Source organism: Notamacropus eugenii, chromosome 5, assembly GCF_028372415.1.
Source record: "Notamacropus eugenii isolate mMacEug1 chromosome 5, mMacEug1.pri_v2, whole genome shotgun sequence".
Classification (NCBI taxonomy): domain Eukaryota; kingdom Metazoa; phylum Chordata; class Mammalia; order Diprotodontia; family Macropodidae; genus Notamacropus; species Notamacropus eugenii.
This window is the reverse complement of record NC_092876.1, coordinates 226,105,201-226,393,558: the sequence shown is the minus strand read 5'-3', so window position 1 is coordinate 226,393,558 and position 288,358 is coordinate 226,105,201. Positions and strand designations below refer to the sequence as shown.

Genomic DNA, 288,358 nt, shown 5'->3' with positions numbered 1-288,358 from the left:
GTTCAGTAAAGTAACTGCTGGGCGCTGGGGAAGAAGTACTGTCCCTACTCTCCACTTGATTACATAATCTAGTTGGGGAAATGAAATAGAAATATGTTAAAATGGAAGAACAGTAGAAGAATTTAATAGCAATATATGACACAGAATACCTTATAAATAACCAAATGAATGTTGTTGACTTTGGATTTAGAGGAGATTTAGATTCCCATGAACTGAAGTGTTACACTAAAATCTAAATTTTCTAATTTGGATTAAAAAAAAAACATTGGAGGGGGATGCTTTTGTGAAAGGAAACCTGCTGTGTTTCCTTTAAAAAAAATAACAAAGCAGACTGATACTGTTAAATCACTCAAGTTAGGGAGTTCTGAGCCGCACTAGCAAGGCTAAGCTGCTGGATATCTGCAAGAAGTCCAGTATCACATCACAAGCCCCTGGAGGGGAAGAGGAAAGGGCAATGCAGAGCCAAGATTGGACTGCCCAAAGAGGGGGAAACCAGCCAATGTCAGAAACATAGCAAGTCAAAGCTCCTGGTGCCATTGAATATAGTGGGATCAGGCCTGTAAGTGGCTATTACACTTCCAGCCTGAGCGAGACAGGGAATCCCAGCCTCTCCCAAAATAAATGGATGAATAGCAGAATTATAGACCTTTAAACACATGTAATCTATTTGTAAATTCTTATTTTGTTAAAGCATAACACATCCATAATTGTGTTTTCTTGACAATTTTTATTTCCATTTATATTTCCGGAAACTAGTTCTAATATATTTAGGGAACAGTTTACATAGGCTTACTTTTCTGCTCAGTTGATTCTAGAATCCTGCCTCCTTCATGTTTTAGCAGTCAACTTTGTTGTACTTTCTAATGAGTGATAGAATAAAAAATAAATTTGATTTACTTATACATATTTGAATATGCATTTGCCTTCTCCATATTCCCATGTTTCATTGAGGCAATTATGAAAGCTGAGAACCGGTATAGGAGGAAGGTCACATGTAGCATTTATAAGTAGCCAAGAGTTAGCTATATTTGAGCACATAGGCAAATGTTTATAAATAGTGACCATATTTGATTTGCTTATTGGTTTTTTCCCATTACTTGCTTGTTGTCCCAGTTTTTATCCAATAGACATCTCATTTAGTTTGGAATTACAGGTTTCTATAATAAGCACATAATCTATTTCCTTAATCTTCGTTAGCATATGTTTTCATGCTAGGTATATCTTGGAAACTTTTAATTTTGAAAAGCTCTAAGACTCAGTCATAGGTAGTTCAGTATTAATACATCTTCTGAGAACACATTTAGATAGTTACTTTCTGGGAGGCCATATTCCCAGAAGCATCTGATTCCTTCATCAGGTTGGGAAAGTTCCAAGGTTATTCCAGATTTTGTATTCATCCTTTTTCTTCTCAGAGGCCTGTTTTCACCCCAGTTTTTAAAAAAGATGTATTAGAATTCACTTTTTTAAATCCAAATGTTTTTCCTTTGACACTTAGTAAAATCCCTTGACCTCTAAATACTTTCTTCTGGCCCTGCTTCACAGCCATTCATCCAATTCCCAGCCCCTATCCTTTTTTTTTCAAAAACCTTTTAAGTCATTAATCTATATAAAAGATAAGCGTTTTGTATGGTGCAAGTCATAGCTTAGAATATTTGAGAAAGTTGACTTTTATTCAGCTATGAAGAGTTAAATTGGAGACTAAAACATTAATTTTTCTTGTTTTGAAGGACCATATACAACTGTTTACTAAAGTGATGTCTCAGCACTGTTTTTGTTTTGGTTTGGTATATTGTTTGTATATTTTACATTGTATTTGTATTTGTCTATTTTACTTCTAGGAGTTGAATATGAAAACAAATTCTACAATTAAACTAGAATGTTTTTCTTACAGAGTATCTGCATGATAAACTAGATGAATATGTTAAGCAATTTCAAATAGTAAAAGTGGTCCGACAAAAAGAAAGACAAGGTCTGATCAATGCCCGATTGCTAGGAGCATCAGTAGCAACTGCTGAAACACTGACCTTTTTAGATTCCCACTGTAAGTATCTTTAAGTCTTTTAACATTACAAATTTTAAAGAAAATCTACTTTTTCTTCATATCTTTTTTCCAAAAATTGCTTAACAGTTGGCTTTTCAGGGACACTGACTGGTCTTGTTGACCTTTCCTTCAGGATCAGCTCTTCCACAGTGAAGGTGACAACTTTGACAGCTTGCACCTATTACTAGCTAAGGATGTGAGCTACCACTCTCACATGAAGCTCTGTTCCCTGTAGTGTTTGAACCTGCTGCTATCCAACAATAGCTAGTCTTAACCTTTCTCCTAATGAGCTTTCCTTTTTTAGGTGCACATTCTTCAGAAGATAAGTCCAACATCTACATTATTTTTTAAGATTTATAAAGCCTTCAAAGAAATTTTTCTTTGAAATGCCTTTACATGATGGTAGATTTGTGATGTGAATCTCTACCCTTAAGGTATCAGTACTATGGAAAATATAAACTACTTAACTAGTTTCTGGATTTTATAATAGCCATCATCAACAATCTTTGGGACAAATTGCTTTTGTCCTGACCCAGCTTTATTTTCTATTTATCTCTTCTATCTTTACTCTTTTGCTGTTATCAATCATTACTATGAATGTTTGAGTGCATGTCTTCCTCCCTGCCCAGCTTTTTAGATACTCATTTTATCTCCTGGGTTTATGAATTCAGTGCATTTTAAATGTCAATAATAACCCAGAGCATTTCCATTAAGGCCTTTTGTCTTTGAAAGAGCTTATTAGGCAAAACCAAAAAAAAAAATGGCAGCCCATTTTAAGTATAAAGTAACATCCAAAATGTAAATAACTTTATAGTATAATTATTTTTCTGTTAAATAAAAAAACTCATATCTTTTGTGAAGTAATTAAAATTTTGTTCCCACCAGGTGAGTGCTTTTATGGTTGGTTAGAGCCTTTGTTGTCAAGAATAGCTGAGAACTACACGGCAGTTGTAAGTCCAGATATTGCATCAATAGATCTTAATACTTTTGAATTCAACAAACCTTCTCCTTATGGACATAACCACAACCGTGGAAATTTTGACTGGAGTTTATCATTTGGCTGGGAATCTCTTCCTGATCATGAAAAGCAAAGAAGAAAAGATGAAACCTATCCTATTAGGTGATTAACCAAATCTTATGTCAATAATTGTACATCAACGTGATTGATTTACTCCACAAAAAATTTTTTGCACTTGTTATATACTTGGGTTAATCCTGACATCCAGGGTCGTAGGAGGATAGATTTAGAACAAGTAGAGTTATATAGTCATGGTTACGTGCTTATGTAGTCATTTTACAAATGAAGAAATTTAGGCCCCAAAAGGTGAAGGGGATTGCTAAAGGTTACACCTCTGACAGATGGCATATTTGAGGCTCAAACCCAGGTTTCCTGACTCCCAAATGCATAGCACTGCTGATCTAACTCACACTAGTATCAGGTAGTTAAAGTTAACATCCAATATCGAGGAAATAGGAAAATCATGTTTCTTTTTCCTTATGTTTCATGCCACTGAAAATGACTTGGCTGGTGAAGGGCCTAGGACATATAAGCATCTTTTGACTATTTTCTTCAAAAGTTGATTTTGAAGTAGCATTTACAAAATGTTCTCTTTAACCTTTATTTGGTTCCACCAGCTCTTAAAAAAAACTTTTTATTTTAGTTTTTTTGGTTTTGTTTTTAAGTTTCACTATGAATTTTGTTTTGCAGAACACCTACTTTTGCAGGAGGTCTTTTTTCTATTTCAAAAGACTATTTTGAATATATTGGAACTTATGATGAAGAAATGAAAATATGGGGAGGAGAAAATATAGAAATGTCTTTCAGAGTAAGTTTATTGGGGATTAATTTTGTTAAGCATTTGGATTACTTTGTACAAATCAATTGATATGGATCTTGAAGTACGTATTATATGCATTTTAAATCCTAAGTGCTAGAAAATTTGGAAGAAGATCCTTCCTTTTAAGGATATAATTTGATATATTTAATGCTGCAGAAATACAAGAGAATATAGAGTTAAGCCCATGTGATTGAGCAAATATACCTATTAATGCACTGATATGTAAGATAAATATAATCAAATCATGCTTCAGGAAATAATTTGATTTCCAAAGGAATCAGAATGGAAAAATGATTATATAAGATTTTAAAGGTCATAGGACTTTGTTTGAACAAAGTGAGCAATTTTCTGTGCAGAATGTAGTGTAGAATGCTAACTCTAATAGAAGAAAAAAGCAGTAACTTTGGATGCTTACCCACATGTGACTTATATTTATTTTAGCCAGTGCCTGGCACATAGGAAGCACTTAATGCTTTTGGTTGAAAAATTTTTTTCTTATGAGTTTTTTTTTTTTTTTTAATGTTATGATTTGTTTACACCCCTTAGGCTGGTATGCTTTAGAGCAGTAGAAGCCCTGGGCTCAAGTCTCCATTATAATGCTTCATAAGCAGAGGACCTTTGGCAGATATTTTACAGATTATGAAGCTTTGACTTCCTGTAAAGGGGTGATAATGATATTTGCCCCACCTACCTCACAAGCTTCTTATGTGAATCAAATAAGAAATATAAATGCTCTTCATAAATGACAAAGCATTATACAATGTAGTAGCAATAGTAAATCTTTTTTAAAGTTCCTTATTATTGATGTGTTTTTAAAGATTGGAGATAGTCATGTGAGTAACATTGAGTCAATACTTCATCTGGATTTAATCTATCAGATTATAATAAAATTTTACAATATTCAATTAAGTATTTGTAACCAGAAGGAAAGGGAAGAGAATAAGCATTTATATAATGCCTGCTATGTACAAGGCACTGTTCTAAGTACTTAATAAAAATACCATTTTATCCCCACAAAACCCTGTGAAATAGATACTATTATTATCCCCATTTACAGTTGAGGAAACTGAGGAAAATAATGACTTGCCCAGAGTCATAGAGCTAGTAAGTGTCTGAGGCTGAATTTCAATCCAAAGATTCAGACGTCAGACCCAGCACACTATCCCATTGTACTCATCAGCTACTTTAGAAGTATTACATCAGATTGAAAAACTATAGTTTAAAGGCTTGAAAAACAACAACATTTTGCTCATGCTGTGAAATGTTAGAACTACCTTTTAGATCACCAGAGCTATAATTCATGTGTTTATACTGAGTGAACTATCATCAGTGTGAATATCTAACAATCTACAGAGCTATAAGCCAGTAACTGTACATTACAATATGATTCTGTGATTTAAGTACACTTGAAAATATTTATAATTAACCAGATTTCAAGATCCTTTTTATTTACGCCTTTTAATTGAAGAAGACAAAATTAGTTAGAAAAAAAGCATTTAAGGAGATAAATTTTGATACAATCATACTTGAATCATTTGTTAATGGAAGAAGGATATATTAAGAATTTTCAACTTAAAGATATAGGTATTTGTTTTTACAAATTGTACCTGACTCCTCTTCCTCCTGGTAATAAAAATACAATTTATTATTGCTGTGAAATTTTAAAAAATAGATAAAACTTACATCTTGCTAGGGTAGAGTAGTAGAACCTGGGTCTTCTTACACTTAGGTTACTGATTTATGCTTCCATTTGCCTCCATCATTTATGCATAATGACCAATGGGAGAGTTGTGTCAATGACTGGGTATACAATACAAAGGAGACGTTTGTATTGATATGCTTATTGAATATAAGTAGATCTGCAACTTGCTGCTAAAAATGCATTGTGGCATAATGTTTAGGGTGTTGAATTTGTCACTAACTAGCTGTGTGACCAAGGACAAGTCAACTTATTCTCTCTGAGGTTGAGTTTCTTCAACTGTAAAATGTGGATTATACCTGTAGAATCTACCGCAAGCATTGTTGGTGAGGTTCAAGTAAGAACATAAATGCAATGCACTTTCCAGACTTAAAACACTATACAAATGGCACCTGTTGACTTGACAAAGGAAAATGCATAAATGAATGCATAATAGAATAATGGAGAAGTTAAATATTCTGAGGTTCTATATGAAACATCCAAAATAGTCAGAATTTTCGATCCAACATACTGCAATATTTGGTTACTGGCATATGGCTTTGTAGGTTGTTAGATGTTCATATGGATGCTAATTCATTCAATGTAAACATATGAATTGTAGTTCTGTGAGTTAAACATGAATTATATGTAATGCACTAAGTTAGATTCTGGGGAAATGTAGACAAAAATTTAATAATTCTTGCCCTCAAAAAACTTGCTTATATTCTACTGGAGGCACTCAGTATACATGGACAAAATATAATGCAAGGTGGGCGGTGAAGGGGGCAAAAGAGAACTCTGAAAAAGAACTCTGGGAAAATTTGAAGTGAGAGAGTACACTAACTTGCAACACATTAGAAAAGACTTCATGGAAAAGATTGCAACTAAATTGATCTTTAGGTGAAAATGAAGAATAAATTGCAGTCATAGGGAAATCACTGCGTGAATACACATATACAGGTGATAGAATGTTAAGTTCAGGAAACAGCTAGTAGGTTAGTTTAACAAAAATATGGATTTCGTGAAGAGGAGAGTAATGTGAAATAAGGCTGTGTGTGTAGAGAGCAGCTAGATTATAGAGGGTCTTAAATGCTCATCTAGACCGTAGGAAACTGCTGAAAGTTTTTGATCAGGCAAAGTGACACTTTCAAGCTTGTGTTTTAGGAAGATTCCTTTTAGCAATTATGTGAAGTAATAAACTGAAAGGGGAGAGATTGAGACCATATTATGATAGACAGCAGGTGATGAGGGATCAGGATGGTAGTATATAGGAAGGAAAGACTTGAGCAGCAACTAGATATGGAGTTGAGGGAAAGGGAAAAGTCAGGAATAACTGGGAAGATGATGTTACTCACCAGAGAAAAAAGGAATTTGGAGGAGAGACAGGTTTAAGAAGGACCAGGAACATCAATTAACACAAAAATAATAATTTGGTTTAAAATAAAAATGTCATCCTACTATATCTGTTTTCTTTGCCTTGTATTAAAAAAACGTACTGTCAACTGATGCAGCTTGGTCCTATTCTTAAATTCTGGTCCTTTTCTTATTAGTGGTAAAATGATGCATTCATTTTTAGTTTGAGTTTTGATGTAATGAAATTTCCAGGCAATGATTGCCCAACGTCCTGGAGTCTAGGGGAGAGGTTAAGCCTGGATGCAAAGATTTGGTGGCCATCTGTGAATCCCAGGAATTGAATGAGATCACCAAATAAGAGAGTGTGGAGAGAAAGAGGGGGAAAAAGGCCCCAGGACAGAGTCTTAGAGGACAATTATGCTTACAAGCTAGAAAAGATCAAATATAATGTAGCAAAAATTGCTGAAGATCTTTTGCATGGGTAAAAGAACCAGCCAGGTCATGTAATATAAGGTGGAGAAGAGAATCCGGGAAAAATGGGAGTGTCCATCAGAATCCATCAGAAGGATGATTGGCCTTCCAATACAAAAGTATAATGAGTTGCCTCTGGAGGACAGACTATTGTGTAAAACAGTGATATAAATGAATTTAAGAAAGTGATATTAAATTTCAGAAGAACAACCCTATTTGTGAAGTTGGGATTTCTTTTTCTCTCATCTGTCTTTTTGGCAAGATGCTTAAAGACAAAGTTGAAAACCACTTTGAATTTTGATTTTACATTTAAAATCTTCCAAATACTGTGAATTTATACAAAAATATCGTTAATTATCAGGTATGGCAATGTGGTGGGCAGTTGGAGATTATGCCTTGCTCTGTTGTTGGACATGTTTTTCGCAGCAAAAGCCCTCATACGTTCCCAAAAGGCACTCAGGTGATTGCTCGTAACCAAGTTCGTCTTGCAGAAGTCTGGATGGATGAATTTAAAGATATCTTTTATCGAAGAAACACAGAAGCAGCAAAAATTTTTAAACAGGTAGGTTACAAATAAAAAATTGAAGTTGCACATATCAGATTTCTTATTGAAATCTTCTTAACCTGAAACCATAAAATAAAGACTTTTGAAAAAGCAAATGCATTGTTGTTTCCATTGTAGAAAGATAATTTTAAGAGAAACGTTTCATTTTAATAGATGGTTACATTTTTTGTCTTTTTTAATGCACAATGACTAGGATCAGTATTTCGGTGTTAGTGTAACATGGAACGCACATAGCACATTTGTATCATTATTATGGTAGGTTACCGTCTTTTCTCTTAGGTCAGGCACATGCACCCTGTTACTCAAACTGCAGAGAGCAGACACGTACTGATAGGCATACATGGTGAATCACACATATCTAAGTAACCACTTCCTGGTGAGAAATCAGCAGTCTCTCTATTTTGTGGCTAGGCTTTCATATGTTGAATTTGACACCATCGTTTCAATTTATTTCATCAGAGAGTTATGCATTTACTACATACACAGCATACACAGTTCTAGGTACTGGTAGAGATATAAAAATGTATGAAAGTGGGCCCTTGCCTCATGGAGCTTAGGGAGTAGTAGACAGATATCAGCAAGATATCCTTAGCTATATTGCTACACTTAGACACTTCACTCTTAAATAAAATTAAATCAATAAGATTGAATGCTTAGCAAACTACGTTATTGTTCTTGGCTTTGCTTGGAGAATCTTTGTAATGTACTGTTTCTTGTTTTTTATTTGATTTTTTTTTGATGGGGAGGGAGGTCATGGCTGTTAGACAAATACTTTGAGTTATGAGCTTAATCTAATTTCTTTCCTCTATCATTATTTGAAGTAAGGAAACAGAGCTCTCTAAATGAGATTACCCTCCGACCCTACTGTTCTGCCACTCTTAATTGTAAATGGTAGGGGATCACAATCTAAAAATGCTGTTTTTATTTATATCTAATGATGTGAGTTTCATTTATTTTACTCAGAAATGATTTCACAGATAGAACCTGTGTAAATTATGGTTACTCCTAGTTTAATTCATTTAGACTCAAAAGATCTGAGTTCAAGTTCCAATATTGTCACTTATCTATCATTTGACTTTGGTCAGTTTACTTCCATAGACTGTTAAATAGAGAGGACTGGACCAGTTGATCTGGAAAGATCCCTTCCACCTCATATTTCTAAAAGGTTCAGTGAATGCCTTTGGGTGGGAGAAGTTCTGTCACTTATGAGGCCTGTATCAGAAATAGTGCACCTGTTTCTGTTTTGGCTACAAATTCTGAAGGTCTTCCCCTCCCAGATTGATTTGGTTTTTTGGAATAGGTAAAAGAGGCCATTCTTTGCCTCGTTTCTTATCTAGCCTTAATCACTGAATGGGCATTGCCTCAGTCAAACTGAGACCTGGGAGAGACCTTAGCTTTAAGGCCAAGGTCTCCTGGCATCTCCAATCAGTTGGCTCCAGAGGAGCCTTCCTGATTTCGTGGTCCTCTTGAAGAATGAAGGACCAAGAGCAACATCCAAAGTAGTAGAGGAAGTACTGTCATGACTTCTACTCACTACAACAGCATTGATGATACCTTCTATAAAAACAGAAATCATCATTTAGATACCAGTTGGTGGAATGAAGCAGAAACTGACACATACCCTTCCTTCTCCCCTAATAAAGATTTGAAATTTTAAAATTAGTTCTGGGTTTATATGAGACATCCTATAGCTTCCAATTGTTTCTCTTCTCTTTCTTCAGAAAACCTTTGGAGATATTTCAGAAAGACTTGAAATAAAACATCGTCTCCAATGCAAAAATTTTACTTGGTATTTGAACAATGTTTATCCGGAAATATATGTGCCAGATCTTAACCCTGTAATATCTGGATATGTAAGTATCTTATACTTTTTTTCCTCATTGGTTATTCATTGTACCTAAACACCCTTTCAAGCCTGAGATTCTGTTTTTGTTTTTTTGACTGATTCTATTTTTCAAGTAGAATCAGTAATTGTTGACCCCATAGGTACTCAAGAATGTTGAGTTTGTTGATAGGTTAGTTATGAGATTTTTCTAAATTAATACTCCCGTATTTTATTCATTCACATTGATTTTTATCTTACTGAAACTTGTATATAAATAATAATTTCTTGAATTTTAAATATAACTAACTTGAAAAAAATTTCCTTCAGATACAAAATAAAGGCCGCCATTCATGCTTGGATGTTGGAGAAAACAACCAAGGAGGCAAACCACTAATTATGTATACATGTCATGGTCTTGGGGGAAACCAGGTAAAGTCCCACATTGAATGATGTAGTCTCCATATTAGCACGTATAGATTAATGTAAATTATATATTGCCACTTTTTCTACAGTCTAATATTTTATGCTCAGAATCACATTTTCCTTGAAATACTATCTACTTTGTGGATATATGAATTTAGATAAAATTAGATCATTTGTATTTAAGGGACAAGGAGTAAACTGTTTTACACATTTATTCTTTGACCACCACAGCAACTTGTACGTATATAACTTGCTTTCACATCCATCCAGCAGAAATACCTAATGAGAAAATAACTGAGTTTAATTCATACCATTTTTATTAAAATTATAATTCACTTTATTAAATACCTTACTATTAATGGCTTATTAAAGTTATTCTTGTTGGCATGAAACTAGTAGAACATTACACACAAAGGCCATGTGTTGAATTAGATGACCCCATGCTATTATATAATATTTATGGTTAATCCCTAAGTGGTACAATTATAAATTATTCCTGTGAAAAACATTATTATTATGTGAAAGCTTATTCCAGCAGGAAACATCCCATTCACATTTCCACTCTGAGTCATCTATGCCCTATCAATTAGTGAAAAACCCGGCTCTCAAATTCATTATCCTTGATGCTCTGTGATTAGCATCAGCATTGTTACTAACTCCTCCTTTCCTGCCCTCCTACCAATTAGAACTAAAATGTCAGATGCAGAAATTTGGTCCACTTCTGTTTATTGAGGAAAATTAAGACAGAAAAAAACATATGAAAATGCAGCTGCTAGTTTTTCTCTCCTTGACCTTTACGAAGCAGCTGTTGGCAGGCTGGTGTTATCTCTTTGAGCATGCAAGGAAAATGTGTGTGACGTCTGGTGTTAAAAGCACAAAGCCTTGAAAATGTGAGACTTAAGAAGATAAGAATTCTTTCTTTTTCCCTCAGCACTGCCCAATTTTCCTCTCCTTCAGTTTTCCTTAATCTTAAAGAACCTTAGGCCCCATCTCTTAATAACCAATATCATTGTAACTGGGTGTCAATTATGAAGAGACTAAGGAAAAGGATTAGAAATCATGGGGTGGACTCAAGAATGGAAAACCAAGAACTGATTCTCTCTCTTTATGTTGCCTTCTCACCTTACATTTCCCACCTCCTGATGTTAATGCTACTGTTCAGTCATTTCATTTGGAGTTTTCTTGGCAGACATATGGAATAGCCTGTCATTTCCTTCTCCAGCTCATTTTATAGATGAGGAAACTGAGGCAAAAAGGGCACAGTGACTAGTAAGTGTCTGAGGCCAGATTTGAATTCAAGAAGATGGGTCTTCTCTCTCTCATTTTAGAAACTGTAAATAGTTAGCATATTTAAAAACTAAGTTTTTATGTGAACTAAAAATGAACTGCACTGCTAAAAATCATCCTTTTTAGAATGTTTTGATGGCCTCTTTATTATATAATGTCCATCTCTTTTCTTTTGTGGTTAAGCTCTGATTTTCAGGGTGTATCCAGTGGGTGTATCCTGAGTTCCTTTATTCTTCAGAATAATTTGTTCCATTCATTCCTGGGTGGGGATGGAGAGTTGCAGAACAATTTTGTTATTCAATTTTCTTTGCTTTGTATTTGAAAATCTTTTTCTTTATTGCTTATAGAATTTGTTGTTTCTTAATGAAATTGTTAAGGTGAGTCACTCTGTCTTGAGTTTGCAGCCTTGTGGTTTTGTTTTTTTTTTCCTGGGGGATATCTGTGGATGCTTTCAGTTGGCAATTTGACTTCTATGTTCAGAAGTTCTGGGCAGTTTTCCCACATTACTTCTTGCATTACAGTGTTCAGCTTTTTGACTTATGTTCTTTTAGAGACATATTTCTAAGGTTGTCTCTATGCGTCTTTTGGGAGACTTATAGTTCTTAGGTTGTCTCTATGCATCCTATCTTCAACATTAATGTGTTTTGCTTGAATAGAGAGCGTGCTTCCTTTTAAAGTTACTGGTGTTTGCTTATTGTCCTTTACTTTTGTATACTTGCCTTCTTGATCAGTAATTCTCTTCATTTCTTTGGTGAGGCTTAACATCACAATTTCAAGTTTTTTTTATTCTACCCATTATTTTTGTTGTGCAGGCCATAAATTCTGCTCTCACAAGTCGCAGTTCTCTTTTAAATCCATTTTCTCCTGAGAATCCACAGAGTCTTCTATCTCATCAAGTGTTGAATCTCTTCCTTTGTTTTATAACATTTATTCGTTGATGTCGGAACTTGTTTGCTAGATCTGGAGGTTGTATTTCCTTCTGCTGTTAAAGTTTACCCTTTTGACTTATCTGTTTATGCTATTTTCTTGCTTGTGAGATCTTTGAGAATTTCAGGATTTTCCCCCTTATTTTTCTGTGGTTCCCTCACTTCTAATAGTGATTTGCTTGGTGGCTGAATCTCAGAGGTGTCTCAGCCTCCCCTTGCATTGGGCAATTCATGATTCACCAGCCTAGGTCTCTGTGCCTGAGTGGTTTTTTTGAGGGAAAGAACTGAGCCAGCTTGATTCTGGGCCCTTTTCTGTCAGAATTAGTAGAGTACCACACAGCCCTCAACGTGGTATCCTGTCCAGTTCCTTCTGTTCCTCAATTCTCTAGCCTAACAGTTCAGAGCATGGCCATACTGATAATATTGCTGCTTGGGGCAATTTCTGTCATTTGGAATTTGTCTCTCTGGGGTCAGGGCTTGTTGGAGAGTGGGGTTGAGCTTTTATTTCAAGCCCAGACATGTGTTTTGCCTCTTTCTCTTTCATTCTCCTGTAGGGATCTTTTGCAGCACAGAACACTGCCATGGTGGTCTTGGGGCCTCAGCAAATATCTATAGTTTGGAGCTTAGAGCTCCATGGCATTGGAAAGAGGGAGGAGGTGGAAAGACTGGTTATAAGATTGTGTTTTGTTGTAAGCCCACGAGTCTGGTTGGCTGGGGCAGCCTTGCTGCCATGGAAGAGTTGCATTCAAAAAGAGTATGTTAGGCATTAATTTAATGCATTTTTTAACCTTCTTTTGGGTTCCTGGTGCCCTGGACCATAGAGATGTCAGAAGCTGCTTTGACTTTGATACGTAGTTTCTGATTTCGAGTAGTTTGAAAGATCATGAGGTTCAGAGAAAATGTCTGGTTCTCTATCTCATTGGTCATGTGATTCCAAAGTTCTCTAAAAACTATTCTTTTTTATCAAATATCAGACATTTTCTCCACAATTCCCTTAGTTTTAATTTATTAGCCACTCCAATTTGATTATTTACTTTTTGCCCTTCTAGAAAATGGTCCCTGCTTTCCTGCCTCTGTGCTTTTGACTCATGTACTTTTTTCCACCTGGAATGTCCTTTTTCTCATCCTATACTTTCTCTCCTAAACTAATTCAGGTGCAAAACTTTTCAAGACACCTTCTCTAATCCTTTCTTTTCTCACCCAGAAGAAATTATGCCTTCCTCTGAACTCCCAAACAGAGGCATTTTATTTGTTTTCTTAAGGCATGAAAGATGTCTCATTATCTTTTTTTTCTTTTAAGTGATCATGATGGTCTAGACCTGTGATTTTTATTTTTGAAGTGCATTTAGAGTAAAACTCCCCTTTACCAGTACAGCTCAACAATTCATCTGTAAGTTATGGTGTTTGAGCTGATTTATTTTTATTATTTTTTTTGTTTTCAGTGTTCTACAATCACTTCCGTATATCTTAGATTTTTTCCCCTCCCTCCCCATTGGTCCCCACTCCTTCACCAAGACGGTGTGCAATCTTATATAGGTTCTACACATACGTTCCTATTAAATACATTTTCACCTTAGTCTTGTTGAATAGAAGAATTAAAATGAATGGGAGAAACTATGAAACAGAACAAAACATAATACAAAAGTAAATGGACTGTTTCATTCTGCGATCCAGTTCCATAGTTCTTTCTCTGAATGTGGAAGGTGTTTTGCTTCAAAAGTCCATTGGGAATTTTTTAGGTCCTTGCATTGCTGTGAAGGGCTAAGTCTACCAGAAAAATTCCTTTCACACTGTAGTTGTTGCTGTGTACAAAGTTCTCCTGGTTCTGCTCCTCTCACTCAGCGTCAGATTATGTAAGTCCTTCCAGGCCTCTCTGAAGTCTTCCTGTTCATCATTTCTTATGGCACAATAGTATTCCAGTACATTCATATACCATAATTTATTCAGCCATTCCCCAATTGATGGGCATCCTCTTGATTTCCAGTTCTTGGCCACCACTAAGAGAGCTGCTCTGCTGTGAACAACTTCCTCTCAGCTCTGCTCCACCCATTCGGCAAGGTTCTCCCACCACAGACTCATGTGACGCATGCTTCTATGAGACACAGGCAGGTCACATGGGCCTATTAATGGATAAGAAAGATCCTCCCATCATGCAAAAATATATTAACAATACAGTTACCTAATCTTTACTTTCCTCATCTTTGAAATGAGGGCGTTGGACTCAATGGTCACTAAGGCCCCTTCTACCTCAAGATTTTGTGATCCTGGTTTTATCTCAATGTAAGGAAACCTCTTTCCTGATCAGTTAATACAATTAATATGTAAAAGCTTTTCATGAAATAAGTGGAAGCTGAGGGAAAATTAAACAGACAAAAACTACTTGAAAAAGCATTTTTAAAAATAGATTTTTATTGATATATATATTTCCCTCTCTACCCTTTACCCTCCCAGAAGTGCTTCATTTATATTATATAATAAATAATATATTAAGATAAAGACTCCTTAAAGTAAGAATGATAAAAAGGAAGAAAAAAAACATCTGCAAAACTGATTAGTACATGAGAAAACTGCTTCATGTGTTTTTTTCCACAGCCATAGGATACCATCCTCCCCCCAAATTCTGCAAAAGAGTAGCAGAAAGGTGTCTATTCCTTTCTATTCTTGGGAGGCCAAAATTATTCTTTGTCATTCTGCAATATACAGGTTTTGAAATTTTGTAGTTCTGTTTACATTTTTGTAGTCCATGTGTATTTTACTTCCTTGGCTGTTTATTTCATTTTCTGGGTTTTTCTGGATTCATCATTGTTACAATGCAGCAATAATCCATTCCATTCCCTATCATATTTTTAGCCATTTCCTAAATGGTGGGCATCCACTTTTGCAAGTTTTTTGCTTCCACAAAAAATGCAGATAGCATGTTTTTAATACACAATGTGTGTGCTTCTTGCAATCTATCCAGTATTTGTGTGGGTATTAGTGTTACACTCTAAGGATCCTTGTGTTTTCAAAGTTCTGATCCCTATCTTGATCTTTCAGTATTTTAATATTGAAAGAATATGAACCAGATATTTAGATCCCTTACTAGAGGCCCAAGTTAGCCATAGACTGATATAGATCATATTCTCTTTTGTCATATAATTAAGATATCATGTAAATATTCTTATAAATTGTATATGTTCTCAATTACATATTGTATTGGAGTATTTATGTAATTGAAGAATAAAAGAAGTCATAGAATCTTAGAAATGGAGGGGATGTCAGAAGTCACATAATACAGCTCCCTTGTTTTAGAAATAAGGAAATTTAACATTTTAAAGAGATCTTGAGAAATATCTTAAAAAATTTAAGATACTAAAGTATTAAGAAATTACAGATAAGGAAATTTCATTTGACTAGTAAAGGAACTAGATAAACTGGAACCCAGGTTCCCTGGCATCTTACTGGGTCATAAGATAAGCTAATGATAAGATAAACTTCTGTCAGTGTATTTTTATTCAAAGTACTTTATTGTACAACTGAACCATCATTCTTATGTGGCTTCTTGGCATCTAATTGAATTTTTCTTTTCTTCATAGTATTTTGAATACTCTGCACAGCATGAAATTAGACATAGCATTCAGCAGGAGTTATGTCTTCATGCTATTCAAGGTCCAGTTCAGCTGAAGACATGTAGCTACAAAGGTCAGAAAACACTTACCGTTGGGGAACAGAAATGGGAGATTCGAAAGGTACTTGTTAGTTTATATCTTTGTGGAATTATTTTTGTTAGGCTGCAAACATTTGCACACTTAATAAGGGAACATGTGAAATGTCTTATAGTACCCATCGGAAATTTTCTGCCATGTCAACTATGCTGGTGTATAACTTCTCAAATTTTGTTGTTATTACAGTGATAAGCTTACAAAATTTTTCTATCCAACTATTTCACTGTACTTCCTATTAATATCTACATAAGTTATTACTTATGAGACTTCACAATTTCATGGTGTATTCCGGTAAATACTTTCTGTTATTAATCCCTTTAACCTTATTCTACCTCAAGGCAATGTTTTGATACATGGGACATTTTATGTGCCCTTTTGTTTCTCTCTTAGATAAGAGAGAAGAAATTTTTCATTTTTACTTTCATTATTTGAATTACTTAACACTTTCTCATTTTTCTGGATGAGGCTCCTCAACTCAGGCCTTTTAAATTATTAAGATTCTGGGTTAGAATGCAGTGAGACACTTTTGTGGATCATAAAGTGAAATAAAAGCAAATTTACTTAGAATGATTAGAAGGAGTCAGTTCTTAAAGTTAGAAAGGTTATGTTCTTCACCATGGCAGCCAGCCACATTGGTCAGAAAGGCATTCTCAAGGACAAATTATGCTAACTGTTCTAATACCAATTCCTTGAGCCTTCTAGGCCCTACACTGGATCTATCAGATCTCAAAATACAAGAAAACCAGACCAGTGATGGTTCTGAGAATGACCATTCCTGCCTCTTAAAAGAGAAACAAATGCAGCTTACATAAAACAGGTTCCATTCCTACTACACTCAAGAACCTGGTGATAAATGTCATTTCTCCTTTATTGCTGAAAGTGCCTTTTTAAAGCTGTCTGTAAAGTTAGAATCTAACTTTAAAGTCTAGATCATATAATCTGGTGTAAAATAAATTATTTCAGGGATAGTGTAAGAAGACTTTTTTTTTTTTTAACTCAAGCCTTAAGTATACATTATTTAATTGATGTTATTTTTCTTTTTAGGTACATATCCCTGATTATTTGTTTCTAGAGTTGCTAAGATTTTTTTTTTAATTCCTTAATCTAGTACCTTCATGTAAGTTTTAGGATATTGTAGTGATCAAAGTGGTACAGCTATAAAATAGCTGAGGAGCCACAAAAACTGTTTGTAAAAATTTTTGACATCATGAAGAGCAAATTAGGTGACAATATCCAGAAGTGATATGAGGTTCAATGCTTTGTCATAATAAGAATTTGAAATTTGTTTGATATTTGATCAGTATGAAACTGTCTCTTTTCTTATCTTTACTCCAGGATCAACTACTATACAATCCGTCACTGAACATGTGTCTTACGGGAAATGGAGAGCATCCAAGCTTGATGCCATGCAATCCATCAGATGTATTCCAGCAGTGGGATTTTGTCCATCAGGATTAAGTGTTACTTAGAATTAGGGAATTTAAAAAGGAGATATACTTTCTTATAAAACTGTGACTAGGCATACACTGTAGTTTTGGAAAATTATGCAAAAGCAGCTAATTGTAACTTATTCCAAGTGCATTTTTCCTTATTTATGTCTTTAAATGTGCAAGTGGCATCACTGCTTCAGAAATCCCTTAAAGTTCTGTTTTAAAGCACAATAATAACTAGTAATACCAAAGACTATTTTTTGAAATGTCCAGGTTTAGGGAAAAGATGTTTACAGTATGCTGAAAGTTAATTTGCAGAATAAGGTGGTGTTTGTGTGTCATATCTTCAAACAAAGATGCATACAGATATATGCACACTCACAACTTAAAGATATTATATTTCCTCAAGTTTCTGGGGAGGTAGTATAGATTTGATACTGTATTTTTTTAATGACTAGAAATTGATCAATTAAGGTCAAGGATTGACCTTTATATATGGTGTGCAAACCAGAAAATTTTATAGGTCTAGGATTTATATTTTTATTTAAAAACACAGGTAATTGATTTTTTCCTTTGGTACACTTGCCTGGCAAGTGTTTCTTTAAATATGATATTAAATGAATAAGGTGGTAGAGGAATATTTTTAGCATTTCAATCTTGGCAGATTTTTAACACTACCATTTTGAAGCCCAGTTTCCATTCCTCTTGAAGCACTTATGTATTCCTTAAATGACCTTTCTAAATAACCTTACTTTGTGTTTTCCTTAAGCAACATTTTAAAAAACTTTTCATAAATGACTTTCTATGGAAAAGGTGCTTTCTAATGTTGATGTCTTCGTTTTCTACTGTAATTCAGTAATCTTGTATGTTTGTGAAATTTAAATTCAAATGCAAAATCCACAATTTTGAACACTAAATTTTATTTGCTACTGGTTCAATTACAAAAATGTCCTTTATACGGCCTCTCTTTTTTCTTATCAGAAAAGCTTTTTTCTTTTTATCTAGTGGAAAACACAATAAATAAATCCTTGATACAACTGCTTTCATTTTGTGACTTTTCTTGTCTGGTTTAAACATTTAAAATAATAGATGGAAGAGGGAGGAAAAAAATGAGATTAAAAATGTTTGCTAAGCTTTTGTAGTTTAAATATTTATTTTAATAAATTCAAAATTTGTTGGTGGGGGTGTGGGGCATTGTCTCACAATCTCATTCAGATGTAGGGGAAGATAAGTATAGCAAAAAAATAAAAACAATATAGATTCAATCAAGGATTCTAGAAGAACTGGTTTCTATACTATACTCTGAAAATTTCCCTCTGGTTTAATTTCTTTATTAGTTTAAAGTGGGGAGAGGAATATAAAAATGGTGATGACTATTGCTGCCCACAGCACTTCTGAGGAGATAGATATATATACACAGATATATGTATATTCATTTATTTGTTTGAAAAAAGTAAGATGCTCACTTTACTTAAAGCACTTGTGTTCCTTAAATCGCTTTACTGAAGTAAGTTACTGTTTACGTTCCTTAGGCAACAGTTTAAAATGCTTCAAAATGTCAGTGGATCTGTGATCTCATTAATGTCCTCTCTCTCACACACTGTGGATTACAACCCATCCTTACCTCATATTATGTGACTTTTGTCTGCGTCCTCCTATAAATCCTTCATGCATGTCCGCTTAATACGCTTTCATTGCTTAGCACAATGCCTGGTGCGTAGGTAAATTATAAAATGTTTATTTACATTTAAAGAAGACGTTTCTTGAGGTTTTTGGAAAACATTTTTAAACATTGCCATTATCCTTGATTTATTCAGTTATACATTACTCTAGCTACATGTTCAGCCTATTTTAAACATTTATCGAAGATGACTTGAAAAATGTGCTTACCAATGTAAGTCTATTACGATTCCTTACCCGTACTTCTTGAGGTGTGAATTCAGAAACAAAATCTTTTGAATGCTGATTGTTATTTGTCACTGATTAAGTTAATGTGGAGTTATGGTCAAGCTATTATTCTAATGTAAAATATACTAGGACTCACTAATTTTGTCTTTTAATATTATTCATATACTTGGTTTTTATATTTCCTTCAATTCTAAATATATCCTTCACCCTCTCCTACCCAGAGAGCCATCCGTTTCAACAATTTTTTTTTGTTTAGACTGGATCTCATTTTTTTTCTCTCTCTTGAGCTGGAAATTCAGCGGCTACTCAGGCCTGGTCATAATATTTTTCTTTGTAAGAGTTGTCATCTGCTCTTTTTTTCTAATGTGAGGCAGTTTGCCTCTCCTTAGGTAGCCTTGTGGCCCTCTACTCCCTGGGGTTAATCATATCAGTGCTGTTCTTGGTGCAGACCCCCCAGTCAACAGCTCAGAACTCCCACTCTCAAGAGATCTGCTCTACCTCAGCTTCTCCAGCACCAGAGACTTCAATCATGTGCCACCATGCCTGCCTTCACAAAGATTTAAGAGGAGCAAAAAAAAAGTTCCACAAAACCAACCAACACATCAGTCATGTTTGGCAGTATATACAATATTCCAAACCCTCAATTCACCAGTTCTGGGCACCCAGGGATTTATTTTTTTAATATGAGGAAGCTGAAACTTTTTTTTTTTTTTTAACAGATGAGGAACTAAGGGACAAAGGAGTTGTCCAGCTAGTAAATATCTAAGTCCAGCTTTGAACTCGGGTTCTCCTGACTTAAGAAATGACATTCTATCCACTGCACCATCAAGCTGCCCCAACCAGGGATATACAGAGATACAATTGTCAGTGCCAATAATTAATGAGTCAAGGAGGGGTAAAATAAAGTTACTCCTTTCTCCTCTTTTGTATCAGTCATCCCAATAATATTAATATGAGTGAATTTTTTCCCCCTCACAAGAGAATCAACGTTCTCTACATGCATTTTTGCACTGCTACTAAAACTGAAAATATGTTGGGCTATTTCTCATAGCAAAAGAGTTACATAACCTTTTACCCTCTCATTGCAGCAGGTCAGTTAAAATCTACAACTTTCAGAACCTCATTTTTATCACTACTTGGAAACTAGGATACATCTTGTGAAAGGCAAAGTTGATCTTCAATTAACTTAGTTCATCTTTAGGGCCCCTGGCTTTTATTTCAGCATCAGCAAGGCGAGTTGTTTTGGCAGCTTTTTCTAATGATTAAAGACTGTTAAATGTGGTTGGGTGTGCAATTCATATTCTCATCTAGTTCAGGAAACTTCTTGTCATTTTCCCATTTTTCACACAAATTATTTTATTAGAGAATGGCATCTTTGGAATGGGAAGAATTTCCTTAAATTCTGACTCTTAGTACAGTGGTTAATAGAAAGTTATTCACTTGGAACCAGACAGCATTCACCTGAAAATTTTAGAAGAATTCAAATGAAATTGTATTTTCATTCAGCAAAATGAGATTCATTACAAATGGCCATCATACACATTGACTGGCAGACTGCTGATGTGATCCCCATTCATAAGAAGGATTTCAGAGATTAGTGAGCCATATATCTATGATGGGCAGATTGGTAGGATCAGGGAAGAATTGAACATGGTGAGAATTACAATTCTTGTAATGGAAAAATCTCTATTTACAAACACTGCTCTCTATTCAGAGGTTCATAGACTTAGATCTGTAAGATGATTTAAAGGTGATCTAGTCTACCCTGCTCATTTTACAGATGAGGAAACTGAGGTCCAGATAATTTAATGTTCAATGTCAGGAAATGGCAGAACCAGAGTTTGTCACAACTGCCTTCTCTTCCCCACCATTGAAAACCTATTCTGCTGCCCTTGAGAGAATGGGAGATGCTTTCTTCTTAACCAATAAAATATCACAGAATCCTCTCTGTGAAGCCATAGTCATGACCCCAGGACCCCAGCAATAGTCAACCCCCTCTACAGGAGCCAAATCTCCTACCTCTACCCAGAACATGTGCTAAAGTGGATTGTTCCTTGTGCTCATATGTGTGTTTGAAGAGAAGGTTGTGTACCACATTTGAAATAGTGAATTCTTGACTTCAGTGGGGGGTGGGGAAGAAGGAAGAAAAATGTTCCTGAACTTGGAATATATCTTTCCAAAGAAATAATGCTATAAATGGTGGCTAAGGTTTAGAGTATGAGAGTTTAATAATATTATTAAACAGAATTTTTGTAGGCTGACTTAAAACCTAATAATTTAGAAAATTATTTCTGTAAGAAAATGTTTCCACATTCCCATTTGGGTTAGTATGTTTCTAAACTTTTGGAATGTCACAGTATGTGACTGCCTGCTTGTATTAGTGTATGAGGATGGAATAAATATTCACTTGGATAGAGGGGAGCAGATAGATGGCAATATAATTACATTCAAAAAGTCCTTGATGGTTTCACACACTTTAGTCAACGTGTTTTAAGGTTATTGTTTGTTTTTCACAAATAAAAGAAATGTCTGATGTATCTGACTAGTCCAAACCTACTCTATATTTCCATTTTTTTTTAAAGAATAGACATGATCAGACAAGGTACTTTGACTTGTCCAACCACATCGTCTCAGAGCAGATTTAGAATGTTGAATGTCTGAATCACTAGACTTGCTGCTTGCTGCCATTCATAATGATGATCATGACAGCTAGCATTTGTGTAACATTTTAAAGCTTAGAAATTCTTCACTCACAGCAAACTCAGAAAATAATAGGTTTCTCCTCTTTTGAAGGTTTTTCAAATGGATTCTGGGTGACCACTTAGGGGGATGGTTCTTGTTTTAGGTACAGTTTAAATTAGAAGGCCTCTGAGGTCCATTCCAACTCAGATTCTGTGATTTGAGGGATTTCATGCCCAGGGAAATCTCAGCAATTGACAGATGATATAAAAATGACCTAGGCACGTGAAAAGTCACAGAATTAGGCTTGTAAGAGAACTCAGGGGCTCTTTGATCCAGCCTATACCAGATTAGAATCTACTTTGCAACATACCTGACTAAAGTTCAGCCTTTGCTTAAATATCTTTCTTAAGAGAAATCCCTCTAACCCCTGATACATCCCATTCCACTTGGAATAGTTTTTCCTTATTTCAAGTTTTTCCTTACTTCAAGCCTAAATTTGCCTCATTTCAATTTCAATCCATCATTCCTATTTATCTTCTAGAAACAATATCAGAACAATTCCTCTTCTAGGGGTGATCTTTAACATACTTAGAGAGCTATTATGCATAACCCCAAACACATTTCTTCTCAGACTAAGTACCCCCAGTTCCTTCTGTGAATCTCCATATGGCATAACCTAGAGACCCTTCACCATACAAATCATCTTTTCACATGACTAGTCATCATGCTAGTCAGGGTTTCCACATACTTCCTAAAATGTGACATCCACAAATGAGCACAATACTCCACTTATCTTAACTAAGGACAGAATACAGCAGGACTATTACCTCTCTAATTGTAGACTATAACTCTCAGCATTTGCCTTTGGAATTGTTATGTTGTAGGTTGTTGAATCATTGTACTTTCAGACTACTAAAATCCCCATTCATTTTTCAGACTGCTGTTAGATACATCTTTCCCTTATGAATTAATCCTTTTTAACCTAAGTGTAAGACTTTACATTTATCCCTATTCAATTTTATTGTCTTAGATAAAATTTAAGTCATGGTGGTTGGGGACCTGATCTTGGGGAAAAAAGGGGACTACCTTTTTTTCTCTAATTCTTCTCCAGTGAAGCCACTTCTCTTATGCCAGTAAGCAAGCAATCATTCCAGTTAGTGGTCTCTATTTGGCTTTTGCCTCTTCTGCTTTTTGGGGCTCCCTTCCTTCCTATTTCTATGCTTTTCAGTAACAACACATTTCTCAAGTGTTTTAAAAGGTAATGTATTATAGATCACTACAGAAAAATGGGAAAAAAACCAAAAAACCAATTCTGAAAATATCAGTTCCAACTGGCTACTTTACTCCTTAGATCCTGGAAGAAAGACTACATAATTGAAAAAATTAAAAAAAAATTATATTGTTATATGCCCATGCTTTCCCCTCTTTATAATTATCATACCAACATGTAGTCCCCCAGATCTATCTCCAAGAGGAAGAGCCTCAGTCTAGAATAAAGATTTAACACCATAAATAGGGATAGTGACTAAGAATAATGTGGTACAGCTCACAGAATTGTGAGGATCAAACTGCAAAGCATCATATAGATGTTTGTTATCAAATATCAATAATGTCCAAATGATGGGGGGGAGGTTGTCCTTCATTCTCAAAGAGGACCATGACATGACATCGGGAAGATGATAGAAGAAAGGGTAAAGGCATGATGGCTAGGTGGCTAATGTTGATGATTGGAAAATAAGGAATGAAGTAAGGTATGTCTGGGACCTTTCTGAAATAGGCTGGGCAAGACAGTCAGTAATCAGGATAGTGGGGGCCCAGGACAGATGTACAGGATATTAAGGGTTAAATTCTTCAGGGCATTGTCCCTGGTTTGCCCCCAACACCCACCCTCCCCAAACCCTACATAGCACTGTAACTTTTGAATCTAACAAGAAAATACTTCTTTTGTGGTCTTCCAGTTGCAACCTTTTATAGGATTCCTTATCTTACCTAGCTTCTGACCCAGAGAACTAGAGAAGCAGATCTCGCTCAGTGAGAGAGACTTTCTTACCCAGACTATAAAGCTATTTTCCTACTCCCAACTTTGCCATTCTTTGCCATTTCTTCGTTTATTGGAATTCTTTGTTTTAGCACTGGTTCTATGGAGCTTTTAAGTTGAGCAAAAGTGCTCTTTTTTAGGGGGAAGAGCATCTAATCCAACCCCTTGTTTGAAAGATGAGGAAGTCCACATCTGCAACTGTTACTTCCCACACAACAGAGGGAATGCCTTCCAGAATCTGGGCTAGGGTCATCACCTTATCTTCACAGGTTTGTAAGGAGGCAGTATTTTTCAAGAAGAATTGCTCTTCTTCCTATAGGTAAAACTATAGAAGGTCGAAGTGGCACAGCCAAAACAACCAGGGAGGCAGGTATATAGAGATGGACCAAAAATATTAAAACTAGAATATAAGGTCTATCGATGGAAGGTCACCTAAGTCCATAAAGCTATTTATGGACATGATAAACATGAACTTGTTAGCCAAGTTTTAGAGTACTAAATTAAGGGAGTAATCCTGAAGTTTTAAAAGGTAAATGTTGGGGGTGGAAGCTCAATTCCATGTGGACAGTCTTGGGCGGGTAAAGGTGGGAACTTCTAAATCTTAGAGTTCTCATGAGGCCCCCCCAGGAAACAGCAGGGAATCGAGGAGTGAGACCGAGCTATCTCGTGTATTTCCGCCTCTTCCCGTGAGAAACGTGATGGGAGGAGCATCCCCGCCCTCGAGACTGGCCCGGATCTGGGCACACCTATTGTTATCTAACAGGCACAGTATTCAGGTGCAAATTACGCGGCCGGAGAGCTTAATTAGGGCCAGGAAAGCCCGAAGGCGTTCTTAGCGCGGAGGGGCCCTGACAGGACAGAAGGCTCCATTTTTCCTCTCTTCTCTCTCCCCTCCCCCTCTCTCCCCACTTACACTTCTGCTTCCAATCTCTTACTGTAAGATCTTTGCCTCCTTGGGAGACTTCTCTCTCCCTCCTAAGGAAGAGTTCTCCCTGCACATGTAACCAGGACCCTGAATAAAGCCTAAACCTTGTTCGACTCCGGAAAGTCTCTTCTCTCGTACGTTTATCCAGTTTGGCCAACCGAAGACCTGGGACAGGTAAGGTAAGACTCGAGTAGCCCTCAGGCCTCTAGGCCTGGCAGGTAAATTTAGGACAAATAAAAGTACTATTACAAGAGCAAGTAATGTACATGTGGAATTTATTACCTTCACAACACTGAATATGTGAATAGATTAAACTATGCTTAGATGAATCCATAATGAAATGCTAAAGGAAGCAAGCATATTTGGCTCCCCTTTTTAATTTAATTCAACATTTTTATTATCTTTCTACTTTTATTAGGCATTATTTCACATTATTCTCCTTTCTACTCTGTGTTCCATTTAAACTGAATTATTAGTTGTTCCCATTAGTTATGCATTTCTACAGGCCATCCATCCGTACTCCCTCCTCATCTCTACCTTTCAATATCCCTTATCTTTCTTTAAGGCTCAGGTCAAGTACCATATCCTCCATGAAAGTGATTCTGGTCCCTCTCAACTTTCTTCTTCCAATTTTCCTAAAGCACTATATCTATGTATAACCTTTGTCCCCTAGAACCTACCTTTATTATATTATGTTTACCCATATTCATCAAATCAAATGAGATAACACATGGAAGGCACTTTGCAGATGTTTAAGTGTCATAGAAGTGTTAGCTATTTATGTAATATCCATACCAATAGAATATAAGCAGGGACTGTCATTTTTTATCTTTGTATCATCTGGGTCCTGCAGATACTAGACACATAATTAAGTCACTATAAGCAGAGAACTATTTCAGGAGAGATATAAAATTTAGATAAGATATGGTCCTTGCCTTCACGGAACTTAGTTTTATATGAGGAAATAACTGTAATACAAAATAATGTACCAGTGCTTAAGAGGAATGCAAACTGCCAGGTGAAATGTGAAGCTGGAAATGACTTTGTGTAGGAAGTGGCTTTTCAGGTTGGTTTTCAAAAGGACAGATATTTGAAATTAATATGTAAGAAGAGGTGTATAGGGTATGTCAAGGGTAAAGAATCTAGAATGAAGGCACAAAAGTGGCAAATTAAAAGGTATTTATGATGGATGATGAATAGTTCAGAGACAAATAGCCAGGGCCTATAGCCCTGGGCACAAGAAGCCAGAGACAATACCCCTTCCAATCCAGCAGCAGAACTCAAATTGAAACGAAAGAATAAACACCAAAAATCATGAGCAAAAAAAATTGGATCACAGAAAGTTATGGTGACGGGGAAGATTAAGACACAAACTCAGAAGAGTCCAAAACCCCAAATAAAAACATGAAGTGGTCTTGAACCCAGAAAGAACTCATGGAAGAGCTCAAAAAGGAGCTTAAAAATCATAGAAGAGAGGCAGAAGAAAAATTGGAAAAAAGAAATGAGAATGAGCAAGAGAATTATGAAAACAAGTCAACAGCTTGGAAAAAGAAAATTCCTCAAAAGGTAGAATTGCCCAAATGGAAAAAGAGGTCTAAAAACTGAGGAAAATAGCTCCTTAAGAGTCAGAATTGAGAGCGTGGAAACTAGTGACTCTGAGACATCAGGAATCAATCACACAAATTCAAAAGAATGAAGAAATAGAAGAAAATGTAGACTACCTCATTGGAAAAATAATAGATCCAGGAGACACAATGTCAGAATCATTGGACTACCTGAAAGCCATAATGAACAGGAAAACCTGGACAGCATGTTTCAAGAAATTATCAAGGAAAATTACCATGGAACTAGAGGGCAAGGGCAAAATAGACATTGAAAGAATCTACAGATCACCTCAGGAAAGAGATTCCACAATAAAAACTCCAAGGAACATTATAGCATCATAACCAAATATCAGAACTATTAGGTCAAGGAAAAAAACACTGCAAGTGGCCAGAAAGAAATAATTCAAATATCAGGGAACCACTGTCAGGATTACACAGGACTTAGCAGTTGCAATTTTTTTTCTCCCCATCTCTCCCCTCCCCCCCCAATGCCTTGCATTCTGATTACCCCTTCCCTCAATATGCCCTCCCTTTTATCACACCCCTGCCTTCCCTTATTGCCATCTTCTCTATTTGCTTGTGGGGCAAGATTGATTTCTATACTCCATTACCTGTATTTCTTATTTCCCAGTTGTATGCAAAAATAATCCTCAACATTCATTCCTAAAACTTTGAATTCCAATTTATCTCCCTACCCTCCCTCTCCACCCATCCCCACTGAGAAGGCAAGCAATTCAGCATAGGCTATATATGTGTAGTTTTGCAAGACTTCCATAATAGTCATGTTGTGTAAAACTAACTATATTTCCCTCTATCCTATCCTGCCCCCCTTTTATTCTATTCTCTCTTTTGACCTTGTCCCTCCCCAAAAGTGTTTACTTCTAATTACTCCCTCCTATCATCCCCCCCACCCCACTTGTCCCCTTCTCCCCTACTTTCCTTTAGTGTAAGATAGATTTTCATACCAAATTGAGTGAGCATGTTATTTCTTCCTTAAGCCAAATGTGAAGAGAGTAAGCTTCACTTTTTGCCTCTCACCTCCTCCCTTTTCTCCTCCATTGAAAAAGTTTTTCTTGCCTTTTTTTGAGACATAATTTGCCCCATTCAATTTCTCCCTTTCCCCTCCCAATATATTCCTCTCTCACCCCTTAATTTTATTTTTTTAGATATCATCCCTTCTTATTCACCTCACCCTGTGCTCTGTGTGTGTGTGTGTGTGTGTGTGTGTGTGTGTGTGTGTATAATCCCTCTAACTACCCAAATATTGAGAAACGTCTCAAGAGTTACAAATATTGTCTTTCCATGTAGGAATGTAAAGAGTTCAACTTTAGAAAGTCCTTTATGATTTCTCTTTCCTGTTTACCTTCTCATGTTTCTCTTGATTCTTGTGTTTAAAAGTCAGATTTTCTTTTCAGTTCTAGTTTTTTCATCAAGAATGCTTGAAAGTCCTCAATTTCATTTAATGACCATTTTTTTAATTAAATTTATTTATTTAACTTTTAACATTCATTTTCACAAAATTTTGGGTTACAAATTTTCTCCCCTTTTATCCCCTCCCCCCTCCAAACACCAAGCATTCTGATTGCCCCTATGACCAATCTGCTCTCTCTTCTATCATCCCTCTCTGCCCTTGTCTCCATCTTCTCTTTTGTCCTGTAGGGCCAGATAGCTTTCTATACCCCTTTACCTGTATTTCTTATTTCCTAGTGGCAAGAACATTACTCAACAGTTGATCCTAACACTTTGAGTTCCAACTTCTTTACCTCCCTCCCTCTCCACCCCTTCCCTTTGGAAGGCAAGCAATTCAATATAGGCCAAATCTGTGTAGTTTTGCAAATAACTTCCATAATAGTTGTGTTGTATAGGACTAACTATATTTCCCTCCATCCTATCCTGTCCCCCATTACTTCTATTCTCTTTTGATCCTATCCCTCCCCATGAGTGTCAACCTCGAATTGCACTCTCCTCCCCATGCCCTCCCTTCTTTCATCCCCCCCACCCTGCTTGTCCCCTTATCCCCCACTTTCCTGTATTGTGAGATAGGTTTTCATACCAAAATGAGTGTGCATTTTATTCTTTCCTTTAGTGGAATGTGATGAGAGTAGACTTCATGTTTTTCTCTCACCTCCCCTCTTTATCCCTCCACTAATGAGTCTTTTGCTTGCCTCTTTTATGAGAGATAATTTGCCCCATTCAATTTCTCCCTTTCTCCTCCCAATATCTTTCTCTCTCACTGCTTGATTTCATTTTTTTTTAAGATATGATCCCATCTTCTTCAATTCACTCTGTGCACTCTGTCTCTATGTATGTGTGCATGTGTGCATGTGTGTGTGTGTAATCCCACCCAGTATCCAGATACTGAAATGTTTCAAGAGTTACAAATGTTGTCTTTCCATGTAGAAATGTAAACAGTTCAACTTTAGTAAGTCCCTTATGACTTCTCTTTGCTGTTCACCTTTTCATGGTTCTCTTCATTCTTGTGTTTGAAAGTCAAATTTTCTTTTCATCTCTAGTCTTTTCATCAAGAATGTTTGAAAATCCTCTATTTCATTGAAAGACCAATTTTTCCCCTGAAGTATTATAGTCAGTTTTGCTGGGTAGGTGATTCTTGGTTTTAGTCCTAGTTCCTTGGACTTCTGGAATATCCTATTCCATGCCCTTCGATCCCTTAATGTAGAGGCTGCTAGATCTTGTGTTATCCTGATTGTATTTCCACAATCCTTGAATTGTTTCTTTCTAGCTGCTTGCAATATTTTCTCCTTGACCTGGGAACTCTGGAATTTGGCCACAATGTTCCTAGGAGTTTCTCTTTTTGGATCTCTTTCAGGCGGTGTTCTGTGGATTCCTTGAATATTTATTTTGCCCTCTGGTTCTAGAATCTCAGGGCAGTTTTCCTTGATAATTTCATGAAAGATGATGTCTAGGCTCTTCTTTTGATCATAGCTTTCAGGTAGTCCCATAATTTTTAAATTGTCTCTCCTGGATCTATTTTCCAGGTCAGTTGTTTTTCCAATGAGATATTTCACATTATCTTCCATTTTTCCATTCTTCTGGCTTTGTTCTGTGATTTCTTGCTTTCTCATAAAGTCCTTAGCCTCCATCTGTTCCATTCTAATTTTGAAAGAACTATTTTCTTCAGTGAGCTTTTGAATCTCCTTTTCCATTTGGCTAATTCTGATTTTGAAAGCATTCTTCTCCTCATTGGCTTTTTGAACCTCTTTTGCCAATTGAGTTAGGCTAGTTTTCAAGATGTTATTTTCTTCAACATTTTTTTGGGTCTCCTTTAGCAGGGAGCTGATCTGCTTTTCATGCTTTGACTTCATGTCTCTCATTTCTCTTCCCAGCTTTTCCTCCACCTCTCTAACTTGATTTTCAAAATTCTTTTTGAGCTCTTCCATGGCCTGAGCCCATTGGGTGGGCTGGGACACAGAAGCCTTGATTTCTGTGTCTTTCTGTGTTCTTCCTCATCAGAAAGGAAGGGAGGAAATGCCTGTTCACCAAGAAAGTAACCTTCTCTAGTCTTATTTCTTTTCCCTTTTCTGGGCATTTTCCCAGCCAGTGACTTGACCTCTGAATATTCTCCTCACACCCACCTCGCCTCCTGATCCTCCCAGCCAGCATTTGGGGTCTGAGATTCAAATGCTGCTTCCAGCCTTAGGGCTTTTGGAGGGGGCAGGGCTGCTATTCAGTGTGAGATTAAGTTCAGATGGTCAGGTCAGGGCAGGGCCGCCTCTCAGGCTCAGTTCCCTCAGGGGGTTTATGCACAGACCTTCCACAATGGATCCAGGCTCCTGCCCCTTTGGGGAGCCCCGGTCTGCAGCCGCCTCTCAGCTTCTACCTCCCGGGGAGGCCTGAGTTATGGGGGCACCCCATTCCCCTCTCGACCTGCCAAAGAGACTCTCTCACCGATCCCCGTTACCTGTGGGTGGAGGGACTTGTGCGGCCGCTGGAGATCCCGTCCCTGAAGCCTGCTCGGACCTTTTCCTCTCGGTGCCGCAGCCGCGACAGGGCTGCACTCAGCTCCCAGTCCCGGCGCCCAGTCCACAGCGTGAAGGACTCCCCGCGAGAGGTTTGCAGGTCTCTCTGGAACATAAATCTCCCTCGCTCCAATGTTCCATGGCCTCTGGGTGCAGAATTCACCGTGAGTTACTTCCCTGTAGCCGTTCTATGGGTTGTGGGTTCAGAGGTATGTGTATGTGCGTCTTTCTACTCCGCCATCTTGGCTCCACCCCTTAATGACCATTTTTTCCCCTGAAGTATTTTACTCAGTTTTGCTGGGTAGGTGATTCTTGCTTTTAATCCTAGTTCCTTTGATTTCTGGAATATCATATTCTCAGCCCTTCAATCCCTTAATGTAGAAGCTGATAGATCTTGTGTTATCCTGATTGTATTTCCACAATACTTGAATTGTTTCTTTCTAGCTGCTTGCAATATTTTCTTCTTGACCTGGGAACTCTGGAATTTGGCTACAATATTCCTAGGAGTTTCTCTTTTTGGATCTCTTTCAGGAGGTGATTGGTGGATTCTTTCAATATTTACTTTGCCCTCTGGTTCTAGAATATCAGAGCAGTTTTCCTTGATAATTTCATGAAAGATGATATCTAGGCTCTTTTTTGTATCATGGCTTTCAGGTAGTCCCCTCTTGTACCTATTTTCCAGGTCAGTTGTTTTTCCAATGAGATATTTCACATTATCTTTCATTTTTTCATTTGTTTGGGTTTATTTTGTAATTTCTTGGTTTCTAATAAAGTCATTAGCTTCCTTCTGTTCCATTCTAATTTTTAAAAAGCTATTTTCTTCAGTGAGCTTTTGAACCTCCTTTTCCATTTGGCTAATTCTGCTTTTTAAAGCACTCTTCTCCTCATTGGCTTTTTGGACCTTTTTTGCCAGTTGAGTTAGCTTATTTTTAAAGGTGTCATTTTCTTCAGCATTTATTTTGGGTCTCCTTTAGCAAGCAGTTGATTCACTTTTCAAGCTCTTCCATGGCCTGAGTCCACTGCATATTTACTTTGGAGGTACTGGATGCTTTGACTTTCTCTGACAGTATGGATTATTCTTTCTCATTTGAAAGGATGGAAGAAAATACCTGTTCACCAAGAAAGTAACCTTCTATGGTCTTATTTTTTTTCCTTTTTTTGGGTATTTTCTCAGCCAGTTACTTGACTTTTGAATCTATTGTCAAGAGGAGGGTATACTCTGGTGACCTGAAAGTTCTCAGTTCCTCTGCAGCTGCAATATTAAAGGACTGGAAGTAATAGAACATGATATTCTGGAAGGCAAAGGAGCTAGGGCTACAACCAAGAATCACCTGCCTGGTGAAATTAAGTATAATATTTCAAGGGGAAAAAAATTGTAATTCAATGAAATAGAAAGATTTCAAACTTTCATAAGGAGAATATGAGAATTAAACAAGAAAACTCATCTCCAATATCAAGACCTAAGAGAAGCCTAAAAAGGGAAAAGAAAACATCAAGGATTCAATGAAGCTGAAATGTTTTCATCCCTACATGGGAAGATGTTACTTGTAATTCTTAAAAATTGTACTGCTAATAATCCAGCTGAATGTAATATACATAGTGTCTAGGCATTGGGAACTTGCAGCCTCCAGGCCACATGTGGCCTTCTAGGTCCTCAAGTGAGACCCTCTGACTGAATTCAAACTTCACAGAACAAATCTCCTCATTAAAAGGATTTCTTCTGTGAAATTTGGATTCAGTCAAAGGTCCACACTTGAGGACCTAGAGGGCCACATGTGGGCTGGAGGTTGCAGGTTCCCCACCCCTGAAGAGGCATGGATATAAGGTGAATTTGAGGGAATGCCATAAAAAAATTAAGGGATGAGAAAGAGGAGTACACTGGATACAGAAGGGAGAGGTAGAATGGGGTAAATTATTTCACAGAAACCTATTATAATAATGGGAAAAATGGGAGGGTAGATGATGGACATTGCTTGAACATTACTCTCATCAGTATTGGCTCAAAGAGGGAATAATGCATACAATCAGTTGAATATAGAAATCTATCCTTCCCTGCAGAAAAGTAGAAGAGGAGATTGGGGGGAAAGAACTGACAGAAGAGAGTCCAGACCAAAGGAGATGGTCAAGCAAAACACTATCAAAAGGATGAAAGGATGAAAAGAGAGAGAGGACAAACAGGAGGAATAACGGGATGGAGGGAGATCCACAGCTGGTAATCATACCTGTGAATATGAATGAAATGAACTCTCCCAAAAAATGGAAGTGGATAGCAGAATGGATCAAAAACCAGAATCCTACAATATGAGTTTACAAGAAATACACTTAAAGCAGAGAGACACGCAGCAAAGGTAAGAGGCTGAAGCACAATCTATCACGCTTCTGTTGAAGTTAAAAAGGGGGGGGGGGTAGTAATCCTGATCTCAAAAAGAAAGGGGCTAGCAATCTTAATCTTAGACAAAGCAAAAGCAAAGATAGACCTAGTTGAAAGAAATAAGAAAGGCAACTGCATCGTGTTAAACGGTATCATAGACAATGAAGTAATATCAATACTAAACATATAAACACCAAATGCTGTAGCATCCACAATCTTAAAGAAGTTAAGTGAGTTATAGTTTCATGACCAAACAAGAGATAGAATTACAAAATGTAAAATAGATCATTTTGATTATATTAAATAATAAAGCTTTTGCACCAACAAAAACAATGCAACCAAGATAAGAAGGAAAGCAGAAAGCTGGGAAACCATCTTCACAGTAAGTATCTCTGATAAAAGTCTCATTTCTCAAATATATAGAGAACTGAGTCATTCCCCAATGGTCAAAGGACATGAACAGGCAGTTTTCAGATGAAGAAATGAAAGCTATCTACCAGCATATAAAGAAGTACTCTAAATCACTATTGATTAGAGAAATGCAAATTCAAACAACTCTGAGGTACCACATTAAACCTATCAGATTATCTAATATGGAAAAAAAAGGAAAATGTTAAATGTTGGAGAGGATGTGGGAAAATTGGAACACTAATGAACTGTTGGTGAAGTTGTGAATGGATTCAACCATTCTGGACAGCAATTTGGAGCTATGCCCAAAGGGCAACCTAACTGTGCACACCCTTTGATCCAGCCATACCACTACTAGGTCTGTATCCCAAAGAAATTATTAAAAAAGGGGAAAAGGACTTACATGTGCAAATTATTTATAGGAGCCCTTTTCACGGTGGCAAAATATTGGAAATTGAGAGGATGCCCATTCATTGGGGAAGGCCTGAACAAGCTGTGGTATATGAATGTAATGGAATACTATTATGCAATAAGAAATGATGAATAGGTAGATCTCAGAAAAACTTGGAAAGATTTGTAAGAACTGATGCAAAGTAAAGTGAGCAGTACCAAGAAAACATTGTACACAGTTATCAGCAACATTACGTGATAATCAACTATGAATGATTCAACTCTCCTCAGCAACACAATGATCCAAGACAAGTGTCAAGGACTGAGGAAGGAAAATGCTATCCACATCCTGGACTCTGAATGCAGAACAAAGCATACTTTTTTTAATTTATGTTATTCTTGTTCGGGATTACAGAACCCTTGGCAGGTAGGTTTTAACCTGAGTCTCCCAACTTCCAAGTCTAGAGCCCCCTCCATTGCACAGTGCTGCTTATTCATTTACTGAGGGCATGATTCTTAACTTCACATTTTTGTGTTTATTCCCTATATGTTTTAGGGTATTAGACATTTACCAGGGATTTTTGATGTAAACATTTCTCCCATTCATCAGCTTCTCTTCTTATTCAAGCTGTAGCGATTTTTCTTTTCATGAAGAATCTTTTTAATTGTTTTGATTAAAATGGTATGTTTATGTTTAATGATCCTCTTTCTTCTTTGGTTAAGGATTCTCCCTTTCACGATAGATCTGAAAATCTTCTGTGCTCAAGTTTTTCTATGAAGTGGCCTTTTACGCTTAGGTCTGGTATCTATTTGGAGCTTTTTGTGGTATATGAGCCTAATTTTTTTTAAAGGCTATCTTTAGCCAGGTGGATCATTGTTTAGTTTAAATAACAATGTTTATTCACTAAAATATTCATGAAGTATTTACTATATGCAATGCAGTATGCTAGGTTCTGCAGGAAAGGCAATTTCCCGGCCTGAAGGAACTTATAATCATTAGCATTATATCGTTTCACAGTCTTGAAGATTTGGGTGAATTTTTTCTTAAATCCTGATCTAATTTTCATCTATTTTTTTCTGGTAGCTGAACTCACTCTGAAAATATGCTTCAGGGCCTATAAAATTAATGATCGCTGGCTTTTTCCCTCCCCTAACCTTTAAATTCAGGTGGTATGGCAAACACATTTAACCCAGGTGTGCCTGTGGAAGAAAATCCCAGTGCCCTCCCATACTCTGATAGTTGTAGTACAAAGATACGTTGGCGCCTCGACACCTCCTTTCTTTGGATATGGGAGGAAACAGAGAATAGTGGGCATAATCTGTTCTTTATCTTTCCCTGCTTAACTCCTTTTGGTGCATACTGCATCCTCATGTTTTCCTTCCACCTAACTGTAACTGTTAGAAGATCTAAGATACTGTTTGTGTTTCAGCACAGGAGGACTGTTTAGAACTTCAAACACTTTACTCTCAAACTATATCAAAGGCTTTCTCTCAGCCGCTTCTTGAAGCAAAGGGCAGGACTCCCACTTGGATGAAAGCACGAATATTTACTGTCATCCCAGCAACAAAGTTAATGTTTCTACATTTGTGACAAGTACTAGGCAGCCTCTCAGCTATCTCCTTTAAATTATGTCTTTGAGTGATAGCTGAAGCTGAGATTCAGGAATTTTTCACATTGGCAATTAAACATGCAACTGCCAACCTCCCTTTCTGTTTGCCAGATGTCTCAAGGTGACACGAAGAACTTTTGGCCTCAGCACTTATGCATTGTTTATGTTCCAGGTCACTTTTTATGCATACATTGCTTTCGACAAATATGTAGCAAACCACAGGAATTAGTCACCATGGTCTCTTCTGTCATAGTTTATGTTTTTTCTTCTCTCGTTTATTTCATGCCTCTTAACACTGACAAAACACTGTTTGGCAATTCTAGTTCATAGTATCCTCATGATCTTCATATTATAAATGAGGAAACTAAGGCCTGTAGAGGTTAAACTATTTTCCCAAGGTCATACAGGTAGTTAAGTGGTAAAGCCAGGATTTGAAGGTAGGTTCTCTGATTTCATATCCAGGGATCTCTCCATTCTACTTGTTCAATCACATCCAAGTCTTTGTGATGCTGATTGGGGTTTTCTTGGAAAAGATACTGGAGTGGTTTGTCATTTTCCTCTCAAGCTCATTTTACAGATGAGGAAACTGAGGCAAAAATAGTTAAGTGACTTGCCCAGGGTAACACAGCTAGTAAGTATCTGAGACCAGAGTTGAACTCAGAAAGATGAGTCTTCCTAGCTCCAGGACCAGTACTCTATCCATTATGCTACCTAGCTGCCCAAATTATTATACTTCAGTACCTGAGTACTTGCTATGATTTTAATATTGTTATTATTCAGATTGTATCACGGTAAAAAGTTGTTTAGGAGTTTTTTATTACAAGATGCAGAAAAATGTTGTCACCCCCATTTTTCAGATAAGGAAACTGAGGTTAAGTGACTTGCCCAGGGTCACATAGCTAGTAAGGATCTGAGGCTGGATTTGAACTCAGGCCTTTTTGACTCCAGGCCTGGCACTCTATCCATTGTACTGCCTAGCTTGCCCTCAACTCTACTGGGTCCTCTTCATGTTTAAATTCTACCTCTTCTACAATGACTGGATACAAGTGTTGGAAGAATGAGTATATTCATTCAATATATATAGAAGGTGGGGAGGACATGATGACTGCTTTCTTCTTAAAGAGACCTATAAGCTACTGAAATTATTCAAATGTTTGTAGTATTCTCAACACTAACTTTAACAGATGTTGGACCCCCATCACCAGAAAAGCAATAATCTAGTTTATAATTGTATCATAAAAAGGTAAGGAATCTAAGATTTAAAGACTAGTGTGCCTCACTCAGTGTAATATGCATCTCTTTGGTTTTAGACCCAAATTAAGGAAAATAAGCTTTTGTGATTTTAGTCTACCTCTGCATGGAACATTTATGTAATAGCAAACTAGCAATGCTCTGTAAAGTGTTTTTCTCTGCCTGTGTTAATGAGACATAATTACTGAAATGTTTGTGTGAAATGGGAACTTTCTGAAATAAATCACCAAAAAATAAGATTTCATAAGAGCTACCTGACATACCTTTAAAAAATAGTGATTTTCCTCCAGATTCCTTAATATTGAGATCACGAAGAGTAAGGTTACAATATTTCTTTCCTAAGATAATTTTCGGTAATCTTGGTAGAAATGAATAACTAAAAGATTTGTTTTCTTTGCCATCAGTTTGCAGGTGACATAAACCAATGAAAATGACAAGGATTTTAATAAACTATAAATCCATAGAAGTCACCTTTGGCTACCAAGTCCTAATGTTGTGGTGGTCAAAAAAGTTCATATGGATTCAAGCTCCACTAAGACAGGTAGTGTCCAGAGCATGGGAGGTAATATCCTTTCTGTTTTCTACCTTTTCTAGATCACAATTCAGAGGGTTGTTTTAGTCCTGGGCACCATCTTAGGAAGGACATTAAATCTGGAGAATTTACAGAGACAAGTGACTCCAGTGGTTTGGTAGCTTGAGAAACCACTCCATAAAAAGATCATTTGGTCTTGGCAGAGAGTTAGTAGATGAGGGGTGCAAAATGAGACATCAATTTTCAGACACAGTCAACACATGGATTTATTTTGCAGGACAATGCAAGTTAGAGCTGTTTATTTTTCTTTCCTTTTTTTGGTGAGAAGAAATAAATTGGGAGGTAAAAGAAGTGACAATAATACTTAAAAAGAAAGCAAAGAGCATCAATGAAGCCTTAAAAAAAATAGAAGTGAGCAGAAAGAAATATAAGAGGGGACACAGACAAGTAGAGTAATACTGTTAATACTGTGTAAAATTTGAATTATACTTTCCCCATATATAATAGGAAAAAAATGTGCATAGAAGTTCACGTTTCATATAAAATTTCCCCCTTTTTGCTTTTCTTTGTATATTGAAAATTAGATGTTTCTATCAAGGTTTAATTTTTCAAATAACACTTTTCCCCCAAAACAGAATTGGTTGAAGAAATGGGAGATATTTAGCCTAGAGGAGACAAAAGAAGTCTTGTAGGGTTTCTCCCCACTTGAAGGTAGGGAGGACATGATGACTGCCTTCAGGTTTCTAAATGTCTATCATGTAGAAGAAGGATTAGATCTGTTCTACTCTGACTCAGAATGCAGAGGTAGGAACAACAAGGAGATGGTGCAAAGAGGGAAATTTGGACTCAATAAAAGGAAAAGATGGGTTACTTCTCCCCCTTATCCCACACCCCCACTCCCTGATACCTGTCCAAAAACTAAAAAAATAAACTTGTCTGAAATCTTCAGTTAGAAACTAGATGACCACTTGTTGGACATTGTCAAAGGGACACCTGGTCAGGCCAGGGTTAGATGACATGCTTTCTGAGATCCCTTTCTATTCTGATTCTGTTACTACCATGGACTTTGATCTCTAAATTCATCATCAAGAATATGATTGCATGCCAGATTCTGTTAGGCATTCACTGCATAAAAGAAAATGAATTAAGATTACTTGAAATTGTCCCTCTTTTAATGTCATCTGTTTAAATCCAGGTGAATAGTTTTTCTGATTTCAGGAGAGACTATTTGTTGCACTCAACACAAGAGTTGACTTGTCAGATGTCCATATTAAGAAAGTGATAAACTGATTTCTGGCTACAAAATCTCAGTATCATCCTATAGTCTAACATTTCTGACTCCTGAGAAAGCACATATAACCAGAAGGAGGATCAGAGAACAAAGATTTAGCTCTGGAAGGAACCTTAGAGGCCATCAAACCTAACCTCTACCCTTGAGGCTGAGAGCAGTGGGGTGACTTGCCCAGGATTACACAGCTACTAAGTGTCTGGGACAGAATTTGAATTCAGATCTTCCTGATTGCATACTGTATATCATTTGGAACAAGAGTCAAAATTGAGCAATCAATTCTCCTTTGTTGCCCAGTTGAGTTTATTTTTAATAAAGGAAGAAATGTTCACAAAGTCAGTGTGAGTCATTCCAGATCATCTGTTACAGTGATGATTAGTCATTTTCTAAAGGATCTTTCAGCATAGTCCAGTGGAGAGTGATGAATCTGAAGTCCATGAATGGGTTTTAATCTCATTTAAGTTACTACTTATATGACCTTGGACAGAACATTTAATCTCTGGAGGTCTCATTTTCTTCATATGTAGAATGAGAGTGTTGGACTAATGACCTTTGAAGTTATCTGAGTAACTTGGAGATATCAACACTGAGTTATCATCTCTGAGTTACCAATGGAGGCAACTCAATTATCTATGACTTGTCAACTCAGGCTGCATCCTCCTAGGTGCACCCCACATTAAGTCAATAAATGCTATGTACTTTGATTTCTAAGCCAATAAAAAGAGGCAGAATCTTTATATTTGTTCTAGTCAGCTAAATGGGTACATGCATAAGTCAATATGTTTTTACTATAGTTTAATAACAGGAAAGAGGGACAATGACAGACACTAGCTAGTTAACAGAAAGTGGAGAAACAAAATTTGCATTTATCATTTCTAATAAGTATTCAATAATTATTTCTTAACCAAGATTATCAATCAATTAAGCACTTATTAAGTGCCTATTATGTGCTAGGCATGAGGGATACAATGGCAAGTAGTTGCACCCCTGGGAAAAGTGGAAGATTCAGATAGGGTTGGTTGGAGGAAACGTCATGAGTTTTACTCTTGCTTGGGGAGTATGTACCTACATTAGGATAAGGGGCCCAAGATTTAATTGGCTGGTGACCAAGACTGCTGGACCCCAGCGCTATCTGTGCTTTCTGATCCTAGAGCAAAGATGGAAGTGATAACTGTGACAAGAGAGGATCCTAGATACCAAGACTGCCAATTGTGGTGATTAATATGGGGCCGGAAGACTAATTCTATTTCTCCATCTGCTTTCCCTTGCTCTAGTTCTTAAGAAGGGTTCTAGACACAAACACACCCTTCACTTTTTTCCATTAGCTAAGGGAATGGAAGCAGGGGAGAGAGCAATTTCCTTGACTTCCCAAAGGTCTGGAAAGACAAGCAGAAGAATTATTATGAAATGGCTGGAGATAGATGGTCCTATATTGGTACTTCCTTTCCCCCTCCTTCTTTTTTTGCTATGTTTGATAGACTATGTGATCACAGTACATTAACTAAATGCTTATGAATGTTAAAGAAGCTGGGCACAGAAAAAGAAGAGTCTTAAGATGGTAACGTACAGGACACAGATTTTATATCTTTATATTTTGAGTAATATTCCATTTCATCCCCTAGATCACATTCTGAATCCATCTAATGTCACTGTTGGAAGCCACAGACTCAGTGACAGTGGTGTTGGGGGTGTTTGACAGGGGGACATACATCTGCTTGTCTGAGTATCCTCTAACAGCCTACCAGCCTTGAGATATGGTACTTTCCTTCTCAATCTATAAAAAATTATGAAAATAATTTGTAAAGTATGAATACTAATTGTTCTTTAAAAGTGTGTTGGAATTCTCCTGTGAATCCATCAGTACCAGGAGATTTCTCCCCCACCCCCACCCCCTTTGGTAGTTCTTTTACAGTTAGATCTATTTCCTTTTCTGAAATTGGGTGATTAAGATCTCTGTCTGGACTTCTGATAGCTTGAGCATTTTTTGTTTTTGAAAGTATTCCTTATTTCTTTTGTGTCCTCTGTTTTGTTAACATATAACTATGCATAATATGTTCTGATTATTCTTTATATTTCCTTTGGTTTTGCTGTGATTTCGTCTTGTTCATTGTGATTTCAGTGATGTGATTGCTTTCTTTTTAATCAGATTAGCTAAGGGTTTGTCAATTTTATTAATCTTTTCAAGGAATTAGCTTTTAGTTTTGTTTATTGTTTCCATGGTGTTTTTTCTAATTTATCTATTTCCCTTCTAATTTTCAATATTTCTTCTTTTGTACTTATTTTAGGTTTTTTATCCATTGGTTTTCTAATTTTTAAAAATGCATATTCAGTTCCTTAGCTCTCTTTTTCTATTTTGTCAATGTGTGTTTGTAACTATGATTTTTTCCCCTGAGGACTGCTTTAGTGCATCCCAGAATTTTAGTATATTATTTTGTCATTGTCATTTTCTTTTATAGTTATTGTTTCTATAATGTGTTCTTTGACTCACTCATTGACCAGTAGCCTGTCCCAGGCATGCACCAGAGAGACTCTGAAGAGACCATTGACCTGGTGGCTAGTCGATTATTAGCTTTTGGCCAACTGTTTTCCCTCATTGGACAATTATTAACCCACTGCCTTTCTGTGGGTTTGAGGAAAGAAGCACATGAACTAACCTGGATGGCTTTTTAGTGCCACAAGTGTCATAGAACAAAGGTTAAACAAATGCAAGTATTTCTATTACATTGAGGCTAAACAGTAAGGAAGTCATAAGAACTATATGCTTATTTCTACGGAATCCAAGGAATGAGAGGTAGAATGATGTAGTGGAAAGAGCATTGAACTAGAAATCATGGTGAATCCTGGTCCCTAAGCTGCTATGAACTAGTTGTGAAACCTTAAGCAAGTCATTCTTAAGACCTCTGTTTCCTCCTCTTAGAATGAGAGTTGGACTTGGTCAGTTCTAAGCTTTTCCCAGTACTTTGCTTTCCATAAACTTCCCCTTTGGTGGAACTGTTGAATGGAAGAAGAATGTTTGAGCAGCTGGGATAGATCAAATTTCAAACTCTGAGTTTTTGAAATCTTTGATATTTTGACTTTCAAGTCACAAAAGTCATGTTCCTTGTAACAATCCAGTTCAGAAGATGGAGCATCCACCCAGTAATGTTCTGCTCTGGCTTCAACATGTTCCCAACCCACAAAAGCCAAAGTTAAAAAAAAAAAATGTTTTTTTCCTACACAGACATCTCCTGAAACACAAAACCAAAATATTGCTCTGTGGATAGAATCACAATGTTGATGGCATCTATAGTTAGCATATTTGTTTTTCAGGTATACCAATAATTTTTATTTCCCATCTGTCTAGTGGATGATAAGATATTATGTTTACTTCCTGTCTTTTTCTATTTGGTTATTATTTTTAGGCCCATTTTTTTCAAATATAGCAGTGTAACTGACCCTTGGTACATGTTTTTACTTTAGGTTTTGAGTACATCTAAAAGTAAAGCAACCAAATTCATAAGAGTTAGAAACCAGGCCAGAAGACTTGGTAAAACCACAACGTAGATAGTTCCTCTCCTGCTGTTTTCTCCATCCACTTTCAGTTTCCTTTCCTCCTTATTTCCCTCCTCTCCCACTCAGGCCTCTTGCTCTCATCACTCTCTTTCATCAAACCTAACCTCAGCTTTCCTTTTCTTTTTCTTAACTAGACTCGTGTTCACCAATTGATAAATGATCAAAGGAAATGAATAGGCAGTTTTAGAGGAAGAAATCCAAGCTATAAATAGTCATATGAAAAAGTGCTCTAAATCACTAATAATGTGAGAAATGAAAATCAAAACAACTCAGAGGCACTACCTCATACCCATCTGATTGGCTAAATTAAAGGAAAAAAAGAAAAGTGACAAATGCTGCAGGAGCTACTGGAAAACAAATTCACTCTTGGTAGAGCTGTGAACTGACCCAGCCCTTCTGGAAAGCAGTCTGGAACTATGCCCCAAAAGTTATTAAACTCTGCATACCTTTTGACCCAGTCATACTGATGGCAGGTCTATACTCCACAGAGATCAAAGAAAGAGGTAACGGACTTATATAGACAAAAATATTTATAGCTCTTTCTTTTATGGTAGCAAAGAATTGGAAACTAAGAGAACACCCATTAACTATGGAATGGCTGAATAAGTTATGGTATATGAATGTGATGGACTACTGTTGTACTATAATAAATGATGAGGAGGATGGTTTCAGAAAAGCCTAGAAAATCTTGTATGAACTGATTCAGTGTTGAAGTGAGCAATTTATGTAAAAAACAATATCCTAAGAATAGTCAACTGAAAGAATTAGTAACTGATCAACATCATGAACAACCATCATTCCACCAAGGAATCATGATGAAACGTGCTATCTAGATAGAGAATTGATGGACTCAAAATTCAGATAAAAGCATTTTCTTTCTTTGCTCTTTCTCCCTTCCTTCCTTCCTATCTTCCCCCTTTTTCTTTCTTTCTTTCTTTCTCTCTTTCTTTCTTTCTTTCTTTCTTTCTTTCTTTCTTTCTTTCTTTCTTTCTTTCTTTCTTTCCTTTCTTTCTTCCTTCCTTCCTTCCTTCCTTCCTTCCTTCCTTCCTTCCTTCCTTCCTTCCTTCCTTCCTTCCTTCCTTCCTTTCTTTCTTTCTTTCTTTCTTTCTTTCTTTTCTTTTTTTCTTCCTACTTTCCTTTCTCTTGGCTAACATGTAAATTTGTTTTGCATGATAATACACATTTGTAATAGGCTTTGTTTTTCAATGAGTGAGGAGAGGGGAGGGGAGGAAAAAGGAAAGAATTTGAAACTGAAAACAAAATAAAATTGGAATTTTTTTTTTAATCTTAAGAAATACACTCGATATGATTTCATTGGTGAGAATTATGATTTCATTGTAAGGAATTTGTAGTAAGAAAACACCCTCGACTAAAGCAACTGAGCAACTGTTCTGAAACTTAAAGCCTCAGAGAGTTGAGAGGTTTGGTGCTCAAACGGACACGGAAGGAGAGAGTGAGGCTGAAGACTTCTGGCAGTTCTGCCTCACCTAAATCCAATTGGTGCACAAGTCAAGACATCACCCTTGCGATGGCCTTGGTCCTCTTCCAGCAAGGAGAAAGAGCCAGAATAACATTCCCATTACACTAAAGCCTTTTGAATGTGGCTCAGGCTTAATGTCAGATCTTCCCTGGGGTGTTTACATTTTAATCATAGGACTGAATCTCCCAAGGTGAAACTTCTAGAACTTGCTTGTCCAGGTAAGGAAGATACTTTAGAGCAGGAGTCAAACATTTCACCTTAAATTGGCCCTGGTAATAAAGATAAATTTCTTTTAAACTATATTTCATTATGTAGTAAAATTCTGAAGGGAATCATATAGTGCAATGGACCACTTTATGACCTTGAAAAAATCATTTAATTTCTCTGATTCTTAGTTTCTTCACCTTAAAATGGAGATAACAATAGTAGAACCATCATGTAACACTCATTTATTAAGCCCCTATGATGTGCCAAGCACTGTGCTAGGACCTGGGATTACTAATACAAAAACAAGATTTCTACCTTCGAGGAATTTTATATTTTGGAAGGTTGTGAAGAAAATGCTTCATAAGTAGAAAATCCCTTTCTAGATGTGAGCTCATAATTCACTCACTGAAGTCCTACTCTGTTCCTTCACCCTGGCATGGAGATGGCCCTGGGTTCTTGAAATGTATGCCAAGAGAATGCCAGTTTGGACCATAAGTATACACTCAGTGGCAGATTGTACTTCCTAGTCTTTGGTCCAGTTGAACTAGCCTTCTCTCTGTTCCTAACACACCACATTCCATTTTCTACCTCTGCTTTGCAAATCGGGGCCCCAAATGCCTGGAAACACCCTCTTCTTACCTCCACTTAACAGTCTTTCTAGACATGGTGGTATTCGAATGGAATCTTAGGTACTGGAGGTACCTAAGGAGGTTAAGGCTGGGCATCTCAGGAGTTCTAAACTACAGTAGGCCAAGTTATGTGACTCTAGGAAAACTTAACCACAGTCTGCTCAGTTTCCTCATCCATAAAAATAGGGATAATAATTGCGCTTGTCTCCCAGGTTTGTTGTGAAGATAAAATAAATGTGTTTGTACTAAGTCTGGCATTAATATGGTGAACCTAGTTTGCCCAAAAAGGCAAGGTCAGAAACAGAACAGCTCAAAGCTTTTGTGCCAGTCAGAGTGGGACTGGGCCAGAGAACAGCCCCTGCAAGCCTGAGCAAGACAGAGAGATCCAGTCTTTAGAAAAATTAAAGATGTAACTCAAGTACCAGTTTCTTCATAAAGTCTTTTCTGATCCCTCCTCCAGCTGCTAGTGACTTTCCTCTAAAACTACCTTTTATCTAACTAATTTGTATATATTTGTATTTATTCATTTTACATTCATGCTGTCTGTATTGTTATATGTACTGGTTGTCTTCCCAATTAGGATGTAAAGAGGAACAGTTTCATTCTTTCTACTTCTATTCCCTGTGCCTGGCACCACATTTGGCACCTAGCACACATTTAATAAAATTTGTTTATTGATTGATTGATACACGTCTTCTGTCTCAGGACCAGCTCTAGCTGAATCCAAGAGGAATACTACCAGATAGCTGTCCACTGGTTGATAAGATAAGATTTTATTTTTTCAGGTGACAGATAGTAGCTCATCCATCTACAAAGGCTATGGATCTTGAGTATGGAGGGAAGGAAGCTAAGTTGTCCTGGGTCACACAGGTAGTAAGCTTGAGAGGGGAGGTTTGAATCCATAGCTGAGTCCAGAGTTAGTATTTTTTTTTTTTACCACACTACACTGCTTAGCTGACCCTGGAAAAGAAAATACTATCTTTCCTCATATTTTACTTCATTGTGGGTTTCCTCCCTCTCCCCAAGTTGTTGAGTATTCCTTAAATTTTACCTCTTTCTTGCCAGATACCAGCCATCCCTCCAGACTCAGTTTCATGCTTTTGATTAACTGAAAAGTAGCCCTCCAGGACTTGCTTTTGTGTGACCATTTAAGATGAGCTTGGCCCAGTTGATGCTCAATAAATACTTCATAGGGAACTAAATTAGGTCATCAGTTAATGTTGGAAGGGGTAGCCCCACTTTGAAGTTGGAGCAGCCTGGAATGCCAAGGGCTCGGAAAGGGCAGAGGTAGAGCTACCGTTGCCTTTGTGGGAGGGGAGGTGGGTGTGCTGGGTCAACAGAAAAAGTCGCTCCAACTTGCTGAGCATCTGTTTGAGTCAACACACAGGCCCCAGTCCAATTTTAACCTGAAAGTCTATGGAAAGGCACTATTAGCCTTTGTTTATGTAGGCCTCTGGGGGGTTTAGAGACTCAACCAAGTTAATGAAATTCATTCAAATCAGTGCTGATCTCCAGCTGTTTCATTAGGGCTATGAAATCACCAAGATGTGAATTAGATAAGGCACTACAGGTGTACTTTGCTTTACCAAGCTGTGTCCCTGGGAAGTTGGGCAATAAGGAAATTTCTGTAAGTAGAGTTATAAATGATTGCTGAGGGAAGAAAATGGTTATTCTTAAAGCAGGACAGACTGATACCTGAGTAAAGACATTTTGTGGGGAATCAAATGTAGTTTATTTAGGGGCACAACGAATACAACATTGGAATTGGTGTCAGGGATACTTGAGTCCAAATTCTGGCTCAGAAACTTACTGGCTGTGTGATCCTGAGGCAAGTTAGTTAACCTCCCTCAGTCTCAATTTCCTCATTTGTAAAATAGTAATAGCACCTACCGTCACAGATCATTATGAAGATCAAATGAGTGAATGTACGTAATGTGCTTTGCAAACCTTAAATCTTGATAAAGATGTTACCTATTATTACAATCAACTCACACAAAAGGCCACCCTATCACTGTACTGACCTTTGGGAAAAAATTAGGATTTTTTTTTTTTAAGAGAACCTGTGAGCTCAAAATGAAAGTTGTGAGAATTAGGATAGTTTAGGAGACCTAACCTAGGGGCAGGGCTGCAGGGAAAAAAAAAAAAAAATTCTCCCACTGCCTGGATTCTTTTCATTATTTCAGGTAGATATTGTTTCTCTGATCTTTCTCTCATGATTTCTCTAATTTAATATCTTCAGTGGATAGAGCACTCCACTTGGAGTCAGGAAGACCCGAGTTCAAATCCAGCTTCAAACACAGGCTCCAGTCCAATTTTAACTTGAACATTTATGGAAAGGCACTGTTAAGCTTTTGTTTTGGGGGAGGGAGTGGGGGAGGTGTTTAGAGACTCAACCAAGTTAATGAAATACAGTCAAGTCAGTGTTATCTCCAGCTGTCACTAGTCCTAACACATACTAGTTATCACCTCAAGTATCCTCATCTATAAAAATGGGGATAATGGAGCACCTACTTCCCAGGGTTGTTGTCAAGATAAAATGAGGTCATATTTGTAAAGCATTTTACAAATCTTAAAGTGATAAAGAAATGTGAGTTATTATTATTACACATGAAAATACCCTGTGAAGGTAGAGGGCTAATTCACACACACTGGTGTGAATTAATTCCACCAGATTGCTTCCACCCTAACACCTTCCTGAAATAGCTGTAGGAAGGAAATGGAGATCTGATTGGTTGGAACAGGGTCAATGATTTAGAGCTGGGCGCTACTTTGAAATAACCAGAGTCCAACCTTCTTATTTTACATATGAAGAAACTGAGGTCCAGGGGTCCAGTGACTTAGCCAAGATCACACAGCCAATGGCTGTTCCTTTCTTCAAGTCTAGCACTCTGTTCTAAAGACCACACTGGGCTAGCCAACCCTGGAATTTGGTTCTCTTTGGAGATCCTACATAGGGTGATGGATTTGGTAGACCTAAGAAAATGGGAAAGCAATGAAGTTATGATTGTTTAGAATAGGAACATAGATTAGAACAGGAAGCAATTTTGAAATAATCACTGAGTCCAACCTCCTTGTTTTACATATGAGGAAACTGAGGCCCAGAGGTCCAGTGACCTGACCAAGGGGGTCACACAGCCAATAACTATTTGTTTCTTTAAGTCTAGCACTCTGCTTCATCCACCACACTGGGGTAGTTAACTCTGGAGTCTGACTCTCTTTGGAGGTTCTATATAGTTTTATCTTGGTAGACCAAAGAAAACATGAAGAGAAAGAATTGTGAGTCTAAGGACTCAGGAGAAGGGTACAGTGAAGAACGTGCAATAGAACGGACCCCCAGAGGACACAACGGAACCACAGAAACCACAGAATCCAAAGCACAGACACACCTACAACACACCCACTATTTTATCCAGCCTTCATTGGACAGCCACTAGTCATAAGAAGATCAGTCTGTTCTAATTTAGTACAGAACCAACTGGTTTTCTTTATGTTGAAACACAGTCTGTCTTTCTATGACTCTGAACCATTGCTCCTGATCCTGCTCTCAGGAGCCAAACAAAATTAGGTTATACCCACAGAGGATAATCCTTTAAATACATAAGAATAGCTATGAGCAGACAGATTAGGGTTCAGTCCTGCCTCTGATGCACCGTCATGGTTGTGTGACTCTGGGAAAGTCACTGAAATTCTCAGTGGTCTGAACCAGAGGTATTAAACTCACTGCCCTCAGGGCTGCAAGTGTCCTCAAAACTCCTCCGATGTTCTGAACCAGATTAAAATGGAATTGGGAAATATTTAACAAAAAAAATAGAAATACAATATGGATAATGTGAATTTGTGATTTTCTAAGTCAATATGCAGCTCACAGGGATCCACTTCTATTTGTTTGGTACCACAGCACAAGGAATGCTCTAGTCAACCAAGAAATATTTATTAAGTACCTACTATGTGCCAACCACTATGCTAAGTGTTGGGGATACAAAGGCAAAAATCACCCCTGCTCTCAGTCTAAAGGAAGAAGACAACATGGAAACACTTTTGTACAAACCTGACATACAATACAGCCCTAATTTATCATATCTAACCAATCTGATTATAAACTCTTTGGGGGAAGGGATTGTTTTTTGTCTCTTTTTCATAATCCCAGAATTTAGCCCAATGCCTGGCACACAGTAGGTGATTAATAAATGTTGATTGATTGATTTTCTCCTGGTCACTAGTCTTCTTTTACCATCTCTTTACTGAATCTCCACCTAAATGTCTTAGACATTGTAAACTCAGTAATATAATATGACCAAAATGAACTCATGTAGTTAGAGGTTTGTCCAAAATAAATCTGGTGCTGTTCATGGATTACAAACTCAATGTGTCATGATAGTGTGAAATAGCAACAACCACACACAAAAAAAAGCTAATGCAAACAGTCTTTATTAAGATAACTGAACCTGTGGCAGCTGATAAGATTACCAAAGGGAGAATGTAAAGAAGACTTAGGACAGAGCATTAAAAGAACCACATCATTGGTGGACAAGAAGAGAATGATTCAACAAAAGGCTGAGGAAGAACAATCAGATAATAGGGAAATCAGTAGAGCAGTGTCACAGTGTCAGAAGTGTACAGGAGGGGTGAGTCAACAATGTCTAAAGCCCAAAAATAATAGGAATTTTTAAAAGGACCATTTGATTTAGTGGCTAAAAAAAATATTGAAGGACTTGGATACATTTAACTTGGACTTGGCCAGGAATAATCCTTGACTAAAGCTTGGAAGGGTAAGATTGATGAAAGGGCAAAGGATTCAAGAGAAAACAGTGTAGAGTTCAACTGACTCTCCAAGGGGTCAAGAAACAGAAGGGAAGAGAGTGCCGTGCAGTGATGGACTGAGAAAAAACTAAGGGGTTGAGGGATCGGACGTCTTGGTGAAGATAAAGGACAGGGTTTGGAGTTGCAAGGCAGAGGGAATAGTGGAATGACCTCAGATTGTGATTAGATAGGGGGACATCAGAGTTCATGAACATTTAAGTGATACATTTTGTGGGTTACAGCAAGATCAAAGATATGACCAGCTCTTTGTGTAGCTGAAGTGGAATGAAGAAGTAGATCATGGGAAATGAATACATTGAGGAACTGGAAGGTAAGGGTGTTTGAGGAAGTATCACTTTCTACACTGAGGGCAGGTGTTGGGGAAGAGATTTAGTCATGGGCCTTCTTGACTCCAGGCTGAAAGATCTATTCACTGCCTTCACTTTCCTGCCTCAATGATAATTAGAACTATCCAAGAGTGAAAAGCTTCCTTGGGAAATAGTGGTTTCCCCCTCTCTGACAATCTTTAGGAAAAGGCTGGATGACCACCTGCTGGGGATGTTTAAGAGGAGATTCTTGTTCTGGCACAAGATGGACTTGCTTGCTTCTAAGGCTCTTCCAACTTTGATGTTCTGTGGTTCTGTAACCCTGAAACATACCTATCTTATTCCCCAACAGTTTAGTTACATAATTCTTCTATCCTGTCGTATTCAGATTTAGATAATTTGCTTTTGCATACAGGCATTATGATATTTTGGAAATTCAGTGAAAGTAAGATATTGAAGCCATATTGAACACCTGATTCAGGGAAAATGATCTAAAGTCTTCACCCTTATCTGTATTTCCTTCCTCCCTGCAAACTACACCATATGGGGAATAGATTGTTACCTTCCATGGCAGCTGGTATGCAGTACCAGGTTAAGCAAAGGACCTTAAGCTGGCACTGTTTAAGTCGGGGTACCCATGTTTTTGCTGAGAATTCTCATAATTTCTCCAAAGCCTTACCAAGAGCTAGCATTTATATAGTGCTTTCAGGTTTTTCAAAACATGGTATTTCATTTGGTCCTCCCAAGAACTCTGTAAAATCAGAATTATTATCCCCAGTTTTCAGATGAGGAAACTAAGGCAGTGATTTACACAGGGATGCACAGCTAGTCAGTGTCTGAGGTAAGATTTGTATCCAGCTCTTCTTTACTCCAACTACAGTACTTACAAATTGTGCATCCTAGCTCTTTCTGGAATATATTACTGCTAGGGATATAGCTCCCTTCTCAAGCTACACTGCCAGGAACACACTTGTCAACTTCAAATTCAACTGGTTAAAGACTGAGATCTCTTGGTGGATCACAGTTGGCTTCTTGTTCAGTCACGTCCAACTCTTTGTGGCCCCATTTGGGATTTTCTTGGCAAAGATGCTGGAGTGATTTGCCATTTCCTTTTCCAGCTTATTTTATAGAGGAGTAACTGAGGTAAACAGGGTTAAGTGACTTGCCCAGATCACACAGCTAGTAAATATCTGAGTCTGGATTTGAACTTAGGTCTTCCTGACTCCAGATCTGGAACTCAATCTACTGCAACACCTAGCTGCACAAAGTTAGCACCCGTGGTTAAAAGGTGCCAAGGAACTTCTCTGGTGAGGTATAGGAAACACCGCCCATCAGTCTAGTTATGACAGCTGTGAACAGAAAGAGGTACCTCTCTCCTTTCCACCATGGAAGAGATTAATTAAGCAAAGCATAAATATTAAATTTGACATCAAGACTGCCCTCTAGGTTATGAGTTGACCATGATAATGTTTCCTGTGAGGAGATAACTGGAAAGTACATTTTCTTCGAATTAGGGTATAATCAGTGCAAGCTTGAAAACAGATGAGCTGGTTTCACATTCTGCCTCTGATACGAACTATCTGCATGACCTTGGCCAAGTCCTTTATTTTCCATACAGCGTCTTTGTTTTCTCACATATAAGATAAGGGTTTGGACTGGGTGACTTCCAAAATCCCTTTTAGTTTTAGAGATATGATTACATGATCTACGTCAATCTTGTCTTCTAAAAAATTTCTTCCCTCAGGGTTAATTAATCAACAAGCATTTGTTAAGTATCTACTGAGAGTCAGGCACTGCACTAAGGGATGGAGATTAAGGGACAAAAGGGAAGCAGTGTCTCTTCTCAAGGACTTATTGTCTAATAGGAGGAAGAACATATAGACCTAATATGTATATGTACATATGTAGGTATATAAAGATACATACAGAATAGTTACGGCCAGGTACTGATATGGGGAGAGGGGGCAGGAAAGTTCTCTTCTAAAGAGGACACCAGCTGAATCTTGAAAGAAACCACTTGAAAGAAACCAGAGGAAATGGGGGAATAAAGGGGAAACAAAATAAATTTGCATGATAACTTGATCATGTATTTTAAAAGAATAGTAAATTTTACACCACAGATTTGCAGTTTCATGTGCAATCATCATTTTTCATTATACTATGTTATGGAAAAGCTTGTTTTATTCCATAAATTAAAGATAAAATAAGAAGAAAAAATTTAAAAAAAAAGACATCAAGGATTCTAAGAAAAGGAAGAGACCTAGTGCAAAGGCATGCAAATGGAAAATGAAGGTCATGTGTGGGGCAGAGTAAGTAGGCCACTATGATTGAACCTAGAGTTCATAGAGGAGAATAATGTGTAAGAAAACTGGAAAAGTATAAGGAGGTAAGAACATCAAGAGCTCTAAATGCCAAGCAGAGGATTTCGATCCTAAAGGTAGCAGGAGGGCCAGTGGAGTTAAACATTGAGTAGGGAGGTGACAGAGCCAACCCTGGACTTTAAGAATGTCACTTTTGCAGTTTGTGGAAAATGGATGGGAATGAGGGGTAACCTGAAGTGGGGAGACCAACTAGGAGGTGACCTCAGTAGTCTAATCATGAGATTTGATGAAGAGAAGGGAGAATATATGAGAAATAATGATAGGAATAATAGAATTTGGCACATAATAGGGAACAACAAGCAAGAGTGGGGAATCAAGAATAACCCCGAACTTGCGATCTGGGGCATTAGAAATGTCAATCTGGAAGTTTGGTTAAAGAAGCAAACAACCTAGGTGATATATATATATATGTATATATTTTCATATTGTTTATTCCCTTAAGCTAGCAGATATGTGCATGGTGTCAGAAGATAATTCTGACTGAGATAACTAAATTATGAAAGACCTTTTGTGCAAATTTGAGAAATCCCAATTCAGGATGTCTGTGTCTATAGCTTCCATATGTTTTTAACGATGGCACGACAAAGGAAGTTTTCTGGTTGAATAAATTGTAAATACAATAAAATAAGAGAAGTGACAAAGTGGCAATTGAAATTACAATCCCAGGATATCCGTGTTTCCCCTACATAGCATATGTCCATAAAATACCAAGATAAGAAAAGCTCCACTATTCATGACAGTATGTAGTCCCAGGTCCTCAGTGGTCATAAACAGAAGAATGCTCCTGGTCAGCTTCAGTTGCTGACACAGAAAGAGGCATTTTGAGTTTTCTCAGACAGCAAAGCAAAGCATGTCTGTTATGCCAGGGTGCTTCTTCTGGTTGATTAGTTCAGGCGTTAGCCCTTATTCCTGTTCAAATGATCTTAAATGATTATCAGAAGTATGATGATACCTTAGGACAGTACCTAACACAAAACAAACACGTAATAAATTTCCTTTCCTTCCCTTCCCTTTTTCCTTCCACCATAATAGGGAAATTAGAGAGAGGAGTGGGTTTGGAGGAAAGTATAATGAGATCTATTTTTCACATGTTGGTGGTACTTATCCAATGTATAGTTGGTGATGCCAGACCAGAACCCAGGAGAGAAACTAGGGTTGGATATATTCATTGGGAATTATGTGCAGAGAAATGATCATTGAACACAGGGGAGCTGATAAAATCAATATGTGAGAGAGGGTAGGGAGTAAAGAGAAGTGGACCCAGGACAATGCCTTGGGAAAACATCCATAGTTAATTGGCACGATGTGAAGGAAGCTCTGATACATGAAACTGAGAAGGAATGGAAAGATAGGAGAGGGGAGGGGAGGAGATAGAAACTGGAAAGGAGGAGGAATGATGAGGTATCCTATGAAAAACCAGAGGGGAGAGATAATCAGGAAGAGAGGAAAGTGTTCAACGGTATCAAATCCTGCTATTGAATTCAAAGATAAGGCCTGAGAAAAGGCATTTCATCTGAGTAATGAGATTGGATGCTAACGTGAAGAATGTTCAGAAGGCAGTTGAGAAGGCAGGAAATGGAACCACATGAGTGACTACTTTTTTTGGAGGGGGGAGGCAGTTGGGGTTAAGTGACTTGTCCAGGGTCACACCCTAGCAAGTATCTGATGTCGGATTTGAACTCAGGTCCTCCAGATTCCAGAGCTTGTGCTAGTCTATCCTACTGCCCCTTAGACTGCTCTTTCAAGGAGTTTAACTGAGAAAAGGAAAAGAGATAGAGGATGATACTTGGAGGGAGAATTTAGTGAGAGTTTTGGCTTGTTTGTTTTGGAGCCATTTTTTAAATGGAGTGATTTGATCATATTGTAAGCAGCAGAGCAGGTACCAAAAGATGGGGAACATGTAAGATTAGAAAGTGGGGATGATGGTGAGACAAGCTGCTGGAGGTGAGAGAGACTAGGATCAAGGATGAATGTAAACAGAATGGCCTGGGTGATGAAAAGGAGCACCCTTTCTTCAGAAACTAGAGTAAGGGAGGAATAATGAAATTTAATTTTGGAAGAAATTAGTTATGGTCTGGCCCATCATCATCAACTCTTGAATGATCATAGATCAAAAGCTGGAAGGAACTTCAAAAGTTATCTAGTCAAACCCTTTCATTTAACAGATGAGGAAACAAATCTAGAGAAATTAAGTGATTTGCCCAAGATCATGTGACTAGTTGACCACAGAACCAAGATTTGAACCAGTCCTCTCACTCCAGATCAAGCCTTCTTTTCACTGTACATGATACTGCCTCAAGAGACATTTGAGCACCCGTTATATGGTAAGCTCCTTGAAGTCGAGGCGACTATCTTTTTTTTTTTTGTATCCCCAGTGCTTAGCCCAGTACCTGGCACATAGTAGATATTATTCAATAAATAAACATTTATCGAATTGAAATTTAATTGAATGTCTAGAATCTGCTCCTTTGTTTGTATTTTATGAATACAATGAAACTAAAACCCCACAGCTCAAGAGACTTAACAGTTTCCCTGAGAAGACAGGGCTTGTTCAAAGGCTGCTTCTTCTTAAATACCAAATAAGTAGTGCAGAGGATATGCGCCTTAGGTCTGCGTAGGTGAATCTGGGTGGCTCCAGCACCCACCCATCTCCCTTGGGGAAGACCCTACAGTTGGCAAAACTCATCATAGTCCCTTGGGCCCTATACTTAGCGAAATCCTTTCATTGGATGCAGAGTAAAGACTGAGTGTGTGTAATTTACTGTAGAACGTATGCTTATTATTGCTGCCAAAGTAATCCCTAGGATGTACTAACTGGTTCTTATAAATTTAATTATATAGGGGGTAAGGACTTTCATTGAGCCATATTCTATTCCAGGGAATGGTCATCAAAGGAGTAAACCTTAGAACAGGAAAAGCATAGTTCACTTTAAGTAAAATATTAATCAAGTTGTCCTTGATTTAAAGATTGAGCTAAGTTAATTAAACCACGATCATTGATATAAGAGCTTTGTGCTGAAAATTTGAAGTTGGTCTTGAAGGGTAGAACTTCAACCAGAAGAGAAGAGTTGGAGGACATTTCATGAACTGTGTGAGCCAAGCCAGAAAGAAAGGGAGGTAGTAGTCTTGGCCTTTGCAAGAAAAGATGAATTGACTTGTTTGCTTGTTGTAAAGGATTATCTTAAAGCAATGGTGTGAGATGAAGTAAATAGAAGACTTTACAGACGACCATGGATACCAGGCTGATTTGCATTTCATCTTGAGGACAATAAGATAATATGAGTAAATAAATGTTTTTGGGTAAATTGTGATCTTGAAACTGTAAGAAATTGTGGGACCATTAAGCTCTAAATATACATAAGCTTTCAGTGATTGATTTAGGACAAAAGGGAAAAAATGGCGATTGGGTAAAAAGTGTTGATGAATTCAGATGCTGTTTTTCGTAATGAAGTTGTGTCCAAATCTTTGTGATTCCATGTGGGGTTTTCTTGCCAAAGATATTGGAGTAGTTTGTCATTTCCTTCTCCAGCTCATTTTATAGATGAGAAAACTAAGGCAAATGGGGTAAAGTGACTTGCCTATGATCACATAAGCTAGTAAGTGTTTAAGGCCAGATTTGATAAACGCTTCCTGACTCTAGGCTTTTCACGCTTTCCACTGAGCCACATAGCTACCCTAGAGTCTGGGAGATTTGAGTTCAGGTCCTGACTTTGACACACAGGAGAGGAAAGAGGAAGAGACAGAGGCCAAACGCATACCCTGCTGTAGATTACTCTCTCTCTGTTAAGGAAATTATTTCTCTTCTAAATAAGTAACTTCATATGGAAAGCCTTTTGAAAACTGTCCAGTCAAAACTAGGGGCTCAGCCCACAATGACGCAAAAGCCAAAGGCCTCAATCTCTCTCTACAAAGCTGATGAAGCCTTGCTTCCCCAGTCAGGTAATTACTCCCTTCAGACAGATTACCTGTCCAATGTTGCCACCGACTAAGGCTTCAGAGCCCGGAGGGGATTTTACAAATCCTGTTGCATCATGATTAGCCAGCCTACAGGAGAAGCTTGTTTTTAGAAGGCTCTCTTCCTTTCTGGCTCCCCAGCAATTCTCAATGACCCAAGCCCCTGAAATCAAAAGAAAGCAGAGAAGGCCCTCTGCCAAGCAGGGGAGGGGCACGTTCCTCTGTCAGCCCAATAATTAGGGGCAGGTTTACTTGTTCAATTGGCATTTTATCTATGCACAAGGAACACTAGCACATTCCAAGTTTTAAAATAAAGCTTAATAGAACAAGAAGGCAGGGTGGTGAAATGGTTAGACAGCCAGGCTTGGAGGCAGGACCATGTAAGTTGTGAATCTCAATTTAACTTACTGTCCGCAGAAAATGTGGAAGCTGACAGAGGGTTCAGAGTGTAGTGGAATGAGTAATGCCCTGAAAGTCAGAGGAGTCATACCCTGGGTATGACTCTCAACCTCCTCATTGCTTTGAGCTTGGTCCAAGACTCTGAAATGCAGAAGGAGTACAAACCAGCACTGGAAAACAGAATTTCCTCATATGGGAGTCTTTGTTGGGGAATTTCTCATTAAGGATTCCTGGAGGGCCCAGAGATGAGACTGGAGGCCAAATAACTTGAGAGATTGAAAGAACACATTATGTTTGTTTTAATAGTTTAGAGAGCCACATGGTAGAAAGTGATTTCCTCGAAAGGATTCATCTTGGGAGAACTTGTGTCCCAACATCCAGTCCCCAGTGTAAAGGTGGAAGGAAAGGGCAGAGCCAACAGGAAACCAAAAAGGGAGACAAAGTTGGAGTTTCTGGGGGAATGGTTAGAAATAATCTGGCAGGATTTGCTGTGTAACTGAGGCATCCTTAGCAGTGGTAGGGTAAAAAAAAGAAGAGGAGGTAACTAAGTCTTTGTTAAAGAAATCTTTGACTTGTTGCTATCAGATAGGTCATCAGATAGTTTCTATAATGGTGGATGAGACTATCTGCTTTACCTTGTCCTTGTATAGTTTATTATATTTTATTTCTCCATTTCCTATATTAATGAAATCACTTGTCCAGTCCCTACATCAATTACAGATTAAGTGGAATAGGACTAATGATTTAAAGAGCTAGAAAGGACTTTAGGGCACACACACACACACACACACACACACACACATACACACACGAATACACACACTCCAAGTCAGACCAGGACACCTAGGTGGTACAGTGTATAAAGTGCCAGTCAGGAAGTCCTGAGTTCAAATCTGACCTCAGATACTTACTAACTGTGTGACTCTATGCAAGTCAATTATAACCCTGTTTGCCTCAGTTTCCTTATCCATAAAATGAGCTAGAGAAGGAAATAGCAAACCACTCTGGTATCTTTGCCAAGAAAACCCCAAATGGGGTCAAAAAGAGTTGGACACAACTAAAAGAATGAAGGAACAACAACCACCCAGCCTGAGTGAGGACCCAGGTTCTCTTATTGGGAATCCAGAGCTCCTTCCACTGCACCCTGCTCCCTCTCTCTGTCTCCTCACTTTCTGCAGACAATTTGATAAACTGGGATTGACATCTTTCCCTTTAATGATGTATACTGACTACATCAATGACCTGTCTCATTGCTACTAGCATATCCAAGTCCTCTTCTCTTTAAATTCCTGGGATTGGGCGGAGTTTTTGCAAAAATGAAATGACAAGTTTTAGGTGTGCTTCCCAGTGGACAAGTCCTGTCCCGCTGTACATTTAAAGGTAGAAGGCAAGCAAGATGACGTTTATGTAGCCATTAGCAAGGCTGTGTTTCAGAGTCAACACACATTCAATATTTGCTGTACTTTCAATTTCAAATGAAAGAATAAACTTAAGAATAGGGCCTTGTGTGGCTAAGCTGAGGCCCTCTCGCTGCAGGGGGCTTTCCGGAGGAAGTGGGAGCTGGGGCAGTCCCCCAGAAATGAATTGCTGTGCCACCCTCTAGCTCAGGGTGAATAAAAATGTGAGTAGAGCTTATGTTGCCAGAGGGCAAGGATCAGCTCCTTTAGTATAGCAGCTAACACAGGGCACTGAACATGGTAGCCATTCTGCAAACATCACTTCCATCTTGGAAAGAAACCAAGAAGGAAGGGAGAGCAGCAAATAGGACAGAGAAGAAGAAAGAGAGCTTGCTTCTGGATTGTTCATGGTGAGTAAGCATTTATCTCTAACGCTGCTGAGTGTGGCTGCCCACTTGCTGTGAGACTTGATTGACATCTTTCCTTATGAAATGTTGTGGGATGCATAGCTGCATTTAGTGGCCTGCCAGCCCCACCACACTACTGGTATCCCCCGCTGGCAGCTGTGAGCACTCTACACCTCCTGACCCTCAGCCTGGGGTCTTGGGTCGCTGCTCTTCTCACTTCCCTGCTCAGCTCTCCAAATCAAAGTCAGGAAGCCTCTGGGTCAAAGCAATTTATTTTAGCTAAATCACAAGACTCATTAAGGATGTTTACAAGATTAAATCAGGTGGTCTCTCTTAAAAAAAAACACACCCAGAAACCTCAAACAAAATTATGTTTTACTTCCAAAAGATATACTGGCCTCCTCTACTGACACCTACATTTTTGTAGGGGGAAGAAAAGGGAGTCCTGGACTCATCGTTTCCCTACAGGAGAAAGAAATGTTCCTTCCTCCTGAATCACCAAAAGTATTAACCTCAGGAGTAACTCTTTTATTGTTAACACTAAAGAATAATTTTTTAAAAAACCTATTTAGGATGGACAACTTAAATATGTGGAAATTAAGTTGATGTAGTCCACCCTGTTAGTATAAATAATCTTTTACATCACAGTAACCTTGTAAAACTAAAAGCTGCTTTTAAGGCATTAAATGTTCAATGTCAGTATGTTTTTGTGTAGTAAACCTTGATTCTATTCATCAGAGTTCACAGCTCAGAATTTAGCCTAATAATAGCTGCAGAAGTGGTTTCTTGATAACAGTAAAATGACAGAAAACTTTTATTGGTGTTCTTCTGACTATAAAGTTAGGTGACTGTTTTTTAAAAACAAACATGTCAGTGTGTTTTGAAGATCACAATTCATTTATAATAAAGTGTTACAGAGTTGTCTATGGCTCCCAGAGGTTAAGCAATTTATGTGCTCATGGTCACCCAGATGCTATTAAGTGTCAGAGGTGAGATGTGAATTGAGGTCTTCCTGACCCATTTCCTGTACTCCATTTGCAATTGGGGGCAGCTAGGTGGCACAGTAGATAGAGGGCCACCACATGAGTTGGGAAGACTCCTTTTCCAGAGTTCAAATTTGGACTCAGACACTAGTTATGTGACCCTGGGCAAGTCACTTAACCCTGTTTGTTTCAGTTTTCTCATCTGCAGAATGAGCTGGAGAAAGAAATTGCAAACCACTCTAATATCTCTGCCAAGAAAACCCCCCAAAAGGGTTATGAAGAGTCAGACGTGACTGAAGAAATGACAACAAAAATCCACCCACATGAGGCCTACAATACTGCCAAGTGGTCCTGATTAAAAAGCAATCAGGAAATATTTAACAAAATAAAAATACAATAAAACATTGATAATAAAATATCTTAAAATACTGATACAACCTGCAAAGTTCTTTATGTATGGATCAATGGCCCCCATTTCTGTTTGAGTTTGACAGGACTGCTATGAGTTTATTGGTGTGAGGAAGACAGCTAGGTAGTGCACTGAGTAGTGCTAAGCCTAGACTCAAGAAGATCTGAGTTTGAATGTGAACTCAGACACTAGCTGTGCGACCTTGTGTGGAGGTCAGGGACCACAGTGTTGAGGTTTGGGGTGCTTGGAACCCCAAAATACCAACACCCAGATTCTGCCCAAATGAATTCGACTCAAGCCTTCTTTCACTCAAAGTAAAACAAAGTTTATTAAAGATTCGCCATATAAGAATGACTCTTAAGAAGCCTTACCCTTTGTGACTCTTGTATTGAAGAGTGGGCCAGACAGAATCTCTGAACACCTTCATGGAGACAAGAAGGATGGTATATACAGATAGACTATGGGAGGGATCGAGGGTTGACCAAGAGTGGAGGGTCTTGAGGAGGAGTCTAAGGAGGATCTTGATGGGACCTGGTTGACTACAGGTCAGAATCAAAAGAGAATGGGATTTGGATGCGATCGAGAGTGGGAAATTGCTGGAGACAGACAATGGAGGATGGGGGTGGGAAGCAGGCTGGGCAATCCAGAGGTAACTGACATGGAGGGCCAGGCTAGGTTAAGGGGACCAGATTTGGGTGTGAAAAGCCAGATTAAGTGGGAAGATTCAAGAAATCAAGGAGGTTCCCAGAGTCTGTACCCCATCACTTGGACAAATAATTTAATCTCTGTTTACTTAATTTGTCCTTGAATGCAAAATAGGGATAATTATAGTAATCTAATTCTCAGAGGAGTAAATGAGATATTTGTAAAGTACTTATCACAGTGCTTGGCACATAGTAGGCTCTGTATAAATGTTGCTGTGGTGGTGGCAGCGATGGTGGCATGTTCAAGTTGGCAATTTGTCTTTGAGTGTTGCCTGAGGCCCAGAGAAGTTATGAGGAGACTTGCCCATGGTTGCACAGCTAGTAGATGTTAGACAGGCCTTGAACCTACCTCTTTCTGTCTCCAAAGGTGATTCTGCTATGATGTGTTGCCTTTCATGCAAATATTCAAATAAATGCTATCCTTCCCAGTAGATATTTAGGGAGGCTCTATGCTATTCTCACAATCCTACTCAAATCTTCTTGAAATGTTTTTTGCAAGCAAATTAGTTTATCAGCCATGCCAAAACAAAACAAACAAAAAAAACCCTACATTATTTTATGATTATATTTAGTTTTATAAGAAACAATAATATGACAATTTGATTGCCTGTTATATTTACCAGATTTGGCTTGGTGATATTTCCTACTATTTCCAAATACATTATCAATTACTCAATTTGATCTTGTTGTTCTAGTCTATTATACTAGTTGTTATGCTAAAGATATGTTAAAGGACCAGATCCTGGCTCTCCAGGACCTGTTCCCATTTTTATTCAATAACCTGCTAATGGAGGGCATTGCAATTTAGATCTGGGGAAGTGTCCCAGCTCTCCCTTCATCGGAGAAAGCCCCCTGCAGCTAGAGGGTCTCAAACTGGTTTGTTCAAATTTGATTTATTTACCAGACTAAACTCCGAGTTACTTTTAACTTTTTCCAAATATCAAAACAATCATTGCAGCATAAAGGTCCGCCATGACCAAACACTGTGTCTCAGACTCTAAAGAATTCTCCAGAAAGGGACAAACATCATCATCCCCAGCCTGAGTATCCACATTCCTATAGTGTGAATACTTTTGAAGGAAATAGGATTGTATGGAGGAACTGGGGGTGTTTAACCTGGAGAAGAGAAGGTTCAGGGTGAACACGATAGCTGTTTTCAAGTTTTTTAGAGGACTGGCACATGGAGCAAGGATCAAGTTTGTTCTGTCTGGCCCCAGAAGACAGAACTAGGAACAATGAGTCGATGTTACAAAGAGGCCAGACTAGATATCATGAAAAACATCCCATTATTCCTAACTATTAATCAGAGCCATCCAAAAGTGGGGTGGACTGGACGGAGTTCCCTTCCTTGGAAGTCTTTAAGCAGAGGCCGCATGACTGTCTGCACAGTATGTTAGTAGTAAGGATTCCTTTTGTGTAAATATTGGACTTGGAGCCTGCTAAAGTTCTGTCCAGCTCTCAGATTCTGTGATTCACAGAGTTCATCAGATCTCAGAGTTTGAAGGAAACCCTGAGGTCCTAGTCCAGACCGCAGCCGACCTATGACCTCTTGGTGTGTTTGCTAGAAAGCATATCCCTAAAGCACTTTTTGGTTATAATTAAAAACAAAACTAAATGAATCCTGGAGGACTAAAGCTTTTTTTTTTTTTCAAACTCAGTTCCTTTTTTTAAATTGTCCTGAACACCAAGTGTATTTTATTATGACATTATTAAAATATAACAGTGTTCTTTAAAATAAATTTAAAACCTAAATAGCCCCTTTGTCTTTATCTTAATTAAATCTTTACATTATGGTATAGTGGGGACCCTCCCCCCAGAATTGAGAGCATCTGGTTTTGAATATGTGCTCTGTACTCATTACCTGCATGACCTCAAACAAGTCACTTAAGCCTTTTTGGATCTCCATTTTCTTATCTGTAAGATGGAAAGGTTGAACTAGATGGCCTCTAACCTTTTTTAAATCTAAATATATGATCCTTTTTTTAAAAATTGCATTTTAGGATTGAAGAATTCTAAAGAAAATTCAGAAAATTGTCCAGGAGGGGGAGCCATTGCAAAATTAAAATAATCTAACAAAGACTATGAAAACAAAGTTTTCAGTTGGATTTTACAACTGGTCACTGGACTAGTCACTAAATTTCTGGTTTTGGCTCACTTATTACTAGTGTTTCCCAGGTATCAACTTTTCAATATAATTGAGACAGTGGCATCCATTTCTTTTGCTGTGAACACAATGAATGCTTACAAGATATCTGTTTTTAGTAGCATCCGACCCTTTGTTACACCATTCAGGCTTTTTTGGGCAAAGATACTGGAGTGGTTTGCCATTTCCTTCTCCAGCTCATTTTGCAGATGAGGAAACTGAGGCAAATAGGGCAAAGTGACTTGGTCCCACAGCCAGTGTCTGAGGCCACATTTGAACTCAGGAAGATGAGTCTTCCTGACTCCAGGGCCCACACTCTATCTGCTGTACCACCTATCTGCCTTTCTAAATGTTTACAAAATTTTATTTCCTAATCTCTCCATTCCTAAAGACTCCCCACCCTGTGTATATAATGTCATTGGTGAATAATTGAAGTTTAAATATGAATGATTTTTTTTACTATTAGATAAGCTTCTCTTACATAGGACCTACACCAAGAAAAACATTTCTATCTGTTCTCTGACTGCTATGGCCTTGTTATTAGTCTCTTTCTTGACTTCCCCTATAATAAATGCCACAGTGGTAGCAGGTAGAGCTAATAGAGATCCAGGCCTGGAGTCAAAAGATTTGGGCAAGTCACTTTACATCTGTCTGTCACTTTCCTCCTCTGTAAAATGGGTATTATAATAGCACCTACCTCCCATCAAATGAGACAATAGCTGTTAGCACAGTGCCTAGCTCTTAGTAAGTGTTCTATCCATGTTAACTATAATGATAGTGAAGAGGGTGATGCCCGGATGGCAGACTTTTCTCAAGGCGACCTACTCACCCAGACTGCTTACTAAAAATCATCTTCTTAGACCTGTGTATTCTCATACACCTGGGCCTGATACTCACTTGACATCACATAAGTTGACCCTTCTTATTCCAGGGCCTTCCAGAAAGCGTGTCCTGAGGAAACTCAGAGCTGACCAGAAAGGAAAGAAAAGTGGACAAAGACATTCTTTTGAAGCAGACAGTTTGCTTGCCTGCTGCCTTTATTACTCACCCAAGAGGAAGCAAGAGTCAAACTTGTTCCTGCTGGGCGATAAGGCCGAGGAAAGTCCCTAGGGAAAGTCAGGTGTTGTTGGGCAAATGTGTTTGGGAGACCATTCTCACTTTCTCTGCCACCAGTCTCTACTGGTTAGGTGAGGCAATTATCTCCATCATTCCATTGAAAAGACCTACTTTTGCTTCAATCCTCTGGGTAATTCAAGCAAAATAAAATTTCCATCTGAATGATCCAGGTAATTGGCTTGCTAAAGAGGCAAAAACCATGACTTGCTGGCCCAGTGCTGATGGCCAATAACCTATCCTTTAGTTGTTACAGGGGAACCTCCCTTGTTCCCAATCCTCCAAAAGGAGAAGCCAGCTGGAAGTTTAAAGTGCTGAGAAAAAGTATTCCTAAAGAATGATGGAATAATTCATTCTGCATAACAGTACTTATGCAATCCTTAAACCAAGGAGAATAAGCAACATGGATCCTGTTAAAGAGGGGCCAGGCACAAATTCTTCAGAAAGGACTTATGTTTCCTTTTTACACTTTTAACCACAGAATCTTAAAAGTACACAGTAACCCTCTCCTCATCTAGCCCCCAAGACTTCCTGCCTCTATCTCTGAGGTGCTGTCCTTTCTTTTCTCCTTCCTATTTTGAACATATACATCCCCAAGACTCATGGGCCTTTGGGCTTCTGTTCTTCTCTAGCTTTCTAGGTGGTCCAATGGATACAGCATTGGGCCCTAAGTTCAAGTCTGATCTCAGATATTTACTAGCTGTGTGACCCTGGGCAAATCACTTACACGCGATGTGCCTCAGTTTCCTTAACTGTAAAATGAAGCACTTACCTCATAGAATTGTTCTATGGGATCAAATGGGATATGTGGCAAGTGCTCAGCACCGTACCTGGAACATAAAATGTATTTAACAAACACCTATTCCCTTCCCCAGTCTTATAACTTCTATCACTTCACAGACACACTGTCTTAGATTTTTGTACGTGTCTCCAATGCCTTCTGCTAGACTATAGCATCGTCCCATAAGGGCAGAGATCGGTTACGTAGGTTAGGTGGTTAGGTTTCTGAGTGTGTGGAGAGGTAGACATGGGGCGAGGAAGACCTCAGTTCAAATCCTATTTCATATTTTATTGGCTGTGTACCCCCAAACAGATCACTTCATCTCAGCCTCAATTTTCCCATTTGTAAAATGGGGTTAAAAATAGCACCTACTTCCCAGGGTTGGTTGTAAGGATAAAATGAAAAAAATTCTGCTAAGGCTTTTGTTCACATTGTTCTCTCTTCTCTGAAAGTCTTGTCACTTCTTTTCAATGTTATTTTCATACATGGTAGTTACGGACATAAGCTTATGCCCGACCTCTTCATTTAAGACTAAATTCTTTTAAAAAAATAAAATTTTATTTTGTTTTCAGTTGCAAATTCTCTCCTTCCCTCACCCATTGGATGGCAAGAAAATCAAAACTAGTTACAAATATATGCGCCTATAAATGCTTGAGGAAAGTGACTCATTCCCTAGACCTGCCCCTGAGTTACTGCTTTTTCAACAATAAGCAACCAACTTGTTGGTATATATTATTATAACAATGTGAATGTATTAGTACTTTAAGGAGAAAATGAACTTCATCAGATAACTAAATTAGGGATTGATTGTTCATATTGCTTTTTGGGGCATTTTGCTTTGAATAAATAAACTCTGAAGAGGAAGCTTGAAGTTGAGAACTAAGGTAGGCTAGGCCTTTTGCCTTTGTTTACAGCCTAATCAATGGATAGTAGGGAAAGCTGGAGGAAGTTCTGGGTAAATGAAGTCACTTGCTAATTAAAAATTTAAAAAGGCAAAAGCATTTCTGAAATTAGATGTAAATCAATTGCTACTGACCCAAATTGAATTGACCCACAAATTTTACATAAAGGGAAGTGTACCTGCAGGTGACCTTGTAGGGGTAAGTGTTATGATGCAGTTTTAGGAGTGAGTTACAAAAGATGCAAAGTTCAGAGATACAATATTTGATATAATGTAGAAACCTGTTTTACTTTGCTGCAAACAAATGGACAATATATTGTACAATATATAATAAAAAGTACAGCATAATACAAGTGCCACTAACAAAAGAAATCAGATTAATACTTAAAAATGCTCATTTGTAATATATACACTGCAATAATAAGCCACAATAAATACATCAATTTTTCTTATCATTCATAATAAATACAGAAAATATAAATACAGAAGACTACAGCTAATATGAATAAATTATTACAACATAAGGTCCAGGTTAACTTCTGTTGAATATTATTGTAGCTTATTTCATTTACCCTTTGGCATCTTTGATGTTATAGCTTATGCACAAGAGAAATCAATCTAATGTATAACATATAACATGAGGTTCTAGTGTAAAATGACTATCGGTATGGATTTTTGTTTAACATTTGTCCCTTTCACCTCTTACAAGTCAGCAGGTTTTATGTAACAGTAATAAAAACAGTTCTTGTGGTACTATTTCTATCTACAGAAGTAACGATAATTGAACAATAACAAGAAAAACAAATGAAAAACATAACCCAATCCTAATGGCAAAAACTTTATGCTATTCTAGTTTTTGGTTGTGTTATAAGGAAAAAGCAATGTGTTTGTATAAAACATACACACAGAAAAACCAAAACCCACCAATTTTCCACCAAATAACCCTATTCTGTGAAAAGAAGACTTCCCTTGTGTGGAAATAGTGCCTAAAATCCGAACGACAGACTGGTTTCTATAGACTGAAGGAGACCCCACAGTGACTTTCTTTGATTTACAATTAGGTACATTCTACTAGGAAAATCCCTTGACAACAGCTGCCACCCCAGATTGAATGCAGAAACGTTATTGATTTTAAAAATCTGACCACCGAAGGTAAAAAAACAAAACAAAACAACTGCAACTGGTGACATTTGTCCATGAAACCAATGATATACTTTTCAAATGGGGGGAAAATGCATTTTTAAAGATCAATGTCAGGTGACCTTTTCCTACCAAACTGATATTTATATACCCTGTGATGCTGAGTGGAACACATGGAAATAACAAAATGCCATGTTCCATGTTAACAGGCATTAACCAGTACATATGTATTAATAATTTTATCTTAAAAGGCTATTACACAAGAAATGCAAGAAAATAAAGAGAAAGCAGATCAACTTTACTAAGACACAATAACGGCAGAGGCTCTTAGGAACCAGAGTTGCAATCTACAGCTTTTTGACTATTTCTGCACCGTAAAATGTCTAGAGCTTATTTTACATCAAACGCTTTTGAACATGTTTCACAAATTACACTTCAGACATATTTCCAGAGAAGTGCCTACAGTCCATTAAAACAAGGGCCAAATCATTAAACAGCCTTTACACGAAGACTAGAGAATTTTCTATTTTTAAGCAGGTAAGGTAGTTTGTGTGCACTGGTATTCAAAGCAGAGCTGTGACTATTTTCACACAAGGGCACCAGGATGTTTGGGGGTGGGGAAGGGGAAGAGATGCAGCTGCAGGGAAATAATCCATTACTTTGGGAATGGGAGTTCTCTCTTCTTGGCCATGGTTTGACCAATGTTAATGTTTTCTTTCCAAATAGATCTCTAAGTATGTCCAATATGGGAGGGCCAAGGGAGAATTTCATTTCAATGGGGAAACATGTATTTAACACAGAGGCTCTTAACCTAAGATCCATGAACTTTAAAAAAATGGATAATTATTTCAATATAATTGTTTTTCTTTGTTATCCTATATAATTTATGTTTTGTCTTTAAAAATATCAGTCTGAGATTGCCAGATTGCCAAAGGGGTCCAGCACACAAAGGTTAAGAACCCCTGTTTTAACGTGACTTTTGTAAAAGGGATATCCCTTGCCTGACCATATGTTGAGACTAAATTTGAACATTTTTATCACAGTACATCTAAACATGCTGGAATGCATGTGTCAAATCATGTGGACAAAAAAGTCACCACCCTGGTTTGCTCTAGGCACCTCTATCCTCCTTTTTCAGCCCTCATCAACATGACAGCTTTTCAAATCATTCCCAAGAACCCTGAGAAGGCAGACTGCTGCTGTTTAACTAACTTGGAGACAAAGGGTCTGAGTGAGCTAGCTGGTTGCTGTGTCTCAGGAGATTTCTATTCTTTCCCCTTCCCCCCTCCAAAACTAGTCTAGTCTCCCAAGGAGAGAGAAAACTCTGAATTATTGTTTCAGATGAAAGGGAGGTTAATAAAGGAGCACCTATTCTATAGCTTGAGGGCCAAGAAAAGCTCAGTCTTTGTGTCTGTAATGTCTCAGAAAACAGGCCAGCTTAAAAGTCAAGCCACCTGATCCAGGCTTGGATGCTGACTTCCCCCTAGGGTTCTGGAACAATCACTCTTCCTGACATCTCCCCAATCATCAAATGGCAATAACTTTGCTGAAAGAACTTGAGATCACCAGCCATTGTCCCAACACTACCACGTCTTATTAGGAGAAAAAATGAAACTGTTAGTAGTTCTGTAGAATCCTAAAATGACTGTGGGTAAAACACAGCTAGATTTGAATACTCTGATACAATGGGCCAAATCAGCACAACTGTTGCCAGGTGCCTAGTCCATAAAGATCTGCCAAGATACTTTCCAACTGTAGGAAGAAACTACGGAAAATGATTGGGTTACCAAGGAAACCTTCCCTAGAGATCTGTAAGAATAGACGGGTATCTATCCTGTTAGGGTCATGCATGCCTGAGAGACAGTCTTCCCTGGAGGTAGATGGATGGCCAGATGACCTCTAGAAATCTCTTCCAGTCTTGGACTTAAGATCTGAAGAGTGTCAAAGAGCTCCAATTGTCCTTTATTCACATGCAGCTTGCCATTGTGAGCAACCTGGAAAAGGCAAACTATTCCAAGATGCCCCTGTGGCATGGTCAGTGTCTAATTAATCAGGATGAGTGAACTTGATTGATAGGGGAATTACAGTTAGATTGTGGGACACGACTTTAACAAATAAATAGCTATTCCTGACTAACAGCAACCATGTTCTATATAATAAATACTAAGTTTGCCACCAGTAACCCTTCTAAGAACAAGACACAGACATATGCTTGGTTACTGGAGCCTAAGTGTTTTTTGTTTTAAACCAGGCAATTACTTTCTCACATCTAAAGATTCTGGGTTGTTGGTTTTTTTTTCATTATTCCTTTTTAGGAAAATGTAGTTTTGGGTTACACTTGCATATTTTCTCCTCACTTCTACGTGAAAAAACAAAACAAAACAGGGTTGTCAATAGTTCTTAAATCCAAAGGATGTTGTTACACTGAATTTTTGTTCTAAAAGATCTATTGTCTGTGTTGATGGCCACATGGGCAAACTTTACAGGCTATAATGGAAAAGAGCCAGTGCCACTAAATAAAGTCAAAGGGTAATAACAGTGATGGTAAATAATAACAATTTATATTGCAATTTAAAGTTTGCAAAAAAACCCTTTCCTCAGCACCCCTCTGTGAGGTAGGTGGTAATTCAAGTATTATTACCCTCATTTGGCAAATGAGGAAACAGGCTCAGAGTAGTGAAGAGATTTAACCAAAATAGGACCCAAGGATTCAAACCAGGGTCGCCAAGATCTAAAATCTGACACCAGGAATGGTACATATAAGACCAAAGATCTTAAGGCCCTTCCTTTAAATTTCTCCAGGAGAAAGCCTGGTTGGGGGACAGAGAGGGAAAATCAGGGGATTGCCACAGGAAACTAGTTTTGGATCCTGAATCTGACAGTAATTAGCTTTATAGCCATGGGCAAGTCATTCAACCCCTGTGACCCCCAGTTTCCTCCTCTGTAAACTGAGGGGTTTGAACTTTTTTAAGGGTCTCTTCCTGTTTTAAAATTCCACAAGGTTGACAAGGTGACCTGCTGTCCTATTGGGTGATTGCGGTATACACACAAATTTTCTGCAGCCAAATTTTCTTGAATTGGCCAAGTGATTGCCAGTTTTCTTCTGTGCACTCACTAATAAATAATTCCAGATAATCCCAGGTCAGATGAGAAGATTGAGAGGAAGCCAAAGAAAGGAAAAAGGGGGAGAAAGACTCAACAAAGAATCTCTTCTCAAACTAGAATTACTTACAACCTAACCCAACTCTCAACCTATATCCATCATGTTCTTTTGGTTTCTTCTAATTCACTTTTGATTCTTAAGTTATTTTAACAGCCTCTCATTCAACCTTAAATATGTGCTATCCCACTAACTACCCTATCACCACAAGGATAAAGTGACTGAAGAAAGGAATTATATAATTAGTACATTGAATATCCAATATGAATTTAATTAAAATTCATTTGTCTCTTTATTTCCACCAGCATTGTTACTGGAGATGAAAGAAAATAATCCCACAAAAATAGTTCTGTTGAATTACGAGGAAGTTTAAACTAATAAAAATCATTACCCTGTAGTTGTTGGTGACCTCTAGTTGCCACTAGTAAAATGAGTAATCAAAAGTGATGTAAACTCTTTTAATTGCTTCATAGTCCAGCTTTCCTAAATTTGTATCTTGCTCCCCCAACCCCACCACCAGCAGCAAAGAAATTCAAACTTGCCTATGATTTGGACCCTGTGCTGATGCACCTTCTTGCCCTCTGTGATTCTGTCCAATAAGGCCTCGTTACTCAGAGTGAAAAAAAAAAGGTAGGTATTTGCTCACATGAACAGCAGAAGTTTAGACCAGTGAAAGGGTGCCTGACACTAGATAAAACCCAGGCCACCTGGAGTCTTTGAGCATGGCCTATTGAGAAAAATATTTACATTCACCACAATTGTCAATCACTTGGGTTTCTCTATGAAACAAGTCTGAAAAATTATGGGGTCAGCAAAATGTAACTTTTGAGGATACCAATTTAGGAGGAGACAGTAACACAAAATCTTGGAGAATCACTAGGCAAAATGTGAAGAAAGCACTCTTAAAAATTTCCACTAGTCATTCATTAACCATTTAAACAATGTGTCATAATCTTTCTGATGTTTTAAAATTGATCATCAAATGATTTGAACTAGCAGGAAATAAAGGAGATGGTTGCTTAGAAGCAGATGTGAAACTCAGGGTTCTGAGTAATTGTACTAGATGAATGAACCCTGAGATTCCTTCTATCTCCAACATTCTGTGATTCTGATATCAACCTTTTAATGAACCACTTCTGCATATTGGCTTCAGTCCTTCAAGACCTAGCTTTAATGTGTAGAATAAGAATGAAAACCCACCATGCCTTTGCCAGGCTCTTTTTATGACTCTTAATAGATTACAGCGGGCAAGATATTGTTTGTTTTTTCATCCAAAGCACTGTTTTACTAATCTTTGTAGTTTTTTCAAATTTCTAATATTGTTTTTCCTGCTCAATAAAACCAATTAAATGTAAAAAAGCATCCAACCACAGCAGCCATCGTTTGCTGCTTGTTTGCATACAACTGGATGATTTGGGATGTAGGGATTTAAAAGTTTTACCCCTACAAAAAAAAAAATCATCTAGGATTGGAACAGAACTTCTAGGGATCAAGGCTTTTCTTAAGGCTGATTAAGAATAAAGCCTTTAGATCCATTCCAAGTGCCTAGAAAGCATTTCCAGAGTGAGTTTTTGATGTCTACAACTTATTTAGGATTATTTCTAGGGTCAATAAAACATTCCAGTGACTAAGAAAACCCTGACCATTGGATATAGTAGGTTGCAATTTGCATAACGCTGTTTTAGGAGACACAGGCATTCCCAATGGGCAGAGTGGATGCTTTTCCATAATTCTTAAAAGGTGGGTTTCAGGTAGCAGGTATACAGCTCCTGAAGATGTGACTTCTGTCACCTTCTAACACAGCTTTCAGTAGGTGTCAACTGGGAGAGTGTAAAACAACAAGAATTTTGTTACCTTCAGTGAGTGCTATATAAACAGCGTGTTTTAATAATGTTCCAAAGTGTTTCTGAGATTTCCTGGAAGTTTTCCTGGGTTTTTGCTGTGTGTGACTCAGCACCCATTTGTGACAGTTTAGTAGAGGTTTACTTGTATTATTTTAGTCACATGTAGATCTAACATTAAAGTAAATAGCTTTCTCTTCATTTTTGTCTTTTCATTTGACTTGTCCTAACTCTTCTCTATGCACCCACATTTGATTCATGAAAATTTCCCCAAAGGGAGAGGAGAAGGGGGATTCTCTGTACTTGTACCATGGATGGTTCTACATTAAAGAGGCATCATTTTAAGATATCCATGGAATTTAAGGAAAATGTTCATTAAAACACATTTTGTAGAATTATTCAAATGATAATGCTATAATGAAAAAAACAACTGCATGATAGACTTCACGGCATTTCTCTACCTCAGATTTCCCTCAGAAACAAACTCTACAAATCCTCTCAGCACTTAGTCCTAGATAGCAATAACAGGTAGGTGTAAACTTGGTAGAAGACATCCTTAGTCTTCCAGGTCAGATTTAATATTTTCATTTTTTAAAACCTAAGAAAAGGGCAGCTAGGTGGTACAGTAGATAGAATGCAGGACTAGGAGTAATTTGTGAGTTCAAATTTGTCCCTTAGACACTTACTAATTTGTGTGACCCTGGACAAATCACTTAACCCTGTTTGCCTCAGTTTCCTCATCTGTAAAATGAGCTGGAGAAGGAAACTACAAACCATTCCAGTATCTCTGCCAAGAATACCCCCAGTGGGGTCAGGAAGAGTCAGACATGACTGAAACAACTGAAAAACAGTAAAAGATAAGAGCAACGAAAGAAAAAACCTCAAGTTCTGAACTGAAGAGGACTATCTGTCCTCTGGTTTTCTTGAAAATTCATCTGAAATAGACTTCCTCCTCCCCCTTAGCTGTTAATGATCCATTTCCCCTTTCAGATAATCTTCCATATATTCTGTATATATCACGTATATTCCATGACGATAGGGAGGGACTTTTTAATTTGGCCTTTCTTTGTATCTCTAGTTCTTAGCACAATTCCTAACACGTAGTAAACATATAAAAAAGGCTTGTTGACTGATAAACTGGAATTTGGCCCAGGTCTTGTATGGTACTAAGGGTAGATTGTCTAACAGTACAATAACCAAACATAATTTCTTCATCTCTTGATTTATGTATGTTCAGATGAACAGTGGTACTTTAAAATACAAGAATGAGTTCTTGGATCACACTTGGTAGTGGGGATTTTCCATTTCAGGTACTTTCCTTCTCATCTGTGGCTAGCCTGCTGGGAACAGATAGTTTCTTTAACTAGGACAAAATGATTGGTTTCTTACTCATCTAACAGGATATAGGAGATAGACTGGTTTTATTATATCTCAATGGTCGAGAGATGAAATGAAGAAAGAATAAAGCAGTATTTTCCTTCCCCTCTTCCCCAGGAACCACCAAATACAATGGTGATAGCAAGTTGCTTCATCCACTTGACTTCTTAATCAGTTCAGTCTCAACCAGTGACTGAGAGGTAAAAGGCACAGGGTTGGAGGTAAAACAAGGTTTGGAGAAAGAAGCTTTACAATAGCTTGTGAATAGTTAAAGACTCTGTGGCAAAAGGGACCATAATTTGGTCTGGTAGGAAGAGTCAGACAGCTGAAAAAGACTGAGCCACAGTTGTTGAGGCAATATAACGAATGCTGGTCAGGTTATTAAGTCTCAGTTCTAAGGACCTGACAAATATATCCCAATTGGCTGGCTCCTACTTGAAGCCTCCCCCCTTAAAACTGAAGAAATATTTAACTTTCTTGGCATGTGGGCAGTTATTGTTGAATAAAGGAATTACTGATGGATGGAAAAGACAGTTGGGAATTCTGCACTTTATCAACTTTACTCAGAAAAAAAGCAAAATAGAAACAAGCCCAATGACACATACACATACATATATAGAGATAAGATGTACAGATATACATGCATACATGTTTGTATATGTACATAGGTATATGTGTACATATCTATGTATATCTATGTCATATATACATGTGTATCTGTATATGTAACCATCTTTCTCTCTATATATATGTATATGTGTATATATATATATATATATATATATATATATATATATATCTTTGATCATATATTTCCAAAAATGCTAGTCCATATAAAAAAATTACCATATTTTTCAGACCATGAGATCCAATTAGAATTTAAGGAGAAAGTATGTTTCTGCATATAATCAGTCATATTTCTGATACCTGGTACACCCTTTGGAGGAGGAAAAGGAAAAAGGTGGCAGGAAGCTGCTAGTGTGTGTTGCTGGGTTTTGTTTTTTTAGGGGGAGATATGGAGGAGAGTAGGGATAGTGAAAATATGGAAAATCTTTTGGAGAATAGGAAGGCATAATTCTTTTGCCTAAATGCAGGGCCATTGCACACTCTCCCCTGATTACCTATGAGAGTAAGCAGCTGCTGAGTTTGAGATCATTTTGGAAGCAAAGCTTTAAAAGAGAAGCCAGTTATTCTTCATAAGGGTAAAATCATCAGATGTGGTTGCTGGCTCAGAAAGTTAACTCTCACTAAATCAAATGGTTCTATAAATAGCTCTCAGGTGAGAAGCCAAACCTTCTTTTGTCCTTCAACCCTGTCACAGATCACAGATCTCCTTTAGGGCTCTTTCAAAAGACTAGTCCTAGACTGTTGTACTATGGACATTTCAAGATCCTTCTCTTTTTTTTTTTTTAGATTAAAAAGTGTATTCAAAGTCCCACAAATACATTAAACATGATTCTTTTCTATACTGTGTTTTGAAGAACCTTTGCCTTTGAGGGACTCCTTTCATTTTCTCCCGGGGAAGTTCACTCTTTAAATTCTTACTATAGAGAGAAAACAAAGATATCAGTCACTATCAACTGAAACCTCACTAAATACATTTAGTGGACACCATAAAAATATGAAGTCTAATGGTTTAGGTTGATTATTAAAGGGATACTACTAGTCTACATGACTTCTCTGCTTGGGAAAGAAATTCAAAGGTCCTTTGACAGTGCCTACCTGTTTAGGTCAGGGTGTGTTTGTGGAGGGGATGATGTGGGCAATGAGTGAGGAAGAGGGAAAAATCATTTAATTATCAAAGAACTAGCTGCCAAGTGAACAAATTGCCTAGCCCTTCCCTTCCTCACCAAATTTTAGCAAGGGTTTTCCAATGAAATTCAAGCATATTTGAGAGCTACTGAATGAAATCTACAGAGTTGAAATTCTACAATATGCTTAAATCCATATCCTTAAACACCTAAGTCTGAAAGACATAAAAATTAAGAAGCAATGCAGTCATTGAACAGCAAGGCAAATCTACATTTTAAACCAACATACAACGTAGGATACTTCATATCAATAGGACAAAATACCAAAACAGGTGAAGTGTCATATTGCATTGAAAGAAAGGTAGTGCACACTATTTAGTTACCTAATTCAATTTACAGAAAAAAATGGGATCCTAGAAATCTTTCTCCAGCAAACCAAGTGCAGATAATCTAAAGGCCAGGAGTGCATGTTTTAGATTCCATGTGTCTGTTCCTTTAATAAGTTAAGGGAACATGAGGTAATGAGAATGCAAAAAGTGCATTCTGGATTTTCCTGCTAATTGTCCCAGGCAAGAGAAATTCATAATGCTTCAGAAACTTAAGGCCTAGTTGAATATTTGGGTGATGGCCCCTAGTCAAACTGTTAATTACAAAACTGAAATCTCTCTATACATCAAGTTTGCAAAGATTGGTCTTTTTATAGAAAAAGGGTTGCTTGCTCCATCCATGTCCGTTTCAAGCTTCTTATAAGCTGACAGCGTTATAACTCCGCTCTTAGTGACCTCTGATTTAGATTCCCAAACTGGTTGAGGAAAACCTTTATTTGTTCTTTCACAAAAAATATTATTTTAAGACTACTGTATCATATAAACCCCACAATAATTACAGCTTTCTACCCCAGCCCCAACCCCCTAAAATTTTCACAGTCCCTACACCTTAGCAGGTACTGCCAAGGGCACTAAAGTGCATTTCCATGTGGGGGCATAGGGCTCAAAGGTGCTACTAGACAAGCTAAGAACAAAGACAATGCCATTTTTATATTATTTTTGTTTCTAAAGTGGCAATTCCTTTTATCTCCTTCCCTGGAACTAACTGTGGGAAGGCACTGATCCAGACCCTAGCAGGAAGATTGTCCTAACCCTTACCTTTAGAGAAAATTGTGTATGGACCTGCACAAATAGATTCATTTATTTGTTCAAAATAGCAAAAATAGGCCTAGTTCACCTTTAAGAAAGTATCTGCAGATCTTATTAGTAATGTTCATAAAAATGTAGATGGAACGCTAGATGCAATCCATGTGGGCATGCTCTGGTGTGGCTCTTAAGTTTAAATGAACATAGGTTAATTTCCATCAAAACATGATCTGCTAAACTACCATAAATAAAATACATATGAACAATTAAATCTTTTTCTTACAATAATTACTTTTACATTAAAAAGTCACCATCAACTTCAGATCGATTGAAAATTAGGACTCTAAATCTGGTCATTTCCAAGTATTAGTTAATAATCTTGCACAGGCCCGATAATCAAAAAACTTGGAGCTTTGATCTATACAGGTTGGCAGGTTTCACAGAGTTTGATGGGTCAGTGACTGAAATATGCATTTTTAAATTTAGCTCTTTTTTTTTTTATCAAAAACGTCTGATTTATTTCAAAATCCTTGTATGAACTTGTATTTGTGCAATGCCACTGTCCCAAAAGCTAGAAAGAAGAACGAAAAGCATCTGGAACGTTAACCATAGTCCAAGTTTTCTTGGTCCACAGTTTAAAACAATGCTGAGTCTAGGAAATCCAATTAAATTACAGTGCATTCATATAGAAGAAGGTGGTTTTGGGACAACTTAACCTACTACACGGGGACGGTCTCAATCACCGATGACTTGATGCATTCTTCGTGCAATCTGTTCTTTTCCGAAAGGCTTAAGGAATTTTCAGCAGGATGCTCAACTATGTGACTATCTCCATTCAAAGCAGAAACGTATCTCTCTGGGGAGGGACCTTTCAAATAAGAGTGAAATTCCACTTGAGGGTGGTTTGGCCTGTGGTCGGGATATAAGCTATTACATGGCACATGGCTATCATTTTCTGCTGAAGAGCAGCGGACTATTACAGAGGGATTTGCAGTTGGGTAATGGGAGCTACCATAGCTCTCTTCTGTTTGTCGGGCATAGTCAACAAACTGCTCTGATGTCATGCTGTAAGGCACCAGAGAAAGTGTACCATTTTTAACAGTATCTCTTTCAGAATAGTTCTCAGGAATTTGATTCGTGGTGCCTGGGGCATGGTTGTCTATTTGGTAATATAAAGTTGAAGAGCTAGTGTAAAAAGAGGCATTTTTAGAGTGACTTTCATGTACTGTAGTGCCATCAGAGTAGCAGAGAACTGAAGGAAGAGGTACCACTTCGGCATGGGTGCCCAGACCTTCCACAAAATGATCTCCTTTCTCATCTTCCTCATCTTCTTCATCTTCTTCCTCCTCTTCCTCTTCATCTGACTCGCTCGGTGCTAGGCTTTGTGTGCTAGAATCTGTAACTCCACTACAAAAGCTACTCCCATCTTCTTCCTCTTCTTCGTCATCCCCTTGGCAATCCAAGTCCTCTGCAGACTGCAAATGCATCACTGTTGTTTGGGGTTCTGTTTCAATCTCAAAATTCTCTGCAATTGAGTATTCCACAGGGTGGCCAGCAGGGCCCATAGAACTAGTGTGAGCATTTATCTCACTGTGGCAGCCGTTCAGTGTTGGAATTTGCTGCTCTCGGTTTTTCTCCAGTTCCAGTTTCATTATTGTGTGCAAAAAGTGAGTCCGGACACGGATAGGATTAAATTCAATCCTACCTGCTGTATTACTACATCCCTCTTTAGTGCAACCGCATGGGAAAGACATCCGATCCACCTTTAAAAAAAAAAGAGAAAAAACACATTATGAAAACATGACAGGTAAAACAATAGCTCAGGTCTTTTCTATGACTGAGAGTGAGTCTTGATGCAGGGAATTTAAATGACACGAAAGTAGGTGATTAGCAAACCAAAACTCAATTTTTAAAAGCAAATGAAATCAGGTTTTTTTGTTCTAATAGCAATTACTTCCAAATTCATGGCTTGCTCTAAAATACTTACAGTCTCAAGAATGGCCCACCTCACATTAATTTCTGCTGAGAGGAGAAAGTATGTTGTATGATCTGTTCTTTGGGATCAAGATCAAGATCCCACACAGCAGTTGGCTTCCTCTCAGTATTCTTTTCATTTCTATTACTGTAGTTCCCATGGATTATTCCTTTGTCTCTGCTTATTGCACTTTGCATTGTTTCATATCCACCTTCTTTGGTTTCTCTGAATCCTTACTTTTTATAATTTCTTATAACATTCCATTAAATTTCTATCAGTTTGGTTAGCTAGTTCCCAAACAACAGGTACCCACTTTGCTCCGAATGTTTCCCTCCCATCCTTCCTACTTTCTCAGTGCTTCATCCTTTCTCTAAGTGCTCTGCCTCTTATACAGTCTTTCTCACTCTTCTGATTCATCACAACATGCCAGTGCCCTTGTTTGGTACATTCTCTCCCCTATTTTTCCCTTCCTCTGTAACTTAACTAAAGACACATTCCAAATGAACAACACTTGACTTCATTCACTCCAATAATATTCCCTCGGTTTTCTTTCTCCATTTCTAGATCCTCAGCCCTTGTGTTTATTTACATAGTTCTACCTGTGGTTGTGTGTATTCATGTTGGCATCCCATGAACATCATCGTTTTTGTTTTCTCTCTCTACCATTGACCTCTATTACATTGCAAAGCTTCTCAAAGTCAAGGATTTTTCCACTTTATTAACTTCCCAAGATTTTTAGATAGTTATCTGTACACCGTGAGTTCTCAAACATCAAATAACACAGCTCAACTCTTCAAGACTTCAAGACTTTATACGATTCTAACTACTCTTTTTAAATTTATTTTTTTCTTGTTTCTCCATGTCACTGATCATAGACCTAGAGCTGCAAGGGCGACCTAGCCCAACTCCCCCATCTGAGAGATAAGCAAACTGGGGGCCAGAAACTCAGTGTATATTACTGACAAGGTTCCACATTTCACTTCAGCTTTCCAGAGAACAGAAGAAATGATAACGTGGCCTTGGTTGTCATTACTTCACCTGTGGTGAGATGAGGAGGCAGGAGCCAGGGTAGTGGGAAACATTTTGAAGTTCTTTTGGGACAAAGGAAGTGCAACAAGTTCCTATCCCATCATTCTGCAACAGCAAAAACCAAAATAACTTGTACCAGTAAATCTGTTTTCATTGCGCATTTTTTCTCCCACTACTGGGTTTCTCCTCTCTACCCCTCAGGTAACATTAAAGGTCATCTTTTATTGATTGAAGCAGGGAAGTAGGCTCAGAATATGGCAATTACCCTCACATTATTTCAGGGAGGAACTTTCCTATTAAGGAAGTCATGGTTCCTCAGGAAATTGAGTTAAATGACCACAGAAAATAACAGAATGACAGAGCTGGATAGCATCTAGTCCAGTTTCTCTTTTTATCAATGAAAGGAATAAAGCCCAGGTCACATACATGGTAGCAGAGACTGAACCAAAATCCAGGTTTGCTGATCTCTAGTCTAGTATTACTTCCATTAAAATACAACAGCTTTAATTAAATAGCACTTCCATACTACAGGGAATGTTATGCAACCAGACACCATTACTAGCAGAATCAGAGGCTCAAAAGATCAGAGGTAAGCACTCTCATTTGACAAATGAGGAAACAGAGTCCCACAGAGGTTAAGCAACTTGTCCAGGTCACATTGCTAGGAAATATCAGAGGCAGAATTCCAATTCAAGTCTAGCCCTCTATTCACTTATTCCATGTTGTCTCATATATCATTTCATCAGGATTGCCATTCTCTTCTCTCAGGCTACTATTTAAACACAAGAGAAATTCTTAGGTGCTGTAAATTATAATTCAACCAGTGGCAAATGTAGTCGAAACTTTGCCACATGTTGTGTTGCATATTTAGAGCCACATTCCACATAGATATGTCTCCCAGGTGTCCACAGTTATTAGGTTTGCCTTTCAATTAATCTCATCTATCACCTTCACACCCCATCCCTGCCCTTGCACCCTGTCTGTTGGTGTAAGTTTCTTCTACATTTACCAATTCATTCCACGTGACACAAATGCCTGTTTAGTGGTGGGTTTCTAATCTCTTTAGTTCCAAATCCCTGTTGTACAGATCTTTACCTGGCACTTGATGCCTGCAAGACTGCAAGTACAAGTTTCCGGATCACAGAATACTCTACAGTCACAGCCACAATCCTCTCTTGATAAGCGGATGGCCCGCAGCTCATGTTTTTCTTCCACATCAATCTTTTTCACTCCGGAGGCTCGAAGCAGTGCCCTTCGTTTCTTTGTTGGCAAGGGTTGCAGGAAGAAGTATTCATCTACCTCCGTGTTGTCTAAATCAATATCATCATCCGAAATGTCATCTAATGTAAGAGTGCTGGCTTCTTCGGATTCTACGGTACCATTCTTAGTCATCTAGGAGCATAGAACAATACACAAGAGGCTTAGCTCATTCATTCCTACTGTCCACACTTTTATTATGTGTATCTGGCAATTCTACTACCATTTTCTCTCCAAAACAGGAGCAACTAACTATTCTATTCCGCTTGACATGTATAACCCAAAAGAATCATAGTAAAATGGTTTCCCCCCCATCATACAGAAATATTTTAGAGGTCATTCTCTTTCTTAATAGTCAGAAAAAAATTAACATTATAAAATTATAGCCTTTTAGACACTCTGATAACATTTAGATGAAAATAATTAGAACTGTGAACTTCCTGATGTCAGGAGTTGAGGAGTTCTTAAAACCTATTGCCCATGCTTTGTGGGGAAGGTGAAGGGTTATAAATAGCCATCAGTTAATGTCATTTTGGGACCTGGTTTGTAGTGGGCAGTTCTTGATGTTAGAATAAATATACCCTTGTATAGACAGAGGTGATAGCATCTTAATGGAAGTCATCTCAAGCTAAGTCAGCAAACACATTGTCCTTGAACCCACGACACTGAATACTGAACTCCCAGAAAAGATATATTCTAGGAAATAAAGGTCTGCTGCATTGTGGTTTCAGGATTTCAGACACAACTAACCCGACCAGAACACTGATGTGCTGAGAGTGCTGACAGGAAGAAATGAGGAGACTCTGAGTACACTGACAGCGAAAGAGAAGGGAACTGTGCAGAAGCTTAGCCTGAAATAGAACCAAGCAGAAAACTCTGCTCCAGAAAGAGCAGTTCAAATTGATGTACACTTGCTGCTAAAAAATACCAAAGAATTTGTTTCACACACAACAGTTTCATACATACAATCATGTTTTCCCTCTTTATTTGATCATTTTCACTCATTGGTAAACTTCATTAATTATGATTTACATAATAGTTTTTGATCACGAAAACAGCTGTCTTCTAATACTTTTATTACTCTTCGACATTCTCCATCACAGAAGAATGTTGGCCAAGCAACTATGTATATATATATATATATATAAAGAAACCCCTGTCCTTTGCAGGGGAGGAAACAAAGCAAACGTTGGCCTCTGCCCTCAGGATGGTAAAACACACAGATGGAAACTTGGAAGAACACTAGACAAAGATGTCCCAGCAATTGCTAACTAATAAATTAGAGAAAATCTCTGTCACACATTTCTCTAATGTCATTAAATGATCTTCGTTCATTTTCAGAAGTCCTCTGGATCCCTCCACAACAGTTTTTGTCATTGACTACATTACCTGTTTGTGGTGCTTTACTTGCTCAGAGCTACCCTTCACTCTCTTCCTTGACTTTCATTTTTAACCTTGAAATTGTTCTCATATTTGCAGGCAGCCCATTAAAAGCAGCCAGCTTTGGTATATGGTTTTTGTTTTTCATTTACTTTGAGAGAAATGGTTATTAATAACCTCCTGATTTGGGGAGGACATTTCTAAAGTCTTCATTTTCTTATTCAAAGTCCAGCCTTCAAAGGACATTACTGACCTCTGGCAAGAATTTACCGTACCTTATCTTGGTGAGTTCCTGCCCAGTGTGTTCTACTCAGGTTTGGGTAGGGATAAATTCTTTCATTAGATTGCCCAAAGCTGGACAATTTAGAAGTAAATGACACAATCAAGGTAATATTCCCCCAACCTATCACTGGATGGGGTCCATCTCTCACTGTAATATTCATTCTCTCATTAATTGTTAACCAATTAGAGTGGATTGCTATCTTCACGAATACCCACTCTTCCAAGGGTATATGGATGAACTGTGAGCCCGCTACCATGGTCCTTTTTGGTCAAGGAGGGATGGCCGAATGACTGTTCCTTTCATTAATAAAGTGCTAGCATTATTAATAAAGTGATTAATTACCCAAAAACTATTTCTCTCAAACTTTTTGATCATCAGAGCTTAAAGTAAGACTTTTTTTCTTATTTGTAAGAATCCTCATGCCAAAAGATTAGGAGATATAGAATAGACCATCAATTTTTGTGGTACTGGAAGTAGCATCAATTAAGGATAGAGCCTAGACCTATGACTTCCTTGATATAGGAAGCTCCCAGATGAGGAAACCTTCTTTACCACTAAAGGTAAACAAACATCTTCCCTTCAACTTATGGTCCTAGATTGGCCTGGAGTAGTGAGGGTTTGAAAATGACTTGTCCAAGGTTACACAGCCAAAGTGTCACAGAAGGGACTTGAACCCACACCTTCCTGACTTTGAAGGTAGGGCTCATGTGTAAAATTAATATGAAGCTTAATTAGTATGCAATTAAAAAAACCAATATGGCAAAATAAGAAATTTATCAAAGGTATTCTCACTGCAACAAAATAGCTTAGATATATGCTTATACTCCAAATTTATAAAATTACAGAATGATAAAAATCACACAGTTGGAAGGAACCTTAGAAATTATCTAATCCAACTTGTACCCCAGTTCTAGAATACTCTCAACAAAGGTCATTTAGTCTTTGCTCAAAAAACTCTGGTGATTTGGAATTTACTATCTACCAAGATTAGCTAGCATTCCACTTGGAGGCATTTCCAGTGGTTAGGGATTTTCCCCTTAAATTCAGCTGAATTCTGCTGCTCTGTAACTTCTATCCCCTGCTAGCAAGTAAAGCAAGTCTCCTCCCTCTTCCACATGACACCAGAAAGGTGCTGAACAGTTGTGCTATCTCTCTGGTAAGTCAGCCATTGTCTTTATCTTATCCCATCACTGCAATAGTCCAATTATCCTTTAAAAAAAAATCTCCATATTACCCCAATGTACCTAAAGGGCATTTTTGTTGTCCTTCGCATTCATCATATATCTCAGTTCCTTCTGGGATTTAACATTCCTGACATTCTTACAGTACCATGCTACTTGTTTGTATTCACTCTAAGTCACTTGTACTTATTTCCACCTTATGTACATGTCTTTTATTTTATTATTTTTTTATAAATAGCATTTGATTTTTTCCAATTACATGTAAAGGCAATTTTTAACACTCATTTAAAAAATTTTTGAATTCCGAATTCTCTCCCTCCTCCTCCTTAAAATGGTAAGCAATTGATATAGGTTATATGTTAAAAATCTGAATCGGTCAATGAGTTCCTTGCATACCTTTCTTTTCTTTTTTTTAAAAACATAGTTCTATTTTTAAATTACCTTCATTTCTCTTTCTCAGTTAACAAAAAATTATTTTCTCTCCTTCCTTCACCACCTTCTATTACAAAACCCTATAATAAATATGCATAGTCAAGCAAAACAGATGCCCAAGATAGCAATGTCTAAAAATATATGCCTTATTCTGCATCCTGAGTCAGGAGATGGGTAGTATCTTACGTCACTGGTCCTCTGAAATCGTGGTTGGTCACTGCATTGATCACAGTGCTTAAGGAGTTCAAAATTCTTTGTATTTGCAATGTTGTATGAATATTTCTCCTGATTGTACTCACTTAATTCTATGTTATTTCATGCAAGCCTTCTCATGTTTCTTCTTACAGTAATACATTGCAGTCATGTATCATATTCCGCAGTTGGTTGGCACCCCTTTAATTTCCAGTTCTTAGTTATTATGAAGCCCCCTCTCTTTTTTTAACAGGTCCTTTCTCACTTTCTTTAATCTCCTTGCGGGGATAGGACTGCTCGATCTCAGAGAGTTCCTTGCATATTCTTTTGAGTCTATTTAGATAATTCCCACTTTCTTTCTCAAATTGATCGTATTGTCAAAGTTTCATTCCTGAACTTACTTTCCTGGTAGAATTTTACACTACAAAACTTATCTTTAAAAATGAAATTTCCTAGAATCTTGGGTCTATCCCCCCAAGCAGCAAGGCACAGGAGGGAGAGACAGAAAGCAGCATAGCATCAAACAACCAACACCACCACCTGGACCACCATCTATTTTTTTTCAGATCCTGATGGATCTGAAGGACCAAGAGCTTTAGGAGCAGCAATTTCCTTCCAAAAAACAAAAACAAACAAACAAAAAAAACCCCATGAGACCTGCTTCCAGCCCAGCCCCTGCAGTTATAATTGAGAAAGAAATCGTTAGAGACCACTTTTAATAGATGCCTAATACAAGGCTCAGCATTGTTGATTTCCCTTCTTACCATGTTAATTCTTTGAGGGCAAAGGTTGTCTGAGCTTTACAGTTGTATTCCTAACACCCAGTACAGTGTTTAAGCATGCTTAATGGGGTGGAGCTTGGTGATGCAGTGGGTAAACCATTGGGTTATAAGTCAGGAAGACCTGAGTTCAAATTTGGCATCTGACACTTACTAACTGTGACCCTGAGCAAGTCACTTAACCCTGTTTGTCTTAGTTTCCTCATCTCTAAAATGAGTTTGAGAAGGAGATGGCAAACCACTCCAGTCTCTTTGCCAAGAAAACCTCAAATGGGGACAACGAAGAGTTGGACATGACTGAGCAACAAAAAGCATACTTAATAATTGATTTTTCATTCATTCAAAGTGAGATGTAAGCATAAAACAAAATTTAAAAAATAAACCTCCTAGAAATGTGCATCCTAATGAGAGGCATAACTTTCAAAGTAGGGACCCTGGGAAGGTGAACTATTCTGTAATACAGTTTCATTGTTCACATTTTGGAATTGCTTTCCAATTCACACAAGAAAATGAATCTCTTGCTTCCAATCTGGCATTTAAAGCTACAGTAACAATATCAATAGCCTCAGTGAGAAATGCATTTAAAAGCTGTATTATTTAATAGTCATAACTTAGAAAATGTCATAAAATAAATAGCTGTCAGCTTAGCTTATAGGCTTTCAGTTGCCAATATGAGGAAGATGAGTCCATGTCTGAGTAAGTTTATGAACTCTGATAAAATGGTACAGACAATTTAGACAGTTGAACAAAAATAACTCTTCGTGAACTATATAAGGTTTCATAAAGTACTGAATGAAATCAAGAACAAACAAATGGCATATGACATTCAGAGCACAAGTGAATAAAAAATCCTCCTACAAGCATATTTCTACCTTGACCATTAAACTATTTCTCTCCCTCCCTTCTCTTAACCCCTTACCCTGTCCCTGTAGGGGGTGGGCTTTACAACTCAACATTTAAGAAGCTAGTTTTCTGAGCCTCAGAGCCTAGCTGCTACATAGACTCTCTACTGACTTTTCCTTAAGACTCTGACAGGAAACTTTCTCAGCTTCAAAATAGCAACCAACTCATTGAAATTCTGCTTCCGAATAGTGATTACCTGAGAATATTCAATTTTTTGGATTTGTAAGGTACTGATTGTTCCATTTCCTTCTTTTAAAGATTTCAACACCAAAGGAACACTAGTTTGTTCGCTTACAAATTCCCAGCACTCGGAAATGATATATTGAACTGAAAAGTATGGTAATAGAAGAATGGAATTTTTAATTTGTTCCATCAAAAATAACTAATTAGCCCTCAGTATTTGGATCTTTATTACTTTTCCTGAATTTAGGCAACTTCTTCTAACCCCTTGTTCCCCTGACCTCAGTTTCCTCAAGTATAAAATAAGGGATGGATCACAAATTTCCTTCCCAGCTTTAAATCCTACCATCTTCTGATGATTACAGATAGTTCAACAGATCTGTGATTTCACAGATGCGGTCCTCCCTTCAAGGGTACAGTTCATAAGCCACTCCCTTTCTCATTCTGTGTTACTCTTGTTCAAGTCCTCACCTAAATCCTCAACAGGGGTTCACTTACTATGTTAGGACCTTCCTTTAGAGTTATTGAAATTAGCTCCCTATTAGACTAGTATAAGGGGGTGTGGGACTATTGGCTAACCTCCAACTCTGAGTACCTGATCTTTCCTTTCAGTCTTATGTCAGTCTGGTAATATCCTTGATGTTACTTCTCCTTTGCAATTAACTCTGTTATTAATATGCTGCAGACTATCTGGTCAACCATATACCTCTTCATTGCCTTTTGGGTAAATTTACCTGGTTTTTTATTTCATTTATAAAAATGTTAGGGTTAGGAATCCATTAGAGGTCCTTAACCACTTTTCTGCCATGAACTTCTTTAGTGGTCTAGTGAAACCCGTGGAATGAGTCTCAGAATAATGTTTTTAAAAAATTCATAATTGAAGGAAACAATAAAATTCAGAGAGAGGTGAGTGAAAATAATAAAGATGTGATTTTTTTCCCCCATTCCACTTGAAAATCCACTCCCCCCAAATCCTGAAATCTTAATTATGATGGCTAGCCATTGGTCACTGGACAAGGATCTCACTTTAATTATCATTATAATCAATAATTAATAATATATAATTAATAATCTCACAATAATTATTTAGTCACTCAATCAGCATTTTTAAAGCATGTTTCTTGAAGTGTTTACTATTTAGTATTGACTGAATTGTTTAGTGTTGGTTAAATTTTTTAGTGTTAGTTATTGAAGAACTACTGTGTGATTGCTAGCACACTCTTGTCTCTTTTCCCATCACTGATGCTACAGGAGAAAAAAGGGGCCACCAAGGGTCTTTTTCATATATTTCTTTGTTTCATTGTCATTGTCCAAAGGAGCCTCTCCGGGGTCTATTCCCTAGAAAGAAGACATTTTGTTGTTGTTGTTGCTAGAATATGTACGAAAAAGGCTCTCCAAAAAAGGTAGAACATGTCAGAGCTTGGATTTTACTGGTATAGACTTCAAGAACCCAGGGTCATTTCTACGCCAAGATGAGTCACCAAAGGAAGATGTCGATAAGTATGACATCCTCATTTTTAGTGCCAATGAAAACGTCTATTCTTCTTGGTGAGTCCTCTAACGTTAATCCATGCAAAAGTGGTGAATAATGATGCCCAAGATTTCCAGGGTGCTTTTAATGCCTCATTATTTGGATTCTAGGCTCTGGGATAATTTAGAAGGGACTTTGAGGCATTCAAGTGACTGTGGATATGACTTGTGATTTTCCAATATCTTCTGATATTAAATTTAAAAAAATCTAGCAGTCTCAGTCTTCAAACTTTTATTTAAAAAGATAAGCAGAATGCGGTCTAGCATGTTTAATTTTAGTGTTTAAATAATACAAGGCTACAAGTTCAAATATGGAGCCTATTTTGTAATTATTGTCATTGCTCAACTACTCTGCATTCTCATTCTTTCTGAACTGCTAGTTCCACAAAGCCCTAAACACAGAAACATTATACTATTTGTGTAGGCTCTGGTTTGCTTTTTGCACGTATGCTATATAACTATAATCACTAGAATCCCCCTTGTGGATCCTGTCATCTTTTGTCACTCTGACTGGTTTTTCTTTGTATGCTTCCTACCAAACTTTGCCCTTGACCCTGCAAAATAATTCTACTTTTGTAAATGCCCTAACTTTGTTTCCAATTGATTTGGGGCATCAAATGATATTAGGTACATAACATGTTTTGTAAGCCCTAAAGCACTGTACAAGTATCAGCTATCACCATCATTATTATTAAAACTTTATTTCAAAGCCCTTCACCAGTTTACCCCAAACCGTTCTTTCTGCTCATCTAGTGCCACCTCCAAAACTGCTTCCAAAGCAGGGCTCTTTAATGGCAACGCCCATATCTTTCTAGCCTTGCTAAGTGGTATTTTCCTTTTGTCATTTAAAGCTCTTGAAATCTCACCTCCTTTAAGACACTTTCCAGATTAGTATGAGGATAGCTGACAGCTTCAATTTATTATACATCGACTCTTGGCACAGAACTCTTTGGACTATTCTTTCTGATTCCTTTAAGTTACATATTCAGTCTTATACCTTGTCTTTTGCATTTGATACATTATTTCAGGATAGAGACAGAAGGCTTGGCTAGAAAGTCTGGCTAATATTTGTAGAGAAGAAAAAACATTGATCACATTTATAAGCTGTATTTCTATTTAGTGGCTTATCCTTGGGGGTTAGCAATTGTTTTGTTTAATTTTATGATCATTATTACTAATCCTTTATTTTCTCTAATTGTTCCTCTCCCTCCCCATTCAAATAGAGAATTTTGGAGCAGCAAGAAATGACTCTAGAGACCATCTTATTCAAAATCCTTGTTTTACCGATGAGAAAATTGAGTCCTACAGAGATCAAATGCCATGTCCAAGTACATACCACTAGTTATGGGTAGAAATACAAATAGATACACCTCATATGTAAATATTTCCCTCGGCTTTCTGGTTCTCAGTACAATACACACACCACCATATATGTGGTATCTTTAAGTCTCTGTAATTCTGTCCTTCAAACCCACTCCCCACAGTCTGTTTACCAAAAACAAAACACAACTATGGTGGGAGGGGAGGGGGCAGTGGATTTGGGGAAGATTCTCAATGTAATTTGTCTATAGAACTATGGCACATGTGATTACCCATAGCCCATTGCAAAGGGCAATAATTTGGATTTTAGCATATCCAACCTCCTGATTCTTCTGCCCCCAGATTTTGACCTTTCTTTTATAAGTGGACTACTCTAGGCCACCTAAAGCTGCCCTAGAAGGTAACAGAGAATAGTAAAGGTGATGAAAGTCTTGGAAGAAGGACAGGGAAAAGATTGTATAGAAACATTCCTAATGGGGTACAATGATATGGTCTTTATATTTTGTATTTTGAATTTCTAAAGTTATCCATTACACCGTGGGAAGCTGAGCTCAAGAGATATGCTTTTAGACTTAGGAACTCCTATCAACACAATAATCAACCACAGTGCCAGAGAACTTAACCACATAACTCCAGAGAGAAAAGCGATGAACTCAGAACGCAGCTCGAGACATGGTTGTCTCTCTCTCTCTCTCTCTCTTTTTTGCGGGGGAAGGGGGGAAGAAAGACATGGTCAAATGGGGATTTGTTTTGTTTGACTGTACAAGTTTGTGACCTTTTGAAAATTTTTCTTGTTTCTCAATTGAAGGAGAGTGGGGGATAGAAAATGTGAACCTGAAAAAAAATGTATTAAAAATATACATCTAGCTATTTTTCTTTTCCTGTCTTTAGTTTTTAGCCATGACATATGACATATTACTTGTCTTTCATCCTCATCTTTTTGTTTTAATTCTTGCTTATTTTTTTCCATGTGTAAGTATTATGTTTCACATGAAGAAAAGTTATCAAGGGCAGGAATTGTGTTCACATGCATTTTGTTTATTTGATATCTTCAAGACTTCAGTGATCAGTGATATCATTCAGGTGGATAATCCCTCTGCTGGTACAGATTGCGGCCCCTCTCCACTAGCATAAATGATTCAATAAATTGCTATGGCCAAAAATTTCATCACTTAGCAACAAAACTCTAGGGATGAATCTCTGAATTTTTGGAGGCAGGTCTTCAGATAAGAGATTTAGGGTCTTTTGCTGGATCAATACTAAAAGTAGTAAAAATTGCCAGATTTTTGCCCAAAACTCATGTGGTTTTGAAAAACTCCACACTTAAATAAGGCATTGCATTAGGGTCAGGACTTTGTATTGCTAGCACTTGGCACAGTGCATGGGCACACAATAAGCACTTTGTGAACATTTGTCAACTTTAGTGAAGGAGCATCTTTTCAAAGCATTTATAAATAAATGTCTTCTGATAATAATGGAGATTTTGCTTAACACCACAATCTGTTACTGATACATTCTACACTTTTTCAGCCTGAGACAAAACTGTGTATTTGCCAAGGAAGGGAGAAGGGAGGAGAGAGCATATTCTCATCTCCAGACCAACTTGTCAAATACTATTCTAGACCCTCATTCATCTATATCACTTCTTCTAACACTACTTTTATCTGTGAATACATACATACTCTATCTTTCTCCATCATGGTTATAATCAACTTCACCTTTCATCCTCAAAAACTGGCAAAGGAGAGTGAAAAAATTCAAATGTCTGTAGCCTACTAACTTATCGATATACTGAGAGATTTACACAGAAAGGCACAGTACAGAATTCCAGTGTTTGCTATCCATTATTTATGTACAAATATGTGTATTTGGATATAAAAGCAAGATCTTTTATACTCTTTAAAACTCATTTTTACATGGCATCTTCAAATATTTTCATATTCATCATATCATTTTATCTTCATGATAGTTGCTTTTTGTGGCTAACCGCTGCATTCAAACTCAACACTCTCCTCCCCTGCCTCAATTACCTTATCCTTGTATGAGATTCAGAGGAAAACAAAGATTCATTATTTCTTTATATTAAAGGAGGTTTATTTATGCTGTTTGTAAAGTTAGCAATAACATTCCATATTTTAAATAACTAGAATTACTAAAATCCTTTTTAGAAGGGTGTCTATCTGCTGTCCTCCCAAATGTGGGTCGAAGAGAACCTCAGGAAGGACACAGAAGACTGTGCAAGTTCCACTTGCCAGCTGAGTGATCTTGGGAAAATCACAAAATCATCTAATGACTGCATCAGCAAGGATCTTAGGGACTTTCCAATAGAATCCATACCTGGAAAAGGTCTCTCTCTACATTATACCCAATAAGTGGTCATCCAGCCTTTGTGGTAAGACCTCCCATGGTAGGCCACCTTCCAAGGCAGTCAGTTCTGCATTGATTCACTTCTGGTTGTCAGGAACTTTTCCCTTTTCCCTTATATCAATCCTAAATGTATCTCATTGCTTCTTACAACCATCAGTCCCAAGTCTGCCCTCCAGAGCCAAGGAAAACCAGTGTGTTCCCTTTACTATGTGGTAGCCCTTCAAAGATTTCAAGACAGTTATCATATCCCCCCTGATTCTTCTGACTAAACATTCTGAGTTCCTTCATCTGCTCCTTCCACTGCAGAATCTGAAGGCCCTGCACTCCCAAGGTCATTTTTCTGTGGAAGCTCTCCAGCTTACTGAGGTCTTTCTTGCTATATGCCATCTAGAATTTCATACAATATTTCCAAAGTTATCTAAGAAGAGCAGAGCAAATTGAAATGATAACATCCCTAGTTCTGGATACCATGCCTCACTTCTCACAGTATCAGTTTCCTTATCAGTAAAACAACAATAAAACACCACTTGTCTCACAGGGTTAACGTGGAGGATCAAGAAAGATAGTACATACATATGACAATTTATAATTAAGACCCAGTGTAAATTAAGCAATAGCTATGAGATAAAACAAATAGAAAATTCATAGGATCAGAGATTCATAGTATCATTAAACTCTTTAAATACCTTCTAAATATAATTAAGCTGTGATTCAGTCTCTTTTTCTAGATTTCAAAGACTATGACTTCTTAAAGTTAATATAAATTCAAGTTACAGTGAGTGGAAGTGTTTGAAAAATTATGAAAATAATGCAATATAGACCATCATTCTATGTGAAAGCTATGGTTGTTACTGAAAATATCTTGGTCACTTATAAATTATTAACGTAAGCAAATAATTAAAGAGGGTGTTAAGAAAAAGAAGGACGAACAAGAAAGTGATAGGACCATAGCTTAGGGAACATGGTACAATGTTAAGAGATAAAAGCAGGAAAGTTGAACTATTCAACTTCTCTTTTGTTTCTATCTTCTTTATTAAGAATATAGTCTACATAAGAATTATCCTAAAACTGGAAAGGGTAAGTCAAGCATTATTGAAAGGGAGTGAAAATTTGAAATAGTTAAAAAGCGCCAAGTCCTTTCAATGATTTCAAGTTGCCAGACCCTGACAAATTATATCCTAGAGTAATAAATGAGATCACAGAAGAAATATTAGTAATCTTTGAGATATCATGAAGAATAGACTGAGAGATGGGTAAACATTATGGTAATTTCTCAGAGGAGAAAAGACTAGAATCTAAAAACCACAGATTGAGTCTCTATATCACAGTGGTTCAATCAACGTTTGGATACCATAGCAAGTGCTCTCAATAAATACGTGTCAAATTGCATGTCACCAAGCATGCATGTAGGAAGAAGTCAATATTGCATGGTATTATAATAACAACTCATATATCTACAGAATTGTAAGGTATACAAGATCTTCCCTCTTGCCAAAAACACTGTGAGGAAAGTAGTACAGCATGATTAACCCCATTTTCCAGATGAAGAAAATGAGACTCAAAAAGCTAAGTGGTTTATCCAAGCATAACATAGCCAGTAAGAGTTAAAACTTGAGCCCAGCCTTTCTGAACTCAAAGACCAAACTCTTTTGATGGTACTATAATGCCTATCTAATCCTTAGGTAAATGAAGTTTTCTTATCTTTTTCTTCTCTTTAGACAACTCAAACATTGCATAATGTTGGCAGTACTTAATAAACCGAGGAAGTCACTACAGAGCTGACCAGCACAATGAATCTTGCCGTCTCCACTGCCCTAAAAGATGAATGTCAATTGCACAAAGTGGAACTGAAGATCTGATGTAAGAGCAGAGGATCCTGGAAGGGACTTGGGAGCCATGCAGTCTAATCCTTCTTATTTTTTTAATTTAGGAAACTGAAGCCCTGGAAGTTAAATGATTTGCTGGAAGTAGTATAGATTTTATGTCTCAGAAACAGGATTTGAACACAATTGCTTATTTGATTATATTTTGAAGGAAGACAATTTTCAAAATTTTAAAGAAAAAATGCCACCTTCCATATCCCTGCTTCAAGTGTGTCCCCACCCCCAATCCATTCTCTACACAGTTGCCAAAGTGGTTTTCCTTAAGGGCAGATTTCACCATGTCACTCTCCAACTCAGTAAACTCCATTAGTTTCCTTTTGCTTCTAGGATAAATTATGAACTCTAGTTTTCTTTAGAAGTCGATCACAAACTGCCCCTACTCTATTACTCCATTTCCCATACTCCAAGGTACAGTCAAACTGGTGTTTTCTGTGTTCCTCACCGATGGCACTCCGTCTTCCATTTCAGTACCTTTCTGTCAGCCATGTCCCATGCCTGGAATATACACTGTCTTCATGAAATACTTCACTTCCTTCAAGATACCCCTTATAGTCAAAGTCTTTCCTGGTCACTAATGATCAGACACAACTACTAGTGTCATACCTGCCTTGCATTTAACTATCTTATATTTATTGTCAATTCTTACATGAATATGTGCAGTATCTTCTGTCAGAATGTAAGTTCCTTCTAAAAAAGGGTTGTTTCATTCTTTGTGCTTTGATTCCTAGTACCTAGCATCATGCTTGACACATAGTAGGAGCTTAATAAATACTTCTTGTTTGAATGCTTAATTGATGTTGACTCACCTTCTCAAACTCTGTTCCTAATGTACTTAAAATCCCTCTCTGCACTTGTCCAAACTGTATATTGATGTGACTTGATACATTATACATTATTTGTATCCTCAAATATGTTCATTGGTCTTAGTCTCATCCTCATTTAGAATGAAAACTCCTAGAGGCAAGGAGGCATTCCTTTATCTCTTTTTAAACAAGTTATTTAGTCTCTATCATATTTATTTGTTCATTCTATTTATTCATTCATCTGTCTATCTATTTATTATCATTATTATTACGTGTTCAATGAATATTTTGACTAACGGGCAATCACCCAACCCAATAAGTAAGTATGACACAGGTAAAGTTTTTATAGTGTGAAAACATTCGGAAATAACAATAGTTTATGGGCTGAAGTAATGACTATAGTAACCAATCTTTAATTTTCTATTGTTTCTAGAGCATTCTGGGACTGATTGGGAGGGTTCCAAGGCTATAGTGAAATGAAGGCTAGAGGTTGGTGGGTGGGGAGAGACTGAAAGGTTGGGGGTAAAAGGAACACAGCGTGGCTTTCATTCTAGTATGTGCTCTACAAGTTTTATGGAGTCATTAACAGCCTCTGTCCTACTGCCAGTTTAATCTATATCTTAAGGATGTAGCCTTAATGCAAAAGTTGAAGATGTAGCAGACAAAGAAAAGGTAAGATATGACCCCCTCTTCATGGAGAAGAAAGGAGAAAAAAAATAACAACAAGGTTTCCACTAAAAATCCATGACTAAGAAACAGGTCATTGAGTTCTGTCCTAATGACTGGTAAAGAATAGAACAAAAGTGTTAGGCACAGGAGCCATTCAAGCACTTCTGAAGTCTGAATTGAGATGAAGAATACTCTAGGGTCAAGAGTCATTCACATTCACACGGGAGTCAAGAGCTCTAAAAGTGAAATGAAATCTCTGAGACAAAGAGAGCAGAACCCCAAAAAAGACTTTGCTTGGCTTATGATTCTAAGGGTTCTCAAATGTTCACTTGTTGCTTAATTAATTTTACAGGCTTAAATAACATTCCTACAGGTAAGTAGAAAAATTGGAAAAGCTAACACACTTGTCTAATAATGCAGTGCAGATGAAGCCATCTATGCTTTTCATTTGGAGGAGATGACTTCATTGATTACTGCCAAGTGCATAATAGGTTTGAATGAATTTGATTACAGAGAAGGAAAAAGACAGTATTGTAATTTAAAAACTAGAATGCTGGAGATGTTTTTTCTAGAAACACATAGAAAAAATAGGTATTATTTAATTCACTTCTTTTATTAACTGCTTATTGACAATGTCTGAAATACTAAAAAGAGAGATATTAAATACATTCCAAACCCACCTCAACTCTCCAAATGGATTAATTGCAGAAAATATACAGTATTGTGCCATAATACATATGACTGACAATTAAGGGCTGACTATAACTCTAAATAAGAAACATTCAGCATGGAAACCAATTTATTTTTCCATTATTTCAGTTGCATACCCATAGAAACATTAAGAAACTCCTTTTCCCTTTAGAGCTGTGTTAACTATTGTAAAGTGTCAATTTGCAAACAGGAGCATATATTTGTAAAATATCAGAGAAGCCCTATCCAACGTAAGAAAATCTCCTTCACATATAAGCATGTGTACGAGTAGTAGAGAGCTTCTCAAATTTTTAGTTTGTGGGAGTTAATTTACTGGTTATGTACTAACGTAGTATTAAGACATATTTACCAGTCGTATTCTACCCTCTTTGTTCCCACTAGCTGTCAGATCTTTCCCTGACTTACAGAGGCCCGATCCTGGGCAAGATTGTGAAGCAGATCAAAGTTTGTCTTTGGCACCCGTTTCTCTGTCTTCCTCTTGTGCCACCTCCCCCCACGCCCCATCCTCCAAAGGACCAAGTATCTGTAGTCATGGAGGAAAGTGACTAGAAAAATTTATTCATAGTACTCAGGGATACTTCTATTCCAAAAGGACACCACAAAAGAATGATTCTTTAATGGTGAGATTTCAAAGAGCAGGGGAGATGTTTTGGGAGCTGAGGTTTCTAACCTGCTGTCTTTGAATTCCACCCTAGGTGAATTCCTACCCTTTGGAATATAAAGATCAATACAACTAACCTCACCAGCATGAAACACTGCCAGATTCCTTCTAACCTTTAGAATTAGGGGTGAGGGGGGAGAGTTTACAAATATTCAGCATGAAGATGCTATGCTCTTATTACATTAATCAGTTTGTAAAAAAAGCACCCAATCTCCCCTCCTCTGTTTTCTCTTTTTAAACAATGAAAACATTTTAATTTTAATATCAACTGGAGAAAATAATACAAGTAGATTCTATTTGGGGACTTTCTTCCCATTAGCACGTTGATGTGCCAAGGCTAACAATATTTAGCTTGGACATGGCTTTTCTGCCAATTTGCAGTTGGCAATTATGTCAATTAGGCCACGGACTACAATGGAAAATACAATAGTACATAAATGAGAGGACCTGCATTCAAATCCTGCCTCTGACTTTAACTGCATGTATGATGTTAGGCAAGTTATATAACTTCCCCTGATCTCAATTTCTATATCTGAAAATGGGGGTTGGGGGGCTGACCTATGTCTCTGGTACCTCTTGGATCTAGATCTGGGATTCTATGTTCTCAGAAATGTATTATTCACTGGGAACACGATGACAAAAATGAATTTAGTCCCTACCTTCATGGAAATTTTATTCCATTTGAAAAGATATCATTTCTCTACAAACAGCATATAATACTAGCACATAAAAATTAAGGAACAAAATTTAAGGAGAAAGTGCTTTTAGTATGTCTTGCTATTCATAGATCCCCTAGGAGGATTTTCTTCAGCTCAATTTAACATTTCAACATAATTAAAGAATACAACTACAACCAAACTGTTATTTCACAGATTCAGATATCAGCCAAACTACAAACCATGAGACATAAACTATACTCAGTAAATAAACCTTGATATAGCATCCTATTAAATGTGTCAAAACACCTACATATACTTTAACATTTGTTTTTTTTAAACAATTAATCTATTTCGTAACACTAACTTTCTTAATACCCAGGAATATATTCCTTGCTACTGAAATAACATTCCTCAACAATTCCTAACAACAACGCATAATTAAAATCAAAATTAATATAGAACCTGAGAACTTATTTCTCAGACCCTTATTAGTTTGTTAAAACACTCACTTTCCTTGTATCCACAAAAGACAATTTATAAAAAGTTAGAAAAAAGACACTGCTGAATATACTAATCAGAAAATATCCCTTGGTACAAATAGACTGACCCTAAATAAAAAAACAAAAAATAATTTCCCAAAATCTCATAAAATTATGTTAAAATAGAAATAATTATGTTGCAAGTGTTGATCCCCCCCAACACTTAAAAACAATGTACAGTCCTCTCCTCACCCCCAATATTTTATCATAGTATAAATAGTATAAGTACACATTTCATATTCACAAATGATTTTTTTGGGTAGTTTTCACATTATGCATCTTCCCATGTGTCTTCTCATCAGCTCATTTTAAATTAGATCAGGCTCAGATCATTAGACTTCCACTGTCTTTCTACACCATATTCATGTGTAGGTGGTAGGAATTTTAAATATCTTTTCCTTTTTTTTTATCCAAAGGAAAATAAGTAAAGGTTTCTTATCAGCAACAAACCAAGGTAAGTCCCTCACCCAGGATACTTTTTTTTTCAAAAATAGATAATAAGTGCTTCCTCAGATTTCCAACCTAAAGACAATTTAAAAGGAATCAATTAAAATGTGCCATTTTTATTATTATTCCTTTTAAGCTTCAGCTGTTCTCTCTCTGACTCTCTCTTTTCCCCCCTCTTGTCTCTCTGTCTGTCTCTGTCTCTCTTTCCCTCTGTCCCCCTGCCTTTCACAGAACTAGATATAGCTGAATAATAACTAAGTCAATGTGCAGCCTTGCTCAGGGTCCTTAACTCTGTAGCTCCCACTAACATTAATGACACACAGCATATCTCAAAATGTGCCACAATGAATCCATTTAGCATCAGACAAAAATCACAGTCATAGCAGCTGATAAGAACCAAGGGGCACAATACTCAGTCATCAAACAAGGACTCCCCAGAGAGCATAGTCCTTCTCCATACACAGAGGATAGGGCCATTAATTTAGTCTTAATAAATAAAGAGAATATAGCTCTGCCTATGCTTCGCTTTTTAAAATGCCTAGGGAAAGACAAAATCTCCATCTTTTTTTTTTTTTTGGAGGGGGAAAAGTGGAGTTGATATGAATGGAGATAAGAGAAGAGGGAAACTGAAAAGTGAACCAAAAATCACCACTGGAACGTTAAGCAATATTTTCTGAAGCATGACACTTTGGTTGGCAATAAAGTAACTATGAAAAAGAAAGTCTAGAGGGTGATACAGAAATTCTTCAGGAAACTGGCAATGAATCCTGCAAAATTATTATTATCATATTACTATAGATGAGGATGAAAATGCCAAAAGATGTGAATCATGCCTTTTGTCAGTTTCTTTGGGGCTGATGCTTCACACAGTGATATCTGAATCAAGATAAACCAGGTAAAGAGAGACAAAGGACATTTGAAAACATATTAAAGCTTTCCAAGCTTACTTTGAAAAAGCAAAGAAACAGATAAAGGTTAATGGATAGGTAATCTCATGGAATTCTGATATTCAACAAATGATCCTATACAAGTATTACAGCCATTCCTGGGACATCCAAGACAATATTTTCCTTATCAGGTGACAACCATGAAAGAGTATTTCCTAGGTATTGAGAAATTCAATGAGAAATGTATTGAGAAATTCAATGAGAATTTCAAGTATGGTTCCAACAGCTTATAGAATGGTACTAAGGGATCTGTGACTGAAAGAACATCTCCTCTACCTTATCTCAAAGCACAGTTTCCACCTGCTGCACATTTGAAGTCTGATAAAGCGCCCATGTTGTCTTCAACATGACTACTACTGCTTTGTTTAAAATCAGAAGTGTATACCAGGGTAGGATGCTGTATAAAATGCTAAATTTGGATTGAGGAGATAGTTGAAATCCAAAGGAAATTAAGCATTAAATTTGTCAATTAATGAACTTACTACAGGGTCTAGAAAAAGAGACTACAATGGTTTTTACCTTTAGCTTTAAAGAATTAAGTTTTTCCTCCCTGAGGTGCTCTCTTAACATCTCTCTATGGAGCCTCTCTTGTTCCATCGCAAATTCACCAAGGGTGTATTGGCGCACACTGTTATGGCGGCTGGACATGCCCAATGTGCTTCCTCCTTGACTGGGAACACTGGTGAAACCTTGTCTCCTTGTGAAGTAGTAAACAGTAACGCAGCTAAAATGAACATTCTTTGTCCTCAGCCGCTTCTCTCGTTTCAGGATTGAGGGTGCTGCAAGAGAAGGAAACACATTAAGGGGGAAAATGAGCATATATTTGTAGATGAGATAATATTGGCAAAGTGCAAATCTTGAAGCTACATAAATGCTATTATTATTGTTAATATTAAAAGTTTTGTACTTTAAGATACAATTTTTTTCTTTCATGTGCAAGAGGCACTAGCAATGACATATCTGAGATCCAAGGGCTAACTGGGCCCTTGGAATTCCTGAGCCACCCCCAGTCTATTTAGATAATAGTAGAAAAGATTTTTTTTTTAACATTACTCCAAAGATTTTCCAAGTGGAGACAAATGGTCCTTATATCACCAGTAGATATTAAATTTCCCTTCTCTCCAGTCTCTTGAATTTTAGTTTAATGAGGTTTACTGATGCAACCAATAGTACCACATCAAAGTGAAAATTTCCCCCCATTCTTGGAGAAATTAGAATTCCACGAATTTGCACGGTATTTAGGGAGATCTGGTGATATTAAGTCACATTTTATTCAATACTATTCAATTTAGACACATTTACCTTAAATCATTTCTTTCAAGTCTCAGCTCAAATCCTGCCTTCTGTAGGAAGCTTTTCTCATTTCCTCACCCCCTATACTTTGTCACTGCTAGTGCCACACAACTGGATGGATTATGATCCATTCTCTCTGACCCTGTCTCTCTCTCTCTCTCTCTCTTTGTGATACCAAAAATGGGAATTGAACCATATCAACTCAACCACATTTTTCCTGTAAATGAAATTAGAAGATATAAGGAAGAAAATATGAATAAACAATAGAGTAGAATTGTTTCACTGTAGGTCTAAAGGTAATAAGAAACATGATTTCATGAGAATCTTGGTCATCTCACCTTACAGGGCTAATGATAAACCCAAGCAAAAGCCCCTTCAGATTCTTCACTTTGCGTGTGACAGGGTCTCATTAATGAGATCAACAGAAAATCAAGAGTTCTAACAATTCACATGGGAAAAACCAAGTGGATGAAGAATGTCTATTGCTCAGGCTAGGAACATGAAAATAAATGGCCAACCTATTCAGTTAGTCCAAAAGTACATATATCTTGGCAGATAACTACAGCTTATGTACCATCATCTGTTGTAAAAGATGATGTACAGAAATTCACTAAAGAACATGAAAAGATTCACCAAACAAAGCCAACATATATTTTGATACTCAGTGACTTAAATGAGAAGATAAGCACAGGAGAAAAAATACATTGGAAAAATTCCTTAGGATTAAAAAAGAAACCAAAGGACAGATAATTACTCAAAACACCATAGCTGTGTAAAAATTCACTTGTCATTGTACATAGCAAAGAACAAATATCATCAGAGAATGAAGTTAACTATGCGTTATCAGTGTTTGGTTACTGACTTGGCAGTCAGTTGTTTATGTGGCGTCAGATCACTGACAACTTAGAGCAAAGACCAAAATCAACATGAATTTTAAAAAAGAATAAAGATGAGAAGAGGCTATGTGTACTTATAACTCCAATCTCACCTATTAAAACAAGCTATTGATGCAAAAGAATTGCAAGAGTTTTGAAGAACTCTACAGTGGACAGGACACTAGCCCTGGAAGACCTAAATTCAAATTCAGCCTTGGACACTTAACCCTGATTGCTACCAAAAAAGAAAAAAGAAAAAGAATTGCAAAGGAGGGAAGTTGGGAAAGGGTAACAACAAAGATACTCATTTTGACTATCACCGTTTTTTATGGCAATTTTAACTAATAGTTGTTGTCCTTCAATCTCAAAGAAGATCAAAATGACATCAAGATGATAAAATGAAGTTTCAATGTGTATGATTGTGGTTGATCAGACCAATGTGAGCTCCAAATGCTCTACCACAGATTGGGCACAGATAGTCCATGTGAATATTTGGGGTGGTTACTCCAAATTTGTGCATCCTATGCTTCCTTTGTGCTGTTTCAATTCTGCTTTGCTCATAGAGCACAGCACCTTTTCTGATGAGGGTATTCCATGCTGAGCGGTCCTGTCCCATGTCTCACAATCAAATTCAAAGTTCTTGAAAGAGATCTAGAGTGTCCTTGTATCACTTCTTCTGTCCACCATGTGGTCACCTGACCCATAGTCTCCATAGTCTTTTTGACAAGCACACATTTTGCATTCGAACAACATTGCCAGCCCATTAGTGTTGCACTTTCTGAAACATAGTTTGAAGACTTGCCAGTTTAGTTTGAGCAAGGACTTCAGTGTCTGGTACTATTTATCCTGCCAGGTGATCTTCAGAATCTTTCTAAAACAGTTCAGATGGAAGTGATTCAGTTTCCTGGCATGATGCTGGTAGACTGTCCATGTTTCTCAGGCATACAATAATGAGGTCAGCACAATGGCTCTATAGACCTTCCGTTTGGTGGTCAGTTTAATACTTCTCTCCCAAACTTTTCTTCAGAGCCTCCCAAACACTGAGCTAGCTCTGGCAATGCGTGCATCAACTTCATTGTCAATGTGTACATCCCTGGAAAGTACACAAGTGAACTTATCCACAGCATTCAAAATTTCTCCATTTGTTGTAACCCATGGTTCCACATATGGATGGTGTGGTGATGGCTGATGGAGCACCTCTGTTTTCTTGGTGTTGATTATTAGACCAAAATTAGCATAGGTGGCAGAGAATTGATCCATACTTTGTTGCATCTCAGCTTCAGAGGCTGCATTGAGTGCACAATCATCTGCAAATAGAAAATCATGCACCAACACTCCCTCTACTTTGGTCTTGGCTTGTAGCCTTTTCAAATTGAAGAACTTACCATCAGGATGATACTTGACCTTGATGCTGTGTTCATCTTCATTGAAAGCATTTAACAAGATCAAACATTAAACATTTGACAAACATCATGCTTAAAAGCATGGGAGCAAGCACACAGCCCTTTTTCAATCCATTTGTGACTGGGAAGGCACAAGAACATTGTCCACTATCCAGAACCCAGGCAAACATGCCATCATGAAATTGACATACAATGCTGATGAACTTCTCTGGGCAACCAAATTTTGACATAATTTTCCATAAGCCTTCACGACTAACAGCATCAAAGACCTTCATCAAATCTATAAACGTTGTGTACAGATCTCTGTTCTGCTCCTGGCATTTCTTCTGGAGTTGTCAGGCAGCAAACACCATATTGACTATTCCTCAGCCCTTTCTGAAGCCACACTGACTCTCAGATAGATGACCATCTTCCAGGCAAAGGATCATCCTATTAAGGAGGACTCTAGCAAGAATCTTGCCAGTAATGACGAAGAGAGACTGTCCCCTGTGATTGCTGCAGGACAATCTATTTCCTTTACCCTAAGAGAGATGGACAATGGAGGCATCCTTGAACTCCTGGGGGATGACCTTTGCTTGCCATATAACCTAGAATATTTCAGTCAGCTTCTGTATGAGCAATGGTCCTCCTACCTTGTAAATCTCAGCAGGAATAGAATCAGCACCAGGTGCTTTGTCACATGAAAGGAGCCTAATGGCTCTCAAAACCTCTTCTTCAGTTGGAAGTTCAGCTAAGGAGGGATTGACTCCAACCTGAGGTAAATGGTCAACAGCCTCAGCATTGATTGATGATGGTCTGTTGAGATCACTATGGAAGCGTTCAGCCCATCTCTCCAGGATCATATCTTTATCACCAATCAGTGTAGCTCCATCAGCTCTGAGTAGTTGTGATGCACCATAGGTTTTTGGTCCATAAATATCTTTCAGGGAATCATAAAATCTCTTTAGATTGTTATTATCAGCATAAAACTGAATTTCATCTGCCTTCTGAGCCTGGAATCCTGCATCTCTCTAATCTTTGCTTGTACTTTACTTTTCATGCAGTTAAATGCTGCCTTCTTAGAGATGGATGAATTATCCTGCTGGTAAATCCTGTGGAGTTCTCATTTTTCATTTAACAGCTTCTGGATTTCCCCATCATTTTCATCTTGGTGTTTTAAAGTAGAAAATAGAAAACAAATGAATCTTTAAAAGGCTTAGCATTAGACTAAACTGATATTATACCAGGTTGTTGTGTTTGTCCTTCATTTTTGAAGAAGACCATGACATCAGAGAAATGATGACATGACTTGCACTTGACTTTGTTTTGAGTGAATAACTTGGGGTTTACTGACAAGATTATAACAACGGTATGTGTAGAAGAAACTGGAAGGAGGATGACAAAGAAACAGAAAATGGAAGGGATTTTGATGTGTCCCTGTAGCAAATTACTTCAATGTTAATTACAATGGAACTACTATTTAAAAAAATTAAATTAATATTTTTGGAACTATCATATTTGACTATACGACTTCTGTAGCTGATATGCTACATGAGAAGTCAGGAATGACAGTTAGGAAGATATAGTAGGGAAGAGTGTCTGGACCACACTAATCATCTACTGAAGAAATTTGTCCTGGTGGTAACACAATTTGGAAAGTATTCAATGATTGAATAATAGTTGGGAGAAAAAAATCAAAATATAAATAAAGGCAATATAGTACAATGGAAAGAGCACTGTATTTCAAGGCATGGGACTTGAGTTCAAATTCCGCCTTAGTATCTAGATGATGTCATGCCAAGTTACAGGATATAATTTACTTATTTGTAAAATGAGCAGGTTGTACCAATTGGCCTCTATGGTCATTTATAGATAAAAATTTATGGTCTTATGATCTATAGTATAATCCCATGGTAGTAAAACTTTAAAAATAATCTTTGAGGGGAGAAATGAAAGGACTTCAATAACTATTGACCCCAGATGCCTACTTTCTTTTTAAAAAAATTAATTAAAATTTTCAAAGTTTTATTGATGTTTTGTATATTATAAACATTTACAGAGTACTCCTGTATGCTTCAGTTTCCTTATCTGTAACATCGGGATAATAGCACCTATTCTTACATGGTTATTGTGAGGATAAAATGAGGTAATACTTGTAAAGAGCACTGTAAACCTTAAAGTACTGCTATTATTATTATAGTAAAAAAATAAGTAAAACTAATAATATTATCTCATCTGAAAGCACATATAACACTGTACATATACAACACCCCCTCACTTCTCTTTTTTTAATTAACAGAAATCTAATTACTTTCCCTTCTATACCACTAAAAAAAGAAAAGCAAAACAAATTCTTTTTAAGAGATAGACACACACTTTTGTCTCCCTCATTTTTTACAAGCAGCAAATTGACTATATATATATGAAATGCATGGATATATATGCATAGTTAAGCAAAACAAACTTCTTCAAGGGACCTACATACATACATACATACACATGTGTGTATGTGTGTATGTCTCATTCTGCACTCTGTACACATCCCTGCTCATTGTTGGTCCTCTAGAATCATGCTCCATCCTCAGAAAAAAATCTTTATGAAAATGATCTACACATTTCTGAGATCATTTTTTAATAAAAAAGAGAAAAGAGAATACTATACTCAGGCTTTTGTAGATAATTTCTTATAACAGACCAAAGGATACTCATATCAATGAGACCATGGACTTACTCTCAAACAGAGGTAGTAAAATATTTATTCTTTTGAGCCAGTGCCATCCAATTTCTTACACAGACTGACAGATCACATGACAAACAAAACAACAATAACCCAAAAAACTAGACAAGCTGGCAGGCCACCCCATCTCCTGTTCTCTTCCTTTATTATGTATACTGTTATATTTTCTCATTCTTTCCTTCATATTCTTTTTCAAGTTGATAGTACATGGAATTATTGGAGAAACTGGCAGTTGGGAAGGAAGAAAGGGAGAAATTCTTGGGTTCATTTATTTACTTTGAGGGATATGGGGATAGGACAGAATGAGGAGCTTTTAAAAAGTGAAGTGACAATGAAAAATTGGAGCTGTCAGAGGGTCAATTTGCTGCTTGTAAAAAATGAGGGAGACAAAAGTGTGTGTCTGTCTATCTCTTACTACTTATACGCATAGAGAAGAAAATCATGTTTACAAAATGGAATGGATCTAAGGTTATTCTTTAAGAAAAAAAAACCCTAGGAAAACAGTAAAACTGAGAATTTTCTTTAAGGTAACATAACTAATGGTAGAAGATAAAAGACACCATTATTTTTTTTCTGTTGGCTAGTAATTTAGAACACACAAAATTAATATCAGTCAAATATATAAAAGATTTTTAGAATTATTCAAAGAATAGAAGAAGCATGTTATAGTAGGAAAAAAACACTGACTCTGGATTAGAAGACCTAGATTTAGGTTGTAGCTTTATCCCTAATAATGGGAGTGATCTTAGGCATTTATTTCCCTTTTCAGGAAGCTAGAATGATCTCTGATGTCTCTTTTAACTGGAAATCTATGGTCCCATGAATTTTTAACTGATCACTTTCATTATAATTAAATAATTTCGGTTAAAATGATATTATCTCCAAATTGGACTTTAATCTGTATGGGGTGGTAGGGGTCAAGGAGAGATAAATGAAACTGGAAGACTGTAAAGAGGCATCAGGAGCAAGGAAGGTACTAGGGATAGCAACACAGGTACACATAAGGATCATAGGATCTCATCTCTGGAAGAGATAATTCAGAACCACCCCCTTCATTTCATCAAAGTTCTGAGAAAAAAAGTAATTTAAACAACTAGAATAAAAGCTTCTTGGTTTTCATTTTGGTGGACATTCTACTATAATATGCAATCTCATTGGGGTCATTTGAGAAATAGACTGAATGAATAATAGACATAGCCATAGAGAGGTGAGAAATAGACAGCTGGAACCAAAGCGAGGAGCTCTATGGAAAAAAACTCATGGACATCAACATTAGGATGACTATTTCCTAAAACTGATCATGTTACACCAATATGCAATCTACCAATATTTATAAAATCTATATTTGGTAAAAATTAATAAAAATTAGTATTCTCTTTAAAATGAGATTACATCAAAATGATTTTGTTGTATAGATACACACCTACCCACACGTACAAGAAAATGGAAAGACAAACAAGGAAGATGTGAAGTTATACAGACATTCATGTTTATTCACTTTCCTTCATATGATTGTAGTTACCGTATAGTCTATTCTTCTGCTTCTACTTTTCCTTCTTTGCATTATTCCATAAAACTCTTTCCAGATTCTTCTTTCTCATGCTTGCTGGTCTTACAGCAATTGCATTTAAATATTCCATTAACTTAATGTACTACAATTATTTAACCATTCCATTATTGCTGGTTATTTTGGTTGCTTATAGGTTTTTTTTTCTCAACTGCATATAATGTCACTAAGAAAACCTCTGAACAGATAATCCTTTGATTATTGTTTTAAAAATAATGCTTTCAGGATATATTGCCAAGAACATAATTTCTGGTCAAAGGTTATGATTATTTTTGCATCTTTTACAACTCACAGTCAGATTGCTCTCCAAAAAAATTCCAAAGGATCTTGATGAAGAGTAAAGAAGACTGAAAAGTTATTATGTTTTATGCAGTAAACTTGATCAATTTAATTTATTAAGTAAAGTGTGGCCATTTGTACTGATGTTTAATGCTAGGTTTCTTAAAAAAGCATTTAATTTTTAAAAAGAGACAGTTCTTAGAAGACAACTGAGGCTGACTTCAAAGACAACATTAAATATGAAAGGAGGAGATAGGTACAATACTTCCAGTGAAAATTTATAAGATAACTTTCTTCTGGTTACCTAAAAATATTTATATTCTTTCTGGTCTTTTATCTTTAAGAGACCATAATGAGAAAGATATTGGTATGATTAATCCTAGTTCAGAGACGCATAAACAAAGAGAATAAAATGACTTGGATGAGATCACAAAATGTGTTTCTCAATCTAGTCTTCTTCCCATTATTCTGTGGCACTTTGCCTAGACTTCCAGTAGTCAACTGTTCTAAAGATTTTAAAGGTCCTTCTTTAAGGCCTTACAGTACACACCCAGTGGGAACCAAAGATATTTTCTTAAGCTTCTCTGGTACAAAGGGAGGGCCAAAAAATTTTATGCAGATTTTCCAGATTGTGAGTGTGCTGTGTCCTGAACCCTCCTTACCCCCAAAGTGGAAGGGATAACTGTAAAACAATTTTTTGAAAAAAATATATAAGGAGCCAGATTGTGTAAAGCTTTAAATTTCCAGCTTGTAAGTTACCCTAGAAACAGTAGGAAATCACTGATAAGGGATCAAAACATGGTCAGGCTTGTGTTTTAGGAAGATTATTTTGGCAGTTATGTGGAGAATGTTATGGGGAAGAGACTGCTGTAGTGTTCGTCCTTCATTGCCAACGAAGACCACACCATCAGAGAAATGATGACATGACTTGCACTTGACTTTGTTTTGAGTGAGGGAGGGCTGTGCAGAGTTAGCAGACTCACTTTCTCCTCCTGAGCCATCTGGATCCAGTGACCAGATAGTCATCAGGATGACTGGAGATGACCAAAGAAGGAAATGGGAAAACTTCGCCCCTCACTTAGGGTGAGGTAATGCCAATTCAGTGAATAGGCCTGTTTAAGAAGTAAGTAGTCAGGGGATAGTCCCTTTAATGAGCCAAAGAAAAATAACAAAATCAAGCTGGCAGGGAAACAACTATAGTTACTATTGATAATCACTGTTAAGATAGGAGGGTCCAGAAAACAGCCCTTAAATGGAATTTGGGCAGGGGCCTAGTGTTGTCCATTCTATGGGCTTCAGAGTGCAGTAGGTTTAAGGTGTTGGGGAAGGGAGGGGAAGGGGAGGGGAAGGAAGGAAGGAAGGAAGGAAGGAAGGAAGGAAGGAAGGAAGGAAGGAAGGAAGGAAGGAAGGAAGGAAGGAAGGAAGGAAGGAATCTAGCCAGTAAACCCCAAGTTAACTGACCATCCTCTGGCCATTCGAATTTACCTTCCTTTGGAGAGGAGAAGGAAGGGGAGGGGGAGGCAAACAAGAGAGGAGGAGCTGAGTTACCCAGCTAGCTGGGTCCCCACTCAGGTAGCTAGGTCTACTCACGGGTTGTGTTCGTCCTTCATTTTTGAAGACCATGACATCGGAGAAATGATGACATGACTTGCACTTGACTTTATTTTGAGTGAGGGAGGACTGTGCAGGTCATCAGCCTCCCTTGCCCCTCCTAGGGAAGAGAAGGGAATGGCTGGAAGCAGGGGAACTAATTTGAGAATGAGCACCAGAACTTGGGGGGGGGGTGAGTGGAAAGAAAGGAAGAGGATGCAAAACAAGGTAGTAGAAATGAATCAGTAAAACTTGGCAACTGACTGGGGAATTCAAGAGGAAGAAGTAAGGAGAGGGTTACATTTCAGTATGGGAAATAATGTGTACAAAGTCATGAAATTGGGGAAATGGAGTGTCATGTGTGAGGAACAGGAAGAAGGTCAGTTTGGCTGGTGTATGTGTGTGTGTGTGTGTGTGTGTGTGTTTGTGTGTGTGCATTTAAAGAGGTTTTGTATGACAAGATTAGAACAGGTAGAAAAGGAATGGGTTGTGAAACGCTTTAAATGAAAAGGCCACCATATTGAACATTAAAAAATCATTGGTGAATGAAGAAAATTGTTTCACTACGATGGTGATTTCAAGTACGTTGTTGAGTAAATGAAAACATATTTATTTTATGATAATATATACACTCTTTCATAACCTAGCCAGTGTTTTAAAGACACACAAAATTTTTTTTTAAAGCTTTAAGGCACTTGTTTTAAGAAGTAGTTGAGATAAAGCCTGCCGCTTCTAATTTTATTGGCATAAGATTCTATCACAGATTTACAGCCAGAAATTCTCAAAGCTATTTAGATAATTTTTATTATTGTACCCATTTGTCTTCTTTCATATTTGTTAAGGGCTTGAAGGCTGCACCTGTACTATAAAAAATACATGAAAGATTCTTCAATACTCTGGAATATTCTATCACACGCTTGGTATGTAATCAGATAGCTATACTGTAATTTACCTCCAGATTTTTGAGCTGGCATTCACAGAGATTCCAGATCGTTGGCAGATTCTGGAGAGAAAGTCCCTAGAGCCTTTAGGGCCCTAGAGAGGATGAATCTACAGATTAAAGGTGAGACATATCTCATATGCTTAGCAGTTTTACCACAGGCAGAGAAGTTGCTACCTTAATTATTGCTCTTTGGATTAGATGCAAACTGGAGTAAGACACTTTTTTTCTCCTCATAGTTCTAAAGCCATAGAACAGAGGTTAACTCAGTGAGTGTAAGTGAATTTGAATGTGAGTGAATGAGCGAATCAGTGAGAGTGAATTTGAAATGCAAGAAGGCTAGGATTTAGGAAGGATGGATTTACAAACCATTTAATTATGTGAGGGAACAAGCTAAGTAGCCCAGTGGATAGAGTGCCCACCCTGGAGTCAGGAAGACTCATCTTCCTGAGTTCAAATCTAGCCTCAGACACTTACTAGCTGTGTGACTCTGGGCAAGTCACTTTATCCTGTTTACCTCAGTTTCCTCATTTGTGAAAACAAGAAGGAACTGGGAAATCACTCTAGTATCTTTGCCAAGAAAACTCCAAACGGAGTTGATGGAGTTCCTAATAAAGCTGCCCCCAGCCCCAATATTCTAAATTCCTTATTGGCCTCACTGAACAGCAGGTGACCACACATTCTGGCTTTAACCACACCATAGACCCTCAGAATCAGTATTCTAACTTCCTCATATATGCCTCACTATCTCGTTAGAACAGCAGGTGTGTCCATGTGAAGGAATCCCAGGCACTGCTTTTAGCTAGCTACTGCCTCCCGACCCATTTCTCATATTCCTCACAGAAACAGCAGGTGTGTCTGTGCACTCAACACAACTACATCCATCTGATTTCAGACAGGACCACAATCCAGCCAATCAGAACACAGCACCACCAGAATGCCTAAGCAGAATGTGGACCCCCAAAACAATAGAAGGGACTTTCCCTAAGAAAGTACCTGATCAGTAATAGAAAAAGCTGTCCTTTAAATGAATTTATGACATAGAAATGCTTATTATAATATCATTATCATACATGCCTCACCCCCCACCAGCACTGGATTTTTCTGTATATATTATGGGAAATCGCATGCACAGTTCCACCAAGGTTGGGACCCATCTCTTATTACCTAATTCTTTGACAAACCCCTTCTGCCTTTTTAATGTTAATAATTTCTGTTGTGTAATCAGCATCATTGTACTGTAAAATTACTTGTCTTTTCTTACTGAAGCTGCTGGTTCCTTCTTGGAACTCAGCCTGTTTCCTGAGAGGCATTACTCTCAATAAATACCTTTGCTTGGGGTGGAGCTGGTCTGAGTTTGTGAATTCTTTTGAGGGGACCCCACAATACACTATGAAACCATAACAGGGTCATGAAGAGGTGGACACAACTGGACAACAACAAAATTATATGGAAAACATTCTAAATTGCAGCCCTACGGTGAGCAACTGCCTCCAGTTGCCTAAGTCAGCAGCCTTGGAGAATGACTCACCTCCTTCTACACCTTCTCTTATGCAGATACAGAGTTTTAAAAGTACTGATACACAGGAATATGTATCTCTTTCTTCAGAGATTCCCTCCCTCCCCAAACCCATCAACTTAACCTCAGAAGGGAAGAACAGTTAGAAATAGGAAAGCACTTTCCCATAGAAATAATGTTATTAGTTATGGTTAGGTACTGTAAAAATAGCACCTTGCTCTAAATTAAATGGCTTTTTGTGGGTGAGACTGGAAACCTACCTATCATTTATAATGATTTATTATTTCTTCAGGAAATATCTTCTAAGTTTAAACAATAGATTTACAAAAGAAATTTGGGAGTATAATTTTAAATTGAAGACTCTATATAAAGCAGTGTTTTAAGGCTAATTTCTATGCTAGGGGTTGGCAATCTGAACGTGATAAATGTGTTCAGAAATTATTTTTAACATGATCATATTCTAGTATTAACTTGAAACAACTGCCTCCCCCATACCTTATATAACACTTTCTAATATTCTTATCTGGTATTATTTTGCATAATAGTTGTTTGTTTATTGTCACATCAATACTAGAGGCAAATTCTATCAGGGCAGGGAAGAATTTAATTTAATTAACATATTATAAATAGCACTGTGAAAAGAATCACTCAGTAGATTCTGCAATGCATTTACTGAGAAAGTTACAGAGTATGAAATCATGCTTGTCTAAGATGATTTAAGTTCCTGAACATGGGGAATAGCTAGGACCAGAAAATCACTCTGAATTATAATTCTATGATACTCAAAGTACAGTAATATTAATAATAGCAACTATAATTCACAATTATATAACATCTTCAGGTTTTTGAAGCACTTTCCTTGCAACAAATGTGTGGTAGATAGGTGCTCACAGGTAGGTACTTTAGAAGGGAGTAGGTTGTAGTGTATGATAGTGATGGAATGCTTTTTCTATAAAAAAATGAGGAGCTCAATGATTTTAGAAAAACAATGGAAAGACTTGCATGAAATAATGAAGAGTGAGATGGGCAGAACCAGCAATATTGTTTTAAGAATCACTTTGAGCAAGTAAGTCATTTTGACTGTTATAAATACCCAAAGACATATGAAAAAAAGATGCTATCTGCATCTAGAGGAAGAACTGATAAACAGAATTACGTATAAAATAATTTTGTAGATACATACGTATACACGCACATGTATTTTTGTGTCTGATGGTAGCCATCTCTAGGGGTAGGGGGGGAAGAAAAAAGGAAAAAAAGAAACTTGCATAACTTTATTATATATTTAAAAGGAATAGCAAATTGTATAATAAATCTGCAGTTTCACGTGCAGTCATCTTTTTTTATTATACATGTTATGGAAATGCTTCTTTTATTCCACAAATAAGGAAGGAAGGAAGGAAGGAAGGAAGGAAGGAAGGAAGGAAGGAAGGAAGGAAGGAAGGAAGGAAGGAAGAAAGAAAGGAAGGAAGGAAGAAAGGAAGGAAAGAAGGAAGGAAGGAAGGAAGGAAGGAAGGAAGGAAGGAAGGAAGGAAGGAAGGAAGGAAGGAAGGAAGGAAGGAAGGAAAGAAGGAAGGAAGAAAGGAAGGAAGGAAAGAAACAGGAGAGCAGGTAAGGCATCCAGACCCAAAACATGCTTGTATGCCACAAGTATCTGTGTCTCTCTGTCTTTTTCTCTGTCTCTGTCTCTTTCTCTCTCCTCCTGAATTGAATTCTAAACCAGCCCTCCTTAGCTTACAGATGGGAGAAATACAGAAATACAGTAAAGAAAGCCAAGATTTGAAACCAGGTCCTCTAACTTAGGAATGCTGCATTCAGAATGAGATTGGTCTGAGGAACATAATGCAGCAAAAGTTTGCTTGGTTTTGGTTTTGGGTATATGGTGGGGGGGGAGATTAGAGAACCAAAGAATAGTTAAGAAGGTTACTTGAGGACAGTGAGGGAACAATGATGATTGAGGATAGAAAAACAAGATGCTCAGTTCTTACTCAGGTTCTGTTTGTTTGTTTTGTTTTGTTTTTGCAAGGAGAACTGTTATTAGGTTAGGGGAAAAAAAGGTGCCACAAAAGATAACAGGAGAGAACCTAGCCACAAATTACTTGGCACAGGTGAACTACATCCTCAGGTACTAAAAGGCCTGTTGAGTGTGATGGCTGAACCATATCAATGATCTCTGAGACAATGAAAAGCAGGTGATGTGCCACAAGAGTGGGAAAGAGCAAAATGTCCCTCTTCTCAAAAAAAGGGAAAAGAAAGCAGCCAACAAATTACAGATCAGTGACACTAATTTCAATTCCTGGAAAAAAAACAAGTGTTTATTGAATTGGATTGGATTGTTTAAGAGAAATTAGACCTATTCTGTTTTCCACCAGAGGACAGTACTAGGAGCAGTAGGTGCAAAAATGCAAATTTAGGCTTGAAGGAGGAAAAAAATAACTTTCTAAGAATTAGCACTATCTAGAAGTTGCATGTGCTATTTTGGAAGATAAGACATTCTATCTGGATATCTTTAACCAACTATTTGATGACCATTTGTTCAATATATGGTGGAGAGATAATTTTCAGTTATAGATCTCAAATAATTATGAAGATCCCTTCCAACTCTAATTTTATGATTTTGTGTCTCCAACACTGATATTCTTTCCAATAAATTCTACTGGCCTTTTTGCTTTTTTGATTCTGTCCCACACAGTTTTCTCCAGTTGCTTCTGATGCTTGCTTCTCCCTACCTGGACCAGCATTCTACATGCCAGATTTCTGGAATCCATGTCCTAAGTCTTTGGGGAAATTAATTCACTCAGCTCTGGAAATCCAGCTTTGGGCTAAGTCTTCAGGATTGCTGACTAGATGAGTATAAATTTACCTAGCTCACTACATCTAGCTCCTGCATGTTTCATAGCCCATCGATCAATCCATCCATCCAGGCCATCTTATCTGCCATCTTATGTATATCTTCCTCTATTGCCACTCCCACTTCTTTCTCTGGGTACCCAAACCGGATCAATACTACCATTGCTTCTGGGAAGTATATGTCAATTAACTGCCCTATAGCTCAACTCACCCTCCCTGTGATTTCCCAGACCAAAACTCCCTTTCCTAGCAATTATTTCCCTATGTGTCATCTCCCCTTTCAGTCATGTCCAACTCTTCATGACTCCATTATTTGGGGTTTTCTTAGCAGAGATTTGCTATTTCCTTCTCCAGCCCATCTTAGAAAAGAGAAATCTGAGATGAATAGGGTTAAGTGTCTTGCCCAGTGTTGCAGAACTAATAGGTGTCTGAGGCCAGATTTCAACTCAGGAAGAATAATCTTCCTGACTTTAGGCACAGAACTCTATCCACTGTACCACCTAGCTACCCATCATCTTCCCAATTGAATGTAAGGTCATTGAGAGCAAGGCTGTCCCACTTTTTTATTTGTGTCTCTAGTCCTTGGCACACTGCTTGGTACATAATAATTAAGAAAACATTTATCCTGAGTACTAATTAATAAGCTGTTATGAGTAACAGGACCGTCAATGACTGCACAAGGGAGTCCTGCTGTTTATCTTTCACATGTGACCATATTCTTTGCGGAGATGGGGAGACTCAAATGGACCATTGACTTTCCAGCTATTAGCTTTATCTGGATAATGTCTTATGTTTATGACTTCAAATGTGTTGCTCACAGTTTTGAAAAATCTAATTTCCAAGTGTCTTTAATAATCCCACATATCAGAAAAAGAAGGGTCTATTAAAGACAAACCCGAGTCCATTAAAGACAACTGTTTCCTTTCAATGCGGTTTCTTTAAAATACCATTTTTTCCTTTTCCATATGAAACAGTGAGCCTGAGAGTGCTCAAAATATGGCACAGAAGGAGCTCTAAGGAAGGCTAGCCAATCAGTGGCCTTTGATCTGAACAGCTGCCCTCAACACTTGAGAAACAAATGTTTTAAAACAGAAGGGGTACAAACTGGTTCTTGCTGAAGACACTGATGCTCTCTGTCATAACCTTGGATACTAGTTTGTTCCTTGTTAGAATGTTTGTTTGCTGCCAAGTGTAGATGTCATTTAAAACAAAACAAGAAGCAAAATTAGATAAACATTAATGCAGAGGAGGATGCTAAATGAAAAAAAATGGTAGTAAGACATTTTTTACTATGTGCCTAAATAGATCTGTTTCTCCAGCACTCTTCCTCTCACATTCACAACGAAAAATAATAAAATACTAGATTTGAGATCACATAAGACACATGTGCATATATCCACACACAAACACCAGCCGTCATACTGTCCTGTTGAAAAGACTGACTAACCTTGTACTTGGCAGAGAAGATCTGATAGCCTATTTAGCCATTAACATGGTCCATCTTCACAAGGAGAGTATCTTAATAGTGAATTACCCTTGAGGCGGCTGTGTCTTTTGTACATAATAGCCCCTGAGTGATATAATTCAAAACGCATTTTCTTTGTTTAGATTATTATTTTAATACATGTATATTTTGATAAAAGTAGAAAGATAAAAACTATCTTGTACAAGAATACATTTAGGCATAGAGGCTTTCATAAAAGATACGCAATTAGACAACACATTCAATCTAAAAAACAAAGCAAGAATTGGAAATAATTAAAAAGATGACTCCTGGGACATGAGCTTTGTTTTGGCGTATGAACATGCACATCACGTTGTCTTCCATTCAGCCTGTCTGCTCCATTTTCACAAGCCAGCAAGAGATTCTCATTTATAAGACTCCAGCTCTCTGCAGAGAATCTAACTCACAAGACAAGCCCAGAGAGCTCAATGCACAAGTAAAACTGAATTTAATATTACAAGACTATCCTAGAGATCAATTATGTGTTGAAGATTTTAATCCTTCGGTTGGAGAAAACGGTGGTCTGTTGCTCAGGATGGTATAGAGATAAAGAAAACTGCATTTCAATAATGGATATACATTTTAAACTTCTCAGCCTTAAAAACTGAGTATACCATTAAAAAATTAATAAAATCATTAATTCATAAAAGGTGACTATTTTCCTAAGAAAGCTCTTTTCATTCTCACATTGCTATTCACTAAGGATTATTTTTTACTTTAAATAATCTCCATTAAATATGTCTCCTCTGCTTACAAGAACCTTACCTTGTCATCTTTGTTCTATGAAAGCAAATGCCATATTTCCAAGCAAAAATTTCCAAACACAAGGTGAGGACAGACAATGAAATCATGTTACTCTCTACAACAAATTGACTAAGTACTGCTGTCAAACCTGATGTCTCACTAAAACAGTAATATAACTGCAGAAGAATCCTTTATAGCATCAGAAGTCTCAGTAAACACTAACCATGACGGGTAGAACGAGACAAAAATAACGCACAGTTACATAGCTCTTAAAGGTTTATAGAGTATGCACCTCCCAACAATCCTGTGAGGTGGGCTGTTTAATTGTTATTCCAATTCTGGTCTTTTGATTCCAACCAATATTATTTCCACTGGTTTCAGATGGTCACTCACAAGATCATTCCTTCAAAGAATGTATCACCTCAAAGTAAGTGTATTCATCAGCAAAAGAAATAAAAACAGTATTAATGTGTGCTGCCAATTTGTATACCTATTTTATTTCCATGATTTTCTTTCTGTATTTTTCTTTCCACTGAGCTATGGAACTATATACATCAAAGGATCCAGGTCTAAAGTCTATATCTGACACGCTTTGGATCCAGGTCTAAAGTCTATATCTGACACGCTTTGTGATCATTTTCTCTACCCTCTGTGGAGTAGCAGTCACTAAACAATTTGTTTATTAAAATCCATGAACTGAACCTCAGATTTTCCATACAACATAACAGATCTCAACCATTAGATGTTTGACCTCAGTTTCCTCATCTGTAAAATTAGGGATTTGAACTAGATGACTTTCAAGATTCCTTTTAGCTACAACATTTTTACTTCTTTTTTCATGGTCTGAAATTAATTAATAGTTTTTGGATAAAGTTGAGATTTGCCAGATAATCTCAGGATTCTACTTTAGCCTTAATACACCACATATTCATTTTAATTGTAGGAAATGATTTCCAGATGAAAACTCCTTTATGTTGGCATATTATATTTCAAAAAAATTATAAAAAGTAATTTAACACATAGACATTACCTTTTCAAAACATCTGAAAATCAATAATAATATTTAATAATTTTTAAATGATTTTAAATATTTAATAATATTTATATAACACTTACTATGTGCCAGGCACTATGCAAGGCACTTTACTAGTCCTATCTCATTTGATCCTCACAACAACCCTGGTAGGTAAGTGCTATTATTATCCCCATTTTACAGATAAGGAAAGTGAAGCAAACATAAGTGCCTTGCCCAGTGTGACATAACTAGTAAGTGTCTGAGGTCACCTTTAAAGTTTAAACTCAGGTCTTACTAACTCAAGGTGCAGCGCTCTATTTGTTGTACCACCTAAATGTCTAAACAATTTTCATTTTTACCACTCTTCAAGAGGCACTATACCAATTGTCAGTGAATTGTTTCTCCATGTCCCCAATGATATTTTAATAATGTCCATCCACCTCACTGAAACATTACCAGAAACAATTAACTTTTATAAAGAGCCTCAAGATACACAGATGGGAGGCATTATATATGCAGAGTATTATTTCTTTCAGTGCTGCTAAAAGGAATGTTCCTTGGTTATCTGTGAGAAAATTAGAAGTGCCACCTACTTCCTAGTTTCCTTCCTTAATTTCTCCTACACGTACAAAGGCTTATAAAAACACAATCCTAAACCCCCCGCATAAGAAGCAAAATTTCGCTGCAGTTAAGGTAACATCTATTTCCAGAATATAAAACATGCATCCTGGTTTTACTAAAATCCCAATATGAGTGACATCTTAAGCCTATAATGTTTCTCAAACACTCTTTTTTATTGAAAAAAGGAGTAGTTGCTAGACATAAATAATCGCAGTTCTGGCTGCTGTCCAAAGTGTAAGCATTTTCCTCCGCTGTCTCAGCAATTCTCCTGATGTCAAAGACACATTAAAATAAATGTGAACCATATGGCTCCTCAGCAGAATCCTCGTCCTCTTACAACTAAGAGGGCAATGCAATTCATTACCACCACCAGAGAAATATTGGGGGGACATGGAATATTTCAGAGCAAGATAAAGCTGCACGAGGAAAGCCATTTGATTAAAATTCTCAAACAGTGACAGAAGGAGACATGGCTTTTCTTCAGTTCGACTAACCTATTTTGCTGCCTTTTTTTTTTTTAACATATTCTCAATGCCACCATGAACCACTGCTGTTGGAAGGATTCACAGGATTATCCACCTGCTCGATGAGTTTCCCACACAGTATTTCATGGAGCTCAACAATATAGACCTGTCAAGCATAATATATCATGATAATCCAGGTCACAACATCACTTAAAGGAAGCTTTTCCATGACTGCTTAGCAAGTGTAGTAAAACAATAACACTGGGTGAAAAATCGTGCTCCTAAACTTTGTCCAGGCTACAGAACACCAAAGCTCAATTGCTTTGTATGCCTCCCACCTTTGCCCATATTTACCCTGACTAAAAGACTAAATAAACAAAAAAGGGGGGGGGGATGTAGGAAATTGATCTAATGACTCAGTGTTACATCACTAACTCCCACGTGGTAGGAGATTTATATTTTAAAAGAAAATCTGTGGCTCCAGATTTTAGAGGAGATAGATTTTTGTTTTTGAGAAGTTTATATTCAAGCTATTGAGCTGTCACCTTCTGCTTGCTGTCATTAGAAAATGTGGTGAATTTTTTTAAGGATGAAAAGTCACAGAATCACAAAAGTTTTTGGAGCTGGAAACAGTGAGGGAGATCATCTCTTCCAACTGACTTTATAGAGGAGAAAACCGCACAACTTTTAAACTGCTTTCTGGGCAGCTGCATCAAGTTTTCTCCTCATCTCATTAGCTAAGTCTTTATTAGCTGAATTACCTCCAATGAGACAAACTGCCTAGTATGGTGCAAAGGGTATGCATTCAAGAATCTTTTTGGATGAGGGAATTAATTGAAATGTCCCAGGTTTCCTACACATAACCACCTTACTTTTCAAAAGGGCCAGAAAAAATATAAGTTCTTTTTTCCTCCTATATATCTTTTTGGTCAATATTTGTATCTTTCTCTCTTATACTAGTTAGAAAGATAATAAAAAAGCAACAACACATCAGTAAACAGTAAGTGCATAGAATATCCTTAGACACATGAGCTATTTTTCCTTATGGCGTCTATGTTGAGGCATCATGGCACGATGGATAGAGAGCAGGCTTTAAAGTCAGTAAGACAGTTTCAGATTCCACCTCTGACTTATATGGGGTACGTGACCCTGGCCAAGTCACTTAACCTCTCAGTGCTCTAGGCTTGTGATTCTCAGGTCTCAGAGACCCTTTGAGGGGTTCTTTCTGTGAGATAAGAATGATTTTCATAGTAATACCAAGATGTTATTTGTCTATACTCTTCCATTGTCCACTATGTGAGGTCACCTCATATACTTCAAGCAAAACGACATTATAACAAAGTGAATACAGAAGTAAACATAAGAATCTAGCTGTCTTCTATTAGTCTAGATATTAGATTTGCAAGAATATGCAAAATAATGCTACGCTTTTCACAATATATTTTTTTAAATTTGGAAAATATAGTTATTTTTCATTGAAATATTAAATATATTAACATTATTATTAACATATATTGTTATTAACATAACATAATTATGATTATTACTTTAAGTGGATAATTTTTAAATATGTTTTCATTTCTAATACAGTAAATATGGATAGTTATAACCAAAACTCTTTGGGGTCATGAATAATTTTTAAGTACATAAAGGGATTTTGAGACCAAAAGTTTGAGAACCACTTCCCTAGGTATACCTATAAATTGCAGATAATTCATGGACACTTCATTTGATGGTCCCCTATGCTGATGAAATACAATATAGGTGCCACACCTATGCCACTAGCATAAAACCTACTGTTTAAACATATGCTTTCACATATACTACTTGTTATTCAATTTTTTCAGTTGTATCTGATTCTATGTGACAGTGGGGTTTTCTTGGCAAAAATACTAGAGTGACTTGCCATTTCCTTCTCCAGCTCATTACATGCATGAGGAAACTAAGGCAAATCAGATTAAGTGACTTGCCCAGGTTCACACAGCTAGTAAGTGTCTGAGGTCAAATCTGAACTCGTCTTCCTGACTCCAAGTTCAGTGCTCTATCCATTGTGCCACCTAACTGTCCCATTACACAGATACACACAAACAAAAAAACAGTATATTCATAGCACTGCTCTCCAAAGGTACGCAGAATCATTATATTAGAAACCACTTGTTATATGCCGTATTTCAGAATATCTAAAATAACAATCCAGCCTCTGGACCACAGCCAATCTCAGCTCAATCTGGCCATGCTTTAATGACAGAGCTGAAACCCTACAAGAGATGAGGGAGGAACTAACTATGACTTGAATTCACCTGTGGAGGAAGTGCCAGGTGAATGTTTAGAAATAATTAACAAAAAGAGCCCTGCTGTTAAAATATCATTGATTAGTCCAACCTAAAAGAAAACCCAGGACTACAGATCTGAGCTTTAATAAGCCAAGAGAGATGTGTCTATTAGATAATTTGTCATTATAGGACTTGTAAGTCACAGAGTCATTGAAATTAGAAATTAAAAATGGCCTATCCTACCTGTGCCGGCATCTTTTTCCTCTTTTCCCTACCCTTCAACCCCAAGGGGAGGCACCACTTCAAACTGACATAGAAAACTGTAGTATAGGATTGAAAAGGAGAATAGACAGTGTTTTGACATAATAAGATGCCAGTCTAATTACAAATGACACTAGGGAATACCCAGTTGGTAACTATGTGCAATGATTTACTTACCATAGGATGTATAATGTCCTTTGTTTCTTCTTTCCCTAATGATGAAGTGTCTTTTGGTCTGCTATGACCAGCACAATTACAAGTACAGATCTAGTGCAAGTACATCGGGTAAGTCTACAATTAACAGATTTCCCCATATTTCTGGGTTGGGTCTCAAGCGAAAAGAAAGGTGACAACTCAAATTATCCTGGGTTCTTTGTGAGGCAGACATTTTTGACATTAGGGTTACGTATCTAATTATCTTCTTTCTACTCTAGTAAAAGAAAAAAAAAACCCTTTCTTTTATTCCAATACTGATCAGGGTCTCACTGAAAAGAAGTTTACTTCTCCATGAAGTAAAAAATGTAGGCCTTTACTTGAGGATCCAGTAATGGTATTAGGCATCTGGATAGATTGCCTAGCTTGGAGTCAGGGAGACTCATCTCCTGAGTTCAAATCTGGCCTCAGCTATTTATTAGCTATGTAACCCTGGGGAAAGTCACTTAATCCTGTTAGTCTCAGTTTCCTCATCTGTAAAATGAGTTGGCAAAGGAAATGGCAAACTACTATAGTATTTTTGCCAAGAAAATGGGGTCCAAATGGGGTCACCCAGAGGCAGGCACAACTGAAAACGACTGAACAGCAAAAACAAAAACTGGTTCTAGAAAGGATTAGCCTAGAGAAGACTTAGAGGCAGGGGTGTAACACTTGATAGCGAGGCAAGAACTTGAAGGGTAGTCATGCAGAAGGAGGATATGATTGGATTTGCTTGACTGAACAGGGCAGAACTAGATGTAGCCAGAAGCAGCATGGTACAATGGAAAAGGGGCTGGATTTGGATTCTGAAGACCCGAGTTCACATCCCATTTCTGTCACTTATTAGCTATGTGACCCATCTCTGAACCACTCTAAGCTTCACTTTGCACCTAAAAATAAGGTAATAAGATTAAATGACCTTAAAACCCGTTTCCAGCTCCACAGCTCTGATCCCAGGAGAAGTTGCAAATAGGTACATTTAGGCTGGATGTAAAGAAAAGAATTTCTAAAACTATAGCAATAACTATGATGATAGCAAAATTGAAAAGGCCTGCATTCTGAGGTGATAGGGTCCTCTTCACCAAGGGCCACAGAGCCCAGACTAGATGACCACTTGACAGGTCTCCGAAGCTTCTTTTTTTCAAGGATAGGCCAGACTACTTGGCCTCTGGAGTTTCTTTCAGTGCTGAGATTTGGTGGCACTGAATGCTAACTTTTAGCAAATTAGGAGCTTCACAATCTTCAACAATTAAATTTGATTAAATAATTCTTCATTAAGGATCTACTATGTTAACGAAACTGTATTAGGCACTGAGTATGAGAAGACAAAAATAAAATAAATAACTTCTCTCAGGTCTCTTACATTCTATTGGAGAAGTGCAGCAGACACAAGGAAGCAAATGAGAATGGAGCATATGCCAAGTAACGCAGAGCAATTTCAGTCAGTTGATAAACAATTGTTAAGTGCCTGCTGTAGATTCTATGAGAGGAGGTAAGATTACAGAAGGAATTCCAGACACTTTTGCAAAGTTGTGTAAGTGGAACATGAAGTACCATGTCCAAGGAACAGCTAACAGGAAAGCTTGAGTGGAACAGAAAGCATAAGAAGGGGAGTAATTATATGAAGCAAAATTGAAAAGCCAGAAGAGATCTAGGCTATGTATGGTTAAGAAGTTTATATTTTATCTTGGAGGTCAATAGAGAGCCACTGAAGATTATTCTCTGTGAGTGTGTGTACATCTGTGTGTATGTGTACAAGAGACAGAGACAGAGACAGAGAGACAGAGAGAAAGAGACAGAGAGAGAGAGAGGCAGAGACAGAGACAGAGAGAGACAGACTTTTGCAACTATGTTGGGGACAGATTGAAGAGACACAACAATAGAAGCAGAAAGACCAAAAAAAAGAGGCTACTGTAGTAGTTTACAAGTGTGGTTGTGATACAACTAAAGAAAAGGGAATCATACGAGGAATGTTTTGGAAGTATGGTCAACAAAGCATGGCAACTGACCAAATATAAAGGGCAAAAAAGAAGGAAAAATGTTCAAGCCTGGGTAACTGAAAGGATAGTTGTTCCATCAATGGAAAAGGGGAAGGTTAGAGGATGAAAGGGCTTGGGGAAAACATGAGTTTGGTTTTGGATATGTTTGATTTGAGATATCTGTGAGACTTATAGATGGAAATGTATGGCAACCAATTGATAATATGGGACCGGAGTTTGAGAGAGAAGTTAGTTACTGGATATAGACTGGATAAATTGCAGAGAAGGAAAGGGATTATAGGAAATTATACACATTCCTAGTTATCCCTCTAAAAGCACAGTGATGGTCCCTATTAACATATAATTACCTCTTTCCATCCTGCTTTAATGTTGGCAGTTGGCTACAAGGATTGTTGTATCAGAGTCAAACATAAGTTCAGGTCTGAGAGTGTATGGAAAGAAGGAAGAGAAAAGATTCTTCACTTAATAATTGAACAGTTGATATTCTCTGGAATGAAGTGGGGTCTTGAACAGAATAAGAGTAGACAATTTTTTCAGAGCATTTTTCATCCAAAATAAGTTGTTTTGGAAAATTCGGTGATTTTCTCTTATTTATTCTAACACTTCCTATCCTTCCAACCATTCTCAGTTCACCAGTCCTTTCTCTATGGATATCCTCTGGATCAAACACAAGCTCAGGGCCATTGTTCTCAAACTTCTCCATAGACTGGCTTCACCTTGTTTCTCATACAGACGATGCTCAACAGTCAAATGGCTCACCCATAAAAATGGTAGCTGCCTCCCTTCAACTCTGCCCTTTTCACATCAGTTCTATCCCTACCAACAGAGTAGCTGAAAAAAAAATAACTTTGGAGTTTTGGAGAATGGGAAAGATTTTTGGAGGATTGGAGGAAGACCAAGACTTGCTTAGAGGAACTAATCTTTGAGGCAGCCCCTCAGAAAGAGATGTCTACATGGCTACTCTCCCCAGTCAATCCATCAACAAATATTTATTAAACACCTACCAAGTGCCAGGCACTGTGTACTAAGCACTTGGAATACAAGTTCCAAGAATGAGGTAAAAAATATGTTCATCCACACTGCTTGAAGGTTTTTTTTTCATTTCACTTTGTTATAATATCTGAAATTCTACCAAGTAGGTATTCATTTCAGTGAACAAATAGCATCTTCCAAATCCAGATGGCCTCAAAATTCTTTCTGGGATATTAGACACTTATACACTAATCTAAATGAGTTCAATTAGATTGCTTTTCGTCTAACTACTACCTGATGTCACATGTATCAGGAACTTTGAGGGGTGGGGTAGGAAGGTATGTATTTTGAGGGCATTTTATGGGATACATTTGGGGCATATGAGAGAAGCTTAAAATGGTAGATGAGATGGGAGATACAGGCTGTAAAAACACAAACTTTATCATTCCAATATTTCATTTGGGGTTGACCCTCTGCTTATAAAGAGATGAGGAAACATTTTCCCATCTTCTCCCACTTTTACTGTAGGATCAACCTCTTAAGTACGATAATTCTGCTACATTTCAGCTTTTATAAATGTTCATGACCTGGGCATCTAACCCTTTATAAAATTCTTTTACTTTTGTAACATAGTTTCTATTGAAAAATTCATTCCAAGATTCAATGGATTCATAAATGATCTTTTAGAACCATTTCTACTCTAGTTTATTTTATGTTACTTAGAACTGATCACTCTTGTGTCTTTAAATCTTTTACACAAACTGTTTAATATGTATGCACTAATACTTCCCTCCTCATTCTACCCGATGATGTGTTACAAGTTCATCTCTTCAGGGAAGCTTTCTCCATTAATCTCATTAATTTCCCAAACTGTCAGCAGAATCCTTGAACCATTCCTTTGCCTCAATAAACTCTTGTAATTACTATTGTATATACAGTTCTACTGATCTTCCCGCAGTAAATTGTTGTCTACAATATCCTTTATATGGAAAGTTTCTTGAGAATAGTCCTAGTGTGAATATATTTAAATGTATGAAACAGATGGTCTTATTGAGAACTGAAATTTTTTTGATGGGGAAGTTGATGGGATTTCTATTTGTCCAAATTATATGACCAGTACCACTTTCAAGTTCCATAAGCCAACTAGATCACAATTCAATTCAATTAACATTTCTTAATATTTGCCATTTGGTCAGTCTGCGAGGGACAGAAAATTCCTCTTCAAAGAACTCATTAAAAATACAATGAACTCACAGCTATTTATTTTTCCATTTTCTGACTTCTTAAGTGAAGAATAGTTGCTGTTTAATAAGGATATTTCAGGGATAGAGGACATTATGATAATATTAACTGACATTCATATGGTGCTTTAAGATTTGCAAAGTCCTTTATAGATACCATTTTATCAGTCTTCACAAAAACCGTATAGAGTAGTTACTATAAGAATTATTATCCCCGCTTTACAGATGAGTAAACTGAGGCTGAAAAAAGCTTAAGTTATTTGTCTGTAAGTATAAGCTAGTAAGTGCAATGAGCAAAATTTGAACCAAGATCTATCCTGATTCCAAAGTCAGCAGTCTTTCCACCATCCCACAGAAATTAGCATTTTAATATCAGTCTGATGTTAAATAATGTTCATCAAATTAATAAATGAAAAAGATTTATTATGACATGTAAAACATTGTCCTAAGAATCTGAGAATATAAATGGAAAAGCAGAGACAGTCCCTGTTCTCAAGTAGCTCACATTCTACTGGAGGGAAAAAACCTATATAGAAGGTTTCGACTGCAAGTTGGATGGAAAGATTCCACCGTCCTTGTGGTGCATCAGCACAGTGCATAGTGATGAGGGCAGATGCTGGTCAAAGGGGTAATAGTTTTCACTCTGTTAGTATATAATATCTCCTTGCTTTCCCTCAGGGTACCTTTCTGCTAAATGGTGCAGTGGATAGAATGCTAGACCTAGCCAGGAAGACCAAAATTAAAAACTGACCTTAGGCATTTACCATCTGAATGACTCTGGGCAAGTCACTTAAACCTGTCTGCCTCAGTTTCTTCATGAGTAAAATGGGGATGATAACAGTATCTATTTCCCAGGGATGTTGTGATATTTGTAAAGAATAAATAAATAGTACCTGCCTTCCAGAGTGTATTATAATATTTGCAAAGCATTTAGCCATCCTTGGCACATAGCAATAATAATAAATGAATACGCCTTCCCTCCCTTTTCCATTTATTTCAACTAGGCTGGTTTGCCTGCCTCAGTCACATGTATTTCATATGATTCAGGATACTACCACTGAAATATCTCATGACTACAGCATACAAATAATTAGAAGTTCACTTTTATCAAGATTCGTACAAGAGATTTGTGGACATCTCGTGAAAATCTTTAGATGACAGTTTCTTCAGATTTTCTACTTTAATTCAGTCACATTTAATGTTTTCCAGTTGTACCTGAATAGATCCTGAAGTTCTTGAAACTCTAGTGCCAGCTAATGACAAATATTCTAATGTGATCACAGTTCCTTAATAGAACATGATGGGTATTTGGTGTACTCTGTATTCCAGTAACTTATTGTTCTCTCTCAAGTTCTTGGTAATCATGGTATTTCCTTCTTAGGAGACTGAATATTAGTCACATTTTACCCAACTAAGTATTTCCATTTGCTATGAGTCATATGACATTTCTTATAATTTATGAAATACTCTAATTACCCTTTGGCTGATTATTATCTTTATGGAAATAACCAATGTCTTTATATTTCATTTTATCATTTATTCACTCACTCATATTTGCGTCATTCACTCTATGTCATTCCTTACCACAGAGCCCTTGAACACACATCCCAGGACTTCTATAGCTTTGGAGGTACTTTCTAAAACTGATTGACCAAAATTCTTTTCAGTGTTGTCAAGAATTGAAATATTCTTCTGTCATAATCAAGCCATTATTTAAAATCTCGAATGTCATTACCATACTGATTTATCTTTAAATATGACATTTTTAAACAAGGGTTTTTTTCATAATTCCATTATTTATAAGCCCAAATACAGATATCAAAAGTATCAATTCAGAAAATGAACAAAGTACACTTACCAGTGATTATTCAAACATGTTTAATATGTGACATTCAAAAATATATAAAATTTTAGAATATTTATTTACATTTTTTGTTTTTCCATCACCCACATTTCTTTTTGTATCCCTTCTTTTCTCCCCTCCAAGAGGGTCAAGCCATATAACATGTTTCAATAAACATTTGGTATAACCAACAATGTAGGGATTTTTGCTCTGGCATCTGTGAGAATCAACAGAACTTTTCCTGAAGAAAAGCCTTCATTTACTTTACACATGGTCATCATAAAAATAAAAACATACTTTACCATCAGTATATTGGGAATTTGAACATGGCTGCTTTTCCATTTGTGCATTAAAGTACAGGTACGTAAACAATGTTGTTTTCCTCAATTACTTAGAGAACTACTTAGAACACGCTGCTTGCTAATGAAAATAAGACCAAGGAAACAAAGTTTCTTGTCTGTTGTCTATAATCCTTAACCCTAATTAGATATATTATATATAAATAATGTTTATCATTAAGAAGACCAAATGAGAGAATGTATATTGGATAAACAAAAATCTATTTCCATTAATTAGTCAATCAATAAGTACGTTACCTACTTCATGCCAGGCACTGTACTAGGGACACACATACAAAAGTGAGACAATTCTTGCCTCCAAGGAGAATATATTCTATTAGGGGAATATAACATATTGAGGAATGATGGCCAGAGAAGGGAGCTTTGTATAAGCAGTCACAAGGATTGTGAGTTGAGGCACAGGACAGGAGACTGGCATACCATTTCAAGTAGCAAGGGTAATGTTGAATTGGAATCATTACAGTTCCCTGATTAAGAAGTGGATGGGTGCTTGGATGGGGGATGGAATACATGCGAAATGGCACTGCAAATGGCCAGATGATCACACTGGCTGGCCCCTGGTGTCTTGGAAGGTATTTGGATGGAATGAAACATGATCTGTTCCATCTAGATTTAGAGGTCTGAGGCAAGAAAAAAAATCTCAATGTACATGTCCTCCAATGTTCTGAAAGATTCTCTCCTGGCTCTTATCTTTCCTCTCTACTCTTTCTCTGATTTTATTCACTATTACGGATTTAATTATTGCCTCTAGCTATGCTATGACTCCTAAATCAAATGTCTCTTTTCCCAACTCTTCCTAAGAGCTCAAGTCCTTTATTTCCAGTAGTTTTTCTGATGGCTCCACCTGGATTGTCCCACTAGAACTTTAAATTTAAACTAGTTAACAAGTGAACCTATTTTCCAACTCAAAGTTCCAAGTTGCCCTGGGATCAGCTGGTGAGGCTTCTGTCTCATTCATGTTTTTTAGATCCTACCTACACAACTTCCTTTCTACTTGACTCTAGCTCATAGCCTCGGTTTTTTTATGTCTAGATTATTGGAATAACTTCATAATTCCTCTTTCTGGCCATCTCATCACCATGCTGTCTGCAATATGACTGATATTGCCATCCATCCCCTCTTCCTCCTCCTCTCCCCTACCTCAGACCCCGCACAGAGTCCCTGGACTCACGCAGGTGAGCTTTCCTCTTTTCTGGTCTGACAATCCACAATAAAGGTCACCACTCACTTTCTTCACAACTTTCTGTTTGTTTGCATTTGCCTTCCCTCATTAGTAAATAAACTCCTTGCAGGCAAGGATTATCTTTCTTGTTTTTTTATTTATATTTCTGTGAGTAGCATATAAGAGAAATTGTTATTTCTCAAGTATTAATAACTAATTATTGAATCAGGACCAAGGATTTTTCCCTTTTCTCATCCAGAAATCAACGTGTGGAAAATCTTTCTCAAAGATCTACTCAACAGAGCTGAGAGAACTGATGAATTCCCGTTCATTGTGTTTGGTCAGACAGGTCTGTGGTAGAAGTGGATTCCTTCTTTGATAAGTGTATCGATAAGTCTCTTTGACCAAGACTTGGGTGATCCAAATGATGTACCTCAAATCTCTCATTGCAAAATAGCCCACCTCTCATTATAGTATCCATTCTCTTGTTAATTGTTAATCAATTAGAGTTGATTGCCTCCCTCATAAACACCTGCTCTTTCAAGGGCATATAAACTGAGTCCATCACCATGCTCTTTTTATTAATGACCATATTAGCCTTATTAATAAAATGATAAATTACCGAGAAACTATGTCTCCAGACCTTTTAAACAGCACATACAGATCCTGTCATATAGCTAGAACTTACATATTTTGTTCTATCATCTACTATTATCTATCTATCCATCCATCCATCCATTCATCTATCCATCCATCCAGTTGATCATTGTGCACTGATCTTTTCTCTAATCCAACTTCAACATCACAGCAAATGAGCCTCTATAGTCATGTTACTTTTCTAACTCAAAAAACATTAATAACTCCTAATTTCTTACCCATCCAGCTTTATCTCATCCCTTCCATGTAATCCATGCTCCAGTCAAACTCTTTGTTCCCTGCTTTTCACCCTACTTTGGCCTTTGTTCATGTCACTCCCTATCCTTCTCCCTACTCCACATCATTCCATTTATTGATGTTCTTTCATTGTTTTTGCATGGCTTAATTAAAATGCTACCATTCTCTGATGTACTCGTCCAACTTCATCCCCAGGTAAAAGTGATCTCTTCTTCTGTAAACTCCTCATAGCATTTTGCTGGAACTTCTCCTTTACAATTTATCATTCTCTTTTGTACCAGTTACTTGTACATTCATCCCTCCCTATTTACTCATATTTAGATGATGCAGAGGATAGTAGTGAATTTTTTTATCCTGCAAATTGGCTCATAAGACCAAAATCCTGTACTGATTTCATGGCTAATTGTATGACAAGCATTCATGTCTGGAGTTTTACTTTTCTGCGGAGGTTTCTGTTTCCTAGAAACCAGCTTGTCCCACACTCCTGATTCTTTCTTTAATTATATTTTGTGCAAGGCCAACCTGGGAGAATGTTACCTGAAAATAGTGATAAAGCCCCCAGGCAGGATCAGAGGTTCAGCTGTGCTTCTTCACCCTGTGGGGACCAACCTCAATGAGAAAACCCAGCTGTATTAATACTTTTCATTCTAGCCTCAGGGGAGTGGATGTAAAACCTTCTCAGCCCTAGAAGGCTCTGGACTGGTTCATTGAAAATCCACATGTCCAAAATGGAATGCATTTATCTTCTCTTATGAACCCAAGCCTTTCTCCCCAAATTCCCTGTCATTGTTAAGATACCACTCTTCTAGATACCTAGGTTCACCATCTTGCAGTCATCCTTGAGTTTTCCTTTTTCCTTACTCCAACTCTCATATCACATCATAAGTGGCTGAATTTTATTGATTCTACTTCCACATTCATTCCCTTCTTTTTGACTCACATAGCCTCTGAATTCAGGCTCTTATCACCTTGTGCCTGGGCTATTATAATACCCTCCTAACTTGTTGTGCTTCTAATCTCTCCCTCTTTCCTGATCACCCTCCATTCAGCTGCCAAAAAAAATCTTTCTCAAGTCTGATCATATCACTCCCCTGCTGCCTATCGCCTCTTGAGAAAACACAAACTCCTTAGTCAGGCCTTTAAAGCTCCTTACGTTTTGACTAAAGTCTATCTTTCCAATTTTATCTCACATTGTTCCGCTCACATGCTCTATATTTTAGACAAATGGTCCTTAATCTCATACTCAAAGCTCTGTATTTGTCTACTCTCTCTCTATGTCTATGATGGGCTTCTTTCGTACCTTAATAGAGTGTAGTTAATTCCAGAGCTTCTGGGCTAAAAGATTATCAGGGGCTATCTAGTCTAGCTGTATCTGGAAAAGAATCTCCTCTCTTCAAAATACTTAACAAATGATCACCCACTCTTTGATAAGTACTTGAAATTATTTTGTATTTACTTTTTTTAATTAATTTATTTACTAATTTACTCCATTTACTAATAATTTACTAATTATTTGTGTAAATATAAGAGAATATAAGCTCCTTGAAGGCAGGGACTCTGTCTTTGCATGCCTCAGAAGTGTTTTGAACACAGAAGATACTTAAGTGTATTTATTGAATTGTGAGGAATGGATAGACGCTGCAAAACCCCTGAATCATTGACCACTAAGAATGGAAGCTGTAGAAACTCAGAGTTGGAAGAGACTTCAGTCTATATCTGAAAACTAATTCTTTCTATGATAAACTGCAAATACAATCTTCCAATTTTTATTTAAAGACCTCAAATGAGAGCAACCCAAGACAGCCTATTCTGCTTTTAGAGATCACTAATTGTTGGGAATTTTTCCTTGTTTAGTCTAAATCTATCACTTTGACCCCTTGCTTCTAGTTATACTTCTTAGGTTAAGTAAAACAGGTCAAATTCCTTATCCAGCAGATACTTGAAGGCAGGTATCAAGTCTCCACTTAATCTTTTCTTCTCCAGGTAAAATATCCCCAACTCCTTCTTCTGATCCTCATATGACATTCTCTGGAGGGCCTTCACCATCCTGTTTACCACTCTGAACATTCTCCAGCTAATCAACGTCCTTCCCAAAATATGGTGTCCAGAATTCAATCCAATGCACCAGATGAGTTTTTACCATCTCACCAGAATACAACAAAAATTTTCTTTTTGCGGTCCCAACTTATGTGGGAACCCAATATGGAGACTCTTTAAATCAATTAACTAACTTTTCTATAACTTATAATCTTAAAAAGTTGCTTTTTAAAAAAATATTTATTTTATTTTTAATTTATGGAATAAAACAAGTATTTCCATAATATAGTATAATCAAAATGATTGCACATGAAACTCCAAATCTATTATGTACAACTTGCTACTCCTTTTAAGTATATGTTATCATTTCTTTTCTTACACATTTCTTTCCTCCCCTCCCTTGCCAGAGATAGCTACCATTAGACACAAATACATATACATGTATTATACACATACAAACATATATAAAATCATTCCATACATATTTCTATTTATCAGTTCTTTTTTTACAAAGTTTTTTCCCTCTAAGCACTATGTGAAGTTGGTGAATGGTAGAAGTATTATTATCTCTATTTCATAGATGAGGATGTTGAGAAAACACATTAGAATAAGAAGTGCTAGCCTGGGTCACATTCGGCATCACACACTAACTTGTGTGACACTGGAAAAAAGTCACTTATACCTGTAAAACAGTGAGAATAGGACTTGTACTACCTATATTGCAGGTGATAAAAATGTGTGACAAACCTTAAAACACCAGGTAAAGATAAATCATTAAGTGTTACACAACTTCTAAAGATCAGAGGCTGATTATAGATCCTGGTTTTCTGACAAAATGATTTTCCTAAAGCAGAGGTCTCGCTCCCTAATTCAGTCAGCCTCAATCAATCACTTCCTATTACTTTTTGGATCCAGTTAGATGTTGGCATCTAAAACCCTCCACAACTTTCCAAGGTTATGACATCTCACTCCCTTTGATTCACACCACCTTCCAAACAAATTGGACTCCTTCCTCTTCCTCAGGCTAAAGTGTTCTGTCTCCCATCTCTGAGCCCTTGCCCTGGTTGTCCAGTGATATCCCCAGCTCTTAGCACAGTGCTTGGTATATAGTAAGTGCTTAATAAATGCTTTTTGATTGACTGCCTGGTTCTATCCACTGTGCCACCCAGGTCTAATTTTACAGATAAGAAAACAGGCTCATTAAAATTAATGGACTTCACACCATGTTCACCCAGTTGGAGCTTGGGGTTCTCTCCACAAGGTTTAAAGTTGGATTCAAAAACCAACTCTTCCTCAAGGCTGTCTTGTGTAGTCTAGAATAAGTCACTTTACCCCATGGGTCTATTTCCTCATCTGTAAAATAGGGGTATTGGTCTAGATTTCTTTTAAGGTTCCTTCTAGCTCTGTCTATGACACTACGATCCTGCAACTGTGTACAGTATGAGAAGATGCTGCCTTCTATTTATCTTTATACACAGACCCTTGCACATAGTAGCTGCTAAATAAAGGTTGGTGGAATTAAATGGAATTGAGTTCATGGTAGGTCAAAAATATCTTCAGAGACAATAGCACAAAGATATAAATAATCATTCATTCAAAGACATTTCCTGTCAATAACACTCTTTTATGAATGGTTGAAGATTCCTGGCTCTTATTCAATTAGCTAATTAACCTAGAAAATAACATCTCTAAAAATATTCACAAGACTTTCAACCATTTGAATAGATCACTTCATCTAGGACTTTGTCTCCAGACAGTATCTGAAGTTTGTATCTGGGCACCAGTGCTATTTGTGAAAAAACAATGAAGATCCCATAATCTCCCAGAGATTCTTGTCTTTTAAAGCTCATGCTGTCTAGGGATTAATTATCCTGTCTATTTTTCCTGCATTCTTTGTATATACATTCAAGTACATGAGGGACACCTGAAGAAACTGGGAGTATTTAGAGAGAAGATTTAGAAGGACATTTTACCTGTCATCTTCAAGTACTTGAAGGTCTGTCAAGAGACAAGAGGTATTTTTCTCATTATTCCCAGAGGATAGAATTAATAACAATGTGTGGAAATTGCAAAGAAGCAAATTATGCTTGATATCAAGAAACCTCCTTAACAACGAGACGCTGTGCAAAAGTGGAATGGGCTGAATCAGAAGTGGTGGGTTTCTCCTCATTTGAGGTGTTTAAGCAAAGCCTGCATGACCACTGCTTGTTAGTTATGTGGTAGGAGGGATCATTTTCCTAAGTTCTGGTCAGACAAGATGACTTCTGACATGTCTTCCAACTTGGAAATTCTGGGATTTTTTTGAGGTTAAAGTAGAAGAAAGGACATTGACTTCAGGGTCAGAAGACCTGGGATCCAGTCCCATGTATCCACTTATTTAATGAATACTTCAGCAAGTCATTTAATTTCACTGGATCAGTTTATTAATCTGTAAAATGAAGTTGTTAAAACTAGATAATCTAGACTGTCGGGGCCTTTTTGATTCTAAATCCTATGATATTAAGGACATACACCCTAAATATAGTCTCTTTTTGTCCCTATATGGGCAATTAAGCCTTTAAGGCCCATTAAATTTGTGCTCTAAGGTTAATAGAAGTTGGCAAGTACTACATCAGCTGGTGACAACATCCTTTAAGACACAGCCTAAGCACTGGAGGCTGTTCTTGATCTCCACCCCACACTCCCAGTGCTAGTGTACTTCTTCCAAAGCCACCTTATAATTAAGGACATTGTGTATATTTGTACTGATTCACCTTACATTTATGCTGCATATGTTCATATATGTATTTGTCTCCCCATTAGTGTGTAAGTCCTTATCTGTAGAAAGTAGCTCGCTCTTTGTACTTGTATCTCTAGCAGTGTGTCCAGCACAGTGCTGGACACAAAAGAAGCCCTTAATAAATGCTTCTGGAGTCATTGAATGATCTGGGGAATTTTGAAAAACAAACCAAACATCTATTCTGGTTATCCACAAAAGCCCTGAACTGGGAGTCCAAAGACTAAACCTTATTTCTGGTACTGCCAATGATTCAGTGTATGACTTTTCTTTGGGTTTCAGTTTATTCAGTTGTGAAATAAAGGGCCTACTCAAGATAGATGACCTCTAAGCTCTAAGAATTCTAGAATTCTACTTTAGTAAGCATGAAAATTAATGATATGTAAGGTTTATAGTCATTAAAATAACTCATCAGGTCATCTATTAAGGGATGGAGGGAGATATGAGTGGTCTCAGTGAAAGAAGGATCTCTGGGGATAAAACACAGACTTTTAAGTACACAAATATTAAACAACTGGCTATCTGAGGGAAGACAGTTTAATATATTTTATTTTATTTTTTAACTTATAGAATGAAACAAGCATTTCCATAACGTAGTACAACAAAAGATGATTGCATATGAAACTGCAAATTTACTATGCAGAATTTGCTATTCCTTTCAAATATACCACAGTGATATACATGCTAGGGGACAAGTATGAACAAGTTGTGGTAGATGACAGCTTAATATTTGTTATTCAGAGTGAAGATTTTCTTTTATGTTTTCCCAATTCAGCTTTTTGAGTTCAGTTCTTACTAGTTCTGCTTGTCATCTAGCATGCATATCACAAGGATGTTTGGCTAGAAATGCATGAGAATTTCCTTTGTGTTCTTAGTAAGGTGATCCAGGAGGTAAGGAGAAAATTATCTCAGTACCTCCTCTTTTTTTTTTTTTTGCCACCCCCAAGGTACTGTAGCCATCTGTTCTCCAGGCTTCTCAGTTAAAAAGGCCTGTGGCTATAGGACAAATGGGGCCTAGGGTCTTGCAGAGCACAGCTGGAGGAATCCCTGCTCTGCTCAGCTGGGGATACAAACTCACAGGGGGAGAAGTGGTTATCCTTCTCTTTTGGGAGCAGCATAGTTGCCATGGGTTGCAGATCTCTTTTTCCCTCTGTTTGGGCATAAAGGCACAGGCAGGAAAGATGGAGTCAACCAAATATGCATCCCATCCTGAATATCTCTCAAAAGAGTCTTTGAAGGGAAAAAAAGAGAATTATTCTAATTCTAACAAATACAAAATCACAGGAGAGATATTCCTTCTACAGCATACTTTACCATACTTCAAATCGTTTAATAATGTCTCATTCTTGTTGCTTTCTTTTCTATTAATGAGAGAGAAAGAAACAGAGAAACAGAGAGACAGAAAGGAGACAGAGAGAGACACAGACACAAAGATGGAGACAGAGAGAGAGACACACTGAGAGAAATGCTCCTGTTTCGTTCAATATTCTTGAGAAATAAATTATGATTGTGGTTTAGAGAACAAGATGACTAAAGGATATTGCATCTTAGAACATATGACCTTTTCTCTGTGGTTTTTTGGGGGGATGGGACTTGGGGGGTGGGGTGAGGACAAACCAGACATTTAAAGTGTAGGTGTAGAAAACCTAGAAAAGCAAATATAGTTAAAAAAAAAAGGAAATCAAAAATTGATATTTTAAGATATTTATGTGGATTATCTACCCCCACTCCCAAGTTAAATGACAGTCACTCAGACCTGCTGGCTCCAGAAGGTTAATGGTCAATATCCCAACAAAGTTACAGATAATTTAAATGATTGAAAGAAGTCATAAAGAATAACCCTAGCTACTTTGCTTTTTTAGCATTATCTTTCAAGTCCCCTAATGTAGGGTGGTGCAAGGTTTAAATCACTTAAATTGGTATCATTAAGCAACAATTGGGATACATGTTTTAAGTGGCTTTAAACTCTTAACTGAAGAATCAATGTCTGATTCGCTCATAGTTCTTTTCCCAAAACAATTTTGAGGCAGGGAGAGAGGAGGGGAGAACTTAGGGAAGGAGGAGGCCCTATTTGCATTAACTATAGCACAGAACATTTCAAAGTATATCAAATGATGAGTCAAGAGTAAGACCCATTCCTCCCATCTGAAAAACTTGTTTATAACAGTGGCAGTAAAAGAAAGGCAAGGGTGAATGAAGTACCTGGGGAGCAGGCAATATAAAGTATTTCATTACTTGTTGTATTGCAAATGTCTGATATGTCCCATGAGGGAAACACATTCATACTATTTCCATTGCATTAATGAATCAAAGGTGAACATTCTGCTCTTAGATAGCTATAAAAAAAATCAAGTAGGTTAGGTGTTTTAAATTAAACAGGAAAGATAAAATACGACTGAAGATGGAGTAGCATAGCACTTGGTTGTGGTTGCTGTGCAGTCGTTTCGGATTCTTCATGACCCCACTTGGGGTTTTCTTGGCAAAGATACTGGAGTAGTTTGTCATTTTCTTCTCCAACTCATTTTACAGATGAGGAGACTGAGGCAAGCAGGGTTAAGTGACTTCCCCTGCCTCACACAAAGCTAGTAAGTATCTGAGGTCACATTTGAACTCAGGGAGATAAGAATTCCTGACTCTAGGCCTGGCACTGTATCCTCTGTGCCGTCTAGCTGCCCCTGTTTTAATTTAAACAGGACAAATATAATACTAACGAAGATAGAGTAGGATAGCATTTGGTGACCTTTCTTGAAAAGTATCATTACAGTTATTGCTCATTATGTAGCTTAAATACCTCTACAGTATAGATGTGAAGGAAATTTTCTTACTAAAATTCAGGTTTACTCTAGTTATATTCTAATTTAAAATACCCAAGTGACTTGCTTATTCTGCAGGGTACAGTCAAAAGAAAAACCCATAAGGCAGGTAAAGCCTTTATCTCAGAATAATAGTGCATTTCACTGAAGGGGTCCTGCTCTCTCTATGCATATTTGGATATCTGTTTCTGTCTCTATCTGCCTCTCTCTCTGTCTCTTTTTCTCTCACTAGTTTTCAATTTCTCCTCATATACTGGCTCATTCCCTGCTGTCTACAAGTTCATCCAAGCAGAGGTATGCTGATAAACCAACACTCAGGGAAAAAATGTACATTTAACACACTTTTAATGTTTAAGTTAACATCTTGAAGTTTTATGTTTTATCTTCATCGTTGCCATTTTCTCTATCACTTTGTTATGTCTAGATAATCAAAAAAATAATAAATCAAGCCCTGATTTTTAGCATTTGCTGATTTCCAAGGTTTACATACTTGTGATGAAAATTTAATGACTGGTCAGCTCCAGTACCACACTGGATCCAAATGTCCCCCTACTTAAAAAAGTGCTCATGACATACCAGCATACCCTCCCATCTAGCAATCTAGATCTCTTCCCTTACAGAACAAAATTCTAGAAAAAACAGTCTGCAATTGTTGCCCACACTTTCTTTTCTGTCATTCACTTCTCAGTCCTTTTAAATTCGACTTCTGAATTCATCACTCATCTGAGTCAGCTGTCTCCAGAGTTACTAATGATCCCTTAATAGCCAAATCAGATGGCTCTTTTTTTCAGTCCTCAACCTTCTTGACTCCTATTGACTTTGACACCATTGACTATTCCTTTTCCTCCATGATACTCTTTCCTGGGTTTTTGTGACATGTACTCTTCTGGTTCTCTCACTACTGGTCTGGCCACTCCTCAGTTTCCTTTTTTGGATCATTGTACATATCAGGCCCATTATGTGGGTGTCCCCCAAAACTCTGTCCTGAGGGCTCCTCTTCTCTCTCTGCATTCTCTCACTTGGTGACCTCAGCAGCTCCCATGAGTTCAATTATCATCCCTACAAGAAGATAACCAGATCAATGTATCCTCTCTAGTCTCTCTCCTGAGATCCATTCTGACACCATCAACTGTCTACAGGAGATTAAAGCTGAATATTACAAAGGCATCTAAACTCAACATATACAAAACAGAACTCATTATCTTTTCTCCAAACTCACACCTCTTCTGAAATTCCCTACTTCTGACAAGAGCACCTTGATACTTGTAGGTGTATGTATCCCATCAGGGTTTTCATGTGGATGACTTGAAGTTATCCTCAACTCCTCCCTCTTCCCCTCTTTACATATTTGGTCAATTCTCTGATCTTATCAATCCTATCTCAGCATCTCTTACACATCCATATGCTTTTTCTCCCATCACATCACTATTTCCCTAGTTAATATGTTTCTCAGCTCTCACTTGTGGTCTTTTCATTGGTCACCCTGTATCATCAGGTCTGTCTTCTCTCCAACCTGTCTTCCCCATAGCCACCAAAGGACACATTCTTGAAGCACAGGGTTGACTATGTCACTGCAGTCTTTAGGAAACACCAGAAAGCTCCCTATTATCATATCATAGGTTTAGAAATGAAAGGGACCTTAAAGACCCTCAAGTTCAACCCCCTAATTTTTACAGATGAAGAAACTGAATGAAGCAGAAAGATATTAAGTGACTTGCCTGGGGTTACATGGCTACCACACATCTGAGGAAAAATTCGACTTAGGTCTTTCTGACTCCACAACTAGCACTCTATCCACCATACCACCTTGTTGTTGGGTCATTTTTCAGTTGTGTCTGACTCTTTGTGATCCCATTTAGGGTTTTCTTGGCAAAGATATAGGTCTGCCATTTCCTTCTCCATCTCATTTTTACAGAAGAGGACCTAAGGTAAATACAGTGAAGTGACTTGCCCAGTGTCACACAGCTAGTAAGTGTCTGAGGCCAGATTTGAACTCAAGAAGATGAGTCTTCCTAACTTCAGGACTAGCACTCTATCCACTGTGCCACCAAGCTGCCGATTATATCTGGAAATTTCATTTTTCTCACTTGACAATGTGTTGAATTCCAGCAACTATAAAAACAAAGTCTTTGCGGGCAAAGTCCCATACGCCTTGGGAGTTGTTCGGAGACTAGATTTCCCCTCTGATGAGGTAAATACTTTCCCCTTTATTCTTCTGTTTATTTTTCTTTGTGCAATTATTACTTGTTTATTTTATGTTGAAGTATCTTCTTTCCTAACCGTTTCTGGTGTCTCTCATGTCTCACAATCAATTCCAAAGTTCTTCAGAGAGACCTTGTAACCTTGTATTAGCTTCTTCTGAGTGCTTGCCTTGTATAAGATGTCTATAAGATAGTTTTTTTTGGCAAAAGTACTTTTGTTATTCAAACAACGTGGCTAGCTCATGAAATGGTCTCTGCAGTAGAATTTGAATGTTTGGCAGGTCAGTTCATCCTCCACGTAGACATCAGCAACAGGCACTAGACATCTGTATATTTGGAGATATTACTGGAGTAATCCAAGTTGGGGCAATAAGCCAAAGAGAGAGACACTGTCCAGTCTGAGTCAGGATGAAACCTGATTCATGTGAACCCTAAGTCTGGGAGGTCCTGGGTCACACACAGGTTGCATTTGAGTATTTTCTTTCTTAGAAAAAGATTAACATATTCTTTATCAGACAGATTTTGTTTAACCTGAACCTGAGATTTCACTGGTATAGAGAAACTCTTAGTGAGGAAATTCGCTTTACCAGTATAAACTGCAACTGTTCAGCAATTTAAACCTGCCTAGGGGTGCTGAGAGATTAAACGAAGAGAGACTGGACTTGAACTCAGATCTTTCTGGGTCTATGGGTGGCTGTCGATTCACTACAACTTGCTGCTTCCGTATAGGCACAGAGGGTTAAACTCAAAAGGGTCATTTGGATTCAGTGTTTTTTTCTCTTACTGGTATTTTAAAAATGTTTTTTAATTTTTAATTTACTACCTAGGAACTACACATGTAGCATTGGGAAAAAGTTTTTAAAAATTCCCTTCTAATGCATTTGGTATTAGCCTTATATTGTGAAATAGAAGAAATATAGATAATGTTCCATATCCAGTCAGGCAGTCAAAGACCATTTATTAATTAAATGTTACTATGTTCTATGTACTGTACTAGTACTGTGCTATGAATATACATATAAGCAGAAATAAAGGCAGTTTTTGCCCTCAAGGAGCTTATCTTCTACTATGGGAAGACATTTTAAAACCCTCAATAAAGCAGGAGGTGAGAGACAGGATAAGGATAAAATGGGGATATAGTAGAGAGAGTCCAGAGAGTAAAATTAATTAGAATTAAATTACGAGTATAATAAGCACTAGGGTGAATGAAAACTCTTTAAAAAATCAATTTTATTTTATTTTCAAGTCTGCATTCTCTCCTTTCTACCTCCTCCACTACCAGCCCCTGCATAAAGCAAGAAAAACAAAAATCCTATCACAAACATATATAGATAAACAAAACAAGTTCCATCATTGGCCACGTCCACAAAAAAGTATGCCTTAATATGAACTCTGAGTCCCCTCAGAGGTGAGCAGCATGTTTCACTGTTTAAATCCTTGTGAATTTTGGTTTGTCACTGTGTTGATCAGGTGGCCAGAATCTTTCAAAGTTGTTTGTCTTTACGATATTATTGTTGTATAAATTGTTCTCAGATTCTTCCTGAACATTTTCATTCACTGACTTCTTATGATCATGGAAAGGAAAATGGAACAAAGTGTATATGAACGTGTTGGGATTCCCCTGGAAGGATTGGGAGTGCTTAGATATGCTGGATATCTTAGATTCACAGCAGGCCTCAGTGGGTACAGGTGGGGGACATGAGCAGCAGGAGAAAATGTACGATAACAGAACTGGACCAATTAGAAAGATTTTCCATGGTGTCAGACATCCAACCAATCCACTATGACTTATTGGGACCAATGTCCAATAAAAAAAGGCAAGATTCTGTAAGATAATTTTCAGGTAATAAAACAGTTTCAGAAGTGGGTGAAACCATGAAGTACATAGGGAAAAGCAACAAAAGGAAAATAAAGATAAAAAAACAGGGTTAGCTAAAGGGCAAGAGAAATAAATGAGGCAAAAGCAAGCTGAGCATCAGATGAAAAGACAAAGTCAGACAGTGTGCAAATGTTTATGATTAATAACTTCTAAACCGAAAAATCAGGAATTTCATTTTCCCAGCAGAAAATAAGATTTTTTAAAAAAAATAAAGCTGTAGAATACTCACTCCTGGCCTTTGTAACCTGGCTTTCTCTTATTCTAGGCCACTTTAAACTCTGTGTAGGTATGGAGATTAAGGTGTTGTATGACCTGCTAGATTTCTTTGTCAAAACCCTGGTTTTAAACAATAAACTCCACCAAACTACAAAGGAGAAAGGCAGCCAACCATCCTTTTAAGCTGCAGAGAGTTAAACCAAAGGAAATCAGCAAGAGGTTTCCCAGCTCTGAAAGAAGAAAGAAATTATAGGATCCAACAGGGAAGGCAGTATGAAATAGACAAGGGAATCATTCAAGGGCAAAGTAGAATATGAAGACAAATAAAGAGGAAAAAAATGTAAAGGGGAAAAAAAGCGCATGCTCTCATAGGATCAAAGCTAAATTGTTCCTTCAGTTTTTCATTGGTTCCACAATTCGGTAGTTCTAGTGGTCAATGTCTCATAAATTGACTTCTCACTTGAAAAATGTCGAAAGGAATCCTTGTTTCAGAATGAATATATATTTGGAAGGGGGTGGGATATTGGTATCCTTTGTGTAATAAGAGAGATTTCATTGTGTTATTCAAGCAGTGTGGTGTAGTGGATAGAATGTGTATCATGAAATCCAGAAGCTAATCCTCATTCTACCGTTAAGACAGTTATAAGATCAGAGAGAAGGCACTGTATTGCCTCAAGTTAGCCATCTATAAAATGGGAAGAATGTTAAGAGATGCCCGCACTATCAGATAAGGTTGTTACACACATCAAGAGTGTTCTGCCTGTAAGAGAGATGGTTGTATGTTATTAGAAGGAGCAAATATAGAATTTGCTGGAACAGTTCATATAGACAGAGAGACAAAACATACTGTGGCAAAAAAAAAAAATCAATGTAACTGATCAATTTTGTCCATGAGGCAAGAATATAAAATTGTATGCTCTGCTCCTTCCACCATCCCAGTCATTCAGTCAATAAACATGTAGTGTCTACTATATGCAAATACCGGAAATACAAAGACAGGTGAACAATAGGTTCTACGCTTCAGGATCTCCCAGGAGAGACACCCCATAAACTACTGTGTTCAAACAGTCTATATACAAGATAATTTGGAAACAAGATAATTTGGAAACCATCAGCAGCAGAGAAAAGGCACCAGACAATAAAAATCAGGAAAGTCTTCTGGTAAAAGATGGGATTTTAGGTAGGACTTGAAGGAAGACAAAGGCATGTCAACACTTAAGGTAGTAGCTCCATATTTTATCTCTTTTATCTTCACCCTTCTAGTTTGCACACCCTAGTCAAGAGCCTCATTTGCCTCACTTTCATTATGACTCTTGATATAAAGTCATGCAGAACCAAAAAAAGAGAAAAAGTAAAAAAGAGAGCCAAATACAGGGACAGTAGCTGAACTATGCGAGTTTGGACATGCAAAGGAAAGCCTTCTCAGGTGTCGGGGGTGTGCAATGTGTCAATTGTTGACCATTTAATTCTTTAGGAGAGAAACACACCAATTAAGTTGAGGAGCTGAGAGCATGATAGCAAGGAGACGATCATCATGAAAAGGGAAACGGAGAGATGCTATTTATATTTTTGGTTTTACCTAACTGTAAGAATGACAGAAAGCAAAGGATTAAAAAAACAAAATCCTATGCAGTTTTGGGGGAGGACAGCAGGAGGACCTATTGAAGGGAACATTCACATTGAGGGCAGACTAAATAAAATTGAGTGTAGCCATTCCACCAAAATGATACGTGGTGACGCTGAAAATTCACATGCTTGTGAGCAAAGAACTTGATATGTTTTTATACTTGATATGACAAAGAAATTGATATGAGTCTTAGCAGATAAACTGAGATTTTGATCCCAGGGGAAAAAAGACTATATTTGCTGGAAGAACTTTAGGGCGATCTCTTTCACTGAGCATGCCAAGGCTAAAGATGCTTTACTGTCCTCAGGAATGAAAAAAAATGACAAAATGTCATGTTGGAAGGACCCTCAGATATGATCTAGTCCAATAGCTGTAATCATTAGGAAATGTTTCCTTACATTGAACCAGAATTTGCTTCTCCGCATCTTCCACCATTTGTACCTTGTCCTTCCCTCTGAGGCCAGGGAGAATGATTCTGATGCTTCTTGCACATGAGTGTGCTTCTCATACTTGAAGACAGCGATCATGTTTTCTATAAATCTTCTGTACTCCAGGAGGAAAATCCCCAGTTCCTCTCAATGATTTTCTTATGGCATGTTCTCTATTACCCCCCTTCACCATTCTGATTGCTCTGAACCAAGGAAACATTATGACCTCTTTAAAGAGAGTTAGCAGCCTCAGGGAAAGTTACAGAGAATTTTAGGATTTGGATTGGAGAATAGAAGTGTGGAACAGTTATGGGAAGGAGGTATGTGGTGTTAGCCACCTGCCAGGTGCTTTTCCACTTAGGGACAGTCATTGTAGGTGGGATAGGGGACAGCCAAAGACAGGCTATTTATAATGCCTCCAGAAATCATCTGAGTGCAGCGTGTAATTAGGAGCAGAGTTTTCTGTATGGAGAACAAGGACACAGCAACCCTTGCTTGCAAAAGGGGGTGGTATATAACCTCTGTGGCAAGGAAGTACACATTTACCAAAACTGCCCACGCCCATTTCACAGTAAAAAGGGAGGCAGGCACAGCTGAACCAGCGCAAAGCAGGAGGGGCGGGGAATGAAACAGCTATGATTTTAACAGCTGCTAAAAATAAAAGAAAACCACCTGGGGTTCTGTGAGCAGGGGAAGGCATTAAAAGGTGCTTTGGGACTACAAGTGGGGAAATGAAGATGGATTTCAGGTCATAGCAGGGGGAAAAGAAGGAAAACAAAGTAACTCAGGATGAAAAAGTGATGCAGGAAGAGAACCACAGAGAGAGGGGAGAGAGAGCACTCATGCAGAGGAAAGAAAACAGGGCAGGCTTGCTTTAAAGGAAGCAGGAGAGGGAAAAAAAACATCTGCGGAAATTGAGAGAGAGAGAAAGAGAGAGACAGAGACAGAGACAGAGAGTGGGGTGAGGGAGGGGGGGGGAGAGAGAGAGAGGCAGATCAACAAGCTCCCAGCTAGATCTACTGAAAAATAGGGGAGGGAGAGGGAGGATTTGGGTGGCATGGGGAATTTCATGGAACCTGAGAAGTGGAAAGAGAAGAAAGGAGTTAAAAAAGAAAGAAAAGGAACTCAGAAGCAAGCTAGAAGTTTTGAAGAACTAGTTAAATCAAGACCAAGTTAGTATGGTGTACAGCAAAACAGAAATTATGATAAATAGATAGCATTAGAATAGGGCAGGGGAAAGGGGTAAAAATTAAAAGAGACAAGTAGAAAAGCTGAAGGAAGGAGTTAAAAGTAGAGGCCATTCTGTTTATGGACAACCAGAACAGGATAAGCTGTTTTAAGTTTTTGGAGGTGGGGGAGTCTTTAGATTTGGGAGGGAATATATAAATCTATAATAGACATAGAGACTAGATTTAGGACTTTATTCACAGGAGGAGGAAATTTTCTCTCTGTCTCATACATTCCCTGCAATTGTCCTTCAGATATTTATCTAAAACTCTAGGAGACTGTGACTTGCCCAGGGTCATCTAGTCAATATATGTCTGAGGCAGGATGTTAACCCGGATATATATCTGTGTATATTTGTGTGTGTGTGTGTGTACGCACTGATTTTGTAATCTCGTTTTCATTTGTATAAGATCATCTTTGAGCTGAGTGGTGGAATTTTTATATTTGGCAGAAATTATAAAAATTCTACCATTCAATTCAAAGATGATCTTATACAGATGAAAATGAAGTCATGAAGTTAGTTTGTCCATCAGTACACCGACAATTAATGGTTGAATCCATTTCTACTGTTGATAGTCCAGCTACCTTTTCCCAATAACATGTTGTATCCCTTAATTTATGGACTTAAATGAACATTACCTGTGAGAATGATAGAATATTGGGAAGAAACCAGTAAGACCATCCAGACTAGAAAGGGACAGAACAGTTGCAAGAAATTTAAGCAGGCAGACAAAAGAGGCAGAGAAGGACAGTGAAACCATGATGTGGGCATTTGTCATGAATCTAAAGGTGGAAAAACTGCTAAAGCTTAAGGAACAAACTGTGGGAGTTTGGTATGCTGAGTGCTATTTTTTCTCTTGGCCTTGGTTACAAGCATGGTGAATATCTACTGCAAATAGGAACTTGGAAGAAGAGGGAAGCCAGGGAAAAAAAAGAAACAAAACTGTGGCAGAGTGAAAGTAAGAGATAATTTTAAAAATGAGAAGAAAGAAGGGAGGAAAGTAAAAGGGGCCATAGAAGAGAAAAGCCTATGCAGCACGTGTGAAGGAGGAGACAAACAGAAAGATGTGCTTAAGAGATTTGTTCAAAGAATCTGCTTTGCAAAAGGATAAGAGCAGCCATCAAGCAAGGCACTCTGACTCATAAAAGTCGGATGAATTCTAGAGGAGCGCTTTAAGTAAACCAAATCCCTGGGATTAAGTTTGATGTTTCTCCCAGAGAAGTTGCTTTTACTTTGTTGTCTATATCAGGGGAAAGGGGACAGGATTATTGGAAGAAAGAAAACAAAAAACAGAATAAAGGGATAAAGCAGTGAAGGTAGGAGACACTGTGGTTTAGTTCAAGAGACTGTGCTAGGTGTTAAGAATCCCAGTAAAAAACAGCAGGTACATTTCCAGTCAAAAGTATAAAGCTAAGTCTGAAAAAGAATGTGACACAGAGGAAAGAACCCAAGGTTAGCACCAATTTTGTCACTGACTAGTTGTGTGACCTTAACGAGTGATGATCTCTCTAGCCTTTTCACCTAAAAATGAGGTCTAAATGACATATTAAAATATTTTCCAGCTGTAAGATGGACAGAATCTAGATTTGACAAAGGGGCTAATTTTCATATGAGGTACAGAAAAAGGTAATATACAGGTACAGTTAGCAAAAACCATCGATTTTCGAAGGGATGCCCATCAATTGCGGAATGGCTGAACAAGTTGTGGTACGTGAAGGTAATGGAATACTATTGTGCTATAAGAAATGATGAGCAGGCAGACTTCGGAAACCTGGAAAGACTTATATGAACTGATGCTGAGTGAAGGGGAGCAGACCCAGGAGAACGCTGTACACAGTTAACAGTCACAGTATTCGAGGACTTTTTGTAATAGACTTAGCCCTTCTTGGCTCTGTAATGACTTAAAACTTTTCCAAAGTACTCATGATGGAAAATGCCATCCATATCCAAAGAGAGAACTGTGGAGCTGTATTGCAGAGTGAAGTGGACTATTTTCTCTTTTGTTTTATTTTCTTTTTCATGGTTTCTCCCATTTGTTATAATTCTTCCTATGCAACATGACTAAGGTGTTTAATAGGAATGTATGTGTAGAGCCCATATTGGACTGCATGCCATCTTGGTAAGGTAGGGAAGAGGAGAAAATTTGAAACTTATGGAAGTGAATGTTGAAAACTGGAAATAAATGAATTAAATATTTAAAAAAATCATTGATTTTTAGGTGTGCTTTTAGCTGAATATGGTGGCACATGCCTGTAGTCCTTGCTGGTGAGAATACTGACCCTAGTGGGTCCTTGAATTCCGAGCTCAAGGAAGGCTAAAATTGATCAGGTGTTTTCAATAAATCTTGCATCAATACAGTGAGCCCCTGAGTAGCCTCTGGCCACCAGGCTGCCTAAGAGGGCCAATCCAGCTTAGGTCAGAAAAATTCATCTTCCATACTAAAGGTCCATGTGGTTAGACCCATAACATAGCAATTTTTCTTCCAGTCTGAGTGAGATAAGGATACTAGATATCTATCTAGTATCTATGTGTATATGTATGTATTATGCATAATACACACATATATTTATACTTTTAATTGTTTTTTGTGAAAAGAATATTCTTTGTCAGACTGTATGTCTTGATTTTTGGCTTAAAAATATGGTCACCATCGATATTAAGGAAGATGTTTAAAAAAATAACCTGTCCCTTAATATCTATGTTGAACATTAGGTGGCATAGTAGATAGAGTGCCAGGCCTGGAAGTTCAAATCTGACCTCAGGCACTTACTAGTTGTGTGACCCTGGGCAAGTCACTTAAACCTGTTTGCCTCTGTTTACTCATCTGTAAAATGAGCTAGAGAAGGAAATGACAAGCCACTTCAGTATCTTTGCCAAGAAAATTCCAAAAGAGGACATGAAGAGTCAGACATGACTAAAAGTGACTTAACAACAAAAAATAGGGCATCCGTGTGGTACAAGAAATCTTCCAGATGTAATGCATAGTCAGCAAAAGCTTTCCATGGGTAGAAGGCAAAAGAATAGCAGGACTTCTGTAAAAATGGAAAATCTCATTACCTTTATGACAAAAAAAGGCTACATTTCTGCAAACTGCCCCCACATTCCTTTGAAATAAAATGAAGCAGGCACTGTTTCAAGGATTCAGGAAGAAAGAGGAAGAAGTCACCCAAAGTTTCACATTGAGACTAAAAAATCAAGATAATTTCAGATATGGGGGGCACAGTGAAGAAAATCAGAACAAATTGCTAGGAATGACCAGGAAACAAACCAAAAAACCCTCAAAAAGTGAAGAAGACAAAGGCAGATTTCACTGAGTGAAGAAGAGGAGGGAACACTGTCCAGAAGGGATGGTAGTGATAAACTTAAGGTGGAATGTAGATAGGTGAAATGGTGCTAAAAGAGAAAATAGGCACAATAATGAAGGGATGTGTGTGTATGTGTGTGTGTGTACATGTCAAAAAGCAAGAGAAGATACATAAAAGGGGGAAATTTTGTGTGCTAATGTTGGGTACACTTTAGAGGATGCAAATGATTTAACATCAGTCATGGCAATTAAGAATGTGAACAGCACAGTCAAGTTGTTGAAGACAAAAAGGGTTCCTAGATTTGATATTTAAGCTTTCACAAAAAATACGTGAGGGCTGTTAGCCTGAGTCTTTGGCTTCTGTTTTCCAGGAGACAGGTACAACAGGTGACGTGGCCAAGACAATGAAAGGACTTAAACGTGCTATTCATAGGTTGCCAACGTGGGTGATACCGCTTCTTGGGGGCCCTGGAATGATGGGGGGGAGGGAGTAGCCTCAGGCATAATGGAGGAGTGTTGAATAAAAGTAAGGGGGCCATAGAAGCATAAAGAGAAAATAAAGCTTTGAAAAGCCGTTTGTACATGTTTCATCTTTTGTGTAGCAGAGTTAAAATGGTAGTGATTTACATTACTTTCCAAACAAACACACAAAGTGCAAGTTAGAACAGCAATCAGTGGTCAAATCTGTGGACAGGTTTTAAGAAGCAAGTGTTGGCAGGCAAATGTGTCACCTATAAGTCCAGCATGCATCTGCAGGAATATGTGCACGTAAAGAATTGTTTATAATACGATACTCTATGGTTACATGATGCAATATTGCATCATCAAAATTTCAATGGAGGAAAAAACCCAAAAATTTACAATAAATTATTAAATCTATGCTACATCATTTTTTAAATTAATTTTTTGAAATGAAGCACATTTCAAAAAAAATTAGAGTTTTTTTAAAGTAGATTTTCAGGGGGGCACTGAGTAATTTTTGTTTTAAAAGGACGGGATAGGCCAAATAAGTTTGAGAACCTCTGTGTTATATGGATGATAGAATCCACACGCTAAAGGATGTTGGCATTTTTATCATAATTATTTTTTAAGTGAGGGAGAAGAATGGAAACTAAAGGCTACTTCCATTACTTAAATTCTGATGACAAGATTTTTGTAGAACTCCTGCTGTAAGGGCTGGCAAGAACAGCAGAGGATGTAAATCATAGTACTAGTTGTGTGTTACCAGAGTTAGGGGCAGACAATAGTCCAATTTGCTGTTCCTTGGGCTTTTTGTTCATTCATTTCAGTCCCATCTGACTCTTCATGACCCCATTTGAAGTTTTCTTGACAAAGATAATGGAGTGCTTTGCTATTTCCTTCTCCAAATCATTTTACATATGAGGAAACTGAGACAAACAGGTTGAAGTGACTTGTCAAGGGTTCACACAGCTAGTAAGTGACTGAAGTAGGGTTTGAACTCAAGTCTTCTGGATTCCATGTCTGTCACTCCATCTGCTGAGCCACATATTATTGGAGAGAGTGTGAATCACAGACAGGGGCTGACAATAGGCTACTTGCTACTCCTTGTACACAACACTCCATTTCTAGATCCCCTGCCTTTTCACTGGCTATCCCCCATGCCTGGAATGCTCTCCTTCCTCATGTCTACCTCGTGACTTCCCTGGCTTCAGAGATGTCATGTGGAATGTTTAACTCAGAATGGCAGTTTATGATATAGTGGGCGGAGCACTAGACTTGGAACTCATGACACTGGATTCATTCAGTTATACCATCACTTATGTCCCCAAAGAGATCAAAGAAGAGTTAAAAAGGCACCATATGTACACAAACATTCTTAAGCAACTTCATTTGTCGTAACAAAGAACCAGAAACCAAGAAGGTACCAATGAATTGGGTTATAACTAAAACAATTATGAAATATGAATTAATGGAATATTAGTGTGCTGTAAGAAATGATGGACAGAATGATGCCACAGAAACTTGAAAATGCTTTTATGAACAAAGTAAAATGAGCAGGATTCTGAGAACAACAGTCAGATCTGAAAGTCCTAAGAACTCTGACCAGTGCAGTGTCCCAACAATGATTTCTGAGGACTGATGATGACTCATTCTACCTCCTATTCTCTGATGGAGAAAGAAGTGACTCAGGGTACAGATCGAGACATGCACTTTTAAACCTGGTCAGCGCAGGAATTTATTGTGCTTGACTCTACATTAGGCACAAGAATTTTAGGGATTTTTTTTTAATAGAGGGGGAGCGGGAGGGGAAATTTTTTTTTTTTACCATAAACAAAATAACATAAACTAAATAAAATGACAAACAAAAAAGGATGATACTAGGTTCCAACACTATTTTTAAACATTTACTATTTCTACAACTCAGCAAATCACTCTGCTGCCTCAATTTCACCATTTATCAAATGGAGATAAGAACACTTGCTCTATTGACCCTTCAGGGTTGTTATGGAGATCGAGTGAGATATTGCTTTGTAAGTATAAAGCAACATACAAATGTGAAATGATTATGATACTATAACATACATTTGGCGAAAGATAAAGTAAAGTAACAGGGAAATAGAGATAACTTCACTAAACGAAAACTGGGAAAAAGATGATACAGGAACACCATGCCACAGTAAGACTTTGAAGGTAGTTAAGATTAATCACGGAAGATAAAATGGGTGACACATAGTTATAAAGAAAGAATTTATGATGTCTTATTAAAAGGAAGAGAGAAAGAAAAACAGTAAATCATAATGATAGAAACTAATAATGATAATAGTTGATTTAATTTGTGTTACTCTCCAGGGCAAAACAAAGGTAGGCAGAGGCCAGGTACACAGGACTTTGAATGCCAAAAAGGATTTTAAATTTTATTCTGTTCACAACTATGTGGAGAATGGATCAGAGTGGGGAAAGACTTGAGGCAGGAAGACCAATCATCTGGCTATATAATTAGCATTTATACAGAGATTTAAGGTTTACTAAGTGCCTTTCATGTGGTACAGGTCCTTATTAACTCATGCATGGAGTTAAGAGCTTCTGAGTTCAAATCCAGTCTCAGACACTAGAGTCTAAGCAAGTGACCTACGTAAGTCACCCCTTTTGCCTCAGTTCCTAATCTGTAAAATGGGGATACTCTGGAGAAATGACAACCCACTCCAGTATCTTTGCCAAGAAAATTCCGTGGACAAAAGTCTATGGGGTGATGGAGAGTCAGACATGACTGAATGGCTAAACAACAAAATGCATATCACCACCCCACCTCACCACAGTAGACTATTTCCAGGAGTTGTTTTGGCTGCAAAATTCATCTCCCAGTGACCAGTATAGTAATGAGCCTCTCCTTTAGACAGACCCTTGAACAACAGACATTCAGTTCATCATTAGACCATACCTGTAGCCTACCATCTTGCAAAGAATCTGCTAAAAGAATCTGTATTCTGCTGGAATAGTTTAGAAAACTTAGTCACCTACATGCTTCATATCCCATCCAGTTATCCACCTTGAGCACCTTGCCATATATCCCAATGCTGCCATTTTTCTCCCCACAGGGACCAACATTCTCCCCACTGGACCTCCAGAGATTATTCAGTACTTCTCCCCTACATCCCCAGTTTATCCATTTAGCTTTGGAACATCTTAGAGTAGAGCTATACTGATTGGTGAGTGAGTGGAAACTCATTTAACCTACTAAATCTAACTGGTCCCATTTAGCCATCTTATCCACCCTAGGGAACTTGCCACCTGCCCTGATTCCATGGTTGTAAATCTAACTACCTCTGCCCTCCCCCTATCTCCCTTCTTTTAACCTCTTACTCAGAGAATAGTAATCAAACCTCTGGAAAGGACATGACATTTGATGGTGCACTCAAAATTCTCTTGCCTTGAAGAAAGGAATTTAGCTCACTTTTTGTATTGGCATTCTCAGTGCCTAGTACCCACAGCTGATACATAAGAGTAACTGCTTTTTTCTCATTTACTTATTCATGAGGCATTAGAATAGGACCTCAGTGATCTATCCTGTGATATTTATGGATTGGTTTTCAAATAGGTAACAACTCACCATAGTACTATCTTTACTACTTTTTTTAGTCAAGGCTTTTAAAATCACTGCTTTAGAATGAGAGGGGAGGGGAGAGAAGGGGATGATAGAAAAGGCTTTGATGTGTGTGTTCATCCTTCATTGCCTAAGAAGACCATGCCATCAGAGAAATAATGACGTGACTTGCACTTGACTTTGTTTTGAGTGAGGGAGGGCTGTGCAGATCATCAGCCTCATGTCTCCTCCAGAGCCATCTGAATCCAGTGACCAGATATTCATCAGGATGACTGGAGATGACCCAGGATGAGGCAATTGGGGTTAAGTGACTTGCCCAAGGCCACACAGCTAGTGAGTGTCAAGTGTCTGAGATGAGATTTGAACTCAGGTCCTCCTGACTCCTGCACTGGTGCTCTATCCACTGCACCACCTAGCTGCCCCTAATTCAAGGCCAGAGCCACTGTAAGAACTACCCTGCTTGGCTCCTCTTAGCCCCCTTCTCCTTTAAAAAGTTGCATCTAAACAAGAATTCCTCCTAAAATATTCCATGTGAGTAGTGATCCACTTTTCCCTTGAAGACCTACAATGAACAGGGACCTGAAACCTTTCATGGAAGTTCATCCCACATTTGCACAACTCTAATTGTATAAATTTTTTTCTGAAAAAGGGCCAAAATCTTTTGCCTCTCTGAAACTTCATATGGTTTCCTTGTTTTACCCTCTGTAATCAAAGGGAACAATTCCCTCTTTCAAGTGGTAGTCTTTCAAACACTTGAAGATAGCTACTGTGTCCTTTCATAGTTCTCTGGTCCTTTTCAGGATATATGACCCCAGTTCCTTAATCTAACCCCTATGTAGGATAGACTTCAATTCTTTTGGCATCTTGGTCACCCTCCTATTTATACTCTTTAGCTCATCAACTTCTTTTCTAAAATATTGGGCCCAGAGCTGAACACAACATTCCAGAAGTGATATGATATGGGAAGAGCATAAGGGCACTATTTCTTTCTCTAGATAATATGGCTATATCTAGTCTAGGGATTTTTGGCTACCATATTAAATAATTGATTGGAATTGATCTCCAGATCTTTTTTTATGGGAACTACTGTCTAATGTCATCCCATACTTGCGAAATTTATGTTTTTGAACCCAGATATAGGGTTTATATGCTATTCTTATGAAATTCTATCTTATTAGATTCAGTTTGTCATTCAAGCTTTATTAAAATCTTCCGACTCTGCCTACAATGTGTTAGCTTTTCTAGTTTCACTTAATCTGCAAATTTGACAAGAATGCACTGTCCCCAACTCCATTTCTCAGAATTGTTGTCTTTTCCAAGAGAGCTTGGATATCACCTTCTCAGTGAAGCCTTCCAGGTCAAAGATCTCTCTCTAGAAATGATCAAGTATTTACTTTTCTCTCCCAGAAAACGTAGTAAGCTTCTTAGTGCAAGGAATATTTCATTCTTGTTTTGTATGCCTAGAACACACAGGTGCTTAAATTGAAATTTAAGTCTTCAGTTGTCACTGATAAAAATGTTATACCAGTAAGATCCTTGGGAGCACTACACTAAAGACCTTCCTCTTGCTGACTGATTAATGATTACTCTTGCTTGGGTCCATATAATTTTTGAATCTGTGTCATGACACTGTACTCTAGCTGATGTATTTGTCCATTAAGATCACATAAGAGTTTTGTTAGGTGCTTTGCTGAAATCTACACATGCTACATCTGTAGCATACCCTTGATCGACCATCTAGAAACCATCATGGTAGTTTTTATTTGTTTGTTTCTTTGGCATTTGCTAACCTTGTATACCTGAGTCATGAGGACCCTTGTCCACACACCCAAGGAGCCATAGCTGCATAGATGATGCTGTCATGTGCAGCCCTAGACACCTACGGATAAGAACATTTCACAGACTTTAGCCCAAATGTGACCCAGGTGACCCATTTGACTTTCCTTTTTCTGTTCTTCTTTACCCCCTCAACCAAGTATGAGGCTCAAAGCACAGACTGGAGAATGAAAATGATAGATAATGATAAGACAATAGATTAAAGTATAAAGAAAAATTGAAAAGTAGGAAAATTTATTGGGTATGCAATAGCCCATGTGGGGAACTGAGGTTTCTCTTGTTATAGTACATAAAATGGAGGATCCAGGAATTCCCACATGTGAACTTACTGCTTTATTTGTGGACCTATATCCCAGTTCAGCCCTTAAACCAATGACTTCAGAAGCAGGCCTGGAGCCGGAGATTCCATGGGCTCTAGTGGCTATTATTTTCCAAAGTTGAAAGTGCCCAGGGATAATAGTGATTAGCAACCAAGATCCTGAATCATGGTGTGAGACTAAGAACCAGCTGATGGCAACCCCAAATTTTATCTGAATAAATATGGCTACGGATACTTAAGTTCTGTGCAGGTCTTTTGTCCTTCTAGTGTAGTCATTCGCTGGTAAACGGTAGGAAAAAGCATCAGATCCAAACTCTTCATTTTACCAGACCAAAAACCACTCTCCTTGGCAGAGAAAATGGAAGTAAAAATCAGAGTTCATAGCATCACCTATTATCATTGCTGCATCTATCCAAAGTAAGGATCCTTCCTCTTGTTCCTAGCACAGTTAAAGAAGCTCTTCTTGTTAACCTTAAAATCACTAGCCTCAGCTCATTTGAGTTTTTGTACTCATTCTATTATTATAGGCTAGTTCTTCTCTTTCATTCCCTTCTCTTGCCTTAGTCTTCTATATACATCGAAAAACATTTGAGTTCCCTATGCCTCAACATCAATTTTTGTAGACAACTCCTCTTAAAAAAATCAGTGTCATTATTTCTTCTTTCATGATGGAAACTCATACACACACTCACATATACCCTCTTGGGTCAACTTTTTGTAGAATTTTAACCCATGGGGTCTCACCTATCTTTTTTCTGAACCTTTTAAAATCTCTGATGTGTCATATCATGAATAGCTTTCCTTTTCTTTGTCACAAACTCTAAAAGACAGAATGGTCAATTCCCTCTCCCCACCAAGTTTTCTATTATTTCCACTTCAGCATCTAATCCCTCCTTATCCCTTAGAGTCAGGTCTAGAAAAACATTCCCTAGTTATTTCCTACTCCTTTGGTAGAATAAAACTATACCTAAGATAAGTCAACAACTTATCAAGTCCTCTGCTTTTGGCAAAAAGAGAACTCCAGCAGGTGTCTGGGCTACTGAAGCTTCCACTGCTACAATATCATCATTCCGTGTCTGTTTTGTCCAAAAGTGGCCCACAGTAGATTCTCTCAGCATGGGACAGTAGAAAGTACCAGAGTCAAGGATTTGAATCCCACCCTTGGACAAGTCACTTTTCTGAGATGTCAGTTTCCTCATTTGTCAAACAAAGGGATTACACTAAATGACCTTTAAGTTCCCCTCTGGCTCTAGACTATTATCCTATATCAAATATCTCTTTTATTTCTCCTTCCATTAATCCCTATTCAAATGCTCCCCATTATGCTTTCCTCTCTGGCATTCCTGGATTTTCTCACTTTGAATATAATCTTCTTATTTCATAATGCTACTTTTATTTACACAGTTGTTATGATAGGGTCTAAATAAACTGATGTAAATCTCTCAACCAGTATTAATTTTAACCAAAGGCAAACATTTGTTTCTATTGATTTAAACTTCTACATATTTCATAGCTGGTTGCCTTATTCATACAGTTCCCTATACCTCTAATGCCTTTTTTTATCCTTTTGGATCTACACTATTAAATATGTTGGTTTTTAATAAACCTGAGTATTCAGTTTCTAAAATATAAAGTTGGCCATATTTTATTCGTTTATTCATATTTGCTTCCTCTGCCATCTCCATTGGAAATCCTATCCACCCTTCTAAGACTAGTCTAGGTCAAATGTTACCTTTTCTATGAAGCCTTTTATCATGAAAAAAATGACTTCTTATATGAACTGTAATGAATGAGTGAAAAAGCACTTAAGTACTTAGACTGTGTTATGCCCTTCAGATACAAATACAAAGGCAAAAAGAGCACATATCTGGATAATTTATTATATTCTATTTTGTAATATGGCCACTCCTATGCATTGCTTATTCTTCCTAATGAACTATAAGCTCTTTGAAAGCTAAGATTATGTTTTATTGATTTTTGTACCTCTTCCAGAATCTAGCAAAATGTGTTGCATAAAGCAGACATTTAATTAATATTTGTTGAAAAAAAGAATGAACACAAAATCAGAATGAAAATTAAGACATATCAATAGCAAAAATACCTAAATACCTAAACAAATACCAATATTTTTCCATCTTCAAAAAAATTTGATGGGTTACTATTTATTGAGATCAAATGGCAAGATCATTTTAATAAAGCAGGAAAACCAACAATTTTGTACACACGCTACCAACTAACTCAGCACTTGAAAAATGACCAAAATGGTGAACATAAACAAAAATCATATGAAATAACTAAGTGGTTGCTTATTTTCTTTTGAAGAATTATTTTTAAAAATATTGATAAGCATTTATTTTTCCTTCCTTCCTTCCTTTTATCTCACCACTTTGGGGGGGGGGGGGAACCAACAAAATCCTAGTAGCAAAAATTCAGCTACTTATTTTCCATAGATTTGATTTGTCTATAATGTGCTCCCAAATCCTCTGAACTATGTCAAAATAGAGTGTACTCATAGTTTCTAAAATACAAAACTGGCAATTGTTCATATTTCTGAAATATTTTGAGGCTGCATTTAAATTCACCTTATTGACTCTGTCTCATACAATATTAATAGAATTAACTTTCCCTGAAAAGATTCCAAGCACAAAATAGGGATATGTGAAAGGAAAGAACATGCACTTTCTGTATTTTAAAAACAGAAAAATATGATTTTAGTGCTACTGGGTTAATATTTTCATGAAAGGTTTTTTCTGATGACTTATTTTGGTTTGATGATGACCCTCAGTTCTTACAGAATTAGACAAGAGCTCCAGCTCTGACAGGTTGTACTAAGCTAGTAAGCCTCTGAGTACAGACCTAAAGTTCATGTTTGTTCTCCAAGGGCAGATGGAGCAAAGTTTGGAGAATCTCATCATCAGACTGACTGCCAGGCAATGAATCTTTTTCAGTTATAATTATCCTTTAAATTCATCTACAAAGTTGCATGATGTTTGAAACCTATGCTATTAGAGGCAATATCCTCAGAGGACAAATGGATTTCTCCAACCTTTCTGAATTGCTGAATCTTATGGCCTTTTTTCAGTCCCCATTATACTTGACCTTGGCAATTTCTGGCACTGTTAACCACTCCTTTTCTCCTGAATATTCTCTTCTCTTTTGGTTTTCACGACACTACTTTTCCAGGTTCTCATTCTACCTATCTGAGGATTCCTTTCAATCTCCTTTGCTGAATCATCATTCATTTCCTTCTGTTGAAGAAACAGATGGGAAAACTGGTGCAAATTTGAAAGAATTCACTTAGACCTTCTCTTTTACCAAAGCAAAAAGTAGGGGGCTAGCCCTGGAAGAAACACTAGCAATTTAAGAGGGACAAGGGCTTGTTTTTATAAGGACAGGATAAGGGAGACAAGGGAATCTTATGACCCAGGATGGGGGAGAGGAGACAAGGAATTCCATGGTCCAGATAAGGGAAAAGTTTTATGGTATCCCAAGATAAGGGGAGACTTTAAGGCTCCAGAGAAAGAGCAACTCAACCCCTAGGGAGTCTTTGTATCAAGAGACTTTAGGGCTCCTTTAGAGGATGAATCAGGGAAAGGGCAGCTTAACCTTTAAGGCACCTTTGTATCCACATCTTTTTCATGTAAGCATGGCTAAAAGGAAGCCTAAATGAAGGAATAAAATGATACAAGGAGCTAATGAGACCCCAAAGCTATGTGCACAGTATGATAACTTCTAAGACAGACAACTTAACAACAACAATAGCTAACCTTTAAATAGTGCATTAAGGCTTACAAAGTGCTTTACATATGTTCTCATTTGGTTCCCACAACCATCCTCTGAAGCAGGTATTATGGTGGTTCCTATTTCATAGCTGAGGAAACTAAGGCAGAGAGAAATTAACTGACTTGCCCAGGGTCCCGCTGTATGAGGTAGAATTTGAATTCAGATTATCCTGGCTTCAAGTTCCAAGTCTAGTGCTCTATCCACTGTGCCTATTAGCTGCCTATGATAGCTAGTGCATACATATGTATATAGAGTGTGCATGTATGCACCATAGAATTATAGCTGGAAGGGACATTGGAAGTCATCTAATCCCACATTTTAAAGGTGAGGAAACCGAGACCCGGAATATGGCCTAGTGCCTAACATCACCCAAATAGTAGTGAGCAGAGTTAGGAATTGTACCCATTTCTTTTGACTCTAAAGTCTAGTTTATTATAAAGAGAGAACTCTGGACAGCAGGCAAAAGAATTTAAAAATAAGATAAATATATGGAATATTTTTAAGAAAATAAACAAAAGTATCTCAAGATTAGTCATCTAGAGAAATGTTATAAACCCCAATCAACTGATAATTCAGTATTTCTATGAGATTAAAAAACTATTAGAGGGAGAAATAGAAACAAAAAACCTAATGAATGGAAAGTCATTTACAACACAAATTTAGAAAGATGATATCTTGGGAGCATCATTAAGTGATGACTAAGATAAGGAATATTAATCATTTACAGAGTTTAAAGGAAAGGTACTATTTAGTCACACATGGAAGCATAGATAGAAATAATGACCTGAAGTTGAAAAAAAAGAAAACTGTCTGATTATAGTGAAAATTAATAGATGACCATTTCATCCATTAATACATGTAAGTTGTATAGGGTGAAATGGTAGGATGCATGCTCTACTAATCAATAGGAAACTTTATTACGTTTGTACGGTGTGCAAAGCATTGTGCCAGAAGGAATAAACAAGGTTAGACGAGACACAGTCCTATAGTCTACAGTCAAATTGGGAGATGAGAACAAAACTGAGAGATATGAGTTGCAAAAAAAAGATTGTTATGTGAGATCAGAAATAGTCATGAAAACCTGGAAGAGGCAGGCAAGGCTTCCTAAAGAAGAGGGTTTGAGATGGACTTTAAAGGACAGAGAAGAATTCAACAAGTAAAGATCAGGAAGAAAGATTTGGGGAAGAATATTGAGAAGAGATATGAAAATACATTGTCTTTATGGGCTAGTTAAGTTGTTTAGTTTGGATGGAGAATAGAGTAAATGGAGGAAAGTAACAGAGAGAAGGCTTCAAAAGTAGAACCAGGTTGTGGAAGGCCTTGAATGGTAGAGGCAGACAATAATGAATATTCATCATGATTTTTTTAAAGCAGAGGAAGGTCATAAACAGAATTCTGTATAAGGGAGATTACTTGTGCATCACTATGAAAGACGGATGGTAGGAAAGGATAGGCAGAGGTATTAGGCAGATGTAATAGGTAAATGATTTGTAATGAGACTTTGCCTTCGGTTGGTAGTTATTGGAACAGGGAAGAGGGTATGAATGTGAAATGTCACAGACGTGGAAAAGGACCCAGAAAATGTCTGGATATGAGAGTTAAGGGAGAAGGAGAAGCCAAAGAATGATAGTGACATCGATGGAAGCAGTACACTTAGAAGAGTAGATTTATGGAGAAAGAAAAATGAGCTAAATTTTAGACACTAATGCTGCAATGGCAGGGGTTGGTTTATATGATCGTGTAATAATTTTTTCCACTCTGTTTTTTCTTATTTGCTACTCACACAATAGAAGAATGAAGAATAATAGGGTATTGGAAGAAGTTCTAGCATTCTAATTTCTAATGTCCTAGAAGAGGGTCATATTAATGGTAGATGACCTTATCTGTATTTGTATAGGGGAGATTTTCTTTCAAATTGTGATAGTGATTCTTTGTTTCCCCCTAAACCATTTGATGTCCTTGATGCCAAGAATCATATTTCTTTACTGAATTAAAAGAAATCTTACTTCACTTTGGATTTAGTATGAATTCCTAAGACCTGAAAAGGCCTTCTGTCAGACAGTCTCGTGGTACCAAGAAATCTCACCACAGACTCCACCCTGCTATGATCACCTCCATGTACTGTCCTCTTCCTCTTGCATCTAATCCTTCTCTCAAGAATGGGAAAAAATTCTTCTCAACTATAATGCTTTTTTTTCCTTTTGGCTTAGCTCAAAAGCCATTCCTTCCAATAAAACCTTCTTTGTTAAACATTATAGACAAATCTATAAAAATGTTCGGTATTCTTTCTGCCTTTATATTCACAAAGCAACTATTACAACTTATTAATACTCAGAAATCTGATAGTATTTAATTTAGTGGTACATGCTCAGAAATTCGATAAACGTTTGTTATCCACGACTCTTCATGCCTCTTATTTGTGATTATTACATATGTATAAATACGTATGTGTATGTATATAATAGATTTATATGTATATACATGACATATACACATACATATAAAACTTTTAGACTAGTCCATAATCCAACTAGTTAGCTGTCATTAACCAGTAGACTTGCAAACTAAACTTGGTCAGTCACTAGGTGTATGAACACCAAAGCCTTGCTTTTGCAACTCAAGCAACCACCAGCATGATTAATTCAGTTCTGTTGTGTCTGACTTTTTCTGACCTCATTTGGAGTTTTCTTGGCAAAGGTACTGAAGTGATTTGCCATTTCCTTCTCCAGTTCATTTTACAGCTGAGGAAATTAAGGCAAACAGAGTTAAATGACTTGTCCAGGGTCATACATCTAATGAATTTCTGAGGCCAGATTTGAATTTAAGTCCTCCTCGTTCCAGGTTCAGCATTCTATCCACTGAACCACCTACCTGCTTTGGAGTATTGTTGTGTTAAATTCAAGGTATCCAAGTTCAAACTGAGATAATCTGTGTCCTCTTTTGAACCTTAAAAGTGCCCTTCACCCCAAACCACTGCCACTCTCTCACCATGGTTTGTGGGTTACTATGTTTTTGATTACTAATGGCAGTATCCACAACTACTTATGTGTCATGTCCTCAAATCCTGAGGTGATCTTAAAGATCTTAGAGGAAAACTTTTTTAAAAATTGCCCCAGGGCAGGAAACTGCAATGATCATTGCATTCTGTGAAGCAGGAGCTTTGGTTAAAACCAGAGAAAGGTTCCAAGGCTTGATCAACTCTGAAAAATAAAGTGCAGAAATTCTCAGAGCCAATCATTGCATTTTGTAATATATGAAGGCTATTTATTAATAGAGCTTTATAATACCAATGTACTTCTTGGGTTATATATGTAAAATAACTAATAAGCATTAATTAATTTGTCCATTTCAAAACAGATCCACTTAGGCAGTTTTTTCTCTATTTTATGGATTGTTCCTTTAATGCTACTATATGCTTACAAAATGCAAAGAAATTATCTTTTTAGCTATTAGTAAATATAACCGGATATGTGAGTTAGGGTTCTTAATTCTATAAAATACAAAAGATCTCAGATCCTAGGCTTATGAATTGTTTGGGCAGATAATTTTTATGCTAATGTCAGACTCACTGAATGATATATGGGTATATTTTGAAAAAGCACTTCAGACGGGCAATGCACTGGGCCCAAAATTGTAGAGAAGGAAGAGAACAGGATAAATTGCATTTGGGAAATTGAGTAACATTTTGAATAATCCTAAACTGCTCTCAGGAACTAAACCCTTCTTTCTAACAGAACTGTTCTTCCCTGATGCCATATATCTATAAATCATCAAAAGCTACAGTTTTCAAAGAATCAAAATTGTGAATGACCCAAAGGACAATGGAGAGACATCTAATGTTTATAAGTGAGATGTAGTTGAGAGTCAACAATAGCCCCTACGGAAGAATTGCTGTAAAAGGTGCCATCTAAGAAATGTATTAGTACTAGTTGCAGCGAGAGCAAAGGAAAATAAATTGTCCAACGTGCTATACTGGAACCAGTGATTTTTTTTAAGTTGAAAGCAAAACCAGAGGTAGATCTCTTAATGGTTAGATAAATCACCTTTAAAGGATTTGCTTCTCCAGAGAACATTGGTGAGAATTGCACAGAATGAGATGTTATATATAATATTTGTCATTGCTTTTGTTTTTCTTGCCTTTTCAATGTTTGGAGGAGGAGGAGGTGAGAGGGAGAGAATTCAAAAATGAAAATTAAATTAAATTTTTAAAAGATAATTAAAAAAATTTTTTTTAATGCAGTCATGTATAAGTGGCAATTTGTGCCTTTAATGGTAATCCTGCTCAATCCCTCTTAATTCTAGTAACTTCCCTGTGTTTATTATTTCCAATTTACACTATGTACAGTTTATTTGTGCAATGTTGTTTGCGTGTTGTCTCCCCCATTAGACTAGGAGCTCTTTGATAATGAGACTTTCTTTTACTTTTCTTTCCATCCCCAGTACTTTGTACATTGCCTAGCACATAGTAGGAGCTTAATAAACATTTATTGACTGAATGACAGAGCCAAAGAAAGAGAAGGAGCTGGATTTAGGGAAGTAAGTTATTCCATGTGGATTGTAGACTTGGAAAGAAATCTAAATTCTGAGACAGTCTGTTCCTTGATTTATCATTCTCCAGGAAAGAAAAACAGCTTCTTTTTGCCATGGCAATGCTTGCTGTAGATGTTTCTTCCTAGTTGCTCCAGTTATTCACTGCCCAGCGTTTCCATGACTGCTTGACCCCTCCAGGAAATTGGCAGCAAACACCAAATGGCAGAATTCCATAGAGCTAGCCCAGCCCTGGGAATCAAAGTGCTTGGATTCCTAAGCCTCATTTACTTACAACAACATGGCCATGTCACTCGGTTTATGGTGCCCAATTTTCCCCAGGTATTAAGTGGGCAGCTCTGAGCCATATGGCAGGGAATTCCAGGCCTGGGCCATAGAACTGTCTTCTGTTCAGGTTACCTACTGGTAAGTGGTACTCATTCCCTTCCAGTCCTAGAGACACTAGCTCCATCTACCTTGCAATTTCCTGACTCTTGGAAGTTAGACAGAGGAGTAATTTGTGCTGCTGCTACTAGCAAATTTTAGGATGATCTCTGCAGTTCTGTGCCCCAGGCAAAGCTTTCAGCTTAAATTCTACCTTTCTCATTGACCCCTTTTCCAAAATGAGATTAGAATTGAAGAAATAATGAAAAATAAGTAAACTTCTGGGATTAGCTTCATCATAAATTTGACCGAAAAGCACATATTTAGATAATTTAGGAACAAGAGTAGTTACAGAGAAGGGAGTATTAGGTAGAATAAAGGGAAAAACACAAAAATAAAAACTAGAAGTTATTTATATGTCTAATAATAAGAGCTGGTAAATAAATCCTGGCATATGAATGTTACGGGGAGCTAGGCGGTACAGTGGATATAACACCAGTCCTGGAATCAGGAGGAGCTGAGTTCAAATCCAGTCACAGATACTAGCTGTGTGACCCTAGGACAAGTCACTTAAACCTGTTTGCCTCAGTTTCCTCGTCTATAAAATGAGCTGAAGAAGGAAATGGCAAACCGCTCCAGTATCTTTGCCAAGAAAAACTCAAATGGGGTCACAGAGAGTTGGACACAACTGAAATGACTGAACAAATGCTAATGTAAAATAATAACATATAGGCAAGAATAAGGATTACCAAGAAAAACAGAAAGTTAAAAAAAGTAGTAGAGCGTAATGTCTATTCATACTGTCTATAACTATTAATGGAAAGATTTAATTTGAAATGAATAGACAAACAAAAATATCTTGTTAGACACTTGAAGTGACTATAAAGTTACAACACATTAGGTGTGAAAATTTATTTATTTAAATGCAAATATTTGTAAAGAAGATTTAATTGCTCATAATGATCTTTAATATCTTTTAAAAATGTACTACAGATAGCATCTTGCTTGGGAAAAGGCAAACTATGGTTTTCTCATTAAAATAATTTGGTTTTAAAATTTACATCATTTTCAAGTATAAATCATATTTTGGTTAGTTAAAAAAGGTGGCAATGAAATTATGATAAAGACGGTAAGAGCAAGATAGGAATCTGGATAGTCATTATGGTCTCGTTTTCTAGATAAGGAAAATGAGTCCCAGAGAAAGCAGTAGGACACGCTCACGGTCACAGATAATTGGAAGAGCTGGGGTTAGAACCCATCTCATGATTTCACCAAATGTTTGTTCTCCTGTACTCTGCTGCCCTTAAGATAGTAAGGAAGATGTTACATTCAACAAAAAAAGGTATTAAAATGCCTGCTATGTGCAAAGAACTGGGGGTGGAGTGGAGAGTAAGCATGTACTAGAAAGACAGATGGTGAGAAGATATCCTGAATGGAGAGTGAAGTATGACTGGAGCTGGCCTAGATAGAGTGAGCCAGGAGAGAGTCACTTAACACCCAGGACCCACTGGCTTTTTTCTAGACTCCCAGCAGCTCATCACCCTTATATAATGACTATATTACCATAACAAGTTACACTTAATTAGATCACATTTTATCTTACATTTCTGTCTCTGGATAGGATTTAGGAGATACCTTAGTCCTTTAAAAATACTTAATCACGAGCTGGTTTATAATGTACTTATTTGAGTATGTATTTTAATTGCCATATTTGCATTGTACACTTACTTAATATATGACTAGGTATGGATGACCATGTTGCACTTTGTATACATCACAACAGGTAATGTCTACTAGTTTTTAATAGTCATTTATAATTTAGAAACATTCTCTAACTTTATGGTGGTTTTTAAAGTTATATTACTTTTTTCTCTACCTTGTATTACCCCAGGAAAAAAGTATGTATAATTGAATCTCTTTGTAACACTAGCTTTAGAGAATAGGAGAGAAACTAATCCAATAAATTGTTACATCCAATTTTACTATAAATAGATATGCTTCTTCTGAGGATGCTGTTTACTCACATTCATGTAAGTTCATCTAATATTTTAATAAGGTTATCTTGTTCATTACAGTCCCTTTTATACAACTTGATGACTTGTCACTGGGTAAATGGATGCTCTGAAGCTATCTATCCGTTTTATATTGAATTTATGAGAAAGTATAGTTGGAAATCCAAGTTACTTTCACAATCCTTTAATTCAGCTAATAAAATCAAATAGTGATATTTTTTTGTCATGGCCTAATAATAAGAGTGTTCATGTCGGGGAGTGAAAAGAGCACAAGACTGAAAGGACCCAGATCTAAGTTTCTCTGTGAGACTTTGAAAAAGTCATTTAAGGCCTCGGTGCCTCGGTTTCCTTCCACAAAATGAGGGGGTTGGACTAGATTGTATTTAAAGTCTATTTTAGTGCTAATACTGTATGCTGCTAGGATTCTGGCTAATCATTAGGCAGTGGGCCCAACATCAATTTAATACATTCTTCTCCTTAGAGGCCTAACTGTTGAATTTCCTGGAATTTTTTGCTAGAGGGGAATTTATATTCAGTAGTCTCATGCCTGGTAGTTTCTGGTTGTCTACAAAGTGTCAAACTTACCAATTTGGTGAGTCCAACTAGGTAACTGATAGATTCAGTTAAAAAATAGTAATATTTGTCATTTGTTTGAATTGGCTAAATTTGGGACTAAGTGGATCAATTACTAAAATCTGGTTGATTCATTATCCTCATATAAACTCAGTTCTTCAGTAATAAAAGTAGTAAAAATGAGGCAAGAAGACTTAGAATAAGGGATTAGATACCCTGATAAATGTGGTGGAACCAATGAAATTTGTAGGGGGGAGAATCTCTGAGAGTTTAATGCTTTTTTAAAAACTATCTTGAAAGCTGCTTTAACTGTAATGTACAGATGTTCACTCCTGCGCATATCATTATTGCAAAGAAATAGGCTGGCTAAAGAGTTCTCAAAAGAGTCACCTAATTAATGAAGGATTAAAAGGAATGATTTATGAAGAAAGTGCTAATTAGAAATAGTCCTATGATATTTGGTATTTCTGTGATTCTATATCTACCTATGCCTGATATAAACAAGATACTATATTTTAATATTAACCAATAACTATTTACTAAGCATTTGCTATGAATCATTACACTTAGCACTGGAGATAGACAAAAATAGAAGCTCCTGTCTTCAGGGAGATTATATTTCGATGGAAGAGATAATATGTACAGATATGAGTATATATGGAATATATGCCAAATGACTAGAAAGTTTTAGCAGGAGGAACCCCAGCACTTTGGGTTTGGGGGGACCAGGAAAGGCATCATGAAGAAGTCAATACTTGAGCTGAGTCTTAAAGAAATTGGGGACTCTAGGAAGTGGAGATGAGGAAACAGGACATTCTAGGTATGGGAAACAACCAGTACAAAGGCAGAGAGATGACAGATAGAAGAGCAAGTATGTGCAGAGCATCAAATTAACCAAGATTGGAGAGGTCAGCTCTGTCTAAAGGGAGGCAGTAATATGATGAATGGGGTGCTAGAATTGAAGTCAAGAGGATTTGAATTCCCAAACCCCCACACAGGCACTTATTTATTTTGTGACCCTGGGCAAGTCATTTGATCTCTCTGAGTCTCAGTTTCCCAATCTATAAAATGGAGATAATAATAGCTCCTAACTCACAGGATTATTGTAAGGATCCAATGAGATAGTATATGGAAAAGACTTTGGAAGCCTTAAATCACTACATGAACGTCAGCTATTTAGACATAATATTATAAATATTACATATTTAAACATAATGTATTGGCACTTACGTAGACAGGCAGGAGCCCTGTTATCTCAACACCTTCTCCTACAAAACCTAAATGAAATTTTTATTACTAAAAATACTCCTTAGGGTTAAGTCCTTGTCTCCGGAAGTTCTCAAATGCAGTTACTGCACTGAGGGAAAGGAAGGTTGGGACATATTAACAAAGGTTGGCTAAGGATAGAATTCTTCAAGGATGGAAGAAGGTCACCTAAACTAACTCATACTTCAAGAATAAAATTCATTTACAACTTCCCAGATAGGGATTATTCAATCTCTTCTTAAAGATTTTTAGTAGCTGGCATTCACCAATCCCCAGAAGTAATCATTCCAGTCCTGGACAGTTCAAATTATGAGTTACCAGTTATTCTCCATTAGTTAAGATAATAGTTTTAATTTTTCAATATGGTGTTCTGTAAATCCATGTCCAGTGCATTCCAACTCTCTTCTTGAAGAAACTATTGATGATATAAAAGTAGAAGCCTTCTAAGTCTACATATCATAATAAATCATTTTGTCACTTTCATTTCTCAATACTGAACTTTATTTTCCAGCATATTTTCCCTCCTAGGAGAATCTAAACCAAAGTTCAGAATCCATTTGAATACGAATTCCTGCAGAAAACTATTATGAATATTTTACTTTATGGGCTCCCTTTAAGTTTTAGGCTCCTGCTTGTATCCTCTGGATTTCCTGCATAGTGAAATAAACTATGTCCTCTATGGTTGTGCACTTGTTACCTTGAGTACTTATGGGAAAGTTTGGGCACACTCTTACCTTTATCTGAGGAAATTCTAACACAAACTATCCTGGGAAATTTAAGAATATGACTTTTTGGGGTTAGCCCCTAGAATTGATCAGGTCTGGTATGAGCCTGAAGTATTAGGAAGGTCCTGGGTCAAGTACCATATTACTCTTTTATAGGGTATTCTTCTGCTACTCAAAATAGAGCATAAGCTCCTTCAAAACAGAAGCTGTTTTCATTTTCATCTTTGTATTTCTAGTGCCCAGTTATAATACCTGGCATATAATAAGTGCTTAATAAATATTTGTTGAATTCTTAAAGTATATTCTATCTACAATGCCAACAGTATACAAATTATTGCACTTAGGTAACAACTACAATGGTATATAGGCACCTGAAAGTAGTCAATGTACAGGATTGTTCATTGTCTAGAATTCATCATATGTTGAAGAATAAAACACTGTTCTGTTGATCATTTGCCAGAACAAAAAATTATCTTTATTAAGCACACCCTTCTTTTGTGATACTATTTCTTATGTACTAGAATGCACTTAACAAAAGACCTTCTCACATAAGAATTGTTACTATTTTTGAAATGAGGAAACTAAGGTTCAAAAAAGTGACTTGTCCATGGTATCATAGCTAATAAGGATAAGAGGAGGGTTTCAGACGAATGTGTATTTTGACTTCCCAGTTCAAGTTTAAATCATAGTTTTTCACTTTTTCTTTTAAAAGACCAATATATTTAAAGTTAAATTGGTTGTCCCCGTACTTATTGGGTATTTGTCATATTAAAGGTCTCTAATAAGGCAGGGAATAACCATTTTTGCAAACTTATAATGGGCAAATGGACAAGTTATGATGAATCTCAACTTTGTTCCAAATGGTACAACATTCTCTCTACCTCCAAGTCTCATTGTTTTCCTTTCCTCCACCCATTCCACTATATTCCCAAGGAGATCTGTGTTTGGGCCATTCTGTTATTAAACTCTTTGCAATCAACAAGTCATCTTGTCTTAGATCCCTGGTATTAAACACAAAGGTACTTCTGCTGACTCTTTGGAGATTTTATTAGCCACTCACTACACTTTCTAAGGCCAGGATGGAAAAGATAATTTCGCCTCTGGTAAAGTCTCTGTCCTCCACCTAAAGTTGTTTATGGTGGTGTGGTCCCCAGCAGTTCTACACTTACAGAGGAAATGGGGCTTTCCTGGTTTTAAGATTGACTAGCAAGTTGCTTACATGCTTGATAGGGCAAAGTCCACCACTCATGACCACCACTGTGGAAGACTCTTGAGCAGACTATACAATGAATGAATACTTCAATAATCTCACACCCCAGGATCAGGTCGGAGAGAGCATCAAATATTTTTAATTGATACTGGAACCAATTTTTGAAATCAAGCAATGATTCAACAAAAGTGATAGGCAACAGATGTGTTCTTGAGAAGCTGTGGGTAAAATATTGTTTTCTAAACCAACTCCCTAACACACACACACACACACACACACACACACACACACATCTCACAGATGTTTCACCTTAACTGATCTTTAATTAGCACTGGTTTCTTTGATTTTCTCAGTCATCTCCCATTCTACCCCCTCTCCTGTCTTCTGCAATTAAAAGCTCCTTTTCTATATTAAAAAAAAACTCTCTTTGAAATGTAAATAATCACTCAGAAATTTATTTAGGGTTAATTTCATATCTACATCTGTAACTATTCCTCTCTACGCATATATGGATATATAGATGTATTTACATTTTCTTTAAGCGGGACACATACTTTCATAGATTGAAAATCACTTTTGGTGATGGAAACTTAACAGAATTATTATAATATAAAATATATAATGAAAAGGATAATTAAATGATAGTGTAACAATGAACTACAAGTGTGAGGCAGACTAAAGAAACAATGCTGTAAAACAGTGCAATAAAAACTATATTATTGAGAGATTTATCCAGACAAAAAAGACTGGAAATAAAAGGACTGTAGCTCAGCACAAAGATTTTGAGAGCTGGCATAGCCGAAGATGTAGCCATGTACAAAAAAGATCATATAAAAAACTTAGAGGAGGGCAGATGGCCAGTGTGTTTACATGAGTATGTCTCTATGGGTCAGAGATCAAGGGTAAGGTTAAGGAAAGATTTGGAAACTTGTGAAGCAAAATAATGTCTGTTCCACAAAGGCAAGAATGATTAGCACACTTATCAAGATTATGATGTCAATCTTTATTTTCCTAAATAGTAAGGATGGTGTCTGAAGACCAAACAAAAGAAAATGAGCTTAAATGAATGGCTTCCTTAAACCAAAGAAAGCTCTAACTCACCATAATGGTTATAAAACAAGTAAGAAGCTTACTGTGGAAGCTCCTTATCTGAAAATCTTCATGATGTGTAGGGACATCCAGCCATCTGTGATGACTTTGGAAAAGTCTCTTATATACTGCCAGCTGTATAATTCCAACTAAATTTTGGAACTAAATACATTAATAGTTGGATTCAGTTTATAGGTGCAATTTGGGGGTTAACTGACAATATTTTCAGGATAAAGTTTAAATCATTAACTTCTGCTTTTCATTTCTTTTTGACTAATCACTTAAGACCTCCTTCCAAGTTATTTCTACATTTCTTACTCTTTCATAGAGTTCTTTGCCTTTGCCTTTCCCTATAGGCTAAAATGTCGAGCCAAAACCAACAAGAAGAAATTTATTAAACAGAAATTTGAATTTCTATATTTTTCAAGCAATCAGCTACATAAGTACAGGGTAAGAAAGAGCTGGCTTGAAAACAACTCGTAAGAAAAAGGCTTAGACTTTTTAATTGACCAAAAACTCAAGATGAACTAGAACCAGGTGGCGATAAAAATAGTCATGTAAACTTAAGCAATGTTTAGACAAAGGAGAGTCTCAAATTCAAGGGAGGTAACAGTCCACTACGTTCTGCACTGATCAGACCACATCTAGAGAGTTATGTTTTGGCTCTGAATACCACATTTTAAAGACATCAACAAACATGAGCGTCTAGAAATGATAATAGGTGCCATTCATAGAGGGCTTATATATATTATTTCATTTAATCCTAACAAAAGTGTGTAAGGTAGCCAGTTCACAAATATTTGTTAAGTGCTTGTTATTTGCCCAGCAGTATACTAAGCACTAAAACTAGAAAGAGAGTTAAAAGCAGTCCCTGCCCTCAAGGAGCTCACTTTCTATTAAGGGAAAAGGACATATAAAGATCTAAGTACTTACAAGATATGTTTAGAATTGAGAGTGAGCCATACATATGTTTGGATATGGCTAATGCAGGGATCTGTTTTGCTTGTGTAGAGGAGTTGCTTGTGGGTTTTTTTTGTTTGTTTTTTACTTTCTCAATGACGGAAAGGGGGAGGTGGAAGGGAGGGAATTCAGAACTGAAAATAAATTAAAACTGAATTAACCAAAAAGGAGTAGATGAAGGGTAACCTTGGAGGAGAAGGCACTAGCAGCTGGAGGGATCCAAAAAGGCCTCCTGAAAAAGATGGCATGTCAACTGAGACTTGAAGGAAGCTGGAGAGTCTGAGAGGTGGAGGGGAGAAGAGAATTTCAGGCACAGGAAACAGCCAATGTGAAAGAAGAGACCAAAGACGGAGTGAGATATAACAAAGTGATGGCGTGAGAGGTAACAAAGATGTGTGAGCTATAACAAATAGGCCAGTAGGGTTGAACCTTAAGAGTTCATGGAAGGAAATAAAAGTATGAGAAGACCTGAAAGGAAAAAAAGAAGCCTGAATTTTTAATGCCAGACACAAGATTTTTATCCTATAAGGAGCCACTGGAATTTACTAAGTAGAAGAGTAACATCATTGAAACTTAGCACTTTAAAAAAATTACTTGAGCATTTCAGTGGAGGATAGACTGGAGCAGGGGGAGAGTTGAAGCAGACAGACCAACTTGAAGCTTGTTTCAGAAGTCTAGGCCAGAGATGATGAGAGCACTCAGGGAGAGTTTCCTCACTTGGGAGTTTGTGTATGATTGTTTTATGGGCCTGAAATCACAGATCCAGCCCCGATCTGTACACAGCTCTTTCTTAAGTGACTTCTAACGTCCAGTTTATACTCACAAACAACATAGCATAATTTGACTTAACCTTATTTAAAATATGGCTCGACAGATAGATTATTCTTTTTTTTTTTTAAAGAAGTCTTTTGAATTTTATTTAGCCATTCTTGTATATTTACAATCAGGTATTTTTTTTTCAGACATTAACTTTGTAATAACAATTTGTGGGCAACCCAGCAAGGACTTCATGAAAATATATAACCCAGCTTTTGTCATGACATATTTCATAACAGATTTTAACTGTACACATTCCAAATAATAATATTGTTTTACAGACAGAATAAAGTTTCTCTGCCTCAATTTGGAGGTCAGGGGTAAGAATAAAAAGTAGTTCTCCAATTAATAAGAATAGGAACAAAAACTGACTTTTACAGAGTGCTTTGAGAGGCAGAATGGTCTTAAAATTATAAAGATCTGGGTTCAAGTGTTCATATCTGATGTACACTGGATATGTGACCCCAAGAAAGTCACTTAAGCTCTGAATAATCCATGAAACTCTCTAAGATTCTAAGTTGTAAAGCTGGTGATGGACTGCATTGCTAAAAAGGGAGTTTCCTCCCTGAAAGTTCCCTACACAAATGAAATCATAAATTTAGCCCAATAACTAAATACTGGGTGTCCCAAAGGTCTTGGCTTAAAACTGCACCATGACCTTCGGGATATCAGAGTGCTTAGCACTTAGTAGGTGCTTAATATTTAGTTATTGACAGAATGTATAAGACTTCAAAGTTTGAAAAGTTTTTATATATTCATTTGAGTTTCAGCCCTCTCTGTGGATATTTCTGGTATTATTATACCCATTTTATGGATTAAGAAACTAAGGTAGAGAAAGTTTAGTGATTTATCCATTGTCACACAGCCAATATGAGTCAAAATCAGATTTTTAACTCCCATCCTATCACTTTATCCATTAAACTACATTACCTCTATTTTATTTTAGATATTTCCTCTTTCATTTTATCCTTAGGTTTTTACTTCTTACCATATTTTTAAGTAGCTTGGTTGGTTCTGAGTCTAAGACTTTTTGCCTGCCACACACACACACACACACACACACACACACACACACACACAATATATGCCAGAATATGGAAGAAAGGATTGAGAGGGACCCTGAGGCTGAAAAGGACTCTCTACCTGATTTTTTTCTGTTAGGTACCCCTCTTCACCTCCATTCAATTACATGGAGGAACTGATAAAATAGGATGGCCTCAGAATGAGCTGGCCTTTGGCATTTTGTTAGAAGGGAAGCCTCTATGGGTTCTGAAGCGCAGCAAATTGACAATAAAAAGTTAAATAGGAATTACAAGGATTTACTGATTGATTCAAATAGAGGATTGGGAGAAGGATACCCTAAACCCCTATTAGCAAGAAGAAACCAAGTTCAAAAGCTAGAATCAATCTTAGCCTAAAGGTATTCTGCCTGGGCTGGGTGCTTGGCTGCCTAGGATGACTCATACATAGCCTTGACTATGGGAAGAAAAGAAAACAACCCTTGGTCTGCCCTTATCAGAGAAAAGAATTTCTAGCCACTACACTCTAATAGATAGTAAGCAGTCCAAGTTAACAGCAAATTCCCTGAAGACATGAAGCCTAGATGCTAGTAGTCAAGAGGCACTCAGCAATTAGAAGACCAGTATGAACACAAGAGCATTGCAGCACTATTAAACAGTAGCCAGCTGAGACCATCAGACACTACATGACATGCCTACATGACAGAGAATAGTTGCCAGGCTGAGACTGCGCACCATATGTTTCAAGTAGGAAACAAGGTCAGAGGGAAAGAACAGTAACATCACCAGAAGACGAGAGTTGCCCCTATATGTCCATACACATATGCTTATCCACATGTTTCCTGGTTGTATCTACTCTTCTAACTTATGGCATAAAGAGTTGTTTTTCGCTTATGAGGGAATGTTCTATTGTTAACTTTTCTTACATGGTATTTCATTAAATACTTTTGCTTTGAATTAATTGTGTCCTCTGGCTGACTATTAAAAATAAATACATTAATGGGGGCTCATGCACTACACTTTTGAGTGAATATAGGCCCTGAAGTACCCTAAACCTGAGGTAGCTTGTTTGAGTGATGCACATATAAATGAATTTAACTTCTTGACCCTTTTATGAAGGATGTAAAAAATGTGCAATTACTTTAAATGAGGGAATTGGATTAATTAAAAGTCTTTCCTTTCACTTGAAAAGTTTTATAGTTCTATGACTTTTTGAACCCAGTATTTCCAACAAATCTACCTTCTCCCAACTAAGGCCACTGGGACTCAGCAATGAGCTTTTTCCCTTCCCCATATCTTTTTTAAAAAATTGAACCAGTTACTTAATACAGTCATGTTACAGGAATTAATGATATTACTGCCTAAAAATACTTCACTTTAGTCAATAGCTCTGTGGGTCTTTGTAGACCCATTAATTTTTTCCCCCAATAAACATGTAGGTTAAAAATGTCTTATCCAACACAATTTTTTTAACACTGCAGAACAAAACAACTGGCACCAGATGTGATTTCAGTACTCACGGGTAAAATGATTAGAAGTGGATGGATTGACACTGTCCCCACTGTCTGCACTTTCACTACTAGAAACTTCATCATCTGATTCCCGCACGGAGGAACAGGGTGAGGAGCCATCGACTTCTTCAAACTTCCTCTTTAAAATTCCACTCATCGCTGCAGCGCTGTCACATGTACCTGTAACAGGGACAGGAGCAATGAAGCATTGAAACATTTGACCACTGACTGTGCAGCCAAGGTCTCTGAAGGCATTTTTATTTGGTTTTTTTAAACATGATCTGGGCTACATCTTCTCCTGTGGAATGATCTCTAGTCAGAACTTTTCCAATCCCATTATCAGCTTAAAAACTATTTAAAATGTGATTATTTGATCATTTGAATTAAAAAATGCATTAATTATTGAATATCATGTAATTTAATGTCTTTAATCTCTTATCCTTAGGGGGGAAGAAAAGAAAATCAACAGACACTCATGGAATTTTGAGAAACCATATACAAGTATATATGAATGAATAAATGAAAAGCATTTATTTAGGTCTTTGTGTATACAGTTACCCCTTCCCTGTCATGGGGGTTAGGGGCATAGTACATCCACTATCTGGAAAATCCACATAAAAATTTTTGGCCCTCCTTTCATACCAGAGAAGTCTGATTTTTTTCTTTTTTTTTTAATGGGGTATTTACAGTACCTTATTGTAAAATTTGGGTTAAGCATTTGGTCATAGGCTCTGTGTTGTCTGCTGGCTTTCACACGGTTATCTGTGGCCTCTACACATCTACCCCAAAAAATCTAATTTAATTTCTTATGTCAACCTACTGTATATTGAAACCATGACAGAGAAAGTTGCAATGTGGAAAGGATAACTGTATGTCATCTCTCTCTCTCTCTCTCTCTATCTATCTATCTAACTATATATTCTAAGAGGTGCGTGCTAAACACTAAGAATACAAATTAAAAAAAGAAAATATCCTTGCTCTCAAAAGACTTACTTTTTAAGAGGTGGAACACATGTAGGGAGTGGTGTCAAGGGAGAAATGTTTTGATATAGGAAAGTACAGGGATGGTTAGTGGAGGCACAGGGCAGTCAGTTGTCATGCCGCTTCCAGTGGTGTTGGCAGTATTGATTTGATTATGGTTCACAGAAGGAGGCATGGAAAATTGGGGCCGGGGAAGGGAAGGTTCACCTATAGCAACAGAACTACTTCCAAGATCCCTGTGTTGGAAATATGAGGTACAGGTGCAGCTGGTTAGATATGACTTCATGCTCATGTACTCTCCCACAACACAGGACCAACATGGACCCCAAGGCATAAGTTCCAAAGCTGAATGGGTTAAGTCTCTCAGATCATGCTGTTTGGAGGCTTGCTGGTCTAGGAGAGTGGTGTCAAACTCAAATAGAAATGGGGGCCGCTAAATCATAATAAGGATTCTTGTAGGCCACATGTTGACTTAGAAAACCACATATTAATATTATCTATGTTTTATTGATTTTTAGTTTGTTAATATTTTCCAATTTCATTTTAATCTAATTTGGACTGCACTCAGGAGTGTTGTGGGCCAAATGCTGCCTGTGGAATACCTGTTCAGTCCCTGTGATCTAGAGAGTACAGTGGGAAGTTGGATTGCCAGAAAAGAATAAGAAGTGTATTTAGGTGTCTTGGTATATCTGATCATAACCCATTAAATACCAATACAAATATATTTTTAGCAAGGCCTTCCAAAAGGAATACACACAAAACTAGTCTAAATTTTGGCAGCTGAAATACAATCACACAACAGATGGTTTTATTCTTGCAGCTTCTGAATAGTTTCTTATTTGCATTTATCCTTATTTTTTCGGCTTGTTGAGATTTGGCTTAATGTGGAAGAATTTTTTTTCCAGTCTTTTCAGTTTTGCCTGCTTATAAACTGGACCAGGACGAATAAAGTGCACATACAGATTACCTTCAAAACCCAACTTTTATGGCAACCTGACACAAAACTTAGGAAGAAATACTGATCTTTAAACAACAAACATGTAAAGAAGAGAATGCAAGGAAGCATGTAAAGTCTTGGTGATGGTGGTGCAGTCATGTTTGGAGCCAATAAACCTGGGTTCAAATTCTGGTTTGGAGACTTATTACGACTTGTGTTAGTTTGCCTTGACTTCATCTATAAAATTGTGATGTTAGGCTAATTGATTTCTAAGTCCCTTCCAGCTCTAAGTCATTTGGTATTAAGATAAAGGGTTTTTCTTTTAAATGCTATCAGTGGCATTGATTGAAAAACAGCTAACAAATCGGGATACATGAATGCAATAGCATATTACTGTGATGTAAGAAACAACGAACATGAGCGTGGGAAGACTTGCATGAACTAATGCAGAGTGAAGTAAACAGGGCTAAGAAAACTATATATATATGTGTATACACATATATATAAACATATATATGTGTATACACACACACACACACACACACATATATATATATATATATATAATGGCTACAATACAAATGGAAAGAACCACAAAATAGTAACAAGTAAATGTTGCAAAATTACAAACAGTAAGTATGGTCACAAAGAAGAGATATGAGAAGACACCTCTACCCTACTCCTTTGCAGAGGTGGGGTTTCATGGGTCTGGAACAATATACATTTTTTTTATTTTTAAAAATGTATTTATTGGCTTTGATTATTTTTTTCTCTTCCTCTTTCTTTCTTTTTTTTTTTTTTAAATATATGAGATGGCTCTCTGGGAGGGCCAAAGGAGGGGTTACTGAGAGAAATCCTAGCAATATAAAAGGAAAAGATATTATTGTTACTATTATTATTTTACTTTCTTGTGGCATTCTTCAAATTATTCAATTCAGCTTCCCACCCTGATCGTTTCCTTGCAGACAACTTGTTTCACTTCCTTTAAGTCCTGACTGTTGAGATTTATTTAAGGTGTAGAAGGGAGCTTAGATATATCATCTATTCAAAGGATTCTTAGCTTTTTTTTGTGCCACAAACTCCTTTAGCAGTCTAGTAAAGATTATGGATTCCTTTGCAGGAAAAAAATGTTTTAAAATTCATAAAAGAAAATATACAGGATTACAAAGGAAGCCAATTCTTTTGAAATATAGTAATCAAAATATTAAAAAATCAAACTCACAGAATCCATGTTAAGAATTCTTGATTAGTTCAAAATCATTCTATAGATAATAAAACCAAAGTCCAGAGAAGGCAAGGTCACTAAAAAATGTCAAGGCCAGTATTCAAACCCAGATTCCCTAACTTTAGATATAGAACTTTTTGCCTTTATAGTCAGTCACTGTTCTTACTTATTTTTGGAGTTCAGCTATTTCAGTTGTGTCCTACTCTTCATGAACTCATTTGGGGTTTTCTTGGCAAAGATACTGGTGTGCTTTGCTATTTCCTTTTCGAGCCCATTTTATAGTTGAGGAAACTGTGGCAAACAGGGTTAAGTAGCTTGTCACAAGTGTCTGAGGCCACATTTGAACTCAGTAAGATGAGGCTTCCAGCCAGGCCCAGCCCTCTATTCACTGTACCACCTCGTTGCCCTAGAGCCTGGAACACTCACGTTCAAGTCACTTTTGCTTCTCAGACAAACACTCATCCCCATCAGCATTTTTAAAATGTCGGTCATAAAAAGCAGAGGGCATAGACATTCAGAAAATATTTGTTGATTATATTATTTTTTCTATTCTAGCTCCACCCAGAATAACTGATCCAAATCCACATATGAACTTTGGGGATGATGTTATAATGACTGCTCCATTTGTCTATCTTCTAGAAAGCAAGATTTCAATTATCACAAAGAATGAGGGAGCCTCAACACAGCACCTGATGGTCTGGAAATGCGATTTGGTTTCTATCTCTGTTTTTGTTGAGAATGATGATTTTTTCTTTAACCACCCTGTGGTTCTGAACTTGGCTTCCCCTTCGAGAAATGTGAACAATAATATATATCTATGCCTACTTCAATGAGACTTAAAATCATTAAGTTCATATAAATGTTTTGAAATAAAGGCTCTATAGTATAGCATAGGAAATTCAAAACAGCCAATGCCACGTAGAGACATAATGTAATATAAGAGGATACCCTTGGGAAACGTAAGCTATTGTTATAATGAAATAGCGCTCAAGGAGTAATATTTTAATCAAGGAATGAGTGAAACTCTCCAACTAAATACTACCATTTTGATGGGTTTCAGACTCTGGGAACTTCCTTGAATTCTCCTGGAATCTCCCCACTTAACCTGGCTTTTCATACTCAAATCTGTGGCCATTGTCTGTTACCTCTTGATTGCCCCACCTGCTTCCCACCTAGGCACTCCATGGTCTGATGTCTCCTCATTGCCTCCAGCTATCTCCCACTCTCCAGAATTGACTCTTTGGACTTCTCCTCAAGACCTTCCCTAAACTCTTCCTCCCATAACCCTGGACTACCAGACCCCCCCCCCCCTCCCCCCCCAGATCCCACCTATAGTCTTCTCTGTATTTAGTTCCATCTCACCTCCACGAAGGTGTTCAGATTCCATCCAGCTCAGACTCTGTCTGGCTGAGATTCTATCTGGCCCACTTGTGAATACAAGCGTTACAAATGCTTAGGCTCCTTAAGAGCCAACCCAATTTGGCGAATCTTTAATAAACTTTGTTTTCTTTGGCTTTAAGAAGGCTTGAGTAGAATTCATTCGAGCACGACCCGGACTGTCGGTATTTTGAGGTCCCTAGCACCCCTAAGCCTCGTCAATTTCACTATTTCATAAAACAACACTTGTTTTGTAAGTCTTACACAATACTCTAACAGATTATATATAGTAAGTATTAAATAGTATTAACAGAATTTTTAATTATTTTCATTAAATACAAACAAGGTGTTTATCTTATGTAAGATCTCAAAACATTATTGATTGATTTGTGGACTCAGAATTTCAGAGACCTTACTGGTCATCTAGTCCAATGTCCTCCTCATTGTATAGGTGAGGACAAAGGAAGTTATGAGACCAACCCAAGGATACATGGCTAGCTTGTGACAGAATTGAGATCTTCAGTTTGATTATATAAAGTCATTTGGAAATAAATAGAACCTTCAGAAAAACAACCCCTTCAAAACTACTCTAGACACAACAATTGACTAAAAATCTTATTTTAAATTAATGTTTGATAGTGTGGAAAGAACTGAACTTGGAGTGAAGAGAGAACTGAGTATGAACTAGGGTTCTGCTACTTGTTAGTGATATATCCACAGGAAAGTCACTAAATTCTCTCAGAGCCTCAGTTTCATCTTCTGAAAAAAATGGGGATTTTAATATTTGCATTTGCATTTGATCTTTAACAGAAGATCAAATGCTACGAGAAAATTGTTTTGAAACCCCTAACATCAATCATAGATGCTTTACAAAGGGAAAAAGAATTATAGTGGTCAAATTATCCCCCCCTGAGCTACTGCAAGAGAATTTTTGACAGCCTACAATCTACAAATACATAAATTATCTAAGATTTTCCATACTGAAAGACATTAGTATTTCTGTAATAAAGGTTTTTTTCCCCAAAGTCTTAGTGCAATTTTAAACTTTAATGAGATTTTAATAGTTTTTTAGGGGAGGGGATAAAAATAAAGAATCTCTTTCAGTATTTCAAGGAGTCATTGATGTAGATACTTTTTGCAACGGTGTGGATTCTTCCTCTCCAGTACTCTTCATGAATTGTTAATTATCATTTTGTGGCTAACTCTTTAGTGATGAGCCTCTCTGAACTCAACTTGGCTGGTCCTTAAATAATTGTTCTTCTACCTGGCTCATACTCAAGAGCTCCGTGGACACAGGCATCAACAAATAGAGTACAACCCCACACAACAACAAGACATGAAAAGAAGTCTGTAGTAGATCAAGTGTGTGACCCTGGGCAAGTCACTTAACCCTGGTCTCCTCAGTTTCCTCTTTTGTAAAATGAGCTGGAGAAGGAAATGGCAAATTACTCCAGTACCTTGACCAAGAAAATCCCAAACAGGGTTATGAAGAATTCAGACATAAATGAAATACAAAAAGTGAGAGGTTTCCTTTTTTATGTCACAAAATTGCTCCAATTTATGTTTTCCAGGTTTGAATTTTCATGTGCTGTTTTTCTAGAGTGGTGAATATACCTCTGCATTGTACTGCAAGAAGCCAATTGAATAAAAGAAATACTTTTTTTCTCTATGTTCACTTCCAAGTATTCCTGTTATTTTATAATGTTAAATATTATAATCCTATTCATACACATGTACCACTTTAAATAAAACCGATATGTGAAATGCTTGGATTTACAAATGTTCAATTTCAAATCAATTCAACAAATATATTTGTGTATACACTCAAATATACACAATATACAAGTGTGTATTTATATACATCCATATATATAAAGCACACGTTTTATGTACAAATATATACAGTTAATCAAAGTTATATAGATCTATCTTAAACCATCTAGATGTAAGGCCATGTGGGAAAGCAAAAATGAATTCTTCCCCTCAAAGGAACCTATTTATCACACAGCAGGATTTTCTGCCAAATGATTCTTTTAATAGTCTTCTATAGTGTACTGACTGTTGACAAAATTTCCAAGAATGCTTTTCCTTCGTAAAACAAGGTACACCTGCAGATTTCAATAGGAGTTCGACACAACACAAAGAAACGCAAAATTCAGCTAGATTTCAGAAAGTCACCCAGGGAGGACTTAACTCAAAATTTCCTCTGCCCCAAGCGGGCAATTCAAAGGCAAGTTTTGTGGGGGGGTTTTTTGAAAGCTGAGGCACTCCTCTAAATAATCTTTCCTTTTTTCTTAACCAACAATAGTGTATTATGCTACGTGAATTCACCCCTTGGCCACCTTTCCAGTGCCTGTTTCCAATCCCTAAAAAATGCTAATCAAGTCTTAATCAGTTTAAAGCTTTATTAAACATCCTGAAATTGAATTGTTATTTCTGACTCACAAACAGGATGTCTTCTTTATATAAGGTGTGCCCATTTCTCAGTAGCTGCTGGGCACATTTATGGAGCAGTAATAGAAAGCAATTAATGCTTGTGCCCCCTTGCTCTTTTCAGATACTAAGTTAAAAACGACAGATACACTGTCATTAAAAGTCCAATTAACTGATGAAATATTTCTTTCTTGCATCCCTAGAAACAAAATAGAATGGGTAAGATTAGAGAGAAAGGGGATGGATTGGTACTAAAAAATAGATCAAAATTTAGATAAGAGGAAAATATTGTGTAAGAGGGAACTGGGATCCAGTGCTAACCTGGACCTACATCCAAAGTCTTCATTCTTCAGATGAGAACACTGAGGCTCAGAAAGGTCAAATGACCAGTCAAGGTTACTTAGATATTAAGTAGATAGCATTTGCAACAGTTTTGGGGGCACTTTCCACTACAAAGCACATATAAATGAAAGATAGATGGAAATGTATATTGCTAATGTTTCTAGAAAAGGAAGCTCAGTTTGGCCACCTGGACTCGTTTGAAATCATAGCCAGATAATTTTCTACTACAATTTAATGGTATCCTAAAAATGATTTCCTAGTTTCCCCAACTGCAGCATTTTATACCCAAAGTCAGCAAGTTCTTACTATCTTATACTCACTGGAAGTTAAAAGCCATTTCTTCTTTCTCTGTTTTGAGTGACCAAAAAAAATTAATGATCATTTCTTATAGAAAAAAAATCCTTCAGTTATTCATAAAACTGAAATTACCATCAAAGTTGGGATGGAGGTGGGCTCAGTTTATAGTCTTAAACAAATGAAAGACACATTGAACGTTTTGGGCGATTATTCTTTCAAAAGTATGTAGTGAGACAAACTTCCCTGAGCTTACACAAGAATTACATTTTTCCATGGGTATCTGCTAGCAGTTCCTCAATATATTTTTTTCCTTCAAGAATTTTATTAACAATTCCTTAAGCCAGTGGCTTTCAAACTTTTTATTCTCAGGATCCGTTTTATATTCTTAGAAATTATTGAGAACCTGCAAAAAAAAACTTGGGGCCATGTGAGTTGTATCTATTTCTATTTACTGTATTGCAAATTTTAAAATCTTAATATCATGAAAATAGTTTTTAATCTTGTCAAACTGAATTAATGAGAAGGCAGTCAAAATAGCAAAAATTCAGATCTTTAGCTGGGGAAGCAGTTGCAAATGAGGTTCCACATAGCAGCATCTGCTGGGGAGCCTGAAGAGGGGCCTGGATGTGGGGTTCTTGTAAAGTATTTGGACAGAGGGAGAGGGGTTGCAGGTACAAGGTGATTGGGACATTCTATGGTTTCACAAGGTAAGTTGTTTTGCATAACCACTGAAAGTTCAAAGAGAAAGCTTGGGAATCCCAGAGGGGAAAGTTTAGGACATTTACAAAATAGTCAGAGGCTGGGAGTGATAATACCTGGTCACCCTTAGGCAATTCATGGGTCTGGGAATGGGGACTAAGTCAGTTTCTGTCAGCTGCATTTGACATCCTCACAGACCCACTGAAATGGTCTTGGGACCCTCAAGGTGTCACCAAATCACACTTTATGCATCTTCTGACTTCTCTTTAAGATATATTCAAATTCTCACTACCTTATAAAGATCAGAATTGGTAGGAACTTTCTAATAAGTTTAAATTCTGCTTCAGACACTTATTAGCTGTGTGACTAGGCAACTCACTTATTTCTATGCCTCAGTTTCCTCATTTGCAAAATGAGAAAGTTGGAGTCAATGCTCTCTAAGTGTCTTTTGAGTATTAAATCTATGAATGGGAAGATTCCCTCATGACTTCTACTCATCAATCACTCCAAAACACACTTGCATCACATATAGCATCTATATGATCAAAGGATGGCTTCTGTTCTTCTTTCTGTCATTTATTCATGCTTATCACTTGGGCCTCCCTCACTTGGGCCTCAGAATTCTTCTCAATCACATCACTGTCATCCTAGCCCTTTTTTTGATCAGCTGACTATGTGATGACGGAAAGATCACTGGACTGAACAAGGGATAGATGCCAAAACACATAGGTTCAAATTAACTCAAAAAATGTGTATTAAGTGCCTACTGTGTGTAGGTCACTGTGCAAGGTGATAAAATATATGCACAACAAAAAACAGATATAACTAGTCCCAGTTGCTCAAAAGGGAGTACATTCTAGACATAAGGGACCACCTAAGCAAAGGCACAAAGGCAAGAGATGAAGCAGAATGGCTCATATGGGAAATAGCTAGGAAGCCATTTAACTGGAATGATAAGTGATTAAAACAGAGTAATATGAAATAAGGTAGAAAAAAGATGAAATGAGATGGCAAAGGAAGGTGGAAGCCAGACTGTGGAAAGTCTGTAATGTAAGGTTGAGAAATTCATCGTAAGAGCAACACAGAGCCATTGGAGATTTGAAATATTTTCTGTGTGGTCTTAGTCCAGTCACTTAGTCTTTGGGCCTCGATTTCCTGATCCTTAGAAACACAGAGATTGAACTAGGTGCTTGTCCTTTTAACTCCCAAGTTTATAATCTAAAGGAAAGGAGATCACAGAAAACAGGTAGAGACAAAATTCCTGAAAGTTCAGAGAGACCAGAAGGCAGAAGAATACAAAAACAGGAACTTCTGGCAAGTTGCAGACAAATTGTTGGACAATAAAACACTGAATGCCATGAAAAGAGAAGAAAATTCCTATGGGCTACTTTCTAATGAACAAATGGAGGAAACGGTTTGCCAAAGGCTGAAATCAGGCAAACCACCTAACTACAAAGACTGCTTTGAATTTTCAGCATTGTCCCTATTCTACAAATCCATTCGTCCTCTTCATAGCACTGTTTGCCTCTCCAGAAACACATCTGGCAGGAGATTACTGTATCTGCCGCCAGCAGGACATGAATTTGTCTGAGATGTTACAAGGTAAAATCTCACAAGGTCCTTTCATGGGGCAGCACCACCACGAAAGATGCTACTGACAATTTGCCAGTGGAGAGCTCCAAGTGGGCCAAACACACTTCTAGCCAGGTTTCTGTTGCCTGCTCGCTTTTCCATTGGATAAAAAAGTAGTTCACTTTCTGAAAACACTTTTAAGATTTATAAATCACTTTTATATACATAATCTCATTTAAGCCTTACAACAGTCTTGTGAGGGAAATGTTATTGCTATTCCTATTTTACAGATGAGGAAACTGAAGGTCAGAGAGGTTTAAGTGAATTGTTCATTTTCACCCAGCCACTAAGGGTCTAAGTGCCTAGCTCTTCCTGGCTCCATTTACTGTATTAACAAAGTAAGGCATGACTGTAGCATTGGAAGTGTTTGCCCAACCTGGCTCTATGTTGTGTAGTTGGTGCAAATTAATTGTACTAATAGGAGGCTGGGATAAGGGACATAACTTGGAGAAGGCTTGAAGAGAATGATGCAGTACCCTGGGGAAAGGGAAACCTACCCCAAAATCAACATATGTAGATTGAGGAATAGTTGTTTCCATTTACAGAGAGGTTCTGCTCACCCAGAAGATGTAGGGAATTGTATTGATGAAGAAACCAGTTGGAAAGTGACCATGATAGCACAGGACATCAAAGAGTTTCAGGAAGTAATCATAGATTTAGAGCTGGCAGGGAACTTAGAGATCATTTATTCCAACTCTAATTCTATAGATGAAGAAACATGAAGGAATTGGAGGAGAGACCTGTGAGTTCTGTTCTAACTCAATCTATGATCCCATCACACAGAGGTCCAGAAAGGTTAAGTAACGTGGAATAAGTGGGAGGGCTGGGATTCAAATCCTAGAGCCCAAGACTCTAACCCAGTGTTATTTTCACTATGGTATCCTACGTCTCTAGGTTATAATTGTTGAAAATGTGACAAAATGCCAGGTAAAGTCAAGTTCTTAAGCAGGTTTCAATTTAATTTTACATACCTGCTATTAAAAATGAAGAAGAGGTGTCAGCCAGGTTTCTTGATGGACTTGGCAGACATCTATAAATTTTTTAAAATCCACAAATAGAAACTTAGGCAAGAAGAATTTTGAATGATTATCATAGTGTCTTAGTAAGATTGCATTGTTTCTTTAGTACCTAACTCTTTTGGACAGCACCTGACTGAAAAATGATGCAGGCTCCTGAAGAAAAGTAGAGATGAAAGAGTGGCTAACAGATCGGACATTCTTTTCCTTCACAATTATCAGAAAGTCCAGAATAAAAGAAACCATTTAAAAGATGGTTATCACAACTAAGTATATTTGAATAAAATAAGGCTGCTTTTTAAGACCGTCCTGATTTAAGATTTGGAAATATGCCAAGAGGTGTTTGGGGGTTTTTTTTGGTAGTAGTGGTCCAGATCTTTGATTTATCAATATTTGGTACTCCATACATGGAAAATTCTCTCCACTGATACAACTCTGCAACGCTTCTGTAATTTCAAGACTGAAAGAATTGTTCAGAGGCACTGAGTGACTTGTTAATGGTCACATAGCTAGTATGTTTCAGAGAAAGGACTACAACCCAGGACACTTCCTGATTCAAGGTCAAGATCTCTATGTACTATACCATTCTACCTCTTTTGCCAAGGACAGGATGAAGAAAGTAAAGGGAACTGTTAAAAATAGGGGGAAAAATAGAAAAACACTATTTTGAGCAGGTTCTTTAAATTGTTATCATAAGTAAATTATGGATTTTTAACATTGTAGAAAAAGAATAAAATTCAACCTATAGCTGATATCAAAAAGTAAATAACAAAATTGTATACAATATAAGATTAAATATGCGTTGGGTTAACAGGGTCTCAGGGAATGTGGTACTTGGGATCTGCTGGTACAAATTAAAAATTGCTCACAACAGGAGTGAAAGATAAATTCTGAATGTTGTGAGGAGCCCCAAACTAGAAACCATTATCCAAGAAGGCTCCCCTGCTCAAATAGTATGCACTAACACACAGATTTAAAAGATGTCTCCCCCATCCCCCAAGTAGTTTATGGACAACCACTTAATTAAGACATCTAATATATTTATATTGAATAGTTTTTCCAAGAATGTCACGCCAAAATAGGAAAAGTAAAGGAAAATATTGATCCCAGATAATTCCCTTTAAAAATTCCACATAAATATTATGTCAGCTGATTGTTTCTAAACAATATCATGTTATACATAATTTGACTAAGAGGACTGGTGGTATAAATGGATCTTTTAACCCCTTTAATAGGCCTGGTCTTTCCAAACCCTATCAGCTTAATAGTAAAGCCCATTATATATTACTGAACCTGAAACACATCCAAGCAAAGATCTAGAGGTAGAATTTTTTAAAATGGCAAACAATATAAAAAAATCTCAAGAAATTGGACTTTGTCACAATACAGTTTGGTTCTGTTTTACATAGACACTAACTCTTTACCTGGGAAAAGATTTCCAGGAAAAGATTATAAAATCCTATCTAGTTCAGCCCTTGGTTACCATAGTGACTATTTCTGCATGCATCAGAGTACTTGGGATCAGCTCATTTAGTCCTATCTGGATTTGAACTCTAGAGAATTGAAGGCAAGGGATCCTGGAGATTTCCCATTTTTAGAAATCACTTCTCATGACCCTGTGAAACCTAAGTTAATCCTTTTGGATGGTTTGTAAGATCCATCTGTTCAAGCCCTATTGCCTGATCAACAGAGGAAAAATCTGAGGCTGTGGTCTGTAAAGGGCAAAGCTTAGAATCCCGTCTTGCATCATTATAACTCGTACACATGCACCTCACACACCCCATGATGAACCAGATAGACAAGAATGAAAGAACAAAGGAAAGAAAGGAAGGAAGGAAGAAAGAAGAAAGGAAGGAGAGAAGAAAAGAAGGAAAGAAGAAAAGAAGGAAGAAAGAAAGAAGGAAAGAAGGAAGGAAGGAAATCCTTTCCAGTTTTTGGCTGCTTAGTAACTGTTTTGAATCTAAAAGTTGACAATGACCCCGTCCCCTCTTTGATAAAGAGAACAATCTTGGCATTCAGATCAAATGCATTGGCAGAAGGGCAGAAGGCCGTTATTTTTAGGAATGGCCTTCTTCACTGCATAGTGCTGTATATCAGTGTCCAAATCATGTAAAGTATTGAGAACAAATGGATTACCTACTCTTTATAGTGAACAAACTCAGATTTAATATAGCTGTGCCTCATTTTTTCCACATGAAGAGGACTATAAGAGAGTCTTGGTTGAATCTCTTTTCAAAGTTCTCTGTTAAGCAGCAAATAATCCTTTGCAGTTAGCTCAAAGAACACTCTTCAAGACACCTCACAGACAACTGACAATTCTAAAAATAAAGGTCACTATGACCATTTTCTCTAAGGTTGTTCCAAAACCATAATAGAAATGAGAACAATTCCACAGAAGACTACTAACTTTTCAAGTGTATTTCCAACAAAGGATCCTTTTGAGACAGTTAAATTGCATCCTTAATTTATAACATAACATAAGGCATAGTATTTCTAAAGAAGAAATTAGGCTCCTATGACTTAAAACTGGGAAGATCTCTAAGATGAACTAGTACAATAGGGGTTCATTTTATAAACAAGAAACTCAAACCCAGAGAAAACACATGCTTTTTCCAAGGTCGCAGGGGTAACCAGAGGCAGACCAAGGACATAAACCCAGCTCCTCCAATTTCCTCCCCTAGCACTACTTCCATTAGATTAGAAATGTAGTTTCAAGAGTTCTAAATAACTTCAATTCTCTTCCACCTCTGGACAATTTTAGTTTGACATAATTTCATCTTGATTTTTAAACTCTTCGAGACATGAGATTTTATCCATGTGGACACTCATGCAGCTTTTCAGTGTTTCATAAGTTGTTGTGGCTGAAAAATCACCTGATGGCTAGTGATGAGACTCTCCATCACTTGGCCTGTGCTCAAAGCCTTTGGTAGATTCTAGGCAGGCTCATGTGAGAGGCAGGTAAGTGATACCATAGTACACAGAGAACTGGGCCTAGAGTTAGGAAGACCCAGTTCATATTCAGCCTCAAGAAGTTAATAGCTGAGAGACCCTGGGAAAGGCACTTAAGTCCCTGGTGGGCTGGAGGGTAGGGCACTAACCTCTTCCCAATATCTTCCTTTACACAGAGTTCATCATCTTCCCAGTAATTCTATTTTCCATCAGCAGCTCTATATGGCTTACTTCACAAAACAACAATCCCATACCTCAATCTGTGCTCCTACCTGGCTTTTTGGCTTCTTTTTGTGTGTGGTCTTCCCCGTTAGATCGTATGCTTCTTGAGGGCAAAGATTGTCTCCTTTTTCTTATTTTATTGCCAATGATTAGCACAGTACCTGGCATATATACATATATATATATATATAGGTGCTTAATAAATGTTTACTGAATTAAAATGAATTGAAATTAACCACTGTCTGCCTTGCTTTTCCCAACTGTAGAAGGGGATCATTGCACTTACTTTCCAAAATTGTTTTCAGGATAAAATGAAATTATATTTGTAAAGCACTTAGCAAAGTGTCTGGCACCTAGTAAGAATCCTTCCTCCCTCTCTCCCTCCCTCCCTCCCTTCCTTCCTTCCTTCCTTCCTTCTTTCCTCTGTTGACACAGCCTTCAAGAATACATGGTCACCTCCATTTCACAAGGGGATTCACAGCAGGCCTTTATAATATTTTCACTGTTATGCATTACCAATCAATAAGCATGTATTCATACCTATCAGGAACTCTGTAAGGCACTGGGGATACAAATACAAAGAATGAAATAAAACTACTTGACGATGCCATGTATGTATCAGGTGGCTATACAGGAGTGGGTAAACATTAGCAAATGATCTGTGAAAATTAGCAACATTCCTTTATAGTAACCACACATATGTTACTCAGGTAAGAACAAAGAAAGATAGATATTATTTTTAAATATGCAAGTACAGCCTTGTTGGAAACACTGCGTGCTATATGTTCCAAATCAATTTGCAGCCTCATTTTTGCACTTTTAATAAATTATAAGTCATTAAATCTGTATACACATAAAATTTTACATTCATAAGTGACCAGAAAAAAAATGAAAACTTTAAGAATCTATTAAAGAGCAATGAATTACAAATGCCTTTCACCAGGTTAGTTAGAACCCAAAAAAAATTTTTCAGGTAGTCTATTATTGATTAGACAACTAATGAGTATTTATCTTTTCATGAGAACTGATTACAGTACTTTGAACAACATAAGGTTTATATGTTTATATAAGGTTTATATACATATATATGTATATTTTGTGTGTGTGTGTTTTAAGAGATTACAGACCATTAAAGGCTATGTTATTTTGCATTCTAACGGGTATTTGATAGAGTGTGGTATTGTCCTGATGGACCAACTTCTATTTGAAATAACATTTCTGTTTCTCTCCTACCTGGTGGCATTTATTGAATACCTGCAACAATGACATTCCCCTGTTTGCTTAAAACTTTAAATTCCACAGAGCTTCTGAGACTCCCTGAGGAAATGACAATTACCTAAATGTTATGTTTTACTATATGTGTGTTTTTAATGTCCACAAAAATAGTGAAGATTGACTATTAATTTGACTAATTTTCCAAACAAAGGATGACATGTGGGGCAATTAAATGCATGTGAATGACACAGTGAAAAAGACCAAATCATTTTTTAAATGATTATTAAAGGATTCTTGAACTTTGAATTTCATTTTACCCTGTCTCTTTTGGAAACACAGAATCACACAGATGAAATAAGGAAAAAGTGAAAATTTTTCATTTCACATTCTACTTATCAAAAGTGCATCTGAGTAAAGCACATCTAGTTTACCATGCTGCTCTGAATATAAAAACAATGAGTAAACTTTTAAGTTAAAGGTAATAAGTATCCTGTTAATATTAATTACTAACTTAAAAATAATTTAGTCAAATCTATTATCAACTCCATATTATGATATGATCTTTGTCCCAAGAAGCATATCATATAAGGATCAGTTGAAGAAATTTGAGGTCATTTAGCTTAGAAGAAAAACAATATATGTAGATGTGATTGGAATATAATAGCTATCTTCAAGTATTTGAAGGGTCATCATGTGGAAGATGGATTAGACATTCTTCCTCAACCTAGGAGGTAAAATGAGGACCACTGGATAGTGGTTGCAAAGAGGAAGATTAAGGTCTCAGTTCAATTCAGCAAGCATTTATTAATCACTTAATATGTGCCAGTCACTGTCCTAGGTACTGAAGGTAAGGGAAAAGCTCAACTATATGAGTAAAAAAAGTAAAATGGGATGCCTTGAGGGGATAGTGGGTTTCTCCTCACTAGAAATCTTCAAGCAGAGAATGAATGGCCATTTACATAATGGAAATTTTATAGAAGGGATTTTTATTCAGGTACAGATTGGACTATATGCCTTTCCTAAGTCCCTCTGATATCTAATTCTGTGACTCTGTGTTGTGGATTCCAATCACAGAGCAATTCTTGCCTGAGTGGTGTCAGGGAGTGAGGCTGTGGTGGACAGTAACTCTACTAAGTAGGGGGAAGTATTTACACTCTTCTAATAATTTATATTATATTTACTTGTGTACATTTGTATTGCTACAAAACTCCTTGAGGTTTGGGATGTAAGTTTTATTCCTTTCTTTATATGCCCAGGTCTAACACAATATGTTATGCAGCAAGCAGTAGTATTTAATGAATGTTTGTTGAATGATTCATAAATGAATGAATGTTTAGTACTGACTGACCAGCCCATATGTCACTAAAGAAATCATAAGGTTTGGACTTGGTGATCATAGGATCATAGTGTCATAGAACTAGAGCTGAAAGGAGTCTTGAAGAACAGTTAGTCCAGCACCTTAATTTTGTAGTTGAGGAAATGGAAACCCAAACAAGTGAAATGGGAATATGCATAGTATATGTACAGCATATTAAATGGAAAATATGAACTCAGTTCCTCTGACTCTAGGTCAAATACTGTTTCTAATACATCATATTGTTTAAGCATTCTCTATCTTTGGGACAAAAGTGGCTTGAGGTTGCTAACCCATATGCTAGAAGTATAACTAAACCAATTTATGACTGAACATGATAGGTTTTCAAATCTATACATACAGTAATGTCCCACTTATTCAGTAGGCAGGTTTTTGGCAACACCTCATTGATTCATAAAGCATCCAGGAATCAGAGGTAAGCCAAAAAGATTGAGCAAGTTGTTTAAAAAGTCATTTTTCTTTATAAGAGAAGTAGGGAACCAAGTGAAGGCCCTACTCTAATGCCTTCCTTACTTGGATTTCTGTATAAAATGTGTTTTATATGCTTGGATATCTAGTTAAAGAAACAGATTGGGGTTCTGATGGCACTAAAACTATTAGAAATGACAAGTGTTAATTAAACAGGTAGGAAGGAGAAAGAATAAACAGTAATCCTAGACCATTTAATGTAAGGATAAAAATCACTATCTATCTTAATAGCCCCCTAAAAGTACAAATGCACTATCACAAAGTATAGTAACTGATATTCAAAATGATAGCGCAGTCATCAAGAAAAGTTTAAACTTTGATCAGCATTCTGGGTTCAAAAATACATTGCAATAATATATAGAAAATTTTAGAAAAACTCTAAAATGCTCAAATTTCTTTTAAAAAATTAAATGTTTAAAAGTCTTGATTTTTAGTTGCCTGGTTAATTCATTCAAAATGAATTTTATCAGTTCTTGGAAGTTACAATTCACAAATGTTCTCCTTTTTTTACCTCATTATGGCTTGGCCCTAAATTTTTACATGCTATGCTAATACAAATATTTTAGAAAGAAAGACTTTGAATGTGAGGTCAGTTATAAGCTATTTGCTTATTGTCACCACTAAGTAGAAAAGGATGCTAAGGCCACTGGTAATTCATGTTTTTGGGTTACATTGGTAGAAGTACTATATGTACAGATTTGGGTTAAAACTTTAAATTCCACAGAGCTTCTGAGACTCCCTGAGGGAATGACAATCACCTAAGTGTTATGTTTTACTATGCGTGTGTTTTAATGTCCACAAAAATAGTGAAGATTGACTATTAATTTAATTAACTTTCCAAACAAAGGATGACGTGGGACAATGAACTGCATGTGAATTACACAATGAAAAAGACCAAATCATTTTTTAAATGATTATTAAAGGATTCTTGAACTTTGAATTTCATTTTACCCTGTCTCTTTTGGAAACACAGAATCACACAGATGAAATAAGGAAAAAGATAATGGGTTACATTGGTAGAAGAACTATATGTACAGATCTCTTAAAATATTAATAAAGTTGCATCTTAGTGGGATAAAACTTATTTAACACACCTGTTTATCTTTTGATGAGTTTGATGGGACTATATAAAAATATGGCCAATTTTATTGCATCTTCAATATGTAGACCTTCCAAATGTGCACTAGCATAAATATATAATTCATTATTATAGAAGTAGTATGTTATTAGTGGAAAGAACACCGGACTTGTAGTCACAAATGACTTAGTTTTGAAGCTTGTGTCTGACATACACTGTATAATTCTTCATCTCAGTTTTCTCATCTGTAAAATGAGGATAATAATATTTATACTATCCATCTCACAGGGTTATTGGGAGGAAAGTCCTTTGTAAATCTTAAACTGCTACCTAAATTAATAATTTTGTTACAGTTAAACATGCACACTGTACATATAGCAAATGATATTTTTATGCCTTCTTTTGGATAATGTGAAACTTGGATTTGGCATATTTTCCACCAAAAGTATATGCTGACCTACATTTCTTTACCTCCTTTTCATTCTGCATAGCCCCTTGGGTAAAACTGATATGAAATGATAGGAAACTGAATAGCAAGGGCATAGAAATAAGCTTTGCTTTGAAGAGGGAGAGAACTGAAAGAATGTCCCTTGAAAATGAAGAAAATACATGGAATCTACTTTTCAGTCTTCCACCATTATGCCTTTACAGCGTGGTCTGGTTAAATTATTTTCTTTTGAAGGATGGAATGGATACATTTGTTATGGGATAGTATAGGTTCAGAAGAATCACATTTTTAGCATTGTATTTGGCATTTCATTTTTTTCCCCGTTCTTCCCTAGATTTTGTAGGCACCAGTTGTCTTCTCAGAAAAAATACTCTGATGGAAAATAATATTTTACACAGACTCTGAGAAGGGAATAAGTGGGTTGTAGGTTAGGCTATGTCACCTAATGTTAGGCTGAGTGAGTGTCACCTTTATGGTGCCACTTTTTTCAAAGGCTATGACACAGTAACTAGTTTCAAATGATGGCAAAGACAGACAGGTAGTCAGATAGTAAGACAAGTTATCTTTGAAAAAAATCTTAAAGATTCCCGAATACAGTATGCCTGCCCACTTCAGTATGATCTAGCTGTTCCTCAAGTATAACACATACATAATATACATTATTGCATAAATATAGAGAATATATGGAGAATATATATAATATAGAGAGAATATATATAAAATATATAAATAAATATACAATATACATTATTGCATAAAGTAGGTTTTATATTAGAAGAATCTTTTGTAATCAAACTGCATAGTTTAAAACAACCCCACAGTGTTTAGAAAAAACAAAACAAAGCCTTCATTTCTGTTTAAGGTAATAAGAACTAGACAGCTCCTGGGGATTCTCCCAGCTCTGAATCTATGATGCTATAATCCCTAAATAGATGTCCAAATGAAAATAAGGTATACTTTTAAAGAGACAAAAGATTAATTTTATAAATTTAATGATTAACATTCAGTAAATATTTTCATGTACTTATTATGTGCAAGGCACTGTGGTTTTATCTGTATGACCAAAATTATTTATTTAAGTTTAGACAACTTGGCCATGAATTTATTGCTCTTTGGAATGATTTGTATACTGGTAGGGTGGGAGTCAGAAGCCTTGGGTTCAAGTTTTGCCACTCAAACATATTGGTGGTGGGACCTTGGACAAATCATTTCACCCCTCATGCAACTCTGAGATTATTAGTCTTAAACTAGTAGCCTGTCTTACACTGGTGGAGGGAGTTTTCTCACTTAGAGCTCCCTATACCAATGGAAAGATAGATTCAGCGCCCCGCTTCCTCAACCCATTCCCTCTATACAAATTATGGTATAAGCAAATGCAGAAAAAATCCAAGGTTTACAAGGAATTTGCATTGAGACACAAATTACCCAGGATATTCAGGCAAGATATTTGCACTTGTGCATAGACAGACTTCCTATCATTCATGACACCTTAACAATTTCGGGTAGATAGATAGATGATACAGATGATAGATAGGTGATAGATGACAAAGTAGATCTCATATCACATTTTCTCAAGAATCACAATGAGATCCTGCCCCACTCCCACCCCACAGTGTTTTCATTATTTATTGGGGAACTTAAAGTGGTGGCAATTCCATTTACATGGCTAATGGAATGGGACAGCCTAAGTGAATTTGTATTCACATTCATTCACAGTCCTCCCACACAATCCCCCCTCAGAGGCACACAGGCACAAAGGCAGGTAGAAACTAAATGCATCAGTAGTTACAGAGGTTTATGTTTGACATAGAATAAAATTATTTTTTTGATTATTCAAAGTAGCTGCATCTTAAAAAAATGAATTTCCTAAAACAGTGACATGAAGTCTTTAGATATCAGAATACAACAATTTCTTGTTTGATTAGACATTATTTTGATTTTAGGCACATTTCAAACAACAGAGCAAAATTTGTTTTGACAACAAGATTTCGTTGTCCATCCAATACAAGAAAAACTCAAAAGATCATTACAGTACATTCACTTTTAACTTAATTGTTGCAGAAAGTTTACAAAGAGAGAAAATGTGTAAAAAGAAAATGGCACTTTTCCTGTTTATTTTCGTATCATACAAGATATGAAATTAAATGTTTCTTAAGCCAATACTAGGATCCTGGAAAAAAAAAAATGTCACCATGCCCCAGCAGAGTGATAAAGAAAGAGAATCTGACCCTGAATGACCACCCCATACTGTGCTCTGTAAACATTTGACATAATTGTCCTTCACAACTTTAAATGATGCTCTTCTGTGTTTGTTCCTATTTAACACACACACACACACAATTACCAGGTCTCAATCATTACGGTGAAATTAAATCTTTCTATGTGCAATACAATTAAATTTACGTAAATATATATTTGTTCTCTGTATCCAAAACATCTTTCAATATCTTATACAAATAAAGCAGCAAACAGTAATCATTTCATGACTAGACATTATTTTTGTTACTTCACTTTTCTGCAACAAATCCGCCCCCCAACCCCAGCATCTATTACAGATGGAAGCAAACTGACAGAAGTGAGAATACTATTTTCTATTACCAATATTATCCCTGATGGCCTCATATGGTCTCAATTTATACTGACATAATAACTATACTTAGATCACTCTGTCTAGAAAAAAGCTTATTAAGTTACATATTTTAAAATTGAGGGAAGGGAGGGAAATTCCTAAAATGCTCTCATGATTACACACACACATACACACGTCTAGGCTTCTGGTCAATCTTATTTGTTCATTATACTGAAATACGTGCCTATAAGACTATTATATTTAAACACACTCATAAAGAGAGTCAGTTCAGTGACCTACAGCATTTATCATGGGTTATAATCACTTTGCAATCTAAGCAGATATGTCAAATGAAAAGCAAGTATCACAGGAAGTTTAACATGTTGAGCTCATAATAATAATACAGATTTTAAATTAGTTAAGAAAACTAGAAAGAATCAGAAAACCAAAAGAAAGACACAGAATTTTTAAACAACCAAATATGAAATTAAAAAACAACTTTCAACCCCAAAGTCTCAATTTTAGCAGAGCTTAATTTTTTTCTGGTACCTAAATTAGAGAAAACTCTATCAATTAACCCCAATCATATCAACAAAAATCTTGATCAAGAGGTAATTTTTTTTTTATTATTTATTCTGAAATATCCCCTAAGAGCTAGAGGAGCGGGGCTGGGATCTTTACCTACCTGTTCCTGCTACAAAGTAACAAACCTGGAGGCTTTTGAAAGGTGACATCACTGAGAGTGAAAACCCGATTCAATTTTTCATTCAAACAGTTACATCCGGACAAAATGCCATTCAAGAGCCCTAGCCATTGTGTTTCTAATTGCAAAAACCAGAACACGGTTTATGTGCATTTGATACCAAAACAATTCAGTCACAGCAGAAATCCCAGGACCCGTAACAGCTTCTAAGAGATGAGAAGTGTGGCTACTCCCATTCAAACCCGTGCCTATCACAGACACAAAATCAGGCACTGTGTGCAGTAATGCCTCACTGTACCTGTGTTCACGTTTCTACTACTGCCTAGGTCCTGGGCAGTCTTGGCTCTGGGCAGTCTTGGCTCTGGGCAGCCAAGGCCACTTCATTTAACTCCTCTCCTGCCTGCTAAAGATTGCTGCAAAACCGACTCCATTTCTTTTTCCATTTTTTCATTCAACTGTTCCAGTCTTCTACCAGCCCTGTGACCTCTGAACTCATTTCTGTCTCCCTCCCCTTCTGCAGTCAAAGCTACTGTGCCGCTCTCATTTGCATTAGGCTGGGGAAGGCCTGCCAGGAGCTGAAATGGAATGCTGGGTAAGAAACTGTAGAGCTGCGGTTCAGCCAGAATACCTGAATCACTGGAGAGCCTATAGAAAAAAAGGGGCACCCATTTTATGGGGCTGTCAAAAATCGTGCTTTCCCCTCATGTTGATTAAGGGATAAACGTTTTTAAATTCTTTATTTGCAGACCCCCTAGGATCACCCCCAAACAAAGTCTAGCTGTAGCAGCTGTGGTTTCCAAGGAAACCAAAATAGTCAAATACTTCATTTAAATACATGGGGTAGGCCGATTAAAATTCTCATCAACTTCTGTTTTTTTTTGGAAATGCAAGTAGCTAATTTTTTTCCTCTAAAAAATGAACAGCACTGTGGACAGAAATAATATTGTACATGAAGGATTTCTCTTGTGTTTTTGTTTTAAAAGGCCTGGTTTCATTCTGCTTCCTTCCACATTTCCTGGAATAAATGACTATCAGTTACTGTGCAAATATCATAAGCGGCTATTATAACAACATGCAAAATGTGTTTCAATGTGGAGGATAACATCAACCTAATATGTGTAGCATGAAAATAATTTCTAAAGCAAAAAAAGGCAAATGAAAATGAAACAATTTAAAGCCTACGCTATTTGTTGAAATTATACACTAATGAAGATGCAAGGTTAAGTTAAATTACCGTTAAGATAGCAAAATTCTAGGGACAAAAATGAGGACGCTTATCTGCCTTTGGAAATATGATTAAGACTGTTTTATTATCCACTGTGTCTCTCCTTCCTAGAGGTGGCAAAACCCCTATTTCATTGAACTTCTCAAATGCTTAGAGACCAAGAAAACAAGAAATGTGGTTATATTCTAGATATAGATTCTCATGGGCAAAAGTGTATTCATAAACACATTTTGCCCATCTTGATGGTGAATCAATGGGAAAATACCTTTCTCACATAATTAAATCATTTTTCCCTTTAAATTAAGCTAGTTTGTTTGAAGTTGTGGAGCAATTTATGTGAAACAAGGTTTTTATAATCGTTCTCATATTAAAAGATCTAGTAAATGATAAAAAATGTGCAACTGAAATTAACACAGTTAAAAGCTATACAGAGCAAACGTGTTGCTCTAATAGGCAGTTGGGGTCATAACATTTTCAAAATAATGCCTTAGGTTAATGGGGAAAATAGTAATTATTTTAAAAATCAAACATCCTATTGAAGGAAAACACTAAAAATATGTAATCTTTGATTTGTATAGCACCCGATTCCTTAGTAATCTAAACTAATAGCACCAGAATGTGACTTTATATGTGAATGTTATTTAAGCAATACATGTATAACATTATATATGTAATATGTATTAATTCCTGGAAAAAAATTTAATTTGAATCCTTTTCTCTGATCTCTATATTGCTATTGATTTCTGGACAGATTTTTTTAAAAATTCACACATGGATTTCATTTGTATTTACCTTCTAAATTTGTGATGCCTTAAATAACTTTTTTGGGGTATAGTATAATAATCTCTCTCTCTCTCCACACACACACACACACACACACACACACACACACACACACACACACATACACACACACACTTTTCTTCTATATTTTTTCCTAACAAATCTGATTACATCAACAATTTATCCAGTGTTGGATCGATTCATGTGTATCAGTCAGCCTATATGCTGCAAATATCTTACATGCAAAGTTTTTTTTTTTAGAATCAACATACAGCACTATCCTCATTTAAATTCAATCAAGCAAAAAAAGTGTTTGAACAATCTATAAAATAACTGACCTGTTCAAATTGTAGTAGTCCTAGTCCAAGCACTGTTTATTAATTAGAGTCCAAAATACATTGACTATCATTTTATAATATGTGCCATCATCACCGAAGACACTGTGTCTTCCTGGTTCCAGCGGAATCTTCTTAAATTTCCCAGCACTGTGTTTTATTGCTGGTACCATATGCTTTATTGTTCAGGGACAAGAGCTTCACTCTGCACAAAGACTCATTACCTACTGCTTGCTGAACAGCTTCAGTCTCACTGAGTCTGCCTACATGTGATCACATGGGAGTTTTGTCTGAGAGAACTAGGCATGCCACTGATTTCACTGTGTCTATGGATATTTTTATCAGCTGAGGTCTACTATGAGGAAGGCATAACAAATGCTTTAAGTCATTAATGCAGCACAAATTATGGAAATCCCTTCGCAACATTTTTTTATTATTACAGAAAACGTTTCAGCTGGAATTCAAAAGAAGTTAGCTAGATTTTATTTTAATAAGAGCCTTCATAATAGTTAAGGTGGGGGATGGGGGGGGTTATCATAATGCACTATACTGTTTCCTGCATTCTAAAAGCACTTCTATATTAATACAATAAAGGAATGCTGTTTGCACTCTTAAAGGGACTGCTGATATTTATTTTTGTAAAATGCTAAGCTTTCTAAAAATGCTTTTCATAAAAATTTCCTTAAAGAAAATCTTCATTAGCCAAGAGATTATGTATATGTATATCTACTGTATTCACACACATACACCTTATTTACAACTTTTGAGAAAACAGGTGATACTTTGTTTATTTTTTTATAAATAGATATAAGAACTACATGATTAATCAATAAAACTAAGGCTTCCAAAAAAAAGGCAATCCCACGAAGAATGATTGAATTTTAAAAGAAAACCTCATTTAATGATCTGACACATGGTTAATATCAGTTCTTAAAACTGCAGAGATTTATTTCAGACTGTCTATTTTCCTACCTCTACAAAGCATATGGCACTCCTGATCTGATTTCAATTTTAACAAGTGGTTTTCATGATGATTACCCAATATTTACAGAAACCTAGTGCTTCATAAATATTAAATTAACATCAAATTGTCTTTCTAAGCCCATAAAGGGTTAATTAAACTCGAGTTGTTTTCACAATTTTGAAAAATGGAATCACCAAACCAAAAGACAGTTTATTTAGTCACATTGCACTCAACAAAAATATTAATAAACAAATAACAAAACCATTCCTTATTCCTTTCAAAATCTCCCTAAATTGAATTGGTAATTGACAGCTTGTTGCTTATTAAGCTCAGCAAAAATCATGTGACAAACACAAGCTGAAGTGCAACAAAAGCTAGAGCCTCTACTTCTTAATGAGAATAAAAACCCAGCCAGCATCATGATTCAGGATCAAAGAACAAATTACCTCTGTGTTTAGTTAAGTAAAAAAGAGTCAGTCCTTTAACATACATTTGTAGGAGTGTTTATAAAGCAAGCAATAATTAATCCAGAAAAGAGTGATCTCAACTTGTTTAGACCTTAGGATTAGACCTTCCCATTAACATTAAATTGTTTTCTAGAATGTTATGCACAATTTGCGCACAAGATTTCAAGTATCATCTACATTTTTAATTTAAAAACATACAGAATAATCAAAGGATATTAACAGTAGTAACAACGCTATTGACTTTCTTTAAACTATTACTACTAAAGAATACAATTAATATTACAATGCCTATGCTTTATAATCCCTTCAATCTGTTTGAGGGGTTTTCTTCCTGATGCTGAGAAAAGTATTTTAAAATATTTTTAAATGCCACTACTTGTGTGTGTGTGTGTGTGTGTGTGTGTGTGTGTGTGCTCTCTCACCAAGGTATTTATATACATTATTTTTTTGTCCACCCCATACTAAAGCTGTTACAAAACCCTGTAGGCATTATTTGAAAAAAAATGATATTCCAAGCTTAATAGTATATCTGAGTTCTTAAAGACATATACATTCTGGCTAATATCAGTGATGATGTCATCATGCTAATGTACAGGGAAATAAACAAAAGGCAGCCATTTTTTTCCTACTGCAGCACTTCAAAAACAGTGACATGAAATGCTTGCCAAATGGAGGGAAATGATCAGCAGAAAACAAAGTTATTTCCAAGTTCTTGGGGCTGGTGTTGGAAAAAAATACATCTCTGTATAGTTTCCTTTATATTTGTGTGAATATTTTTATGTGACATTTGTGTGTGTGTGTGTGTAAGAAAAGAAATTAGCAATAAGAAAATAATACAGGTATTGAGAATATAAATCGGCTAGTAATGAAAACCAATTATCAAGGAAATATTTTTTCCACAAAGAGGAGATTACAGACAGCAATATTAACATTATAAATGGGAACAGTCAGTCTGTCAAATTCACTGATGTTGGAAAAGGTGTTTCAAGACAGGTAGCAAAGCATGCACCAAGAGCGAGAAGAAGCAGAGAAAATGATGAAACCATAATTCTCTTCCCAGTTCTAGCACTGACTCAGACAACTTTAGACAAGAAATCTCAACGTCTTTGTGCCAAAGTTTCTATATCTGTAAAACAGGAACACGAAATTGTTTGGAAAGTATGGCGTGGAAGCACAACTTAATAGATTCATCTTTTGGTATCTTCGTTCTCTTCAGTAGGGTGGGTCACCGTCATCAGTACTGAGGAAAAATATGTAAAACAAATCTGGAATCTGACCATTTTAAAGGAGTTTTAAAGTAGTTTACATGATTTTTACAAAAGCACTGTTCAACTGGCATAATAGGGTGATAGAGCAACAGATCCTGAAGGAAGCTTACAAATCATTTATTCCAAACCTTTAATTGTGCAGATAAGGAAACTGAGGCCCACTGACCACTTGACCAAAGTCGCACTTCCAGTTAGTGGTAGTGGCAAAGCTAACACTAAAATCTAAGTTGCTAGAGCTCTTTCTACTATGCGAGATGATTTTTTTTTAAAAATGCACATATGGAAAATTTGAAATTCAATTCAGGATATGATTTAACACAAATCTGCTAAATTAATGCAAGATTAGAGAAAATTACAAAATATTCATGATTCCAATCAAAATTCAGATACAGTATTTCAGCTACTCTGCAAGAGGACTGTAGCGGCATTTCTGATTCTCACATTACATAATGAACAACTGTTCATATTCTCTTATATAACAGTTTCATCAGCCAAGACTTCTTTAAATTTGAAATGAACAGAGAAACACAAGCTAACAGTTTAAGGAAGAAACTTCCAATTGAGACTAAAAGAACATTTTAAATGCAATTTATTATATTAAAAACATAAATTCACAAAAGATTTGTTCATCTCTTAGTATTGTCCCCTTTCTATTTCTTAAAGCCAAATCTTCTCACCTGTGGCAAGGAAACACCATAGTATAATTTTATTTCCTCTTTTGTACTTGCAGAAAATCAACTATGCCTGATACCAAACATGGGTAGTGAATCAGTCACAGACCTTTGGCAAATAGATGCTACCTCCCTCATTATACTAATTTGAGAATGTAAATTCTTTGAGGGCCCAGACTGTTTTACATTTTTCGACTTTATATTCTCAGTGTCTGGCATGTTTCCTTGTATGATAAGAATCATTTAACAAATGTTCATTGAACTGAACTGAATTGAGGAGGGTTTAGGTTAAATCAAGAAGTGACATAACATGTGCCTCTGGGATCCAAATTCGCAATTTAATTCAACCAAAAGGTAAATAAGCACCACCTGTGGTAAAGGAGAGGGCAGCTAAGAAGCACAGTGGATAGAGCTCTGGGCTTAGAGTCAGGAAGACTCATCTTTCTTAGTTCAAATCTGGTCTCAGACACTTACTAGCTGGGTGATCCTGGGCAAATTACTGAACCCTGTTTGCCTCATTTTCCTCAACTGTAAAATGAGCTGAAGAAGGAAATGGCAAGCCATTCCAGTATCATTACCAAGAAAACCCAAAAAGGGGTCACAGAGAGTTGGACAGGACTGAGAGGGACTTAACAACAAAAACAAATGGTAAAGGTGCCATGCTAAAGTGCTGACACAAAGATGAAAGTCCACATAGAAAGAGAGTGCCTTCAGGAAATTTACCAGGGAGCAATAGTGGAAGGAGTGTAGCATGCAATTTAAATAAATAGATATAATAGGTCAGTATAAAGTTTATTGGAGGGAAAAAGGGAAAAAGCCTGATAAACTATTCCAGGAAAGTTTGGGGAGAGGGAAATCACTGAAAGCTTCATGGAGGAAGCAGCACTGAATCTGAGCCATCAGGATAAGAAAAATGTATATTCTGAGTGCAAAAGATGTGAGTGTTCATCCTTCGCTGCCCAAGAAGACCATGCGATCAGAGAAGTGATGACATGACTTGCACTTGACTTTGTTTTGAGTGAGGGAGGGCTGTGGAGGTCACCAGCCTCACTTCTCCTCCAGAGCCATCTGAATCCAGTGACCAGATATTCATCAGGATGATTGGAGATGACCCAGGATGAGGCAGTTGGGGTTAAGTGACTTGCCCAAGGTCACACAGCTAGTGAGTGCCAAACAGCTAGGTGGTGCAGTGGATAGAGCACCAGTGCAGAGTCAGGAGGACCTGAGTTCAAATTTTACCTCAGATACTTGACACTCACTAGATGTGTGACCTTGGGCAAGTCATTTAACCCCAATTGCCTCCTCCTGGGTCATCTTCAGTCATCCTGATGAATATCTGCTCACTGGATTCATATGGCTCTGGAGGAGAAGTGAGGCTGGTGACCTCCACAGCCCTCCCTCACTCAAAACAAAGTCAAGTGCAAGTCATGAGTGCAAAAGGACAGGTTAGACAAATGCACAAAGGTGGGAGATGACAGCATGAGATTGGGGAAATTGTGGCTATTATATCGACTACATGGAGGAAAGTATATAAAATACATCTTTAAAGATAAGCTGTTGGTATTTATTCATGGGACCACACCTGACAAAATGAGATTCTCTTAGCACCCTCTCACACACCTCCCTTCCTTTGCCCTTTCACCCTTCTCCTTTAGTCTGATTCCCTTAGGATAATCCTGTGCTGATAATGAAGTCTAACAACCGCAAGATTAGCCAGCTCTAAAACCCTGGATTAATTCAAGTCTGTTCTCAAAGTGTAAGGGCAATCACAATATGTATGAGAAAAGGAGTACTTGTTTAGGTAGTCCACAAAAAGGAAAGATAGGATGTGTACAAGTTGTAGGGTGTTGGGACTGAAAGAGGGCAAAGACAGGGTGAGACTTGGCAGAGTTATGAAGAGAAAAAAATCTTGTACAAACACAAGTTATGCACAATCAAAACCTTTTTATTCACATTTGTATACCTGAGACTGATATTATAATCATTATAAAATAGTTTGTTAAATGTAATTGTAGATGTCACAGTTAGGTACTCCATAGGATTTCATTCACAGTCCCTCTGGGAATGAATAAATGAAAGGCACAAATTAATAGGAAATAGAGAAGATACATATAAGACACACAGGAACATGAATAAATTTATAAAATATGGATGAACATTAAGGATACACATATAATAGGATGAAGGGTCAGTTAATTTGAGATCTAAGTAGGGGGCAATCGAGGGTAGCAGTATTGGGAGAAGTCACCATCTGATCTCCCCTAAGGATATCGAATTTAGAGTTATAGGACATGAGTTTAAATCCTGACTCTGTCACTTATAGCTTAGGTGATCTTGGGCAAATAACCAACTTATCCTCACTGACCCTGACTTTCCTCATCTATAAAATAAGGAAGCTGGATCTCTAAGGTTCCTTCCAACTCTAAATCTGTGCTCATATTATAATCTCTTATCCTTATGTTGTTCAGTCATTTTCAGTCGTGTCTCACTCTTTGTGACTCCATTTGGGGTTTTCTAGGCAAATATATTGGAGTAGATTGCCATTTCCTTTTCCAGCTCATTTTACAGATGAGGAAACTGAGGCAGGTTAAGTGATTTGCCTGGGGCCACACAGCTACTAAGTGTCTAAAGCTGGATTTGAACTCAAAAAGAGTCTTCCTTGCTCCAAGTCCGGTGCTCTAGCTACTGCACTACCTTGTTCCTATTCTTGTCCTTATAGGAAGACTCCAGAGTATGACCTTGAGTAAGTCCCTTAAATTCTCAGTGTACCGGAAAATTCTCTAAGACTCTGGTTCTGAATTAGAAGAGTAAGATTAGTCTCTAGGAGTTCTAGAAATATTAAAATCATAGGTCTGGAACCAAAAACAAAAATACTTGATGGAAGAATTTGTATTTCTGATGTTCAGAGATGGTTTGGAACCAACTAAGGAAAAGGGGAAACAAGTACAAGGTGCTGCATTTGAGAAGACCTAGAGACCAGATTAGGATCATAGATAGTAGGTAGATTGGGAAGCATGCTGGAGTTGGAATCAAGAGAGAACAGGGCTTAAATTCTAACTCTGGTAAGTATTGTTACTGGGGTAGTTTGCCATTTCCTTTTCCAGCTCATTTTACAGATGAGAAAACTGAGGCAATCTGAAGCAAATGACTTGCCCAGGATCACGCAACTAGTAAATGTCTGATGCTGATTTGAACTGAGGAAAATGAGTCTTCTTGACTCAGTTTCCTCATCTGTAAAAAAGAGAAAGCCATTCCTGCAAATCTTACTTGAGAACTGCTGTGAAGAAAGCTCTCTGTAAAGCTTAAAGCAACATCTTAATGTAATTTCTTATTATCTGAGTAGCTCAGGAGGGCATGCCTCATCTGAACTTTAAGCTATGGGAAAAGACAAAGGATGATTACGGCACCTTGCTGAAGGCCTTTGAAATAAAGGACGAGGAGGATTCTTGATACAAAGGGAGGGCACTAACAGAGTGCCAAAGGGTTTTGTTGTTTTGGGTTTTTTTATAAAGAAAGGGTCATGGCCAAAGCAGCAAGAGGAGATGATTTTTATAGTAGCAGAAGATCAGTGGGAAGTTATGGGAGAGGCAGGAAGTCTGAAGAAAAAGTGGTTGAAATAGTTTAAGGCAAGGAACTACACAAAGGGTAGTGATTTTTAACATTAAAGAAAAAGGGAGCAGGTATCAGACATGTCACATTGAAAGATATGAGGGGGGTTAATTAGATGATCTTTAGTACCCTGCTAGGCCTAAAATCTTTTTTTTTTTAATTTAGCATCTGTGATGTAGAGAACACTAAACTAATCTTGTGACACTAACATAAGCAAAAAGCATTTTAACTTTCTGAACCTTATTATTTCCATCTATAAAATGGAGATTATCATCTCTGACACTGTAAAGGGCTTAATTCTGGGAAGGTAAATGAGAATATATGAAAAATATTGAACCAACTTGGATGGAAGTCCCAAAAGAATATTATTAGTAAGTAATGTTGTAATTAAAATGTTCCTTCAGTTTGATTCCTGACCTATTAAAGAAAAAGGAGTAGTAATAATGATCATGTTATTTGTGGCACCTGTCATGGTATTAAAGATAAATTTGGCTGCACTTACATTTCAGGTCAAATCAAAAAGCATTTATTAAGTGCTTTTGGATAAAGGCACAAAGCTTGTAGGAATCTGGTTAAAGAAGCTCTTCTCCCCAGAGTTTAGATGGAATAGACTCTCCACCAAAGTCCTCAGATCTCAAGAAGAGGTAGAAGAGTCCTGGATTTGGAGTCTGAGGTTTGGAGTCCTAGTTTCTTATTTGCTACCTGTGTGAGATTGAACTAAACACTAACTCTCTGGGCTCCATTTGTTAATTTAGAAAATGAAGCATTTGGATTATGGGATACCTAAGGATCCTTGCTCCTCTTAATCTTGTGATCTCAGAACATGCCAGCAGATTGCTAGCAGTTTCTACTAACTCAGAAAAAGGCTTCTTGTTTCAGAGAGTCCAGGAAGTTTAAAGAAGCTCATTATTGGCAGAAGGCTGACCACCACATGCTGAATTTTGGGGGACACAACTTGTAAAAATGGTCAGCTAAGTTCTTAAGGAAAGTAGCCCAGGCAATCTATAGCAATGTGAAAAAATACTCCAAATCACTAATAATTAGAAAAAATGTAAATTTAAGCAATTTTGAGGTTTTTACATCACACTAAACAAATTGGCAAAGTTGACAAAGATGGAAAATGACAAATGTTGAAAGGGCTTCAGAAAAATAGGCCCACTTGAGGCACTTTTGGTAGAGACATGAAGCTACTACTTACAAATTCTTTGACCCAGTGATACAACTACTAGTCATATGAACCAGAGTGATCAAAGAAATAGAAAAAGGAATGAAAAATATTTACAGCAGCTCTTTTCATAATAGGAAAGGGAATGAAACTTAAGGGCACATCTGCCTATCAGGAAATGGATAAACAAGTTATACTATAATAAGATAATGGAATATTACTGTATTTTAGGAAATTCAGAGAAATCTAGACTTTGGTGAACCTATTCAAAATAATGTGAGCTGAACTAGGAGAACAATTTATGCTACAATATCATTGTAAAAATAAACGATTTTTAAATATGTAAAAACCTTGACCAACACAATGATCAACTATGATTCCACAGGAGTAATGAAGATGGCTACCCACAGCCTAACAGAGAGATGACAAACTTAAGAGAATGAGGCACATAATTTTTAGACATGGCCAATATGGGAATTATTTTGCTTTACTATGTTTATTTGTTACAAGGGATTTCTGCCACCCAATCCCCTACACACACATAATAGGAAAAAGGAAGAGAAAAAATCCTTGATAATTAAAAAAAAAGTTTAAAGACTTCTAAGGTACAGAATGATTAGTATCTGCATCACTGGAAGGAATGCCTACATGGAAAAAAAAAAAAGGAGCATCTTTGGAAGCATTGGTTTCCAAATCAAGCTGAAATCAAACACCATCAGGCATTTTCTGATTCCTTAGCCCAGATTCCAATACTTTCCCCTTCAAAAATTACCTGATATTTATTTTGCATATTTTTCATGTATTCTTAAATACTCATATTTCCTCCACCTATAGTATGTAAGTTCCATTAAGGTAAAGACAATTTCAATTTTGTCTTTTGTATCCCCAGCACTTAGCACAATGCCTGCCATTCGGTAGGCACTGCGTAAATGCTCGTTGATTGGCTGACTGAAGTAGAGAATGGATACTTACAAAGAGTTTTCACTTTTTATTCAGTTGTTTGCCTCAAGAGCTCTGCTCTATAAGTAAAACTCAGTCCTTTAAATGTTAACATTCTATACTAGACAAATACTCCAGTACCATGGGAAAAAATTTCAAGAGGTTGAAAAAATGTCTCTGCCTTTCTCATGAGACTTCAAGAGGGAGAATATATTCCACTGAAGCTCATATTATGTTACTTGTATTTATGTTCCTTATGTTAGACAAATATAAATATTTTACATGTAGATTAAAATCAATGTCCTGATCAAGAAACCCACCCGCATTCTTTATATTCATCATGCAACATGACGAAACATAAGAAATAAATGAAATTCCTGCAGGCAAGTCTGCATATCAGCCTGATTCAGGAGCTCCCTATGGATGACAATCTATGATTTCTCTGACATGAAGAATGCTTTTTCCTACTTGTATCAGTGACAGTCTTTTCTTGACTGCATTCTTTTCCATTCCTTATTTTTTTTTTATCAAGGATTTAACTACTTCATCACATGTTTCTAGTACTTTTGGCTCAGTTTTTATAGGGAAAAGAAAGAAGTCACTTAACTTTATACTGAGTGATTTTGATCGTTAAACATCTCAATTGTTTGTCCTTATCCTTTCTATAAGGTGAAAATGGTTTATGTTGTGGTTAAGTAGTCATATAGGAATTAGTTCTATAACAGTTCTGTTAGCATATTAAAATGGCATTAAAAACCCAATTAGCTCTGAAAATAATAAAAACAAGAAGAATTATTTTGGTTATAGGGTCAAAAATAACATTTTGATGTGCTAACTCCCCCTAAAGAATAGCAGTTATGAACTAAGATAATTAAATCGCTTGCTAAAAAACGAAAATAGGAAGTCCGGGTTGTATTCAATAACTGATTCTCTGGTTATCTTTAACTGGGAATTATACAAACTATGGTAACTGCTGCTGTCTCTCACTGTACATTTTATCTCATAGGATATTCTGAAAATATTCTCAATTATCCAAACCTTTGATAACTGTATTAAAATTTTATATATAGCTACTGATATGAAATATAGTATATATGATATAAAATGTAGTACAATGGGTAGAAAGCCAATTTTGGAGTTTGACAATCCTAGATCAAATTTTTCCTCTAATAAAAATGAGCTAGATGACTTTGGGCAATTCACCTTTTTTCTTCACTCCCCAGGCAACTTTCTGAGCCTGCAAGTCCAAAGGAATGGGGGAATCTCCATCTATATAAAGAGACCTCTATGTTTTAGGTTCAGACCAGGAAAAGACTGCTATTATTATTCCCTAGGAATACACAGTTTGGAATCATCAGTTGAAACTGTACTTTTTGTGTGTCATTATGGTATATTTTGTATACTTGTAAAGGACAATTTTCATTTTTCACAGATTGTATAAGAGACAGCATGTTACAGCAGAATGAATAAGAGATTTGGAATCAGAGGCCCTGAGTTCAAATCCAAACTCTGCTACTACCTACCTATGGGACTTTGGGCAACTCATTTCTCCTTTCTGTACCTCACTTTCCTCATTTGTAAAATGAGAAAGTTGGATTTGTACATTCCCTTCCAGTTACAAAGGTCTAATCCTATACTGGTCCTCCATTGGATATACTAGATGGTCAGCCTTGGGCAAATTAATAATAGCCAGAATCTATATAATGGCTTGAGGTTGGCAAAGTGTTTTACAAACACGTATCTCATCCTCACAACAGCCCTGAGGGGTGCTCTAATTATCTTCATTTTACAAATGAGGGAACTGAGGGAGAGAGAGGTCAAATGACTTGTCCAGAGTAATACAACTAGTAAGTGAGTGAGTCCAGGTTTGAACTCAGGTGATCCTGACTCTAGGTCCTGTGTTAGAACTACTATTATGCCTAGCCAAAAATTCCCACAAAGAAAGTCATTTGAAGTGCTCCAAGGTAAAGGAAATTATGAGTCCTTCACATATTTATTATCGCTATAATATTCACATTACTACATATTCTCAATCCTATGGTGAATTATGTGGTGCTCACATTTTATGAAATATTAATTTGGTAAGATTTTAATTCATATTTCTCAAATAAAGTATCTTTAAAGTATGCTCAAATTCATCTTCCTCAACTTCCCTGAAATATTCTTTCATTTTAGTTCACTATATAGAAGCTATGGAACTACTCCTAGGATTTTATAGCAAGGTTAAGCATGACTCCAGAGCCACACTGTTGAAATTCTTCACAAAGCCTTATGTCTACAAGGCTCATGGTGACAAAGAAAATTGGACACTATTTCCACTCTAGAGAGTGGATCTGTAGCCCGGACACCACATTACTGTCATACTCTATCTATGAGGCTCCCAAAAGATAGTCTCTTCTTTCTTAGTTCAGCTTTTCATTAGTTGCCTTCCCAAATATCGCTTGTTCACAAATACCCACAGTGGAAAGTAAAGAAAGGGGGAGAGAGGTATAAAAGAAAATGTTATAGCTTGGATAACTCTTTCTGTCCTTGTTTGTTGGTCAGTCATATAAAAAATAAATACTTTTATTTGCATGAAGAAGGGAATGCATTTTCATTTTTTAAAAAAACATGTTGGAACCAGGAAGGGGTTGTTCAGTCACGTCAGACTCTTTGTGGCCCCACTGGGGGGTTTTCTTGGCAAAGATACTGAAGTGGTTTGTGGTTTCCTTCTCCATCTCATTTTTAAAGATGATGAGCTGAGGCCAACAGGGTTAAATGACTTGAGCAGGGTCACACAGCTTTCAAGTGTCTGAGGCCCTGATTTGAACTCAGGAAGATGAGTCTTACTGCCTGTAGGCCCAGTGATCCATCCACTGTGCCATTTATCTGCCCTAGGTAGGGGGAATAGGACAATAAAGATCAGAGAAACACCGAGGAAAAAACCCAGGTGAAACAATGGAGAAAGTATATAGCCCAGAAGAGAAAAAGAAGGTTAGGGGAAGGGGCGACTAAGTGGTTAAATGCTGCCTTTTTTTTCTTGCTAAGTGTACAGTGTGGTTCAAGAACAGCTGGGACATAAAAAAACAGAGGGGCTGGACTTTTCTCTCTGCAGTAGACAGTATCTAGACGTCTGGGGATAAGAATGCTTGACATTTCAGGGTTATGGAATGAAAAGCTACCATTGGTGACAGTTTCATTGTATTACTGACTTGTATACTTATCAGTCAATATATTAGAAGTGAGTAGTCTCCCCAACTAACAGAATATGGTGGCAAATTTTAGTCTGCATTGCCAACAAAAATATTTGGTCCTGTGAAGTGTTTTCCTGGTACATTGTGCCACCTGCAAAATAGCTGATTTTTTTCTTCTTTGTCTTTTTTGTCCATGTGTTTATAGAGCTCTGAGATAGCTGTCTCAAGGACTTTTGATAATGCTCATAGTCTGTTGAATTGCAAGGATCCCAGAGGACCAAAACCAGAGCTAAACACCAACTTCTATGTTCTTGTGTCCTTGAATATATTATAAAATATAAAAGAGATCAAATAAGACCAAGACTTTTTTACAAACTCGATTATTGATAAAAAAAAAAAAAAAGCTTCATACTGGATGGATTTGATTATCTTAACAAAACTGACCATTCCACAGATTATAGCAGGTCCTTAGTCCTGCTTCATTTTTCTAAAGGTCACAAATATTATTGTGGCCCCTTTTTCTTCCTCTTTCTTGTTGCAGAGTTATCATGTCCAAGAGGTAAAAGGGCCATCTAGTCCTACTTGTACCTGAAGAGAAATCCCCTCTACACCATGGCCAGGTGAGTATCCAGTCTTCATTTGAATACCCCTCCTCTGATCTCCCTCCCTTTGAAGTTTTATTCCTATAATTCATCAATTCAACCGTACACTGTCATTTACCCTTTAATTCTTTACCTCCTTGCCTTATTGCCACTCATCTCTTTTCAAACTGGAAACTCAGATTAGTCCTGGCAGTGTAGCAGCCTCCTCTGATCCTACTGGCACAGTGCTGAATCTCACTGGAGGAAGTCACAAGATCTTGTTGATTGGATCCACTACAAAATTATATTATCTATTCTTAACTGGTTTACCACCATTGTATAGCAATTTCTCTGCTCTTCCTTTATTGACTCTTTGTCAGGGAGGTTCTTAATCATTTTTGTGTGTCATGGACCTCTTTAGTAGTCTGGTAAAATCTGTGGACCCTTCCCAGATTAATGTTTTTAAGTAACTAAGGGAATGATAGATGTATTTTTTCCTATACAATTTAAGAGTCTCTGCTCAATCCCACTGTCACTCTTTCTCTCATCAGGATGACTGGATGAATATCAGGCCACTGGACCCAGATGGCTCAGGAGAAGACAGTGAGGTTGGTGACTTTGCACAGCCCTCCCTCACTCAAATCAGTCAACTGCAAGTCACATCTGGATGTCATGGTCCTCTTCAAGAACGAAGGACAAACACAACCTTTCTCTCGTTGATCTCTTTATCTACTGCTATTTTCCCTGATGCCCATAAGAACTAACATTTCCAAACCTTCATCATCCTTAAAAAAATCTTCACTTGATCGTACTATCCCTTCCAGGTTTTATTCTATATGTTTTCTCCAATTTATGGTCCAATTCCTTAAAAAAATGTCATATGCAAATCTTGCCTCCTCAGCCTTACCTCCCAGTCTTTTATTACCCTTTGCACTTTGACTTTCTACTCTACCATTTGATGAAAGCTATTCTATCCAAGATTATCAATCATCTTTCTTGATGCAGCATCAATGTTCGCCTTGACCTGGATGTTCTCTCACTTCTGTTGTTGAGTTTGGTTGGTTGGCTTTTGGTGACATGACTCTCTTTTGGTCCTCTCCTCCTACCTGTCTGACTGCTCATTCTAAGTCTCCTTTGCTGAGTTTATGATTCATATTATGTACTCCTGTCCCCAACTTTGAGTTGCCTGCAAGACTTTGTCTTTGTACCTCTTCTGTCTGCCTATTTCTCTGTCTCTTTCTGTCTGTCTGTCCCTCTCTATGTCTTGTTCTCTCTCTCGATGAATATCTGATCATTGGATCCAGATGGCTCTGGAGGAAAAGGTGAGGCTGATGACTTTGCACAGCCCTCCCTCCCTCAAAACAAAGCCCAATGCAATTCATGTCATCATTTCTCTGATGTCATAGTCTTCTTCAAAAATGACAGATGAACACAACAATTAAATAATTTATTAAGCTCCAGTTACATATCAGATACTGTGCTAAATAAAGGGAATAAAAATATAAGGAACAGTTCATCTACCACACCTGAGAAGTTTACCATTTAATGTAGTAGATAAATACATGCATTTGTATTTATACAATAAAAAAATATTTAAAGAGAAATAGCATTAGCAGATGGAAGGGCAATAAGGAAAGACTTCATGTAGTAAGTGGTTTTTTCTTTGTGTCTCAAAAAAAAGAGAAGAATCCTCTGAAGAAGTACATTCCAGGGATGGAGGACAGTCTATGGTAAGGTCCAGAGAAATTAGATGGAGTGTCAACTAGAAAGAACAGAGAGGTCAGCATGACTGAATCACAGTGTGAAGGAGGAGAGCTCAATGTACACTGAGACTGGAAAGATAGATTGGGCCCAGGTTGTGAAATGCTCTAAATACTAAACAGAGGAGTTTGTGTTTTATGCTATAGCTAAAAGGGAGCTACTGAAGGTTATTGAGTAGGAAAGTGACAGTCAAATCAGCACGTAAGGAAAATCACTTTGGCAGCTATTGGAGTGGGAAAAGATTTGAGGCAGGGAGATTAATTAAGAGGGTATTGTAATAGCATAGGTAAGAGGTGATGAAAGACTTCATTAAGATGTTGGATATTAAGAAGAGTTATATGTGAGAAATATTGTGCATATAGAAATGGAAAGATTTGACAACTGATTGAATATATGGGGTGATTGAGAGTGAGTTTTTTAGTTGAGAATAATGCCAAGGATTCTGAATTTGGGATACTGGGAGAATGGTAGTGGCTTCAATAGCTATGGGGAAGTTTGGAAAAGGGATGAGTTTTGGAAAAAGATCATGAATTCTATTTTCAACATATTAAATTTGACATGCCTCTGGAATCTCCAGTTCAATAGGCAGTTGATGATGCATAACTCAAGCTCACAGGAGAGAATAGGGCTGTATTTGTCTATGAGTCATCTCCATAGAGATCATAATTAAATCCACAAGCCAATAAAATCATCGAGAGAGTGAAGTTCAACTACCTACAGTTCATAGACTATCCTCTTCCTACCTTTGGAAATAAGGATGACACCTACCTTTCTCTCTGTCACTTGTGTCTCTCCCATTCTCCACAGTTTAAAAATGATCACTGACATCAGCTCAGTAACTATATATACCAATTCCTTCATCACTCTCTTTTTCATTTATTTCAGTCTGATCATCTGAACTCAATGAGGCCAGCTGGCAATTTTCTTATTATGTCATCCACTGCCTTAGGTTTCAATATTTTTGTTTTGTTTTTGTTCCTGTTTGTTTTTGCTATCCATAGCCCAAAGATTATCCTCCCTAATGGAGAAAACAAACACGAAATAAGGGCTGAGTAGTTCTATCTTCAATCCATGGTTCATTGTCACAGCCCTTTCCATGCTGGAAAAAAGGGCTCTTTTATTTTCTTTTTGTTTCACCATGCTGAAAAAAGGCCATTCTTTTGTTGTCCTAAGTATTCTTCACCAATTCCAACTCATTCCAAACTCTAGCATTGCTAACATTATTTATAAATGTACATCTTCTGATACCTATTCTTGCCTCTCTCTCTTATACACGCATACAAACAAAAGAAAATAAAAGTTTGTTACTGACTTCCCTATGCTTACACACCACCCTCTTTTAAACATGTTTCTCTCTTCACCTGATCCCATTCATCAGTCAATCAACAAACATTTATTAAGCTCTTACAAAGTGCCAAGCACTGTGCTAAGTGCTGGGGATAAAATTTAAAAGCAAAAAAAAATATTCTATGACCTCAAGCAGCTTACATAACTCTGTGACATTTAAATCACTGGTTCATTCATAGCAATTCCTTTAGGACTAAAGTCTAATTACCTTTGTTTTTTGTGTAAATAGTATTTTACTTTTTGCCAATAACATGTAAAGATAGTTTTCAACATTCATTTTTTATGAGATTTTGAGTTCCAAATTTTTCTCCTACCCTCCCTTCTTTCTCCATTCTTTCTCCTCCCCCCTCCCCAAGTCAGCAAACAATCTGATACAGATACATATTTAATCTGATTACCTTTAGATCCTAATTTCTTTTTGGTTATAGACATGTCATTAAAAGGTATGTACCAGACTAAGATTACTTGATTATCATCAACCAATATTTTCTAATGTGACATTTTATGAAAAATAGCATTTCTGGTAACAGAAGCTTTCTGTAAATGTATGACATCTAGAAGTAAAACTATTTCAAATAGGGTAAAATGCCCAAATGTCTCTATTACAAACAGAGAGAATTTTAGCTTTCTTTTTTTTAGTACTAATTGCAATGGATTCTATTTCTTTTATATAACAACAAAGAAGTACCTATTTAGAATGGAACTGACTAAGGAAAGCAACTCACTCAAACCTAAAACAGGTGGGCCAGAACAACTGATTTTCAAGCAGAAATCCATTGCTAGTTGGGTGTCTATCACTACTGTCTGTTTCTTACCTCTTTCAAAGGGAAGAACGTCCTGTTCCATCACAAACAGTAAGATTCCAGTTTAGTCTCAAAAAACAGAAAAATAAACCTTACTAAGGCTAGAAAGAAAGTATACGATGGTCTATGTTGAAACAATTTTAAAAAACATTAAGGATAAATTTAAGTAAGGTGGATTAAATGGAATTTTTGCATATGGGCAAACCAAGGAACATTCTGTTTTTAGTAACTTGGCAATTATGCTGCCAGAATAAAAATTCAGAAAAGCTGGAATTCATTTGGAATAATAGTAAGGACTTATCTCTATAGTACCTTAAAGTTTGCAAAAAATGCTTTAACTACCTTATGTTATTTGGGCCTCACAACAAACCTATGAAGTAGGTACCATATGGATTATCATGTTGGTCTTACCACTGAGGAAAATGAGAAATTAAGTGGTGGCCCATGTAATATCAAAGCAATATTTTAACCTAGGTCTTATTTGATGCCAAGTCCAATACTCTATTAACTATGCTATGCTAGAATAAGCAGAGAAATTCCTAACAAATGAATTTTTAAGGAAAAAAATGGTATATGGGAAGACCAGGAAAAGATTCTTTCCATTTTCGGCCTCCATTATAAAAAATATAATTAAGTATAACTTTGGGAAGAGGAAGTCTTCTCCTGCTATATTTGATTTATCCAGCACTTTGGTTTTATATATATATATACACACACACACACACACACACACACACACACACCACACACACACACACACACACACACATATATATAATGTTTTTTTTCTCAGTCCTTTTGTATGAACATTCAAAACTTTCATTTACCATCCTACCATACTCTTGTAAGGAGGAAATAAAGGAGCTAATACTACCCTCCCTTTTACTGATAGCATAACTAAGGCACAAAGATTTTATTACACTGTCTTGACAACATTTCTAAACTAGTATAACTAGAAAAGTACATTTGACAAGTATTTTGTCCTCAGGAACATAAGGAATTAAAATATTTACCTTTAGTATATGAAGTGAAGATAATATTTAAATTGCTATTTTCTAGCCCCGGATGTAGTCTGTGAATGTGGCCGACCCTAGCCATATATAAAAATCATATTTCCCCCTACTCTAATGTTGAAGCTTCAGCGGGCCAAATCGTATCAAGAGTACTATTGAGACAGTTTGAAGAGATTAACCACACTTCAGTAAAAGAGCAGATTGTGAGCCAAATGCATCAACTGGAAAAGCCTGGTTCTATATGAGGATTTATATTTTATGTTTGATCAACAAGTTAATGAAATGATTTGTGGATATTCTGAGATTTGGGGGTTGTCTTTTTTTCGTATCACTTTCATGCTAGGACAGAATGGTCAATGTGAGAAGGAGTGGGATGAATGTAGAAAATAACAATAGGAGGATAGTGAACAGGAATCATAGGATGGCCTTTGAAGAGAGAGAGAAAAGGAATAGGGGAGTGATAGAGAAGAGTGGCTATGGTTCTTTTATGGAGTAAGAGGACATAGGAAAAGATGGATGAGTAGAGAATGTTTTTAAATTGGGGGTGGTTTGTTAGGAAGAATTGGCCTGGGTGTCAAAGGGATGTGACTGCTCAATTCTTATATCTTCAAACTTTTGTTGGAGCAGATAGTTAGACGAGTTCTGTGACGTTAATGAGGGCTCCTAACCATTCTAATTTGAAAGTCCTTCTTTAAAGGATTTTCAAGGAAGTTTCCCATTCCTAGCAGTACCAACAAAAGAAAACTTGACCAATAAAATACAAGAGGTTCATATCTTCCCCTGGGGAAAGTGATAGAGACAGGGACCCCTGTCTCAGAGTCAAAGGTGATTAAAATGGGAATTGGAGAGTTTCTTTAAAAAGAGTATATCTGTGGGGCTTTATTCCAAAAGAAGCCAAAATAATGGGGGAAATAGAAGAAATGTAGATTTTTGACAATTCTCCTTTATTCTGTTATTATTTATCCATTATGTCTCTTAACGTTTGTGGTTATAACATCTTAATTTCCACTGTGTCCAGACTGAGTGATAATAATCAGGTAGTTTTCTTGCTTAATACAATTAATAGTTCTATCATTCCTCCCCTTCTCTCTCCTAACAACTTCTCTTTGATGGTGGATGACTCTAGGTCTTCTTCTGGAGCATAGTCTGTTGGTAAATTATAGTTTATTTTTTTTCCATGTTTAAAAAAAATGTCATTTTTCTCAACATTTAACTTGGGCTAATACACATATACACTGTTCCTTGAGAACATGTAAAAACAAAACATAGGATATTTAATAGAAAGCTCATCAAAATGTTGACTACATCTTCTTTCTTTTTCCTAACCTTTTGAGAGGAACCCAAACATCATGTGAAATATAACAACGGCTAATGTTGGTCTAAAGGTAGGCCCCATCCATGGAGAGGGATAATTGATGGCTTTTGCCTATGAGCCTGTTTCTTTTACCTCCAACGGATTGAGCTCTGTTCCTGCTCCCTGCTCTCCCAGTATCAGTGATTTATTGAAGATATCAAGGTTGTGAACAACAGAACCTCTGATAGTATTGAAAATACCTATAATCACCTATATAATCACCATCTCTTGAACTATAGATCCATGTCAATGGTTTTCCTTTTCTTTCTCCCTTCCTTTCCTTTTCTCCCTTCACAGTCTCTCTCTCTTTTTTCCTTCCCCTGCTCTCTAATGATCACTTATTTTTTTGCTGGATAATACACCTGCCTTCTGTGTTATAACAGACCAAACTTACTGTCTACGGAAGAAAGCATGAAGGGATAAACTAGGTGTTTACATGTAACATCTGTCCTCTTTACATCATATGCCCTATGCTCAGATCCTATCATTGGAAACCACATCTTACCAACAGTCACTTTTGAGTGTTCTTAGAAGCCATTGACATTTCAGTAGAATATTCATGATAAGAATGGTCTTACCGACATGAAAATCCTTATGTGTAGACACAGGTGCAGTTTCCTTTAGGAGTCAAAGGGTGAAGCAAAGATTTCTGGGGAGGCTAAATGGAACTGTGGTAGATAACTGAAGGCCTGCAAAGTTATGAAAGACTTGTACTTGCAAAGTCATAATAGACTGAGTAATGCATGACATCACTAGCACATTTATGTAAGTACTATTCTGTTGGAAATTCTACCCATCCTTTAAAGCTCAGCTCAAATGTTACTTTCTCTGCAGTGTCTTCCTTTGTCCCCACATTAGTAAAAACAAAAACAAACAAAAGAAAATCCTTCATTCTCTACCCTTGCTCCTGAACCTTATCTATAACACTTTGTTTTAGACATTCTTACCAAGTCTACATTATTTTGTATTATATTTGTTTGTATCTATGTCAAAACCCCCTACCAGACTGCCATGAGAAAAGTTCCTAATCCAAGCTTTGTTTCTCTTACTAGGAAATTAAATTGAACTGAATTAACACAGTACAGATTGTGACTACAGACAAAAATATTTTTAGTTCAACCTGGTTAAAAAAAAAATCATACAACTGACCATCTGGATCATACCTGATCATACCCTGATATCATAGGTAGGTCAAGATCCTCTGACTTTTTCTACTTGTGAGCTTTCTTTTGTTTTTATTTATCTTCTTACTATTTTTCATTCTTTGGTTATCTTTTGGTTCAGATTTCTGATGTTTGTTATTGGTGTGGAGGTATCCTGTTAAGGAAACCCCCTGTTCCTATGCACATCTGCAGCTTGTAACTCATCATCTTTTAGAGTTACCTGCAAGCACCAAGAGGCAATCTCTTTGACTTAGTGACATGCCTATAGTCACATAGTGTGTGTCAGAGATGAGACCAAAATATAGGTCTTGGAACATGCAAGTTAGCGATCCATCCACTATGCCATGTTGACTAGTAGTGTGTTTGGGTATGTATGTATGTGTGTATATATGTATCGATACACCTATATATTGGTATGTGTATATGTATATATGTATGCATATAATATATATCTATCTAATTTTGTATAAAATGCATGTTGGCTCCAAAATCTTAGCTTTGATGAGATTTTGGGAAAATCTGTATTGTTTCTGTGTGTGTGTATGTGTGTGTGAAGTCCTGACTCAGATACTTTGCCAATAATTTGTGAATTTTCTTGCATGTGAATTTTTGCCCAAACTTTGTGAGACACTACTTCTTCATCTCTAAAATGGGGCCAGCCATTTGTGCATCTGCCAACATGAGTATCAGGGAAACACCTAATAAATCATAAAGAAGGACCTAAACATGATTATGTCCCCCCCCACCCCCAAAATTAAAAAAACTCTGTGAGATAGATCGTAGACAAAAAAGGACAAACTGTCCAATTCGGGTAAGATCAATAGTGAGTATTCATGATTGGTACTGCTCTATTTCAATGAAAATAAATTACAAGGGAATACTTTACTTTTTTATATCTTAAGAATAATGTCAAAGCAGTGTCCTAAGGATGGGCATTCGCAGGAATGCTCTAATTTAAGGTTTAAAAATAAAGTTTATATTTATGCCTTTCATTTGTGTATCATGGTCATTCTCAGATCTATCCCTTCATCCACTAAATGAGCCCTCTCTTGTAACAAAGAAAGAGTTCAACAAAACCAAATAACAGTGATCATACATACAATATTCTGTACTCATATTCATACATTCTCTGAAGAAGACCATGCCATCAGAGAAATAATGACATGACTTGCACTTAACTTTGTTTTGAGTGAGGGAGGGCTGTGCAGGTCACCAGCCTCACTTCTCCTCCTGAGCCATCTGAATCCAGTGACCAGATATTCATCAGGATGACGGGAGATGACCCAGGATGAGGCAATTGGGGTTAAGTGACTTGCCCAAGGTCACACAGCTAGTGAGTGTCAAGTGTCTGAGGTGAGATTTGAACTCAGGTCTTCCTGACTCCTGCACTGGTGCTCTATCTACTGCACCACCTAGCTGCCCAATGAACAGAGCACTGAATCTAGAGTAGGAGAATCTGAGTTCAAATGCAGACTAAGACATTTACTAGCTATGTGACCTTGAGCAATCACTTAACCTCTGTTTCTTCATCTGTAACAAATGGGGATAATAAGAGTACTTCCCCCATAGGGTTGTAGTGAGGATCAAATGATATAATATTTGTAAAGCTTTGGCATAGAGCCTATCACATAAGTGCCTGTTTCCTTCTCTGAGGTCAAGATTCATCACTACAATTACTCAATGGTCAGGTTATTTGAGTGTCCTTTTTGTTTAAATTATCATAGTTGTATATTATTAGAATAATTCAGCTTCACATGGGATAAGGATGAAGGCTAACCTCTCTAATTCAAGTCTTTTAAGTTCCAAGATAATTTTCCTGTGCCTAAACAGTGAATACTATAAATACTATAAAATACTGTCTTCATCTCCTCTGTGCATTGTACCTATTTTGTATATGTTGTTCCCCTATTAAAAGATGAGCTTCTTGAGAACAGGTCCTCCTTGATATCCTTAGCACTTAGCAATGAGTTTCTGGTAGACATGTGAAGCTCACCATATCCAAACTGAACTCATCTTTCACCCAAACCTTTCCTTCTTCCTAACTTTCCTTTTGTTATTCAAGGTACCCCACCATCTTCTTAGTCACCCATCCTTGATTACTAATTCTCTCTGTCTCTCTCTCTCTATCTATCTCTCTACCTCACTGTTTCTGTCTGTCTGTCTGTGTGTGTCTCTCTCTGTCAGTTGCAAGTCTTTCACTTCTCCCCTCATAACATTTCTGATTTTCACCTCAGATACTGTCAACACCGTAGTATCAGCCTTCTCACCTGAAGCCGTGACTATTATAGTAGTCTGATGGTTGGTCTCCCTGTCTCAAGGCTCACTCTACACTCTAAACCATCCTTCTCCATTCTGCTCTGAATTTGATCCACCTAAAATGTAAATATGACCATGCCACCCTCCCATCACCTGCTCTCTGTTGGCCACCTACTACCTCCATGCATAAATATAAAATATATTGTTTTTAAAGCCCCTGACACACACTGAGATCCACTGACACTGGCCTCTGTGTTGTATTCCTTATACACAATATTCCATATTCTGACTAGATATTTTCATTGATTTCCTCTCATACCATTGCCTCTTGGCTTCTCTGGATTTCCTCAAATCTCATCAAAGTTTGCTTTGCATACATATTGGAGTAGTTTCCCATATCCTTCTTCAGCTACCTTTACAGATGAGGAAACTGAGGCAAACAGGGTTAAGTGACTTGCCCAGGATCACACAAGTAATAAAGTGTTGAGGCCAGATCTGAACTCAGGAAGATGAGTCTCCCTGACTCCAGGCCCAACACTCTTTCCGCTGCACCACCTTGCTACCCAAAAGGGCTTGTACTAGATGTGAAAGGTTTTGTGGCCACCAAGCATAAGGGAGTTCCTTGAGTTTTGTTAAGAAATACAGGTCATATTTTTATAATTCATAAAGTACTTTTATAATTTGCACAGTGCTTCCCTCCTCACAACACTACGGGTACTATTATTGTCATTCCACAGATAAGGAAGAAAAACTCAAAGGTTTTAAGTGACTTGATCATGGTCACATGGCTAGTAAAAGGCAGGGTTGGGACTTAAACATGTTCCCTCTGCCTGGAATGCTCTTCCTCCTCACCGCTACCTCTCAGATTCCTTGGCTTTCTTTAAATCTCATCTTCTACAGTTCTTTTCCATGGCTCTTGCCTCTCTACCCTTCCTTTTGAGATCACCTTCCACTTATCCTGTACGTGTCCTGGATTTACAGAGGCATTTGCACATTGTCTCCTGGACTAGAGTGTGGGCTTCTTGAGGGCAAGGACTATGTTTTTCCTTTCTTCCAAATTCCCAGTGCTTAGCATAGCATTTGGCACATGATAAGTACTTAATAAATGTTTGTTGACTGAATAAACATACATCTTCTGAATCCAAGTCCACTGTATAAGACACTATACACAACAAACAGGATTGTTCTCTAGAATAATTATAATACCCCAGGGTTGAAGACTGGAAAGGCAGGTACCTGAATGAATTTTAAATGGCACTGGAGAATGCTCACTATAGAATGTTAGAATTCAGACGATTGGAAACCCCCACTATATGAGTCTTTCATGTTCTAAAAATTTATTTACAAGCCTGCTACTAGGGATCTGAAATACAAAGAGACAACATTATAAATAGAGGCTCACAGGTCTGCCATTAATTTACATAGATGAGTAGATGCCCTTTTGACCAATAAGTTACCTAAAGAACCTCTTAGTAGTCACCTAGGCTGTGTTTCTATGAGAAAATAATAGCCACCGTTTATATAGCACTTTAAAATTTGAAAAGTTTTTGCTTTCATTTGTACTTCATAATAACCCTATGAAGTAGGCATTATAGCTGTTGTAACAGATAAGGGAAATGAGGCTCAGAAAGGTTAAGTGATTTACCTACGGTCACATAGCTAATAAGTGTCAGGTGCTCTTCCTGATTCTGAATTGAGCTCTCTTCACTGTATCATGCTGCTACCAGCACAAATTTAGGATTCTGCATTGGGAGGGATGCCAAGAGCACATCTCTCCCACTGCAGCTCTTTTCATGCTCCTGAAACCAGAGTGCTACCATTATAAAATATTATCATCATGTGGGGACCATCTGGATTGCTAATTATTACCTTGTATCAAGTAAATTTTATTGTTTCAAAATGCTACATATGAGCTCCTCTGGGGACACTGTACAACTTTGTACAACTGAGAGTCTATTGCTTCTAGGAATGGACAGTTTGTTATCAATATCTGTAGGATTTTTTGAGAACAAATATTTTCACTGAAAGACAAACCTAAGAATAACTGATGTGCAAATTCTTCATTTATGCTTGCAATTAAGCACTAGGGGAGGCTAAACAGAGAAAAGGGAAAAGCAACAGTTCCTAACATTTATGCAGAGTGAAATGGGGAAAACAGCTAGGATACTTTGGGAAAAGTCTGTGATGGAATAACCATACTTCCTTCTGTCAGGATCATTTGCATGGCAATATCAACGCCTACTAAAGAATATTATTACATATTATATTATATGATACATATTATATATATACAAAGGATATTATTATATATTAATACAGCACAAACATTAACATAAATACTAGGAAAAATTATCAGATTGCCTATAGCTGAAGCTGTGAAAAGGAAATTAGTGAGGGGAAGTGGTTAAGCCTAGTTGGCGTCTGTGAGCATAAGAGATTTAGCCTTCCCTATAACATTGAGCTAGTAGTGGGTTGACTTCAGGCAATAATAAACCAAGTTCATGTAAAAAGGAAAAGGAACTTAGAAGGAAGGTCCAAGGGAGTTGTTGTAGGAGGAGAAAAATTCCTTTTTTTTTTTTTTGAAGTGAAAGAAAATACTTAATTGGAAAAGATAAGAAAGTAGAAGCACAAAATGGTAGCCACCATCTTGACTGCAGAGGAACTTAAAAGACTGAGATTGGAAGCTAGTTTAGAATAACAGATGGGGCAACCTGACTTAACTAAAGTGGTAGAATCAGCAGTGACAAAGAACTAGAGAACTTTAAGAGGTAGAGGAGGAAGAAGATGAAGAACAAAGAAGAGAAGTTAACTTCTCTAGCACCTACTCTGTGCCAGGCACTATGCTAATTCCTGGAAATACAAAAACACAAAAATAGTCAGCGCCCTCAAGGACTTCACAATCCAGGTGGCACAGTGGCTATATCTGTCACTAGACTTGGAGTCAGGAAGACCTGAATGACAATGCTACCTCAGGCCCTTACTAACTGGGCAAAGCACTTAACTATCTCCATCTCAGTTTTGTCGTGTGTAAAATGAAGATAATAATAGCACCCAGCAGAGTTGTTGTAAGGATCAAATGGGATAACATTTGTAAAGCACTTTGCAACCTTAAAATGCTACATAAATTCTAGCTATTATTAACGGGAGAGACAACATGTAGACAACTACGTACAAGAAAGATATTCAGAAAAAATTGGAGATAATCTCAGAAGGAAGGCACTAGCATTAAGGGGGTCCAGGAAAGATTTCTTCCAGGTGGGATTTTAGTTGAGATTTGAAGGAAGCTAGGAAACAAGGAGGCAGAGGTGAGGGGGAAAAGAGATCTCCGATGGGGGGAGGAAGGGGAAAAGGATGTAGAAGAGAAGGGAGAGTGGGAGAGTGGGGGAGAGACAAAGACAGAGACAGAGAGACAGAGACAGAGAGACAGAGAGGGAGGGGGAGAGACAGCGAGAGAGAGAGAGAGAAAGAGAGAGAGAGAGAGAGAGAGAGAGAGAGAGAGAGAGAGAGAAGAGAGAGAGAGTGTTAAAATGCATGAGAGTCTAGAGATGGAGTTTACGTGTAAGAAGACTAAAAAGGCTAGTTAGGGGCCTAGTTATAAGGGATTTAAAAGCCAGAAGATTTTATATTTTATCCTGGAAATGATAGAAAACACTGGAATCTGTTAAAAAGGGAAATTATATGTTCAGACTTGTACTTCAGAAATATTACTTGGATGGATCAGTGGAGACTGGATAGGAATAAGGAAAAGTTTGAGACACCAGGTTGCTACAATACTACAAATATTTACAGAAGTGATTTGATAAGTTCCTACACCAGGAAGATAATAGCTAGCATTTGTCCCACAATTTAAAAATTTTTAGATTTAAAATTTTTATTTTACATTCATTTAAAAACTTTTGAGTTCCAAATTCTCTTCTTCCAGCCTCTCCACCACCAATTAAGAAGGCAAGAAATGTGATATCAATTATACATTTGAAATTATGCAAAATATATTCCCATGTTTAACCAAGTTGCAAAAAAGCAAGAAAAAAAATTAAATTATAATTTACACAGTTCTCTCTGGAAATGGATAGCATTTTTCATCATGAGTCCTTTGGAATTATCTTGGATCACTGTATTGATCAGAGTAGCTAAGTCTTTCACAGTTGGCCATCATCACAATATTGCTATTACTGTGTGCAATGATTTCTTGATTGTGCTCACTTCACTCTATGTCAATTCATATAGGTCTTCATTTCTTATAATACAGTAGTATTTCATCACAGTCATATACCACAATTTGTTCAGCTATTCCCCAATTGGTGGGCATCCCCTCAATTTCCAATTCTTACCACAACAAAAAGAGCTACTACAAATTTTTTTTGTACAAATAAGTCTTTTCCCCTTTTCTTTGATCTCTTTAGGATACAAATCTAGTACTGGTATTGCTGGGTCAAAGGATATGCCTAGTTTCATAGCCTTGTGAGTGTATTTTCAAATTGTTCTCCAGGATAGTTGGATAGTTCACAACTCTACTAACATTGCCTTAGTGTTCCTATTTTTCCACATCCCTCCAACATTTGTCATTTTCCTTTGCTGTCATGTTAGCCAATCTGATAGGTGTGAAGTGGTACCTCAGAGTTACTATTTGCATTTCTCTAATAAATCGTGATTTAGAGCATTTTTTTATGTGACTACTAATAACTTCGATTTCTTCCTCTAAAATCTGCCTGTTCACATCCTTTGACCATTTGTCAATTAGGGAATGACTCTGATCTTTATAAATTTGACTCAGTTCTCTCTATATTTAAGAAATAAGGTCTCTATCAGAGAAACTTGCTGTAAAATTTTCCCTCAGTTTCCTGCTTTCCTTCTAATTTTGGCTACAATGGTTTTGTCTGCGTAAAACCTTTTTAATTTGATATAATCAAAATTATCCATTTTGCTTCCTATGATCCCCTCTGTCTCTTTTTTGGTCATCAATTCTTCCCTTATCCATAAGTCTGGCAGAATTTTCTATGTTCTCCTAATTTGCTTATGTTATTCTCCTTTATGTCTAAATCATGTATTCATTTTGACCTTATCTTGATATATGATGTGAGATGTTGCTCTATGCTTAGTTTCTGTCAAACTGCTTTCCAGTTTTCCTGGTAATTTTTGTCAGATAGTGAGTTCTTGCCCCAAATCATGGATCTTTGGATTTATCAAACACTAGATTACTATGGTTACTACTATTTGATGTGCACCTAATCTATTCTACTGATCCACCACTATGTTTCTTAGCCAGATTACTTTCATAATTATTGTTTTTTAATAGAATTTGAAATTTGACACTGCTAAGTTATCTTTCTTCACATTTTCACTAATTCTTCAACTTTTATTCTTCCATATGAATTTTATTATTCTAGTTCTAAAATAATTATTTCATAGTTTGAGTGTTATAAGACACTGAATAAGTAAATTAACTGAGGCATAATTGTCATTCTTATAATATTGGCATTACCTACCCATGACCAATTAACATAATTTGTCTAACACTTTAAATTTTGCAAATCATTTTACTTTTTCCTCATTCCTCGCAACAAACCTGTGTAGTAGTGCTATTATTATAATACCCATTTTACAGATAAGGAAATAGGCTGAGTATAGTCCAATGTCTTGATCTTCTTGTCTCTATACTCTACTATGTGGGACAATGTATATGAAATGCTTTGTAAATTATGAAAATGTTCTGAGAATAGCTACTACTAGTTAAGCTAGTATTAGTTCAGGAGCACCAGGGCTATATCCTAGGGCACCAAGATTGACAGGGTATTGATGGCACTTGCAGTACTTCATTGGTGTAGAAATAATCCAGTTTAGCATTTAATTGGCAACAATAATGATTTAATACAATTTTAACTTCATCTCAACTGAAATTTGTCCCTAGTCTGGTTAATACATACTCCTCCTCTCTTGCACTTAGCATCCCCAACTGAACTGCGGGTGAATTTAATATTTCTTACCTTGGATATATTTTGTGCCACTTATGCCAGGTGCAAATTTGCTGTTATCAGACCTGATTATTCAAAATAAAGATACTAGTCATCTCTGCTTGGGTTCAAAAGCAGAGAAAGGAAATCAATGAGGGGAATAGATTCAATCCCCCAAGAACTTGTTTGTATGTTAGCTACTGATCAGATCCATTAGAGAAAGCCAAGACAAGTCATGTGGGGGAGGAGGAAGGAGCGAGGAGTTCCACCCCAAAGAAATCCCTAAACTCCATCTTATTCATAGTTCTAGATCCTGGAAGAACCTATATTCAGAAGGTAAACATCTTAGGGCAGAAGGGGATTGGCTTTTCTTTTTGTTTGTTTTAAACAGCTTGTTTGTATATAGTTGCCTCCTCCATTAGATTGAGTACCTTGAAAGGAGGGAATGTCTTTTGAATTTCTTTGAATCTTCATGGTTTAGTACAGTGGCTGCCCCATGGTAGGTGATTAAGAAATGTTTAACTGACTTCATCAGTTAATGCTCTCTTGCTACTTATCTAAACTTCTATAAATTGACATCAGTCAAACTACAGACACTTCAAAGAATTTGAAGGTGCTAGGGAATAGAAAGCATATCTTCTCTCAGTTTTCTTTGTCAACAAAAAGGCCACCAAAAGCCCATTTTCAGTTCACACACATGGGAAACATAAAGCAGATTGGACAAATAAATCCTAGCCTTCCCTTGTGAAATAATGATTCTTAGCTAGCCTGAAAACGTTGGCACTTAATTGAGCAGTTAACATTATTCCCATTTGTTTGAAAATAAATTGGTTGTTCCTTTTCCCTTCTTCTATTCTTCTATAGAACCATATAAAAATCCATTCAAAGTTTAAACAGATACATTGAACTGCTTTTGAAAAGAGTCTCTTATTTATAGTATACTTTTACAAGCCAGAAGTAACATTTTGTATACTTTCATTTTATCAGTATTGATTTTTTTTCTCCACATATCTCCACTGGCATTTGAAATTAAGATAGATTTTTATTAACTTCCTTGTCTGTGTCCCAGAATCGTTAATAATGTCAGTATAGTCCTTGGAAGAATGCTTATTAGCTGAACTCTTCACTAGTGCTATTTAGGAAAATCTCAATGTTTGAGTTCCTAGAGTTACATTCCTAGAGTTATGGATTTTTAAAGAAATCATAGCTAATAATATTAAATTTAATGCAATTACCAACTGGTTGGTATCTCATTGGCTCTGCCAGTACTTTTCAGAAGTCATATGTGCTCTTATTGAAATGTTATGTTATTGATAGGTTGCATTATGTATGTGTTTTAAATTTTTTTTCAAGTGAAATGGTAGGTACAATTTGAGGGATTGGGGAAAGAGGGGGAACGGGAAGACAATCAGGTAATAGCATCCCTTCAACTGAACCTCAGAAGTAGTTGTTTTATACAGGCAACTGGGAAGAAAAGATGAGACGAGTAGAAAAGAATTGATATTCATTCATTTGTACAGAGAGTCAGGAGATTTATATTCTAGCTCCAATGAGAATATTAGCTCTGGGCAAGTCACTTCAACTATCTGTGGCTCATGTTTATTTATAAAATAAAATGCTTGGCTAGATGATCTTTAATTGCTAGTATCTTTCCATGGGACACAATGAACTAAGGTAAAAATAAAAGCAATACATTTTTGAGTTAGTACTTTTTTCCATTTATGAACATACTCAATACTAAAAGAAATGTGTGATCTCCTCAATCTGGATGTTCTTCCCAATGATGAAAATGGCAACTCATGCATGTTTGTCCATCTTATGTGACTCGTTCATTTGATTACCTAAATTTAACACAAGGGATGCAACCAATGTTGGGGTGGGGAGGGAAGGAAGGAAGTGATAAAGAAAAATGTCTTTTCTTTTTCCCTCTTGACCAACCAGTCAACTAAAGAATATTTATGAACTGGCTTCTGTATGTACAATGCTAGGTGTTGTGAATACAAAGACTAAAACAAAATAATCTTCCCCCTCAAGGAAATTCCTTTCTATTTGGGAGTATCTGTAAAAAAAAATATATTTTTTAAAGTTTTTTTCAGAAATATCACCAGCAGCTGGGGGAATCAGGGAATCATATAGAAAGCATCCCCTGACCTTGTATTTGGAGGGGAAAAATGGATCTTTAAGAGGCAGACATGAGAACAATGTGCCTTCCAGAATTTGGGACCCCCAGGCATAATCAGAGACAAGAAATGGAATGTTGAATATAAGGAATGGCAAGGTGGCCAGAGGGTATTGTATAATAAGTATGGAAAGGTAGGTTGTAGAACTAACAGGAGAAAATATCAAAGAAGGAAATTTACATTTGATGCAAGAGGTAAGAGGGAGCCACTGGAATTTATTATGTAGGGCATGACCTAGTCAGATCTGTTTTTCTAAACAATCACTTTGATAGTTGTGTGTAAGATGTTTGAAGAAGGGAGAGACTTGGGTCGAGGAGAACAATTAGAAGGTTAGTTACAATATTTCTTGAGAGAAGTAATGAGGACCTGAACTAGGGGTGGTGGCTATATGAGCAAAAAAAAAAAGAGTGGATGGATACAAATATATGATTAAAGTTGATTTTAAAAGATTTGGTAACTGATTGGAGGGGGTGAAGTAAGGGAAAATGAATTGAGGACAACTTTGAAGTTGTGAACTTGGATGACTAAAGAGATAGTGATGCTTTTAACAGACATTGAAAAGTTGAAAAGATGATTTGGAAAATATAATACATTCTTTTCTGGACATGTTGAGTTTGAGATGCCTACAGAGCACCTAATTTCAAAAGTTAAATGGGCAGTTGGTGATGGAGGAGAGAGGACAATATTAAATATCTAGATGTGTGAACTGTCTGCCTAGAGATTATGATTAAACCAATGGAAGCTGATGAAATTAAGTGAAAGTAGAGGAGAAGAGAGGCCAGGACAAATGGCTATAGTTGTGGGACATTGCATCAATGATGATTTTGCAAAAGGAAACTTAAGAGTGCTCAAATAAGTAGGAGGAAAAACAGAAGAAAGCAGTGTTATGAAAATCCGGATTATCTAGGAGGGGATAGTGGTCAATAGTGTCAAATGGAACAGAGAAGAAAAGAAGGAGTGAAGGCCATCAGATTTGGCAAATAAGAGATCATTAACTTTGGAGACAGCAGTTTTAGTTGAATGCTGAGATAAGAAGTCAGAGTTCAAAAGGTTAAGGAGTGAATGAGAGGAGGGGAAATGGAAACAGCAAGTACAGAGAGCTTTGTTTTAGAAGTTTGACTAAGAAATGGAAAAGAGATATTTGATGATAACTTGAAGGAGTGCTAGGGTCAAGTGAAGGTTTGAAGTATTTCAGTTATCAGAGAAAAAAGTCTGTATAGAGAAAATGACTTAGAGACAGTCTGTGGGAAAAGAGAGGAGGGGCTTTCCAATCAAGTATGGGGAGGGACTGGCATTAGTGAAGTGAAGGGCAATCTTGTTGTAAGAGTGGAGAGTTAAGTAAAATAGAAGACAATGGTAGATATCATGGAGTTTGAGATGTGGAGAAAAGGGAGTTCACAGAAAATAGTTTCATAACCCTGTGGGTCCACTGGTTGAACATATAAGCCATGTATCTGTGATACTTTGTTCTCACTATAGTACCAGTTTGTCTTCTTTTGTAATCATGTGGTTTGCTGTTTTCAGTCATGTCTGACTCTTTGTTACCCCATTTGGGATTTTCTTGACAAAACCACTGGATGGTTTGTCATTTCCTTCTCCAACTCATTTTATAGATGAGAAAACTGAGGCAAACAGGGCTAAGTGATTTGCCCAGAGTCACACAGTTAGGAAATATCTGAGGCCAGAAGATAAATATTCCTGACTCTAGGCATGGTGCCCTATCCACTGCTCTGCCTTTTCTCTCAATCTTCTCTGTAGCTCTTCTCTGTTATATGTTGCTAACTGCTTTTCCATAGTTCTCTGAGTGAATCAGTTTCAATTCTTCAGAAACTTGTAGTCATATAATCATATTGGTGAAATATTGATACTAAAAAGTTAGGCCTCCAATTCAGAGAGAAGGTTGGAGTCATTAAAAGAGAAATGCAATGTCCCATAGTCAACCCAGACCAGTTTGCTCGTACAAGTCATTTTCCATATTAGCTTTATAAATTGTCCATCCAATTACATTTTATGTTCTGAACAAAAGGCATTTTTCATCCACTTGTTTTTTTTGTTTTTGTCTTCATTTGTTTGTTTTCCAAATGTTTAGGCCAAATGAATTTTGATAGTTGGATATCATCCAAGTTCTGCAGTCTAGTAGAGATAGATGCAACTAGCCTGATATCATCTGTATCCAGGGTATTCTGGAGGGTCTCACCATATAGAGAATCACTTTTCTTTCCCAAATGAGCTGCTCTCCTGGATGTCACAATCTCCAGAAGTTCATCGTCCTATAAGATGATATCAACTCTGAAACTCATACCTCCTTAGTGCCCCTGCCCCTGGGGCTCCTCTTTCCCTCCTATTAGAGAGGTGGAGGATGGACATCAGAGAGGAGGATGAATATCAGAGCTCCTCTCAGATCTTCCATTTGAGGAGGGTCCCCAGGGTAGTTACTTCATCATGTTCGACACAGTACTGCCACCCCCTCCTCACTTCCATGTACCTATTTTTTATGTGTTGTCTTTTCTCATCATGAACTCCTTGAGGACAGCAAGGGACTTCTCTTGCTTTTCATTGTTTCTCCAGTGCTTAGCACAATGCCTCACACATAGTGGGCACTGAATGAATGCTTATTGACTGAATAATTTTGAATCTGTGCTAGATCTTCTCAATGCCAGAGGCCCTCAGCTAAGAGGGTGGGCTTAGGAAACACTGTGGGAAGGTAAAAGAGGGTTGAAAAGGTTTGGAATAGCTGTTGTGGTGAGTGGAACAGCAAACTGATTCTGAAAATGCAAGGGATTGCTTTGTTGCTATGGGGGCCCACTGAGATGATGTAATACAATGTAGTAATCCCAGGTACCCTTGCTAGCACATGAATAAGAATGAAGGAGGCTATGGGGGGAAGGGGCAATCTGGAACGGGAGTTTAGTAATGGTCAATATGCTGTATGACATGATTCAACCTACTGATGGGAATAAGAGCCCTAACTTTCATGATTTCACCAGCTCTAATACTGGTCTTCGTTTAAATACCTCACTTTTATACAGTTGAATGGGGCATTTCATGCTTCAACTCTATTTTTCCATTAAGTCTGGTAAAATCATGTCTCTTATCTCAATCAAAGAATTGATGGAACCATAATAATCCTATAATTTAAGGAGCCAACTTCTAAATGACATATAGAAGAAATGTCATGGCATCTTGCAATGGCTCTATTCTCCTGGTGGGGTGACATGACCAATGGATAAAAGCAGGCAACATATCTGGGAGTTAGCTCTGTAATCCTTGGCCATTGGGATATGAGCTGCAGAAAGCAATAAACCCAGAGAGTCAAGCCAATCAATCTGATCAACCCAGATGAAACCTGTAGGGAGAGCAGTATGAACACATCATGAGAAGAGAAAGCATGTCTGGGTCCTGCAGTACTAGAGGAGTGAATCCCTTTATCCTATCTGCTGTTATGCTGCCATTAACTTGGATTTGTTGATTTAAATGCTAAGTTTAAAACTGGTATTTTCTTTTTAATGGATTACTCTTATGCTCTCAATCTCCTATCAGCAAGCTCCCCCTTTTTCCTTCCTGCCAATTATTACATCAGTGGTGTCATTGAGAAAAGCAGTCATCAACCAATCCTCACTAGCTTTGGAGGTATTTTAATAGTAATAATCTAACTATCAATTCTTAATTAGCACCAGTTCCAAATGTGTCAGTGGTTTAAAAAGATCGAAATAACAAAGATGACAAATTAACCTAATTCATTTTAAGTAGGAAATGCACTCATAAATAACAAACATTAACATCATTTATCTGGGGAAAACCAGTATATCTCATCTTAAAATGAAATACATTCAAATGAAGAATATTTTCCTCTTCATAAAGTGAAGCATCATTATTAAGCCAAAAATGATACCACTAAAATAAGCAGGGCAATCAATCAGTCCATCAATCAATAAAAATCCCAACAATGGTAAAAGTAAATACTGTTTTACACTAGGATTCAAAAGAATGTTACCAGAAGTGATCTATAAAAGTCTTCCTCATCACTCACAAGGGAAAAATACACAGAGAAACTGGAAATCAAAGGGATACAAAGGGCAATGAAAGCTACAGAGTGGGAAACCATGATAAAGAGAATTACAATTTCATTAATCCTGCTCCATAATGCATTCTTTCAGACCTATTCTTCCACCCAAGAACAGAAATCTCTCAAAAGGAGTAGCTGTGATAACACCATGGACACACATAGTTTTATCTTCTAGCCCACTTCAGGCCAAACCCTTCATCTTAAGAATGCCTAGTCCACAGTAGTGTGTGTGTGTGTGTGTGTGTGTGTGTGTGTGTGTGTGTGTGTGTGTGTGTGTGTGTTTAATGATGACAGATATTCAGAACCAAAAGCTAGTAAATGACTTCATTCCAAATTCTGCCTCACTTGTTATTCAGATCCCAACTTTCTCAAATAAATGACCAAAGGATTACTGATAAACTTCCATGTGGGCTAACCCATGACATTGACATTTCTTAATTCTTCAGGATACAGTGATTTTTAAAGCACTCTGGATTTTAAAGGACCTTGAAATCAATCAATCTTAGACCATCATAAAATTATTACATTTCATAATGTACTGCTGTTTCTCTTATGCCCTAATTATCTTCTCTGTGGTATATTATGACAAAAGCTTTTGGATATAAGGTGACTAGAATGAAACTTGGTACACCCATTAAGAATTCTAAAGGTAAAATAAAATGAGTTTTTATTACATAATGAAACAAAGACAGTAATCAACATGTTAATTACTTCCAAAACATATATTTGAGGAAATTTATTCCCCAACACCTCAGAAGGAAGTCTAATATATGTTCTGTTTCCTAAACTTAGTGACTGAATAGTTGTGAAGGAACTTTAATACAAATAAAAATAAAGACTAAAAAAATCACTAAGGCACAATTATAGATGAAATTACCAGGCCTGGAGTCAGAAAGACTCATCTTTCTGAGTTCAAATCTGGCCTTTGATACTTCCTGGCTGTGTGACCTTGGGCAAATCACTTAATCCTGTTTGCCTGGAGAAGGAAATGGCAAACAACTCCAGTATTCCTGCCAAAAGAGAAAAAAACAAAAAAAAAACCCAAAGGAGCCATGGAGAGTTGGACATGACCGAAAAATGTAAAAAAAACCAGCAACAAATAGATTTATAACTTTGAGGTACTTTATTGATCATCTAATAATACAATTCCTTTGTTTTGTACTTAGGAAATTGAGACCCCCAGAGATTTGACTTGCCTACAGCAGAACAAGAATTTGAACTCAGGCCCTTCACCCTCAAATCAGAACCTTATCACTTGTACCATAAAGACCTTTATAGTTTATAAAGTGCTTTCTTCACAATATGCCTATTAATTTAATTTAGTCTACATTTTAAGATATCTACCATAAGAATGTTCCTGTGAGATGGAGTACAAATATTATTTCCTTTTCACAAGGGAGGAAACTGAGGCTTCAGGAGGTTACATTATTTGCCCACCTAGAACATCTAGAACCTGGTAGGCATCTAGAACCCAGTAGGGAATAGAATCCAGGTTTTCTGATTCTATATCCCATAATCTGCTTCCTCAAAGAAATTTTCTGGGAAAAAACCCCAAAAATCAGCATTCTAATTTATTATTTCATTCCAAGGTGACTAAAACATGTAATTAGGTGCAGTTTGAAACACTTCAACAAGAACTGCATGAATAAATAATTCAGGGTCAATAGGGACCTTTATCTTTTACTAGAAGATACAAGTAGACATTGCTTAGTGGCTGCAGTCATGTCCGATTCTCCATGACCCCATTTGGGGTTTTCCTAGTAAAGATACTAGAGTAGTTTTCCATTTTCTTCTCTAGCTCATTTGACAGATGAGGAAACTGAGGCAAACAGGGTTAAGCCAGTAAGTGTCTGAGACCAGATTTACCCTCAAACCTGGCGCTCTATGCACTATGCCTTCTAACTGTCTAGGAGGCTATTTTTAAAAATTTGACCAAAAAGAAAAATCCCCTCTTTGCTTAATTAGAAGGATGCTCTTATATCACAAGAGGAAAATAAATGGGCATCATTCCATTCTAGGGATATTGTCAGAAATCTATTTAAAGCAAGCACCTCATTGCTTCAGTGAAAACTATTTAAAATATACATGCTTTTGTAAATCAAGATAAGATCTCTTAGATTCAGTGGATCTTGTGAAAGAATTTCTGATGTCACTAAAATGAATAAACTTTTTATGGGAAAATAGATTCTAAGAAGAAAAGCCACCGCAGAGCATATACCGGAAAATACACAACTCTATCTCAGGTCTGACTTGGTTAGTAATTCACATTGAGAGGGATGTTATTCCATGCCTTAACACCTCAGTGATTAATCATTTCACAGAATGAATGCTACCTCCACCAGTGCTATTTGCATTTACCCTACAGGACAGTGGGTCAGGGGATCGTAGGATCATAAATATAGAACTGGAAAGAAACTTAAAGATCATTCACCCTGAGGTGGTCTTCAAGAGCTGCTTTGGAACCCAGCAGTGAACATGGTGATGAAATTCTTCCAAATCAGCTAGCTTGGCCCTGCTGTATTTACTCTGTACATAGCTTGTTTATATAGATTTGTTTGCTTGTTTTCTCCACCATTAGATTGTAAGCTCCTTGAGGACAAGTATTTTTTTTGCCTTTCTTTGTATTCCCACCACTTATTCCTTATTGACTATTGACTCCCTGGTCATGCATTGGATAGAATGCTGGAGCTAGCTTAAAGAGGATCTCAGTTGTATGATCCTGGGCAAGTTACTAAGCCTCTGTCTACCTCAGTTTCCTCATCTGGAAAATGGGAAGGGTGATTAAAAAAAAAACACCTATCTCTTGGGTTTGTTGGGAGGATAAAATAAAAACTTAAAGTACTAGAGTAATGCTAGCTACTATCATTATAATTATTTTGGTAGACCCTGTCAGAGTTTGTACACATTTGTTTCTATAGTATAGAGCCTCTACTACTATGCTTAATTGGGATATGACCTTAACAGACATGATATTACTTTTCATGAAAGCCATTTGAACTGAGATTACAGACCTCCTAACCGCAAAGAAAGGCATTTTCTTTTATCTTAAATACTCCTGGAGGACGAGACGCTAACATCTATTCTCAGTAATTTCTTGTCTCACACCACGCCAAAAGTAATTAAAAATTAAAATAAGCCATCAGAAACAAACAAATAACCATAGCCCCAACTGTGAGACAAAACCATCAATAGAGTGAGGGGACCAGAGCTTTGTTCTACAGCACTAAATTTGAAGAGCAATGAAAGCTCTTGTGGTGGCTGTTATCCCATGGTCTCTTCTGGAAAGAGATTTAGGTGACAAGGAGCCTTCACAAGCCAGAGCACTGTTAGTCCCATAGTATGTGGGGGGATTGGCAAGATTATAGAGTCTCAGAATGTGAGAGAGGTTGGACACCCTTCCCCAGACTTACCCTGCTTCCTACCTGCAACCTTGCTTACATTCATACATAAGCACAACCTGGGAAACCTGTCTCTCTCTCTTTGCCATGATGGTGGGTAAAGTTAGTCTCAGGTGAAAGACCTGGCATAACAGAGGACTAGAACTCTTTGATGAAACATGACCAGACTTGGAAATGGATGTCTGCAATGGTACTGCTATCTAAACAGTTACTCCTCTTTACTAAGGTTCACACTCATCACATCATAAAAAGAGGAGAGAATCATCACTATTCCCAAGGTCTTACCCCCTCCTTCCCCACCATGTTTGGGTGTAAAAAATAAAAGCAGCAAAGGGCGTGTGATAGTCAACAAGACTGACTGACTGAATTCAAGGCGTGTGTGCTTGTCCTTTGTTTCTGAAGAAGACCATGCCATCAGAGAAATAATGACATGACTTGCACTTAACTTTGTTTTGAGTGAGGGAGGGCTGTGCAGGTCATCAGCCTCACTTCTCCTCCAGAGCCATCTGAATCCAGTGACCAGATATTCATCAGGATGACTGGAGATGACCCAGGATGAGGCAATTGGGTTTAAGTGACTTGCCCAAGGTCACACAGCTAGTGAGTGTCAAGTGTCTGAGGTGAGATTTGAACTCAAGTCCTCCTGACTCCTGCACTGGTGCTCTATTCACAGCACCACCTAGCTGCCCCTAATTCAAGATCAGTACCATTGTAAGAACCACCCTGCCTGGCTCCTCTTAGTCCCCTTCTCCTTTAAAAAGTTTATTTGAAGATCACCCTGTGAATGCTTCCCTGGATTGTGGTTTGTTCCCGATCCAGGTGCAAATACTCCTTTTTATGACTGCTAGGAGAAAAGATATTTTCTCATATCTATCCTTTAGGGAGAAGGCTTTCAAAAAAAAGAATCAGGTTTTCCTCATTGAGGTGAGGAAAATATGAACATCTAGATGACTTTTTCTTTCCTAAATTAAAAAATAAAGTTGCTTCAATAAACAGAAAATTCCCTACCTTTCCTAAAATAGATCAGAGAAAAAGTTGTCTCTTGTTGACAGTTGAGCCATGCTCTTTCCCTCATAAAGGAGGCTAGTAGGTGACAGCTAGCTGGCTTCCTGGTATAATCAGAACATTAATTGACTCGCATTTAATTTGAGGCCTTGGGATTTTCTTCTCCTTTTCCTTGGTCAAGCTGTTCAATCTGTCTTGCTTAACTATGCCACATTGCTTCCCAGACCACCTAGTGGTTTTTGTTCACCTGTCTTTAAGATTTTCCAGTATTCTTTCTATTTGTTCTTCTAAATAAAATGGACTTTCCTTTTAGCATTTTGGAAATAGACTGATATTCTAAGTTTAACATATGAAAAGACTATAAAAAAGAGGCATGCTAGGTAAAAGTTATTATTGAAATTTTTTGTTATTGGTGGAGATAGAAATTAATGTATTTGCTTTACTTAATTTAATCTTTCCACCTATAATATTATGGATATTTTAATTAATGATTACAAATCTATTAAATTATCATTAAAATACCACATCTATGCATATTATAAATAAAATCTTCATTCCAATAAACCAAAGTTTTGTTTAACTTCATTTTAAAGGTTCAGCATATGAAAAAGTTTGTTTCACCAGATCATATATGATATTGATCAGTCAAGAAGATGTGAGATGGAAACTCACGTGTGAGGAACAGCAAATAAGCCAGGATGATTGGATTGTAGAGCATGTGAAAGCAAATGAAATATGGTAGAAGACTTGGAAAGGACCATCTGGGATTAGCTTTAAATGTCAGGATATATGTGATCTTAGTGGTAATAAGGAACCATTGGAGTTATTGAGTAGTGGGATGACATGGTCAATTTTGCACTTTAGAAAAATCCCATTGGCAATAGCATAGAGGACAGATTGCAATGTTCAGGCATTAGACAGAGCTATTTTCATCAAAGAGAATGTTAGCTGTTCCCTCCCAAGGGTAGACTCAGGATGAATGTAGAAAAAGAGAGCTGCTGGTACACTTGAGTCTTCAGCATACGTTATTTCTATAACCAAGGACATTATTAGAATTAGTTTACATATTTATTGTGGAAAATTATATTGTATTCTGAGAGTTACCTATGACATAATTTGCACGTATCCTTTACCTCATAGGAACACATATAAAAGGGAATTTGGGATTACTGGCAACCCTCTCAACATAGCTGAATGTGGACAGTGATGGGAGGGATGATATGGGGTAATGCTAGGACTTGGATTTCAGTTTTGACTTTGCAACTTACTGGCTGTCTGACCTTGGAGAAGTCACCCAACTTCTATGGGCCTCAATTTTTAGATTTGTAAAATTCAAATTCCTACCCTGCCTAGCTGAAAGGGTTGTTGAGAGAATAGAATGAAATAATACACAGGAAAAATGCTTTGTAATCAGAAGGCCACCCAAATATGAGGTATTACAATTTCTACTATAAATCCTACAATTAAGATTGATATGATGGGCACTAAAGTAAGCCAAAAGAACCTCACTGGAATTGTGCTCTGCCTTGGTGAACTTATGGAGAGTTGGAACTGTGACATGATCCTCTTCTTTAGACAATTAAAAAAAAAAAACTCAGAAAATTCTGTAGAGAACCAAATCTTAAAAGTGATATGTACCTTTTTCTCCCAAGAAAATTTTCCTTTGCCTGATATTTTCTCCCTAGAGGTAGCCAGCTAGCACAGTGGTTAGAGCACTGGGCCTGGAGTCAGGAAGACCTGAGTTCAAATCTGGCCTCAGACATTGACTAGATTTGTGACCCTGAGCAAGTCATTTGACTTCAGTCCACCTCAGTTTCCTCAACTAATAGTAATGGTATCTCCCTCCTAGAGTTATTGTGAAGATTAGATGATATTATTCATAAAACACTTAACACAGTGCCTGGCAAATAATAGATATTTAATAAATGCTCATTTCCTTCCTCTCCTGCTCAACTTGTCTTATTCCTATGTATCTTTGAAAGCCCAATCCAAATGGCTCACAGGTATATACCCAGGTTCCAGGTAGTGAGACAGAACAGACCCATGGATAGAAGAAACCTCGTGGGGACCAGCCAACATCTTGTGGGTACAGAGGGAAGATCCAGGATATGGAACTGTTCACCGGGGAGAGAAGAGAGACTGTGGGGGCACTAACAGAAACATCGAGCAGCCCTACTATTTTTGAAGCTGTACATCAAAAGGAAGAATCTAGAGGTGATATCATTAGTAGTGGTGATGGTGGTGATAGTTGCATAAGTCATCTCAGTTGATCCTGATAGCAAGCCTAGGAAGTGGGAGATATTATTAAAATTCCTATTTTACAAATGAGGAAACAGAGAGGCCAAGTGACTTTTCCAGGGTCATACAACAAGTAAGTGTATAAGACAGGATTATAATTCAGATATCCCTGGCGCCATGTCTAACACTGTACCCACTTCACCATGTAATTGCACCCAAACCAGAAGATTAGCTCTTCAGGATCCTGAAGACAAGGTGGGAAACACTAGATAGAATAAAGAAGACCTACTACCTTTATCTACCTGCTCCTACGTCAGGTTTAGAGAGGTCATGTTATTTTTTGCTCATTTATGTTCCTCTGGGGAAGAGCAGAGTCGTTGTGTAGTAAAAAAATCTGGGTCAAGAGAATGACAGCTTGCTACCAGGTGATGTGATAAGGTGAGAGTCACTGGCTTAAGCTGATGATAGATTGTCAAGTGTAACCGACTACTCAGACTATCAGTAGAAGGCATGGGTCAGAAAAGAGGGTCATAATTCTAACAGTAAAAAAAAAATACCACTTGGTCACATCTATATATTTGGGACTATTTTAACAAGGCAAATCATTTTACAATATTTTTGAAAAGGAAAACATGTAAAGCTAAAAAATGTTATGCAAACCTTTTGGAAATTAAAAAGAGAAATTTGAAAAATTGTTCTGGGTCATAACTAAGAAATAAGAGAAATGAATGGATTACAAATATGTTTAAAGGATAATTGAAGCTAAAAATGAGAACAGTGAATACCAAAATGGGAGGTCCACAATATTCCTATGCCAACTGGATAGGGTCACTCTTGAAGCCCCTAAAATTCAGACTTTAGTAATGGTATCTGGACAGACTCCTTAATGAGTTTAAAGGCCTAGTCTTTGTACTTTCTAAGGTTCTAGAAGCTAAAAAGAATAAGATGACAATAAAACTGGTACAGATATGGAATATTATAGAAAGGCCAATAGTTATGTCTCTAATTAGAAAAGCTAATTGAATATGAATATAATGATGAGTAGGAACTACTTCATGGTTAAGAATTAGGAGTATCCCCTTTCTCCCACAGAGGATAGAAAACTCAGATTTTTTTTTATATTTGTATCTTCAGTGCTTGGCACATAATAAAGCCAGATAATAAGCATGGCACAGTGCAGAGAACCCTGGCATTGAAGGTGGAGGACCTAGGTTCATATTTATTCTCTGATGTATACTATATGTATGACCTTGGACAAATCCAATAACCTCACTGGGTGTCAATTTCCTCACTTGTAAAACAAATGGATAGAATAGATAACCTTTGAGATCTCTTACAGGTCTAGAGTTATAATCAAATAAATGAATGATTTAAGGAAAGACAGGGGAAAGAGAGCCCTATATATAGCCTAATGTTACTATTTTGAGTTTTCATATGCAATTTCAAAAATTTAAAGTAAAATTAGCCTGATTTTGAGTGGAAAAACCCAATAGATGTACAAGTAATTGGGTAGAAGTCTTCCAAATTGAGAAAGAGGTACTTTTAAAGCTCCTGTCTCAGATAGAATATCAACTTATCCGATATTGTTTACACTAGGGGAAATGTTAAACACTGGGCTACAACCTAAAATTAAAATGCTAGCAGTACACTGAATTTAACAATAAAGGCAGGGAGTAATTTGCCAAGGCAAGTCACTGAAGCAAATAACCTAAACAAGTTCAGTGGCAAATTCTATTCATTTTGGAGCGAAAAGAGAAAGCTAACTGGGAGCCTGCCAGTAATGCACCACAGCGAGACAAGCCATTTTTGTAGCCAGGAATATTAATTGTTCATAGGTTCAGGCCGGAGAATATTTTTAACTTCTCTGTGGTTTTATTAGGGATTAATTTGTGGGTTAATTGCATTTGACTCTTCATTCCTTTATTTGGGTTTACTGGCTGACTGAGAAAACCTAAAATCTCCAAAGTTCAAGGATTTAGGCTTCCTAATTTCTAGGGCCTGAATTTTCAGCGTCTGTTTCAACATCAGATGCCAGTCTCATAAAATGGTTAACCAACAGGGCCCATACCTATTATCTGTCCCCCATTAGAAAGGATTTTCTTTAGCCTGCTGATTTGCTTGTATTGTACCCTATCTTTTCCCATTATTAGTCATTGCTAGCAAAGGAATACTCAGAATTCAAACATAAATTCTTATTCAATCAAACATGAATTTCATAAAATGAAAAAAGTTTCTTTTTAAATTTGTAATTACAAAGTTTTTATTAGGCATGTTACTGTGGGTGGGTTTTACACAAGGTTGTGTACCAAGAGAACTAGGTCACCTTGGTCCTTGTTATTCTAGGAACTTACCATTAAAGTCTGACTATGTCATTCCTATTCAATAAACTCCATTGACTCTCCATTACTTCCAATATCAAATATAAACTCCTCTTAGATTTTTAAAACCTCTTCATAACCTGACCCCTTTCTACCTTTCTAGTGTTCTTTCATGTTATTGCCCTCCACCAATTCTACCTTCACAGTGCCTCGTCTCCCTGCCCTTCCTTAAACCTGATACTCTAGCTCCTGACTGTCTGCATTTTCACCAGTTATCCTTCCTTTGTTTGGATTGATTTCCCTTCTCATCTCTGTCTTTTGCCTTCCCTGATTTCCTTCAAGTCTCAGCCAAAGTTTCACTTTGTACCAGAAGCCTTTCCTGATCCTCCTTAATGCTAGAGCCTTCCCTGTGAGATTATCTCCAGTTTATCCTGTATCTATCTTGTTTGTACAGTTGTTTGCCTTCTACCTACCCCATTAGACTGTGAGTTCTGTGACAACAGAGACTAATTTTGCCTTTCTTTGCATCCCTGTTGTTTTGCAAGGCTCCTGGCACATAACAGGTGCTTAATAAATGCTTGTTAACATGACTTGAATTGACAACTGCCCTGACCTAAGTATAAATACACAGAACAGAATCAACCAATTACTCAATAAGGATTTATTAAGACCCTGCCATGTGCCAGGCGCTATGGTAAACACTGGGCATACAAGTGCAAGGAATGGAACACTCCCTGCTCTCATGGGAGCATAACTGAAACGTGAAACCAATACATTAAGAGACAAGGCATCTATCTGTATTATAGGTCAAGGGTAAGGATGTTGCAGGGATGAAAGACAGAGCTACTCACATTATTTGGGATATAAACCAGGGATAGTATCAATATTTGGGTGGGCAATGGTTCTGTATTATCTAATCAATTTTGGAAAGGCTCTGGGTAAAGAGTTAGCTTTTAGGAGCTATATGATGGAAGGTAGACATCTTTACAGGACAGAAGGGCCAAACATATAGTTTTGCTATTAAGAAGTAAAAGAGGGACAAGCACAGAAACAATTTTAAAACAGAGGCATCAGGATATACAATAAGGGTAAATGTGGAGGGGGAAATTAAGTGATTTAGGACAATCCGATGAGTAAAGAGCCTGGGCTTGACCATATGGCAGTGGGAAAATCCTAGGAAGATTTTAAGAAAGAGATGAAATGGAAAAAAACAAGAGAGAGGCATGGTTTTAGAAAAATTAGAAGCAGGCCCAAAGGAAAGCCTCAGCAGTAAGGATAAGGACAGAAGAAGCTATGTGGAAATAAGCAGCAGAATTTGACTACTGATCCTTGTGTGGTGTGAAGATTATCCAAAATCCCTGATCTGAAAGATCACTGAGTGGAAACTAAAGAAGCAGGGAAAGGGTTACAGAAGGAAGATGAATGTCTTCATTTGGACCATGTTCCACTTCAGTTAATTGTGACTTATTCAGTCTGAGATATCACATAAGAAAAGCAACTCATGAAGCTAAGTCAAATGAAATTAATTTAGGGACCAGAGAGACATAAAGTTAGAAGGGGTCTTAGAGACTATCACTCCCTCCTACTCATTTTACAAATGAGGAAATTAAAGCTTAGAAAAACAGTGATTCACCTAACATCACACAAGTAATGGGATTTGAACCCAAATCCAGTGTTCTTTTAACTATGCTGCATCTCAGAGAATTTTGAGTATATTTGTATGGCATCCATATGTAGATAACATTTCTCCTTGGACATGGATTTCTTTTGGGACAGCTGAGATTGAAAGGTAGTGTGGAATTGTAGTGGAAATGATTGGAAGACTTGGAATCAGAAGAGTCCTGAGCTCAAAGTCCATCTTGGACATTTATTAGTTGCGTAATTGTAAGACAAAGTCCCTTAACCTCTCTGACCCTTGGTTTCTTTTTATTTAAAATGAAGGTGTTGTACTAGATAGCTTTTAATGTCCCTTCTAGTTCTAAATGTATGATTTCACAATCTGTACAAAAGTAGTGTGACCTACAGATTATTGTGAGGCACAAGTGAGATAATGAAGGTAAAGAATTTTTCAAATGACATTTAAGTCATTTGTTTTTCAGTCTGCATTCCAGAATTCTTCTACCATACCCTACCTCTTTATCCTGAAGCCTCCCCTGAGCCCTGAAATTAATACATTGGAAGGATTCTTTGCCCTTGTGAACTCTCCTGATTGGATGACTCCTTCCAGAGCTGCCATTTAAAGAGGTTGTCCAGGCCAGCCATGTGTCATTCCTCATCACCCTGTACTCTGGACTTGCTCTACCTCACTGCCACACTGAGTAACTTTATTCTCCACCCTTCCCTCCTCCACCAAGATGTGAGGTTCCCTAGAAAGGGAACACAAAAAGGCAAGGTAAGAAGGAGCTAGAGGATCAGAATCAAGACAGCTTGGGATATGTGGCAATGAAAATAGCAGAAGAGACAACAAATGGGATTCAGTAAGAGTGGAAGGGGGGGATAGATGGTGGTAGTGTTCAGTTGTTTCCGTTGTATTTGACTCTTCGTAACCCCATTTGGGATTTTCTTGGCAAAGACACTGGAGTATTTTGCCATTTCCTTTTCCAGCTCATTTTACAGACAAGGAAACTGAGGCAAACAAAATTAAGTGATTTCCCCAGGGTCACACAGCTAGTAAATGTCTGAGGCTGGATTTGTACTCAGGAAGATAAGTCTTCCTGTCTCTGAGCCCAGCTCTCTATCCACTACACCACCTAGCTGCTTAAGAGTTGCATAGATTAAGCTTAAACTAGAATGTACTCCTGTAAATCCTTGAAAACTTCAAGTAATTGGTTTTTTCCTCTTCCTATTATCCAGATATTTCTTGCACATAGAGTAGAAGGTGCTCAACAAACCTCTATTGAAGCCATAGAACCATAGGATCGAGCACTCTGGTTGGAAGGAACATTAGTAGTCACCTAGTCCAACATTCTCAATTTGTAGATGAAGAAATTGAGACCCAGAGAGAAAGGTACAATGACTTGTCCAAGGTCCTACTTTTAGGCAGAGCCAGGAGTTAAACCCAGATTCTAAGTATAACAATTCTTCCCCTGTATCATGCTTCTCATAGAGTCAAATTCTATAAAAAGGCTTCCCTAACTAGGAGAGAAGTGGCAGTTTATCCCTCTTTGACAGGCAGCTTTTGTAGCAACCTTCTCCTTGCTAAGAGTGTTAAACACATTTGCTTATCTTTATTGTAAATATTTTCATGGTTGAATGGACATATTCATTTAATCTATTTCTATATCTGTATCAGAGTTACAGTCCTGGCTCCTGGAGGAAGGAGACACATCTTGGTCTGTGAAGAGAGCACTGGACTTGAAGGTCAAATGAACTAGCTTGGAATCCCAAATTCGCCATGTACTATCTGTGGGACATGAAGCAAGTCATTTAATCATTTAACACCTTCTTTGTACTAAAAAAAAATGAGGACTGACTGATCTGTAAAGTACTTTCCCACTCCAACATTCTGTGATTCTGTGAAGTATTGAGTAAATACTTTTGAAGAGGGTTTTAAAAGAACATGATAATAGTGGCAATAAGGATGATAACCTCTTGCTTCATAGTTAATATTTATTAATGCTCCATTAGCCAGAACGACTCCTTTCCCATTATAGAGTGGGCTTCTTCAGAGTAGGGACTGGAATTTGCCTTTCTTTGTAGCCCCAGCACTTAGAATAGTGTCTGGAGCACAAATCTTGTTGACTTGGCTTGACTCCCCAGAGCCTTACTGGACCATCTTATCTACTGCTGTTACCTACCCAGGTCAGGAAAATTAGGAAATCAGCTAGGTTTATTTTCAGGTGTGTCCATTTTCTGTACAGTAGGGGACTGTCTTATGGATAAGAGAGCCTCCGAAAGCAAGGCCTGGCTAGCCTATGGGCAAGACTGATCATACTGTTTCCTTCACTTGCTGAGTTAGATTTTCTCCTGCCAACCAGGAAACACTCAACTTTGCCAGCCTCACCCCAAACAAAACAAGCAGATGTTATTCAAGAGAAATGGGTTCTGGTAATCAGCTCATCACCAAAGGAAGTGGGAAGGAAAGAAGAAATCCCAGGCTATGTGATAGATAAGAAATGAAGAGAAAAGCAGATTAAAAAGGAAGTGCATAACTGACGATGAGGAGAAAGTGAAAGTCTACTGAAGAGAATTGTTTGAGACAGCCAGAAAAGTTCACTTATTAGAATTTTAATTAGCCTGGTCTAATTTCAGTCTCTAGAAAATTCAGAGGTTTGTTCATTTTTAGATCGTAAACTCCTTGAAAGCAAGGATTTTGTTCAAAGTCTCATCAACATGGTTAAGAAATGTTAAGAATGAATTATTTTGGGGGAGTTTGTCAACAGTTTCCTAGACATTTCCTGTTTATGAAACATAAAGAGTAACAGATGATGTTAAGAAATGCTCTGCTTTCACAAAATTACTCATTCCTATAGTCAGTCTTTGATAGCAATTAGAAACACCATTTACTGTAATACGTTAAGTGAAGAGTTCAATTTAGAAACTTCCAAGGCAAAGCTGCTTTTGATAAGGGCATTTAGGTCCCCTGAGATCCATTCTATGAACACCCTCACCAGACAGTCAACACTCTCCCTTTCCTCTGCAAACATCTCCTCCCCCTCTTGGCAAATTCTCCAGAGCTCTGCAAATAACTTCCTCCCAGCTCTCTTAGTCCCATCCTCAGCAATATGAAAAAGCAGTAGCTGAGCACAAAAATAGTAGTCAGAATTGTTCCTCAACTTCCCCCTCCTGCCATTCATAGAACAGGCTGTCTGTCTTGGACAAGAAAGAAGAGAGAAGAGAAAACTCAAACAGCAGTACTTAAATTGGTGTGGGCCCTAGGTATTTGGAGATTAGTGAGAGGGAGAAGGGTATGGTAAAAGAGAGCTTAGTGGGTTTTTTTTTTTAATTTGTGTATGCCATATGCAAAATAGTTTCAAGAACCATCACAGTAGTCAATTGCAGTCAAACCAATCATCATTGTTCATTTACATCAGTAATTCACCTGTTTTGTGTCATGGTCCTAGGCAGTGAAGAAGACTCTGATAGACTCCTTCTCAGAATAATGTTTTTAAATACATAATATGAATTCATAGGATTACACAGGAAACCAATTCTATTGAAATAGTTATCAAAATATTGATTAAAAACAAATTCCCAGATCTCCAAAGTCTCTCCATTGTTCATGTGTGTACCTCAGGTTAAGAGCCCTTACCCTGCACAGAGTGCTGGTCAGACAACTGATCATCCTGGATCTCTGACAAATGGCAACATTATAAGGAAAGACTATATCTCTCCATTTTCCATCAGCATCTCTGCTTGATTTCCACTCCACTGAACACCATACACCTATATACCTTTTGTGCATAGTACTCCCACATTACATTGTAAATTCCTGAGAGTCAGGGTCTGCTTTTCTATTTCTTATTTGTATTCTCAAGGCTTAGCACAGTGCCAGGCACAAAATACATTTATAGAGGGGTCTAGTGTGGACCCCAAGGTGTGTCTCAGTATATATTACTAGGGAATTCTCTGAACTAGAATCAGTTTTCACAACTCAACCTGTTCAGAGGAATTTTCAGTATTAGCTGTCATCTCAATAATATTAGCAACTAGAACCGATGCGTGGAAAATCCCTGACTTTAAAGAAGTACTACAAAGTCCAGCAGCACCTAGTTCAATGTCATGAATCCAATGGGGGTTCCGCAACTATTTGTTACTAACAATGATGATAGTAGAAGACAAAAAGCTTTTGTACCAGATAGTAAAAGTTTGATTTTTTAAAATTATAACAATAAGCCTGCCATCAAGACAAGGCACATATAAAATTCTAAAAGACTGGCACTCAAATGTCTAATGGTGCCTCAACGAATTTCCCATTCCATCCTTGACTACAGGAAGGCCATCTTCTATATCATCTTTCTTTTTATAGGCCAAATCCAAGTTTTCAGAGACTGGGAATCTACCTACATAGTAGTGATTGAACTACATATGACAAAGTTTCTGTCAAATGTTGGAAAACCATTTTTTCCCCCTTTTTCCCTCCTTTCCTCTTCTTTCTTTTAAAAACCAGGCTACTATAGAAAGTGGATATGTAGGAATGGAAAATGAAAGACCAAAGGAAAACAAATACCAAAAGCAAAAATTCAGAATACATAGAGGTTTCCCAGTACATAAGTTTTTTGAAAACCCAAATAATGCCTTCATTTCCTTTTCTATGACCTAAGTACATGCCTGGATATTTTCAAGGTATTTTATGTATTCAAAAGAATGGAGCAGAAGTTGGATTAAAAATTCGCACTTAACGTCCTCATGATGCATCATGTGCTGACTTATCTAAGATTGAGATGCAATAAATAATTTGGCAATAACTGCATGTTATTCCTCTACAAATGTCAAACATGAGCATATTGAAAGTGCCTATGGAATCTTCACATAGGCATGTACAATTAAAACCAGGTCTTATTCGTCATTGTAGCCACTGTTTGAACAACCAACCTGCTTTAACTTTTTTTATAGAATATTTTGATTGCTAAAACCACATAAAAATACATTATAACCAAATATACCCAATTTGCTCAATTCCTAAGCACAAGTACCAATATTAGTAGAGAAAACAAGACTCTCTCCCAGAAGACTCTCTCACATAAACATGCTTTTTGAAATGAGTTTATCCTTATTCCAACTTTTTAATCATACTTTCATTTTTTTTTAAGGATCGACAAGATGAACTTATTGTATTCCATGCTTAGGATTGGTCCTGGGTAGTACATTGTGAACGAAAATTGGCTTAGTCCTATTGTCAGAAACAACATTTAAAGAATCCCAAACCAGATTGGTGAAAAGAGTAATGTGCTTTGTGTAATCTTTAAGATATCTTTTGTCGGTGATGTTGCCTTTGTACTTACAGGCCCCACATTTAAATGTGAAAGTAACTTTAATACTTTTATATTTCACATATGCCTGTCACAGAAGTGAAATGGAAATACATTATTTTTCTAGAATATAAGTAGTATCCTGCTAAGATTTTTTTTTAAAATCTAGTGAAACATCCCTGAGACTCAGGGAAAAAAAATGACATTTTACCTCACAGAAAAATCAAGTGAAAGTTCTCCTGTTTCCCTTTCTCAAAGATGACTCTTGCTAAGGCCTCAGAGCTCATCCTGTGGTCTGTGAGAAAGAGTAAGGGCCACCTACGAAATTGATTGTACCCTCATTGTTCTATACTTTCTCTACTACATCAATAGTCAGGTATCAACACAGACCAGCGTGCAGAAGGCACCTTGACCTCATCTACCAAGTTTGTTAAACCCTCTCTGACCTCATTAGATTGCCAGATAGGGAAGGATACAGAAGAGAAAGCAGTTGCTGCTAAGTGCATTTGAAGATGGATTGTGAGCAGGAGAATGATGCTCTAACTCATTTCCATGGGTGCATTCTGGAGAAAACACACATGCGTGCAATATCTAGATAAAAATGAACAGAACGAGAGCTATTGGGTGATAAGACTTGCTCATCTAATTATTTGTTTGTTGGATACAAGTTATGTCACATAGCTTTTTTCACAGCCTAAAAAAGCTTTGGAAAGTTAATTTGTTAATTTTTTAAAAACCTAACAATTCCCTGCCTCTTATTTCAATGTTTTCAACTTGCAGTCCACCATCTAGAGCCACCTTCACTGATTCCATGAGAGGTTGCACTCACTCAATATTAAACCCTGGAAATCAAAGATATACTGAAGGCAGTCCTTTGGAAGACTGTTGAGGGAATACTCGTAATCAAGAAACTCCATGATATCATTTTCCTGAGGGGAACAGTTAGGTCATTTGGAAGAAAACAACTACAAATCTAGGGTGTATTTTTTTAAGCCCTTCTGAAAGAAGTTACCATCTGTTTCTTATTGTTTTTTTTTAATCTATGGAGCCATATGAGAAATATCTCCTATACAAAATATCTATTTTCTTTTCAGTTTTGAAGATAACCAGGAGTGAGATAAAAATGACATCATTTCAGAAAAACTATCCCTTTAAAGGGAAGGATCAAGTCCAAGTAACACAACCTGTTAGGATCACATGTTTGACTTGCTGCCAAGAGCTTCAAACCTAATCATATCCTAAGGCAGCAACTAGACTGAAATTAGCTCTTGTTTAAAGAAAGCAGAAAGCAGGAGATGAGGACATTGCATTCAATAGAGAAAAAAAAGTTTAAGTAGGCCATTTAAATGACACCTCCTCCAGGAAGCCTGTCCTGATTAACTGGGAGAAAGGCAGTAATTCTCTTGGACCACTAGCTGGCTCAGTGGAGAGTGTGCTAGACTTGGAGTCAAAGACCTGAGTTCAAACCCAAGTCACTTACCCTTCACCTAAGTTCAAATCCAAGTGACTTAACCTTCCTCAGCCTCAGTTTCCTTATCTGTAAAATGGGAATAATTACAGCACTTACCGCAAAGGATTGCTGTACCAAAACAGACAATATTTGTAAAGTGCTATGCAAAAATTAACTATTATTTCACTTTCACATCCTCCACCATGAGCTAGTATACAATTTCCATGATACCATGAACACAATTTAAATAAATTCCTTGCACTTAGGGATTATTTCATACATTGTATTTGAATCCTCAGCACCCAGGACAGCACCTGGTTGCAATAGTAGGTGCTTAATAACTGTGGATGAAATACTTTCTAAGTTGATTTACATACCTATCTGACCTTTATGCAATTGTACATCAGTCCAGTTCATTTTCTGTTTTCTGTTTTTTAATTTGCATTGGTCTGTATCCTATTTTTTAGATTGTAAACTACTAGAGTGGAGGAATTATTTTGTATTCAACTCAAGACTAAATTTGCAGGAGTGATTCACTTTAGCAAAACTGGATTTTCCCTTTGTTCCAGGCTTCTGTACTTACTACTTACATGCTGACTGACTGTATTTAGTGAATAGATGTCCCAATGGAGACTGTATAGAGGGAGTGATTGGAATGAGACAATGCCTGTTCATAACCCTAGAAGTGGAAATCATTGAATCAACCGTATTTTACAATCATCACAATTCTGCTCCCCAAACTGTTCATTGACTTGAAAGGTTTCTGTTGCTCTCTTATAGATGGTTTTCCCAAATATGTTTTTAATAAAAATTGTTATTATATGTCTCTATACAAACAAAAACTTATGACTGCTCACCTTGCTTGGGAGAAGACAAAGAAAATCTGAAGTTTTACTTTGTTTTGTTTTTAAGATTCTTTAATAATGTGAATAGGCAAGGAAGGTTTAGAAATATCTGTCTTGTAATTGCTTATGCAATTACTGCCACATAAGGTGTTGAGTCAATTTTTTTCTATTTTGAAAGTGGTTTTACTCTATCCCTTCCGAACTCCCCTCTGTCTCTAATTCCTATGTACACCACAGTGAGTAAAGGAAGGTAGAGGAGGAAATGGATTTTTTTTCTCCTCTTATCAGAACCCTAGCATCAACAGCATTAACCACAATGACCTGCTGTAGGTACAAAGGTATTAACTAAAATGATGATTTTTAAAATGATTCCCAGCATGCTTGAAATTCTTAATAGAAATGTCAGGAAAGCCAAGAACTCTCCTAGGATAGAGGGATCATATGAATCCAAGCAAGGAAAAGAATCTGCCATTTTCTATCTGTACCCCTTCCTCATATTTTAACTGAAGCCTTAAAGGAAAAACTTCTCTTCTAATTTAATCCTCTTCTTGACTTGGTCTCTCTCTTAGGAATCTGACACACTTGACCTTGCCTTTCTTTCAGTTTTGCTGGGCACAGACAATGTCAGCTGTGGTGTTATGACCTCACTGGAACTGTTCTGCTTCTCTCCCCTGAAACAATATGTGTAATCAAAATTTATATGTCTTGGTTTAATTAAGATAAGACCCCAGTAGGATTCTAATCCTTACTTTATGTGTTATTCCCGTATAAGGTATTAATAATCTCCCTTTGATAATTCCATTGTCAATGTTTATTTCCCTTTGATTTTCTGCCTTAAAAATGTTTGTGTTTTTGGATGATTGCTGTGTTTTTAGTACTGGGTCAGGTTAAAAGATCTTTCATCTCCAATCAATCTCAAATTCTCACTTGTTTGCTTATCTAGTTGGATAGCTATGGTATCGATCACATTCTAAAGAGCATGGCTTAATTGGAGTTGAATTAGCATTTCAGAAAGAAATGTTTTTATCATTTCCCCAGAATCCTTTTAAATTTTATAACCTTAACAAGGAACTTGAAAGACCAGGTAAACTAGTTGCCTACTGCTATGGGTAGACTATCATGCCCTGTAAGTGTGTCATAGAAAATAGAGTCAGAAGGTATCTAGGATCCAAACCACTCATTTTGACCACCACTGCCTAGAACCAAACTGCTCAAGTTCTTTTCAATCACATTTCCAACCCAAGGTAAAACTGAGATCTAAGAAGATTCATGGTTAGAAACAGTAATAACTTTAAATGCCTATAGCTTAGGGGAGAACTAAAGCACACAACATTGAACAAGTGCATGAGGCTAGTGTAATGATTCCTTATGTAAAATATCATGATTTGATTTTTTTCTTTTACCTGGACCTGTGATCTCATTGGTATTGGAAAATCCCAGGAAGGAAATATCCTTTACCAAAGCAGACTGGTATCTGGTCTGCAATTTGCTCTCTTAGAGAGTTGTCTGGGGCTCTGGGAAATTAATTGATTTGTCCAGGGTCTCAGCCAGTGCTTGTCAGAGGGAGGATTTGAATGCTGGTCTTCCTAACTCCAAGACCAATTCCCTTGCCATTATGCCATGCTGCTTATCTTTAATAAGTTACTGTAGAAGTATTAAGTATCTCCTGTAAATTCTACTCTCATTGTTCAATTCTTTGCTAAAAATCAGGGACTGAAAAGAGGTACTGATTTTCCTAGGCTCAAATTTCTTTGTCTGGAGAAGAATATTAGCTATCTGCTATCTCTTCTTTTCCCTACCTTCCTTCTTGTGGAAATTTTTCCATGTTAGCATCATAGATTTAGAGCGCAGAGGCAGTTTAGGGGCCACTGAGTCCTTTTTTACCGATAAGGAAACTGAGGCATCCAGAAGTTAAGTTGACTGGTCCAATGTCAGCTAATAGCTGGGGTAGAATTTGAATTCATCTTTTTTGTTGCCAAATCCAGTACCTTATTCATTATACCACTTAAGGATGATGGGATAAATAGGTTTTGATTAAAAGACTTATTTTTTATTTGAATAATTAGGTCAAAATGCTATTATGTTCATTAGCAAATACGCCATCTTTTATTACAATATGAGTTTGCTTTTTGTTCTTTTTGGTGCTATCAGAATAGTCTAATTGCTCCTTTTGTTTTTATAAGCATTATTAAAATGAACATTTAGGAAGTGCTTATTGGGCATACGTTCAGTTTTATTACATTTATTTTTAGTTGACTGTAAAGAAGCAAATGAGACGATGTAGTCTCCTTTAAAAAAAACAACATGTAAGACTAAGTCATTAGGTATTCATAGGATGTACTGGCATAAGGAGTCCCTATTGCTAAAGTACCATACCTGCCTTGTCAGCATCATGTCTGTTTATATATTACATGGGTATATCAAATTCCTCACTGTATTACAAAATTGATTTCAGGGCTGTAACATTCTTAAAATTGGGTATTAAGTAGCTGTAAAAGTCCCTTGTAGCAGCATATGCCAGCCACCTATCAAAGACTTCAAGAGAAATTTGGTTTACAGTAATCTATGAGAATATGGTGAAGAATTTAATGTAGAGACAACACTCTGGTGATATATCTGCCATAGCATTTTCTTCCCAAATGAACATTTTGTATTACTTGCCTGAGTTAATATATCCACATAACTTACCTTTTAGGTCTAAATGACTTTGACAAATTTCACAAGAAGCATATGATCATGTGTTCTATTTTTAGCACATCCTGTTTCAGAGAGCACATTCCTCCCTATCCTTGCCAGTCTCTTCACTCATCCAGCTGTTATTTGCCTGTGGATCCTGAGGGGTTTATACTTTTCAATTTTTCCTAAAGTATCTGCCTTTCCAGGTCAGTGGGGGAATGATTAAGTCCTCTGGGGTGCCTGATGCTTTGAATTAGAAGAACCAAAAAACAAGGAGGCATCTTTTTGCAAACGTTATTCACAATTATTTTCTGCAGCATTAGACTCTCAGTTTTGGCAATGCAGGATTGTCTTTTTTGGAATGTAACGCAGGTTCCTCTTCTGCACCACGTTTTTCCTTTATACTTCAGTGAGTGGTCAATTCTACACAAAACAGGATGAAAGTGGTGGTGATGGCAACACACTTTCATAACTGCACTGAAAGGTGCAGACAATACGAAATTCTGAATAAATCAAAAATCATTCACATTTGGGTTTGGCATTCATTGTGTTAGCATATGCTGAGTCCTGTGCCATATAGTGATGTGCAGAATTGCCTTCTAAGCATTTGCCTGAGTCAAGGCATCAATGTTGTGGAATTAAAAAACCAGAACCAGAACGTGGAGCGGGTATAGCCATGGAAACAACTAATCATACTACAAAGGAGGCTGTTCTAAGTCAAACACAGTGTAAAGGAAAGATGAGGATAGCCTAAAGGGGTTTATAAACCACACTGACAGATGAAAACAGCTCAGAAGATAGACATGGGAAATGGTCAATGGGTTCTAGTAATCACTGGGAAAAGTTATAATTAGGCTTTGTTGCATTATACTAAAAAACTAACCTAAACTTTTATTTACAATTACAGGTGCTATTGTAATATACTTAATCAAAAACTAAAGCTAACACATGACCACATGCATTTCTTTGTTTGCATCTCAGCACGATATAGAATGTTACTGTGGAAAGACGAAAAGGGAAGAGAATGGAACATGAGCCTTATTTGGGATTGTTTTCCCTCTCTAGGAAACAAGGGGTAAGGAATGACCTGTAGCAACCAGCATCACTAGGTGCACAATATAGTTTCCTTAGGTTTGTGTACAGATTTTAATGACGGCGGATGCCTCAATTGAGAAGCACGTTTCTATCAGCCACAATAGAGAGGGATTAAACTTCGGAGAACAGAACTGTGGCTTGGCGAAAGAGTCAGGGCACCCCTTGTTCTGGGTCACTTGTGAGTGCTCCTGAAGAACTATTACAGGGTAACTGATAATGTGCTGAGTCTTAACTCTGGGGAAAGCTTGTATCTGTTGATAGGATATGATCTTTTGTGGAATTTCTACCTTTGGAATGGAGAGTAGCCATTGACTTACTGAGGGACTTATCTTCTAGGTAGGCAACCATATGCCTTCTAGAAAGATGGTGTCGACCAGAAAATATGTGAGGAGAAGTATTGTTGATGAGTTCCCTCTATATTTTTCCCTGCCAATATTCAACTTATTATTTAATTGCTAGTGTCATTTAAAAACAAATTTGCCCTTCTAATTACGCATTTTATTTGCAGTATTAAAATTAGTCTATTGAAAAAATACAGGCTGAAGAGGCATTTTTAAAAATGTCCAAAAATAGACTAGGCCTGCTTGAAATTAAAAATTCACTGTGGGAAACAAAAACAACAAAAAAATTGAAGGGGGGAGGGAGGATGGAGTGAGTTGGGATGGGAGAGGTAGAGCTGGGGTTGAAGGAAGGAGATAGAGAAGGTAGTTTGCAGATATTGGAAAAAGAAAATTAAATAATCAATTCTGTGGCAATTGAGGTAGAATATACTTTTTTCAGGTATTTAATTATCTAAGGACTCATGTAGTGCTTATATTTAAAAATATATATGTGTATAATTATGATATAGTATTGGAACAGATAACAAAATAGTCTGAAGACAACAGATTCCTTGGTCTATTTCATCAAAATGTAACCATTTTTATGTGCAATTTAGTTTTAACTTCAAAATTAATACTGTATTATATATTGTTATAGCTGGAAGTCAATTTATAGTGGGCATCATTATTTTTTTTTGCTCAGTCTCCTTTTCTACTCGTAAGAACATAAATCCAACTTGGAAGACATTCCTAAACACTCCTAACTCATCTGTCTTTATCATCACTTTCCTTAGACACTCGGGTTGAAGCAGGATCAATCGAGCTGGGGAGCAGGGAATATTTTGATACCATGATCTCTGGCTAAAGGTTATTCAATTCTCCTGAACTTGGGCAAGGTCAAGGGTAAGGTCCAGCGATTTCTGAAAGTTTTATGATATTCCAACACTATTTAGGAGACTGAGGTGAATGGGGAAACTTACCAAGAAAGTGTCTCCTTTGTAAAACTTAAAAACACATCCAAGTGGAAAGTCTTAAAGAACCACAATAAATCTACTTTTTTATCCCATTGAATAGTGCTAACATTTTACAAAATGGCAGGCAACATTTTAATACACAGTTGAATGTTATGTAAACAATATATTGGATGAACCTGCTAATAAAATAATGCCTTTCTGAAAGGAGTAAGCACAAATATACGCCTAAGAGATGATATCCTTATTTTAGATTATGAATTTTATGAAAATACAAATATCTTTCCTACCTAAATAGTTTATACATTAACACAAATATTTTATGGTTATCATATATGTATGTACATATACATATATAGTTACTTTTAGGCTATGTTAATTAAGATACACATAATAATTTCTAAACCACTGACCTTACAATCTCAAGAACACTAGTTTCTTCCAGAAGATTTCAGGCCTCTGAAACCATGTTTTCAATCCGTAGTTATGTCCTTCATTTTTCCTTAAAAAAGGAAGGAAAGACATTTCAAAAGGGGGGCATAAAGCTACTTTTTCAAAGAGAGAATTGAATATGGATTTTTTTGAATACTATAGTATACGCATCATATGAATGGCATGTCCTCAAGCAAGCACCTAAATCATACAAATGGCACAGATATAAAGATGACACACAGAAAAATCATTTGGAAGCATGGGGCATCAATCTGTTATGCAAAAAAAGGCAAACAATTTTTTTCAATGAGTTACATATAGATTCAAATCAAATCTGTGAGAATGAGAAAACTGTTCTTTGCACAGAAGGGCTCAATGGTTTTTTAAGCATTTGTTTTATTCATCAGGCAGGGAAATTTTTTTTAATGTTTAGACCAACAAATGCTTCAGAGTTGTTTAAGAATTGTACAACCCTTGGAAATTCAACCAAAGTCTGATAACTGGATAAGTTCATGAAAAGGAAAGTGAACAAAAGCTTTCTTTCCCTTGAAATATTTAAAAGATGTACAATTGAATTATTTGGATAATCCAAATCTTGTTTTATCAGGAATATAAAGAAATATGACTAACCCAAAGAAAAAAAGTAATACTAAGAATATGGCATTAATATTAGCTCTGTGTTTTAAAAGTGTACAACTATTTTTATATATGTATGTATATATATATTCACATTTAAAATATACATATATAGGAGTGTATAATCACAGGAATTAGAAAATGATATGGATTTATTCATGATTTGACATTAATTCTTTTATGTTTAACTACAGCTTAAAATTGTTTTTAAAAATAAAGTTGTTCAATTGCATAATAAAAGGGAAGTTTTCAAAAAGGCTACTGAGTTGTTTTTTTTTATAAATCATAGATGTCTTTTCTTGGTGCTATTAGTAACATTGCCTACATACATTCTTCTTGAATTGTTATCAAACAATGGTAATAAAGACCAACATTTTATTTTCAATTTATATATTTCCACCAATTGAAATGTTTATAGCTACTAAGATATAAGTGTATCTTTCAAGGTAAAATATTAATTAGGATTAAACTAAAATGTACTGTATATACTCCCTGGGAAAGACTCTTAGAAACTTTAGTTACTGTCTCATGAAATGTAGGTCACTTATGGGTTTCCACAGCAACAAGAAGTGAGTTATAGCTGACCACTGACAGCCAATGGAAGTAGTGTTATATGATGATAGATAAAAGTAGATTAGAACGCTGTTGTTGTTGTCGTTGGTCCTTTGTTTTCTAAGAGGACCAAAGACATTGTGGGATGATGTCTTGACTCCCGTGTGAATCGGATTTCAGTGAGGCAGAGCTGCCCAAAGTCATCAGCCTCATTCTTCCAGAATCATCAAGACAAAAGTCAAGACAATGGGTGATAAGCCAGGATGCAGTGGATGATCTTGGAGTCTTCAATGTCTGATCAAGCTGCCTTCATGACCACTGGAATACATTGTTCTTATCCACTCATTTTTTTAATTAATTAATTTTTTTAAATGTTCTGCAATCACTACCAAAAACCTTATATTTTTACCCACCCCACCTACCTCCCACCAGCTCCCTCCCTCCCCAAGATGCCATACAATCCTATATAAGATCTATGTATACTTTCCTATTTAATACGTTTTCACTATAGTAATGCTGTACAGATGAACTAAAATAAATGGAAGAAATCATATAACAAACCAAAACATAACACACACACACACACACACACACACACACACATACACATATACAGACAAGATCTGCTACATTCTGCAAATGAATTCCATACTTCTTTCTCTGAGTGTGGAAGGTGTTTTGCCTTAGAAAACCACTGGAAATTATTATTTTTTTTTAAGTTCTTGCGTTATTACAAAGTTCCAAGTCTACCAGAAAAGACTCTCGCACACTGTGGTCATTGCTGTGCACATAGTTCTCCTGGTTCTACTCCTTTCACGCAGCATCAGATCATATAAGTCCTTCCAGGCCTCCCTGAAGTCTTCTTGTTCATCATTTCTTATGGCACAATAGTATTCCATTACATTCATATACCATAATTTATTCAGTCATTCTCCAACTAGTGGGCATCCCCTTGATTTCCAGTTTTTGGCAGCTACAAAGAGTGCTGCTATAAATATTTTTGTACATTTGGGATCATCTACTCATTTTTCCAGGAGAAATCTTCACATGCTTGGGACAGACATTCCCCTAACTCATGACAGATTTGAAGCCTGTTGGTTACCCTCAACCTGGTTTTGCCCATCTACAGGGGTGGTTTCACCAGGATCTGGCCTCTGAGTGTGAACCACAGGTGATAGTTACGGACACCAAAGGTGGACGAGCAGCCCTCTCACCAGAGGTACTAATCCTCCCTGAGCACCCAATATAACCTCAGAAAGAGAACATATGGGTTACTTAAATGGAATTAAGGAACAGCTTGAATCTAGATTTATATGTTTGCTTTCAGCAGAACTTCAAAGATATGTTCAAATAGTCTCTGACAGTTTTTGTTCTTAACCCCTAAAGGGGATAGTGTCATTGTGTCCTGGTGATTAAGGGAAATCAGTAGGGTTCCAGAAGTAAGAGGTCTAGGCCAAATCATGATCATAAAGAGTAAACCACAGGCTGTACTCAGCCAACTAAAAGATAAAAAGGATACTGAGTCTAAGGGGCAAGAGAGTTTGCAGCAGTTCAAAAATTGGGACTCACAAAGGTTTTTCTGAACAGGTGCAGAATGAAGGAGATAAATAAGTATTAGTGAGATGATTGTGGTTTTTATGCAACTTTATTGCATGTTTCCATTCTCTCTACCTTCCTCTATTGGGTTGGTAACGACCTGGCACAGAATCCAATTCAAGAACTGAAGCTGGAGAGATGAGTAAATCAGAGTAACCATCGACCATTATGAAAAATTAATGTAGATCTAGATATTCCTAAAAAAAAGGAACATGTGACTCCATCACAACTGCAAGCAGAGACTCAAATGAAAAATGGGATTTTTCCATAATCACTATAAGAATACCTGGAAGAACTAAAGTAAGGAATTTAAAAATAATTTAAAAATCATCTCTCCTTGATTTCCAGAGGGCAGGGTTTTTTTTTACATCATTTTCTTCTTTTTTTAATCTTCTGATTTTGTTCTAATATTTCTCACTGGAACTATGAATTTCTATTTCAGGGAGTCTATTTATTGGGTAAAGTTTACCAGTGTCTCTCCAAAGCTATTAATTATCCTAATTCTTTCCTCCAGCATTTCTACTTAATTTAAAAATTTCCCACTTTATTTCTTTTAAGTATTCTTATATTCATTATGGAAATTCCCCTTTTTCTTTTGAGTCTCTGCAGTTTTTATGGAATAATTTGTTCCTTCTTTTTAGGGATTTCTAGATCTACATTAAATTTTGATCTATGGTTTCTTTAATTTGCTTATCTCCTCAGCATTCAGTTCTTCTGATTGTATTTTTGCATGGATATCTAATATCATGGGTAGTTATTATGTATATCATCTCTGTTTAATTAATGGGCCTTTTCTTTAAATGTTTCTTACTCCTATTTCATACCTCTTACTCTGTAGTACCTGACTGAGTGAATGTATGTTGACAATTTTTATCCCTTCCTCTTCATTTTCAAGTATCTCAATCTCAATCAACAAATAAATAAGTCAATACATATTTTATAAAGCACCTACTATACACTAGCCACCATGTTAAGTGTCAGGGATACAAAGCAAGGCAAAAAAAATAGTCTCTGTTTCAAGGAGCTTAAAGTCAAAAGGGTGGAGGCAACATGCAAACAACTCTATACAAACAAGATATCTACAGGACAAGTTAGAGGTAATCCTAGAAGAGAGACAGTTGCTTTAAGGTGGGTCAAGAAAAGCTTCTCACAGAAAGTGGGATTTTGTATGGGACTTAAAGATTTGCAAGTCTCTAGGCAAATTGCATGACTTGTTATACATACTCTGTCCCTGGCCAAGAGCCCATCATTTCTATATGTTGAGCCCTGGTCCAGAAATTCTAACACTATCCTCTGACACCACCCAAAGGCACTCTTCCCTTCCCAAATACACATTTCTATTCTCAAGCTCCTACCTTAAAACACCAGTCATTATTATAAAGCAAATAAACCTGGTCATTGGTTTCTTGCCCAGAGTTTCACAACTCTTTGAGATGCTTTCTAGGTTTGCCATAGAATCCTTTATCCTTCCATAAATCTCTAGAAGTGAGTATTGTTCTTAAGGTTTAACTAGCTTTAGAAAGCTACCACAACTAAGAGCCATAGATACATGTCATGGGAAGGCAGTGGTACTCCTGACTGATCGTTCATGCTACTGATATAGTCCCTTGATTTACCCAGAGTCTTTATATGCACTCACCTGGGAGCTGCCAAACACCACCATGTTTTCTTTTTTCTGTGAACTGTATTGGGTATTCTCTCTCCTGTATCTATTAGTAAATCCTCTTGATCATTCTATGGTTTGGGGGAAGTAGTCTCCTGCTTAAAAAGGTCTTACATCCTCCAAATCCTATATAATAAGCCTACAACCAATTTCATAATTCTAATGCTTCAGGGCCCCCCCTTTTCTTTTCCTTCACTGTACCATAATCATTCTGTCAACTTGCATCTTGTCTTTTTGTTGTACCATGATCTTCACCCCCACTTCCATTTAAAATTGCATGTGTTTAAAGCTATTTACAGATGCAGAAATGTATGAATTAGATTACTTCCAGAATATTTGTGGTAACAGCAACAAAAACACTACTTTCATTAACTAACACAAAATTTTTAGAGTTAGAAACAATGTTGGAGATGATCTTGTCAAGTATCCTAATTTTATAAGTCAGGTAGCTGAAAAACAAGTGTTTAAATGACTTATCAAAGAGTCAGTACAGCATAGCGGATAGGGAGTTGGTTCTTGAGTCCAATAAAAACCAGGTTTAAGTCTTGCCTCTGACATATACTGGATATATAATCCTAGGCAAGACACATAAACCTCTCAGTGCTCTAGGCAGAAAAGAACTGATGAAAAATTAAAGAATAGACTCCTCCAGGAGTCCTCCATATGAGAGGTGTCAAACATGGTCTACAAGCTTCTCGTAAGTACAGCCAATAAAAAAGAATTGGTAAATACTTAACAAAATAAATAAAAATACAGTAAGACAGATAATGTTAATATGTGGTTTTCTAAGTCAATCAGCGCCAACAGGGATCCTTATGTGTGGTTTACTGACCCTGTTTCTATTTGAGTTTGGTACCAGTGCTCTCTGCCACAGAAATCACAGGATCACACCCTGTCAAAAGCCACATATCAGAGCCAAGACTAGGAGACTGGACTCCAGGTTACAACTCTTAGTTCCATTTTCTTTCCACTACCTACATTGCCTCCATTAAGACAATGACTTGAAAAACAATTGAATCAATTTCTGGAATTAGTAAATGACAAATATGATCATTTTCCACAGAATCCAAAAACCACAATCTTGAATTTGGAAGGACTTGGGTTCTATTGACTCAAGCTAGTGACATTTATCTGGGGATAATTTCTATCAAACTCACTATCTCATAAAGCTTCCTATCAATTTTACTATTTCTCTAATTCATAGGAAGCTTCTTCTATCTTGTTGAGCCCAAGGTCACCACTTTGTAATTGCCACTCATTACTCCTTGCTCTGTGCTCTGGAACTAAGCAGACTAAATCTAACATCTTGCCTAATTACATGAGAACCCTTCAAGAAACTGAATTTAATTATCATATCCTCCTACAGTCTTATCTTTTCCTGTCTAAACATCCCATTCCCTCAATCAACATGCATGGTGTTTGAAGCAGCTCAAGTAGATCTTCAACATCCTTTTCAGAACAGAGCACCCAGAATTGAACACCATGCTCCAGATGCTGTCTCACCAGGGCAGTATACGACACAACTATTACTTTCCATGCTCTGGACATATGCCTTTCTTAACATAAGACAGGCTTGCATTCATGTTTTTTGTATGTCATGTTGCATTGTTGATTCATATTTAGCTCTCAGTTGACTAAGACCAGGTCTCTTTCAGACAAATTGCTTTCTAGTTGCACATTCCACCTTTCGTACTTATCCGCTGATTTTTTTTTAGGTCAGGGGTAGGACTTTACATTTTTCTATATTGAATTTGATCTTATTTGATTCATTTTAACCCATCATGATATTTTTGGATCCTAGATCTGTTATCCAATGGTTTAACTATCCCTTTCCAGTTTTGTGTCACCTATAGACTTCACTAATCACACCATTTACCCAAGTCAATCCTAGTCTACATATCCCTCATTGATGAAAACATAGTTCTGTGTAGAATGCACTATGTGATAATTTTCTTTTTGGATATATCATGTGTCCTTTGTAAGATCTGAAATTCCATTGACCAAGTTTAACTTCTTAAGAAGAGAAGAATTTTTTGGCTTTCCCTGCTCCAATGACACTATATTAAATATGATTTTCAAAAACAATTTATAGAATGGGGCCAATCTTTGGGGCATGACCATGCCCTTTAAAGAGAGAGAGAGAGCAGAGAGCTGAGAGATCTAACGGAAAGGAGAACAAGAACTGGGAGGTCAGGCAGAGAAACAAGATAGGCAGGCACATGGACTGATGTTCTTGGAGGGAAATCTGCACAGCCAGAAACCATTTCCATAAAAGACCAGCTGCTCTAGGAAACCATTATATGTTAGAGAACCATGCGGTTCCAGGGATGGCAGTAGTGGAACAGGGAGGAGTTACTGGGTTAGGTTAGAAATGGCAAGAAAGTGAACTGGCAGTAGTGGTAAAATGTCAGAATTCCTGGAACCAGTAGAGGAGTTCTGGACCAAACCTCTTGAACCCACTAATCAACTCAAACAGCAAGAGAAAGTAAGAGAAAGAACAAATCTGGATCTTGCCCTTCACTGGTAATGCGAATGTAATAGACTATGCAGGCACAGGGAAGAGATGACATTTTTTTTCCACCAAACACCGTGATAGATACCCAAAGTAAAGAGGGTTGTACTGGAGGAAGCTGGAGTTCATACAAGGAAGGACTTTTTGATTCTAGAACAGAGGTCCTTAAATGGTGGTCTAGAGACATCTTGGAGTCCATGAATAAATTTAAAGGAGGAAAAAAATGCATCTTAATTTTCACTAACTAATAACTAAAATTTAGCATTTCCTTCAATTATTTAAAAACATTATGCCAAGAAGAGGATCCATAGATTTCACCAGACTGTCAAAGGAACTATGAGAGAGAGAAAGAGACAGAGACAGAGATGAAGAGAGACATAAGAGATGGGAGAGAGAGGGAGGCAGGCTAAGAACTCCTGCTTTAGATAAGGCAAAACAATAAACATTAATTAGGCACCTACTAAGTGCCAGGCACTCTGAAAAGGCAAAAAATAAACTAAAACAAAAAAGAAACCTCCCTGTTCTCAAAGAGCCCTCAGCTCACAATCTGCAAACAACTAAACACAAACAAAACACATACAGGTTAAATTGAGGGTAATCTCAGGAGGAAGGCAATGAGATTCAGGCTTCTTGCAGAAGGCAGAGCTTTAGCTGAAACTTGGAGGAAGCCACAACAACTTCAGATTATTTTCCTAAGTGTAGGCCACAAACCAGTATAATATTATAAATCTAGGGGACTCTACAAGTCTGGGGATAACTGGAGCTCACCAGGGTTGAATGCATTGCACTTTTTATCAGGGTTAATGAAGTTTGTCCTTTGGTAGAGAGAGTATGCTATTGGCTGGAAGCTGAGGGATCTTTATCTTTTGCTATAGCAATGTAGTCAGGAGTAAAATTCTGATATTCCTAGGGGAATCTCTGGGTGAATTCATCCGTCCAGTGCAGCTAATTCTCTTTTACTACTTTTTCACTTCTCTTGGGTTTTAACTCTCTTTTAACCCATTTTGTCTGATCTATTTGAGAATCATTCTCCTTGACAGAGAAAAACAAAAACAAAAACTCCAACTTTCCTGCCTGATTTGTTCATGTCCTGTCTCCCCCAGCCAGCAATTCTAGCCCTTCTCTCATCTTCCTTTTTCCTCCAACATAATTTTTAAAAGCCCCCCTTTTAGTTCATAGACTCTCTTTCCTGCGATAGCTCATTCAAAACACTCTAGAAGACATCCTTATCTAACTTTATCTCTCATGTTAGTCCATAGTTGCCTTCTTTTGCTTCTGTTCTCCAATGTGTCATCAACAGTCACAAAGTCAATGTGTGCCAGCAGCAGAACTTGAACTCAGGTCTTCCTGGCTTCCAGACATCCCTGGTGGAGGCAGAGTCAAGATGGCAGAGTAGAAGCAGAGACCTACTACAGCACTCCCCCCAAATCCCTCAAAAAATCTTTAAACTAATTCTAAACTAAACAAATTCTAGAGCAGCAGAAGCCTCAAAATGACAGACTGAAGTCAATTTCCACCCTAAGGCAATTTGGGGGGTTGATGGGAAGAGTATTGGACCAGGCTGGGAGCAGAGCGCAGTTCTGCATGCCAGCATGGAATGAGTGGGAGCAGACCTTAGGGCACTGAACCGCTGCCAACTGCTGTGGATTTCAGACTTCTCAACCCACAAACACTAAATCCAGCTTCAAAGGTCAGTGGGAAGGATCTCTCACTTGGCTGAGAGGGGAGCATGGCCCCAGTCACAGCCCTGGAGCACCCAGGGCATCTGTAGCCATTGTTGAAGCAGAGGCTGCTTCTGGAGCCCTCTACTTAACAAAGCTCAAAAGGCAAGTAATTACCTGGGGAAATGAGGAAATGGTAAAAAAAGAAACAGACTATAGAATCTTACTTTTTTAGTGAAGAAGTATTTTCTTACATCATTGGTGATGAGGAAGATCAAAACATACAGCCAGAAAAAGACACCAAAACTCCTGCATCCAAAGCCTCTAAGAAAAGTTTAACTTGCTCTCAGGTTATGAAAGAGCTTAAAAAGGATTTTGAAGATCAGGTAAGAGAAGCAGAGGAAAAATTTGGAAGAGAAATGAGAGCAATGCAAGAAATTCATGAAAAAAGAGTTAACAGCTTGCTAAAGGAAACCCCCAAAATGCTGAAGAAAATAACACCTTTAAAATTAGACTAAGCCAAATGGTAAAATCCAAAAAGCCAATGAGGAGAAGAGTGCCTTGAAAAGCAGAATTGGCCAAATAAAAAGAAGTCCAAAATCTCACTGAAGAAAATGGTTTTTTAAAAATTAGAATGGAGCTGATAGAAGCTAATGACTTTATAAGTCAAGAAATTATAAAACAAAACCAAAAGAATGAAAAAAATAGAAGACAATATGAAATATCTCAGTGGAAAAACAACTGGTCTAGACAGAAAATAGATCCAGGAGAGATAATTTAAAAATTATTGGACTATCTGAAAGCCATGATCAAAAAAAGAGTCTAGACACATCAACTTTCAAGAAATTATCAAGGAAAACTACCCAGATATTCTAGAACTAGAGGGTAACATAGAAAGAATCCACCAATCACTTTCTGAAAGAGAGCCCAAAAGGAAAACTCTAAGGAATATTGTATCCAAATTCCAGAGTTCCCAGGTCAAGGAGAAAATATTACAAGCAGCCAAAAAGAAACAACTCAAGTATTGTGGAAACATAACCAAGATAACACAAGGTTTAGCAGCTTCTACATTAAGGGATCAGAGGGTTTGAAATGTGACATTCCAGAGGTCAAAGGAGCTGGGATTAAAACCAAGAATCACCTACCCAGCAAAACTGAGTATTGTACTCCAGGGGAAAAAATGGAACTTCAATGAAATAGAGGATTTCCTAGCATTCTTGTTGAAAATATCAGAGCTGAATAGAAAATTTGACTTTCAAATACAAGAATCAAGAGAAGCTTGAAAAGGTAAACAGGAAACAGAAACCATAAGGGACTTATTAAAGTTGAACTGTATTTGTAACTCATAAGACGTAGGTATTACTATCCTAATATATATATATATATATATATATATATATATATATATATATATATATATATATATATATATATATATATATATGTGTGTGTGTGTGTGTGTGTGTGTGTGTGTGTGTGTGTGTGTGTGTGTGCGTGTGCGTGTGTATGTATATCGTAGCAACCATCCTAATATGTGTGTGTGTGTATATATATATTCCCTCCAACAATTCTAATATATATATATATATATATATTCCCTCCAAGTATCCTAATTCAATTGGATTTGGATGTTTATCTTACCCTACAGGAAAGCAGGGGGGAAGGGGATATGAAAGAGGGGGATAATAGAAGGGATGGCAGATTAGGGGAAAGAGTGATCAGAAGCAAACACTTTGGTAGAGGGAGAGTTCAAAGGAGAGAATAGAATAAATAGAGGGAGGGACAGAATAGAGGGAAATATAGTTAGTCTTTCACAACATCTCTGTTATAGAGGTGTTTTGCATGACCACATATGTATAACCACTATCAAATTGCTTGCCTTCTCAATGAGGGTGAGTGAGCAGGAGGGAAGGTACATAATGTGGAACTCAAAGCTTTAAAATGAATGTCAGAGGTTGTTTTCACATGCAACTAGGAAATAAGATATATAGGCAATGGGGTTTAGAAATCTATCTAATCCTACAGGAAAGTAGAAGGGAAGGGAAGGGGGGGGGTATGATAAAAGGGAGGCCAGATTGGAGGAAAGGGCAATCAGAATACATGCTATCCTGGGATGGGGGTATGGGGGAGATGGAGAGAAAATTTTAAATTCCAACTTTTGTGGAAATGGATTTTGAAAACTGAAAATAAATAAATTTATATGAAAAAAATAACATCCCTGGGAGGTAAGTAATATGAACAGTCCCTATCTCTATATTACCTGTTTGACAGAGTTATTGTAAGGAATGTGCTTTGTAAACCATAAAGAGATATGACAAACTGAAATTGTAGCAATTATTATTATCATTTTTGGAGCCTATCTAATTATGTTTAGTAGGGTTTTTTTTTTACTTGTGATAATTTATGAATTAGAATTAGAAATATAATTGCAATAAGGAAGATAATTGCAACCTAGTTTGATCAGTTAGGTAGCTTCATGCAAACCAGGTAATACTAAAAATTCCTCTATTGATATAAGCCCTTATATTGAGAAAGAAATAATAATAGGTAAAAAAAATATTGTAAAGTAAATGTCAGCACTGGGAATCTCACTATAATGTCATTCTTGGACTCCTTGCTGTTTCTTTTAAATGAACTATTCTTATAGCAAGGTCTTTTTGTCCTTCAGTAAGTAAATTCCTTGGAGCATTGTTGAAGTCAGAATAGTGCTGCTTTAGAGAGGAGTGTTCTTGAGAATTCAGTACATTAAGAGCCCAGCATTTACTAAGTACTTTGTACAGTTCTATGCACTGGCAAGAAATGTAGTTTCTGATCACTGGGACCTTCTGATTCTGCATTGACATAGACAGAGAACAAGCATTAACCATGAAATTGAAAATACTAACATTTGAATCAGTAAATATATAGCATGGGGAATGCATATTGTGAAGATGAGTCATGTAGAAATGACTGCTTCTCTCAATTGTGCACTAAAGATTTCATGAAGGATATAAACTTTCAGAACTGACCCCTTTATAGTGGGATGGAGGGGTCAGGAGGTAGAAGGCAGGACTAAACTCCAGCTTGGTAAATTGGGAGTTGAAGAATCTGTTCCCAGCATAAATTATAGCTGGGATGAAGATGTGTAGGGGAGAGTGGGATGGTAGACAAAGGCAAATCTCATTTAGCAGCTACTCTGGGAATAATGGATGAGGTGCATATAGAGAAGGGGGAGATGAAACAAGTACAGTAGGACTTCAGAGCAATAGTGAAGTGTTTAGACTCTTCATAAAATGGGATGGAAATCACTTTATTATTTTTGAAATTTTCATTTTTCCAATTACATGTAAAAAGAATTTTTAACTTTCATTTTTTATAAAATTTTAAGTTTCTATTTTTCTCCTTCCTTTCCTTCTCTCTCCTCCTCCCTAAGATGATAAGCAATTTGACATAGGCCATATATGTGCAATCATGTAAAACACATTAGAATTCACTTTAGAACCTTAATGAATTGGCTTTAGAGAATACTACATCCACAGTGTTATCCAGTGCAGGAAAGTCTATGGCTTTCTTAAGAAACACATTCATTAGGTTCAAAAGCTCAGTGAAGAAAATATTTCTTTAAAAATTAGAATGGAGCAAATGGAAGCTAATAACTTTGTGAGAAATCACAAAATCATAAAACAATCAAAAGAATGAAAAATAGGACACAATGTGAAATATCTCAGTGTAAAAACAACTGACCTGGAAAATAGATCCAAAAGAGATAATTTTAAAATTATTGGACTACCTGAAAACCATGATCTAAAAAAGAGCCTAGACATTATCTTCCATTATTAAGGAAAACTACCCTGACATTCTAGAACCAAAAAGCAAAATAGAAATGGAATGGATCCACCAATCACCTCCTGAAAGAGATCCCAAAAGGAAAACTCCAAGGAATATTGTATCCAAATTCCAGAGTTCCCAGGTCAAGGAGAAAATATTACAAGCAACCCAAAAGAAACCATTCAAGTATTGTGGAAACACAATCAAGATAATAACAAAATTTAGCAGCTTCTACAGTAAGAAATCAGAGGACTTGGAATATGATATTCCAGAGGTCAAAGGAGCTAGGATTAAAACCAAGAATCACCTACCCAGCAAAACTGAGGATAATACTTCAGGGGGAAAACAATGGAATTTCAATGAAATAGAGGACTTCCAAGCACTCTTGTTGAAAAGACCGGAGCTGAATAGAAAATTTGATTTTCAAATATAAGAATCAAGAGAAACATGAAAAGGTGAGCAGGAAAAAGAAGCCATACACATCTCTTTAAAGTTGAGTTATTTACATTCCTTCATGGAAAGATGACATTTGTAACTCATGAGACCTTTCTCAGTATTAGGGTAGTTAGAAGACATATATGTGTGTATATGTGGGTGTGTATATGTATATGTAAATATATACATATGTGTGTGTGCATGCATGTGTATGTATGCATATATACACACGTATACATATATGGAGGGGGCACAGGCAAACTGAATATGAAGGAAGGATACTTAAAAAGTGTTGAGAAAGAACATACTGGAAGAAAGAGAAAGGTAGAATGTAGTAAATCATCTCACATGTGTATGTGTTTGTCCTTCATGGCTGAAAAAGACCATGCCATCAGAGAAATGATGATATGATTTTCACTTGACTTTGTTTTGAGAGATGGAGAACTGTGCATGTCACCAGCCTCACTTCTCCTGAGTCATCTGAATCCAGTGACCGGATATTCATCAGGATGACTGGAGATGACCCAGGATGAGGCAATTGGGGTTAAGTGACTAGCCCAAGCTCTCACAGCTAGTGAGTGTCAAGTGTCTGAGGTGAGATTTGAACTCAGGTCCTCCTGACTCCTGCACTGGCACTCTATGCACTGCACCACCTAAGTGCCCCAAATCATCTCACATAAAAGAGGCAAGAAAGAGCTTTTATAGTTGAAGGGAAGGGGAGGAGGTTGAAGGGAACAAATGAGTCTCATTCTCATTGGATTTAGCTTAAGAAGGGAATAACACACACTCAGTTGGGCATGGAATTCTATCTTACCCTGCTGGAAAGCAGCAGGGGAGGTGATAGGAGAGGGAGGATAGTAGAAGGGACAGTAAATTGGAGAAAGGGGTAATCAGAACCAAACACTATTGGTAGATGACAGGTCAAGGGAGAGGGTGGAATAAATGGAGGGCAGGACAGGATTGAGGGAAATGTGGTTAGTCTTTCACAACATGACTGTTATGGAAGTGTTTTGCATGTATGAACTATGTCAAATTGCTTACTTTGTCAATGAGGGTGGATAGAGAGGGAGGAAGGAAGGGAATGTGGAACTCAAAGCTTTAAAGATGAATATTAAAAATTGTTTTTACATGCAACTGAGAAATAAGATGTACAGGCAATGGGGTATAGAAATCTATCAAGCCCTACAGGAAAATAGACGAAAGGAGAATGAGAGAAGGGGAGTGATATAGAAGGGACACCAGATTGGGGGAAGGGATAGTTATGGTCTACTCTGTCCTGGAGTGAGGGGAGGGGAGAGATGGGGAGAAAATTTGGAATTCAAAATCTTGTAGAAATGAATGTTGGAAACTGAAAATAAATAAATTATATTTTTAAAAAATGCTCATTGCTTACCTTATTTAAGAAGAGATGAATGCTCTTTTTTCTTTTCATATTTAAGTTCAAAATGAATAAAGAAATTTTTTAAAAAGTATGTCCTCTGTTTATTTGTTTAAAGTCTATTATAGACCATCATAAGGATGTTCTTACTTAACCAAGCTTTATTAAATCGTATTCTCCTTCATGTACTCTTTGTTCTAGCCAAGCTGGCTTTCTTATAGTTCCTTATATGGGACATTCTATCCTCATCTCTATACCTTTGGTGAAGTTACCCCTGTGCCTGAAATGGGCTCTTTCCTTATCTTGGCCTCTTAGAATTCCTAGCTTCCTTCAAAGCTTGGCTCAAGCGCTATTTCTTCTATGATGCCTTTCATGATTTCCCACATACACATTCAGCCCCCAATTACTACTCCTCCTCTTCCAAATTAATTTGTACTTATTTTAAATGAACTTAATTGTATATTGTATTTATTTGCATTTTAAATATATTTTTATTTATTTCAAATGTAATTTAAATTTGTGTATATACTTGCATGTGTATATATTGCCTCCTACTAACGAATGTAATATTCTTGAAAGTTGGAATGGTTTCGTTTATGTCTTTGTATGCTCCATGTCTAAGATGGTGTCTGGCACATACTTAATACATGCTTATTGATGGATTAATGGCAGCAGTAGAAGAAAGGAATTATTTTATATTTTTTGTTGTTCTTTATATGTTGCATGTAATATGTGGTACAAATGGGAATGGAGAAGAGTCAGAATTTTTTTTCCCATTTCCTGGTGATTCTATGGTGGTACAAATCATTCAAATAGCTAAAGGTGAAGGAAAGGAAATAAATATTCATAGAATTCCTACTATGTGACTGGACTAAGTGCTTTATATGTATAAAAATACACACATATGTATATATTATATATGTGTATATGTACATGTATATATAATATATGTATATATTATATTGCATTTAAGAAAGTAGTAGCTTTTGTCTTCTGGTGTCCAGCAATAGAATTCCACCTTCCACAGTTCACTGAAAAAGAGAAGTCCTTCCTAGGTATATCTGCCATCAGCTGGAAATTCCATAAAGGAAGCTATGTGGCATAGCAGATAGAGTGCCAGGTCTAGAGTTAGAAAGATTCATCTTCCTCAGTTCATATCTTGCCTCAGACACTAATTAGCTGTGTGACCCTGGGTAAGTCACTTAACCCCCCTCTGTGCCTCAGTTTTTTTCATAGTTAAAATGAGGGGACTGGACTTGATGGTATCTAAAGTTCTTTCAGGTCTATATTATTCTATGAGGCAAAGTCAGTTTTTGCTGCTATAGGTTTCTCTTTCAATATTTCACAGCTACATAAAAAATTAATTTGTCCCTTTAGTATTCCACGTATCACCTACAGTGATCCACCTTCATGGAGTTGTTGGTCTTTTCTTTTGGAGGGAGAGCCAGGGGAGGAGGGCAAGACTGTGTCTATGATATGAGATTTCTTTCTGTATATAAATATATCAACATCTGTATCTATATGGTTATAGTTACTCCTATCCTTCACAGTATGACTCTTTAAAGCGATCCCCACCCCACTCTGGCTCATGCCCCCAAACTGGAATTACGGACTTCCCAAATCATCTGTATACGTATATGCTCTAACTCCCAGTGGGACTCTCATATCCTTGGGTGGCAAGGGACAATTTCCCTCTTATCTTTCTATTCCTATTTCCTAGCACAGTGCTTAGCATACAGTTGGCACTTATCATCTTAGTAATACATTAAGTTGGCACTTAATAGCTACTTGTTGATTGATTGCTTACTATCATCTCAGACCTGAAGCAGTGCTCCACCCCAAGATTCCATCTCACATGCTGCTAATTACCTCTCAGTCTTTTTTCTGGAGACCAGGCAATTAACAAACCCTGCTCTTTAATACTTGTCTCTGGTTTCTTGCAAACCCTGCTTATATCAGTAGTCATTAGGGGTACAGAGTTCTGCTGAGTCCCCCTCACCAATCAATACCTTTTCTTTAGGGTATCTCAGGGCCAAATACCTCAATGCTTGTCTTCCACTTCTCCACAAAGAGGAGGGAGGTGTGCTTCATTAGCAGGTTTCCAGGGCCACTGGGACTGAGATTATTCATCATAATTTATCAGAGTTTGACTCTCCCTTAGTGTTATCATTTACATTATAATCACAAGTTTTTTTTATTCTTTCCTAGTGTAAAAATGTCTCTCCTAGGAGCACGTAGTTCACCACCCTAAACAGATCATTTCATGTCTGGAAACATGACCAAGGTACTTCAGAGAGAAACATAAATCTGGTTGTATAAGGAGAAGAATTCAGATATAGTGCCCTGTGTTCCTTAAGTAATGAAGTGAGAAGCAGAGGTTTAGTGCAATAGTTAAATGACACTCACAATTGACTGTTAAAATATGGTGTTGCATAATTAAAGAGTTGGCAAGTAGCAAGTGCTTTGACACTTTAAAGGACAGCAGTTTTGACAGAAGCAAGAACCTGGGGCAAAGCAATCTGGGAAAAGGGAAGAACTTGAGCTTGTCTTTGTATTCAGAGAAAAAACCCTGGTATCTTAAATTTTAAATATATATCCCCATATATGTGTGCATATATGCATTCATGTATATATACATATAGGTCTCACATTTCATACTTTGTTCATGCTTTCATACATACCTACACACCAAAGTGTAAGGCTCACAAACTGATCATAACATTTCTCACCAAGCAAAAATGTAAAAAACAGAAAAATTATAAACATGAATGTATTTCCACTTAACCCACCACTTAGTATGATAGCACTATAAAAATTATATCAGTTATGTACAAAATAATCACTGCTAGTTATTTTGTGTCTATGTAGGCACATATGTCTATAGACACACACACACATTTATATATGTATGTACAATCACAGTACTTGGCACAACTTAGAAAGAAATTGATAAGGGGAGAATCATCGTTAATTTACTTAGCACAGACAAGGCTATTTCTATCTTTTTGGTCATTGTAGGTTCCTTCATACAAAGAAGAGACAAAGTTAAGCATTCTTAATCTATTCTGTATCATGGACTTTTCTGACATCTGTTGAAGTCTATGGAACCCCACTAAGAATAATGTTTTTAAATACATAGGAAGTATACTGAAATATGGGTACCAAACCATATTTTAAAAACAAATGCATGACCCAAAAGTTAAGATCTCCTGTTCCAAGAAGTTTAGAAGGCATAAAATGTTCACTTTGTCCTCTTCTATTTGTGCTTGAAAGGAAGCAAACCTTCTAAAATGTCCTAGAGAATCCTCTTCTCATAGGGAAAGATGGATTATGAGAGAAAAGCAGCCTACTCGTGATTGAGTAGTTGGCACACTATGCTCCCAGATTTGTCAAAAACAAAATGATGTGAAAGCTTCTAAATTTGTCAAAGGCATCCCCATTCTAACATAGAAAATAAAATGTTACTGCTGGAATTGATCAGATTCCAGGAAATAACATAATTTTCCTAGATGTTCCAAAGTGTTCCCCCCAAATGTTCAGTTGACATCAGGCAGCATATTCTTAAAAGGGCAAGGTGAAATCAGAATGGAGGATGGACTCTGGCCACTCTCAGGAATAAAAAATTAGATCAGGCATTTAATTTTTTATGTGATATATACTCCTTTGGCTTCAAGTGGAGGCCATGCACCCTTTCTCAGAAATGTTTAATGCATAAAATAAAAATATATGGAATTGCAAAGGAAACCAAATGTTACTATACATATGCATTTGTAAAATATCTCTACACATGAAGATAAATGTATGTTTATACACATATATTTATTAATTTATATTTTATATAATTAGGGTGATAACATAAAAAGAACAATGTACATCCAAGGCATGTGTGTTTATACACATGTATATATGTATACATACTCACATGTGTACAAACAAGGCATGTGTATACACATACATATATGCATGTAGATAACCATATATATTTTATGTATATACATACACACATACATGCAGTATATATAGATATATGCACAAATAAGGCTTGTGTATATATATATGTGCCTGTATAAACAAGGGATATCTACGTATATATGTAAATATACAAACATATGTTTGTATGTATGCATATACACATACCTTGTTTGTATATTGTTATTTGCATGTTGTCTCCATCTCTAAACTGAATTCCTTGAGTTCAGGGACCATCTTTTCCCTTTCTATTTATGCACAGCTCTTAGCACCATGCCTGGAACACAGTAGTCACTTTATAAATGTTTCATTGACTGACAAGCGGCTTCCTGGGAAGTAAAATATATTCCTACAAGTTGTGTCTCAGAAGCTGACTTCTTTCACAGCTCTTAGAGGACTGGGCATTAGTATTTCTCGTTACTTCCCGTCTTTTTGTGGCAGGCTTGGGAGTTTCTCTCTAAAACCCTGTCTGCAGTGGTAACTTGAGTCCCTAGGATTTGAATAGTATGTCTCACCTCAGGACTGTAAACTATAGATCTCAAGCCCCTGCCAGTGCCCTTACACTCCAAGATTATCTAAATTATCGAATAATATCTAAAGACAGTTGATAATTATTAATTAGCTAGAATTAATTAGCTTCTAGGCAAGGAGACCATTGTGGGCTGTTGTAGTAGCCCAGACAATGGTTAAATAAGGTCCAAACTAAGATTGTTAGGATGCCAGTAGAAGGAAACAGATGTAATACATGTTTTGGAGTTAGAATTATTAAGATTTGGCAACTGATTGGAATTGAGGATGATTCTGGAGGTGTGAACCTAGAAGGATTAGGGTGGCCTTGACAGAAATAAGGTGGTGAAAGAAGGGTGAATTTTTAGAATAAGTTCTGTTTTTGATGTGCTGAATTTGAAATAATTCCAGGACATGTATCTAGATATGTCTAATAGGTAGCCAGCGATGGAGAGCTGGAGATTGGGAGAAAGACTGGAGTTGTTTATATAAATCTGGTAGTCTTCCACATAGAAATGATACATGAATCCATGACAATTGATGAGATCACCAAACAAGAGGAAGAAGAAAAGATAGCTGAGGAGAGAGTTTTAGGTTACACCTACAGTTAGAGGACAAGATTGTGGATGGTTAGTCAGGAAAGTAGACTAAGAAGGAACAAAAAAGACAAAAAAGAGTTTGGAGAACCAAGAGAAAGCAGTGTCAGAGAAACCTACAGCAGAATGGTAATCTAGTGGGAGAGAGTCATCAGTTAAGTCAAACATTGTAGAGGCCAAATGATAACAATCAATGGAGGTAGAAACCTTTGGCTGTCTAAGAAGTTGCCTGAACATACACTTCAAGGTAGGGATTCTTATAGTGGGAGTAATGGACTGGTCCATGACAGAAAATAGACTTCAAGGGGTTTGTAAACTTTGATGGAAAAAACATATCTATATTCATTAATCTTTGATTTCCTTTGTAATTCTATATATTTTATATAATCATAATTATATATACATATATATGATAAATTTGAAATGATCAACAGAGGGAATAGACTATCGTTAAATGGTAATAATAAAAAAGGCTTTCTGTAGAAGGTTGAATTTTAGGTTGGCTTGAAGGAAGCCAGGGAAGCTAGAAGGTGAAGATGAAGTTGACAATTTTAGCTATAGGAGACAGCCAATGAAAACGCCTAGAGTCTGTGGATGTTTTGTTTGAGGAATAGCAAGGAGGCTGGTATAACTGGATCTCAAAGTATATGGGAATGAGATGGGGAATACGGGTTGTGAAGAGCATTGAATGACAAACAGGATTTTATATTTGGGAAGTATAGGGAGCCATTGGAGTTTATTGAATGAAAGGGGAGGGAAATTGACAGGTCAGGCATGTATCTTAAGATTCCTTTGACAGCAAAGTGGAGGATGGATTCGAGAAGGGAAACACTTATGGTGGGAGCACCAACCAGTCCAGATGTGAGAGTTTTCATCAGAGTGGTAGCAATATCAGAGGAAGATAAGCTTGTATCCTCAGCACAGTGTCTGGACACATAAGTAATTAATAAACGATGGCTGCCTTTCTGCCCTACATCTAGTCCCTGTCCTCTTCAATTTAGACTCCACACAGCTTCCCAAATGATATTCTTAAAGGAGAGATCTCACCATGGTATTTCCCTCTCACAAAGAGCCAGTGATTCCATCTTGAGTCTAGAATAAAATACTTGTTCTTAATGTAGCCTTTGAAGTCCCTTACAATCTGGCTACAGCCTAGCTACTTTCCTAGACTCATTACACATAATTCCCTCCTTTTTCTGCATTCTATGGTCCAACCATCCTGGCCTATTTACTATTCTCTTCTTGCCACACTCCATTTTCTATCTCCATCCCTTTTCATGAGCTGTTCCCAAGTCTGAGATGCAGTTCCTCCTCACTTCTTCCTCTTAGTTTTCCTAATTCCTGTCAAAACTGACTCAACAGTGACTTCTTATGCAAGCCCTTCCCTGACCCTCCCAGCTCCAAGTACCCCAGGCCCTTGAAATGACTGTGTACTCTGTGTAGAGTCTGTCTTTGTTAATATGAGCATATGTCTTCTAATGAAATGTAAACTATTTAAGGGCAGGGACTATTTTGGAGATTTTTTTCTTTGATTGCCAGTGGTCAACACTGCCTAGAACATAGTAAAAACAATAAATTCTCTCTAATTCTTTTGAAAATTGCCACTTGGAAATAACAAGATTTGTATTCTCCATGGTAGGAACAATGCAATAAAGCTTTAACTGAATCTCTAACAGCTTCTTGAAGATTTCTGGAAATTTTCTTTGAAAAATTAGAAAAAAAAATTATGAATTAATGATAAAAGTGCTTTCTCCTATAAGAATTATAAAGAATCATTGCTTATAGAAAGTATAGTGTCAGCAAACTAAAAACACAGGGTCAGCAAACTATTCTCTGAGGGTCAAATCCCTCCCTCTTCTTGTTTTTATATGACCTGCTGGCTAAAAAAGGTTTCTACATTTTTTAAAGACAGCAAGACTTAATTTACGAAAATGAAAAGCATTCTAAGTTTGCTGATCGTACAAAAGGAGGTCAAAGGCTTCATTTGACCCACTGACCCTAGTCAATCCCTGGCATGGTATGTAGAGTGCTGGATTGGGAGATAGGAAAGCTTGGGTTCAAAGCCTCACATTGATAGTGACGTGCTATGTGACCACAGTTAAGTCCAGAGTTTGGGGACTTGCTGTAGGCTCCCCAGCCCTGGTTGTCACTTCTTTGTCAACCTCAGAGTCTTTAACTGTAAAATGGCAGTAATGGTACTCATAGTATCTTCTCTCACAGAACCATTGTGAGACTCAAATGAGCAATGTATTTAAAGCAATTTTCAACCTTAAAGTCCCATATGAATGTTAGCTATTGTTTTTATTGCTATTAGTCTAATTATAAGTGAAATTTTTCACAAAAACATAGTAAAGCCGCAACAATTAGAAAACTTCTCAAAATACCTATGCAGCTATTATTTCTTACTTTTCCTACATGACTTTATATGACTAACACTTTTTTCCATTCAAACATTTTATCAAGAGAGTGTTTTCTGCCATTTTTTTTGCACATTATCATGAGCAGTTTGCTTCCTGTAAATGATGTGTCTTACAACTTTGCAATTTATAACCCCTTGGGTTCTTTGTGATTTTAGTCCATCTGAGACTGTGGCAATGTTTTCAGCCATACAATAACACTGAGAAAATATTTGTCTTAAAGAGAGAGAACTTTTGTCTTGGTGAAAATTTGGAATCAAATTTGCTTTTCTTAATTCTGGGAACAATTCTACTCATTTGTAGCACTTCCAAATAACGTGTATTGAGGAACTAATCTTTTCAGCTACATTGCAGAATATGGGCATTTATGTATTTTCCCATCCACTTTTTTTTGGTGGTTCTAGTTGGGCCAGTCTCTTCCTCTTAGGAGGATATCAAGTACTTTGAGGGCTTCATGTAATTAGTATTTTGTCTTCTACAAATTGGCACATTTGGAGGGAATCATTCCAACAATGGGAAATCCTGGTTTTCTTTAGACATTAGACATTATATGTCTTCCATGACAATGACAGACACCTTTGGTGAACATAGCTACCTCCTTGCTTAAGACCTTGCTTGATGCCAATACTCCTGGGCTCACTGAACAAAGTTGTCTCTGTAGGCACATCTGTCATGGACTCTTGTATGATTTTGATGTACACATGAGAGACATCTTGTCTGAAGAGAGCTGTCAAGGCTACATTTTGCTCTACTAAGTCCATTACTCTTTTTCAAATCAAAAGATAAAAAACACAAAGGGAGCCTCCGTGACTTCTAAAGTGACTCTCAGTTTCTAAATCTATGATTCTGTCTTATTCTTTATACCTTTTTAGTTCTGTGACCATAAAAAAAATACAGTCTATCACATAAAATGGCCTGGAAAAGTTTGCCTTTTCCCTTCTCAGGTAACCATCTAGGATGCCAACAAGCCATGTATATATAATTATCATAAAGATTTGAGAGATTTGAGAAAATGAATAAAATGTTTTCATAGATGGTGGTATCTTCTTAGCTGTCTTTACTTGGTAAGAGCACTGTGATTTTTTTTCCCCATGCTTGTACAATCTTCCCTCTCTTGAGACACCTAAGAATCTGTCACTGGGTACATTTAAAATTCTTTCATCTTCAGGATAGCTTTCATTTGTAATTATTGGGTAAGGTCATGCTCCACTTCCTTTCTTCATCTTTGAGTATGATTTTTTTTTTACTACTTTATCAGGTATAGAGATGAAAGTTTACCAAATGTGACAAAGGCCTATTTTTGTCTATAGAAAAACATGACTAAGCCAGTCTGTTCCATTTTGTAGCTACTGTGCTTCCTCAAACTGTAGTTTCTTCTATAAACACTCTACAGACTACTTGGTTTATTAGCCAGATCTCCTAGCAAGATCTCTCAAGAGTCATTCTGTCTTTGATGTCTTTGCGCCATTTTGTGAGACAATGTTGCCAGCCAATTTCCATGTTCCTCTTCTCTATCATTTTGTAAATGAAATCATACTCTAAAACAATGTTGGCTTTGATTGTCACATTTCTTATCTTTCTAAGATTATTAATTAATTATTTTTGGCCTTCTGGTTGTGTCTGTTTTCTATGATTAAATTTCCTTAAGAAATACCAATAGAGATGATTTGTTTTAGTTTTATTCATTCCCCCACCTTTTTTTTTTTGAGTGGACAGTCTTTTTACACAGATTAGATTGAATCATACACATTGCTTCTTCTTATCTTTATTTTTGTTCTCATTAGAGCTAGCCATGTGGCATAGTAGACAGAACACTTAGCTTGGAGTCAGGAAGACCTGCGTTTAAATCTGTCCTCACACATTTACTAGCAGTATGATCCTGAGCAAGTCACTTCATCTTTGTTTGCTTCAGTTTCCTCAATTGTAAAGTGAAGATGATAGCATTGCCTACTCCCCACTTCTCCCAGGGTTGTGGGGAGAATCATATGAGATATTTGGAAAGTGTTTAGCACAGTGCCTTGGCACATAGTAGGTGTTTAACAAATGTTTGTTTCTTTCATTTGATGTTCATTCTGAACTCTGATCTAAGCAGCCCATGGTCTTTCTATGCTCAGCTAATTTTAAATGACATATCTATAACCAACTGGGTAACTTTTAATATTCCTTTAGATGTACTTGATTTCTTTGTTTTTCTCTCTGTGGTTTGGTTCAATATTTTAAAAACTCATCACTTTCTGAAGCTCTTCTTGAAGAAAGTTTTAGTGATATATACATGTGAGGCTTCACTGTGCTCTAAGAGCCTTTGACTTTTTTCTTTCCTCAATCTTGAGCCATTTTTCCAATCTAGTTTTCACCATCCTTCCTTGTGCCCATTCTGACAATGAAGTTGATAAGTATTAGTTTGGAAAGTCTTACCAAATTTCAATTAATCAATATTAATCACTTACTATGGGACTCAAGATAGCAGAGAAGAGGCAGCAGCCTAGCAGAACTCTTCCAACATTCCTCTCCAGACAACTTTAAAATAATACATCAAATCAAATGCTGAAGCAATATAGCGAATAAAAGGTTGGAGAGACATTTTCTAGCCCAAGACAACTTAGAAGCTTGGTAGGAGAGGTCTGGCACAGGCTGGAGCAGGGCACATGTCATAACAATACCAACTGTGCACCTTGGAGAAGTCTACAACATTAGCAACAACAGCTTCAGAAACTCAGCCCAGATGTGTTCCAGGAAAGAGAATACTAACTCTTATGGCTTCAGTGGAGCAGGGATCCTAGTCACAATTCAAAGGCCAAGAGGAGGTCTAGCACTTGAAGATGGAAGAGATAAGGGACCCTTCCTGGGTAAAGACCAGAACACAAACCAGGAGAGGGACCACATGCCTCTCCAGATCACACCACCTTAAAATAACCAAAAACTTCCAACCCCCAGAGCTAGTTCTGAAGAGAGCAGTGTGAAGCTTCAAACACTCCTCCTCCCTCTGCCCAAGGTAGTAGAATCCAACTTTAATGTAAAATTCAAAATTAAGAAATAATTTGGGAAAAATAAGAAAATAACAAAACAAAACCATAAAAAACTGCTGTGGTGGCAGGGAAGATCAAGACACAAACTCTGAAAAAGACAACAATGTGAAAGTTACAAACAAAAAAAACAACCTTGAAGAAAAAAATGCAGATTGGAAACAAGTCCAACAAGAATTTCCAGGAGAGTTAAAGAAGGACATAGGAGTAGTAGAGAAAAAAATTGGAGGAAAAATGAGTGATGCAGGAAAATTATGAAAAGAGAATTAATAACTTGGTAAAAGAGGCACAAAACATATTGAAAAAAATAACACCTTAAATAAGAGAATTGGCCAAAAGATAGAAGAAGCACAAAAATTCACTGAAGAAAAGAACTCCTTATAAAGCAGAGTTGACCAAATGGAAAAACAGGTATAAAATCTCACTGAAGAAAATAATTCCTTAAAATTTAGACTCAGGCAAGTGGAAGCTAATGACTCCATGAGACATTAAGAAACAATAAAACAAGCTCAAAAGAATGGAAACACAGAAGAAAACATGAACTATCTCATTGGCAAAAACAATTGATCTAGAAAATTGATTGAGAGGAAATACCTTAAGAATTATTGGACTACTTGAAAGCTATGATAAAAAAAGAGCATAGACATCAAATTTCAAGAGATTATAAAGGAAAACTGCAGTGATATTTTCAAACCAGATGGTAAAATAAAAATTGGAAGAATCCACAGACCTCCTAAAAGAGATTCCAAAATGAAAACTGCCAGAAATATTATAGCCAAATTTCAGAACTCCCAGGTCAAGGAGAAAATGTGGTAAACAGCCAGAAAGAAGCCATTCAAATATCATGGAGACAATGAGGATCATACAAAATTTAGCAGCTTCCATGATAAAGGAGCAGAGGACTTGGAATATGATGTTCTAGAAAGCAAAGGAACTTGGATTACAACTAAGAATAATTTACTCAGCAAAATGCAGTATAATCCTTCAAGGAAAAAGAAGGACATTTTAATGAAATAGACGACTTTTCAAGTATTCCTGATGAAAAGACCAGAGATGAATAGAAACTTTAACATTTAAACTCAAGACTCAAGTGTAGCATAAAAAGGCAAATATGAAAGTGAAATCATAAGTAACAAAGTAAAACTGTGAATATTCCTATATGGAAAGATGATACATGTAACTCTTAAGAACTTATCATCATTAGGGCAGTTAGAAGGGGTTTACAAAGTTAGAGAGCATAGATGTGAGTGGATTATATTGGGATGATCTCAACAAAATGAAGGACTGAGAAAGAGAGATGCACCAGGAGAAGGGAGAAGAAGAAGAAGAAAGGGGGAAAATTAGCTCACATAAAACAGGTATACAAGGAAAAGATTTTATAGGGGAGCGGACATTGGGAGGGGCATGTCAGGTAATGCTTGCACCTCACTCTCATGAGAAATGATTCAAAAAAAGAAGAATATACAATAGTATACAACACACATAGTTATATAGTCATTGTATGTATATAATTATATATACTATATATTATTAAATTATGTCACATATAATATATTGTGTGTATATGTACGCACACACACACATACACATATACAACTTGACAATCTTTCCAGAGGTTACATTTCCTGCCAAAGTCTTTGAGAACTTAAAGGGATTTTTATGCCACAATGAAGTACTGGATTGGTATGGAAGACAGTTTATGTTATGAAAGAAATCTACAGCATATTTCAAGAGAGAAAGAGTAAATTTTTTTTAAAATGCGAAGATAGGAGTATATCAAACAGGATAATCATGGGTAGAAAAACAATAAACATTAAATATTCATGTCAAGGAATTATTTTGTACGCTGATTTGCAAACTCATAAAATTTGCTTAAGAAACATTAAATTTAGGAAAATGAAACATAAAAACCCCTCCCGTTCTACTCCCTCAAATAACCAAAGATGATTGGTCTTGGCCCCTGAGCTTTGAATCATTAAATAGGTTCTAATAAGTAGGAAGTATTGTCACTATACACAAAAAGAAACTAATTGTGTGTGGTGTGGTTAGAAGAGGTCAAGGTTAAGCATATGCTGGGTAAAATTGAATTTTATCCTGGATAGAGGATTTCAACATTTCAAAGTCTTTCTAGCCAAGTGAAAGAGTCTACTTTAACTCTTGGCAACAAAAAGGACACAAATCAATGCAAAATATATTATGTGAACTTTAGCCATATAGACACTTTGTCCACCAGAAACTGAAAAGATCATGGAATTCATTCCCAGCATGTGGGCATGGGGTGTTCCTTTTATTTCATAGCTTACATATCATTCCAGTTAGAAGAGAGATATTTTAAGGCAAATCTTTTTAGTACCTCATGAAAAAGAAATTTTATGGATGACATCCTGCTGCCTCACTTTATTTCTTCCTCAGACCCACTCTATAGTCCCTCCTCTTCTTCACCCCCTCAATTTCAAACATTCACTTCAAGTGGCATAGAGCTTGCTTTTCTCAGGTGTAGAAATTAGAGAGGAGTCAGTATGGTATGCTCTGGAGGATGAACATAGATTTCTGAGGATAAAAGAGAGCCTAGAAAGGTCAATGCTTTGAAGTTAGCTTTGTTGGCTTAACCAAAATCCACTGTCACTTATGAATTGTTGAAAATCTTTATCCAAATGTAGACCATTCCTGCTTCAAGCTAGTGCTCAGTTATCTTCTAGCTAACCAGGAATTTTTGAAACTCTGCTTACAATACAAAGGGACTTGCAATTGCTTATCTTTTTGTGGGAATTCTTTTTAAAGAATTCAGTCATCAGCATATAATAACTCTAAAGTAACTTTCCATGGGACATCTAATAATGTAGTTTCCTGAGTTCAAAGTTTCCTAGAGTATTATTCTTTTTGCCACATGCTTTCCTAGTTAATTACATACCATTTTGTATTTGTTGGTAGCCTTTTTATGCATGATTGAATATGCACCAATAAATGCATAAGTTTGAAAAATTTATCAGGCGTCTTTTATTTCCATCACTCTTATCGATTTGTATAAGTAGTACCACCCTACAGTGGAATTTCACAGAATCTCACAGTTGGAAGAGATCTCATGATCATCTAGTACAACTCATACCTAAACCAAAATCCTTCATCATCATACCTGACAAGTGGTCATTTGTCTTTGACCAGTGGTCAATGAAGGTCTTGGGGCAGTTTCCTTAACTTTTCAATAGTTCTAGTTTGTTAGACATTAAGCCTATCTATATAATCTGTAATAAAGCATCAATCAGTTATTCAATCAAACAAGCATTTTTTAAGTGCCTACTATGTGCTAGGTACTGGACATACCTTAATTAACATTAATTCTTTGAGTGGTAGGTACATTCATGTGGGGGTGGGGGTGCTAGATAGTGGGATTTTTGTGTGTGTGTATTTTCTTCAAGCCTTCCTTGTAACTTTAATAAACATTCTCACTATATTTTAATATATAGGTTTTTAATTCCCCTTAGCATTTGGATTTTTACAGTCCAATAATGTACAAAATGCCAGAGAGATATGATGATAATCTTCAAGAAGACCCTGATTGGGATTTTAAAAATCACTTCAGAAACCAAAAATCTGGCATACATGTTATTTCCACAAGAGAACTTTTTCAACATTTAGACTTTTTGTTATATAATATTAGGGAATCATTTTTAAATTTATTATCTTTAAAAGTTCAATGTTCTTAACTCCAAATACCAAATTCTAATCTGTTGATATTGCTGTTATTAGAGGGTACAATTACTCCCTTAGAAAGTCTGTGAGTCACTTTTTCAGTCCTACTGTTGTTTCACACATAACTTGGAATCTCCATATATATAACTCTGGGCCTCCAGGTTCCTGCCCAGAGAACACAACCATAGTGGTATAGGACTACCAAAATGCTGAATGGATCCTTTTCCAAGGGTCACCATTTAAGTGGCCTCTTTTAAGCTTGGATGTGGAAGATGGCAGAGTAAAGGCAGGAATTCACCCCACTTCTCCCTAAATCCCTCCAAATACAAGTAAAAAATGACTCTAAACAAATTCTAGAATAGCAGAACCACAAAAAAAAAAAAAAGAGTGAAACAAATTTCCAATCCAAAACAACCTGGAAGGTCAACAGGAAAGGTCTGTTGCACCAGACTGAGAGAGGAGCACAGTTCACCTCCACTCTGTGCTAGCACAGACCTGGAACAGGTCTCAGGGGACTGAATCATTGGCAGCTATGGCAGCTTCCAGGCTTTTTAACCCACAAATGCCAAAGACAACTCAGAAGGTCAATAGGAAAGGTCTGTCAGGTCTGGGTGATAAAGGAGCATAATCCAGCACTAGCCCCAGCAAACCAAGAGCAGGTCTTGAGAGTGACTCAATAGCAACAACAGTGGCTGCTTCTGGAGCTCTCCGCCCACAATGGTAAGGGGATCAAACAATTGGCCAGAAGGAAATTGCAGGGGTCTCTTTGCTGATACTGAGGCAGGATTCTATTGTTTTGCCCATGCTTGGATCTGGGGTGCAGTCCTGGGATGAGGAGGAGCACTGGCATAGCAGAGCTTATTTCAGCAGGGGAGGAGTAACCTTCTTCACAGTTCCAAGGCAGAAAAGCATGCTTGTAGTCACTCATAGAGCAGACCACAGGCCAGGGGAGGAGTAAACACCAGTAGGTCCCTAGGAGTACTTTTGAAAACAACTGCACAAAATCCCTGAAACTTGGGAAAGCATGCCTTTTACACTGGAAGCAGAGCTGACAAAGAGTTAAAACATCAACTAATGGGCTGGAAAAATGAGCAAACAACAGAGAAAAAACTCAGACTATAGAAGCTTACTTTGATGACAAGGAAGATCAAAATATACACTCAGAAGAAGTCAAAAAAGTCAAAATTCCTCCATCTAAAGCCTCCAAGAAAAATACAAATTGGTTACAGGCCATGGATGAGCTCAAAAAGGATTTTGAAAATCATGTAAGAGAAGTAGAGGAAAAATTGGGAAGAGAAATGAGAGTGATGCAAGGAAATCATGAAAAATGAGTCAATAGCTTGGTAAAGAAGACACAAAAAAGTACTGAAGAAAATTAATTTGGATTTGGACATTTGGGGGAAGAGGAAGCCAGAAGATTTTGGGAGGAAGGACAATAGGCACAATTGAACTGAGCATCTTATCTCAGGATAACAGTTGCCCAGCTCCTCCTTCCTTCAAAATGTTTCTGCTTGTTGACAGTGCAAATCAAAAAAGGAGGGGCTGCCTCTTCCCCAGCTAAGAAATGATAGGACAATTTGGCAAAGCTATATAGCATTTGGAGATATTTTTTCTTCCTGCCTCCCTGCTTCTATTAGGAAAGAGGACTTAGCTCAAAACTTGTGTCTTCCTTAAATTGGTAGATACCTCTTTCTGAGGTGGAGCCTAGGGGAAAGCTGATTTTATTCTTTATCAGTTCTGTCATTTTCATTACAAGCAATTTACTCCAGAATTACTAATGATTGTTTTTATTACTTTGGACTCTATTCCCTCCTTTATGTAAAAGAAAATCAGGGAGTTTCCAAATCCATGTCTCACTTTCTTAATGACAGCAAAGCATTGAGATCTGGGAAGAATTTTTGATTCCTTTAAAGAGATGGGAGACATTATCTATGCTTTAGCATTGCATTGAGGTGTTCTTACATAAAATTTTCAGAAGCAGGAAAGATATATCATAACCATATTCCCTAGGCAACCACAAGTTCCTCCAAAACAGAAAGCCGTATAAACAGAAGTCGTAATTTGTATACACCTAGACCTAATGCGGAGGAGTCCTTGAGGCAATGTGATTTCACCTAGGACCAGCCTCACTTGTAGTGAAGCTGAAAAATCAGAAGGCTGCCTCACACTGGTCTTCCCCTCCCTCCACCCACAAGTCCTCCATTCAACACCTCCCATTACACATCTAACATGCAGGGTACTTGTACTACACATCCTATCTGTTATACACTTTCATAAACACAGAGATACACATCAATATATGACATGGGTTGGACTTGGTAGCCACAGAGGTCCATTCTAACTTTGAATATCTATGATTTTATGTGTGTGTTTCTGTGTGTGTGTGTATATGTTTATACGCAAACATACATACATACATATATATACACATATATGTATGTATACAAATAAGATATGTGCATAATATATATCCATATATATCACCCAAGGTTTTAAACATATATATTTAACTTATATACTGGAGACTCTACAAGTTGGCATTCTGTTTTACTGAAGAATCAACAAATAGCTGGGATCTTGTATTCTGTGCGTCTTTTTCATCATTTTTGTGATAATGAAAATGTGGCAGTCTGTAGTATAACATCATTTGTGAAACTCTTCCGATTCCCTTTTAATGTCCTTGATGCATAGATAGATTATTTTCATGAAGATTTCACACAGATGATAAATGAGGCATATGGGTAAATAGTCAAGGAAGTTCTTTCTTTTAGAAGACAGTTAATAATAAGGTAGCTCTTTTCATAGCATCTTTAAAAAACTTGATAATTGAACAATTTCTAGCACAGAACTCTTTATGAATTTGACCTGTTCTAGTTGTTTTTCCATCTTTTTCCTCAGTACCATTTATTTGCATATCCTCTGTAACTATAGTCTCAAAAGGAGTTTTTTTTATTTTGTACTCCATTGGTAAAAATAAAATAAAATAAATGAGCACCCTCCTCCTATGTGTATATGTATATATATACACACACATACATTTATTTATTTTAAAATTCTATGCATGTACTACTATATATATTATATGTTTATATGCTATTAGTTTTGAGGGAAAGGTAATGAATTTTGTTTTATACATGCTGTTTTTCAGATAAGTATAGAAAATAAGCATTTAAGTCATCATTTGAAGAGGAAGCTGAAAGTATGGTATTAGAATTCAAAAGAGAGATTATAGAGATAGATGATGGATAGATAGAGGATAGATGATAGATAGATAGATAGATAGATAGATAGATAGATAGATAGATAGATAGAGATAGATCTGTGAGTCGTTTGTATAGAAATAATGATTAAACCCATGAGAGGTGATGAAGTAACCAGTAAAAGCAAGTATTTACAGGAAAGAAAACTGCCCAAGATAGTACTTTGAGAAATACTTATATCTGGGGTAGGTGAACATATGGATACTGATCCAGGAAAGGAGATAAAGAAGTTTGGAAGGAAACAAAGAGAACAGGGTCAGGACAACTCAGAAAAGTGAGAATAACTATCCAGGAAGATGAGCTGGTCAATAGGATTAAATGCTGAACAAAGCCAAGAAGAATGAAAACTGGTGCCCTCAATATAAAGAGAGAAGTTTGGAAGAGTGAGTTTGAGGAGTAGGGGGAGGGGAGAATTTATATTGCAACCTTTTTGATACATGCTTTTTGATCCCTGTGGGGTGGGGTTGGGGGTGAAGGGAGTGGCATTACTCAGTAGTAACTGCCCTGGAGCATATGGCACATCTGCTGAGGGATACTGGAGGGAAGGAGGGCAGAAGATTCTTCTGGCATAACTACTGTAGGTCCACAGAACCTTGTCAAAGGTTAGGTTAGGTTATACCCCTACCCAAGGCAACCACATAGGAGGCCAGAAGTGGGAAGCAGGGGATTTGAGGAGTTTTGAGGGAAGGTGGAATAATTGTGTTGGAGAAACAACTAACTAGAGTGGGATGAGACCCATCTTCTCACCTTCCAATTAGTTGATCCAATACTCCTTGGAAAAAGAGACAAAGAAGAAAGGAGAAACAAATGAATAAACAAATGATTTATTTATTGATTAGCATGTACAGCATGGTAGAGAACAAATGTGGTAGCTCCACCATCCGTGGTGGTGAAAATAATTGTTATAAGTTTTACAAATCCTTTTCTCCTTTCTTATTATTATCTTTCTCACAGTTTCATCCTTAAATTCCTTTGAAATGATTTTTTCCTTAGTTGGGTCTCTTCCAAGCTTTCTTTAAACTATTTTTTCCTCTGATGCTTCTTGCTATCTTAAGAGGTGACGCTGCTCATTATCTTCCACAATCCTTCTCTGTAAGATTTTACATATGAATTTATATTTTAAATCAGTTTTGCCCTTGGCTGCCATATTTCTCTCCT

The 288,358-nt window shown here is 37.0% G+C and overlaps 2 protein-coding genes across 5 annotated transcripts in view; one reads left to right on the top strand and one right to left on the bottom strand.

Annotated features, from left to right (window-relative positions):
* The window catches only part of GALNT3 (polypeptide N-acetylgalactosaminyltransferase 3), a 112,011-nt gene extending 93,433 nt beyond the window's left edge, over positions 1-18,578 (top strand). For both annotated transcript variants that reach the window (XM_072612195.1, XM_072612194.1), the window contains exons 4-11: positions 1,892-2,041; positions 2,927-3,161; positions 3,750-3,867; positions 7,743-7,943; positions 9,668-9,799; positions 10,099-10,200; positions 15,983-16,135; positions 17,447-18,578. In XM_072612195.1, the coding sequence (XP_072468296.1) occupies positions 1,892-2,041; positions 2,927-3,161; positions 3,750-3,867; positions 7,743-7,943; positions 9,668-9,799; positions 10,099-10,200; positions 15,983-16,135; positions 17,447-17,569 (1,214 nt within the window). In that variant the 3' untranslated portion in view covers positions 17,570-18,578. The remainder of the gene's footprint in view (positions 1-1,891; positions 2,042-2,926; positions 3,162-3,749; positions 3,868-7,742; positions 7,944-9,667; positions 9,800-10,098; positions 10,201-15,982; positions 16,136-17,446) is intronic.
* A 57,188-nt stretch (positions 18,579-75,766) lies between these two features.
* On the bottom strand, positions 75,767-216,922 carry CSRNP3 (cysteine and serine rich nuclear protein 3). Of its 3 annotated transcripts, XM_072612191.1 has the most exons (6): positions 216,802-216,922; positions 213,869-213,925; positions 172,809-172,979; positions 98,140-98,399; positions 79,593-79,889; positions 75,767-77,256 (listed from the first exon to the last, which is right to left on the bottom strand). In XM_072612191.1, exons 2-6 carry the CDS (start codon positions 213,897-213,899, stop codon positions 76,213-76,215), a joined length of 1,803 nt encoding a protein of 600 aa, XP_072468292.1. In that variant the 5' UTR covers positions 213,900-213,925; positions 216,802-216,922; the 3' UTR covers positions 75,767-76,212. The 3 variants fall into 3 exon arrangements, with proteins under 3 accessions (XP_072468292.1, XP_072468293.1, XP_072468294.1); XM_072612192.1 differs by lacking the exon at positions 213,869-213,925; XM_072612193.1 differs by lacking the exons at positions 213,869-213,925; positions 216,802-216,922 and adding an exon at positions 197,112-197,375.
* Between the last annotated feature and the right edge of the window lie 71,436 nt (positions 216,923-288,358).

Excerpts from the sequence above, each read along its gene's own strand:
- CSRNP3 (XM_072612191.1), bottom strand. The coding sequence starts at position 213,899 with ATGGAACAGGACGTTCTTCCCTTTGAAAGAG. Across the intron at positions 172,980-213,868 it reads CGTTCTTCCCTTTGAAAGAG|GTACATGTGACAGCGCTGCA; the intron begins GTAAGAAACAGA and ends TCCCTGTTACAG. Across the intron at positions 98,400-172,808 it reads CACTTCTAATCATTTTACCC|CACCCTCAATCCTGAAACGA; the intron begins GTGAGTACTGAA and ends CTTCTCTTGCAG.